This window comes from Oreochromis niloticus, linkage group LG13 (genome assembly GCF_001858045.2).
Source record: "Oreochromis niloticus isolate F11D_XX linkage group LG13, O_niloticus_UMD_NMBU, whole genome shotgun sequence".
NCBI classification, from domain to species: Eukaryota; Metazoa; Chordata; class Actinopteri; order Cichliformes; family Cichlidae; genus Oreochromis; species Oreochromis niloticus.
The window spans coordinates 23,617,143-23,848,791 of NC_031978.2; the positions used below are offsets into that span (position 1 = coordinate 23,617,143).

At 42.1% G+C, this 231,649-nt stretch overlaps 10 protein-coding genes, 2 long non-coding RNA genes and 1 other non-coding gene across 18 annotated transcripts; 4 read left to right on the forward strand and 9 right to left on the reverse strand.

Moving 5' to 3' along the window:
* Positions 1–19,877: 19,877 nt before the first annotated feature.
* tomm20a (translocase of outer mitochondrial membrane 20) lies at positions 19,878–21,761 on the reverse strand. Its single transcript, XM_003441035.5, has 5 exons — positions 21,550–21,761; positions 21,192–21,238; positions 21,019–21,100; positions 20,683–20,825; positions 19,878–20,390 (listed from the first exon to the last, which is right to left on the reverse strand). The coding sequence occupies exons 1-5, from the start codon at positions 21,671–21,673 to the stop codon at positions 20,346–20,348; spliced, it is 441 nt and encodes a 146-aa protein (XP_003441083.1). The 5' UTR covers positions 21,674–21,761; the 3' UTR covers positions 19,878–20,345.
* On the reverse strand, positions 20,467–20,603 carry LOC112842057 (small nucleolar RNA SNORA14). The gene has a single exon (XR_003213649.1). It is a non-coding gene; the product is annotated as a small nucleolar RNA SNORA14 (small nucleolar RNA).
* A 1,584-nt stretch (positions 21,762–23,345) lies between the features above and the next one.
* On the reverse strand, positions 23,346–59,178 carry arid4b (AT-rich interaction domain 4B). Its single transcript, XM_025897281.1, is given in 25 exon segments — positions 23,346–25,692; positions 25,831–25,977; positions 26,062–26,286; positions 26,478–26,588; positions 26,745–27,962; positions 28,086–28,281; positions 28,380–28,464; positions 29,522–29,568; positions 29,570–29,705; positions 32,145–32,350; positions 32,439–32,637; positions 32,824–32,921; positions 33,017–33,111; positions 33,295–33,367; positions 33,486–33,634; positions 34,299–34,375; positions 36,690–36,769; positions 37,967–38,108; positions 40,114–40,205; positions 40,350–40,429; positions 42,627–42,717; positions 43,040–43,105; positions 46,808–46,918; positions 57,335–57,383; positions 58,988–59,178. Coding segments are annotated over 24 exon segments (3,882 nt in total). The 5' UTR covers positions 57,341–57,383; positions 58,988–59,178; the 3' UTR covers positions 23,346–25,540.
* Positions 59,179–60,170: 992 nt separating this feature from the next.
* On the forward strand, positions 60,171–75,656 carry ggps1 (geranylgeranyl diphosphate synthase 1). 2 transcript variants are annotated; one of them, XM_003441194.5, is made up of 4 exons: positions 60,175–60,659; positions 63,439–63,534; positions 66,487–66,557; positions 74,062–75,656. In XM_003441194.5, exons 2-4 carry the CDS (start codon positions 63,462–63,464, stop codon positions 74,863–74,865), a joined length of 948 nt encoding a protein of 315 aa, XP_003441242.1. In that variant the 5' UTR covers positions 60,175–60,659; positions 63,439–63,461; the 3' UTR covers positions 74,866–75,656. The 2 variants fall into 2 exon arrangements, with proteins under 2 accessions (XP_005473988.1, XP_003441242.1); XM_005473931.4 differs by lacking the exon at positions 66,487–66,557 and having other exon boundaries at positions 60,171–60,659.
* LOC112841925 (uncharacterized) lies at positions 75,356–80,480 on the reverse strand. Its single transcript, XR_003213411.1, has 2 exons — positions 78,370–80,480; positions 75,356–78,181 (listed from the first exon to the last, which is right to left on the reverse strand). It is a non-coding gene; the product is annotated as an uncharacterized LOC112841925 (long non-coding RNA).
* Positions 80,481–83,531: 3,051 nt separating this feature from the next.
* On the reverse strand, positions 83,532–92,768 carry b3galnt2 (beta-1,3-N-acetylgalactosaminyltransferase 2). Of its 3 annotated transcripts, none has more exons than XM_003441195.5 (12): positions 92,428–92,758; positions 91,747–91,873; positions 91,212–91,312; positions 89,157–89,356; positions 88,792–88,887; positions 87,192–87,299; positions 86,998–87,076; positions 86,334–86,517; positions 85,874–85,999; positions 85,519–85,678; positions 85,382–85,438; positions 83,532–84,531 (listed from the first exon to the last, which is right to left on the reverse strand). In XM_003441195.5, exons 1-12 carry the CDS (start codon positions 92,534–92,536, stop codon positions 84,394–84,396), a joined length of 1,485 nt encoding a protein of 494 aa, XP_003441243.1. In that variant the 5' UTR covers positions 92,537–92,758; the 3' UTR covers positions 83,532–84,393. The 3 variants fall into 3 exon arrangements, with proteins under 3 accessions (XP_003441243.1, XP_019222024.1, XP_025753068.1); XM_019366479.2 differs by lacking the exon at positions 92,428–92,758 and adding an exon at positions 91,986–92,364; XM_025897283.1 differs by lacking the exon at positions 91,747–91,873 and having other exon boundaries at positions 92,428–92,768.
* Positions 84,538–88,389, forward strand: LOC102081391 (uncharacterized). Its single transcript, XR_269739.3, has 2 exons — positions 84,538–84,975; positions 87,952–88,389. It is a non-coding gene; the product is annotated as an uncharacterized LOC102081391 (long non-coding RNA).
* Positions 92,769–95,568: 2,800 nt separating the features above from the next.
* On the reverse strand, positions 95,569–110,508 carry gng4 (G protein subunit gamma 4). The gene is made up of 3 exons (XM_003441036.5): positions 109,913–110,508; positions 108,532–108,637; positions 95,569–97,767 (listed from the first exon to the last, which is right to left on the reverse strand). The coding sequence occupies exons 2-3, from the start codon at positions 108,628–108,630 to the stop codon at positions 97,639–97,641; spliced, it is 228 nt and encodes a 75-aa protein (XP_003441084.1). The 5' UTR covers positions 108,631–108,637; positions 109,913–110,508; the 3' UTR covers positions 95,569–97,638.
* A 177-nt stretch (positions 110,509–110,685) lies between these two features.
* lyst (lysosomal trafficking regulator) lies at positions 110,686–162,051 on the reverse strand. Its single transcript, XM_025897275.1, is given in 53 exon segments — positions 110,686–112,929; positions 113,028–113,099; positions 114,053–114,209; positions 114,329–114,426; positions 114,530–114,669; positions 115,109–115,207; positions 115,316–115,452; positions 115,537–115,726; positions 115,850–116,080; positions 116,181–116,398; positions 116,494–116,634; positions 117,119–117,275; positions 117,363–117,429; positions 117,700–117,944; positions 119,166–119,318; positions 119,427–119,482; positions 119,657–119,718; positions 119,808–119,904; positions 120,018–120,163; positions 120,358–120,546; positions 120,666–120,742; positions 120,954–121,130; positions 121,445–121,654; positions 121,773–121,984; positions 122,095–122,286; positions 122,913–123,065; positions 123,857–124,023; positions 124,210–124,440; positions 124,592–124,761; positions 125,739–125,919; positions 126,485–127,109; positions 127,918–128,046; positions 128,137–128,335; positions 128,417–128,554; positions 129,384–129,533; positions 130,393–130,566; positions 131,202–131,447; positions 132,083–132,273; positions 132,968–133,119; positions 133,211–133,384; positions 133,497–134,113; positions 134,900–135,009; positions 135,525–135,591; positions 135,711–135,922; positions 137,649–137,805; positions 139,973–140,134; positions 140,233–141,175; positions 145,364–146,013; positions 146,016–147,463; positions 150,418–150,508; positions 153,760–153,958; positions 161,030–161,121; positions 161,907–162,051. Coding segments are annotated over 51 exon segments (11,391 nt in total). The 5' UTR covers positions 153,952–153,958; positions 161,030–161,121; positions 161,907–162,051; the 3' UTR covers positions 110,686–112,790.
* An 11,674-nt stretch (positions 162,052–173,725) lies between these two features.
* nid1a (nidogen 1a) lies at positions 173,726–185,747 on the reverse strand. Its single transcript, XM_003441199.5, has 20 exons — positions 185,457–185,747; positions 183,572–183,874; positions 183,268–183,494; positions 182,903–183,192; positions 182,539–182,679; positions 182,083–182,334; positions 181,600–181,800; positions 181,252–181,485; positions 180,918–181,055; positions 180,102–180,230; positions 179,602–179,739; positions 178,272–178,391; positions 177,590–177,811; positions 177,301–177,473; positions 176,676–176,802; positions 176,421–176,592; positions 176,090–176,247; positions 175,885–176,008; positions 175,062–175,174; positions 173,726–174,536 (listed from the first exon to the last, which is right to left on the reverse strand). The coding sequence occupies exons 1-20, from the start codon at positions 185,658–185,660 to the stop codon at positions 174,412–174,414; spliced, it is 3,591 nt and encodes a 1,196-aa protein (XP_003441247.1). The 5' UTR covers positions 185,661–185,747; the 3' UTR covers positions 173,726–174,411.
* Positions 185,748–191,749: 6,002 nt separating this feature from the next.
* gpr137ba (G protein-coupled receptor 137Ba) lies at positions 191,750–197,800 on the forward strand. Of its 2 annotated transcripts, XM_003441038.5 has the most exons (7): positions 191,755–192,510; positions 193,752–193,801; positions 193,907–194,129; positions 194,700–194,846; positions 195,305–195,433; positions 195,577–195,698; positions 195,791–197,800. In XM_003441038.5, the coding sequence occupies exons 1-7, from the start codon at positions 192,130–192,132 to the stop codon at positions 195,900–195,902; spliced, it is 1,164 nt and encodes a 387-aa protein (XP_003441086.1). In that variant the 5' UTR covers positions 191,755–192,129; the 3' UTR covers positions 195,903–197,800. The 2 variants fall into 2 exon arrangements, with proteins under 2 accessions (XP_013124545.1, XP_003441086.1); XM_013269091.3 differs by lacking the exon at positions 195,791–197,800 and having other exon boundaries at positions 191,750–192,510; positions 195,305–195,484.
* egln1a (egl-9 family hypoxia-inducible factor 1a) lies at positions 197,627–219,215 on the reverse strand. Of its 2 annotated transcripts, XM_003441039.5 has the most exons (5): positions 218,167–219,212; positions 206,598–206,717; positions 198,921–199,057; positions 198,765–198,832; positions 197,627–198,663 (listed from the first exon to the last, which is right to left on the reverse strand). In XM_003441039.5, the coding sequence occupies exons 1-5, from the start codon at positions 218,863–218,865 to the stop codon at positions 198,608–198,610; spliced, it is 1,080 nt and encodes a 359-aa protein (XP_003441087.1). In that variant the 5' UTR covers positions 218,866–219,212; the 3' UTR covers positions 197,627–198,607. The 2 variants fall into 2 exon arrangements, with proteins under 2 accessions (XP_003441087.1, XP_005473983.1); XM_005473926.4 differs by lacking the exon at positions 206,598–206,717 and having other exon boundaries at positions 218,167–219,215.
* A 2,469-nt stretch (positions 219,216–221,684) lies between these two features.
* tsnax (translin-associated factor X) lies at positions 221,685–230,170 on the forward strand. Its single transcript, XM_003441040.4, has 6 exons — positions 221,685–221,968; positions 223,111–223,197; positions 223,286–223,400; positions 224,676–224,806; positions 228,483–228,604; positions 229,526–230,170. Exons 1-6 carry the CDS (start codon positions 221,953–221,955, stop codon positions 229,901–229,903), a joined length of 849 nt encoding a protein of 282 aa, XP_003441088.1. The 5' UTR covers positions 221,685–221,952; the 3' UTR covers positions 229,904–230,170.
* The last annotated feature ends 1,479 nt before the right edge of the window (positions 230,171–231,649 follow it).

Here is a 231,649-nt window from a genome sequence, read left to right on the forward strand (position 1 = left end):
CAACAGAGTTACAGTGCCACAGATGCCTGGTAAGGGCCGTATACTATGAGCAAAAATCTGTAAACACAACAGTGATTTAAAAAAAAGAAAGAAAGAAAAGTCAAAATGAGGTAAGGTAAAAAAAAAAAAAAAAAAAAAACAGTATGTGCATATATATGCTGCCAGGAGGCACCTTTTAAGGCTTCCTGCAGTTGTTTCACCAACTGCAAGCCGCTTTGTAACCCACCTCCACCAAAATCCTCCTCTTTTTTCTGTAAGCTAACATAATTAATATCACAGTTGTTGTTACTGACTTCCTGCTACACGCTGTGGAGTCTTTGCTGCTCCCCCTGCCTTAGATGGATTACAAAGGAAAACCCAGATAAATAGATGTTGTCCAGACTTGGCTGTCTGACCTGCTGTGCCCTTTTGCCCTAAAAAATGAAGAAGGCTATTGTTGGCTTTCCTGAGGCAAAATGGGGAAAACTATTAAGCCTCGCTAAATCTGTAATTATGAAGACAAACCATCTGAGCAAAAGTGTAAAGAATGAGCCTATTTTCAACGCCATAGATTTTCTGACTGTTTAAATAAAACTACTTGCACAGCTAATTATAGTACTTATATACTCAAAACTAAATTAGTTCTTGCTGTTATTTTTCTCCAGAAAAGTGAAAACTCCAGTGAATAAATTGCTAAAGATACTGGTAGGAATTAAGCCCGACAGTGAAAATGTATTCAAGGCTTTATTGTTGTTATTATTATTTAAACTGAAATGAAAGTGCTGACGGTCTTTATTTGGGAACTTATGATCACATTTCCCAGCATTGTAAACGTCTATGACAAACTAGTTTTGCAACACAGACGCTGGCTTACATACAGTCAGTCCTTACTAAGACATAGTGGATGGTTTAGTCACCACAACGAGCTCAGCTGAAGAGGTACAGTAAGAGTGTGGGAAGCACATGGAATGATTGTTAAACTCTTATAGCAACAGTTGAGGTCCCAGAGGAACGCAGGCGGGACAGAGCAGAGCACTGTGGGAAAGTTTGGTGCCCTTGAAGGAGCCTGATAAGGCAAAGGTGATATTAACCCGCATGTTTGTGTTGTGCAAATTCGTAACGACTACAAGCACGCCGCTGATACTGAGCTGTCTTACGCCATGTGTTTGCAAAAACCTGCCTGCCTGTCCAAAGGTCATGTGGAGCTGGGTGTGGTGAATGCAATCTTTGTGATTTCAGTGTGTGTGATGTAGGCTAACCCTTGTTTTGAGTGTGTGCGTGGAGGGAGGGCGGGCTTGGAGTCGTCCTACAGGTTTGGGCAGAGGCCGTTTTCTGTATGAAAGGTTGTGATTACATCTCCCTGTTTTTCTGTTAAGTGCTGGGATTCTCATTGTGCAGTAGGTGCACAGTGTGCAACCTGATCCTGCTCCATGCAAATGACTTGAAAGCTGTGTCTCACCAAACAGGGATAAAGTTCACCCACCCTGCATTGCCACACAATAGGGAGGGGGGAGGAGGAGCCAGACAGCCTTGAAGAGGAAACGCTCTCACACCGACTGACAAGTCTAGCTGCACCCAGGGTTGCCCTGAAGGACAACGCACCAACCACCCCCTCCCCCCTCCCTCCTTTCTCCACTTTTATTTTCACATGCGCGTATCTGCTTTGTTCATCGAGAAAACATCTTTGCAGACAGCTCAATTCTGTCTTCCTTCCTGAGGCAGTGTGACGTGCTCCGCTCTCTCGCTTTCTCTCCTCACGATAAAATCGCTCTGATCAGAAATGCCATTGCCTAACAGCAAGGCGAGTAAAATTCACACCCCCCCCCCCCCCTCCCCCATGCAGTAAAAAAAAAAAAAAAGCTTACTAGCGCTCACATGATTCTTGCCAAGTTAACCATTTACAGCCAGGAGGAAGTGAGAGAGAGAGGCTTTTGCTGGGTAAACAGAGTGCTGTGTTTGCTGTCTTGAACTAGTTAACCCAGCTATTCACAGCCTCACCTCTGCACTCATTAACGCCCAACATGCAGAAACACGAAACTCGTCGTGCCACACAAGTCACTTTGCACCGGCACACAAAGCTTCTTCCAAAAACCGCAAAACAATGAATGCGGGCGGTCAGAGCACAGCTCCTGTTATGAAACCGCTCTGTCACAAGACGAGCGCCTCACAGGAATGCTGTTGTGACACATGTGTGGTGTTGACACAAGGGTTAAATATTTACCCGCTTGCTCACTCACTCACACACACGCACACTTTGACTGCCAAAAAGGGCGGGAGGTTTAACCGCTGTACCACCAGTTTGTATTTATCTTTCCCCTTTAGCTGGCTGCGTCCTCCGCCACCTCCCAACAGACGTCAAGTTTATCAAAATCCTCTCTCTCACTCTCTAACTGCAGCCAGGTGCAGCACAGCGTAATGATTCACCCAGCAGACGCAGCGCTCCACAGCAGACTGCCTCGTATGTTTGGAGCTCTGCAGAGGTCACAGGGTGCGCATGTGTGTGTTGGATGTCATGTGGTGCAGCTCTCTGGCTTGGTGCTGGTGCAGAGAGTTCAGCAGGAGTTCAGCACTGATTCATAATTCGTGTGTTTCTGTGCACTAAACGATGGCACAGTGAAGAGGTTTCTCTCTAACAACGCTCGAATGCCGTTCCCCCTGTTTTCACTCAGTTAGATGTTTTTTTTTCTTTTTTTCCCTTTTGCGTTAGCTTTCTCGTGTTTAGACGTGACCACGTGCCAAGCCCGGGGAACCAGTCGATGCCCTCGGTTTAATGTGTGTTGGCTTTTCTTTGAAAAATCCCTGCTTAACAATTCGAGGAAAGCCAAGCCACCTGGAAATCTCATGACTTCCTGAATCTAATTCCAGGCTGAGCGATCAGACTGTCTGACTAGCAGCTTTCATTGAGGGGTGTAAACACTGAATGTCAGGCATGTTTCCCAGAGCCAGAGTTGAATCAGGCATTAGTGCTCATGTACTGCCTGTAGTGAACTCAAATGCCCCAGCAAAGCCCTGATTATATTTTCTCCCTGCCTAACAGATTTATGGTACATCGTGAACTCCCAAGAGAAAGCTGCGACTGGCTGGACTCGTGAACAGGTCCTTGCACACTCTTGCAAAAGTCTATTCTTGCTGTCTTCAAATGCAGTCTGCACTTTACTCCAACCATATAATAACAGAGGAGGCTGGCAGTTTTGATAACCGGCAATTGCAGTCTGAAACTGCAGCAGTGAGGAAAAACAGGGCAGTAGAAGAAGACAAAGGGCAAAGGTATGTATGACACCACCGAGGGAGAACCCAGGATAAAATCCCCTCTCATGTCACGCCGTCCTGTGTTGGCGGACTGTGACCTCATGCGCAGTTAGCATGCGGCCGCCTCGGGCTGCTTTGTTATCTACAAACCAGCACATTCCAGCCCTCAACGGCAACAAAGAAAAAAAAAATGTCATCACGTCGCTGTTCCTGCTGCTCTGTAAGAAACTCAAGCAAATGTAGTGAGCCGTGGAGCACATTTGATAAGGTAAAACTGTGCCGGCCCACGCATGCACAGTTTAAAGCAGAGGGGTTTACATGTATGTAGGTCAGCTGTAGAGTGATTTGAAGCTTTGCATGTGTGCTTACTCAGCAGCCTGCACCCAAGCTCAGCTCGCTTTCAGTCGTTTTTTTTTTTTACGCAGACCACAGGGTAGTAAATAGCTACGAGGAGGATCAGAGCCTTCACAGCTGATTGGCTTGATGCTCGCCTGACATAAACAGGAACCCGGTCGTGCAACTCAGAGAGAGGAACGAGCAAAGACGGAAGGACAAGAGACAAGCAGAATGTTGTGGCAAAACAAAGAGGGAATGTGTGGAAGCCTGAGGGATTTAGTTTTGAGTGAGAGAGAGAGTGAAAAAAAAGATCTTTCTGTTTGTAGCGTGCCATGTGACTCATGGAGGAATTCAAGCCTGAGATTCTCTGCATTGTCAGCAGGCGGTTTGCAGCAATAATGATGATGTGTAAAGTATGGTTTGATTGTGTTGACAACAACAGAGCAGGAAACCAAAAAAAAGATGATACTGTCGCTCTATAAATGCACCATGTGATTCATGAGGTCATTCTGGGCCTGCAGTATATTTAAATATAGAAGTGTGAATGAGATATGCGAGCAGTGCTGCAAATATGAGACTGCGTGCATTTACACCTTTTTTTTTTCTTTCGAAAGGAATCACACCTCCAGTACTGCACTTTGCATTTTGGAGCACATGTGTGAGTCTTCACCAAAAGTGATTTCAATTAATACCAGCTTGTATTTTTGTCAGGTTGCACAACTTGTGCATTACGTAAGCGAGGCACACAGTGACTAAAATGATTTCACTTCCTTGTTATTAACCCTTCTGAGCAAGTTCCCTTTCGACATCAGCTCACAATCAAGGAAACTGACATTTGAGGGAATCATCATCAGCTGTTAGTTTCTTGTACTGATAAGAAACAGGAGGTAATAGTAGCTAACGTTGGTGACAGATCACGTTAAGATAGGTTATCTCTGTTGTTTAGCTATTGTGTTCCAGCCTCTGCTGGCTCTACGTGCAAGGCGCCGGTTTGTTCCACATCCCTCCGAGGGCTGTGACGGAGCAAAAGCACCGAGTGGAAATAATGAGTGACATATCAGCCCTGCTACCCAGAGAGCTTTTAGAAAAACAACCCTCCTCCCTTCCCCGTCAACCTACTGTCCCCGTGCATGGCTTTTGAAGGTCAGATGAGAAACAGGAGAAAGGACTGCCGCCGCCACCTCCGACTGACTGGTTCAAACAGGCCCCGAGAGCAGGAGGAGGAGGAGGAGGGGGGTGTGTGGTGGTGGTGTTGCGTGAGACGTGAGGCGTGGCCCCTCTGAGCATGCCCAGTGGAGGAGGAATGCTGTGTGATGGCAACACAGCGGGCTCTCCCATCTGCTGATGCACTGTGCACTTCTCGCCCCGGGCCCTTTTCCATCCAGTCTAGTGAGCAGCCAGATCAATTTACTGTGGAATGAACACAAAGTCAGCGGCTGACGCACGCACACACATATTCACACATTCTTAATGTGCGACGCAGAGATCTGCACTGCGCCGCGCTGCACTGCAGCAGGCCGTGAACAGATAAGCACGCACAGGAATTTACTCATGCATGCAAAAAGGAAAAAAAATGGTAGGGATCGAGCCGAACGGCTGATATATTATTCAAGAAAAGTCCTCCTGCTTCATTTTCTAACCTTGCTGCACACAACCCCCGGATAACAAGATGTTCTACTACTTTCCTCCTCCCCGAACTCACGCAGATAGTGCTGACTCATCATCATGGCTGTCATGAGCGTTTTTAAGGATTCGGTGGCACTGACTGACATTGCCATCACCCTGTTCGGCTAAAAATGCCAGAACAAGAAGAATAATTTCTGCAAAGTGCTATCATTGTTCTCCACACACACACACACATGCAAAGTGAGCCCATATGTGTGTGTGCGTTCTTTTCTGTGAATAATTGAGGAGCCCTGCCTAGTGCAGCTGAGCAGCTGCTGACTAAGGCATCCAGGGTGATACGCTTAACTACTGTGACAAAAATGATGTGGCTTGAAGAGTGACGTTTAAGGCGGACTGATGCTAAGGCGTATTGTCAGCCTGCTTTACCTGCCCGTGTGCTGCAGAGCAGGCAAACACCAGCGACTCAAGTGCTTCCAAAGTGGAAGCCCGGACGAGAGCTCGATAAATGTTAATTACCTCGGCTGAATGCAAATGGAGCTGTGACTCGGTTCTCTCCACTCACCCTCGTATTGTATGAATAATTGAAACATATTGCGGGGGGGATCTAATGTGTTCTTTTATTTGCAGAGTCACGCCTGTGCTTTCAGATATGCTAATGAGTGTATCCTTAAGTAATTGAGCCGTGCTTTAGAAAATCAGCCCGGGCCTAATGGGGTATTGTCTGGAGGATGATCAAAGGAGCAGCAGAGATGGGGAAGAGATGTTCTGCAATGATCCACAGATGACACCGGTAATGAGCCACTTGTGGAGGTGTGACGGACACCGCGGCCGTTTGAGTCACGAGCACGCCAAAAAAGGCAATCGAAATTCATTTTCAGAGTCGCCTCGAAAGGCGAGACGTCCTTCGGAGCTTCATCCTTCGTCTCCCTCCCCCTCCCCCGTCTCTTTGACCCTCAACCCCAAACCATTAAAGCCCACTCCAGACTGAGCACCGCAGCCTCTTTTTGCCACCCCACCTCTCTCCTCATCTCTGCTTCTTGCTTGAGGGTTTCTAAATTGGGAACATCTGACATGGCCGCCACCTACTCATGTGTCTCTCTGCAGCTCTATCTGACCTTGATCCACCCTCTTCACATGCGAATACTGTACGCGCTAATCTTCCTATGATGTTTTATATCTGCCCCACATTCAAAACACAACCAGCGACCACATTTCCACACAAATAATGGCAAGAGCAGACAGACAGCTGCAGTTCAAAGCTTAGCAGCAGCTGTGTTCCATTGTCTAACCGGGAATTCGGTGACATTTGAAGCCAGCGATGGCTGCCTTTAAATGCTTCTATTCTTTCCCTCTCCTCTCTGATTTGCTCCCTCCATCCGTCTCTGCCAGAAACAATTCTCATTCCTGTGATGTTTTGGGGATCGCTGTGGTCTGCCTAGATACCGCAGCGACTCGGATTGTCACACAGTAACCGGGGGAAGAGAAGAATATGCTTCTCATTTGCCTCCTGCAGAAGGCAGACAGTCAATCCAACCTCTTCACTGTCAAAAAGGCGACGCAGATATACTTGGCGAGCCGTGTTCTGCACCCCTCCCTCGGTTTTTGCTTTCCCGGTTTGTGTGTGTACATGTATGTATCTTTTGAGCCCTTCATTTCCCAGAAAGGAGCCCGGGATTTGTGAGTGCATGAGCTGCCGCGAGCGACATCTCCAGAGAAGGGATGAGTGTTTCCTGCAAACAGTTGGGAGGGGAGGCGAGGGAGGTGCTGCTGTGTATGTGGGGGTGGACAGCTCCCATAGAAACACTATCCAGTAACACTTGAAGAAAGTCATCAAGAGGAGGTGTGTGCGCGTGTGTGTGTAGGCAAGGAGGCGACTTTCTGAGAAAAAGCCCATGAGGTCGGTGGATCTGTGATTGACAGTTAACTCTGCTGATTACTGCCCCTTGAGGACAGACTCCTGACAACAGCTGCTGCCGCTGCTTCAAACCTGAACCCTGAACTATTGCTTCAGGTTCAACTTCAAGTTCACCAAATATGTCCAAACCTGAGGTGTCAGCTTAAATGTAGTATCTAAATCCATCTCTTTGTTTCCAGGAACGCTCTGCAGAAACCCGAGACGAGAGGATTGCACATTGCCCAACAATCCCGCTGAAGTGGCATGTATTTGCAAAGTAACCGAGCCCGTCATCATCACTCTCTCTTTATCCTCCGCCATTGGGTGCGGACGTGAGGAGTAACAGTGACTTCATGGTGAGTTGTGTAAGAGCGTGGGGCGAGGCTTGAAAGCCGAGCCATGTGAGACAAATGAAAGTGCTGATGTGCTGAAAAGAGAGCCAGTGTTTCTGGAGGCATGCAGATACAGAAACCCCCGGCAGAAGTCAGAGAGGACAGATCGGGGGGGGGGGTTCATCTATTCCAATGGAAAGAGAAAGGTCGCAGTGTAAACTGATAAAGGTAGGAGGCAGAGCTTGGGGCTGCTTCCAGGCCAGCTAGTCAGCTGACGCTTGCAGCTGTGTTTGGAACATCAATATGAGCCTTGTTCAGCCTCCCCCCTCCACAACACCTCCCCTCCTTTCCTCTAAAACTCTTTCTCCCTCCCTCCCCTCGCTAGCTCACTCGGCATCCCCTCTCACCACTCGCCCCTCCTCCTCCTCCTCCACTCCCCATCACGCTGTTTCCTTTTTTTTCCAGCTCTGATTTATGAAAGTAGGGCATGTGCCCATAACTGCTGCATCAAGGCACATGGCTGAGCCTCCAGAGGCACTAAGGCTCTGTTTACATCAGCCCAGACAACTGCACCGCATTGCACAATCGCCACAGGCGAGCTCTGTTATATAAAGTGCTGGACCACGTTGGCTCCATTGTTTTTGTTGTTCTGGCTTACCCTTTTTTCCACCTGCAATTTCTCCACCGCACAAATCTGCCTTCTGATCTCTAAGCGATGAACTTAATGAACCCCTCAGCCAAGGACTAAATGTGTCAGTCAACCACACTTCAGCGTCAAATGTGGAAAATTAGTCAAGCATATTTGGATCAGTTGGCCAGGGAGCAGCTCCGGGAACCTGAATAGCTGCTTTGCTTTGCAGAGTTTGTTGTTTTTAGCTGTTTAACTTGCTGTTCCGCAGGATTTTGCAGGCCTTGTTTCAGAGGTTTATTGTTGAGAAGTACTGGAGCACAAGGATATTACAACAAAGAGAGCGAGAAATGCTGTGATTTCAGTTGCTAATGTGAGTCTGAGAGCGTGCATGTTTGTTTGGGGAGGACAATTAGTCTCAAATGAAGCACAGAGGCATTTCAGGATCAGTTTCCATGACAACAAATCAGACTGCTCAGCCAGTTTCTTCTTAATGAGCATGAAGGGAAGCATTTGAGCCAGAAGCCTGCAACAAATACTGATATGACAGTGGAGCTGCATAATCATGCCCTGAGCATGAGGACAGACTCTGAGTCTTTGAGGTCGGATGATTCATGTGTGTGAACGAGCAGGTCAGAGGAGTGGATGGATAGTAAAAACATACCGTCATCCTTTGCTATTAATCATCTGGCACACAGATGGAGTTTAATGGGTGTAACCCGTCTTTGAAACAATTTAATGGAAGCTGAAAAACACGACCGGCTGTTGCTATCACAAACCATTACACATTCATATAATTTGCTGAAGTGCAGACCACATTTTTGTTGTCGTTGGTGTTCACTAAACCAGTGCTGACCACACTGTATAGTGAAAATGGACTTAGCCACAATGATGTCAGCCATTGGTTTGTGAAGTCCCATTTTTAAGCTTTAGTTTGAGTAATCAGCTAAAGCAAACTACTGAATCCATAGATAGTATTGAGGTTTTGCAGTTATGTGACAGCTAACCACATGAGGTTAACCTGTCTGTCATTTTGGAAGTGTGACAACGTAAAGACTGGTTCGCAAACATCTGGCAATGACCAGTCGCTAATGAAAAATGCGTTTTCCCCCAACCAGTTGGTGAAAACCTCCCCGCAACTGCTTTGGATACTAGGAGATTGCCATGATTTGCCCGTAATTTTTTGGAACGTGCTGAAGTGTCTGCAGATACTTGCTAACTACTAGCCAAGCGGTACTGAAAGTGATAAAATTGCAACACAAACCAGAAACAGAGACCAAATGTCTTCAAGGTTGCACCTTTTGAAACTTGATGGTTGCAGCGGTGAGGCACAACTCTTACTTTGAAGAAGAATGTTCTTTGTTTCCATTTTTTTCAAGTTTTAGTAGCACTTGGCTAGTAGTTAGCGAGTATTTACAGAAAGGTCGGCATCTTCTATTCAAACTGCAGGTGATCACGGCAATCTGCTAGCAACAAAAGCAATCATGGCGAGGTTTTTGCTGCACCTAGCAACAACCAGCAACCACTTATGAACTAGTCAGGGAATAGACATTTTTTCCTAGCAACCGTCCTAGCAACAGCTGTCAAGGAGTGTAGATGCTAATAAGTGCTACATAATAGACACATAAAATGCTAAGATGTACTAGCCTAAATTGAGCACAGCCCTTCTGGACAGTTAGTTAGAGCAGCTAAATACACAGAAAGCTATGTTATTTGTCAGGTAATTATATAAAAAAGGTCTGGACAGCACCAACACTACAAACACAGTGAAATAGTCCAGTTTAGTGACTAAAACTAGCAGCAACGTCCCTAATAATAAAAATCTTTAAGACTTCAAACATTTTAAGTTGAAAAAAGTTTTTTTAAAAAGGTTGTCTATAGCAGCGGTCCCCAACCTTTTTTGCGGCTTATGTCTGAGAATATTTTCACAGACTGCCCTTTAAGGTGTTGCGGATAAATACAACAAAATAAAACCAATACCGGTACCAAAAAACAGAAGATTTACTCATAGCACACAGGAAAAGACCTGAGGAAACCGAGATAGCGATACAAACCATAAAAAAACAATGCTAAAAACCAATAAAAACCCTGAAAACCATCAATTTCACGCCCAAGCCTCAACTCTCGCAACCCGGTACCAAACAACTGACAGACCGGTACCGGTCCGTGGCCCGGGGGTTGGGGACCGCTGGTCTATAGGGACTCTTTTAGAGAGCCAGCCTTGAATGGCCACTGGAGAAACTGCTGTTTTGGCCCTTCGGTGTTGGGTTCCTTTTCCCCAATGCTGCCATTCAGTGCTGACTCAACAACGGGCCTTGTACTGCAGCTCCGCACCTGAGCCTCCTAGACTACAAGGATGCACAGTCATCACCATTTGTAGCTAAAGGCTTGTGTCGGCCTACCTGGAAGTCATTGGAGGCCATTTGTATTGTCATATTAGAGGCAGGGTCGCACACAGGATTATACTAATTGCTTCAACTTTAAGTACATCAAAGAAATTCTTAGAGATGCTTTGCTGCTATTTAGCATAGGGCACGGCACTTTATGTTGCCAGCGATGAGATGTTCTCAAGTATTAATATTCTCTGGCAGAAAGCCGCAGAGAGAGACAGCAAGAGAGAGATGAAAACCATGTTATTTTTCAACCCACAGCACTACACTAAATAAATGCAAAAAGTTTTTTTTTAACCCTCAGAGATATTTTTTCCCTTCATGCTTCCAGTCTTTGTTGCTCGCTGCTGTCTTTATAGAAGTCCTCGTATCCTCTGCTCTCCCTCCACCCACTCCCCCACCACCCTCCCAACGCCCACGCTCCTCTCCTCCGCTCTCATAACTCAGCTGTTACTTGGCAACGTGGTCCCAGCTGGACCCGGCATCAGCCGCGTTGCCTCGGCAACACAACGCACACACGCAGACACGGTAAACATGTTGGTTTTTCAAGAAGCCAGAGCTACACGCACAATAAAACCCACATGTGTATTCAGCTCTGGGTGCTACAGCATCCATCAAAGAGGAACGGCGCCTCGATTAATCAAAGCGGAGGTGACCGCCAGTGTAATCTCTTATGCACCTGCAACATCTTTACATCTGTTTTTCACGGTAGAAATCGAGGGAAAAAAAGAAAGATCTGGAGTGATGTGATGGATTGCTGATTCTGTGCGGTAATTCCTCTTCGGAGAATCTGGCCGCATTAATTTACTGCTTAATATTTTCTGCTTTCGTCTTCTTTATGAATCGCATCCAGCGTCACCATACATTTAAAGCCAAGACACACTTATGGTTCTGAGAAGCCAGCCTCTCTCCTCCACGCTCTGGGTAACACTGCATCTGTCGTCATAGCAACCTGATCCATCATCTGCAGGAGGATCAATTGATTCATTATTGAGTGAGGCGCAGCCCCCTTCTCTGCTTCCAGTTCACGTCTACTCACTCTGCCTCCGAGCATCCATTATTGACGTGTAAGCCTGCCCACTCGCTGGGCTGAAGAACAGAGAGCTGTCAAGTCTCCCTCGTAGAAATATAATTCAGATTCCACATTTTCAACAGCGTGACCGACGTGAAACGGCACAGGGTCGCGACGTGAGGCAGGTAGCAAAATGCGGTCTGTACAAAATGTTCTCCTGGTTCTGTCGCGCAAAACAAAACCAGGTCGGATCACACTTTGCAAAACGGGATAAACTCGGGTAGCTAACCTAAAATCACGCAGAGGTCATTTCCACATGAGGGTGGGAATTAACAAGTAGTAAAAAAGAGGTGGAGGTGAGAGAATTGTAGGGCGTGTGGTGTCTTTGTTGTGCAGACAAGATGAATTAGCATCTGCTGAAGCTTGGAAAAAGAAAAAAAAGAAGAGATAAATGTAACGTGACACACATAGCCTGTTTAAAAGTACTGCTTTCTGGAGCAGGGCATTTATAGCTGCAGGGGAAGACATGCTTTGATTCCAGCCTGTCCTCCACTGTGTGGCTGCACACCTAAGTGGAGCCTGGAGGTACTGGGATGGGTGGGGAGCTCTGTTCCTAGGAAGAGAAAGCTGAGGGACGGGGGGGTGGAAATGGAAGACAAATGTATGCTATAGGAAAATCTGTGCTAAATGGATGATGTCAGCTGCAGCACTTTGACATTTTAATGTCATCTCTCAGGGAATTACATCATTAGCTCTCTTTCCTGGCCTGGCTCGGTGCTGGGAAACCTCCTAATGGATGTCAACAAGCCATCCCTCTGGAAGAATGGAGCGGCAGGGGTCGGGAGGGGAGCCGGGGGTGTGGATGGTGAGGTGGCGGTGCCGGTGGGAGGGGGCTTTCAATAAGCTTTTCACTAGAGCTACATCCACACTAACATGTTTTCAGGAGAGAGGCCTCTCACTGAGCGTCATCTGGACTAAAAGCCTTCCGTGCATTTCTCGCTACAAGATTAACTCAATCCGCGTTTTGTCTTATCAGACAAAGTGCAATCATCGGCGAGCTCCACTTTCCACAAACCCTTCCAGCTGACCCCGAATGACCCGGCGTGTAAGTGGAGTTGTTTGTTAATTATTTCATGCATTTATAATTATAGGAGCGCATTGAGCTGGCAGCTGGCAAGACTCCACAACGACTTTGCTCCTTTCAATTTGAAAAGCTGTCAGCTTTGCCTCTGCAGCCACCCAGAGATCAGATGCTGTATCCGGTAATTGATTCATTAATCATCTACAAGTCCATTAAATTCAAATCAAGTCCAGGAATGTGGGCTTTCTGCGTGAAACAAAATAGTAAAGAGCTTATCTGGCTGATGGGCAGCCTAGTTTGTGGAATAATTTATGGGGAGAAGCACCTCAAATGAGATAAGGATATTTCCCCCTAAAAAAACAAGCCTTTTATATGTTAATGAAACCAGGTTTGGAAACTAACAAGTTGCTAATGTGTTAGGCAGCAATATCAAATCCTCACAGTAGCCGCCAAACAAACAAGAGGGGAAAACAAGGTTTTAGCTAAAATGGGTCAAATGGGGATATTCATGTGCTCTACGTGACATCAATGCATCAATGCATCATGCAAAAATAAATGAACCTTGTTTGCTGGAGAGGAACTAAATCTGAGAATCAGTCAAAAGGAGGAAAAGTAAGTGAACCGTCCAGTCATTTACGTGCCATGTGATGATTTGCATGCGGAGTGAGGTGCAGGGTTGAAAGATGGGAAAGAGCGGTGTGGCTCTGCAGCTTGGGTTCACCGAATAATTCTGAGGCTGACCGGGAAATAAATCTTATTTCCAGATGGGCGCGGAGAGCGAGCTTCGGTGGCACCGTGGGAATGAAATATTCTCCACAGCATCCTCTTGAGGACTTTCATTTGAGAGTCAAAGCCGTCATTATCTCACCGACTATGAGCCTGTAATCTCCCTCCCCAATTCATTGAGAAAAGAAGATTCGATGTGACAAATCCGAGGCCCCAGATGACAAATAAGTCAGGAATTTGCTGTGATAAGTACCACTCACTTTACGGTGCGGCTCCTCCATTGACTGGAATCGGGCGGATATCTGTTTTACTTTGCTTCACTTTCCCTTGGGTTTAAATGTGAGTTGACTTCAAAGTGTGCCCTAAAAGGACCCACGACTAGGTCCTCTGTGACAGCTTTCACGCTAAACTAAGTGGCATCCTGTTGGGCTAAAATCAAACTGCAGTTCCCCAAATGGCCACTGGAGCCTTCTTACAAAAGTGAGTCAATGCCCATAAACTCCCATGTAAACAGCCAACCTGATAACATAACATGGTTTTTCATAATTCATATGTTAATTATTCCTTACCTAGCTTGGTAGCATTAGCTGATAACGCCAACCTCTCATCCGAATGTGGTTATTTCTGGTGCTGGAAAACAATATGACCGCCGCGAAGATGCTAACACCGGCTCAAAACAAGGCTTTACAAACCAACGTGTCATCTCGTGTCGACTCTTTTGCATAAACTCTGCGAGCAAAACATTATAAATTACACCTTTAATGTATGAAGTGCTCCTTTGTTTGATGCATTCAACAAAATGAAACCAGTTGTTTCCCTCATGCAAAGTTAATAAGTTACTGTACCGCCACGTCTAAGCATTCGCCCTTCCACACACACAATGCTTACATAAATGACGAAAAAATGTAAACTAGTTGCGCATGCACAGCATGTCATAAATATAGTGCGCATGAATGAATAACATTAAATTAGTGGGGCAGATAAGCTACCCCCTTATGCGCTTGCCTCAGATTCAGATTTAGCTTTGCGTAGGGAATTGATAAGACACAGAGCTCAAAGCCAAAGTCTTCAAAGACCACGGTTACACAAGATGCAAGGCGTCAAACCCACTTTGTAGTTCTCGGGTGAACGAGTGGGTTGTATCTGCCGAGCTGCACAGGGTGATACAGCAACAGAGCTGTGTGAGCCCAAGAAAAGATAATAAAATACAAAAGTTACACCAAGGTTACATCGTGTGTAGAGGAGAGCAGAAGTGACTTGTAGGTTTTTTCTTCTTCTTCTTCTTTTGTTATTGTAGTCAGAGTTGCTCTATCATCTTTCAAGGTTGAGGTCCCTTTTATTGTTGCCACCGAACATGGCAGGTGTGAGAGAGATACAGGGGAGAGGGAACGCCGAGGGAGAGTGAGGGAAGAATGATAAGGAGAGAAATAAAGAGGTGCTGGTGGTGGAACAGAGGGTGGTAAAAATACATTTGATTGTGTTCATGCAAGGAGTCAGATCAATACTGCTCTCATGTACGCCATTTAAGCTGCTATAGCCTCCGGCTTATGCCAAAGTCCAACTAGGGTAAACAGTGGTTTGAGACTGCGGCACGACCAAAAGTAATGCCACTGTGTGCAATGAACTTGCAATCTCTTTGTCTTTGAAATGATTGCTTTGAAGAGAGTTTACGACTGCGCAGTCGGCTGTCATCTTCAAAGTAACTCTGACGCATCAAGATGGCGACAAAACAGCAATGAATGGCATCAGTCTGCAATCCGTTTGTGATTGAATGGGGTCAAGTTGGCAATTACATGCGACGATTTAACCGTGGTTGCCTGCTAACACGCAAAGACAGAGATAGATCGGAAAAAAATAATGCTGAAATTTCTCCACAAATAGGAATGCGGGCAATTGAAGTGCAAAATAACACAGGCGCTCAGAAGGATTGTTTTTATATAGGAATATAACCAGAAAACCGAAAAGAGACACATCGCAATGCAATCACCGTGCAACCAATGATTTTTTTTTGCAATCTTAAGTAGGTTAGCTTAGCTTAGCAAACGTTAGACCAAGGTGGAGAACACACAATACTAGAGATAGTCCAGCACACATCCCCCATAATAATGGTTATTTGTCATTTTTACACTTCTGTAAATAAGGTATGATGAGGCTAGCTAGCATGCAGGCTTTTAAAAATAAAAATGTGTTTATGGAAACAGTCACTGTCAGTGCCTGCATTCATAGCTTAAAGCTAATGCCTGTGAAGTTGGTGCTATTTGGACGTAAACATGAATGATAAAAGGTTAGAAAAAAAGCAGCAACTGCCTTTTAGTCACTTTGCAGGTTTAGCTTATTTTTGGCTGTTGACGTGTTCGTGTATGTATTTTTGAAAAATGACACCACAGCTCAGTGCTCTGCAAAAATGTGTCAGACGTGGTGTGTGCCATTTAATGCAGTTTCTTGGAAGTGTAAAAGAAAACCTGCAAACTTGTCTGTTTTAACAGTTTAGAGGTGCTTGTGCATGCTTTGTATAGTTAGGCTGCATGATTCTGTGTTTTCAGTCTTTGTGGTGAGCTTATAAGCATGAAATGCAAAATGCGTCCCTTACCTCACCTTTCAAATCTTTTTTTAAAATTTTAATTTTAGCGTGTGTGCTTTGTAGAAGGTCGGCCAGTGTCATTTTGCAATCGTTGCTCTTAATGAGAAACTCCTACCAGCTGTAAGATTACGCCTACATTATTGTTAACTTTGCATCATTAGCGGCAGTCTGCAGCAGCAAACTGTTTGTCTTGCTAAAAGTGAGAGAGCAGAGCGGAAGTAGAGGATTGCCACATTCTTGCGGAGGCCCCATATTCCCCAGAGCACCACCACAGCAACATTGTTGTTGTAGCTCGTACAGTTCCTCCTCTGCCTCCCCCTCCACCTCCACCTCCCCTTCTTCCAGCCCCAAGCTTCCTGTGCAGCAGAATGGCCGCTCAACCCTTCCTTCCCTCCCCCTCCACCCGCTCTGAGCTCGGTCAAGCTCCATCTCCCTCTACCCCGCCGCTCCAAATACATTATTTACACTGTCCTCCCCTCCCTACAGCTCAGCTCCAAAAATCAGGGCAGAGGGAAATAACACCACTGTATAACCCCCCCTCCCCCCTCCTTCTCACACACACAAGCTGCACACACCCCACCACCACCACCACCACCTCCCCACCTGCTCACTCTTTTCTCACTCTGCGGGATGAAAATACAGTGCGGGCACAGCCGCGACAATGGGAAACTCTGTGAGGCCCCGGCCCTCCCATTAATCCCCTCTGACGTGCCTCCCAAGGGCAAGGATTTGCTACAAGTCAATGCAGGAGACTTACAGTATGCAAAACAAGCCTGTCTGACTCTCATAATGTTCAAAGCCTCTGCATTGCACTGCTTGTGAGACAGGAAGGCAGATCAGAGGGAGGTGGGGGGGAGAAAAAACTGTGCACACAGTCTGCTTAGTTAACCCTTTCTTCACCCTCCAGTTCAGCTTGTGTGTGTGTATGTGTGTCTTTCCCCCCCTTGCAGCTTAACTGCATGCCTAGATTGTGCAGATAACGCCAGTGACAGGGTGAGAACTGATGCTGAGTGACACGTTCTTTTGATATTATCCCCTTTTGTTCCACTTCATCACAAAATTTCAGCCCTTGCGTTATCAGACCAGAAATATGAAAACCGCTCAGTGTAAACAGGAATTCACAGGTCATGTGATGCACTCACTTCTCTCAGGCAACAGCCGCGCTATTGAATTTCAGCCTTATCAGAGATTTAGTGATCGGGAGATAGGTTGGAGGCTGGAGGCAGGGTGGGGGCTGACATTAGCAAAGAGAAAGAGAGAGAGAGAGGGAGAGAAGCAGTCAGTATGGTTGAGTGGTTGGTAGTGGGGGAGAGAAAAGGGGGGCACCCACACCCTTTGGCTCCCACTCATGGGGAATGTAAACAACAGAGCTCAATAGGCAGGCCTACACATGGAGGACAAAACCTGCCTGGCAGCAGCTAGCAGCAACAGCAGCAGCACAAGTTCAATTACTAGCAGCAGAGTAATGGAAAAACAGATGACAGCAAGGCATTACCCCACAGAGAAAGAGAAATCTGCCAGGATTTGTAGCCTCCTTTAGATTCACGTGATTGGCTCCACTCTTGCCTCCCCATCCCACCCTCTTTTTTTTCCTTTCCAACCATCCTCAGACCCTTTGAGATGGAAAAATGGGTCATCTGTGTGGAAGTTAATACTCTGAGCGCAGACAGTGCTGCTTTATTTTTAGGACGTGCCTTGGAAATTTTTTTCTCCGTCTTCTTTTCCCCTCGCTGGTGACTGACAAAGAGAAGAAAAAAAGGCGGCGGGTATTTCATATACCGTGTTGGTGCTGCGCGCACAAAGTGAGGGCACTGGGCTTTGTAATAGCTGGGACATTTCTTATCCCACCCCCCCGGCACCACAGCCATGGCATCGGCAGCAGCAGGACACAGACAGCGGGACTGCGAGCATCATCACGCGGCAGGACTCCGGGCCTCTGCTGACCAAACAGACACCGATCAGCAAGCTACAGGCAGCAAATACCCCCCTCACTGCTCAGAAGCCAACACTCAGAGGATCTCAAATGCAGACTGGTTCAACCGAGAGTCTACGTGAAGCTGCCATAGCAACCACACACAACCGAGTTATTTCTGGCTGCCTTAAAATCCCAAACACAGCTGCTCCTACATAACCAGACAACTCCACCGGTCAGATAGCACTTGGTACACAGAAGCAGTAATCAGGCTTTGACATTCAAACTCACACACTCCAATAACACACAGCAAAGGTCATTAGCGATGCGGATAATTTGTTGACAGGATTTCCACTAATGAGTTGCAGAGTTCAGATTATTGTAGTGATTATAATATTCCCAGTTCAACACTTCCAGCAAATTACAATGGCAGTCAGGCTGCTTTGAGCATTCCCTGTGCCATGATCGTAGGGTTATTTTCTCTACCTGTGGTGGCGCGATGTTTATGTGTCACCGTGCAAACATTAATAAAGCAAAACAACAACAACAACAACAACAAAAGGATTTTTTAAAATCACAGGGTATCTGTACTGCAGGCACAGCCATTGTTATTGCTGTCAACTGGAACTGTTGTGCTCTCAGCTTCTGTCCATTCAGTCGTCCTCAAACTGTGAATCTGTCTGCGGTTCAGTGTAACGCCACAGAGGTGTGCAAATACAGCCTGGAGCAACAGTGCCCCCTACTGCAAAACAACAGGGAGTTTCTTCATTTTTCTTCTCCTTCCCTCTGCCAGCTTCATCAGATACAAAGAGCTGACTCATAACCCATTCATACAGACTGAAAATAGAGCAGCAAGGCAATTAAAAGAATGATGTTATATTAAAAGTATTACAGCAAGCATTCCATTCATTAGATTACTATCCCACTCTTCACTCGGGGTGTGGTTTCTGCCCCGAAACTGGATTTGCTGTGTCATCCTTAAATCAAACAGCGTCTGTCCTCGTGTCAGGGCCTGTTTCAATGGGTTTATTTTGTGCTGGCACGCTTTCAGAGAAGGCAGGGCCTATCTGGTATCCTTCAGTGACCCCTGAGCTCCTTCCAGTCTGCAGGGGACAGAGCACAAGGCCAGCAGCAGTGTTTATTTACAGGAGAGGCAGGCCAGTGTTACGCTCCGTGGAGAAGTCTGAACCTGCTTCTAGCCTCGATCTGCCAGCAGCAGACCACAGATTTCAGCTTGACCTCCAACACAGTCTGTTATTTTTCTTCTCCGCCTCCCCAAAGGATAGATTAACAACGAGTCACTTCTTCTGCACGCACACACCTAGCGCCAGTGGACTCTGCAGGCCCCTGACAGGCTTCTCCATTTCCACCAAGTGGCAAAACACCAGGAGTGGTGGAGAAAAGACTGAAGAGTGATCACATGAGTTCATGGAAAATGGAACACTGTCTACCATTTAGTCTGCACTCGACATTTCTGGGCCGCTGTTCATTTTTCATTCCTAATGTTGAAAAACTATTTTCCCCTACTCTTGTTTCCTGGCAAAACTCGAGGCCTGGGCTGCTCTGGCCAGAGCCCTTAAAAAGAAAGAAAAAAAAAAACAGCTGCAGAGAGGGATAAAAATAATTACAGCTCTATTTGTCTTCCAAGAGACACACATCCAAGCAGACCCACTCCCTTCCCCTACAAGCTGCTCCAGTTTTATACTCCTGCACACACAATAAAGCCATTCACAATAAAGACATTGTGGCTCATTGGACTCACACAAGATCAGGTTTCAGCATTTTGGCTGGAAACAAATACTCTCATGATGGCAATTTAACCTCATTTCAGCAGCATCTGTGTTTTATTACTAATATCTGTAACTCACAGATCTTTTGTTTTGCACCTATATGGGTGGGATAACTACAACACGTTGGCTCACTCCCCTCCATGTTCATTAATATTTATTGATACGAACATACTCGTCCCCAATTCCTGCACATCCTTTATTTGAGGGGGGAAAAAAACAAAAACACTCGAGCTTTCCAAAGTGAAAGTGCCCTTACTCCATATTTCAGAACTAAATGCTTCAGGTTTTCCTGTGCATTGCTACTGCCATCTACTGGCAAGTGGACAATCAAAAAGTCAACACACATTATAATGTTTTATTGTAGTATTACACAGACACAAAAACCCAGGTGAAAGACTGGAATGTTGTTGTTTTTTAAAAAAAAAAAGTACATTTTAATTAACCAGCAAAATCATTTATATAAACATTATACCACAAGCAAGTGTTCTGCTTAGAGTAGACAGACTCACTTCAGTCCAAGTCACAAATAGAACAAACCGTCTACATTCCTGTTTACACAGGTTGCGCTTTAAATACAAACAAATGGCTACATAATAACCGATATGTTGGAAAGGAGGAATGCATTTCGATAAATGTAACCTGGCAGACGTTTGTCCACCTCAAAGTGCTCTGATGGAGGGAAATTCATCTCAACCGATGGCCAGTGAAGCTCAGAATTCGCAAGCAACTGAACCGTGCAGCAGTGACAGTGTCTAAAACCTCCCCTCCCCTCACTGATTTCCATCTCAAACTCATTCACACACATGCGTTCATTCGACGTCATCTTCTGCTAAAGACTGAGTGCCGATGAGTCGCTGAAAGAGAGGAAGAAAATATCTTTCAGGGATTACCCATTACAGAAAGGCAAATCAGTTACACGGGGCGTTAAGTATTTTTGTCTTAGAGGTGAAATAACCGAGAGCTACTGACACACAGCTCTCAGCTTTGGATGATTCTAAGGTTTATTCTTGCACCCTTTCTTGTCCCAGAAATCACAAATGGCAGCTGGGGGGTTTTCAAGGATGCTAAACAACAACAACAACAACAACAACAAAAAAGCCCAAAACAAACAAAAAACAAAAACAAGGAGATGCAGGTAACTCTCACCTGGCTGATGCTGGGTAGTCTGGTGAGCAACATTTGGAAGACTGGAGCAGGCAGCGTTTGCTGAAGTACCTGAAGTAGCTGCTGAGGTTGACCACATACTGCAATGGCATTGGTCAGGTGTTCTACACCTTTGTCAAATTCACCTGAGTTAGGGAAGAAGCAGGTTAACAGACCACATAAAAAAACAAAACAAGCATATTAAAAATTTATCAGTGCTTAAAACTTTGTACAGACACACTGCACCAGTGTAGCCACAGTTACAGTGATATGAGTGGCGTGCGTCTTGCGCATGCGGCAAGCTTCCATGTGTTTTCTGTGAATGAACATGTGGCTGACCTTGTGCAAGGAGCTCCTCTGCCAGCTGGATTTCCTCCAAGAAGAATTTCTGGACAGCTTCTTCGTCCTTCAAGTTCGGCAGCTTCAAAGTCAATTTAATAAACAAAAACCAAATTTAGGCTCCAACTAAAAACAAAATGAGACAAGAATCGATTATTTTCTACATGTCCTACCTTTGTAAGCCCAGTCTTCTCACTGGAAACCTTTTGCTTTCGTCGACCTGTGAGAGAGAGAAGTAGGTTTTAAGACCATACTGCATGTTTAGTTTGCTGTTGTGCAACACGGAAAACACGAGGCAATAAGTTTGCTAGCTGTTACACTTGTAGCATGCTTTTGCTTCTTCTGCAGCTGAGGGACATAATATTAGAGTAAATGTTACCACACTCTAAGCTTAAAAGACTAGAGAAAATACGCAGTCTTGATTAGTTTCCAGAAGCTTTGAGGGTTTTTTTTTTTTTTAACGTCCTCGCGGTCACGTGGAGGCTAACGTGCTACCGATGCTAAGTTTACGCCGTTGACCTGCACACTTACGCTCACGTAGCTTTTCCTTGAAACGGGGGTCACTCCGCCGCTTCCTGTCAAAGTAAACACAGTATGCGATGAAAAGGGCACCACACACCCCGGCGACCAGCGCGCTCGTCCTGCCGCTCAACATTTCTCAAACTACTTATGAACAGCCACGCTCGCCGCTGACTAGCAGCTAGCACGCTGCTGAGGAAGTGTGCCAGGAAGTACGTAAGTGATGACGTAGATGAAGGCGGGAAATGTGACCTCAAAACAGCTGAGTTAGCAACAAACAAGCCCAAACTAAGGAAATAAAACATCCACTAATAACCGTAGACTGTATAATATTTTATATACTGCCTGTGCTGATTAGCAAAGACAAATATAAATAACGCACAAAGGTTAGTTGCTTTTAATTAATGAACTTTAATAATACCGTCATTAATCTGGTTAATAATCTGTACTTTACCAAAATTAATGTATAATGTAGTTAAATTACCAATAATAATCTGTTGAATAATGTGTTTTCCCACATTTCGCCCCTTAGCACTTTTACCCAGCCATGCTTTAAATGAAAATCAAAATGATGAAGAATAATATTTAACATATAAATATTATAAATACATAATATAATAATAATATTAATATAAATTGATAAAAAGTTGAAATGCTGCATTTTAAAAAACTAATTATATACAAACTGTAACAAAAACAAGTATTTATATTTATGGTTAAAAAATGTACAGTCTTTAAGTTCTAAGGTTTTACGTCTCAGATATTTAAAAAAAAAAAAAAAGTTTTTATTTCTTATTTATTTAACAAAAATTAGGCCAAGAGGAAAAACTAAGCACACCCCTATAATAGAACCACCTCTGTGTGACTTTATCAGTTTCTCACATCTTTGTGGGGGAATTTTCACTTACTCTCTTTAATAAAGTTGCTTCAGATGGTTGAGGTTTGCCGGCATTGATTTATGCACCGATCTCTTATCGTCTCACCGCAGCATTCCACTGCAGCACCTTCATCATTTTGTTTTTTTAAGTTATTCTGTTGTAGATTTGCTTCTGTATTTGGGATCATTGTCCTGTTGCATGAACAAATTTTGGCCAAGCTTTAGCTGTCGGACAGATGGCCTCACATTTGGCTCTAGAGTACTTTGGTATACAGAGATGTTGGTGGTTGACTAACTGCAACATTCCCACGTCCTGTAGCTGCAAAACAAGCCCAAATCATCACCCCTCCAGCCACCATGCTTGACAATCAGTATGAGGGAGTTTGTGCTGATGTGTAGTTTGGTTTATAACAAACATGGTGCTGGGTATTATGGCCTGATGTCTCTACTTTGGTCTTGTCTGCTCTGAGGGCATTGTTCCAGAAGTCTTCTGGTTTGTTCAGATGCACATTTTTAAACCAACACTGTGTTGCCATGTTCTTTTTGGGGAGGAAAGGCTTTCTCTGGCAACAAAACACATGATGCTTGTCCAGTGTTTTTCTAATTGTGCTGTCATAAACTTGGGGTAAATTTCCTGGGATCCCCACTCTAGTAGTTTTTATCTTTCTAGCTGCAGAGCGATTGACTTCATATTCTTTGGACGCTGCCTTATAAGGCTTCCCAAATTGATGGGCAGGTTCCCTAAGATGATTGCTGATGTCTTTCCTTGTTGCTGTTATGCTAACATACCGCTGAATGCTGCAGACTGGGAAACTGCCAAAACCTCTGCTTTGATAGAAGTGATAACAGTTGGTCATCAGTGAATTATATAATAACAGAGACATGTCTGAGTAAAGTTACTTTCCACCAGTGATGCAAGAGACACACCAAGTACTTCACAAACTATGGCATTTATTTCAAACAGAGGCTTCTGCTTTGCTTACATTTTTACAATAAATTACACAATGACCATCCTCAGATGAGCCTAATAAATACTATTGAGCATTTTTCAATAAGCTCCGTTACTTTCTGTTGATCTATGACACAGACTTTTTCCTGTATACAAGTTCATACAGCTTTAGCTTTAGGCCATGTACAGGTTGGAAAATAGTTCAGCCACATCTGAAAACCACCATTCTTCTCTCACAAGCACAAGCTATAGAAAAACAAAAGACACAAAGAAAAACTGGATAAAAACTAAAGCAAACATGAAATTAGATAAAGACTCAAAACTGATGAGAAAGGGAGAACAAAACGACATTAAATGAGCTCAAATAAACTGAGAGAACAAGAAAGAGGACAAAAAAACAAACAAAAAAACAAAAACAAAACATGCTGCAACCCTCAGATATTTACACTCAAACTACAGTTAAAACCATAAAACTGTCTGTACACAAAAGTACATGTTATTAACAGTGCAAGATATTAAATAGCTCGACTCAAAACACTTCTCAATATACAAATTATAACAAAAGCATACAGTTACATACAAGTGCCGAACAAAATGTAACTTCCGGTTATCATACAGTAGGGGGGTCTATACAAAGGAAACACTGGAGATGTCATCAGAAATGTATACATGTACGTCACCTTATCATATAAATGCACATTTACAATATCTCTACCTTTATTCTGGTCATAGTACAAGAAACAGAGCCAAACTTTTTTTTTCTTTTTTCTTTTCTTTTGGTAGGGATGAGTGTGAGAAGCAGGCATGTCATGCCAATAAAGTGTGCATCATTTCGATGAAGAAAAAATGTACGTAATTAAATAACTTCATGTAGGTGGAAACACTGAAAACGTGGGGTTCGGCTTTGATTGTGTGTGTTCTGAGCATGTGCCGTAAATATCACCTGTGGCCCCCCTTTGACTTGATCCAGTTGCAGATATGCAACATCAACATCAGTGAAGCTGATGCAACTGAGGTGGGGGGGGATTGAAAAAAAAATGGAGGATGGAAACATAATGAAAAAAAGCAGATGGGCTTTTAAAAAGGCTGATGAACTGATTTAATGCATCCATTGCATTCGCCAACCTCCATCATTGCACATTTTATACTGTTACCTCAACAGTAATCTGTGGATGAGTATTCAGTAGTAGATTTGCAGGTGATCCAACACAGGAGCTCTGCTTTTACAATTACCGTAATAATCCTAATACACTGATAACATCCCGTCGTTACCTGCCAAGCCCTTCACCGCCCGCTCACTCGCTCATTCACAGCGTTCTGCAGTCTTTTATATGGGACACGTTGTTCCAGCTAACGCTCTGATCTGAGAAGAGGATCAGGAAAAGAAAGTGCTGTCCTTTTCTCAAAGTGCCCCCGCGGAGAACAACAACAACAAGAAAAAAAAAAAAGGCACTACAGTATCATTCCTTATGATCCACTGAGGCCATCAGCGGACATACGATGGTTCTGAAACCTCATCCATTACCACCTACTTGATTCAGACCATGTACAGGAGCGATTGCCTGTACATGGGGAGGGCAACCCCATCCACATGAAGGTCCTTTTTATTTTTCTTTGTTTTTTTTAAATGAGACAGAGAGAAACATAGCAAAGTTACCTTTCCTATGCTCTTAATGCCAATGTGGCAGCGTTTCTCTTCCAGATTTCCAGAAATAACATGGCGAGTGCCATGTTGGGCTACGAGGACAGATGACAGATGGTCTTCACTGGAAATCATCCCTTTGCAATACAACTTTATCAAATGGAAACAATTATTGCTTGCAAAAACAATTCTTTTAAATGTTCAATTAAGTAAAGCACAAAAGTCAAATCTGTATATATGTTGGGTTTGGTTTTTTTGGACAAATTTCACCCGCCCCACCCCTACACAATCGTCATAAAAGTGCACTTAAGTGCCATTAGCTTGCCGAGAAAACAGTTGTCAGTAAAAAATAGTGCTTGTTTCTTCTGTTTTGTTTTGTTTTTTCGTGTTTTTTTTGTCTCTGGTCTGGTTTTTGTGCCCCGTAGTTACAGTATGTGGGTCGACTTTTTCATCCTGTTGAAAGGGAATCGGGGCGCTGACCCCAGGGTGCTGGTTAAGTGCTTCGTGCGGTGTGGCTCTTTGCTGGGTCGTCCTGTCACCTGCACTCCACTGAAACCCCGGAGTTCTGAGATGAGGACGATGAGGACGATACCGGAGGGTCTGCCAGCGTCAGCATGACTGCCGCTGTGAGCGAGCTGGAGGACGGTGAGGAGGAGGAGGATGATGATGAGGAAGCGGCCACTGTGCCTGCGGAGCAGAAGCAGTGATTGGTTAAGCTGATATAAAAAAAAATAAATAAAAAAAATGCCACAATGACTTCCTGTTTTACTCCTCTCGCTTTAATGGTGAACCATTAAAGCTAGAGGCGATAAAGAGCTGACTCACTTTCCCGTTCCTTCTTCTTCATGCGTTTTCGTCGTCTGTCGATAGAGGCGACCTCAGACTTGAGGGAGAGGTAGTGATTCCTGATGTCCTGAAGTTTCTCCTGAAGAAACGAGATCCTCTCCAGGCTGTTCATCTTCTCCAGATCAGCTGAGAGGACCCAAAATGAAAGGATAAGTTCACAGGAAGCACTAAAGAGCTGACAAGCATAAACTAAATGGGTTGGATACTCACACATCTGGAAACTCCACTTGTACACCCGCGGCGATCTTCCGTGGTTATCCCGGTGCTGTGCGTGGTCTGCGTCACCCTGCTTGTGGTATTTATGGCTCGAAGGGGGAGATCGCCCGTGACATTTGGGCGAAGTGGCAGCCTTCAGCTCCGATGGGTTGTTTTTAGAGGCAGTTGATTTGGCAGTGCCCTCAACAACAGACTGGTCCTCGCTGTCACTGCTGTTGGCTGAAGAAAAAGAGGAAAAAGAAAGAAAATGCAGTGAACAGGAAACGCCTCATTTCCTCTCCTACCTGGAATCTGTTACATGATGCCAGCAAACGGGTTAATAAATGAAACGGAGACACATGAAAGCAGTGCTGGCGCTGAAAATGAGAACGTTAGTGGGTGTCATCAGTTCCACCCACAGCTCTTCTTACCTGTTTTCCTATTCTTTTTGGGAGGCACACCGAGGCTCTTGCGGTTTGGCTTGTGTTTCTTTGAGGCGCCGCCAGTCTGTGATTCTTTCTGCCGCTTCTGACTCGCAGACGCTACAAAAGAAAACAGCGAGAAGACGGTGAGGGAATAGGCGGACTGTGAAATGAGTAGTCAGCCTCTGTTTCTCAGTATTCCATCCTGAAGAAAAATAATGAGTTGTGTCACTGAAAAATAAACCTGTTAAAATAGATTTTTGCTGCCGCTCGTACCTTTGGACTTCTGCTCGCTCTCCTGCTGGCTGCTGTTGCTCAGCTCGAGGCTGCTGCTGCTGCTGCTGTTGCACGAGAGGCTGACGTCGAACACCTTCGAGGGGGAACTCGCCCCTTCGTCCTGCAGCTCTCCTCCTAGACTCTCCACCTCAACTGTGCTGCTGTCTGTCTCGCTGCGCCCGCCAGTCACTTCCTCCTGTACGGGCCCTGTGGGAAGAGTGTCCGAAACTGGCTCTGAAGGCAAGTCAGCGGGTATGGATGGAGGCGGGGAGGAAGGCTGTGCTTGACCAGACTCTTCCACGGCGCTGCCTCCTCCTCCCGAGGGGGACTCTGGCGTCGTCGGTGGCGTGTTGAGTACAGAGTTGCTCCCGCTGCTCGGGAACTCCCGGAGCTTCTCAGTCTCCATCTGCTCCTGTGAGGTGTCATCCTCGGCTCTCGCGTCCTGCTCGACGCTCGGCTCTTCCATACATGAGGACACCGGTGGGGGAGGAGAGTTTGCGGCCTCCGTGTCCGAGTCGGAGAATAACTCCTTGAGAGTCTTCTTTGGCCACTGGGCCTGGATGCTGGACCACACGTCTTTTTGTCCTTTAGGGCGAACGGCGGGCCTTTCCTCTACATTCCCAGAAACTTTGGCTCTCTTTTCGGGAATCTCCCAGAAGCCTCCTTGTCTGCTGGTTTTGCTTTTCTCCTTCATTCCGTTGTACTTCTTGGTCGGTGACCCCTTGGTTTTGGGGCGGCTTCGCTCACTTTCCTCAGGCTGGGCCTCAGCCACGGCTGCGCCCTCATCATCTGAACTGCTGCTAGACGAGGCCCCCCTCTCCTCTCCAGGAGCGGCTGCTCTCTCCTCCACTCTCCTCGGAGAGCCCGCAGATAGCCATTCAGCACTCCTGGTGTTCCTGGTCTTAGCTTTGGATTGACCTTTTGGAGTCCTCTCTGCTGCGCTGTCAGCTTTCCTCTTCCTCGTGCTCGCCTCTCCCTCCAACTCCGGTTGGCTTCTGCGCTTTCCGGCGTCTGGGCTCTCCACACTGACAGTGTCCTGGGTCTTTCCTGTGACAGGACAGGGTTTGGACCCTTCGGACGGGGCTCCGCCCTCCCAGCGCTCTGGTATTTGCGGTGGCTCTGGTTGGCCTTTTCTGAGACGGCCCCCTGGCTGATCCTCTTCGTTATGCTCTCCCTCCTCAGCTTCATGCTCGCTTTCATCTGTGGACACCTCGGAGGCTGAAGCAAACAGAACAAAGCTACATTAGGTCGTTAAACAGACAAAACAACACACATCAGAGTGACGCGGTCCTAATCTGCTGCAAGTGTGCATGACCACTACAGGCTAATGAGTGTTGCTACCTTGCAGGCCATTGAGGATAGAAGTAATTTCTATAGCCTTGACTGGAGACTGCTGAGGCCCTTTGTCCTCACCCTCGTCCATCTTGGAAAAGACGTCCTGGCTCAGGCCACACTTGGAGCGCGGGACGCGGTTAGCGTTGGACGAAGGGCCGAGGACCTCCCTGTCATCGAGCCGCTCCAAATTGTCTTGCATTTTCTGCCAGAAGTCAACATAAGTCAGTCAGCCTTTCACTTCACGACACCAAACCGGGATTTTAAGACTTAATAAAAGTCACCGGCTGTCCAAAGTCATACCTTTATTTTTTTACGGTGCTTTATTTTTGGTACATTCTTATTGGCGGGTCGCACAATCTTGTCTGCTTTGATCCACTCATCATATCTATAAAAAAAAAAAAAGAAAAAGAAAGAAAGAAGAAAAAAAAAGGGAAAAAAATCAAGTACAAAGACGAGAAAGAGTTTCATCATTTAGGACTTTGAAAAAGGAGCTGTGAAATATTCTCTCACACCACCCACCACCACACAGACGCTTCTACTGTCTGACCCCGACATATTGCTGTGACACAGTAAGCCTCAACAGCAAGAGAAGAAATCCCATGGTGTTATGTGGAAAAAAAGACACAACCTTTTTACGATGAAGAAAGAAACAAGATAGAACACCGACCACCACACAAATCATATTCAGTAGAATTCACACAATACCGAGGAAGTGGGTCGTATGAGGAGGAGGGGAGGGGGGGATGGAAGAAAAAAGTTTCACAACATCACACACAACAGACACAATGCAGAGAACATCCCACTGTCTTTTATAGAGTGCTAGAGGACCACACAACAACATTGAGACGATGAAATGCCGATTGCACTAGTTAACCTCTGTGTCATGGTACCCTAACACTCTACTCAACACTGCGTTTAACCCTGACCCGCTGGGGAGGGGGGAGAGGGTTGAGAGGTAGAGGTGAGTGTAGCAGCACTTAGGTTGGCCATTCAGTGTTAGCTCACATTCAAATATCACATTGAAGGATTGGAAGTTTTTGTTTGATCGTTAAAAGAGTTCAAATTGGTTAAAAAAAATAAAGAAAAAAATCAGGCTGTCTGTAGATCTGTTTGAGAGACAGACAGCTGGGGGACAGACAGACAGGGGATTTTGGTCAAAACTGAGAGAGAGGAAGCTGAGGAGTGAATCCGCATCAACCCGATACTCAGTTGTGTTTCTGCCACTAGATGGCCCAGTGTTCTCCATAATCAGAGCGCTGACCATGGCACTGGTTCACACGAAGCAGAATTGTGAGGAAGGGTTACTGCTGCGGGGACACCCACGTAGGCGGTGATCCCATGAGTTAAGAGATGGATTTAAAAATTTATTTTTTTGGTCTTTTTTCTTTTGAATTAGGGTGAAAATAGACGTTTAGGTGATTTCTCCCCAGGTCCTGTCTTACCTGACGTTCCAGCCACAGTAGTGCACCAGGTAGAGCACCTCTCCCCCCCTCCACGTCTGCCTCTTTCACAGTGGCCTCGTACGTCTTCAGATTGCGGCCTCGCCCATACCTCACCTGCACCTTCATCCCCGGGGGGTAACACTCAAACTCCTCCCCTTCCTCCCCCTCCTGACTGCTGTCATCCCTGCAAGAAAAACAGTTCAGCACTTCCTGGCCCTAGGCTATAACACCACAAAAACCACCACCCTCACCCATCCACCCCCCAACTCGCTGCCTGCTGCTATAACAAGCCTGTTTTCTAGTCTATTTGCTCCACCCTTGCCTTTCCCTGTCCCATTACAACACTACACCTTCACCTGCACAGAAACATAAGCTGCCTTAGCTCTAGTCCAGCTGCATCATTAATAGAAAAGCCAGTCAAAGAACAGTACATGAAGTGTTTCAGCAAAAAAACAAAACAAAACACATCATTCTTTATTCTTTCATAGTAAAAATTAATGATGATAAGAAATCACACTACTGTTATGCTGTCTAACCCCACACTCACACACACACAGGGGATTCTCATTCACCCTGGTACGCACGCTGTAAAGAAACAAAGCAGCCACAAGAAGGAGCTAGAGGGAAACAATCAGGAGATATAGGGGTGGTGCAGGGGTGTCAGTAAGTGTTTTAGGCGCCAGGGGGCCTCGTGGGGCGGGGTAAGCACGGCAAAGCGCAACGGGACAGGCAGCGCAGCAACTTAAAGCGAGGCTACAGCACTGAGAGGAAGCACGGCTGCGAGGTCCTAGTCAGCCCGCTGCGACACACGACATCTACAGCACAGCACGCCTCACAGTCCCTCCCAAAGTTAGCTCCTCAGAGCGTGCCGACAGGCTAATTTCCAGGAGCCGACTGATTTTTAAAAACTTTTCCACCCCTGATTGAAAAATAAATAACAAACAAAAAAACAATTGCACTCCAACAAGTAGCCAACTGACAGAAAATCTTCTGCAGCCATGGAATTAATATTCCTTAAAAATGACAGTTATTGGTCCTGGGATGCAAAATGTGTTTTCCCGATTTCACATATAATAAATTCAATATTTTTGCTCTGTGAACTGTGTTGACATAATGGAAGTCTCTAGCAAGTCATGATGAGCATTTTTATCCAAACATATCGCATAGATTAAGACTCAGCTTGCTCAAAATGAGCACAATTCAACTGCAGTGCTCATCATTATGAATAAAAGCCAAAAGGTCAACAGTCCAAGTGAACTTTTCAGCAAAGCCGCTGAGAAGGCTTCATCATAAAGATAAGCACCTGTCCAGCAAGAACTCAACAATAACTCATCGATGTCTCCAACTAATGCATCGCCTTCTCGTTTAAGCTCACAGTAAGCTAGTTTCAGTGGCTACACACCGTCTGTGCTGACGCTGGAATGAAAACGTGACCCTCACACAACACCGGTCTGTTCCAGATTACAGCCTGTAAACATCAAACAGGTTTGATATGATCAGAAAAGCTCAGATCAGATCAGTCTGTGGCTTGTCCACCAAGTGGATCTGTAAACTCATAATCTGCAAGGACGCTGATCCCGACAAAGCCGAAGGATCAAGGAGACTTCTGACTGTCATAGAGGTCACAAGTGGTCTTCTATCAGCAGGTACCTGTGGCCACGGTTGGTATAAACTACAGATAACCTCCTCATAACGTGCAGGAATTTTGCAGTCCTTCAGTTAGACACAGAGACTCAGTAAACCAAGAACCTGTTTTCTAGCTTTCAGCAGTCCAAACAACACAACTGTACATCTGTCACTGTGGAGGTTGAACAAACAGGTCTGAGCTGGACAGACGGCGCTAATCACAGGAAGCAACAGGGAAAATGCGACTGCTGAGGCCAAACTGTACAACAATCCATTTACCAACACTCAGAGTTTTCCTCTAAAAGCATCTCAAGCACTGTATACATAAAGATATATACATATCTCACAACTGGAGGGTTAATGCATCTGTGACAACATTCACACACATGGAACATTTAAATAAAGCTGAACACTGAAAGCCAAAAAGATGAGAGAAAAGACAGGAAGAGGGTGGCAGAGAGAGAGAGATCAGGAAAGGGCAGGAATCAAGAAGAGCACAGCCATGTTGTGCACTGAGTGAGAGAGGCTCGGCATGGTCAAACAATCCCAGCGAGCGAGAGACAGCGAGAGACAGAGAGGGAGAGAGAAAGCACAGCATGACATGCCAGGTGAAAGGTAGCAGTCAGGCTTTGGTGCTCTAAGATGTCTCTGCCAGCCGATGTCGACTAAGCAACAAGGAATAATAATAGCACAAAGGGCAGTGGATAAGAGCTTAGTTAGAGGAGAGAGAGAGGAGAGCGCTCCTCTCTCTGGTTAGCAGGTAAGAGTATACGGCGTATTAGTACTTTTAAGGTCAGAAGGATCACTGCTCCTCATCTGCTAATGGTGTTCTAGCATCGTGCTGCCACCAAGGAAAGCAAATACCTTGAGTCCTTTTGCATTCTTATTTTGTTTTCACATGGAATAGTTCCATGCAGGAGCTCATGTTTGTGCCCTGACCATACGTTTTGTTTTTAAAGCAACTGTGGAGGAGGGAGCATCCCTTCAGCGAACCTACCCAGAGTTGTCCTTGCTGTCCTGCTCCTCATCGTGCTCCTCCTTCACGTCGTCGGCTCCGAGGCGAGCCGTCGACGAGCCCTCGTCGGCGTCGGCTTTGTGCGGACCGTCCTCTTCTTCGTCATCGCCATCGTTTCCGCCCTCTTTCCCCTCGGTTTTTGATGTTTCGGATTCCGTTTTACTCGGGGTCGAATCAGGTTTCTCGTCCTGTGAGAGAAGGACGCTTTATTATGAGAAACATGGGAGGTGTGCAGAAATTCAGCTAAAATAACAGACAGCACTCGGGATAATGCACCTTGCAGATGACGGGCTGTGTGCTGCAAGGTTCTTCGTCCACTTGGGCTTTCTGCTCTTCGGAGACTGATGACGCAGGAGCCGTTTTCCCTGCCTCCCCCTCGGGTTTCGCCTCCCCCTTGGTCCCCTGCTTCAAAGGGAGGTCCATTTTGAATGTGATGGCAGTGGAGGTGCAGTATTCCTCAAATCCGTACAAGTACCTGCGTGATGAGACATTCAACACATCCAATAAGATTTTCCAAAGTTTAATCTTACTGCTCAGAAGCGTGCGCACGCCGACACACCTGCGCCGCTCAGAGTTAATCACACAAAGATGAAAAGCAAGTCGATTGGACGATTTTGAATTTTGAAAGCTTTCGAGCTGCGGAGGCAGCGTCTGTACGTACTTGCGGTAAGCACATTTGACGTTGTAGCCAGCAGCTGAGTTGAGCACGGGGATTCCCAAATCCTGATAGACTTGCTTCCAAACAGAACCGCTCTCAATCTGCTCAACGAGAGAGACAAAATTCAGAGAGAGTCGACACCAAACGAAACGAGAGCGACATCAAACTGCTCTCGGGGGCGGGCAGTAGCACTCACATTGTCAAAACCTCCCAGTTTGTGCACCAGCCTGTAGAGCTTGAACAGGTTGAGGTTCCTGTAGCCCAGAACCGGCCGCTTGTTAATGGGAGTTCCTGAAGAGGAGAAACAGAAGGCACAGGTGGATGCGGTAAGAAAAGCAGCACAACATGTTTGTCTGCTGGAGAAAATTATGATTTTTTTTTTTAACAGAAAAAAAAAAGAAGACAAAATTCACAACTCGTCTCACAAATGAAAAGAAACCTCAAACATCACACTGGTCCCTGCCCTGCTCTCACCTCTGTCTTCCATGAACTTGTAGAGTTGCTGCAGAAAGTTCTCCCTCTCCTCGGGGAACGGCTCCACCTCCTCCTGCAGACAGGAAACAAGACAGTTTGGCATCTCTCTCGCTCTTTTCTTTTTTCTTTCTTTTTTTTAAAAATCTGGGAGGTTGTAGGATAAGAAGATAAGTGCGCTCTGCTGTCTGTACCTCCTCCTCTTCACCACTCGCGTCCTCCTCCTGCTCCTCCTCTTCATCGTCATCATCCTCTTCGCTGCTGGAACTTTCCTCTTTCACTTCTGTCTTCCAGATGCTGGGCACGACCAGCTGCCTCTGGAACTCCAAGGCTGCGTCCAGCGCTGTCAAACACGCAGAAAGAGCGGATTAATCGAACCTCGTAAACACTGCTTGGAGCTGTGCGTGCATCACTCAAAAGACACACTTATAACTTTAAAAATGTGTTCTGCACTATATCCAACAATAACAATAATACGCCTACATAAAAGTTACAGTATAAGAAAAGACCAGGAACTCTGAAAGCATGAAAACCTGTCAGTGTTTGCACAGTGATGCACAGCAGCTGAAGCATCCAGCCACAGTGTCACAGGTGGGTTTAAGCAGTATCTAACCACCTCGGCAGATGCTTGTTTTACGCTTTTGTAACGCGGAAAATATCACAGTTGTGAGTCAACCACCTGTGAATATCAAGACGGGGATAATACAAAGCTGTTTGCTAAGTGCAATTACGCGAGTACGAGCTCAGCGGTGGAAAAAAATTGAAATAAAATGAAAAATAACGTGGCACTTTTATAACAAGTCTAGTGAGGACTTTAAAAATAGACTGCAGAGTGACAGGAGCTCTCCACCGCTGCGTTCTCTCCAGAACAAAAACAAAACTTCTCTGGTCTTCCACTCTGCGAGCGTTTTCTGCCAAGTGTGTCAGCGTACAGAGCGGCCCGCAGACGGCTGATAAAAGGTATGCTCTGCTGCGCACCACTTCTGTAGCACCGACTTCAAACTCACCGGGTTTGAGGCTTGCGTCAGCTTTCGGAGGGCAGCTGCTGTCGAACTCGCGGACGTCCTTCTGTAGCACCATGTAACTGCAAAAAATAAATAAATATACAGCAACTCTGATTAGAAGGTGCACAGAAAGTGTGGAGTAGAAATGCTGCAAAAAAAAAAAAAAAAAAAAAGGTTTTCTTAAAACAAAGTCCAAACAGCTCCGAGCTCTATAGTCTTATTCATTAAAACAACCTTACAGCTGTGCGCCAATCAAAGCCTCCAAAAACCTGAGCGGTCACAGACTACTTTCTTACAGCATCCCTAAAGCAGCTGGGCACAGTCAGCTGCTGGCGATTTGGCAGACACACGGATCAGTGGAGCTTGTAAGCTGAAAGCAGTCAGAGGTTTGGCTTGTGAGCAATGTGAGGCGATTTGCTGTGGTATCTGTAGGCAGCTGAGCAGATCCAATGACTAGATTTGTCATGGAGTGAAATTTTAAAGAAACAAGTGTATAAAAGCTAAACGACCTCACACTGAGAGAACAGCTCAGTTTCCTGGCATTTCCTTAGATAATCACTACAAACACTGACAACGACACCTGTCTGTAACTCGGAGGAGCCACGTGCAGGTTTGTTTAGCTGAGGTTTAAAACCCGCTCACGCTCATTACGCTGTCTTTTTCTGTTGCGGTTTGAAAAACAAGTTTGCAAGCTGGCTGAACGAGGAAAAAAAGTGGAAACAGAAAAGACTTGTCAGATCTGGTTGCTGTAGTAACAGTGGAAACAGTAAAACCACTTCCTGACAACTCCCGCCTCACCCCTGGATATGACCTTCCTTTCCCTCAAAATATGTTTTCCAAGCCATTGTTTTTTGTTTTTTTTGAAAGCCATGTTCAATGGTTATTAGTAACAATACACAACTCTCCTGAGGAAAGCGAACACACTGACCCCGGGCGCTGTGCGGGAGAGGTCACGTGACCCATGGATGTAAACCCCTTGTTCAAAAAACAAACCACACCAGTCTGATAATAGCTGAGAAGAGGTCGTCAGAAAAGATAAAAAGTGGAATAATAAACAGTGACAAGTGTGTGCAGAAGAATGGAAAGGCACTTGAAAGCAATAGAAGGGCTAAAGGAAATCACGCAGCACTGCAGCGACAGAGAGGATGCACACTCAGCAATCAAATGTGCTTAAAATGTGTTTTCTTATGTCTCGCTACTACACCCTAAAAATGCTATGCGTAACAACATGTTGGAAATTTTGCTTCATGCATATGAGAGCAAACCGATTGGAGGCGGAAACAAACTGAAAAATCTCATTACAATCATATAGATTTTCCTCCTCCTTTCATTTGCTGCTTCTTGCAATCTCACCTGGATGCACAGTAGCGCTTTCAGCGACTTAAATCAAATAGCTGCAGAGCAGAAAGAAGAAGTACTCCAATGCGATTCCACTTGCAAACAAAAAAACACCACACAGGTTTTTCACAGGGTGCCCTCGGTCAGAGAGGAAATACTTCACAGCCGTACAACTTCCAGCTCGTCTCCGATTTATCATTCTTTATCTTATCCCTTTCATCAGCTCTACCCTTAACCAAGAGATAAGACTTCCTGTGCTGCAAATTTGTCTTCAGCCGCAGATTAAGGAGGTCAAGCCGGCGACTCGCTCAGGATTCCTTTTGAAGCAAGTGTATTTAGTCATTGCGGGAATTCAAACAGACAGGAGAGTAGTCTTTGGAGCGGGCGAACAAGCGCCAGATTAATTTATGCTGAGTGTGGGCTATGTTTCTACCCACATGAAGAAAGGCTGCAGTAACACAACCGCCAGCTGAGCGCACACTCTTGACAGGACTTATTTCTTTCTTTACCACAGACAAAACAATCTGGCTGTGTGGTTCCATGCCGAGGGCAGGCTGCAGGGAAGCTACACTACCTCTCCTCACCAGTAGCTCACAGCCTCAGGACAAATAAAATAACAATAGGCGATGCTGCTGAGGAAGGCTGTGCGCTTGAGGCCTATATGAGCCTATATTCCTCTAATCAATGGAGATTTGCATTCATTCACTAAACACACGCACAATTAATTAGTCAAGAAATACAAATGTTATCTGACAGATCCACAATGGCCGTACTTTACATTAGTATTAAATGGTTAGTGTGCAAATTGACTTACAAACAAAAATGAATCAAGAACAACTTATATAAACGATCAAGGGCCAGCGCAAAGCATCTGCATGCCACAGCTTTACTACATCTTAGTTTTGTGGCCAACAAGCGGTCCAAGTTCCCTCTGTCTCACTTTTCATTGATTGCATCATAAATTATGCTGGATAAGCTACTAATAATGATTAGTGCAGAAGCAGCTTAACACAACAGAATGTAAATGTGGCTTTGGGCGAATTATTAATGACTCACAATTTTCCATCCTTGAACGAGCGCACAAAGATGTTGTCCTTCTTTACGGTCATGTCTTCGTGGCAGTCGGGGGAGATGACCTTGTTGCACAGAAACAAGAGAAAGTCAGAAAAAGGTCACATGAGGCGGTGCTGAGGCAATAAAGAGAAGAAGAATAGGGGAGGGGTGGGGGTGTATCAGAGAATGACTTAATGACTAAAGTGGTTTCAGCAAAAGGCCACACTGATTGATTACAAAACGTGCTGCCTATGATACAAAATCAAACTAGCAGGAGAGATGAAGAGCGAGAGATGATGAGGGGTGGGCACCCGCCAGCATCATTAGCAGCTGGAGCTGAGGAGGAGGAGGAGGAGGACTAAAGTGAGGGCTGCTATTCCTGCCGGGGTCTAACCCAAAGCAGGCAGCACATTTCCAGCAGGCCTGCGTGTGTACACTCGGGCTCACGGGGTTGGATGCTTTCACTTCAGGTCCATGACTCACGTCTGCTGTGTGATTTCGAGCTCTGTCACATCCGCTCACACGTGCACGCTCGTGTCTTATAACTTTTACATAACAAGGCCACTCAAAAGAGCCCCTGTCTGTCACAGCCGCGCATCATCTGTTGCACGAGACAGCTGCCAGTGTACCTACTCCACCCCTCTGCCATACGGTTGCAGTGTAAACAATGACAGGCTACTGTGCAGTGCACTTCTCTCAGCTGTCACAAGGAGGCAGCATGGAGCTCAGTCAGTAGCAAGCCAAGAACAACAAATCCTGGAGGCGGGGCCCCTGCTGACTACACAGTAAAAGGGACAGCTTTCCCCACCCTCTCCTATTCTCCTAGTTCTACTTGTAACACTTACACAAACAAACAAGGCCTGTCACTATTTCATTGTGCGCTAACGGTGACTGAGAGTTACAGCTGGGTGGATGGAAATGGATAGGCAGAGACTGAAGACATCAAACTGATGTCTGTCTGACATTTCGCACACATCATGGAAAACAAGTCGGGGGGTTTTTCTTCTGCAAAATAAGACTTGAGCTCTTTTTCGTTCTTCATGGAACATGAAGTCTGTCTGGCTATGAAATGTTATTACATGCATATTACAGCATTTGATGGAAGGCGAATTCTAGCACAATAACATAATCCTGCTGAGTGCTGAGGTTACATAAGCAGGCGTTTTGATGAAACGGCATAATGCCGTGACTTCACTGGAAGCCCGGCAGCAGCAGCAGCCCCCGTTCCTCCACAGCGATGCTGCAGAGAGCAGCAAAGGAAGGAAAGCTTATCAGCTCACCAGAGCAGGATACCACGTAGTCTTCTTTTTGTCCCCGGTGGGAACCCCTTCCACGTAGACCACCTTGCCGAACAGGTCTTCATTCTGCCGCTGATCGCTCTCCTCCTCTTCACTGGAGGATGAGGACAACTCCTCCTCTTGACTGTGGGAGGAAGAGAGACTTTGCTCAATGGACTTCGCTACAGAACGGCACAGCGAGCATTCACATATTACACCATTTACACCGTTTTACCTTCATTACACGAATTCAAGTAATATCACGTGAGAGCTGCTGTTGATTTTAAAAGCCACTTAGCAAAAATGCCAAACATTCCTAAGTAAAGAATCTGATTCTGAGTATTTGCTGCATTTCTCTGTGTTATGCAATATAATATAATAAAGAGGCGGCATGAATGGTCGTATTCCATTTATATTTCAGTTACAGAAAACTGCATGTCTCAATAAAAAAAAAGGAAAAATCAGGGGAGGCAGATGATTTCTCATAAACAAGCCATCATTTAACTGCTCCTCAGATTAAAAACAACACCTCCACCAGTCTCCACCTAACAATCCATCATTGTCTTATCATCATCTAGCACAGTGAGACATAAGGTTGCCTCTACTGATGAGCTCACTCATTAGGATCGGTGGGTAAGAAGGAGCCGGCTCGCTGTGTGCCGTCTGACAGTCTTCCTGATGCTCGGGCAGAGCCCTGACAGATAGCCTCGTCTCTGAGTGATCATGCAGGCAGCACCGAGAGGCAAACAGACCCTGCTTTTCTCTTTTTATGGCTCACGGGGCCAGCTCTGAGCACAGCTCTATGTACATATACACACACGCAGCATTTGGCACGACTCAAGAGCAGTAAATCAGCCAGGCTGCTACTATTACAACAACAACAACAACAACTAAGCTGTGAATCAAAGTCACAAAGAAAACACTAGCTCTTCAATGAGGCACAGACTATTATTCATTTAGGGGGAAAAAACAAAAGTTTTCTCCACTTGTAAAGACTGATGTTGCAGGGATTGCTTTACAGTTGTTGTTGCTTTTAAAGGCAGCAATTTAAATAAACACATTCTGAGATACACTCGCTTTTTCCTGTTGGAGGAGGAGGATTGATGGCACTCTTACCACCAAACAACACGGGTAACAGCTCTCCTTATGCTCCTTAAAAAACAAAGTAAAATAAGCCTTAAAACAACCTAAAAATATCATTAATTAACAGCTCGTCTATTTCTTGGCATGGTCAGTGACTCCTTCTCTGTCGTCTGGCAAACTCACAGCTACATAAACTTATTTTCTCTGTTTCCTGTGTTTATGTTAATGCATATTTCTCTTCTCATTTAACTCAGGAGGGCAAATTAGCATGTTTTCCAAAAAGTCAAACTATACACCCCCTCCCTTTTTTTAAACAACAACTTAAAAACAGGCCTTGTGGCTGCTATCTTTACAGAGCAGCCAATCCCTGCAGTTCAAAAGCTGAAACACTATTAGTGCACACTAAAGAAACAAAAGGTCCGAGGTGCTAATGTGCAGCTGGGACTGCTCCGAGTCAATATTGCATCAATGCTTAGAGTAATATTGACTTCTCTGGGCGCCATTAGCAAGAGAATAAGATTATCTAGCCAAGTGTCCTCTTTATACCAGAGAGGAGCTACGAATATACACAGCACCAAAAAAAAGAAGAAGAAGAAGAAAAAAAGACCCTCAGCAGTTCCTATTCCCCCGATGAAAACTGTGCCGTCTCCCAGGAGCAGGGACATCAGAGCATAAAACACTCACTGCAACATTAGAGTCAAAGCAGGGAAAATTAAATAAATAAATAAATAAAGAGATAACGTTCAGCAGGACTGTGCCACGCTCATCCTGCCTCTCCAGCATGCATGCACACACACTCAGGGAGCCCGCTATGATTAAGGAGCTGGAGGAGGCGAGCAGGCTCTCTCTCCTTCCAGGCCTCGGGGGCTCTTTATGAGGGGATGGAGATGAGAGTAAATCTTTCATTTCAAATGCTGTCAGCACACTTAGAGCAGGGCGAGCCTGTTACTGATGGCGGAGGATCGGAACAGAAAATACCTTCCCACTGGCATCACAGGCCTCTGATAAAATGAAGCTAAATATGAGCGCTGCGGGACTGAGCACAGAGACCCGTGGACGATACTCACATCGGGTTTGATCGCCGACCGCGGTTCCCCTTCTTGCCGATGACGGGTGTGCCGAAGTGCTCGGGGTTGGTGAGAGGGAGTCGGTCAAGTGTCTGCGGTGGAGAGAACACAACCGGACAAAAAGGTTTACCCTCTATTCGCACACTTATAAATGGATTTATACACAAAATGAGCTTCATTTCCCCAGAAAGCAGAGATGAGGCTGTTATGGGACTGAGGGGCAGCGCGATACTTGCCTCGCTCTCCGCAAAGTGACGCGCTCCTTTCAGGCAGAGGGAGGAACGCCTCAGGGTCTTCTCATCGCCGTCATCAAACACTGCGGAGATAAAACACCAACTATTAGGCTGCGAGCCCACCGGTACCCCCGCGCCCACACAAAAACAAACTCAAGCACAGACAGACTCCTGTCTCAGTTACAAAATGCCATCGCGCCTCAGATATGCTGCAAATAAATGATGCTCATCTTTTAAGGCTCATACGTTCTCCAGCAGGTTACTTTCAGCTCACAGATTTACTCGAGCTTCAAGGACCCTCTGCTACACAGAGCCGAGTAAACAGCAAAATAAAGACGTGAGGAGAAGCGTCTCAATTTAATTCATATCTCTCTGATATTTTATCCATAAATGAGCAGCCATTTGTAATATGCGCTGACATGTGAAACAGCACTAAATCTAACATTAAATTTAATAATAATGACCTCAAGGACTCTTAAAACAGTCCCTTGGATCGCAAAGACAAACCCTGGGTTGTTCATTGTTCAAACGTACTTGTAGACAACAATGAGGGGAACACTTGAGGTAACTTCAGCAGTGAGTTATGTTTTTGTTTTCCCCACCAGCGAATGAAAAGAATGAAAATGTGCCGAGATGAGTGTTTTCAAGGCGCAGAAAACCCCCACGGGTGCCCTTAAGTGACGAGCAGCTGCTGAGAGACTGGAAATCTTTGCAGCAAGTCTATATGCTGTGTACTCTGGATTATCCAACAATGTAACTGTGTACTCTTGACAGACTCGCAATTACAAACTGTGGGCACAAAAAACCAAAAACAAACCCCAACACCAAATCTGTTCAGTTAGAAGCTAAAATGTGGGATTTTTGAGGTTCTCACCACCCCTGTCATATTTATTTTGAACTTTTTATAGAGCAAATGATTGATATCACACTTCATCCCCCTACAAGTAGCATTGCCAGCACTGCTCACTTGCTATCTTGTGTTATATTACAGCGATTACCTTCTTTTTGGCCCACAGTGTTCTTCTGGTTGAGCTCCAATACTCTCACCATGGCACCACTGCACATCCAGATCTGTTCATTTGACTGTATTTGAAATCCCTGGTGTTAAGATTAGTTTAAATTTCATGCATTCACACATGGATACTCTAAATTATCCATTGTTTTAGCTAACTATATACTAATTGCTAAAAAGACACTTATGGTTTCCGCTATTTAGCCAAATACGCCCACCGGCCACTTCATCATCTGTTAAAGTGCTCATTAATGCTAATACCTAATCAGGCAATAACATGGCAGCAGCTCGACATGGTCAAGACGACCTGCCGTTCAAACTGAGCATCAGAACAAGGATGAAAGGTGATTTAAGTGACTGGGATTTTCCCATATAACTATCTCTAAGGTTTACAGAGAATGAACTGAAAAAGAGAAAAGATCCAAGGAGCCGCAGTTCTCTGGGGGAAAGTGTCTTGTTGATGTCAGAGGTCAGAGGAGAATGATCAGACTGCTTCAAGCTGATAGCAAGGCAACAAAGAGACATCAAACCCTGAAGCAGATTTGCTACAGCAGCAGAAGACCACACCGGGTGTCACTCCTGCCACCTAAGAACTGGAAACTAAGCCTACAGTTCACACAGGGTCACCAAATTAGACAACAGAAGACTGGAAAAGTGTTGCCTGGTCCTATGTTAGGGTCAGAAACCAGTGTAAACAACATGAAAGGATGGGGAAATGGAGAATCACATTATGGATGCACAGCTGACGCCATCATGTAAATATGGACCAAAATCTCTAAGCAATGTTTCCAAAAACTTGTTGAATTAAGGGAATTCAGAAAGCAAAAGTAGGTCCAGCCCAGTATTTGTCCTGTGGTTTCTTAGTGTAGTGGTTTACACACTGGCCTAATGATCCCAGCAGGAGACTCAAATCCCACTGGGGATGCGTCAGGAAGGGCATAAGGTGTTAAATAAATAAATAAATACAGTTTTCAAATGAAATATGTGGAGCTACCTGCTGTGGTGAATACGGGAGCAGCCAAAAGTATCAGCACAGTTAATCTTTCCACGCACACATTCAAAACTGCAGAGGCACCACTGGTTGAAGTTCCCCTTATTTAATATGTTGACTAAAATTCTCAAAGTTGTAGCAACTTCGCAGTCCAAGAAACACAAATCAGAATGCAGGATTTTCAGTCAGTGCAAACATGTTTTTTTATGAGGTAGCGGTAGAGTAAAGAAGAGTGTGAGAGGAAGGAGGCAAAGCAGACAGCTTGTTATTGACTTACCAACTGTATATATACTAGCATCGGTCAGCTTATTGATTGTGGCTTCTTGGTAAACTCCATCCTGATTCTTCACCTCCACAACAGCACCCACCTGTGGGACGGATACACCGCTGTTATTCTGCCAGTCAGTGCACTAATTATTATTATATTGTGGTGATAAATCTAATGATGTCTTTTCAAGTAATGAGAAGCTGATACTGCTGCTACATAAACCCTTAATTGAGTGAAATTAAATCGCAAAGCTAATGCTTTGCTGCCCCGTGCGCTTTTAAGCAAAGGGAGGGTGAAGTGTAGCTTAGATACAAACAGGAGTGAAGCTAAAAAATAAAATAAAATAAGGAGTCTTAAATTCAGACAGGAGGGATTCATTACTAATACTGAATAATAACAGGTCTCCATCTTTCCTGCCTTACCTTTAGAGGTCCTTTGATGTTTTCATCGTGAACCTCAGCTGTGGACAGATCTGTTTTAAAGGTCACCTGGGGAAAGTGGGAGGCAACAGTAGAGTAGAATCAGTAACAGAATAAACAAAACAGTTACCTAAAGATCTGACCGGATCACACCAATCATCCTCTTTACACAGGCAGCATGTCTCTCCTAATACTGCAGGACTTTTACACAAAACAATTACAAGCAGCAACAAGTTACCTTTGAGATGACATGCTAGCAGTATGTGTACATGCATTATTAAAGATCGTGGCTCTTTTATAGCGTCATGTAATGACTGAACCCCCAGTTGATGCCGAACAACTGACCATCCCCCGCTCTCTACATCTGCAACGTCCACCCCCTAAGTGAGCCACGGCAGATCATAATCTGATCACGCTGTGGTAATCTTGTCTGCATGGCAACCTGGCATTACTCTGAGACAGAAAAGGCCACAAACCAGGCACACGCACACTTAAGAGCCATCTACTGCCACGTCTTTTCCAGAGAGCATGTGCAAAAAGTTTGAAAGCAGCCAGAAGTGCAGGACCTGTTTAGTAGAGGTGAGCAGATTGATCCAAATATCAACAGCATCGATACCAACACTGGTACTGGTATCAGATCAATATTAACGTGATAGCATCAATACTTGAAAGTGATCTATTTAACACTGAATAGTGTTAAATAGATCACCTTTTTTGGAAATGGGAAAAATGGATGAAATGCACACTGCTCTCCCCAACATAAGCTGCCTTTATAGGTTAGAAGTATCAGGATCGATATTGGCATTGGCAATACTGGCCCTGTGTTTACTTGGTATTGGATCAATACCAAAATTTGCAGAATTGCACAGCGTTACTGTTTATTACCGCAAACCTCCTCCCTGCTTTGTACATCCAAATGCTCATGTGCTTCCTTCTGTTTCCAGAGGGAAATTAAAGTAATTTTTTGAGAGCATATGCACAAAAAAATAGTAACATAATTATAATGGAAAACTGGCAACACTTTTATTGACTGTGATTCAGTTTAGAATAAGTTGCCGTACACAGGAGAGAACGGGGGGATAAAAAAATAAGTTAAGCACCTCATCCCAGAAAACAAGCCTGCGGGTAGCAAATTCAGACAATGCTCGAGTCAGTTTCAAATATAACAACAGCAGAAGCAGCAATCAAGGTCTCGCTGTGAATGCACAATCAAGACAATGAATGAAAGAAATGCATACTGTAAGACGCTGCCGGATTGTCAGGTAATAAAATAGGGGGGGAAATAAAAAGCTTCCTCGGGTAGCATTTCATCAGTTATGGAGATAATAACATTCCCGACTGGGGGAATAAAGGAATCCCTTTCTTCTCTGAGGAAGGCAAGAGGCTCGACTCCCCCCAGACTTTAGGTAGGGTGACTCCCGCTGTCCGAGGCCTCGGCTTCAATAACGACAGAGCGCTCTGACGACTTCCTAACTGCGAGCCGTACACACGGCGCAGCCACTTAGGCTTGATAACAAATATTGGAATAAGATATGAAACCACATTTCTGATACAACAGAGCCTCGGCGCAGCAATTTTATGCTGCGAACAGATTTATGAGGAGCCAGTAGTCCTTCATGCTCCGTTTTCTCCCAGCAGGAAACGAGAGCTGTGAGAAGTGACTGCTTTATTCAAGCAAAGGTGGATTCTGTGGCCATAAACAGCTAAAAGGATGTGACACAGTAATAAAGCCCTCCGCTGTTCTGATTTTTACATGTGTTTATTTCAACATTATTTTATTATTTCAGCTGAAAAAGATATACGTTTCGAGAGTACACACCTTCGCCATTTGTGCCTTTATAAATCTGCTTTTCTTCACCTCACATGTTTTCATCTATTTAATCGACTTTCCCTCCATTACAACTGCCTCGAAGTATCGCTTCGTGCCACACAGCAGGAGCACAGATTAACAGGACAATGATATCAATATTTAACTCAAAAAGTCAAACACCTGGCTGTTTAAATAAGGAAAACCCACATAAATATTTTATCTACAGTAACCTAATCTGAAGCCTAAATATAGCATCATTTAAAAGGGGGGAAATAAATAGATAAAAGAGCAATGGTGAATTATACCACAAGGATAAAACTGCAGACTTGGTAAGGCACCTCAAATGCACAGAAGTGGAATTTTAATCAGTTTTAGGAAGGTTAGGTTACATCATGAGTGGCATTCACAAGACTGAGTTAGTCATCACTTGTTTGAGCGTGACATTTCTGAAACGGCACCATCCTAAAGAGGAGTGGGCTTTCTCTCAGTGTGGTCTGCAAGTGCTCAAAGAACCGGGAAATGTGTTTAAGAAAGGAGCTGGTGTTCTTCTGTTCTCCACGAGTACTTCAAAGCTGTTAGTACATGCAGCTTCATCCATTTACTCTTTAAATGAGTCAGAAGAACCTCACAACGAGATTTCACAATTGCTTCATTTGAGACACACTTTTGTTTGCATGCATATAAAAATACTACAAAGACTTATCTATATATACTCAGCATTAGTCCTGACTGAACGCGTGTGCTTCATCTTCTGCAGTGATTGATACTAACATGGTGCTAATCGGCGTCTTACGTGTTCTCTAGCGCAGCTCAATCTTAACCACGTGTTTGTTTTTTTCTTCCACTAAGCCTTAAAAATCACTCAAAAGACACCGGCGCTGTACGCTGCAAACATCGACTTTGTTAAACAAGCAGACAGAGATTAATGAACCAAAGAGCTACGAAGAAATTCATTACAGCGGAATATTCAGACTCACAACAACCACGGAATAATTGCCATGTTTCAACATTTCTGTAACCGAGCTCCACATTCACATTGCAGCTACCCGGGAAAAAACAAAAAACAACAAACCCTACTCTCATCTAATTAGTATGGTAATTAATTTATGAGCTGAGACTGTCCTATTAGATTCATTTCAGCCGGCATCATTTAAACTAAGAACATTGCATGGTCTACTTTGTCATGGTGTTTGTCCCTCGTCTATGAGACAAAAAGAGGACGTTATTTGATGAGTTCAGCTGGTGTGCTGGAATAGCAGAGCATCTCTGCTCTTTTGTCTCTACGGGGGGAACTACAGTGCACTGACACAGTGAAAAAGCCAGCATCCAGTCTTTGTTCCTCCCACACACTCCAGCAGAATGAGAGACAAGCGATCTGTCTCTATTGTATTATCCAGATGCTCCAGCCCCACTGGGAAATGAGATATCGTACTACGTGTATCATGCAAAGCCTTCATCAGCAGGGCTGAAAAAACCAATGGGGAGGCGGCAATCGCTCCCGTGGCCGTGACAAAGCAGGGAAGCTCTGGGTGAGAGGTGCGCTCGAGGATGCAACGGATCTCGCATCTGCTGCAGCTGGGCTCCTGATCGGCCTCTGACTGACGGTGTAAACCAGGTGGCGGGCCTCCAGCGTGTGAGCAGCACAGCTGGATTTCTGGCAACACTGGAAATAAGAAACTAATCCTGGTTTGACTGTGGCAGACTCTATTATCTAATAAAAGGATCTTTATCCAATTACCCCAGGCTAACCCGGGCTCTGAAGGAACGTTTTGGACAACGTGTCCGTGTCCAAACCAACAGCTCTGGATGCACAATAAAGCAGTGCTGTGTGATCTTGATTGTAGCCGCTTCACACAAAGACAAGAGCACCCCCCAGCCCTGCTGCTATCCACTTCATACACAACACAGACAGATAATTAAATATTAATGTTGGATCATAAGCACTTTGAAATATGACTTACCTTGGCCTTGACTAGCCTCTTGGCAGTCTTAATCTTGGCTTCGCAGAAAGCCCCTCGGTACTTGGCGCTCACATCCGTCCCTACTGTCAGGTAGGGGGGCTCCTCCAGAGTCTGAAGAAATAAAAAAATGACACAGAGTTCAAACCCTTTTTATACAATACAACTTAATGACACAGGTGTATTCACAAAGCTAAAGCAGGAGGACGTACACATACAGGCATAACAGAGTCCAGGGCAACGACGCAAAACCCACCCGGCTCAGTGATTCATCCATGGAAAACACATACCATCTGCTCTGGGTTTTGGAAAACAAGCCTCTGAGGGAGCAAACAAAAAGGCCACTTCACTACAGCTTTGATGACTACAAAGAAGAAGCTATCCGAAACACATAGCACCATCTTGTGTCATCATTGGTTCAACACCCCCCTCCCTAGCTTCCTCCAAGAACAGATTTGCAGAGGGTAGAGTACACAGAGAAAGCAGACCTTCTGTCTATAGATGGGGGCAGATGATGTTTGTGGTTCATACAGTGTGAAGATGAATTTACTGAGGTTGTTTCACTTAGACTGGAGGAAAAAAGCCCAGCCTAACAGTGGTATATTTAGACATCTTTCTAGAATAAGAACCAAAGTGGGCCACACTTCCTGCTACTCCTGAAAGCAAGGAAAGCAGCTCAAACATATGTAGCACTTCTGCAGTACACTGAAAAAGAAGAAGACCTCTCATCTTGTCTGAATGAAATCAGTGAATGAGTGCCAGATGGAATGGAGATGCTCAAAAAGTAACAAGAACAATCAATTTCAAATGAAGTTATTCACAGCAGGAACTTGGTTCTGCTCATTACTCATTACCATATAAAACCATTTTCCCTTGCAAATTGTACCTGTTCAATTTCACACGACAAGATGATAACTTGTAAGACTTGGTGAGATGCACACCTCTCCTTTTTTTTTCCTTTTACCCCGACATTTTCATTTTCTACGCTTTAAGAGATTCAAACCACATAATTTGTGGGGGCTGTTCATAACAGTTGTTCATTGTTCCCACGAGGAGAGCAAAGAGTGCACAGGTTGTCATTCCAGCTAAAAACTACACCAGCGGTTAGCTGTACTTGAAGCAGTGAAGAGGAACTAATTGCTAACGCCAGCTGCATGCAGTCCACCATGGCACATACTTGTGTCATGACCGAACCACTTTTTCAGGCCTGATATGCTCCGAAGTCCTAATCCTGTCAGGATGCTTGGTAATTTGTGAGCTTTACAAATCTCAATCCTAATTAGATCCTTAGCTTATTGCAACCTATCAAGCTCAGAAATGCCTAAAATGACCTGCTTCCATGGAGTGACATGGAAATGGGGAAAAAAAACTAAACTCAGAGGACTTCCGCATTGATGGAGTGCACAGAAGAAGCGAGCACAGCGGCTTTGGGAGAAGCAGCTGCTACTTCAACGTTCTGCAGGTGCACGGTGCCTTGTGCTGTTGGCTGCATATCGCCTTTGAAAAGTGTGTGATTTGTTTAAGCAAAAACAAGTGACAGACTGACAACTTCCTGGTACCATTTCACACAAACTAGGCAGAACAGTGAAGACATTATAAAAACAGAAAACACTCATACTGCTCTAACGATCAGTAATTAGTGGTCAAACATGTAACTGCCTGCACTGTAATGGGTTTTTATTGCTATTAGATGTAGGTCTGCATTAGAATTGCCTGTAGAGCTGTCCTCAGGACATGGTGTTAATTAGTTTGTGCCGTAAAGTTAAAATCCTCCTTTTTCTTCTTTCGGCTGCTGCCTTTAGGGGTCGTCACGGTGGATCATCTGCCCCCATCCCACACTAACCCTCTGCATGTCCTCATTCACTACATCTACATCTACTACATCTTTTTCTCCTGCCTGGGAGCTCCATCTTCCACATCTTTTGTCCAAAATATCCACTATCCTCCTCTGCACATTTCCAAAGCATCTCAACCTTGCCTGCCTAACTTTGTCTTCAAACCACTAAAACTGAGTTAAACACTGAAAAGATTATTTTCACTTCAGTATACAGATGGATGGATATATGGCCCCCAAAATCCCCCCAGAATTCTCCAACCCAATCTACTATGAGGGGTTAGAAACAGTATATATGAGCGGTGTCAAACATGCAGCCCGCAGGCCAGTATGGGCCTGCCACAGGGTCTAATCAGGCCCACTTGTAGTGTAAAATTTACAGTCATAGCTTTAATATCTTAACTTTACTACACAGGCTCACATTACAAATTATTTCTTGATTTCAGCCTGACAGATATGATTTTTTTTTTTTAATCCAATACCGATATTTGGAGATTTAAAAATCTGATATTCCAAGTGGATGATATGTATTTATTTTTCCTTTCAGACACACAAAAAATTAAACAGATTTCCCCGTTTATACTCTTGATTGTCGTGTCTGTGGTGTTCAAAACTCATGTGCTGCCTACAGGAACTCTGCAGACTGCCCTCTAGTGGACAAACTATGCAACATCAGTACGTGTAACATCGCAGAGTGTTTCTTCAGTCTCTTTTTTAAAAATTTTGATTTACGAACCACTATAAATGCAGAACGATCGACAAATAGCTAAATAATAAAGCTGATAATATCGGCCTGCTGATAAATTGGTCCTAAAGAGACGTGTTGTTGAAACTGCACTTATTCTAATTATTCTAATTCTGAATGTTTACATCTTTACTTGAAAAGAAAGACAGGTTTTTACACAATTGCTTCACTCTTGCAGCTCATTTTAGCCATATGTGGCCTATTAGCTAAAGCAAGTCTGACATCCCTTGTATACCGTATATAAATAGTATGCTAATATGTAACAACAGAAGGTGATATTTCAAATAATCATCAGAAATAATCACTCTCCTGGAAACTTACAAAAATAACTGAAGCTTGCAGCTTAGCAAATTTGCATCTTTTATGTTAAATGCTGGTAAGCTTTTTTTAGTCAACCCAGAACAGGCGGCCTCGTCTCCACACTCTCTGGGATTCTGACAGATGGGATTCGGGGGCAGAGTCCAGCGCCCTCCAGCCTCTCTACCTCTCCGATAAACACCTCATAAGTCTGTAGCAGTCTGGCCTGAGCACCAGCTGCCCTAGCCAACTACGGGTTTACATGATGCAGCAGCCATTTCCACTGTCTCACCAACTCTCTTGTCAGTTACGGCTGTGCCACAAAGCTGCACCGCTCCAGTCTTCAGACCACTGTTCAGCCTCCTCTTTCATACTATTACAGGTCTCCTTTTGTCCTCTACGCACTAACCCACTTCCTTTCTTCTTCTTCTTTTTTTTTAAAAAAAAGGAGAAGTCATACTAGGGGACTCAGAGAGGGCAGTTTGGGTTATCTCAACAGCTGCGCTAGCCAAACATGCACAACCTAACCAGACAGGGCTAACAACACACTACTGAGGCCTGAATTACATTTGTCATGCTCACATTCCAACACAAACAGAGGACAGTTTGTTGTTTCCACCGATAATGCCCTGCCGCCCTGCACTGAACCACAACTATGAAAAGAAAACTCCATTCCTCGGATTAGATTGCTATTTGGCCTACAGCTGTCTGGAGAAAAAACACTGACTACTTTTATTTATTTTATTTTCATTGCTTCTGCCAGTGCTGAATGATCTTGTGTTGTTTCCCCCGCTCAGAAGATCAACCAGTCAAGATGACTAAACTCAAAGAGGTGGAATTCCTATGCCTTTGGGACGTGAAACATCCTCTCGCCAACTCGTAACAACATCATGCACCTAATGAGAGCGGCTCTCTCCCAAGATTCTGTCATAAAAAAGAAAAAAGAAGGACTGAACAGTATTTATGATGAGCCTTAAGCGCCACTTCAGCCACTACATGGAGAAAGTCAGCATGATGATAGCAGCAGCACTACAATCAAGACCAGCTCTCTGGCTATTCACCTAGCGCTACTGATGTGGAAAATACTCTCCAGGCACATGTGCTTGATTAAACACATACAAATGTGAGTTGGCATGGGGTGACAAAACGCACCTGCGGCTACCTTTCATAGAAATACGCACGAACTCCTCCAAAAGCTGCACTCTGGCTTCGAGAGGGAAAATAATGATGTCCAAGTTGTAATTATTAGTATGCTCTACTTGGCTATCAGTCAAACATGCACACCCAGGATAATAGCCTTATGTGTAATCATGCCTTACTAGCTTTTTTTCCCTCCACAATGAGCCATCTAAAAGAAATACCAGAGGTGAAGGTGCACTACTGTTATTGGTCATAAAGTACTTCTGTCTTGGATAGAGTACTAGTGCTTCACTGATTACTGATCATCCAAAAGCCTATTCGATGTTTAAGCTGTTCTGGTCGGAAAACAAAAGATATCGGTACATTAAGACAGAGCTTTGAAATCATCGCCGCTTTAACCAAAAATAAAGCAGACTGGAGTGACACTGACAGCAGCAGAATGAGATCAGTTTCTGCTCAATAAAGACTCGGGTCATGAAAAATTTAACAGCCGGCTCCATGGTTGAAAATAAGCTGCTGCTTATGGCGCATTTCTTAGACAGCCTTAGTGACTATAGCATTTTCATTCTACAACTCAGTAAAAAAAATAAAAATAAAATAAAAATCCTGGCAGCTATCAAAAGGTTAAAGCTTCAGTACTGATGGTATGGTGGGGAGGTAATGCATACATAGGGCCTCACTTTATAGGGACACTGGTAAGTGTCCAGGGATTTCTTAAAAGCCCACAGACTCTGCTTCTGCCCCAGAGACACATGCAGTCTTCTGTATATCATTCTCTACCATTAAAGCCAGTCCAGCCATCCCATTCAAGAATATGCTTCCACTTTCTGTCATATTTACAAGTTCATTTATGCTGAATAAAAAAAGTTAGCAACAATGATGTGCTTAAAACTTTGTAATCTAGCTGTATTCTATATGCTGTCATAGATTTCTACAGCCCATGATTGCTTGCATTTCCAGAAAATCTACATAAGGGCAACTAATGAACTTAAACAACCCCCCCCCCCCCAAAACAACAACTCCAAGTTTGATTCTTCTCATGGAAAAGCAACCCAGAGATATGGAAAGGTGGGTCAGTGTAGCACCAACCACACTGCATACTGTGCAGCACAGACTGAACAGCAGACCTGTGTAGGTACGTTTAGCTCATCAGTGCAGACACTGCAGCAGATGAAAAAGAGGAAGAGGACCCAGGAAGTTTACTTTCCACTTCCAACACGGAGAGCGTAAGGTAGCCTATAAGAGCAGAAGCATGGTTAATCTTGCTCTCACAAAGCCATGAATGATTTATTTGTTAAAAAAAATAATGCCCAAATACTGCCAGACAATAAAAGGTTAGCTAGTATTAAGTTTAGAAAAATATTATTCATCTACCAAGGGTGCACCATATGTGAAATTCAAAAGCCAGTGACTCAGTGTCATTTATTCTTCTTGAGCACAAATTCAGTCACACAAACTCACATGACAAGATTATTTCTGCACCAAAAAAAAGACTTTTTCAAAAAAAAAATAAAAAAAAAATCACCAACTGTGAAATTCTGGGCTGATATTAATGTTTAAAAAAGCAATTTGGCCAAAAGATGATACCAGTGTTTTTGTTATGTAATTCCCTTTTGTGCCAAGACAATAGAGAAATAAAAAAACAAAACAAAACTGACAAATAACAATGCTTTTTAAAGTCTTTCAGCTCTTTGTCTCACTGTCTTTGAACATTAGCTACCCACAAATTGCAACAAAAGAAATAAAGAAGAGAACAAAAAAAATCTGCTACTTTTGTTTTTTTTAATGTTTTTTTTAAATGTTGCAAATTAAACACTCCTACACACAGATATTTGCAATTATTTGAGCTGATTAAACTTGCAGTCAAATATATATGGGTGATTAACTTATAATTGACGATGCAATATATTGCATTATCTTATTATGTGTAATCTAATTAAAAAAGATATACGAGTTAAATTTATATTTTTAATGCTACTTTAACTCAAGGAGCATTCTGAACAATCATTGACATACAGTACACTTTCCTGACATGACTTAATTTCCAAGAGTCACATTATTTGTCTCTCGTCTTTCCTGTAGCTAACAAGGCCTTCTCCTCATCATCGCCATCTTTAGGTCAAAGCATCGGGGCTTTTGTCATTTTAATATGTTTTTATTCCCTTTTAGGGTTGAGCTGCAACTGTTAACTTAACTAATGTAGCAGCCTACTGTTACCAGAAACCATTCTAAACACATATAAAAATAACAGGTTGTTTTTTAAGGCATGGCCTGAACAATGAAGTTACACTGTGTGGTTGAGAGAACAGAAGAGCAGATACTGTGTGATGAAAATCTCACAGTGATGTGACTAAAAATCATTTAGGTCCCATCCAAACCGAATTTAAGACAATTCAGACCATTTTAAAGGCCTTGAAAAACATAATGGAGTGTATTGTCAATCAAACAGTTTATAGATGCCCACACTGTCCTCTAAGAAGAAGAGCTCTAATTAGGCCGTTTAACTGAAAACACCTGTGCCGGCTGTGGGTGCGTGTGGGCGACGCTTTAAGACTTCAAATCCACAACAAATTCAAAACTATGAAACACTAATACTGATTAACCTAGCAAAGATATTGTGACTACTTTCTAATTTACTTACATACTTTTATATATTATATATTTAAAACATGACTTATGTCGATCTGTTCTCATTGAAATACAGTATCAGAATATTAAAAACCACTGTTAATTAGCAGAACTCTGATGATGTGAACCCAGATCAGATTTAAAATTGAAACAATAGGAAGCTGCTTCCTGTTCAGATCTCAGTCTCTTTTTTCCACTTCACACCATCACAGAAACTCACACACTTTGTATTTGTAAGATATAAAAAATAAAAAAAAACTGTTGCCATTTCCCAGAGTACTGTGAATCAATACTGTGCATGTGTGAAATGTAAAATGACACACATGCTAGTTTGATTTATTTTAGGTTACAACACAATGCAATGCAATGTTGGGAAAATAAGCTGTTTTACACTGAGCTGCTGTAAAAGATGACATAAAACACAAATGTCTCAGTCTATCAAGATTACTGGCACATAAAAAATCTATTATATTTATCCAAGAGAATTACAATGCTTTAATGACTGTAGCATATCTGAAATATTATAAACAATAGTTTTACACCCATTATACTGTACTGTGGTGCTCACAGGCCAAACAAAGGAACATGCAAGAGGCACGCAGGAAAGAATTAAGCTCCCTCCCAGCCTAGCTCACACGTACAATAATCCTGCTGTGAATCACCTCTTTGTCCAAACCAGAGTCGCCACAATTCCAGTGACTGGTGCTTCAGCAGGAGTTGCCTTGGCAATGCCATGGCAGCTCTGAACTAGAAAAAAAATTGCAATCTTAATACTTTTTGTTTACGCACACACTCCCCCACATTTAGGGCATTCACCATATTCACACTTCCTGTGCGATCAGCAGCAGTTTAATCTACTTCGAGGATTTCAGTACTTCTGAATTTAGGTGTTTTTTTTTTTATATTTTAAAAAAAAAATTAAATAAGTCTTTATCAGACACCCTTTTTCTAATAAAGCATATGGACAGACCCTTGATGATAAAACACTGATCAACAGGTACAGTTCAACATCAGATTAACAGACTGGAAAACTTTTCTTCTCGACTAAAACTGTACATTTTACAGCTCTATGCAAAAGTATGCCTAACAAAGTATTAACTGAAAATCTTCCAGCAATGTTGAATGAAAGGTACACCGAAATTGAGTTACAAATCAAGCTAAGTGAGTGTAAATGTAAAAAAGTATAATTGGTTACATTCACAGCTACTTGTGCTATTATTTTTTGAAGTGTTGCTACCGAGACCAGGACTCAAATGAAGTGATAGAAACAGTTAACAGAATGTCACTTAAAAATATAACGTTGAAATTTAAGTACAGCTAAAAATCATGAATGAACAGGCTGACTTTACTTTTACTTTATGCATTTTTTAAACATATAAAAATGTAAGTACTGTCATTTTTACAAAGAATGATTATATTGTTTGTATCCAGATCTACATAATACTAACCAAAAGTGAACCATAGCTTTTAAATGTGATCACGAGGTGTACTTTTGCCTGTTCAAAGCACATTAGACAGCCTACTGTATCTGACCTCCTGAGTCCATCTTCTCAAATGCAAAAATAGGAACCAAATGACCGCACTGCATGCAGTTTACGGCCACAGAAATAACTAATTTCACTGTAACAGCAAAGTCTACATACTCACTGCTTTGACACAAGAGAGCAACTCTGGACTAGAACTGCAGTTCAAGTTTATAAATGACAGATTCAAAAGGGGATGGTCAAACTTAAAACGGCAGAGGCCGAGCTCTCCTGATATTCTTATAGTGTAACTCAAAAACATCTTTCATCAGACCTCCTCTGCCTCATTCTTACACACCCAGCACCTCCAGTTTGCAAGCCATGCTTTTTTTTTTTTTTTATTGATTTTCCAGTTTTATGACCATGTAATAAAAACACTGACAAAGTTGTTGTGAAAAATATGGAAAACTTCCTCTTTATAAGATCAAACTGTGATGAAAATAAAGTCGGAAAAGTACTTTTCCTGTAGTATTATTTTGTCATATAGAATATATAGAAAATCAATGTTTTCACTGTTGTGTAAGTTTAAGCCTTACACATTTACACTCACACACACTCAATCAAACCCTTTTGTTGTTATTAACAAAAGCAACGAATGTCCTTAATATTACTGACTGTGGTTGAATTTAGAGTGGACCACTGGTATTGATACTACTACATAAAAGCAGAAGCTTAATGTATTCCACTTCTTTTATAACAAATTTATTAAGGATTTAAACAAACATCCAACGCTTCTAACTTCTTATAATGGGTCTAATGTTTACAGCATTTCATCTTACACACTGTATTACAGCAGTGTGTGTGTGTGTGTGTGTGCGCAGCTGGTGAAGAAAGCCTGCAGACCATGAGCCTAAGTGACATATAACGCTAAGTGAACATAATGAAAAGTTGTCCTACTTACAGAGCAATTTACAGTTTAGGCATTGAGCAGATGCTCATACACACAGCGGTAAAATGAGTGAGCACTCCTCTAGCATCAATAGAGCCACACAAACTCAGAGCGCTGTGAAAACAACAAATGCTACAACATTAAACAGAAAATGTCAGTGTGGGAACATCACTGCTTTCAGCTGACGCGTGGATGTGAAAATTTAAGCATAATAATCATCTACTAGAGGCCTACTGCAACCCAAGTGGAAACAACAATAACTGCAAAATGGTCACGGTCACTAATAGCACCATGTTTCATGAGTTTTTATATGTTTAGCTTTATTCAAAGAGACGTCGGGGAAATTAAGCAGCAAAAGGCCACCCTAACATGCGAGTCAGGCGGTATCTGCTAAAGACACGTTTTTCCTCCGTGTGCATCTCGGCTTATTGAAGTGCATTTCCAGTATCGGCAATCAAAACTCCTCTTGCTTTCTGCCACACAAATAGGTCATTATATAACCGCAGACCACCCAGTAGCTTAAGTCAGCGTTACCACTAGGACAACCAACAGAAAGAGTTTGGATGTAGACAAACATATCAAAGTGGCATCTATCTTTGCATCCCCCTGCTCTTTCTGCTTGCACTTTAATAACTGGATAATTTGGCTGAAGGTGACATGTTTATTAGTGGGTGGCGGTTTAGTCTGATTAACCACAATAAGCATAACAAAGTAGCAAATCATGACCAGGGCTGCTTGTAATGTGGCCACTATCAACTCTCTGATCACAAAGGCTGGCAACTTCTTGTTCTACTTGGTTTATGTTCCTCACACATCACTATTGCCTTACATGAGCCAAAAAACAAAAATAAACAAAAACAAAAAACTCATGTGTGTTATACTAATTGCTCTGCAGGTTACGAGGCAGCATAATGGCTCACGTGGCAACAAATGATAAGTTAAAACACTGCCTGCAGTCATAACTGCAGCTATAACACGAGAATAAATAGCTCAAATCACTGAGAGAGACAGCTGTGTCTTTTTCAGGCTAAATAAGGCTGAAGAAAACAATGTCATCACCAAGTTTTTCTTAAATCTCATCGTGAAGTTCACAAGCCACACCTTTGGTATAAATTTAGAGCCACATACACATACATCACTTCACATCCACGCCCTCTTGTCTTATAATTCAATGCCAACACATAACAAAGCACAACATTAATATTACAATTCTCAATTTGCATTTGCAAAGCAAGCTGAAGCCACTAGAAACTCAACATCGAGGACATCAAACAACTGTATTAGTCTAGCCTTTATCCAGGACACTGTGTTTACATTTACATTTAATAGGAAGATCCAACAGTTTAATTCCTCTGGTTAAGTCGTGTTTACATAAGAGCTGAATGAAACTGAGCTGCAGAAGTAGTAGAGCTAATGGGAGCTTCCCCGTGCTGCTGAACACATGCAAGATAAAAAAAAAAATGAATGAACATACCTTCATCTCTCTATGAGTCCTCTAGGTGACCAGTTTAACGGATCCCAAGCTGGAAAAACAAAAAGGTAGGAGAAGCTGTTAGGAATTTCTGAGAGTGCCAACTTGTGTCTGCCACAACAAGACACGATTATGTTATGATGACATCACTTCTTCTGCTACACCGCTGGATGCAATGAAGAAAAAGCTGGGCGGTAGATGCTCACTTTAAAAGGCTTGGGAAAAAAAACATCGACGACTGCACACGAGACATCTTTCTTTTCTTTACATCCTGCAACACATCTGCTCGAGAAAGAGACAGAGAAGGGTGTGTGTGTGTGTGTGTGTGTGCGGGAGCTTTCCAGCCCAATAATATGTGTTGCAAAGTACACCGTGGCAGGCTGATCGCTCATTCGCAGAGCCTTTAAAGCCGTTTATGTAATGCCCAGCGCACACTGTTGTAAGTCAGTCAGCGCTAGTCAGCCAGACTTGGCTTGTGACTAAGAACGGCGAGCACAAACAAAGTAACTAGTCGCTACTCGAAGCAAAGGCTTCATCTGTGTGTGTGTCTGTCTGTGTGCACAGATGGATCATATTGTAGCTGTTTAATGGAGTGATGGACAGTGTTAACAGCCGCACGGCGCTCGTTTCTCCGAGTACTCGGCAGCGTGGTGTGCCTGCTGTCTGCACTGCACTGACTATACCAACGCTACAGCAGAGGATGACGCCATTTCTGTAGCTGACAGTAAGCTAGAAAAGGAGAACAGTTGAGCAGGCAAACACTGGGAAAATCCAGGGAACCGCGGTCGCAATTCACCTGCCCGTGTCACGGCCATTTCTCCCATCGGACACCGGGATATCGCTGTGTTTTTTGTTACAGGAAAACTGCACCGAGACCATCCATTTTCGTTTTCGCTTCTCTCTCTCCCTCGGTGTCGGTGCGCTGCTCTCTGCGGAGAGTGCGCTCGACAGCAATAAATAAATAAATAAATAAATATATATATATAAATGTAGAGAGAGGGAGCGAGATAATAACACAGCAGCCAGACCCCAAAAATCTTTACCGATATGTCATATCACCGCCCTGGTAGTACAAAACACGTCAAGTTGAGCCCCCCGAAAAAAGAAAAAAAGTGAAGCTCGGCCGTGCAGACCGATTGGAAGTCACTTTCTGAACGGAATGCTCTACTGTGGCATTTCGCTGAACGTTCACGGAGCAGCGATGAGTGGAGGTTTGCTCCTGACAAAGAAACAAGTCGACGAAACGGTTCGCAACAAGGTCAAGCTCGAAGAAGACTTGCAACGCAGCAACATCGCGTTAATCCCCCCCACAATCACCACCACCAACAGACAATTTTATTGTTGTAACACAAGCCAAGGTCGCAGTCCTCCTTTCGTTTAGTTCACGGAGGATACAATGTCATCCGCCCCAGACAATTTGCTAGACCGAGCCGATGAGAGTGAGTGGACTGACCACCACCGCTAGCACCATCCCCAACAACGTTAACACACTCGTACAAGCTTCGAGTCTCGGTCGTCTTTTCTCCTGTCCTAAAAGCTGCCACAGTGATTAACCTGAGCGTCGAGCTCATTTAAACCTCTCCACTAGTGATTCACGTCCAAGCAGTTTGTTACTTAACATACGTAACATAATAATAATCACACACAAAAAAATACCTTGTCAAGCACCCACAACACCGAGAATAACAAGTCATCACTAGCAGTAGGAGGGGAAATATGGATAACCTTTGAGCTGATTTTTATCCCTACAACTGATCAAATGGGCGAGTTCCTTGATACACGGTAGATCCAACCTACATTGGACAAGTCAGTCGTGAGGAGCCAGACGTTACTGGTGGCACAAAAGGAAAGCCTGACAATGCATTTTACCTCCGTTTAACTACATCGTCCGCCCGCTGCTCGACAGATGTCGTCACGCTAATAAAAACTCACCGATTGTTTCGGGTAATATCACTTTTTTTTTCTTTAAATGGCTATTCGCGAGCACCGTGACAGGCGCTACTCGACGACAGCCTCCCCGAGGATTCCTCCGCTCAACAACACAACACTCCGGAGCCTGTCCAGCACACTTGAAACTATTCAGCCACGGAGTAGCATAACCTTTCACTGCGCTCATCCGCCTAATTTGGCTGGCTACGGCTTAACTTTGTTATCGAACTGAATAAGTTTTTTTTCTTTTCTTTTTTTTTTTTTTTTTTTTAATCTGCAGGTTTCTACTGCCCTGTCGCCAAATTCATTCATTCCTCTAAACCACCCTCCCTAAACACAACACAGCATTAGTTAACAAGTTAGCTAACGTCAAGGTTGGCTTGATAGCAGCAGGGAAGCAAGCTAGTAAAATGTTCTAAATAGCGAAGGCTCTGCCGAACAAAAGCAGGCTTACCTATGCTGTCAAGTTGAAAAACACTTCTTGTTTTCGACGAAAGTGGATTAGTAATCCATAGGAACATTTATGAGAAAAATATGACAGATTTAAACGTCGTCCGTTGGCCACCGATTGATGTTGGATGCGGATGGGTAAAAGTCGTTTTCGCAGAGCTGCTGTTTGTCTTGTTGAGTAGCTCCTCTAGCCTAGCTCTTTCTGTGATCCTTCCCCCTCCTCCTGAGAATGATTGACGGGTCTACTAATCCCGCCTTTTCAAAAATAAACCCCTCCAATTGGATGGCAGCGACAAAGAAAACGCCTTAGTAACACATGATTGGTCAACCGTGGAGAAAAAATATCCTTGGTAAAGTGTCCGATGTACCCTACTGGGTGGTTGTTGACACAATACCGGAGAATACCAAGACAAAAAATGTTGAAAAACTACAACACCCAGTCTTAGAGTACTGGTGTGTTAGATATGTACGACAGAGTAGCCCGACAGTCGAAAGCAAGGTTTTTCTTGGTAACTTACATGTAAGGAATATTCTACCGGGCAATGTAGAGATATAAATGCAACGGAGATTAATGCGCTGCACCTATCTGACATTGCCCAGCTACTTCGCGCCTGCTCTGTAACGCAGACGAAACATATATATGTAGCTCATCAACACTAGCTGGAGAAGTGAAAGGCTTTTAGCGTGCTCTACTGTGACGGCGCTAGCTTAGCATAGCACCAGATGAAGTGGCCGACAGCACACCGGCTTAAAATGATATGAAGGTCTGGATGTAACAGTTATATTTTGTGCCTTACTCGACCAGCGTGGAAGTGGATGGTTTTATCTTGAGAAAGAAAGACATACTGAATGGTGATACACCATTGTGTTAGCCTGCTAACGCTAGCCCAGTAGCAGTGTGGCTAACCGGAATTCAGCACCGGCTAGTTAGCGGACTGAGTCTGCCAAGGTGGGTGGAGTTAAAGTTTCGGTATGTGTTAAGATGCCACGGTAGCGTTGTATTTTAAAAGTGGGGCTTTCTGCTCTGCTGAGCATGTTTCATTTCAAATTAATCACTACTGTATATGTTTTTAATTTAAAGGGAGCCAGCAAGACGCGAAAACATACTGCAGAAGTGTTTCGTAGTTTTTCAGTGTGAGCGTGAAGAAAAATGCAGCTGTACACTGGTTAAAAATGTGGCTGGAAGTGAAAGTGGTATAAACGAGTCAAACTTCCTAAATTGCGATGAATTCAGTTAACCTTTCGGTACATAAGTTCAAAACGACAAAAATACTGCAAAACTAGTGATACATACAGTTACAATGTACGTATCATTAGTTTTGTAGTATGTACATACATCTGATCAAATATAGTTACATAGTATTATTTTTGGTCTCTTTATCACAGACTTTTCTGATCTAGTAGTCACAAATCCGAAACAGCCGCACCTTTTCTTTTTTTTTCTTTTTTTTTTAAATTAAGCCAATCTTTGGGAGTTTTGGGTGCCTCACGGGTGAAGTAGTTGTTTTAAGTTATCCAGTGGCTCGTGTGACAGTTTTGTCACCACTACAAGGGGAATTTATAGTTCTGTTGCCCAGTTCTGCGTAAACAGGTCAAAGTGTAACCCATAGTTACACTTTGTTCGTATGAGTAAAATGTGCTATGTGTCTGATTTCAGCTACAGTTAAATGGCCTTGAGTCTCACATTCTTCTTGTCATGTCAGCACTCTATTTCCTGTACAAAGATTCTGTCTTCAGAAAACTTGTTTCCCAATCTGTCATTTAAGAACTTGGTCGAAGTTCGGTGGTGACAAATGACAGATAAAGTAACCTCACTAATAGTATACTTAATTTCTTTTTACTCTAGTGTTAGGTGTGACAAATCTTTGTTTCTAGAGCTCAGTAGTGTCAACATTAATTCCACCATATTACTTTAGGGTCATTCATCGATCAAATTTAACTGTTTTCTATTGTGATGTGAGGTAATGTGCTTTTAGTTAATGTCTGCATTCAAAATGTTCCTTTTTAGCATTTGTTACAATTAAAACTAAATCTGAAGAGCAACTTTCTTCTTTCTTCTGGTGAGTAAAATTTTGAAGCAAGAACAAGTGTTACCAGATCACCCCGGGAGTGAGATGCTGCCCCAAGTGGAGGAGTTAAAGTATGTAGTACAGGGGTGGGGACCTCCAGGTCTCAAGGGCCAGTGTCCTGCAGGTTTTAGATATCACCCTGGCTCAACACATCTGAATCTAGTGATTAGCTCATTACCAAGCCTCTGGAGAACTTCAAGACATGTTGAGGAGGTAAATTAGCCATTTGAATCAGCTGTGTTGGATCAAGGACACATCTAAACCCTGGAGGACACCGGCCCTCGAGGCCTGGAGTTCCCCCACCCCTGATGTAGTATCTAGTAGTGAGGGATGAAAGGAGCAGAAGATCATATTTGAGCATCATCTGCAGTGTGGTGCTTGTGGTACCAGTTAGTCATAGTGACAAGAGACCTGAGCATTAAAGTTAAACTGTCAGTTTACCAGACAGTCTCTGTTCCTGTCCCCAGCTATGGTCATGAGCTGTGGATGGTGACCAAAAGAATGAAATTGTAGATGCAAACAGCTTAAATGAGCTTTTCAGGCAATTCCGGTGTTTTGGGCACTTGACTAGGATGCTTCCTTGACACACCTTAGGTGAGGCGTTTCAGGCAGGTTTCACCAGGAGGACACCCGGAGTAGACCAGGATACACTGGAGAGATCTCTCTGCTAGTTTGATAATGTCTTGGTGTACCCCTGGAAGGGCTGATGCAGATGGCTAGTTATTCCACATTCCAGATATTTCGTAACTTGGATGTCAGAACTTGGGAGTGACGTTACTCTTATAATATTTTTTTCCCCTTAAAAACCTGCTGCAAAACATTCATGGATGGAGCCATGAATGTCTTAGACTTTACTACTGTTTATGGTCAGTGCCGACATCTTGGATTGTTAAATCTGGGATTGTGGGGCTGCGCTGATGTTCCAAGTGGGAAATCCAAGTCGAGGGGGCATTCCAGATTCAAATTTCAACTGGGAACTTGGAAATTCTGACTTATTTAGGAATACACTGTGTGTCTCTGCTAGAATGCTGCCCCTGTAACCTGGACCAGGAGAAGCAGCAGAAAATGAATCGACATTTAGAGCATATAACAAGTCTGTCATTGTACATTAGACATATTTAGTGAGAACTATTCTGTTTAATGCAAAACGGTTCTAGCACTTAAAAATAAATAAATAAGGCTTTAAAAGTAATGAAAACCCCGAAAGAAGATGCAGACATTCACACTTTTAGGACATGACTGGGCTTGAAGGCATAACGTTCATTAACAAATTCAAAATTCACATTCCGCATGTTGAGATCTTAAACGCTTAAAAATGGGAAGACTGTCATTTCCATTATACCAAACGCCCTTGAAAAATGCCAAAATGCTTTTTTTCTTCTTCTTTTTTTCCCCCCACATGTCAATCCATAAAATTAACAAATCCAAACAGGAATGTTTTTGTATATAATAGTTAAAATGCCGTTTTGAATTCATCAGAACTTCAGTGTTCAAAACAAAGTTGCACCCATAGTGGTTTTTGATTTGTTTTTGGTTTGATCTTTGTTCTAGTGAAGTTGTTATGAGGCCAAATGACACAGTGCATGCATTCGCTCAAAAACCACATTTACTTATTTTTTTTAATAAATTGCTTTTTGTATTCTTTATTTTCCATTATAGATATATTGTATAAAGTTGAAGCAATGGACCATGGCACGGAGGCTGCTGCTGACCGAATCTTGCTGGAACCATACAAATACTTGTTGCAACTGCCAGGTGAGTCTCTTTGTCTCTCAATGACCACAGGGGCAGGAAAGAGATGTAGATAAACAAGCAGCTGTAATGTCTTAAGGTTTTAAGTTAGTACCTACTCAAATCGACTCGGCACGGTTCTCCATGGTTTTCAGGGTTTTCCATTAGGTCATAGTACCTGGTACCAGGTACTTTTTTAGTACCTGCTCGCCCCGGGGTCAAAGCGATCCGAGCAGGTACTAAAATGCCATCAATTGGCTGGTCAGTAGTGTCACTTGATGAGTCATGAGAGCGTCTCATTCAGGAAAATTAAACCGCTGTTTTTGAAACCCAGCAACGAGAGAAATGACTACAAAAATCAACGCTGTGATCCCCGAGTCTGACAAAAAGCCACAGACTCAGCAGCAGGTACGTTCATGTCGACGTCCACCTTTTTTGTAGCATTTGCATCATATATTAATTACGTCGCGGGACGTGTTGCTATGACGGCAACCATGCACATTATGTAGTACTGGATTGTAATTGAAAATCAGTCGAGTCGTGGTGATCTGTGGCGAGTCGATCCAAGTAGGTACTAATGGAAAAGGGGCTTTACATATAGCTGATGAGTACTTTAGCTACACTGACCTGAGCTGCTTGCTTCCTTTTAGTATTTGTGGAACAGAGCATGAGGACAATATCTTGGATACTGAACATGATAAAAGGCTCTAGTTCCGACACAGTCGGCACAATAAAGATTGGCAGATGTTGGTCTTTTTATAAACACTGTATGATGCTGCAGTACTGGCATATTAGGTGTTAAACTAAAGTGTCATATTATCATCACACAAGCAGTATTTGTTTCTGGTAATCAGGTTTGAAAATGTGGGGGTTGTCTAATTTATGATAACTGGAATTGAGTTCATAGTGTCTCCTGATGTCCTCACTGCAGGAATAAACATCTGTCAGACAGTCAAGAACTGTGGGTTTCACAGATGATGAGCTCAAAAACACTCAAATGCTAACTGTGAGAGCAAATGATTCTGACTTCTTCGGGAGTCTGATAAGGGAGTGTGTGCGCAAGTCTGTGACTAATAGACGAGATACACAGATATGGGTTTGGATGTTACCATATTTCATATTTTATGAGGGGAAAAGGTTCATTGAGGATTCCAGTCTTCTTAAATTATTGGTTTCTGAGGGGAAACTTTGACAAAAGGATGAGTGTAAAAGAATTATGGTTCTCAAAGACATTGGAAAAGGGATTGTCTTATAATCAGTTGAGCATAATCATAAGTTATAGCTTACAGATTTCAGCTTTTAACAAAGTATTTCAAGTAATTTTGGTGTTTGGCGTGTTCGCTATAATGTCTTTGAAATAAAACCACGATAACTGACTGATATTTGCTATTACATTTTAATATGTAGTTTTGCAGCAGTATATTGCTTTCTTTTTGTTGAGTGTATTATTTTTTTAAGCTCTAAAGTTACACGGTTTTTATTTCAATGTTCACCACAGACTGGCTAGACAATAATTTGAGCATAAACCAATTTGCTGTATTTGTAATCTCTTTGATTCGAGTATGAGGCTGTAATTCACAGAATAATGACTTCTAATATTAATAAAATGGAACAGCTGTAGAAATGAGACAATGAAACCCTGAAATGAGCAAGCTGTGCACATCTCTGTGCATGTTTAACTGTTTTCTTTAGTGTGGATTCTCATTCCTAGCAGCTGTTTTTGAGATTCAATTATTGCTTCAGTTTTGATTGGTCACTTCTCGTCAGTAGAGAAAAGCCTGACCTAACACCAGAAGTTAATTTGGATAAATGGGACATGTGCCTGGTATTTGTTAGTAGGGTTGTTTCTCTGCTAGAAGTTGCACCCTTTTTCCTTCCTGGCTCTGTGTTTCAGCAAATTACATTTTAAATAGAACAAAGGATGGCAGCAGGTCTCTATTTTAAGTTGAGGCGATGTTGGTTAATATTGAAAGAACTACATTTGGAATATACTCGAGCCTCTTTAAGGCATAGTGCCTCAATTGTAAGATGTAGACTGTACCATTATACTCCTAATGTTTTAGGCTATGGCTTTGAGCACTCGGTGAAAACTGCTTTACAGCAGAGTTCAATAGGATGAAGGAGGAAAAAAATGCCTTAAATGTTGTCTTTGAAGATAAAGATATCTGTTAATCCTGCCCGTGTTTCCACCTTTTTTAGTCAGGTAGCAGCTCAGCAGGAGCTGATCAACTAATGGGTTTAATGTTCACCCTCACTTAGATCTTCAACTGTGTTTTGTATAAGTGGAGTTAAAATGTATTTTATCTGTGTGAGACTGGTGTTTATTTAGCTTCATTGCACACTAAATGCGAAAGCCATTTCTTAGAGAACAGTCTGTAACTGCAACTCTATAATTAACGCTTGGGTCCATACGTTTTCGTAAAGTGACAAAATTTTTGTGAGTTTTGCCCCTGTACAGCACAACAGTGGATTTTTCACTCCAACAATTAAGATGTGAACAGACTTCATGCTTTAATTCAAAGGGTCTAACAAAAGTATTGCATTAACTGTTTAGGAATTATAGCCATTTTTATACACAGTCCCCGATTTACAGAGGCTCAAAAGTAAATGGCCAAGTCAGTTACAAGCAGTTAGATCTGTTTTCCTTCATTATTTCATGACATATCAGAACTCTTAGTTGGTGGAGTAGTCATTTACTACGACTACTGGGGCGTCCACCAGAGCTCAGCATATGATAAATGAGGATTATTTTAAATTGGTAATAAAGGAAATTTACTGTAATAGAGTGAAGGAATGAAAAAAGGAAGGTTTAAATGACTGTAATGGGTCCATTTTGGGGGGGAAACAACCCCAAAATTGTCCACATGAAGTCTGTAAAGTCTGTACTGTGAAGTAATACCACTGTACATGCCACATCCTTTTAGGATAAAACAATTGATCTTTTTTTTTTTTTTTTTTGTTCTGCTCTTTCGGTAGGAAAACAAGTGAGAACAAAACTCGCCCAAGCGTTTAACCACTGGCTCAATGTTCCCGAGGACAAACTGCAGGTGAGAAAAATCATCCGTTTTGCTGCCAGAGCTGTCTGGTGTTAATTGTTGCCGACAGATTTAGGAAGGTGAAATGAAACTGTGCTCGTTCAGAACAGGTAGTTTATTTTGCAATGCGACCATTTTGCATTTTATCAGCCGAGTTGTTCCTAAGTGTAAAGCTTGTGAGAAGAGCTTAGAGCGCACATGATTTATTAAAGGAGGTTGTTAATGCGGCTGAGGATTAAGTGGAATGAGATGGAAAAAAAAGACGCAAAGCTTTTAAAAACTGTTCAGTTTTTCTGCATTTTAAACCCTTGTTTCTCCAGTTGTTTTAATGAATTCCTAAGATTGAATGCATTGTGTTTACCTGTGGTGTTTTATATTTGTTCATGTTGCTGGAGCATTAGAGATGCACACTTGGGTAACACAGTGACTTGCATATACTGTGTATGTCGCCATTGTGATTCAAACGCTGGTTTTCAACTCGGCGTTGTAAGTTTTGTCCATGGCTGTGCTAGTTTGTGGTGCCAGAAGTTGCCTTATTTGGACTAGAGGATGTAGTGCCAAGTTGCCAGCTAAAGCTAGATAGTTTGGTTAACAAAATTAATTCATGGTTCAACAGTGACACATCTGCTAATTATTACAAAGTAACAAACTAATAATAAACTACAGTTGCACTCCCCAAGACTGAAGCGCAAACATCTGCGATGAACCGTACCACACATGTACAGTCCATCGGCTTAAAACATGCACGCAGAATGAAGAGGTCCAGTTTAATAAGGTAAAGCCTAGTAGACTATGAAGTTGGGCATGTTTAACGAGTGTCTATGGGGATTGGCTCTGTTTTTGAAGCTGGTCTCAAGTGGCCACCACAGGAATTTCCAGTTTTATCACTTCCTTGTTGGCTTCCTTTTTCAGCCTGCTCTTGGTTAAAGGTACACTGTGTAAAATCTCACTGCTAGATGTCGGTGGATTGCAGATTTCATTCAGCTGAACTTTGTTTTCTTACCCCTCCCAATTCAAGTGATGGTGGCTGCTGTAAGACAAACAACTCTGGCCACCTGTAGTGAGTCAGTTTAGCTCATCTGTCAATGCTTCCACATCTGTTTATTCTCCAGAAGGCTGTATAACTTTGTGAAAGGAGTTCAGTATGAATTGATGAGTCAGTGAAGCTCATATCTGTCAGATGACAGTGATACTGAAATTAGTTTTTGAGGACTTCTCTTTCTGTAAGTGCTGCTGTTAGTGGTTTTAGTGTGACTGATCTAACATTGTTGAACTCCGACACTTGGTGAATAAACTTTCATACAATGTAACAATGTAATCAAACTGTTTATGAGAGGGAAAGTGTGATTTTTAGGGCAGCCAAGCTTAACATTAACTGGCATAATGTTAGCTTATAATCAGCTGTGGTTGTTTAGCTGGCTTGTTGTCAGCAGTTTGGAGTCTAATCTCCTGATGATATGTAATTGTGACAATATTGGGAATAAATAAGTTTGTTTATGCATGTTTTTGTGTGTTAGAGCCCTGACTTCAGTTTAGATGGAATTGGGTCGGCTACTGTATTCAAGATGGGAGGGCAACATGGCGGCTTCCAAAAACCAGTGCCCGTCTGTCTTTTTAATGGATTAATTCTAACTTGATAGGAATGCATCTCTGTGTGTTGGAGATGCTGTAATTGTTGCATTACGTAATTGCATACCAATCAATGTACGTTTAGAAGTAAATTCTCTTTTTTTTGTAAAATAACCTCAAAATGACTCTTTTTAATGAATTGTCATTTTATAACTGCTAGTGACCTTGTTTACATTACATGTAGCCAGCTGACTGCTTTAAGAGAGGAGTGTGAGGTGTGACAGCTACAAGGCATGATTCCTTATCTCATCTGTACATCTCTAAATTGACGCCCACATTATTACACGTTTAGAGGGCTGATTCAAAAAGAGCTCATGTTGCTCTGATGACTGGTCATTGAGCCAGTTAGAGGCACAAGGTTCATTCATCATCCGGCTTTGTGGCTTGAAGCTAAATTTGATGTGACTAACAGTACCAAGCTGTGTCAGATCAGGGCATGTTGTGTAGACATTTTTTTTAAAAATCAATTTTTATGACACTGATTTTCATCCCCTGAATGCCACAGAAGCTCCCATTAAACTCCACTAAAGAATGGTCTACGTAGAAATGCAGAGGAGAACAAATGAAATATGTGAAACAATCCCTTTTATTGGCTACATTATATAAAGAAATATAATGCAATACAACAGAAAAATACTAGAACTCCATGCCTAGAGGTATGCTAAACATTGTAAAAATGTATGTGGTGATAAATGTTTTACTCCCAACGATACGTGTTTGTGGATTTACTCACTGAATTCAGTTCAGTGTATATTTGTTCACAGAAGTTTCACTGCTTACACTCCTTTTTATGAGTTTGTGTGCATGCTGGACATCACATCACCCTTTCAGTAGAAGACTGGGAGGGAAATTTCATAATGATTGCAGAACTTCTCAATTGTCATCTTTTGTGTCATTTTCTCTGAAGCTGGATGGACAAATGAAAGCAAATGTGGATTAAAAGCAGTTTCAGTATGATGTGGCCACCGCTGTTTATATTGGGATATTTCAAGATGAAAAGCATTTAAAACTTGGATGATCTTTTAAAGAAAGTCATGCTTAATTGTACGTTTTTTTTGTTTAGTTTTTTTATAAAAGTGGGTAGACCATAGTAGCTATAGATTATTTTATACAATATATTCCAGATGTTGCAGTAAATTGTAGTGTAAAGCATGTATTAGAAAGCATCTGGTGAATGTTTATGTATTTAAGATGTACTGTACTTGCGTTAATCTGTCATGAAAGGCTACTTCTTTTTCAGCTTCTTGTGCTCTGATCACCTTTGTGAGACGGGAATTAGTGGATTCAAGTCACGGACTGCTTCCAGAGTAAAAACCTACAGTTCCACTCATCCATTAGATTGTTGTAACATGTTCTTGGCTGCCTGATTAGAGTGCTACAGACACATCGAAATACAGACCACAGGCAGATTGAAATTTCTTGAATTCCTCCCTTTTTCTCTGTTAAATGAATTTCAGATTAGCCATTCTGGATTTATTGGTTTTATTGAGCAGGGCCCTTGCCTTTGTCTCCTTAGGGCGATCAGGCTATTGATCCGATTATACTGATAGCATTAGCATTGTACTGACTCAATACTGTTCTTGTTTGCATTGACAAAGCTATCTAATCTGCGTTTTCTGAATCTGCATGCCTTTTTATGGTGGAAAATGCAGAAGTGCTGAGCCTGTCGGGTCTCATTACAGTTGCTGTTCAACAGGTCTGTTTGTCCTGAATGTTTTATAAACCCCTCACAAATAGAGGAATCTTAGCTCTGCAGCAAAGCACGAAGGTCTCACACTGTTGTCTCCTGTGTAGTCTCCAAAGAGGAGTCCAATCTTATTTCTGATGAACATTTTCAGGAATCTATTTAACAAAAATAAGTACACGCATACCGTTTGTGGGAAAAGTAATAAAGTTGTCATCAGTGTGGTCATGTCAGCGGCTCCCCTGAGACACTGTTTACCTCACTTTAATCACATACTGCAGCTTTTACAGCAGATCTGAATAAATTCAGATTGCAAAAAGAATAACCTAAACGGTTTAGCCTGCAGTGACATGTTTGATTATTTTCACACCGCATGCAGGTCAAACTTATTAAAGCTGAGAAAACATTTTATGAAGCCTTAGTTTTGAGTTTGGTTGAGTCTGCGATGTTGTTGACGGGGTATATGACGTGCATTCATAAGCAAGCTGTTTGGAAATCTACTCGCGTTCTCCTGATAATTCCACTTTAGTGGATACTTCCCTGTTACGGTGCAGCAGTTGGTTTTGGTTTAAATCTGACTTCAGATATAACAGCCTCGTCTCTTCCACGCGTCTCCCTCCGTCTCTGTGTAGAAGCTCCATAAACTCCTGCTGAACCCACAATGTAGATTGAGAGCGCTCTCCTCGTCATCATTAGTGTACTGCTGCCAAGAAGTCGTCGCCACCGCCGCCATGGAAACAACCATGGCTTCAGATAGATGGAGGCAGTGACAGCGGTACTCTCTGTCATTCACTTGGCAGTGCATTTTTTATCAAGCCCCATATGTGCTTCTGTACTGCGTATCACAGCACAGGTGGTGGAGGCTTGGGGAAATTCCCCGTGTTCATCATTTTCCTTGCGACATTTAGCTGATGGCTTTCCTTTTGTTTTCTCTGACACTGATGCTATATTTTTTTTATATACAGTCTTTTACTTTACAAACACATGTTTATGAGTGCTTGCAACCTCAGGCCAAGAGCTTCTTATGTTTTTGTGACAGAGTGGGACAACAGGGGAGGAAAAAAAGACTAGGAATCAGATGTAAGGTTCACATAAAATATAATGTGGGTAAAAAAGTAACTACTGGAATAATGAAGGCATGCTTAAAGTATTTCCAATGCACGGGCTGGTATTTGAACTTGTGATGTCTGACGAGGTTATTATTACATGCAACGGATGACATGCAGACGATCAGATCACAGTAAAAGCTGGACCAGGTTAGATAGTCAGCAGCATCAGTATCATACGTTATAACAGGATATTTTCAAAACCATACATTTTGGTAAAATAAGGTTAAAAATACAGATACTTCTCTGTTTTGAAAGCTGATATAACGATGTTGAGCTCGGTAAGTTGTGCAGAATAGTGAAGAAAAAAATTCTTTTCCATGTATGGGAGTATTTTAGCTTTAATAAAGGCGAATTAGTTTGTACGACTCTGTCTCAAAATGGCTTAAAATGGTAATTCTTTGAACCGCTTCTCTGTTCAGTCCATTAATGTGACGTAATCAGCCAAGACAACAAATGTCAACTGCTTCTTCAGCAATAATCTATGGAAGACGTTAGGTGAGTGTCTAGTAACTAATTTGCTATGCATTTAAATGGAAATTTGGACAAACTAGTCTGAGATTTGGAAAGTTTTACTCCTAAAACACGGGCAGCACTGTGGCGCTGTGGTTCGCATTGCTACTGGGTTTGTTTGTGTGGGTTCTCGACGGGTTAAATCCTGTTTACCTCTGACTTTTTGTTTTGACTTGGATTCCATAGCTGAGGACTAGTCGTTCATGTGTATGTGTTCATGCTAGCCACCACTATTGATGTTCAGCAAAAGGGGGATGAGGTGCCAGGGGACAGATGTAGGACATGACCCACATAATAGCTAAAAATACAACATTAAAACTTAATTTTTTTCTGTGTATAGGGTTCACATTTTCTAACTTCATAACTCTGATCTAGTTATTACCAGAGACACTGGTTGTAGTACAAACCATTTCTACCATCTTCACCTTCGCTTCAAGTATTGACCCCAACCAGTTAACCAGCGTTGGTTTAAGCAACTATTTATGGGGTCACTATTTGTTACCTCGTCCTCACATTTATTGCTACGGTGACTAACATCACTATCGCTTTGTGCCCGGAAGAGGTGTCAGGTTAGAAATGTGGATAACTATTTGTAATAAACCTGTATTACAGGATTTCTATCCCAGTCAGTTATTTAATTAGTTCAGAGCTCACTTATCCACATAGTTTAAATTTCTCTGGCTTCACTGCACTGCTTAACAACTGCTGCTGTTTGCTCTTATTAAAACAAGAGCGTGTGAAGGCAAAATATAGGAACTCTGCATAAATACTAACGTGATTATTTATTTTTAAATGAATCCCAGATAACGGCTGTGGATTTTTCAACATTGACAGAATATCTATAAATCCATAAATCATTTGGACACTAAAACACTAAAATGGTTGAATGAAGCTATATTTGTGAATGACACAATCCAGTAGGCATGGTGTGAGTGACCAGTGCTGCAGCCTGCTTCAGGTAGAAATATGATCACCTGCTGTAATCTCGCCAAGTGAGACGGTTTTATGGCAGAACATAACTGGCTTGTTGTTTTCATTTACCTCCTGTCATCATGTCAGACTCGGTATGCTTGTTTTTTGTGACTGTGTCTCTGCATTTTTAATAGATCACTGATTATGGCTTTAGCAAACTGACTTTCTGCGTCACTAACCTCTTGTGATAATCAATATAGACTTGCGGAGTAGTGGCACTCAGGACTCAAACAGCATTATGCAGTGACAGCCTGACTGATTAAATTCCTTGGAGAATGGAGACACTTAAAAGTCCAAAACCTGAAAATTGTTCGTGCTTGTGTTCGGGTTTGATGGCTGCTGCTGTTATCTGAAGCGCTCTATCTGAATTTCAAGTTGATTGAGCCATTGTTTCTTTTCTTTTTTTTTTTTTTCCCCTGATGGTGCATTGTAATTTGCAGTGAACCATTTTAAATACTTCAGAATGTGTGTTGTTGTTTTGTGTTTTGTTTTTTTCCCATCTAAATAATCAATTTTCATGTTCATGCTTGCATTTATTGTAGTTTTACCCACGTCCCCTGCTTTGTAAGTGGCTCACTGAGGTTTCAGGGTGAGCAAGTGTTTGGGACCCTGCCGAAGGAAAGGTTGTGTTTGGCTGATAAACTGCTCAACTGGCCTAGCCTTGGCCATCTGCCTGACCCACTGAGTCACTCTTTGTGCTCTCAGGCCTCATACAAGCAGCTTTCATTACCAGGTCACCCCACTTGTCTTTTAAATCAGCAGGGCACTCGAGCAGGCTGTAAGGCCGGCTCAGGACAGCAGACACCTGATGGCCACTGTGACTGTTGTGAGTCGACGTGGGCTGTTTTTGGGTTAACAGTTGGTGTGTGTGTGTGGCTCGGTTTTCCACTGATAAATGAATACTATTATTTGGCATTGGTTCATCAAGCACAGCATAAAAAGTATGTGGTGCATATGTGCTGCCACATAGTGGTGAAGATCAGGATAGAATATATCCACAGTGCCCTTGACTCACCATAGCAGTGCTCTGGATGTTGAGGCTGGTAGGTCATATTGTATTAAAAAGCTTGTCAGTACACTCATCGTAATGACTAAGGTTAAGCATTCAGCCTTCCTCATTGTCTCTGTGGAGGAGGTTAAAGTGCACCAAGCCCAGCAGTGATGCCTCTAATTGCTCAACCATGCATTTCCTATAAACTCGTCAAAGCTCTGTTGCTCTCCTGACAGCTGCTCCGTCACAATGTGAGTCTGCTCCGGGCCAGAGTGCATCTTTGCTGCGCTCTTCATGCTCTGACTGACTGCTTAGCTTGTTTCAGCTACAACTGTTTTGTTTACTGATGAAGACTTTGACTTGTGGAGCAGTGCAGACAAGAGTGTAGACATGGCACCCTCTGCTGTATACAAGTTGTAATGCATAATTTACACAGAGCCTCTGACAACCTGTTGGAGTCTCTTTGAGCTGGAGGAGAGACTGTTTGTTTCTTTAAAAATATTTCCTCTGGACTGGAAGCTCTTGTAAAGATGTAACATTAACAACTGTACAAGAAGAATATTTTACTTCCAGATACATTTTTATAGGAATTAACACAAACACACTTGTCCTTATGTCCAGGTGATCATTGAGGTGACTGAGATGCTACACAATGCCAGCCTGCTGATAGATGACATTGAGGATAGCTCCAAGCTGCGTCGAGGCTTCCCTGTGGCACACAGCATCTATGGCATTCCTTCTGTTATCAACTCGGCCAACTACGTCTACTTCCTGGGGTTGGAGAAGGTGCTGGTCCTGGAGCACCCTGAGGCTGTGCGAGTGTTTACCCGTCAGCTTCTTGAGTTGCATCGCGGTCAGGGCCTCGACATCCACTGGAGAGACACCTACACCTGTCCCACCGAGCAGGAGTACCGCAACATGGTGCTGCAGAAGACAGGAGGGCTGTTCGGCCTCGCTGTAGGTCTGATGCAGCTCTTCTCAGACTGGAAGCAGGACCTGAAACCCCTCTTGGACACACTGGGCCTTTTTTTCCAGATCCGTGACGACTACGCCAACTTGAGTTCCCGTGAGTACAGCGAGAACAAGAGTTTCTGCGAGGACCTGACCGAGGGCAAGTTCTCCTTCCCCACCATTCATGCCATATGGTCACGTCCGGAGAGCACTCAGGTGCAGAACATCCTGAGGCAGCGCACGGAGAACATGGACATCAAACGATACTGCGTGGACTACCTGGAAAAGGTGGGCTCATTTGCTTACACCCGCCAGACTCTGCGGGAACTGGAGATGGAGGCCTACCGGCTCATTAGGGAGTTTGGGGGAAACCCTCAGCTGGAGAGCCTGGTCAAACATCTTAGCCAGATGCATCACGAGGCCGAGGCCACAGCCGAGTCTAGCGGTGAGCCGCCCTCCAGCCAAAACCACTGACCGCATATTTTACCTTAAATGCTGCGTGACTCCCATGCACTCCAGCACACAGATCCTTAGCTGATGCACTGATACAGACACGCACATTCCTGAAAACCTCAGTACATACCAGAACATCTCCTTCACACACTATGCTGAGTCATCATGACTGAATTCAGATAGCAGAGCAGTCCCAAATGTTGCCTTTTGGTTTTGTGTTCATGAAGGCATCCTGCAAGTGTTGCTTTATTGTACACATAACTAACTTTTGTATCAAAGTGTAAAAGTTCAATCAGTGGAAGATATGAATTGAAATTAACTTCAGGGTTTGTTTGCTTTTTTTCCTTTTTCTAAAAATGAAAACTACCAAGATGGCAAAAAAGCTTTTACGCCTTTTGATGTGCACCACAGTGCATAAATGTATTTCTCCCCTCCTTGCAAGCAAATGTAAATTGTTTATCTAAGAGCAAGTCTCTTCTCCCCCTCTCTCTCTCATGTTTAAAATAGGATGTGGATGTCTTGGGCTTATATGTGGTTTGGGGCTCCTTAATCATCCAACCACCAGAGTGCCAAGCATATAGGAAAGACCTCTGCCACTGTACTGTCTCCTTGTTACATAACACACTGGTTTTACATGCAAAGTAGTGCTCCTGTTGCTCATGCTCTCAGTATATGAATACTGTTTGTTTTTGTTTCAACAGAGGTCTTTACACCTCGAACACTTCATTAGTGTCATACTGGTATTTATTAGGAAACAACTCTGCAGTAACACCTTGTTTGTACTTATTTAATAAAAAAATCTTTAAAGATCACCTGTGGAAAGTAGTTTTTGGCATCAGTGCCAGTTTGCTCTTTTGAATCTAACTAATCTGAGGACAGATGTGCAAATGAAAGAAGCTGTTCATGGAGATTCTTCAGCACTGGAGTAGTGCTAGTAATAAAAATTACAATTGCAAAAATATACTCTATATTAAATTGAGTCACTATAACAGCAGAGGTTGTTATAATCTGGATGTATAAGTTTAAGTGACTAGATTTTAATGAATTGCACTGGTAATCGATAACATTGATGTTACTGTACTTTTTTTTTTTTTTTTTAAAATAAGCTTCATAAATGGAAAGCTGAAGGGAAACTGGAAAGTTCTAAAAATGTGTTTTTTAGATTAAATAAAATCCATGAATGTTATGTAAATTTAAAAATGAAATACCGATAATATTTTCAAATTTATGAAAGTTACTTTATTAACGAGATCAAATATGAGTCACAAAGAATCAGTTCTTTTTGAAACTGAAATAGCTTTTTGCCACAAAACACACCCTTTTTAAAATACTTTTTATTTTATTTACAACATATCTTAAAGTTTTAAATATTTCAGATATTCTGATTCTTTTCATACAATAACATTTCTGCCCTTTAGTCTGACCTAATGTCCTCTGTGTGTTGTTTAACACCACCCCCCCCGAAACAGCTGGGTATTATGTCAGGAGATGCAGTTAATAATTTCCAACAATTCTATAAGGACAAAGTTTTGCTCACATATATATATATAGTAGGAGTCCAACATGAGAAATGAATTACAACTTTTTACAGGTCAACCTGACATGTAGCTGCATTTCTCCAGATCTACACATCAGGTTGCGTATGTTTCCCGGTGAAGAAAAAGTTTAATGTTGCTAATTCAATTTAATTGCCCTCTTGGTCGTGTCTCCTTTGTTTAAAAAGGGAAAAAAAGGATCTTGGTTCCTGGTGGGAGTAACCTGGTTAAATAAAGGTTAAAGACATAAATAAAATTTGAGCTTTGTGACATGACTTCCTGGAGACAGTCATCAACAATACTCAGACTGTGCTGTTTAAACCGTGTTCAGTTGGTACTAAGGGGTCTGAATAGGAAACTGAAAGCGTTTGACCCCTTACATTTATCACACTATTTGTCACATATGTTTCAGATCATCAAGCAAATGTTAATATTAGACAAAGATAACCTGAGTAAATACTAAATGTAGCTTTCAAATGATAATTTCAGTGATTAAGGGAGAAAAGTTATCCAAACCTACCAGTGTGTGTGTCTCTCATTTACCCTGCACACACACACACACACACAACACATGGGCCCATCATTACAGAACACAGAGGCATCATTATCCATAGTGTATGTAATCATAAGCTGTCTCCTGTTACAGCAGATGTGTGTATTTATTTTTCAAGGTTATCAGTGCTTTCACATCTGCATGCTGAACAGTACGGGCTCTGAGATTATTACAGAATTGCCTGCTTTGATTTGAGGAACCTTGACTGAATACATGCACACAGAGCCTGGCTCCTCTGGATGCGGTTGGTGCTTGGTCTGAAAAAAACAAGACGACAAAACAAAACTGGGCGCTGCTCATCTAAATCCTGCGTTATCTTCTGTTAATACTGTTGTGAGTTTTTCCTGAGCCGCTGAAAGACAGGCAGAGCTGCGGAGGGCGGCTATCTGTCCTCGACAGCTCTGTTGACTCAGTGAAGCCCCGGATCTTGACAGCTGCAATTCAATTAATTACGTGTCCTTTGGATTGAATTGTGGCTTCACAAAAGAAAAAGGAAAAAAAAAAAGCATCTATTAATCAAAATGTCCATTTTTTATAAATCTGTGGGACCGGCACCTCTGCTAATTTTCCTTCCAAGCAGCCGCAAGTGCAGGAAAATGTGATGCAAATGCATTTCTGATTTGATAAATAGCGGCAACGTATGAAGTGGCTTTCGCAGAGCTGACTTAAGTCCATCACAATAATCAAAGCCTCTCACGGTTCTCATTTCTTCTCCCCCTCGCTCTCTCTCGCGCTCTCTAGGTTGACTAGATTGATTTTCCTCACCCACGGTGTCTGAATTCTGTTTGAGAGCAAAACAGAATAGCTTTTGTGCTCGCTCACTGTCTCCCTCATCCTCTGCAAGCTTTGGATTATTTATCACTGGGCCGTGCTTTACACATCTGTGTTGCTTGGTAGCACTCTGATGGATATTTCATAAATATTCTTGTGACAAGAGAAAAAAAAAATTGAAAACCTTGTTTCTGAAAATGTAAATATCAGGCACTGTGTTTACTCCTTCGCTGCCTTTCTGCTGAATTGAATCATACCATTAGCTTCTATATTCTTCTTGTTATTTGCTCAACTATGTGGGTAAGTTTTCATGCGATCGCTGGAGGTTTCACCTTGCACACATTTGCACCTCTGAGCTGGCAGAACCACTGCAGTCCTTCACTGAAGCACCTGGCAGGATATTAAAATTTTCCACAGTAGACTCTGAAGAAAACCACCCACATGACCGCTCAGTGGCTTCTGTGACTTAACAGTCAACCTGGTGAACACAGAAAAAAAATCACACTCATAAAATCCCCTGAAATGACCAAAAATCCACAACGTTCGCCCTCCCGAAACTACTACCACTGTGTTCAGCGGTTTTGTTTTGTTTTTGCTTTAACTTCTCACTGTGTGATAAATGTTCACGGCGCAGTGGCTACAGAATAATCAACCATCAGCATTTACCGTAGATTGGTTCTCTGTAAGCCTCTCTTTCATGCAGCTGTGTCTGCCACTTTGTAGAAAACTTCCCAGAAAAATGAAGCCTTGATTCTGCAACTACAACAAGTAGCTTTCCTCAGGTGCCTGAACTAGTGGTTACTAGAAGCTCTGTGATGGAATAAAAAATACAACAAAAGAAGATGGGCCATCCTGGCAGAGGAGGTTAAAAACATGGAAAAGAAACCAAACATTAAACAGCAGTGAACCTCAGACAGGCGTTCACATGATTGGAGAGAGCTCTGAGACTTGGGAGGATCCAAATGAGATATTCGGTTTAATCAGTAAGTGGGCAAACCTGCTTACTTAACAGTCTGGTACAAGAGAAAATGATCCAATCTTTGCAAAGCGAGCGCAGGGAGGGAAAAGTTGTCCAGTGACACTTTGAAAAACTGGTCTTTCATTCCCTGAAAAGCCTGAGAAACTATTAAAACTCCTGGCCAATTGTTGGGGACCACCATCGACTGCAGATTTGGTGCGCAGTCAATAGCTCCAGGCTGGGCTGACAGAAAAGAAAGCACAGTGCCCGACTTCATAGTAATGAAAAGAAAAAAGAAAACATGTCACCCCTGTGGCACGCTGATATTTTGGCAATAACCTTTGGACAACAGTGGAAGAATAGCCCACACTTGGTTTTAGATTTACAAGCACTTCCTGTTAGCAGGATCAATTTGATGTGGATGTAAAGTTTGACTTTTTTTTGCAGACGTCTTTAAAATCACTTGATTCAGGATTTCATAAAAAGCTTCCTTCATTTTATAATATTCATGTCACCGATCCCAGAACAACACATGTTCTCATGCATAATTCTACCAGCACTCAGTCGCTTGCAAAAAAAAAAAAACCCCCCCAAAACACCCCTCACTGCATCTTGATGTCTTATCGGGGATAAAGAGGAGCAACAAAGTGCTCACTTGTTTCCGCATGCAATCACTGTAGCTTATATAAATCTGTCTTCTGAGCTCGACATGGCCATGTGCAGATACGGCGCTGTCTGAAGGGAACAGAGACACCGGGGTCATTTCTGCTTTGATTTGAAGATTACACATAACGACAGATATCCAGTCTTACAAACTGGGGCAAGAGGTGGGGTTTAAAAATAAATGTAGCTTTCATGAGGTAGGCGAAATCTAAAAACATGCTTTTGAGCTACATTACATGACTCGCAGGGAGCAAAAGTCATCCTCTAAAGCGCAGAGTTTCTTTTAGAAATCCATCAAGTGCAATCCTAAATAGAAGAAGAGCCCATTTAATGCTGAACTGAGGGGGAGAAACTATTCACCGAGCTGACATCGTGGCATTTCTTGCACACATGGTGTCACATCAGGTTACATTAAATGACTGAGTGGTTTCCAAGAATCTCATCATCATCATCATCATCAGACCAGTGAGCTAATTCATGATCCTCTTAAGACAGAATGACTGTCAGTAATGGTTCAGTAATGGCTCTGCTAATTATCTCTCACAAACACTATCACAGTAAATCTGCCGCGTTACTGCAGCAGGGGTCAAGTGGGTTTATGAAACTCGCGATTCACTCGGCATTTCCACGGCTTTATCAATGTAATGGATTAGCTGGACGACGCCCTCCACCCGATGTGTCACACACGTCTCACAGCTGCGCTCTACAAATGTTTGGAAAAAGAAGGGGAAAAAAAAGGGGGGGGCAGCCATAACCTCGCCAGGCTGAGACGCTGTAGAAGCCATGGAAATCAGAGAGAGACGTGAGTGCAGTTTCAAATTGGGAATGAAATCGTTGCCCCATTAGGACATAGTTGTGCATCTAATAATATCTCCTCATTCCTGCGAATCAGAGTCGGGCAGAAATGCTGGTTTTGGAATGCCGGGTGTCATGAATAAATGATTTCCTCCTGGTTTTAGTGCACAGAGAGGAGGAAGAGGAGGAGGGGGGAGAGAAGAGGCGGCTGATTGACAGAAATGTGTAATGCTTTGCGAGGGAAGTCTAAGAATCTGGAGATGTTTGAATAAGTATGCAGATGCATGACTCTCAGCACACTGTAAGCTCCTGAGATCTGAGACAGCTGTGCCTCATCTGAATCCAGGCGAGTTCAGTTTAAAACACAGGTAGGTTTTAATATAGTCCCTAATGTAGGTAAAATTAGACACACTACTATTACACATGATCCCAAATCAGTCTGCTTAAAGATTTATTTTGTTATTTTTGATGCGACAAAATGTAATTAACTGTACGGTTCTCAGTCGTCATGGTAGTCTAAAGAGCATTAAAAAAATAAAATAAAAGATGAGACAACTGGACTTCTTTTAGTTTTATCCAACAGGCTCCTTTAACTCGAATAGCAAATGTTGAGGAGTCATAAATATTTAACCAACAGACCCAGTACTGATCATGTGATGTGAGTAATCACATGAGCCAAGGTGTGAAAAACAAAAGGCACGGGTTATTACCGTCACTGAGGATTAATGTTGAAATGAATTTTAATTACTTACCATTTCAAATTCCATATCAACATCTTTTATTTCCAGTTATTTTTGCCTTTTGATCGTGATCAATGAGACAGAAGAATTTGGCCTCACAGTTTGGAGTAAAATCTTTCTCAAATTAAAACACACATTTGCTGATAACGAGATCAGCCCAGATACCCACTGCACTCATGGTGTCACCAAATGTAGCATTTAAATGCTAATGTTACACATAAATATTTCTGCTTTTGCAGGTGATACTCCACAACTACTGCTGTTGCTGACCATGCCCAACAGTTTGAGCACAGTGCAACCATCTTCTGATGGCAGCTTCCAGCATGGATCACTCCACGTCACAAATCATCTCAAACTGGTTTCAGATGGCCTCCAGAGTAATCAGATCTCAATCCAATAGAGCACCTCTGGGATGTGGTGGAACAGGACAGGCGAAGCTGTCAAATCTGCAGCAACTGGGTGATGTTATAAAGTCGATATGGACCAACATTTACTAGGTTTCCAGAACCTAGCTGAATCTGCCATGAAGAATTAAAGCAATTCTGAAAACAGGGTGCAGCTTTGTACTCGTAACGCTGCAATGATGTGCGTGGGGACCGTAGATAACAGAAACATATATAGCTGAAATAAATTAAAATGGGCAGATACATTAAAAGGAAAATAATCAGCAGTTAGTTTGGCTAAAAGTAATCAGTGAAATAGCTGAAAGTAGTAGGTCAAGAGTTGAAATAGCCAAAAATAACGAACTAACATTAAAATTCTGACCTGCTGAAACATCAGTTCTTCCTGTGGTGTATCAAGAGTCCAAATATACCCAAAGCAACATAAAAACTTCGGCTGCAAGGAAAAATATTGTAACAATTCTGTAACTGTGTGAAATTGTAGGTATAAAACTCAGACTGGCCTGTGTGGGTTACCTCAGAGGGGGGGAAAAAGAAATCTTTAAAATGCTCAAGCAAAAATTAAGTGTCTGCCAAACCCATCCCGAAAATGAGACTCAGATTTGTAATGTCAACACATTCTCGTATTCACTCTGCACCGCGAGATGATGAGTTTTTGGAAGAGGTGAGACTAACGATGAAAAGGATTTTATAAATACAATTAACTCCAGCGCCCAACTTCCTTCTATTTTCTCTGAGCAGCGCTTGTCACAGTCTAAACGGATGATTGCACTTTCATGGCAAAATATTAATAGAGTGAAAGAAGTCAGTAGTTCAGGGAATTGTACTCTTGTCGTCACTTAGAAAAGATTACATACACGCTTGAGGGCATAGAACAATTCAGAACGTGTGGGGTCTATTAATATCAAACATATGAATGAATCACAGATTCTGGGTCAGTTAGATGAGCGGAGATCTTTTCGTTCCGCTGGTTTTACTGCTGTGGCACTTTTACACTTTGGCTTCTTTAGTCTTTAAGCGCCCAGCTTCAGGAGCGTCTATGTTCACAAGTATTGATCGCTCGGAAAACAAGGAATTCTTAAGTAGCGTCCCCCCTAGACGACATCACTTTGTACCTTCTATCTCTTGCTTAATCCCAAACAGGAGCTCATCTTCCCTCCAAATATGAGGCAGTTCATAATTACACGTTATTCTGAAAATGAACAGTGGCAAACGTAAGGGAAGAAAACACTCAGGAAATACGGCCGAGCTGTTAAATTATTATAATAATAGAAAAGCCTGAGGAGATTTAAAGTGTAATACATAACTGCAATCTGACAGTAAACACGGTACAATTTGTTTCACACGATGACAGATTCTGGTGAGCGAACAGGACTCGAATAAAAGGATTCAGAGGAGATGAAGAATATCTCTAGAGCTAATAATTTAAACATTTTGCATCAGTATCCCTGCAGCGCTCATCAAAGTTTAGACAAATTTAATAACTTCTTCCCCTAAAGAGTCATCGGCACGGAAAGCAGAAGTGACCTTTTTTTCCCTCCCGTCAGTGTGTCATTTCCACGCTTCTCCCAGTTCACAATGAAGGGCTTCGATGCGAATCAGCGAGAAAGGCTGATGGGGCGGAAAACGCCGCGCTTATCTATGCTGGAGAGTGGAACAGATGCGGATATGACTTTGTTATCATGCTGCTCAGTGAAAGAGAGGAGGCGAAAGGATACGACGGGAGGGAGGAAGAGGGTGGTTAGGAGAAGAAGAGGAATGCCTGCTCGAATGTCAGGTTAAGTGCACGAGCAGATTTTTTGGCAGGTGGGACGGGCCTAAATAAAACAAACGACTCGTACCGTCCTCCATTAGTAAAACATTCAGCATCATCTTTCATTATTTACCCCCAAAAAATAAATTAATTAAAAAAGAAAAGAAAAGAAAATATACAGGGAGGAAATCTAATTCTGGGGACTCAGCATCAATCACATGGCTATACTTTAGTAAACAAACAGATCCCACTAAAAGAAGCATGTGTCCAAAGAAGCCTTCGGTCTTATCGATTACATGAAAACACTGATCAGTTTGGTGCCAACACATCCTCTGCTCCAAAACTCCAGCGCTGTTACTCTCTTAGGAGAAGAATAGGATTCCTGTTCCTTTTTAAGTTGGGAATAAAAAGGACCGGTGTCATCCGTATCCAGTGTCGACTGAGCACAGCAGCATCAGCAGCGCCCCCAAGTTTACTGCGTTCATCGTTCCCAAAATAAACAACAAGTGAGCCATTAATCTCTCTTAAGTGTTCTTTATTACCTTTGAGGAGGCTTTCATAAAACCGTGTTAAACGAGTGAGTCTTTTCCACAGTCGCTCCGACTGCTTTGTCAAGTTCCCCCAAAAATCTGTCAATATCACAAGTGTTAACATACGTACAGACGCCTAACAAATACAGTAAGGCCACATCACTATCTGCACAATAACAATTACAGTACAAACTGTGTGTGTGTGTCTGTGAGAAAGCCCATCATAAACCTACAAACAGTAAAGAAGATGAAAAGCTTCAGACAATAAATTTACAAAACATAGCAATGCAGAGGAATCATCGTTAAAACGCCATCAAATATCTGCATTAAACCAAAAAAAAAAAAAATGTTCAGCTCTGTCTCCAGAGTACCAACAATTAGAATAAAGTACTCAAAGTCTTACAGCAATCACCCTGAACATGATGACCTTCACACGCTGGTATTGCACATGGTTCTTGTACCATCCCTGACAGTTACATTAATAAAGCATCTTTTCATCTGCAGTCTTCCCACATTTTGACATTTTCAAATTTAATAACCGACTTCATGATACAAATACCGGCAGGATGCTACAGCTAAAGGTGAGGTCTTTTTTTCTTTAAGCTGCAAATGGTTTATGTTGTTAATATTACGAACCTGCAAAGTTTGACATTATTTTCCCTACAGAGTGTCCCACATTTCCAAATCTAAGTGTTTTTTTTTAATAATAATAATAATAATAATTCTAGCAACTGATAATGGCTCAGTTTAGTGTTTTAAGAAAAAAAAATATTACAGAAAATGACCTGACAGCTAGTGTCGAGTGCATTTTACCCACAGTGTCACGTAGTGAGTGTGGCGTGAACCACATTCAGTGGTCCCAGGGGCATCCACAGGGGTCTCCACAGGCTCTTTTCCTATCCCAGAGAACGTGCAGCTCCTTGGCCGTGTGCTGGGGGGACGACAGCATGTCCAGGTAGCACTCCTTCTCGCACAGCCAGCCGGGATCCTGGCAACGGGAAGGGGGAAAAATTGATTTGACTATGAGACGGACGCCGGGTCACGTTTCTCTCGGGTTAAATTGGCAGTATTTTATTTTGATATGCTTCAGGTTACAAACATTAAACCATTTAACACAATCACTCCTTTAAACTGCGACTCCACTAGCAAAGATTTTTTGCCGCATGCTCGTAATAAAAATGTTAAGCTGTAAAGCAAACCGCATATTGAATTACTAGTAAGAGAAAAACAATCATAAATGTTCATGCCTCTTTGCTGCCCCTTTTTTTCTCCACAGAAATCAAATTGTACGTGCTTAGCAGACTAAAAAATTCAAGGGTGAGAGGGGGTTTTATCATTTCAGTTCACATTTTTATTTCACGTTGTGTCTTTTGCTTGCAGAGCCTATTAGTGAGATGCTAAAGTTTGGCTAATGAAGCTCAGAGGACCAATAGTGAGTACAAATGAGTGCAGTTTTCTTTTTGTTTCACAGTATTTGTTATTCTCTTTGTCTTACATTGTTTAACTGCTCTAAGTCATATAAAAGGCGATGTGTTAATACACCGTACCTTATCAATAATGCTGTAAATTTAAGTACCATTTATATTTACAGCTTGAATACAGCTGCCATTTATATTGTAAGAAAAATGTACACATTAAACACATTCATATCTGTACCTTTCTAACATTTCTTAATGCCAGACGCTGACCTTTATCAGTCTGACGTTGATAAGGGCTGGTGTACCGTGAAAGCACTGGGCTAAGTTGTATTTTATGCCAGTGTTAGACTCATAATAAAGCAAATCATTTATGTTTTACTAATGCTGGCATTAGTTCATACCATTCAAGCAGCTTCTCACCTGATATTTCTGAGGCCCAACAGCTGCCATCCATATCCCCATGCTCACATCCTCTCCCTGCAACAAGACATCCAGGATGGACTGCTCACGTTATGATCATGAACGTCGGCCGCTCTTATTTAGCATTCGTACTCTACCTGGTAGGCCTTCAGTTTCTCTGCATTGTTGGCAAGCCACTGGACCAGGTCACGAGAGACCACATAGCCAGAGCCGCAGGCAAATGCCGGGTAGGCTGGACTCGCGTACTCCAGCTCCTGCCACTTCCCAATGCGATCCACCGCCCAGCTCTGCCTGAAACTGGGTCAGGATGGCAGAGACAACATCATCAAATACAGTCTCCATTTCAGGTGACCTATCAGCATTTTAACCGTGCACAGCGTTCCCGTTTCTTTGCTCCAAAATTCAGCTGACAGTGCACTGAAGTTAAACTGTAAGCACAAGTGGACACAAAGTATATGCTGTCAACAGGACCGGACGCCCAACTGTACTTACTTCCCCCACCAGAAATTGCTGCGTTTGAGACCCTTGTGGTCAATCTTCATTAATACAGAGTCCACGTCGATGTAACAATCATCATCCGTCTTCAGCAGTAGATTAAAGTCAGCGTTTCCCACAGACCTGCCGGAGAGGGAATATGCAGCCTTAATTAAAGCCCACCCTCTGATTTTATACAATAACCCAGAGTGGATTTGCTTTCAAATACCAGCGAGCATGAAGGGCAGGAGGTCTGCAAATAAGTATAACACTTATCACATCACAGCTTAAGACCACTCGGTGTATTTTGCTTTATCTGATGACTCAGAACTCTACTTCTTGACTGAGCGACTGCAGTCGTGATTTTAACAGTGAGACATTTTCAGGCGTCGGCACACTTTCATTTCAGGTTGCTGATTTCCTCAGAGGGCCCAGGCAATTTGGAGACAGAGAATCGAGTCATTAGCACTTGGCATACCATTTATAGAACTGAAGCAGTTTGGAAGGCACGTTCCTGTAGGTGTCTACCACATCTACGAACACCATGTCGCCATGCCTGAGGCTCTCCTCCTGCAAAGTGGCATCCTCCTCCCTCAGCCTGGAGGCATGGCGCTCCATCCTGGCTGGGCGGCCCCGCAGGAGCTCTGACAGACCGTCTCCATCTGACGCAGAGTGAGGAAAACAATCGGGGTAATCAGGGAAAAAGTTGTAATAGTTTTTGTGCAAAACTTATATTTATTCAGCCCAAATTTTTTAATAACCTAAGGCGCTTGAGGTATAATAACTTTAATTACGTCGAATAAAACGATATGAAAAAATGATAATGTTTGGCACAATGGACCATTAGTTCGGTTTTTCAGAGATGCTGAATGATGAATTTAATTTTGTTTTGCACAAATTCACTCCAAATCTCCTCTCAAGATTCAAAATGCAAACACATGTAGGTAAAATCAATACTGGAACAGCAGGGTGTTGAGGCTATCAAAATGCTATTTTCTATTTGGAACATATGCAAAAAGCCTGCAGCGCGGTGAGCGGTGTTTTTGGACCTCTTACATCTGGTCTGTTTTTAAAAATGTAGCTTTGATCACACAATTATCATATTAAAAAAAGTGCAAAGTTTATTCTGCTGCCGGACTAACCATAGATAGTAAATGTGAAGCCTCCAGCCAAACCGGGAAATCCAAGAGCACTTCTATGAGGCAATATCCCCTCTGCAATCTGCAATTCCAAGAAAAAGAGCAAAAAAAAAAGTTTTAAGTTATTGGAAACTTGAAAGAGGAATGAGAGTGCGTTATTCATATATTTCTTCTAGATACTGTGTGCAAACACATACAGAAGAGATCTTTAGGACGCCTCCTCCATCACTGAGCTGCACGGAGGAGTTGACTGTGGTCAGTGCGGCAGAGTCGAGACTCTCCCAGACGAGCGTCCCCTCAAACCCCTGGAATAAAGACAGATGTCACGGGTGGCACACGGTGTGCTGTCCAACGCTATCTCATCTGAATGATGTTATTAGCTACCATCAAGGACACTGCAGACTTGGAAACTTTAGAGTGGATTACATTATGCTTCGCTACAATGTTAATGAAAGATTAATTTAACATCCCCTGAACCTAGCCTCTGCTGCAGCGATGCACCGGTGTACTCTTGTACCCCTGACATCACCGCCAGGCGTACGTGCAGACACAGGGACAGCTTTCGCTTGGCGGTGCGTGTTAAAGCCAGGACATCGTGAGCATCAAACACTTTTTTATGCACTGATGTGTTGCTTTTCTGCATCAGTTCAGGTTGGGGATGTTTATTTATGCAAAGGTAAACACCAAATTCAGCGTGAGGTCACCGTTATATAAATATAACAGGATAAAATGAAGCGAGGCTCTCCTAACGGATACTTATTCTATTTAACATCAACCTCAATGAGTGAGCTCATACACATGAATGACCTCATGTGTCCTCTGATTTGGGGGGTTTAACCTCTTTAAATCTGCATGTGGCACCCATTCACATTAATGATAAATCACTTCTGTTTAATTAATTTATAAACTCCTGAACTTCCTTAAGTCTCGTGTTTTTCTCTTTTTCGTCTCCTCCAGTTATCAACCCGAGCAGAGCCAATGAAAAGGAGGAGACGCCGCTGATGTAGATAATCATCTCGCACTGCGCGGGCGTGCGAGACGGGGACCATGATGTTTGCAAAGACTCAGTGGTCGTACAGCATCGTAACTCACAGGCATTATTTAGGGGTGAAGAGAGACCTGCTCACATTCGAGGCATTGTTGAGTCAAATTTGAGCAATTTCTCCACAAGAAATTCGTCCATTTCTTTCATGTGAGGAAGAATTTTAAATTGCTTTTCATTTTTATATAGTTTGCATTTTTACAGTTTTTCTATATTTATCATATATGTACATACATGTGTGGGGATCTACTTTACGTGGGTTATTTGTGTGCATTTTATCTGAACTGTCAATCATGTTGTAACTGTGCATTTTAAATGGTGTTGTACAAATAAAATTAATATTATGTTGGAAATGATTGTGGACAGTAGTAGGTACACTAATATGGCATTAAATTATTGCATTGAAACAAGCCAAAGATCCCTGGTTTGATTCCAGGAGGAGACACAAATCCTTTTGTGGCTGCATCAAGAAAATCCAGGTTAAAAAAATAAAATAAATTAATAAAAAGAATCTGTCAAATCAAATATGCAGAGCTACTTTCAGCTGCTCTTATTCACAACAGGTCACTGCCTGTAGTGACCTGTTGTGAATGAGAGCAGCTGAAAGTAGCTTTCTAGTACTAAAAAGAGCTTAATTCAAAAAGAAAGCAGAATGGACTCAACAGCTTCTGAAGACTTATATTCCCGACTGGAGGACTTTTACTCCATTTTTCTTTAGTCGTGGCTACAGCTCAGAGGATCAGAGACAAACTGACCTTCGGCAGGATGAACTGCTCCACTGGTTTGTACCACATCCAGTTCACCAAGGTCCCCGTGCTGATGGAGCTGAAGCGAGCAGTAACCACAGCCTCCTGGAGAGGAAAGTGCAAAAATAAGAAAAAAAAGAAAAAGAAATACTCAAACTTTTTATCCATAAAGAATTCACAAAGACACCGTCCTCCATACTGAACACAGCCACACACTGCTCTGTCAACAGCAGGACTCTAAAATGAGCTGAAGTTTGTTCAACAAACAGCAGCAGCACAGAGTCCTCCAGCTGCCCTCGGGCTGTGTTTCTACCGAGCTGCACAGAAACGCAGCATACGCGATGCATTACGTTCACAGGTCAAAGCCGCGTTACCTCCTGGTCCAGCTGGAGAAGCTTCACCGTCACGTTGCTCTGAAGCTCTGCTCGGGTCCCGCTGGGAAACACCCCTAGCCGGGTTATCACCACCGGGTGGAGGACCTTGAAGTCCAGGGCAATGGCAGACACGTCAGAGGGGGCGAGCAGCGAGGGATCAGACACTGTCACAATCTCCATCTCCTCGTCCCGGCCTGCCGCTGGGACACAGAGAGGGCAGCGAGTCACTGCACAAGCACACATGAAATTTATTACAATCCCAACACGCCGACACCTTTTTTTTTTTCTCCTAGCGATGAAGAGAAGAGAGAAAGCATTTGGAAAAGGCGGCGGACCCTGGGAAAGCTACACCATCAGCACTTTGAGGAGCTGCTTCTTCAGGACGGCTGTCTTCAAAGCGAGCCCCTGCTTGTGAGCGTGCTCTCTTAATTACAAAAGAGCAGTTTATTACCCGAGAGATCAATGAAAAGATCGAGGCTGTTAAAGCGAAGCTGCGAAGCCCCCGCCCCGCTTTCACTTTATGTGCATTCTACACAACTTCTACAGCTCCTTCCAAAATAAAGACAATTGGAGGCGAAGAGGATCAGACGCTTCATCACGCCAAACGCTTCTCATGTTGGCTGAATGGGACTGAGCCGCAGGATTATGCTACCACTAAGAGACAATAGACGTAAATGCTTTTGATTGATGCTTTATTCCCTGGAAACCTGACAAAAATGTAATTATCAAAATATCATACATTTTTATCATTACATTTCCGTCGCTTAGGGTGTTTATGGGTGATTATTTCAATATCAAGCACCAACTATAGGCTGCATTGTGCATGGCTCATTAAATAGATCATAAATCAAACCATTAATTTTATTACTGGCTAGTGGATGAACATTCAGTCAAAAAAAAAAAAAAAAAGAATAAGTGCATAAATAAATAACACACAAAAACAGAGCTCAGTGTGATGTCTTTAAAGTGCTTGTATCTGTAATAGTTCAGAATTCAAAGGCAAAGACAAAAATCTTTAATTACATTTCAATCAGTCTATTCATCTCATGCTGTAGTGTTTATATCAGCTCTGAAATCTCAAAACCTTCAAACATCATTAAATATCTCACTATTTCGCCTCGATTCAAAGTGCACACACACACACACACACACCTTCTGCCGGCAGCAGGATTACTGCTCTGAGAAGCTAATTAGCATTCACCTTATTGTAGTCCAAAAAAAAAAAAAAAAATGCCTGTGATGAACACGGAGCAAACAAACACATTTCAGCGCCACAATTAATTGTCCGCTTAACGCGCGCTTTGACCTGAATCCTGCGTCAGGTACCCCGACTGTGCTTAAAAGCTGCCACTGTCTCTTTCTCTTCCAATCACACGGAGCATCACACGCACCAAAAGCCTGCCTGCCATTCTGAAGCAAATCACGTCAACAACCAACAGCCATTAACGCAGTGGAGGGCAAGAGAAAGGGCTGGGGAACAAAAAAATAAATAAATATATATATTTATTTGCCATGACCCTAAAGGCCGCTGTGTGAAAAGCCCATTCTGATGAGCTGTAATTATGTTTCCATGAAGGCAGCTTAACGCCAGTAAAAGTGGAGAAAGCCGGCTCAAGTGGACGGGCTCGGCGAAGGCGACAGACGTTAACAATTACTGTCGACGTTCAAAACTGACTGCGAGGGAGTTAAATTATTTCATATAGTGTCTGCTCTTTGTGCAGCTCTACTTTTCTAAGTGTTAAGCAGTTCTAGTTACCCCACCTCCTCCTCCTCCTCTTCCCTCAGCCCTGCAGCAGCAGTGAGCATTTCTGCTTTGGCCTTAGATATACAAAAGGAAGAGAAAGTTGTCCTTGAGCTGTGGGAACACATGAATAAAAAGGTGTTTCACTCTTTTTCTCAACAGCCATTCTTCTCATTCTCTCGACTCCTCTGCTGTTAGCCTGCCTCCGCTCCCCTTTGACGACCGCGCACACAAGCAACAGATTGCAGAGAGAATTAGAGCTGCAGTCAGATGCCTCTCCCCTCTTTTGCTTTTCTTTTTTTCCCCTCTTTTACCTGGCTCAGTGAAGTTCAGGAGGGAGCAGGAGTAAGGATCCTCTCGGTCATCCTCTGGTATAGGACACCCATGTTCCCCCACGATAAACTTCACCCCCACTCTGGATGAGGGAAAAAAACAAAAAAATAAACAACAATAACAACAACAACAACACAAACACTGTGACATACACCTTCCTCCCCCCCATTTGTGCAATATTCGGCTACAAGATTTCTAAAGCTTGTCCATCTATCCACCCTGCGTTGCCATGGTTACCGGGGGGTTGCTTAAAGGCCATCACACCTTATCTGTGCTCGGATCGCTGAATGAGAAGGAAATGGACAAAGAGGAAGAATGAAAGAGAACAATATTGGCCGCTGGTCAGGTAAAGATAAAAGGCTTGATGGGGCTGTCAGTTATTTGCTGCCAGCTGCTGCTGGCTTCATCCCCCTCCCTTTCTCTCTACTATATGAATTTGACATGGTGAGAAAAAGAAAGGCAAGAGAAATCGAAACAAGCAGAAAAGCAGTGAAGTTGAAGGTCCAGCCTGCTGACCTGTGCTGGAAGTGGGGGTGGTGTCTGAGGTATCCCAGCCAGGTCTCTCTTATCGCCTGTCGCAGTTCATAATGATGTCTTGCTGACAGCACCCCCACCAAAACTTCATAGAAAGGTAATGGCTCATCTGCATTGGAGACAGACACGTTTCACTGAAGATGACCTCACACAATAGCAGAGTACTCAAAATGTAAGAGCAGATGTAAAATATGGATTAAAAAAAAATAATCTAAACACACCCGTTTTCCTCTCATACTCAGTTTGCGGTGACTTACTGCGATGCACCCCGTGAAGATTAATGTCTTCGTGCATTAAAAGGTAGTTAGTCTACACTGATCTGATGGTGCAGCCGGTTCACACAGCCAGTGTGAGGGCTGATAATGAGTGATAACCCGCTTCAAGCAGCCACGGAGCACAGTAGTTGCACTGTAACACGGCGAGACTATCCCAGCAACGCCCCGCACTATTCAAATGTTACATTCACCTCTTTTCCTCCGTAAAACACACATCAGAAAACACTCATTCCAGTCACTGCCGTTAACTACCTGTCCACACACACAACCACACTAACTAGCAAACTACCACACCGGGGCGGTAAAGGCAAAGTTAGCCAGCCGCTCGAAAGAAAAAAAGTTGCGAAGCTGAGGAGGTAAAAGCCCGGGGTTGTGGCTAAAAAAGTACCCGAGTATGTGTTGTTGTCCAGCGGGGCGGAGGAGGGTCGTTGTGCCAACCACAAGTGCACCAGGACGGCGACAGCACAGGGAAGCAGAATGAGCGCTAGCCTCCGCATGGACGGAGCCCTTCATTCAGCCGGAGCAGCCTTCAGCTTTAGCGGCGCGGAGCCTCCTTCCTCGAGCCGCACGGTGCTGCGCGGTGTGAGCTGCTCCGTGTGTGCGCTTCATTTCAGCTCCGCAGCTCTCCGCCGGGCTCTCACCACTGCCTCATGTCTGCCTCCGCTGCTCGATGAGCGGGACCAATGGGAGAAGAGGAGCCCTACCGCGGTGCACTCTGGGAGGTGAAGTTCAACCCTGTAGCCAATCGAACGAGCCTTAAACTTGATATAGTAGTTCTCTGGGTTAATAATGATAATAATAAATCATACAAATTTAAGTTCTAGTCCTTTCTCAGCTTAATAAAATTACTTTCTTTTATAAACTGATTTTATTTCACTATGTACTAATATTATTATTTGTAGTAGTAATAGTACTTAAAAAGTATTAAGTATTACATTACTTTTTAAACACTCTAGCTAGGGAAATAAAACTATAAAGTACATGTATCTAGTACATTTACTTAGTATGATGGAGGAAAGGGAACTATACCACTGTATCACATAAAAACTTTTTTTTTTTTTTTTTTTTTTTTTTTTTTTAAAATTGGCCCTAAATATCCAGTATTTGTCACTCAAATTTGCATCTTTTTTTCCCATGCTAGTCCAACTGTGTACAAAGATAAATGTGCTGACAACAGCAGGCAACAATTTTTAGCATTTAATGTGTCCCCATTAAAAATAAAGCAGCCTCGTGCTGTTTTATTTTCCACTCAAATCATATTAAAGTCAACGGTATGTTAATTTAAGTACGTTCACTAAATATTTTATCCCATGTCCCTAAAACAAATGAAACGCTAAAACATTAAGGGGGAGTCCTGATTATCACATAAAGACAAGTTACTTTGGTAGGTTTGCTTTCCTTTACTCCACACAGTAAAGTGAGGAGAACACTGTAAGCAGACACAAAAATTAACATACGAATCATTTCATCCTCTCTAAACCCAGGTGATGTGTTCTAGCGTTAAGATAAGAGCACAACTTTATCAAAAGCTGTTCCCCTGTGCTGCACATAAATCATTTAAATGGAATCTTTTGTGCATGGAGACGAACGCTTGAGGAGGATTTCTTTTGACTCGGAGAGCACCAGTGTTTTCCCGGAGGAGGAGGAGGAGGAATGGGTCACCCCACTAAAGAAAAAAAACAAGCCCTCCACAGTGCTTGTAAACATTTTATTTGTATTGATTTTAATGGAATTCCAGCGTTTCACAAATGCCATTTCAGAGACCTTACCACCCCTCGGAGTGAAAAAATAATAATGTGACGGGGAAACACTGCAATGTGCTGCATGTCAGTGCTCTGAGCAGAATTCATTGAGAAGCTGCTGCAGAACACCATGCTGTGCCTGTAGATGAATAATCTTATCAGGAATTATAACTATTCTGGTAGACTTTGGGGGCCTCACTGCTCAATTTGGAAAATTGCTCCAGTGCAGATACCCAATATTAGATAACCTACTGCCCCAGAGATAATTACTTTCCTGTGCATTATATAATTCTTTTTGGACTCGTATTCATAGATCTACTCATTAGGATGATTTAGTTCTCTCCCCGCAACACATTATTCATTTGAAAGGAAAAGGCTATTCATAGCATGTTCAGGGGTTCTTGAAACCCATCCAAACATCCCGCAATGCTGTGGCTTCTCCAGCCCTCGTCTATCAGAGTCTGCTGTTTGTCTCTCACATTTCACTTTTTATTTATATGTTGAATTCATACTCTATTTATACTATTCCAACTTGTGTTTTTCATCTTTTCCCACTCAGGAATCACTGTACTTTTCCTCCACATCTATAAAGGTTTCTTTTTATCCAGTCAGGTCCCACATGGGAACAATGTGCCTGCAATGATGCAGGGACCTAATTTTAGGGGGTTTTTTTGGGTACACTATTAGCGCATATCATTTCCACAAGCAAAAGGATTTTTCTTAACTTTGATGTAGCCATGGCTAAATGACCAACAACTGAATTTAAGCAATATAATTGCCAAGAGATTTAAGGTGTAGATTAAAAGAGACCAAGATTATCCAGATTGTGGAAAAACAATAGCGTTTCAACTTTAGAAACCAGAAGCGTATTCATGGAGGAGCCCATCACTCACTGTAAGATGCTGACTGAGAAACTTTGCCTCTCACTGGGGCTTAAATGTGAAATAAATGTAGATAATCCACAGCACAGCTGGTCCCAAGCCTTCAAAAACAAACAAACAAAAAAAAGAACAAAAAAAAAAAAACAAAAAAAAAAAAACTATAACACTGACTACTTCTTAATTACATCCCAGCCCTTTGGGATCAACTGGGTGAAGAAAAAAAAAAAAGAAAATCAATAAGAGATACCAGTATTCACCTTCTCAGTGTCATTCATCAAAACTGTCAGTGCTGTGCATTAAATCATAACTGCTGTCTCTCATAATATCAACACGCAAGAGTTGATTTCCTTGTTTGTCCAAAAAAAAAAAAAAAAAAAAAAAAAAAAAAAAGAACAATTCTGCCTCTGACCTGATCATCAGACCATGAAGTGTAGTGAAAAGTGGCTAAAAATAAAATAACCACTATCAACCAAATTAGGCGGAAAGTTGTAATTTTGGCCTATTCCCCCGGTGAGGATGTAAATGGATGCATGGATGGAGACATGAAGGAGCAACAGCAGACAACATGAATGCTGATGTCAGCCGCTGATACCTTGAATCAGAAAAACTGAGGCCGTTCTTCGTGCAAACTGTGCTGTCACCCAGCACATGCACTGCCCTCCCGCTTTAGATTTACAGAATAGAAGGCAAACTAGCCAAGGCTGAACTGAATCGTAATCCTTTTTTTTTTTTAAAAACGCAAGAGTGCATCCAGATGGCCCATGGTTCAGCTCAGCCACAGGAGGTCTCCAATACACACCGAAACACGATGTTCCTCTGCAAGACCCAGAACGATTTGCAGCATGTTGTCAGTGTGATCAGACAGATGCCAGAAAGAGAGAGAGAAATACTGAAGACACAGCACACTGTGGGTTGCCGTTTTCTTTTAATTCATTTGATCCGTCAAAGGATTTTTACAAAGTCTGCTATGTAAATGCTATTTATTTTTTTCCCCCAAAAACAATAATACCATTCATGAATACAGCTGCACGTTGTTGACATATCCGGACTCCAGAGAGATTATTATGTGCAGAGTAGCACCCAGAAAAGTCAATGAACAGGCAATATTTCATATCATAATAGTTCTCTCTGTTATAAATAGAAATAAATCCATGCAATATTCATCTCTAGCCGTTGTATTTCTTGTTTCAGATTTTGGCACCATCCTTGAGATGAGGTCAGCGAGAGTGTCCTGAGGTCAGCTCAGGTTTTCAGATAGGAAATAAAGACGATAATTATCCTGAAGACAATTTGAGTCTGCGTTTGTGACGGTCCAGTATCAGAGACTGATTCCTAATGCAATGGCTATTCAAGTACCAAAAAGGAAGTCCCCCCCTCCCCCTCTATGATAGAAACCAAGATGCAAAAAGCCTGAACCTCCAAATAAAAGAAGAAAAGAAAGGGACCCTATTATGTAAACGACCCTCAGCGCTGCTTTTAAAAAATACTCACGATAGTATCAATAATTGCATGATTTATAAACGTTCTTTTTCTCTACGTATCATACAGGCTTAGGAGCACTGCACGTCATGTAGCTGTCAGTGCTGTGCAACAGATATTCGTTAATACTACTGATAACAATATTAATAACGATCAGAACAAGTCATCATAAAAATCAGCAAATGCTATTCAACTACCATGTAAAGGAAATGTTTCGACAGTGTGCTTTTTTCTTCCAAAAGAGAAAAAACCCAGAACAGAAAAAAGAAAAGGCTCCGGGAAGCACAGCGTGAAGATCACACCGCTCCCACAGAAGTTGGCACCGTAACATACTGTACACTCGAAGAGACTGACGGTCCCTCGGAAACAGAGGAGGCTGTCAAAAAGGAGCAGAGAAACATGCAGGCCTCCAGTTTGGTATTAATGTCAAAGGCCTCGCCATTCACTCTAGGACAGGCAAAAAGGAAGAAGAAAAGAAGGAAAAGAATCAGGCTCAGGAAACATGCCCAGAAACCAAATGAGACTGCCGAAGGAAACAAGACGTCCTGCAAAAAAATAATGATATTTTATATATATATCTATTCCTGCAGAGGGCTGCAGGATTAACTGATGCTTTTTCAGATTGGAAAGAAAATGAAGAGCAAATCAAACCGAGAAGCAAAGTTAGAATGCATTAGAGTGGGCAGAAGGTGGCAGATTCATAAATAATTCTTGACTTAAGGGTTTGTTTGCACAGCGATAACCCCGAAGAACTCTTCTGGCTGTTGAAACATTAGCTCTGCACCTTTCAAAAAACAGTCCACTCATTTCTTTGCAGCAGAACGCGACGTGCAGCCGCCTCATTCTTACTGAGAGCGCAGCGGAAATTATTCAATGTGAGATACGGTTTCCGTTTCTGTGCTTTAATCTGAATCAGATTGTGCTAAAGCGAGTGGGTTAATTGTCGGTGCTGAAACTGAAACCACCGCTGAGGGAAGGAGTCGAATTTTTAGTGGTGCTTTGAGTAAGTGTTGCTACTGATAGTTACATCTGCGCATTGAGAGCCATTTAAAAAAGAAAACTAGCACAAGTCATGATTGAGTTTATACAAAGACCTATGCATTTTTATTCAGAAAGAAAAAGGGGAAATAAATGTTTTAAAAAAAGTCAAACACTGGGCAAAGTTGTTTCCTGAGGCAAGTTCAAATCTAGCACAGAAAAAGAAAAGAAAAAACCAAAACATCTCTCATCTCTTTGAGCACTAAGCAAGGCTGTTTCTCTAATAACAAAGCAATAACAAACCTATTTAACAAGACATTATACGCTCACTGGGTTGCCAGTTTGGTAGCTGACTCCCCCAAAACCTTCAGCCACCAGGGGCAGAGCTGACCAACAACAGAGTGTCCCCGCCTTGGCAAAACTCAGCTCAATGCCTATGGCCAGTAGCTTCAGGTGTGGTGAAGACAGAGAAGCCAGGCAACGCCATGCCTGCACCTGTACAGCTCTACCAGCAGCTCATCAGAGGATGGTGCAGAAGAACTTCTTCTCCCGGAAGGGGTTCTCGGAGGCGGGCACGGGCACGATGAGGGGGTCCTCGCGTATGTGCGCCTCGCAGTATGCCATCAGGTCTGCGGCGGCTTTGGATACCTGAAATATTTAGAAGAAAATTTGTGATCAGCTATTTCAGATTTATTCTTTAAACTCTGTGTGATGATGTTTCAAGGCCGTTTTTGGGGGGCGCTGCCAGAATCCTCAAACACGTCGTCCTGCATTTCAGATTTTCAGTTGTTAAAGTTGCTTCCAGTGTTCTCTTACTAAGTTCAGTAGTCATGGCTTCAAAGTTCAAACTCATCCTGGGGCCATAGCTGCATCTCATTTCTGATCTCTGCACTTTAGCTGTCTAAAAAGCAGCATAAAGGACCCCCAGATATAGCGAATAACGTCGTATTACACAATTTAAACCAGATGATTAGTTTTTCCCAGAATCAATGAAATGCTGGCTCTCTTTGTATCTTTGTTAAGAGATAAGACAAAGATGGGTTCTGAGAAGCTTCCCTAGTTGGTGCTTAAAAGCTAAAGAGGTTCAAACGGTCACTGCAGCTCTTGAAATTCATGCAGTCACATGAAATCCAGTGTGAAGGAGCTCAGTGTTCAGAAGTTGCAGGGTAACCCTTCTCTGGGCATGAAGTGAAACACAGTCCTGTTATGAAATATCTTGGAAATCAACTTCTGAGCTGAAGAAGACTGATTTCACCTTGCTGTCAGCGCACAGTGTGAAGACACCATCAGTGCTCAAGTTCAGCTCAAGTACAGGTTTGAGTAGCTCGCAGACATCACCCCACACAAACATGTTGCCTTACATAGGAAAATAAAGTTATGGCAGTATGCAGATAGCACACGTTTCATGTTGCCAACAGTAATGGTGCACACAAACTTTTTTTGCGCTGGGTAAAAACACTTTAGTGCAAACAGTAGTGGACGAAGCCCAAACGTCTTTTCTTCCAAGGAGGTTTTCCTGATGCCAAAACAGAATCTCCCCTTATTACGACATGAAGCACTATGTACTTTACAAACCGTATAAAATGACCTAAAATAAGCACAAGAAATGTTTAATTTTGAGCTTTGTTAAAATACCAAGCCTTGGAGTGACACATGTACATCGCCACATAGTGACTGACAGTCCATCCTGAGAGCAAGGTGAATAAGCTCACGCTTCTCTGCAGCTCACCGTTTATTCATTCTCAGACCAGATGTTTCTGAAGTTAAACTCACACCAGATGAGACCTGGGCAAACGCTGTAAGGCTCTTTCAACTTGCATATTGCCGATGTTCCCGATTTGTCAGCGCCTGCAGCGACTGCACCGATGCCCGTTACCCGAGCCTCAGGCACCAGGGCGAGAAAGCTCGTCGAGGTAACTCACGGGTCTTAAGGTGGGACTTCAACAAGCATAGCACAAAGCATGTGACATCTTCCAAGGCAAATGGGAAAAAAAAGGAAAAAAAAAAAAAAGTCGAACAGTGACCATAAATTTTATAGTACAGTCAGACTGTATGTGAATGCAGGTTTTCAACTGGGAATTGAGTGGGAGGTTACGGGAGGGGAGGCGGCAAATGGAGAGCAGAGGAGCAGCTGCATCAGAGGGCTGGCGAGGGCTCAGGGATCTACGTGGAGGACAGAGCCATCTGATCTCCTGCCTGCCACTTCACCTCACCCACTGCTGCTCTCACAAGAGAATAGCACGGCTTTGGTCCTCAGCATGGATTGTTACATTACCGTTTCGACCATCTTACAGCCTGAAATGGAGCCGTTTCAACTCAAAATCCCACAAAAAGAGAAGAAATGGCAGAAAACCAGGATGTGTTATTCAGTTTCTTAATTTCAACATCCCTACCAAGCACTTAGCCACAAGGACACCCATATGTATAAATAAATCTATTAAACATGTTCTCTTCCCTCTCTCCACAAACAGCCTTTACTGCCTGCTTTGCTTTCACATCAGGCAACCACAACAATTTGACAATACGCTCACAGGTCACACAGTCTGGCAAACACTGAGGTACATCATGCTGTGCCAGTAAATCGGAAAACAAGAATAAAAGTCTGTAGCCATCTCAGCAACTCAGTTTTGAGCCAAACGCTAATGTCAGCGAGCCGACTTTAAGAAGCTTTAATCGTGTTTACAATATCAACCATCTTTATCATATTAGCATTATACTGTTTGCTAAATGCCACAAAAACAAAACAGTCCAGGCGACATTATCCATGAAAGAAATATTGGCCACATTAAAAATGTGATATTATTAAAAGGTCAGGGATCACCAATGTCCCCACAAACCATCCTGAAAGGAGCAGTGAAGCCTTTGATTTTGTTCCACATGGTTGGACTGCTGAGAGAAATGGCAGACTCTAGTCGTAATTCATTCTCACAGGAAAATTTGTTTTAAAAACAGTTTAGATATACTCACGGCCACTTTATTAGGTACATCCGCTCGTTAATGCAAAAAAATTCCAATCAGCCAATTGCATGGTGGTAGCTCGGTGTAGTTTGACACTCAAACTCAAACTGAGCAGAGTGAGGGAGAAAGGTGATTTTCAATGTGTCATGGTTGAGCATTTCAGTGATTTCCTGAGATTGTCACCACTCTGGGGTTTACAGAGAATGGCCTAAAAAAGAAAATATTGAGTGAGCAGCAGTTCTGAGTGAAAATGCCTTGTTGATGTCAGAGGGGAATAACCTGACTTGCTTTGAGATTATAGGAAGGCAACAGGAAGTCAAATCACCACTCGTTGCAACCAAGCTGTGCAGAAGAGCATCTCTGAATGCACAACCCGTCACACCTTGGAGCAGATGGGCTACAGCAGCAGAAGACCACACCTTAGCAGCTAAGACCAGGTAACTGAGGCTATGATTTACGCAAGCCCACCAAAATTGGACAACAGAAGACTGGATGTTGTTTGGTCTCATGAGTCAATTTTTGCTGCAACATTCACATGGAAGGGTCAGAATATGTTTTGAACATGACAGCATAGACAAATCCTATCTTGTATCAATGCTTCAGGGGTGCTGGCAGTGTAATGATGCAGGGAATATTTTCTTGGCACACTTAGTACCAACTGCGTATCATTTAAAGAGCCCATCATATCGTATTTTTGCTGACTACGTCCATCCCTTTATGACCACAGTGCACCGATCTCTTGATGACTGCTTACAGTACGGTATTGTTGCACGACAAGGAGCTCAAATCTGTCTCAGACTGATTTCTTAAACATGACAGTGACTTCACTGTACTCAAATGGCCTCCAGTGTCACCAAACCAGTTTTTGCATGCAACTGAACAGGAGATTGGTAGCAACTGTGTGCTGCACTCATGTCAGCATCGACGAAAATATGAGGAATGTTTCCAGCACCTTGTTGAAGCCACTCAAAAGGCAAAACTGTGCTCTAACCCAGTACAAGCAAAGTGTAACTACAGAAGATGGACAGCGAGTGTGTATCATATTCACCACTTTTGAACTACTTTTAAAAACGACCCCATGAAAGTACAACATCCTGTTCAAACTACAAATGCACAGCGGTGTCATTTTCCCCCACCGGTGCTTTCATTTCCATCGAGGACCTTCTCAGCAAAATCCAACCCAAAGTTAAGTTTAGTTATAAGCTGTGCAATGCATGAAACTTAAAAAAAGGAAAGCCAAGCATACTGACACAGCAGTGTTACCACGCATGGCTACCTCTCTGCATCATTCTGTCAGCTTTCTGCTCCAACCACGGTACTGTCGCCACCTTCTTCCAGCTAATGCGTTTCTATTATTTATGTCTGCACCTACATCATGGATCCCCCCTTTTGCAGTTCCTCGGTTGCTGATAAAAGCTGTTAAGTCACCCAATACTCAATACACCACACGGTGATATTTCAGAACAGAGGTGTCGGTGCTGAAACTAAAAAAAAAAGACTCAACACCACACTTTAGCTTTGCAGAATTGTAACACTGCATTCATGAGACATTGCAGGGAAGAGGATCAATCGTCATCAGTGACTGTACGCTTACAGACCCACCAGTGATCTGAATATTTGGAATAATGTGACTAATGCGTCGATTAACAGAGAACTTTAATTAGTTGAACTAAAAATTAGTCGCTCAGAAGACACAATGTACCCCAAATAGCTACCTAAAAACAAAAAAAGACCAAATTCAGGCACTAATTACAGAATCCAAGCTTGCATGAAGTGTGAACACTAACAAAGCAAACAGTTTAATTATTTTCATAATCAAAGTAAATGCAGTCATTATATTATTATGCAACTGCAGCCAAATGCGCCTGCTCTGAACAGGAGGCTCACAGGACAGAGAGTGGTACTGCTCAGTGTGTGTGTCGTCAGGCCCAGACTGATTGTAATTACACCGCAGCCCCATGATGGAAGGAGAGTCCTCCTAATTAGCACAGATCACATTCCTTTGGCTGATTGAGCAATTAATGAGAGTGTGGTGATCCCTCAATCAGCAGCACGGAGACCGCTCTTGTCACACTCTCCCTCGTCAGATCCCTTAATTAAATTTAAGGGATCGCCAGGCGTGGCCAAGTCTCTTTTTCCCTCTGCTTTTATATCCGTCCACATTCGTCTCGTACGGTGGCTGCTTCTTCCTTTTTTCTGAGATCTTTTATGAAGTATTATTTGGATCGCCACATCTGATGCACTAAGCGGTTATTAAATACTAGCAGCTGTCTGGCTGTCGTCGAGCAACTGCCGAGAAAATGATACAGATGTGAATCATGCTGCAACTGAAGCTGCTGTTTTGCAGAACAACAAGATCCCCCCCTTAATTTGGAAATTAAAAAAAAAAAAAAAAAAAAGAAGCTTAAATATTATATTGCATCAAAATGTCCCTCAATGTATTCATATAGGGTTTGTCTGAACACCATTACAGCTAAGCCAACACTTCATATAAAGAGGAAAAAAAAGCAGATGATTCTCAATACTTATCATTGTAACAACACCTGCATGAAAACCAAAGTTAGCTCAGTTATAAACAGTCTGCAGTGGCTAAAGAATAAAGTTATTAAAACCATACAGTTCTTTCTATAAAATCCTAAATTGACAGTAAAACTTCTAATTCTCACCTTAAGACAGACTCATTTTATATTCCTACAATAAACCGTTTACAACTCCATGCTGCTGAAAGCCGTGTAGTGACGTGGGTCACAAGACAATTTATGAATCATAAACAATATTTTTTCAGCTGCCTTGCTGTCGTTCTGGCACCATCCTGTGAATCCACTCGAGAACTGGCTGCAGGCCTGAACATAATGTGCAAAAAACAACAAGGAAACTGTCCATTTTTCTGATGCTGGGTTTTCTTTTCTGCATAGACAGTCTGATAAGACTGGCATCCAAAACCTGAAAGTTTTTCTACGCGGTTGCATACGGGGGAGGAAACCGCGTGTTTTGATTCGGGAACACTGATGCTCTACTTCAGGATGGCTACCCACAGTCATGTGAGGGGACACACCTACCTACACTCATGATTCAGTAGCTTTAAAACCACCTCTGGCAGCAATAAGTTGGACTATCAATCTCTCACATCTTGTGAAGGAATTTTGGACCACTCTTTCTAAATTTGGGTTTTAGAGCATGGTTGTGAAAAACCGAAGACCTAAAGCTCCCAAAATGAACAATTCCCTTTTTATTTCCTTATTGGCCTTTGATCATTAAATTTTCCCAAAAGAACAACAAGTTCTTTTAAATTTGACTTTAATTAAAAACTTCTGATTTCTTGGCATTATCCTATAGATGCTGGAGAACTTGGATTTTTATTTTCCCATCCACTGCAGTGAGTTTCCCCATCTCAGGATGGCAGATCATGTGCCGTTTTGTCCTTCCTCATTTCCTTCTAGTCTGTTAGTTTTTCTATCATCATCTCTGCTTCACTCTAAGGTAAAGACGTCTCCTTACATAGAGAACTGAGGGTGTATTGCTCAATCCTGTTGGTTCTGAATGATTCTCATTAATTAACGACACACGGTGGTAAGAGCAAAGTACGCCGTGCTTTTTTCCCCCTTTAGGCACACTTCATAAATCTGGTAATTTTGTGTATGCCCCTGTTTTTTTGAACATTTCCACGTACTTACTAGTCAGTGAGCGCCATTGTTCTTACAAGTTTGCAAACTTAAGCTGTGCTGCATGATCTTCTGACAACTCTTCCAAAGAAGTCAGACTTGTTCAGTCATTTTCTAAATGTACTCTCATGAACTTTAACATGCTAACTGATGCCTGCAGAGATGAAGCTCTTGGCTGTCTATGAGCACTGCACCGTCTGACCTTGGGGGTGAAACTGCTGGGACGTCTGCTCCCGGGACAGATTGCGTTAACACACCTGAATGCTCCAGACACGCAAACTGCCAAAACGGCTGCGTTCACAGAGGTGCTCACACCTGCTGATGATCAGTTAATCAAGTGCATTTGATTGTCAGCACCTGGCTGAGCGGCTCGGTGCCTATGGAAGCAGTACGAGGATACTGCATGGAGTCGTGTTAAAAATACATTTTTCACAGACAGCACAATGATCTCACAAAATGTAGCCAAAGTGCATCAAATTCATTAATATAATAAAGCTATTGCTATTAACAGATTTCAAAACCAGAGTAAGAATTGCTCTTTAATAATGGGTTTGAACTCAATCTGCTGGTTTGTGTTGGAAAATAAAAATTCAACATTTTCAGCAATTTTCCAATGAAAATTCGGCATTTTATAGTTTGTATAGTCTACAAAAATGCTGCAGTCTCATTGCACACATGCTGTGTTAAAAACTAAGTAATGGTTTTGCTGTTCGGTACACTTAATATCTTTAAAACGCATGAGGTCTTCTTTTCATGAGCTACCTGAAAGAAGCCCAAATTGATACCTAATCTTCTTAAAACTGATTGCAACTTCGGGTGGATCACTTTACTTTTTAAGACGATGAGGTTTGCTTGTAAGCAGCCTTTGTGCTGTGCTGAGTAGGAATGAAGGTGTTTGGCCGGCTTCCATGCTTAGCTATATTGCTGAGTGAACAGCCTCTGATCTGCGGGGCAATCATTCCCCAAACACACGAGGAGCCTACTGAATGAGATGACATTAAGTTGCACAAGAAGTCATTCATAAAAGAAAATGTTCAGAATCGCCCTAACATGCCAGAAACATAAACGGAAAACAGGAAGTAAACACACGGAGAAAATGACACCTGGAATGGATGGAAGCACCAAATTGATGTCTAATTGCAGCAACAGCCTCGTGATGATCGACCACAAATAGTGCACAGGGAGCAAAAGTCAATATTTAACCAGGTGTTGTTTAATGATGAAACAATACTGCTTCACAATAATGTGTGTGGTGGAGAAGTAATCCTGCAGCCACACTGACCTAAATTGGTGGAAAGTTACTGTCAGAGCTGGTTAGCAGCCACCGTAGCCCACCTTTCCTGTGGGTTCATCCCTCACATTTACCACACTGGTCTGCTTGGAATTCCAAGCTGTGCACAGCAGAGGCGATGATAAGGTGAACCGAGACTTCGTGCAATGCCTGTCAGAAGACATCGGACTAAAGTCTAAAAAAAACAAACAAAAAAACCCCCCACATGCATTTTATTGGCATGTTACAGTCTGCTGTGGAAGTCAGTGGTGAGAAATGCAACGGTTGTAGTTTGAGGGTTTATGTGAGAGGGAACTAGGCCAAATCTGATAATGTTGACTCAAGCGATATCACTAGGCTCAAAAATCTGAGGATGCAGATTGTGAGAGTTAAAAAGAAGTGATCCCACTTAGCGGATCAGAAAGCAGTGATCAGAGACTACAGCACAACCAGAACTATTGTGCAATGAACTTGCAGTCTCTTTGCCTTTGAAATGGCCGTTTCAAAGATGGAGACCTGATCTGAGAACTCACGTGATGAGCTGTGGTCTTCTGATCAACTTTGGTCCTCGATTTGGCATTGAAACACCAATAAGGCAGAGTCCATCTGCCATCAGTTTACAGCTTAATTTAATCATGCTGGCTATTCAATCTAATTTAAATAGTACCATATCACAGCTGTCACTTCAAGGCGCTTTTAAGTAGATACCCTAAAATAATACAGAGAAATCCTAACAATCAGAGGACCCCTAATGAGCAAGTACTTGGCGACAGTGAGAAGGAAAAACTCCCTTTTAACAGGAAGAAATCTCGAGCAGGACCAGGCTCAGGGAGGTGCAGCCATCTGCTGTGACCGGCTGGGGGTGAAATTACAATAAGTTTTAAATTCTTCCACATAGTGTGACGTAGTTGCTGCAGGACTGCAATTTAACTACAAAATGACAAAGTTGCTCTGTGACTTTGCTTTTTATATAAGTGCAACAAGAATAGAACCAGTTGGCAACCAGTTGAGTCGAGGCTCCTGCTGCAAGAAGTCATCACAGATGAGTTGAGCCCATCAGTGTAAACTATCTCAGAGTGATTGCGATGTGCTGGAAATCTGTCCGTGGTTTTAAATCAGAGGGCAGTTACTTGTAGAAAGTCACCAATTTGAGTGATTGCAGTCAGAGCCATAAATCAAAAACTCAAACCTCACTAACACAAACACCAAACGTCATCAAATGTCAATTACTTGCTTACTAGCTAGCGTTGACCAACGTTCCCTCCCTCCTAATGCCTATAAATTGGTTGTTGATCCCTTCCACTACATAACCAAGATGGTGTTTAAAATGCATTTAACAGGTTAAAATAAAGAGGTAGTTTAGGGTCATTTATTTTTTTCCCCCTCCCCACATATGCAACTGACACTCGCAATCCACAACCATGTCCATGAATTTTCGCATCAGAGGTACTCCCTCATAACATCAAGAGGCCCTGCTGACATCATAGTGACCACAGTTACCTTTTATATACCATCTATAGAAGTGCCCAACATTCTTCATTCAACTTTACACAATCCAAGGACTCAAAATAACAAATATGGAAGTTTGTAATTACACTGAACTGTCACCGAGTCGAATTGCAAGGTGGGGAAAAGTGTGCCAAGCATCCATCACGAGTCTGGCAAAAATGACGGCACTGCAATACTCAAAACTGTGGCGCGCTTCTCTAAAGAAAAGAAATCCAAGAAAGACGAGGGAAGATAATAGCAGTGATTTACTCCAACTGGACCAGTCCATCTAATAAATGGGTTAAAGCTTTTATAATGGACTGAGACAACAGAGTGCACAATAATAGCAGACACAAGATTCAACACATGGATGTTATCTTGAATGTTTTATGAGTGCAGAGTTGTTACACTGTGCTTCTAAATCAAGAAAACATAAGAGGCTGGAATAAAAGAAAGAAAAGTGGACCATCAAGGATGAAGGTTTAAACAGGACTAGTGATACACTGTTTCTTGGTCTCTAAATATACCTAAAGAAATCTGTGTAAATACAGTCACACTGGCACCACCACCTCATGCTGGTCACATGATACTATGGGGATGTGTCCCATTCTTCAACCAGCATTTGTCATAAGTCAGTCAGTATAGTTGTGTTGGTCACTCACACGAACAGCATGCCCAAGTTGATCAAACAAGTATTCAGTGGGGTTGATGTCATTATTGCAGGCATGCCACACCATCCACTCCACTCCCAAATTCTGGATAGAGACCGATTTGCAGGGGTGAGCACAAGCAGAATCTGGACTCATCGTTGAACATAGTGTTCCTCCACATGTTCAGGTTCCAGTGCACACATTGGTGACACCAGTGCAAACGTGCCTGACTGTGAAGGGCAGGGATGGCAGGCCGCCATAAAACTGGAGATTGCATGGAGTCTGTTCTAGATCATCTGGGTAGAGAGCCGTCGTTGTGTCATCCTGCAAATCTGTAGAAGACTGCTAACGGTTCTTAAGTGCTGACAAGGCAGGGAAACCGTCTTCTTGGGACGCCAACTTCACCGACTTTCTCTGACATCCTCCATTATCAGAAACGTTGTCTTCAATTTGGATATTGTACTAGAGCTCACTCCAAATAATGCTGCATCTTGGTTCTGCAGAACACCAGCTTGAAGTTGTCCTACAGCGCAAGCACTAAATCAGTCAAACGTGGCATGTTTGGATTGGACACCAACTGACCGCTGCAGCAGGGTCCATTAGCTTGCCAAGTTGGCAAGTTTTTCATGGGCGCAACCCACAAATGCACTTTCCTTACAAGTGGGACCATTTAAGGAGAAATAAACAAGATTTACAACGGTATAACATTTATTCCCAAGAGGCTTTTTGTTACAACAAAAAGAAATTGACCAAAGACAAATTTCCTTACTTTTTGTGCCAGGTTTATTTTGATCTACCTCAATACATCTGACAGCAAGCCAATTCAACCCCACTGTGGAAATGAGGATTCATTTAAAAATTAAATAAATAACATTCAAACAGCTGGGCACTGTAGTGTTTACCAACGGTGATTCAAACAGGAGTAATTAGTGCATTAATAAAGGATGCAGATTTAGTGCACGAGTGAGTATTTTAAACACGAGGAAAAGCCCATGCAGTGTGGCTAATCGATGCATTTTTCCCAGTTTTTGGACGACGGCACCATCAGCTCAGCCATTTCTTCTTTTAAACAGTGCTACTGTGTGCAAATATGAAGCCATGAGAGCCAAGCGTGATAATGTTGCCAATTGTAGGCAGCAAAGTTAATTTTGTGCTTTATTCAGACAAAAATGAGCAAAAATGAAATGCTTGCTGAGAACTGTCACTCATCGAGACGCGCCTATTGAACTGCTCCAAAATCCCAGCCGATGTTAGAGGCACACAAAGCTTTCAATTCCATGATAAGTGGAGGTACGGTTTTTGAGTAATTGCAGACTTGGTAACAGAAGTGATGTGAAAATATTTGTTCACGTGCGCAGACAATAACAACAATAAAGCTTTGTACCTTTATCCTATCCATGCAGGCCTCCATCTTCAGTTGCTCCACAGCTTTCCTGGCTTGGGAGATGCTGGCCGTGCTGTTGTTGGCGATGCCGTCCTTCATGGTGCTCCTGTGACGCCAAACAGATGCAAGGGGAGAGGGGGGGGGAAGAGAGTCAGTGAACGTCACATTAAATCAGCAGCCCCCCCCAGGCGAGAGCTCTACCCTGATGGAGCAGCAATTCTCTAGTACAACCTCACCCCTTCCTTTTTACACAGTAAAACTTGGAAGGACCCATTTTGTTTGTCCATTTATTATCTGAAGAAGCTGCTCTGTGGGCATCAGCTGGACAGCAGTTTGTCATTTTTCAGCCAGCACTCATGCATGATTGTTTTTCCTTCCTTTGTCACGTTATTCTTTAGACCAACTGGCTGGGGGAGAAGTTAGCAAGGAGTGCAGTGCTGGCAGGGATTAAGACACTAACACACACACACACACACACACACACACACACACACACACACACCTAGTGCTTTGCTCAAGTGCACTTCAGCAGGAGTTTATGCTGGTACACCTAGAAAAGCAAAGCACCTGCAGCTTTTCCCCAGTTCCTCCCAGGATCTGCAGATCTTTCCACTGCTGGCCTTCCTCCTCTCAACTTTCACCTCAGGAGTGCATCAGCTGCAGCTCTGCAGATCAATCCCCGCAATCACTAAATCTTACTCCCATTTTAGCCTCCTTGAGCCACCCCCACCCACCCAGTCACCACTGAAATGTCCCAGTTTGGCAGCAACGGCAGAAATATGTCCACAGATGTGTTTTCTAATAATTTGCCTTAAGAAATGAAGCATTTCACTGGAGGTGAGGGGTTGCTGAATCAATCCCCCTTTCTATGATAATATGCATTATTATTATTGCGCATCGATTCTTGATTAAAATCACAAAAAAAAATGTGTTTATCTTAAAGCAGACGGTCGAAGACGACAAATTCATCTGCCATCCCTCCAGCCTCCACAGCTCGACGGCCAATTTATAGCTTTTAAATCACACCCTCGTAGGAAGCCATCGGGCCTTCTCCGTTTAGGTTTGCTTTGGATGCATCCATCCTGAGGGTTGCTCGGCTGTATTCGCCCCTTTGCAGTTTTATCCAAATGCAACGATGCTGCTAATTGCTGATGCAGATCTGTGAAAACGCGGGCGACTATTTATTTCTAAGAGGAGATTAATCTGTGGACACACAGCGAGCTGCGGCCCTGGTTAGAGCAGAAAACAGCAAACCATGCATCATGTGGGGGGGAAAAAAAGGAGCAGCAATGATTTTTGCACTGATGATAAACATTTTGAAATAAATCCCTGCATTGGTCGGATACGCGCTCATTAATGTAGCCTGCAGCGGCCGACCTACCTGAAATGTGCCAGTGGTTTTCCAATTTGGGAGAATTCCGGGTTGACTCCACCCAACACACACAGACACACACACAGAGACGCGCGCACACACAAAGATCTGTCAAATATGAAACGATAAGAGGAAATCCCAGCCTAGCTTCGGTCTGGACGGAACCCGAGGAGCCAAAAATCTCGGCGTCTTTAAATGTCGCCTCGGCGGCTCGCTCAGTGCGTATTCCGTGTAGGAAGATGAGCTCCAAGCGGTGAGGTCTTGGTGAGCACCACGGCTGGACTTGGAGAGATGTTACGCAGCAGCAGCAGGGGGGGAAACCTCTGTATGACGATCAGATACAGGCTGTGGGGCGGGGAGCACTCGATCAGTGGACCAGGAGCAGCAGCAGCAGAGAGCCGGGATGAGCTTCAGCTGTCCAGAGTGGCCGTAAACGCACCGACGCTGCCTGTTAGTCAAATTAGGAGCGGCTGTTTCTAATTAGCTTTATTGCTGCAGAAGGCAGCGCAGGTCTGCAGGCTTTCCCCGTTTCGTTTATCATTTTATTTTCTATCAGCGTTGACATCACCGTGTCCCCCTGATGGCCTCACCCTTAACGACTGCACGCGCTCTTAAGCGTGGCTTGCATCCTGATAACTTTTAAAAATTTTAATTTGTTTTTCCTGTTCGTGCTTCCGATCTGATTTATGCAGTACGACACGAGTTTCTGCTTACTTTATGTCCCTGAACGCAACCCCTCCCCCCCCAACACACACGCACACAAAGAAATGGACACAATCAAATCGATGGAGGAATATTTCTTCAAATATTTATAGATTTTTATATATTTATAATATGCTTATCACTTGGTTCATTCAAACACGCACACACATACAAACAAAACTAAACATTAGGAACCTTCAAGATGCCAAAACTGCAAAAAAGAAAAAAAAAGAAAGAAAACTAGCAGGAGGGGCCAAAATACAACTTAAGCAACCTAAAACGATGATCTTAAATTATGCATAGCTTTAAGTCATTAACAGAAAAATATTTCCTTCCGTCAGAAAATCTCCTGTCACATTTTCTACCTGCTTTTCTTTTACATTAAAAAACAACAACAAAAAAACATCCATACAAACATACATTTGGGTTGAGAGGTTGTGGTTCACAAAGTTTTTTCATACATTTCACAGAGGAAATGTTCATACAGGAACAATCAGTAAACAAACACAGTAACATGTCCACGTAGGATCAGGAAGAAAAATAAATCAGGTCGATGAAGCGAAAAGGAATGAGTTAACAAGAAATAATCCCTTTCTCAAGTAAGTGTATGACGTTAGTCGTCACCGGGCGCTGCAGTCACCACAAAAGGGAAAAAAAACTAATTGTTTCACAGCTGTCTTAGAAAAAGAAACGAAATGAACCCTGGTTTCTTCCCACATGAAACAAGGTAGCAAAAACATGACCTATTGCATGTCTGTGTCTGATATTGCTTTCTGGATTTGATTTATTAGTGGAATTAAATCAAGCTCAGTTCGTGTTAAGGCCACAGATCATTGGCTCTACTTAAACTGAAGTAGCTGAGGGGGAAAAAAAAAAAAAGTGCTTCTGATTCTCGTTTAAGAAACCGTTAAGTGCAGTAACGTAAGTGGGAATGTAAAGAAAAGCTACATGGATCCTGGAGTGAGTTAAGAAAAAGAAACAGCTGCTCGGCCGTTTCCCAGACCGATGCATGTAGTGTATATGATATCAGCCGACGCAACGCTCTTTACTAAACACTCCCACACCCACTGCACCCTTTTAGTAATGCTGCACAGGTGCTAAGTAAGTGTGGGAGATCAGTGAGGATCACGGAGCATTCAGGAAATCACTCTCTCCTCCGCCTTCTTCCTCCTCCGACCGCAAGTATCTAACACAGTTTGTTAATTGCTTTCTCAAAAAAAAAAAAAAAAAAAAAAAAAAAAAATCAGCCCTGTAAAGTAGTGAAAAGTGGTTCTTGTGCATTTAAGCGACGGGTAAGACAGAGATGAGCCTCCATGGTGTTTTTAAAGAGCAAATGGACTGGTTTAACCAAGGGAGGCCTTAAAACAAGGAGCATCATTGCAGCAAATGTCACATCCACATTCACACAGTCAAGGGCAGCATCATCCTAGCATGCAAAAGCAGGACAGAACAACAGGCACCCACAAGGTCCCCTCGGTCCGTCCACTGAGGTCAGACACAAAGTGAAGCAGGTTCGTGACTCTAGTGTTCAGATCTGAGTGGAGCAGACAGCGCGGCGGAGGGACGTCTCACTCCTGCAGAGCGGGACCTCTCCTGGCGACAGACGCGAGGAGGGGGCTCCCCTCCCTCGCAGCCACTGCAGCGTCAGCAGGACGCGCTCACTGAGCTGGGGCGGCGATCTGTCAGACCGCACGCTGCAGGAGACGTGAGCGATGTCGAGGTGAGACACGAGGGTCTTCACACTTTGAGTCTGGCTTTGTCCAGACCATAGCAGCTTACCAGGAAACGGCTAAATCAACACCAGCCAACAAAAACACATCAGCAGGAATTAAAGACTCGACAAATGAAACGCACTCTCAGAAATACATCCTGTATAAAGTGTCTGATGCAGCCTCAGCCAAATACTCAACCATTCCTGCAAGAGTCCATTTTAATGTATTTATAAATATATACTTATGTACATATAATACTATTTTCAGAATCATTTCTTGATGCTGGGAATGGCGGCGGTAGAGTTTGCTCTGCTGGGGATGGCTTTATTTAAAAGTCAGGGAGGGTTCAGAGAGTTTGAGGACATGCTGACATGTCCTCCTCTCTATCAGTGCAGACAAGAGGAGGAAGAGGAGGAGGAGGAGGGGAGGTCCTCTTGCTGAGAAGTGGACAGGAGCAAACATCACACAAACACTCATCCTGCAGCATAGCTGCTCAGGAAGGAGTAGAACATGGGCAGCTTCATGCGCTGCTGGTCCCGTCGACACCACGCCATCACCGTGCCCTCGCTGTTGGCCGTGTAGAGGTGGTGGCCATCACACGAGTACGTCAGGCTGAGGCAGACACAAGAGGAGACCGTTAAACTTAAAATGCTGACGAGCATACAGGCGTGGCATAAAAGTACAAAGAGAACAGCGTGCTGTAAACAAACCTGATGATGGGCTTGCTAGACTTGGGAAATGTGATCTCTCTCACTGGTTTCAAATCCCAGGTGCTCCATAACCTGAAAACATATCAGAGATTAAAAAAATAAAAAATAAACCGTGCAGGGAGCGGGATGTCAAACTCATTTTACATCGTGGGCCACACGCAAGCCCAGTGGGCCAGACAAGTGAAACTCCTGTCAATCCAAAGAAATTTAACTACACATTTAATTCCTGGGATCTCTTAATATGAGAAAACCAGCAGTGCAGTTTCAACAAGACATCTGGGATTTTCTACATGACAGAAATTCTGCTGCAGTAAAAGAAATCTGCCAGCACGACTCTTTGGGCTTAAATCATAAGAAATAAATGTGTAAAATTACAATGTTCCTGTAGCTCTTTGCTCAGACTCAGAAAATTTCCTATTTTATTCTCCTTTTTTAAAAAACCTTCAGAGCTATTGTAACATAAATAAATAAATTCTATAGCAGAGAGTGAAAAACAGGAACTTTCTGTCATGTAACATTTACTTATTTACAGTTAGATCCATAAATATTTGTACAGAGACCACTTTATTCTAATTTTGTTTGTAACATCATCACAATGATTTTTAAATGAAACAACTCAGATGCAGTTGAAGTGCAGACTTTCAGCTTTAATCCAGCGGGCTGAACAAAAAGATTGCATAAAAATGTGAAGAACTAAAGTATTTTTAACACAATCCCTTCATTTCAGGAGCTCAAAAGTAATTGGACAAACTAAATAACTGAAAATAAAATGTTCATTCCTATAACTATATAACTTCTATGACTATATTTGAAATATGTTTCAGTAAACGTAAAAAAACAAGCTTGTGTTTGTGTCCATATTTATATGGACCTAACTGTATTAATTAGTTTGGTGAGTGACCATGGAGTGGATCTATATGAGAAGGAAAAGCTGAAGTCCAAAAGTTATTCCCTCCTCCGCAATTTCCAAAGCTGTCTAGTGGAACAGGACACAAATGTAACGGCAAAAGAAAAGTTTTGCCTACCTGACGACGCCATTCTCCAGCCCACCAGCGATAACATTGACAGACACGCCCTCCGGCTGGTTGGAGAAAGCCAGAGAACAGATGATCTCTCTGCAGTGGACATGCCCAATCAGGTCCCCGTTCACCGTCCACAGGCGAAGGTCGCTGCCTCCTCCCTCTGGAAACAAAAGAAGCAGAGCCATAACTCACACCAAGGACAAGAAGACACTTCAATAACCAGAAGATGAGACACGATAAACACTCGGGTTATAAAAGAAGACGCCCGCCCCCTCATACCTGAGTCACACACTGTTGCGATGTCCCCCGTGGTCTCGCTGGCAGACACAGCCATCACCGGGCTTTTGTGGCCTGTGAGACTCTGTACATAACAGAGTCTGGAAAACACAGAAGAGCTCAGCAACCACACAAACATTGCATAATGCATTTTCTTCTTCAACAAAACAAAACAAAACATAAAAACCTTTCAAACACACTGACCTGTTCAGGTCCCAGAGGATGCAGGTGCCATCATTGCTCACACTGATGAGGATGCTGTAGGGTTTGCAGACAAACAGGCTGGTGACTTCCCCCGTGTGCCCGTACAGGTGAACCTGAGATTCCACCTCCATCTCTGATGGCTATGTAGGGAAATACATGTTAGAGACCACACAGAGAAGCAATACAGATCCAAATGTATCTGTGACTCGTATATATCGCATCTTGCTTTTAATGTTTCCTAAAAATCTCCATTAATTAAACTCAAATTGCCCATCGGTAGCTGCTGGAAGTCCCTTTAGAGACAAAAATGGCAAATCCACATGTCTACTGGTGGGGACTGACAAGGTCTGAAAGCTTCTCTGATGACTGAACTCTGAGACCTCTAATCCCACTTATGGGCTCGGTGGAAATGTGTTTCAAGGGCAGCTGTGATGTGACTAATGAAGCTGAGCGTTTGAGCGCAGTGAGGCTGCCTAAAGAAGAGGGGGGGGGGGGGGGGGTGTAATCGGCGGTGGTGGGCGGTTTGGGTGTTCGTGTGGAGGCGGAAGGTTAGAGGGGGACGTCGCCATGGAAACGCACCGTGGTGCTGGTGAAGCGGTTGCTGTAGGCGGTGATGACTCCACACTTGCTACCCGTAAATAGCTGGCAGCCATCGGGCACCCAGGCGCAGCTGGTCACCTGGAGGAGAGGGAGACGGACGGTTGGATGGAGGAGCGCAGACCGAAGCCCAGATAACTCTTATATAACAGGTGGTCCGGATTTGCCGAAGCATAAACTGATGCGTACCTGGTGAAGCTGTGAACACTGAATGAAGTTGATAGGTGGCTCGCTCTGCTTGCTCTTCAGCCTCAATATGTTGTCCGCGTAGCCCCAGCTTAAGATGGCTGACCACTGGATGTCTGTGCTGTGCATGCTCCGCACACCTGCAGAGCAGAGAAGAAAAATTTAATGCGAGTCAGCGGGGCACTTGTGCAATACTTCCTGGAATGAGTCTTTGGGCTTCCTACCCTGCTCCTTGCTGTAAATCATCATGAGGCAGAACTTGCTGGAGAGGCCACAGATGGCTCGCGTCGGCAGAGCCAGCAGGGATCCGAACCTCTCCCCGTGCGGCTGACTGAAACATACCACCGGGTCTGGAGCGGAAGGTGAGCCCACATACTCGCCCCACTTCAGACCTTTGATCCACGGCAGCGGACTCTGGGGAGAGGAAGAGAAAATTGCTAGGTGAGGAGCAGATCATTTCACGGTTGGTGAATTAAGTCATGTCTTGCTCAGCGCACAGCAGGCTGCCAGAGTCACAAACACCACAGAGTTGATTACCGGGCAGACTATTTCCTTGGCTGGTTCTCTGCTTTCTCTGAAGGCCAGCTGGACCAGGAGGCCCATGGCTGCTGGCAGCTCCCCCTCCATCATGAGTTTGGTGCTTGTCCTGCTGATGTGAGAGGTGTTAAAGAGCTGCCTGGGCGTCTGTCCGTATGTCTTGATCATCGTCTCCAGGGCCCGTCGCTGGACAGGGTCTTCTACAGCCGAAACATCCATGCCAAAATAGGTCTGTAAAGAGTGACATGAAACTGATGTGTGAGCGACAAAGATTTATTATTTATTTTTTTACACTAACGTCGAGCAAATGTGAGAGTCAGCAGCTACGTACAGCTGGGTGGAAGACATTGATGGCCTGGACCGCTGCTTTGCCTTTCTGCTTGAGCCCGAACACCAGATCGATCCACTGACACAGCGTCTGGGAGACCTGATCGGACTCTAGTGCTTGTCGGTGGATGAGGATGAACAGACGTGGGTCGTTGCGAGCCCACGGCGGTAAATTCACATGATTCACCCTCTCGCCATTCTGACGAACCCCGAAATCAAAACCTATCCAGGCAAAGAAAAAACAAAAAAAGAGGAAATTCTGAGAAGATGAAACATGCACGCACAAAAGCTAAAAATAGGAAAGGAAAACTAATTACCTTCTCTGTTAACCAGGAATTCTGGGAGGTAGAAAAACTCTGGGATGAGCTCTTTGACGTCAGTCATGGACTCGTAGGAGGACAGACGCCACGTAGTGTTCATGGAGTGAAACGTCCGGTCCGGGATATCAAAGCTCTGGTCTGATTAAGGCCGGAGACAGTCTAATTACAGATTCGACTCACTGATTGAAAACATCTCCTTTCATGACCTTAAACACCACGCTCGCTGAATACATTTACAAATCACATAAAAAGATGCCTCGGAGGATCAGATGAATGCAAAATAAATTAACACCAAAGAAAGAGAAAGAAGCGAGGAAGGGGAAGGGTGAGGAGCTGATCAGAGAAGAGTGTAAAGATGAAGCAGGCTTTCATGAAGCAATAACACAGATAGTGCAATCCTATGTTAGATCTGAGAGCACCAGATTCAGGCTTCAGATAAAAAAAACAAAACACATACTGACCAAAGTGTAAGAGTAAGTATAGCATCATTCATTTATTAGAGGTCCAAAGAAATTAACCATCCCCACACCCTCAAAAACAGCTGGATTCAACATTTACGTGGTTAGTCTGAGTTTAGGATTTTCTTCTTGTATTCTGAAGGAGGCTAAATGTTGCGACTCACCCTGATAGGCGAGAAACATCTTTGTGAAAGGAGGCATGCGAACCAGGAAGTGCAGCACAGTGCCACTGTTGGAGTAGTGGGAGCCGTAGTGGTAAGGCTGGACGGGAGGCATGGGGTCGTCCTCACGGATGCCCTTCTTGTACTCCTCCTCCAGGTACTGCACAAGAAACACGTGAGCGTGTTTTATTTATGGAATATGCAAAATGCTCGAGTAGCACGTGCTGAAACAGACACGAGGACTTACCCTGTAATTATCCACGTAGCGATCCTCTTTCTCTTTGGACTGGACGGCGATGGGTTTGCTCAAGTTCCTGCGTTTAAATACGAAAGCAAACAATTATTGAGCGATGACATCATCAGTGACAGAAGCATTGACTTCAAAGAGACGCCATTTGCCTTTCAGTTTTTCTTAAAAAAATATAACAACAGTTCAATGTTTGTCTGGATTCATAATACTTTAACAGAAAAGCTTTAAACAGGAGGCATACATTAAGCTTATAGGAGAGCTATGCACCTATAAAACTTAAATTAGCTTTTGTGTCAATGTCAACTCGGGAAAAGATTCGTCATCCAGCACGGACCTGTAGATGTTTGGGTCCTGCAGGTCGAGAGTTTCGTTGGTGTAATCTCGCAGGATAAAGGGGAACACCGGGTACTGCATGAGGTCGTTGAAGGAGCGGCCGGCGTGCTTGTTGAGATGCGTGAGGTACTCGAAGTTGGAGATCTGACCCGAGCCCCAAAGCTGCGTGAGTGCCGTGATGTTTCCGTGCTCCAGCAGGTTGGGAAGATCGGAGGTCAGTATGTTGTGGTAGACGTCATCTCGGAACTGAGGCCAGAGCAGAGACAGCACGAGATCATTTCCAGAGGTAGTTTAGGGACTTGAGTGAAACATGGTGCTAACTTGCAAATGTAACATGAAAGATGAACTTTAAGTTAAAAAAAATTAATGGCTAATCCACATAAAACAATTAAATTACTCTTTACTTTTAGTTTCATTCATTCTAAAGCTTCTCCAGCAAACCAAGCCTCAGATTCTGCAAACACTATGACAGAACAGAACGATCTTTAAAATTAAAAAGATTCATTTGACTATTAAGAAGCTTATTTTAAATGTAAACTAAATATATTTATTTTTTAAAAAGTACTGCTATCAGCCATCAATAATTATTAGCCATATAATAAAGTTTAGTTGAACATGGATGCCTCAAACCATTAGTGGCTCTGTGAGGCTTACATTATCGTAATGATATTGAATTACGATGATCTCCTGATTATAATCCCAATCCACCGACATCACATTAGGTTTAGCATGCAAACATTTACACTTTAAAAATTCCATATCCTTCTGAACTTGAAATAAATACAAAGGAGAAATGGAAAACTTTTCTTTCTTCCTTATTCAGAGAAAGGTTTTCAGAAGTCTGCAAACAATTGGAAGACAACACATTATCTGTTTGGCTTTCGTGTGCTCAGTAGGTCTGCACGCCCTTTGATTTTTCTGAATTAAAAGCATGAGCAATAAGCCATCTGTCTGACCATATTGTAACTTTCTCTCAGTGTATCACTTTAAGGCCCTGCAAAACAACCATATATTTTCACAGCAGAGCGCGATGGTACTGAATCTTATTATCATGGCTTATTGTCAAGATCGATTTCTCGCACGGAGCACTACAGAGCCAGAGGTTTCAAGAGCAGAATACCAAAAAGGCAATTCAACAATTAACTCCCACAGCATTTATTTTTTCTTCTTCTGAAACTGTGTGATTTTGTCCAATCTTTCTCTTTGACCATCACTATGCTTCTTTGTTTTATCATTTTTAATCACAGTCCATCCTGTGTGGTTACATTTTTATACTCAGATGAAACACAGACTGGAATATTTCCTCCTGTAATCTGCTGGATAGTCTAGTCCAGTCAGCGCTCTGCAAAAGTTACGTTAAACAACTAAAGTAAACAAAATCTACTGTTTATTAATCATGAGCATTAACCAAACCTTCCACAAACGATCCGGTGTCTTTTATTTAAAAGCCCCTCTGACTCCACTCACCTTGGAGTTGTCAAAGGCCAACAGCAGCGTCCTGCCATTGGTGAGGAATATCTCCACAGCGTTGTCTCTTAGCTGCCACCATCGCTTGTGCACCTCCTTGATCTCCTCGTACGTCCAGGAGAAAGAAGGTGCCTCGGTCTCCCCGTGCAGGCTCTGTTCAGACACATAAACGTGTTCGGTGTTGAGTAGCCAGGCGGAAATTATTGCATAAATTGTCATTCCTCTGGCAGGGAACACGCCTGAACGGTGCTCTGGCTTTACCTGGTTGTCATGAGCGTCGGCAGCGTTGTCCTCCACAAAGTACATCCCACACTTTCCTGTGAGACAGCACAGGGTGAGAGTGAGATTTGGTGTACTAAACGCAAGACAAACAAACGCTTCCTTTAGTGGATAAATAGCAAACGCTTGTGTGTGACGGAGGAGCAATACTCCGCGGTGCCTCAGAGAGAACAGATTATGGAGCTCCGTGTAAACAGCGGCCGGTGTCTTACCCAGAAGTAGCTCCCCTGCTGTTTCTCTGGAAGGGGCAACGCTGATGCAACGTCTGGTGAACCTATGGACAAAAGAATGACGTTTTTCTTACAACCTGACATGACATGTTCACTTAAAGGGTTACAGGAAGAAAGAAGCAGGATGTTATACCTGATGGATTCGCTGGTGGCTTTGTCTTTAACAGTGGAGGAGAAGGAGGAGTGAGTCTTATCCTCAAACAGGAAGGACAGCGGTGGCTTCACAGTTTCTATTAAAAAAAAAAAAAGAAAAGAAAAAAGAAGTAAATATGAGATTTGGGAGACAGAAGCACCAGTGCGACATAAAATCTTGCCAAAGAGCGTTTTTTTTTTTCCCCCCCACCTTCAGGCTTGCGTCTGTCTTTGAGCAGGTATTTGTTGGGGATGGTGAGGTAGCATCTCTGTAGCCGCCGTCGCTCACGGTTCGGCCCTTCAGTGGGGTCCAGCTGCCAGGAAGTTGGGTAGGATGTGGGATCGTACCAAACCGCACTGGAGGAAAAAAAGAAAAAAAAAAGAAACTAAAACAACACACTTAAACACTTACACCAGTACAAAACAAAATTTTGCAGGTCTGAAAGGGAAGTATTTGATTTGTTTTATTTGCACTTTAACCAAAACAAAACAAAAAAGCAGCCACAGCGAGGATGACATGAGCAATAATGTAGATCATGAACAACTCCTACCGATCGTGTGTGAGCTGCTGCACCAGCTCCTGCCAGTGGCGGCTGGCACTCAGGTCGGTCTTGTAGAGGCCCCTGATGTGCTGGATGACTTTCTTTCTCTCCATGCCTTGCCGGAGGGACACAGTCTGAGTGATATCGGCTGCAATCTTGGAAATATCCTTTGACTTTCCATCCAGCCTCTGGATAAGACTGCAGAGGAAAAATAAAAAGAGCGAGTGAACAAAATAAAACAAACTAACATATGATTCTTTCTGTTTACAGTAGAACTGTTAACAATAGAAAAAAAGAAAGAAAAGAATTATACTCACTTCCTCTGAGCATTTGCCATTTTCTTTTCCCATGCCACTTTACTTGTTTTCTCTTCTGCTTCATACTTGAATTTTTCCTGTTGCAGGTAAACAAATTTATCTGAATAATAAGAAAACCTGACAGGCTGTGCTTAGCATTTATCAAAGACAGACTTTCTGCTTGCACTAAAGTTAATATATTTCATACAGCTGAAGGGAACAGGTGAATTAGGTCAGACTAAAACAGCCTGGAAGCTGCTGCCCTTTCCTTTAACAATGACTCTTTGACAATGACCGTGTAGGACGTACCTCTTTTATGGCCTTGAGCAAGTCTTGTTTGTGTGGCGCGTTGGGTGGGATGCAGCGATGACCGCAAAGCTTGAGAGAGGTCATGAATACACCCACGGCGCTCTGCTCTTCTTTGGTGAGGTTATCCTTGTGATCGTGCAGCATCTCGTACAGGTACAGCGACAACTTTGGTCCGTGCTGAGAGCGGGGGAGAGAAAAGAAAGTGCAGATTTTAGTTTGTGTCTGAAGTAAGTCACAGACACCGGCTATTGGAGCCAAGCTTTATCGAGCTTTCAGTAAAGTCTGGCAGTGGGATGAACAGGGAAAGACACCAATTTTTGAACTTTTAAAGCTAAAGAGGTTTTTTTTGTTTGTTTTTTTTGTTTTTTTAAAATCCTACAGATTTTTCTGTAACTAATTCACAATTTTTCTCATGATATAGATTAAAATGAACACAAATATCCTACTTTAGGGTCTAATTAATGGGAGTTAACGTGAGAAATCACATTCACCTCTAGTCCAGGGCTGAGACTCTCCTTGAGGATATCCAAATGTTTGGGATCAAACACAAACTGAAGTGCCTCCTTCCTGTCTGATAGGGGAAGTGCAGGGCTGAGTGTGTGCACCAGCAAACGGCCTATTTGGACCCGAAAAGTGTCCCGACAGGACCACAGGATCCTTCGCCACTGCTGATGTGGGGCTCCACCACGACCTGTGCTCCCCTACGGATACACAGTAGCAGCACTAGGTTAGCCATCAAACGCTACAACGCTCAGAGTAGAGGTTTACAAATAAGAGTTTCTAAAGCATGAAAAAGCTTCGACTGGACTGCTGTCGTACCAGGCTGACTTTGATCCCGTCCATCATGAGCTGGAGGATGTCCTTCTGGAAGCTCTTCTTGCTCGCAGGTGGCAGAGTGAAGGGAGTTGGAGAGTGCGGGACAGAAGCGGAGCCACCATCATCGTGTGGCTGATCAGCTGGATCTGGTGTGAAAAGCTGTTGGTCTGTGCACTCTGGGATATTCAGCAGATCAAATAAATCTTGACTCACATCTGAAATAAGGAAAACAAACAAACAAACAAACAAAACAGAAGCAGGATTAGCGTGCAGTGTTCAGAAAGGATTTAGACCAGATCATTCAGAGAAACACCAGGCTGTGTACCGTGGTAAATGAGTCTGTTGACGGCAAGAACCACAAGCCTCTGCAGCCGCTGGACAAACTCGGTCTCACTGGCACGGATGGGGTTTTCCTGGCTCATCCTCCTCTGCATCATTTGGTTGAGTTCGTCGCTGGCTACAGAGCGCATTCGCATCAGCAGAGAGTCAGTCTGGGCCAGAGAGAACCGGCGCCGACCTACAAGAACAATTTTGATAAGTGCTCGAATGTGGTTATAAAATTGGTAGTCTGGGATAATTAGCCGGTTTTCAGAAAGAATAAGCACACATGTTTTTGGTAAAGAGAAAATTATTAGGATTCACTAATCAAATAGTCATCTGTGCTGGAATGCTTAACACTGATGTAGTTAAGCATTTGATCTCTCACACACTCACACACGCACACAGAGGAGGCACCAGTAACACACTGGGGTACTGGGCAAATTAACCCCCAAGGTGAGGTTCTGGGGACAGGGTGAGTTCACTGCATGAGAGGGAAACATGCCCCTTGACAGGGAGGATGTTCTCCGCTGTGGACCGCAGTCCCAGCTACCTGCGTCACAGTGGAGCATGTAGGATGGAGCTCCAGTGGGGGAAGGGAGGGGGGAGTCCTGGGACAGGAAGCTGAATGGAGGGGACAAGGGGATCTGGCCATAGGAGCAGTAGTGCTGTCTGGGGATGCGGGGGATAATGGAGTCTTTGATGGCAATGGAACCTTCAGATCGGGATGAGGAGACGATCAATAAACAGACACATTTCTACCTCAAGCAGCACAGAAGCAGACTGCAGCTTTCTACAGTGCCAGAGCCAGTTTGAGACACTCACCGGCGATGCTCTTGCGTTTCTGATAGATGGCGTGATGCGGAGAGCTTGGGGCGTTAACAGAAGTGCTCAGTTTCTGAGGTTCCTGGTTGGCGGTCGTTTTTATGAACTCAATCGCCGACTGAAGGACACGGAACTGCAAAGCCACAGCCATCTCTGGGAAAAGAAAGATTTTTGCCATGTTAGAGCCAACCTGCTTCTGATGAGTGACTCGAGAGCTTCGAGGTCACGCTCTTCATGCTACAGTCAACTGAGTCTGTCTGTCAACTGACAGGTTGGTCAATTTTACAATTAATTACTGCTCTTTGATACTGAAAACACTAAAATAATGGCAACAGGACTTGCAAACAGAGCAGCACAGGTAGCCTCATGCAGCATTTAACGGTGTTGATTACACTAGTGATGAACACACACACCTCACTAACAAGGACACAGTCATTAAGTTGAAATAAGCAAACTGCAAAGTGCTGTACAATTAAGACTTGGAATAATTAAGAGAAGTTGAGAACAACAATACAAAATGTTTTTGCACAGGGGCCCATAATGGTAATAATACATCTGAACATTTGAATATAATATCTGAAATGAAAAACAACCAAAAATAAAAAGGTACACACTCATAATGCCATTCTAATGCTTCTGTGATCACAGAATGATAATATCAGATCATAAATATAGCGAGGAAATAAGTGCTAATGGGGAAGAGGAGGGAGAGATATTTTTCAGAGAGCAAATAAAGGGAAAAATGAGAGAAAACCATTTGGTGGGAAGATGAAAATGGGAGATATTTCTCAAATGAGTTTCCACTCTGCAGATGGAGATAATGAAGTGACAGCCCTATTTGTTTCTGTAGCCAAGCTTGACAGCTTGATATCATCCACGATTGCAGAGCATGGGAGGTGACAAGACCGATGTGTTTTGCATGTGTATCGAAATCCGGTTCTCACCTTGTGTGCGACGCATCTTGCTGGTCTGCATGAAACCCAGTAAGGTAATGAGGTCTTCGATGATGCGGAAGTACTGGGACCCAGAGGAGCTGCAGGAGTGAATAGTCACAGCTACAAGCATCTGCTGGATGTCACACACCAGGAGTTTGTAGTCATTCAGGGGAATACTACAGAGGGAGGACAAGGAAAACAAGAAAATATGAAGCACAGGAAGTCAGTCTACCACTCACATGTGCCAGATCAACCAACAATAAGAGGATTAATGATTTAATTCTTGGCTCAAAGGTTCAAGACAAAAGCTATGAATCCGTGGAAGTGTCTGAATGAATCATCCCCTGTTCTGGCAGTCGTACCCGTTCTCCATGCCATTGAGGGTAGACAGGGTGTTAAAGAGCACGTAGAGCAGTCCATGGTCTAGCAGGATGTCTGCCAGCTTGGGGCAGGCGTTGATGAGCTGCAGGAGCATACACAGAATGTTGTGCACCAAAGAGTTCTCATACAGAGAGTTCTCAATAAGACCCAACACTGGGATGATACAGCGCTTTCTGAAGGGTGAGAGATTTTCCATTTCCTCCAGGTCCAGACTAAAGAGAAACACAAGAAAGAACAATGTGGCACAACATGAAGAATATGTTTGCATCAAACATTATTCATACTGCAGACAATTCTATACATATTAATGTGCAATCATGCGCCTGTGGTGCAGTGGATGTTATGTATTGTCCCTGAACTCACTCTTCCTCCAGGCCCACCGGCCGTCCAAACAGCATCTCCAAGAAGCATTCAAGGAGCCCCTGGCTGCCTTGGTGGATGTATAGTTGGTTGGCCAGCAGTGAGAAGCCGTGATTCTTCAGAAACTTCTCCTTCTGCTCCTTAAGAGCTCTGGTGAAATAGGCGTCCAGCAGCTGGGAGGGAGGAGCAGAATAAATTACGCCTGTCAGTACAGAGGAGTACAGTGCCAGTGTTATCCCTCAGCCTCATAGAGGCATCCGTGGTATCAATTTGAAAGTCCTACATCGCCTTGTTCTCACGTTATCATGCTCACAAAGTTGGCTACGATAATACCCGTTCAGCCTTTGGTGGCTGAGAGGTTGATTGCAAAAACTAATGTGCCCTATGACCCCTGTCAGTTATAAAGGTGCGTACTTAACTCTAGACATCAAGTCTGTACTTTCATCTATTATGTGCACTTCTGTATGCGGGTAGATACTTAAATACTAAGCAGTGTTCTGAGTCTATGCCAGCTAGTCAAAGCTCTGTCAGCAATTACGACAATCCTCCTGTTTGTTTTATTAACAGCTGTTGCACCCTTTCACCTCTGACAATTGGGTTGTAGCACTGCCCCTGGAACCACATGTGTGTCGGCATTTAGGAGGGATATGCACAAAAAATTTCGGATTAATTGTTGGAAAATATAGTGAATGCAAGGTTTTTCAAAGAGCCACTATTTACAAGTTAATTATGATTAACAAAAGAAAATGTGTAGTGAAGTTTCAGTGCACAGACCTTTTAGCTGCAATAACCACCTAGTTTATAAAATTCTTGAAAAAAATACACAAAAGTAAAACAAAAGGCTATTCAGTGACAAAAAACATTTGTGATTTGGAGTTTTGGTGGGATTTGTAAGCATTAAGGAAAAAAGTAGTGTTCAGCCTGTCCAAGCTGTTCCCAGCTTTCTAAAAGCTCAGTGTGAGGTATCTAGGGGAAAAAAAGTGCTTGCTGCAAAGCATAAAATACAAAACTAATGTGTAAATACAGCTTGTTGGAATGGCAATGAGCTCACACATCCTACAGTTCGTAACAGTATTTTGCAGAACTCCTGGTGCAGAATCAGACCCCCCTCCGCTTTACAGTACGTCAGACTCTCTAAGGAGAAACCAACCTTCATGACTCCTTGCTGGATGAGCGGTGATGAGTGATTGACCAGGACGATGAGGGCCTCTGGCTGGATGAGTTTGTCCATCACCTCCTCAAGCATGAGGTCAGGCAACAGCAGCAAGACGCCCCTCAGAAGATCATAGAGCCCACAGCAGATCAGCACCAGGCAATCCTCTGTGCTCGACCTAAGAAACACACCAAGACGAATGTTACTGCACATGAACGGCTACACCAACCAAATAACACTAAGAAAGTCAAGTACACACAAAGTGTTGAATTTAATATATGTCACATTCATAAACCGAAATTAGCATCATAGTAGCATTTCAGCATTGCTCGCAACCCACGCTGTGCCTGCACTGATACCCAGTGACAGAAAAATTACAAAGAACCTTCAATTAAAAAAAACAAAAAATAGCAGCTGACAAGGAGGAATAAGCTGAATCTATCACGGAAGTACAAATCATTGTCATAGTTGGCTGGGGATTATTACTCTGAGCAAATGCTTTATGAAGATTATACAAATCCCAACTCTGGTCATTATCAGATGTGAGACTTTTCTGGTGATACATTCAGAGCTAAACCCACGTGCACGTGGATTTAGATAAACTGTTGCTCACTGCAGCTTGGCCACAGTTTGGTATGGGCTGCATAAACATAATTACTTATGATAATGAGCACTTAAAACATCATGAGTGTTATTTATTTATTCATTCATTCACAGCTGCCATGCTAAAGAGAACTACATACCTGTCATTGGACTCAGTCTTGCTGTGGGCCCTCTCATAGCCAGGAGAGTAGGTGTAACTTTCCCAGTCTTCAGGCATGGCGCTCCGGTCAGCAGCTGTGGGCCACCGGCTGATTGTCAGCGAGCCATTTGTAGCTGGGAAGGCCAGACCTAGACTGGCAAGATTGCTGTGGCTTCTCTGGAAGGACGGGATGCCTTTCAGGCTGTCAGGGCGGCGTGGCGCCTCGTCACTGACCCACTCGAACCTGTCCTCGGACTCTGCCACCCCAACGCTCCCGTCTGCCAGGCTGTCGACCTCTGCTGCCTCATCCCGCTCCTCCTCCACACTGATGGATGGTGTGCGCGGGGCCGCTCCCTCGCCTGCGTCTTTGTCCTCACATATCGTCTTGGCAGACTCACAGCTGCTGAGGAGCTGCTCATCACCTCCGCCCTTCTTGAGCGTCTCTGTGCTCCCGAGAGCCTGATGAGTGGCGAGGGATGCCCCGTCACCTTCGGCTGCCTCGTTTGAGCTACTGCGTCCGAGACGAGGCGTCAGCAGAGGCGAGGAGTACGGAGACGGCCCCAGACTAGGGGCACGTAATGACTGATCATCACCTCCATGATCAAGGGAAGCAGCATGGAGATGGCCTGGAAAACACAAGAGACTCATTGAGTATTTGCAGATGCTTCAATTAAAGGCTGCGGAGGACCTTATTTGTATGCACGCATAGTGTACAACACTTAAAGTGCAAATACAAATACTCAGAGACCAGCGGGCTGCGGCGAACAACATAATGCGACCTTGTTTAAACAGGACTAGGAAATTAAATCTATCCCCGTATGGCTGAGTTGATCACAAAGTATTGTAGGAATTACTCATGTGCTTGCTAAAGTTATCAAAGCGTTTAACTAAAATAAAATATAAATCAAAAAGAAACACAGTGAAGGCAAAATGGGGCTCTTAAAGTAAAACCAGGAATAATAAATGCTCAGTCAAAAGAGGTAAAATGATATGGTAATTAGATATGTTGTATTTATACCACAAAGTATAACAAAGAGAGGCTCTAATAGACTTACATCAAGCTGCGGTTATTTCAAGTCTTTTAAAAAGCTAAAAGCAGAGGAGGATGGGAGGGAGAGTTATAATGACCTAATGCTCAAGCATCAGCTTTTTCCCACAAGTAATGATGTTTACATTAAGTTCTTAAAATAAAACTTTTGAGACCAATTCATCACAGAGTGAGGGGGAAAAAACCCCAACATAATCAGGCTGATACAGCACTAAACACGATAAACAAATTTCCTTTGTTAGAGGCACATACTCTCATAAAAGCACTGCTGAGCTTTCGATTTATAATATCATTCAAAGCAACAACCTGAGGTCTGTATTTAATTATCTGCTATGTTAGGGTACTGGGAGTGCATTAAGGTTGGTGTTTAGTTGGAGCAGCTGTACCGTCATGAGGAGCATCGGCGAAAACAGTCGGGGAGAGCGACACCACAGAGCTGCTGGCAGACTTTCCTCCGCTGTTGGAGTGTCTTAGGTACATAATGGACTGCACCTTCTCCTGGTACAGCTTCCCATCTGACAGAGAAACATCAAAGGAACACGGCGCATTAGATTAATGGATCTTTGATATGGAGGCGCTGCACTCAGCTGCAACCGCTTCCTCACCTATATGCAGTGAGAAGTAGAAGGTGGATGGAGTGTGGCAGACGTAGGTGTTGGTAGGTGGGTGCACAGCCATCAGGAAGTTATAGATCAGTTTTAGCAGATCCATGTCCGGAGGAGACCCGAGTACTTCCTGGATGATTTTGATGAATGACAAAGACACCTCCTGCGGGATCGCTGTGAGATGCTCATCCCGATGTTCCTTAAAACAAACACGATATTTAAGATAAAAAGGAAGGAAGAGGGAAGGGAATGTGAAAGCAGCTCCGTGGCAGCGACCTACCTGTAATACCTGACAGGTGAGCAGGAAGCGATGCACTACTTCAGCCTTGAGGAACTGACGGATATTAAAGACCTGATGAGGGTGGTGAACCCTGATGAGGATCTCTAAGGCAGCCAGTAGCGTCTCCCACACTCCGCACTGACACAAACAGTAAATGACACCATATGATGGTTGAGACAGTAAAACAGTTCTAGAAAGAATCATCATGGACACTTTGATTTTAAAAAAATGTCGTCTGCAGCACAAAAACTGTAGGAATAACCACTAACTGATGCTTCCTCCCAAAACATTTGATTCACCAGAAGATAAAACCTTAAAATGCTTCAGAGGCCGTGATTATTTTGTGGGTGAACTAAAATCAGTGACTATGGCCACCAGAGTTAATGTATGAATTTCTAAGAAGCTCATCATTAGCTGATAATGTTTTAAGCTTTATGCCCCTCATCAGGAGTGGATATTAATAAATGAACAGACCCTGAGAAAACCAGAAATGCTGAGATTCACAAAAGTCATTCAGAAAAAAAACTTTCCTTCTTTTTCTTTACAACTGTACCTTCAGGTCTGATGAGAAAATGAATGATCAGATCTTGAACAAACTGCATTAGAAATTCAGCTCATTTGAAGTATCCTCACAGTAATGAATGTGTGATTGCTCATCTTCGCCTGCTTAGTTTGTCATGTTTTTGTCTGCCTTTGTTAGACACAGTGTCCTTTCTGGATATTTACGTTACAGATATCCTCGCCCGAAGGGCTGAACGATGAACTTTAACTTTATGTAATGTTACAGTTTCTTTTTGATGTAAATGCTAAATGATAAAAACTGTTCTTAAGAAAATATATATACATATATCCGTGTGCAAATACATGGATGTTGCTTTTGGACCTGATGAATATCAGTCAGACCAAAACGATGTAACTGAATTAGACGGTGTGCCATAGTTACATTTAATTGTAATGCAGTCTTTACCTCCGCCTTGGCCCAGATCTTCCAATCCAACAGAATGTCTGAGAGAAGCCTTAAATCCTGTACCACAGCCACTGATTCCGCGTCCAAACGGAACTGACCGTCTTCTCCGAGGATGAGGATGGGTCCACTGCAACACCCATCAAGTAAAGTCTAGGAAGGAAAAATGTGGCCGTCAGAAACGCAACAACTTCTATAGAGTTTCTGTGATAATAACTCACAGGGCGCCGTTCACTCTCATCAGAAACACACCTCAACATATTGATAATCTCTAGTTCTGAATCTCAAGCAGGAAGAAAATCAATACATTCTCCATGAAATTTTTGGAGTGCTTATCACTCAGTCAACTCAGTCAAAACTAATTCCATTTACTCCACGAGCAGCCCTGTCTGTATCGATCAAAGAATATCATTTGTGACCAGATTCACTGCAGTGATCATAAATCTTGCAGTCCTTTATGTCTCTGGTACATTGTGTTACTAGAAGACAGAAGCTTGCAGCCTTGCACTCAGTTAAAACATTGGAATGCGGATTAACAATGTAACTACCTCAGTTTAAGAAAGGTAGATTTCACAGATTTTACAGCATGAAATGAAAAGTACAAATGGAAACTATTAACAACTGCAGCACAGCGTGTTCCTTTTATATAGGTATGATTATGGGCATTTAATGCCACTAATCAGTGCAGTTCTATGCTATACAATACAGGATGTGAAAGCCTAAAGTGACAAATGCAATCAGAGTTGCTGTGTTACTCTGCAGGAGCTCAGTGTTTCATCAAGTCAGACACAATCCATTTCAGCCAGAGCCATCACATAGCTCAATTACAGACACAGCCAGAGGGTCAAGTAACAGCAGGGTCACCAACACCGGCTCAGAGAGGCACCAGTGTGTCGGGCCGGATCAGATTCATGGCCCAAAAAAATAAATAGAATAAATGGAGGATATGTTTTACTGCGCAGATCAGCTGAGGCTGCAGGGACAGAAGACAAGAGTTCAAGGTGTGACTCACTTTCAGCATGTGATATCCTACGATGCATTTGGGTTTGATGAGGACCTGATGGATCATGGAGTAACCATGGTAACAGTCCATTTCGTGGATGCGGTGTTGGTTAAATTTGGACAGCGACAGCAGCACTTGCAGGGCCAGAGCCTGGGTCTTCTCACAGTCACTGAGCTCCACTGTCTGGACACAACAGTGCCAGATGAGACGGGCAAAGAGGGGAAAAAATACAAAACAGAGTGAACATGAGGGCCTGCTGTGGCCACTGAGATCTCAGAGAAGCACAAAATAATGTCAAACACTTTCTTTATGAATGAAACTGAACTAATGGGCACCTCAGCCTGCAATATAATTAATCAAATACAAAAAGTCTTCAAAGTCATTCAAAAGCATTCTTTCTCCTACATACTGCAATCAAATTGCATACATATTATACAGGCTTTGCCCTTTACATTTAACTCTTTACTTACTTTGGGTCTCTTTAAATAATCATAACTCTGTTACAGTTTGTGTTAGAAAGAAAACCCCACTGGTTTCGGAAAGAAGAGAAGATGAGCTTTACGGAGATATTTGGTGTATAACGGTGGCACAAAGCATTCACGAGATACTGCTGTGTGCTCACAGACAGAAAAATCAGGTCCTAGATTTTACCATATGTGCCTCAGATTACTGTAACTCCTCAACTATTTTGGGCTAGAGAGAAAATTCAAACGGTTCTTGAAAGCTGAGAATTATTTAGCAATTTTAAAGCCAAAATTACAAAATAAGTCCAGGCAGCCTGTATGACACTCGGGCCATAAAGGGTTAAATTATCCCACCTGTGCAAAGAGGAAGACAAAAGTTCCAGTTCCTCCGATCTTGTGCAGCACACTCTGCAGGCCGTGGGTTTCAGTGGGGAGCAGAGCTCTGAAAGCACTGGACTCCAGGGAAACACTTTGCACCTCTTTGGAGCTGAAGGGCCGCTGGGTAACCACTGTCTTTGCTTGACCTTTCAGTCTGATTACAGGCTCATAAATTGTGTAGACTCTCGGACTGCTGGGGGCGTACACGACTGCCAGGCTCTCCTGTGCAGAAACACACGCACACAATGATCTTTTTGGGAAAAAACTGTCATCTTGATACTTGTAATGATTTAGGATATTAGATATAAAGTACTTTAAAAAACTTTAAATAAGGAGCCAAAGTATCCTCAAGTAGGAGGGCAAGGGTTGTTAGATTTAACAGGAAGTTACAAAAAAAATGGTCATACATTTATTCTTATCATCATGGCTTTTCTTTTTTTAAATCAGCATGGCTATTATCAACAAAGCAATTCCCACTTAATGGGAGAAAAACTATTTTCAGTCTCACTAAAATAACTGCAGCTTAACTATAATAGTTTTTTTTTTTCCATTTGGGACAAATTACTTCCTACCATGCAGTATCATTAATGACAGCTAATTGGAACAGCACATAACTCATACACCGTGAAATGAAACAATAAATGAGACATAGGGGGGATTTGCCACGCTAACAGAGCACTTGAATCACCCTGCATAAGTAGCGGGGTCGGCGGCGGGCGTGCAGGAATTGAGTGAGAGACGAACAAACACGGCAACATTTTTTTTCTGGCTTCATTTCATAATTACACTTTTTGTGACACGGCTGATGTTTTAATCCCTCATGTTAAAAAAGAGAAAAGAAAGAAAGAGAGACTTACGACCAAAGTTGTTGTGTCTACATCCTTGCTCTTCATTAAAATCTCTCTCACGTGCTCACACTTCAGACCTTCCTGGGTGACAAACTTGGAGAATGTTACACTGGGCTTGCCATACTTGCAGGGCATGATCGAGGTGAGGTCTGGTCCACTCGTGTACAGGTAGAAGGCCTCCTCAGATCCTATTCTAGACCCTGAAAAGAGGCATGCAAACATCTATTATTACTTGACTTAGGAAAAGGGAATATCCTCTCTCTTAAGGAATATCTTGGACATTTGTGTGTTTGTGCAATCCACAAGCTGTAAAATTGATTTGTGAGAAATCCAAACTAAAGCCTGAATGAACTCAAAGAGTTAATGATTTATATGATTCTACTAATACGCTGCAAATTAATAACACATGAGCTGATGCAATGAAAGACTGCCGAGGTGTCCTGGTCAACTTTTTTTTCTTGATACTTTCAGTCCTGCTTTTCGAAGAAGAACCTGCTACACACAATGAATTCCAACCACAGCGGAGAGGCCAAGCTTGTCTAAACACATCAGTCGGGCTCATAGGTCGAGAGCGCCTAGATTCAAGGCTTTCACAGCCAATTAGAGGTAACCAGAGAAGTATTCAGTAAGCCTCTCGAGAGAATGCTGAGAATCCACAGCATGCCACACATCACACCACGCGCAGCCTTCTACAGCTGCATACGCTTTTAAAATACAAATGCATCACAAAGCATTTATAGAGTTTCTACTGCTTTGTAAAAGTGAAGGTGATAATCAATGTGCCACCAGAGAGCAGCACTGAGGGCAGTTAAACAATTAAAACGGACTGCAGTACGCATGTCTAAGTATGATATTACAGACACTATCTTCAGTCCAGTTTAACAGGAGCCCTACCGTTGAAGAGTAGCACAGTGCCCATGTTCCAGCGTGTTCCCATCTCCTCTGAGGATGGCACACAGTGGCCCAACATGCAGAAGGTTTTGTTGCTGTCAGATGATAAACTGGACTTTCTGGGTAGGGTGTAATCCAAAGAAACCTCACACTTCCTACAGAAAATGGCAGTTTGGACTGAATTTTAATTATTTATCAAACCACGCGAGCCAAACGACAGCTTACATTTCGGTCAGATTTCCTCACCAGATGCCAGACACCCAGACGACCACGCGGCCATGGACGTTCTTCTTTCCCTCCGGCTGCTGGCTGTAAGTGAGGGCAAGGTGTTGCCACTGGCCCCCACTGAACAGGCCCTCACCTGAGTCTGCCTGTGCCAACAGGCCTGCTTTTATCTCATCGTTGGGGTCTATACAAATCCTGAGGAAAAGAAATATATTACAATACTTAAAGTCCAAGAAAATCTGAATACCTAAGAAACAGCACTCCATTCTTCTGACACTTCTTTGAGACTGCACTTCTTGGAGCTCACCTAAAAGTGAGAGAGCCTGTAGAGAAGTCTGCCCACACTTGAAGCATCAGTGCCTTGGAGCCCATGGATAGAATATGAATGAGTCCTTCCTCTAACAATCTTGTCCCTGCCTGAGATGACGCATGGTGCAACTCAGCTGCAGGAGGGTTACTTTCTTCTGGAAAACAATAAGCAGAGAATGTCAAAAACGATTCGTGTTCATGGGCATCAAGCACAAAGGATTCTTAGTGAAGGAGTTCTGCCTCACCCCTGTTTTTGTCCCCGTCCTTCGCTTCCTGCTCAGCCACCCTCAGCCACATAGAGGCACTGAAGCCGCTGGCCATATGGGGCCAGCAGTTCTGTCCAACTAAGGGCAGGTGGAGAGGAGCGATGTGCCAGGGAGAGGTGCGCAGGTGGCTCGGTTGGTACTCAGCTTCTCCCTCCCTACGGCCTGGAGACAGCTTGCTCTTCCAGAGCAAACCAACACTTTTCCCTCCAGCGCCACAGTTCTGTCTGGAGCTGGGGGAAAACCCTCCCGGAGTCGAAGCCCCAAGGATTATCGGAAAACTCAGAAAGTGTAGAGGTTCGATGTTCATGTTGGCTTCGACAATTTGTAAGATGCCCTTGAGTAAAATCTCCTGGGAGGTAACAAAGTAAATGTGAAGTTAGGGGAACCGTTTTAAATTTGACACACAAAAAACACTTAAATCTGGGCTTTTTTGTAACCCTAAACTTGAAGCTATTTTCAGATGCTCTCTTATTCACGAGGCATTGCCACAATGGGTAGCTCCACATATTTGATTGCACAGATTTTTTTGACACACCCAATAAAGAGATGTGTCCCCTTTAAAAAAAAAACAAAACCAACACCCCCCCACCCAAAAAAAAGCTAATACACTAAGAAATGTAACTGATTTAACTGTGATCCATAATAAACCTGCAGAATATTGATAAAGAACCAGCAAACAAACCATGACGAATGCAGATGAATACAGCTAAGCACAAAGAGTTGTGTGTTATTCTCATAGATGACAAAATTAACTTGCCTTGCAAGTGGTTAAAAATAAATCCTTCCTGTCTGTTCTCATAGACGTCTGAATTCCAATTAAATGCAGACGTGTGTTAATAACTACTAGTATTACATCTGTTCTGCACACTGTGGTGTTAATTGTATACAGAATGAAGCTACCTAAGGGAACATTATGTGTTGATACATTTTAAAGCGGCAAGAAGTGAGAAGAGAGGGTGACAGCGCGGTGTGTTAAAAATAGATTCTTGTTCCTGCTTTAAAACAAGCAAAAAAAAAAAAAAAAAAAAAAAAAATATGAGCATGCAGGCAGTGAGCCCAAGAAGACATCAGTGTCAGGCATCACTAGCAAGCAAACAGCACATTGTTGAGTGACTGATAGGAGTTGGCTATTTACAGTAGGTGGGGTCTTCTCCAGGAAGAGGCGACTCAATAGAGCCAGCTCCTCAGCTGTGATCCTCTGGCTCACCATGGCAACCAGCAGCTCCACAAGCACAGTCTGGCAATCTGAATGCAGACCAATGAAGAGCAGATTACATAAAGAGTTATCATCGGATTTTGGCAGGCATCAGAATAATTTCTTACCACAGAAAATACAGATGATTTTTTTTAGGATTTCTCAATAATTGTGAATGTAATCTATGTTGTATTTGATGTTTTAGCCATTACAAACTGGCTGACAAAATATCCCAAGGAAAAAATCCTCCCCAACACCACAGAGAACGAACACTTATCTTGTTTTTCCTTTAGATTGTGGACATCATGATATTATGATGTCAAATAAGATCAACTTAAGTTCCAAAGAAGCCCACCGGGTACAGACTGCCTAAGAACTACTAAAGGTACCTATGATAAAACATGACACTGAGCCCAGGGGACCCAGCTGAAATGTCAGAAGCAGAAAAAATCTCAGGAAAACAGCAAACTGAGAGGGCTCCCCTCCTCCTGAGACGTCACACATGAAAAATATCTGTTTAGATCAGATAAGACAGAAAAAAAATAAAGCAGGATGAAGAACAAACCTGTGAACGAGTGGTTTGTTTGACTGAGAATGTTGTGAAAGCCAGACAGGATAGTTTTGACTCCTCCCTGTGAAACAGGAACAAAGCAGTCAGTCATTTTCTTCAGACCACAGCTGAGTAGTAAAGTAAGACAAATACGGGAGGTGGTTAAGAGAAGCACAAAGAGGAAACTGTGGTTGGCGGGACCTGGTCATAGAGGAGAGCAGCATTGTGGCGATTGGCGTGTACTGCACCGAGCAGGCTGTGAAACACATGACTCAGAACCTCCAGGTCTGGGGAGCCAGAAGCAAGTAGTTGCAGCTCCATCGTGCAGATCTCTGGGAACAGGAGCGCGCCTCGCCCGGGCCCGTCTGCCACCGCTACAAACTCATGCAATGCGGCTGGCTCCACCTTCAAACCTAAGAAAGCCAACAGAAGAAGATCAGAGACACAAACAAGAGACTGGCACGCACTGCCTGCCTTGCTAACGCACAGGCACAATATGCCACCCTCTGCTCCTTGAACAGCGCCATGATTCAAAGGCATTCCCTCTCTTCGTTTCTTGGAGGTAGAGCATAAAAATGAATTTGCCTCAGTTCTGTGCTCAGCCGCAGAGCTGCCTCATGTTTTCAAGGAAAGCAGTCCAGCAGGCTCTCACATGGCTCCTAGAAACTCCTTTTAATTAAAGAAGCTTGGTTGTCTTACTGTGCACTGCTACACACTTTGTTACAATCTACCACTCACACATCCAGTCACATATTGCTTGCAGTAAATATAAACTAAAAGCCACGTACCAACTGTCATCCCCGTCTGCCTTGATAGTGCATTATGCTGATGCTTGTGTTTGGTCTGTGGTTAAATTTAATTGCAGGAAGTCTACAGTATGCATTTCACGTCACTTTTCGCTACGTTTATGGTTTTTATCCTTTCAATTAACCTCAAACTAATAAACACAAGGAGCTGGAGCAGTGTAAACGCCGCTAAGAGACCAGGAAATGCGAGGAGGCAGCAGCTACAGGAGCCAATTTGGACAAAACGAGAACAGCTTGAGGAGAGAAATTCTGGAATAAACACTTTTATTATTAAATATTTGAAATAATTTTGAATTGCTGTAATGCTATGTTTTAAAAGAAATACAGGAAAAAGGATCAAGTTTTAATTGAGTGTGAAAAAAGGAACAGTCATTGGTGCTTGTGCTCAGTTACTTAAGTTGAGCTATGTACCACTGAAAAAGGATTTTCAGTGGAAATAAGTGGTTTGATTTTACAGAAACACGAGATAAGGCTAATTGCCAAATAAATAGCACTGTATTGTAAAGTTGAAGTTGGTTTGCTCAATATGACTCAAGGTTAAGGATTCTCTGTTTCTCATGACATAAGAGTTTTCCGGGAAGCTAAAATTTCCATCTGATGAAGACTTTAAGTCACAAGATCTAGCTCATGAGGCCAAAAGAATTTAGTTGCCTGCAGTTGTAAAACAATGACTTTATTCTGAGGGGATAAAGTAAAAATATTGTAATCGGGCCATGTCTTTAACCTGCAAGCGGTGAAACAGAGCTGACACAATTGTTTAAACGCATTTTCTGCTGTGTCATATGCATGAATTAAAAACTAGCCACTGTTTATTGCTTCACATCCTCCACAGCACACCAAAGGAGGATGTTGGTTTTTTTCTTTATTATAAAAGTAACTGTCTCTATGTGCATTTGCACTGAAAAAAGAGCATTCAGTGAATGCACAGAACTCCAGAAAGAACTAATCATTCAGTAAAAGACTGAATAAACAGTTAACAGCGTGAGAAACAAGATTTTCCAAGACTAAAAACAAGCAGGTTTAGAGGTTATAACGGTCACATGACCTCTCAATCCATCGAGGTTAGTCTGTTGTTGTTATAGCCAATAAAAACAAGATGCAGAGAAGACAAACATCTGAAGTAAAAATGATTTATAGCATTCAGAAAATAAACTGAAAAATGAATAGGTAGTGAAAAGTAATAAGACTCATATAAGTGTGAACTGCAACCAGTGTCAGTAACAGTATCTGAAGTGGTTTGGTATGTGCAGCAGCTATGGATCCTTGAGGAGGAGTAAGTGAGAATAAAAGCACGCGCGTGTGTGTGGTAGTGTGGCAGTAAGTGTGGACCTACCCTCTTCCTGCTTGGCCATGTCCTCTGGGTTGCTTTCGCTGTCAGCGTCGTAGCCCTCCTCCTCCCCTGGGGGCTTGCCGCCGCAGCTCTGCACCTCGTCCACCTCCTCAGACAGATCGCCCGCTGGGGCCGCCCCCTCCGCCAACACCTGGAGCTTCTGGCAAGAAGAGAGTGAAAGAGCAAGTGAGGCAGAGGAGGAGGTAGGAAAGAGAAGAAGAAAAAAAAAGTCATGAATTTCAATCCCATACACTCCAAGTTCAATGGCTGGTTAAGTTTCAAGCAATTTGTAAGATAAGATTGCTTTCGTAAGAGCTTACCCAATGCTGCTTTTTAAAAAAAAAAAAATTCCTTGATCGAGAGTATTTTTAGGGTAAAATGTAAAAGGCATGACATGGAGTGTCATGCCTGATGCGGCGAATCGACTGCCCTCAAAACGGGGGAAAAAGAAAGTACAAGATTTTTAGTCATAAGACAAATATCAGCTGACCTGCAAGGCGCTCACACAGCCCCAGTTCCTCGACATGAACAGTCATCATATGTGCATGTAGGCAAACACACACACATGTAAACTGACAAACTCTAAACCATTTCCTGGTTCAAAGAGGCTCTTAGCAACACACACCTCTATTTCTTTGAAACTAATATGAGGCTGCTTTTATATTTAATTGTGAGTGAATATTTTAAAAGAATGGTCTAAATCAGTGGACAAACTTTGCGGTGGAAGACTAATCTCGGTGCTTCAAGCACATACTTGTAATGGTTAAGCGAACATCACAGTCTGCCAGTGCTCACTGAGAAAGAACTAAGCTCTTAGGAAATAGGTAAATCTATTATATAAAAAGCCAAATCCTCCTGTGTTGGAACAGGCTTATTCAGACAGGCATTTTAAGACTCGAAGAAAACACATCTAAGGCTGAGAGACAGGAGACAGCGACTTTCAGTCATTTAAGTGCGGACGGCTTTTTCTCGTTTGTGTTTGCCTTGTTTACGGAATAAATAAAAAACAGAGTCATGTCTCTTGCGAATCTTAAATAACACTGAACAAAGCCTGAACTGATAGTGGCACTGTTAAGGAGGTGAGAGTTTGTAGAGGCCCATCTGTACTGAGCAAATGAGAAACTGTCAACACGTGTGAAGATAACTGATTGAATTAAAAAAAAATGTTCTTAATATGTTAATTAAACTAAGTCTGTCTGAAGAGCTGACAGCAGAGTGTAAAATCCACTAAAACAAAGAAACATCAGCAGCATGCTGGGTTTTAAAATGAGGCTGCATCCGCTGCTGGCTCCACACAAGGGCTACAATTATTTACGTTCACTGTTTCTGTTGTTGTACATCAGGCTGATAACAGCTGCTTAGCAACATAGTGCGAGTGGCCTTACACGGCAGTACTGATGCTTGATAACACTTGGGTGGAAAATGGTTTTCCTCTCATTGTACGCTTGCCTCTTAAATAAACACCAATGCTCTTTATATTTTACCACGGTGCTCAAACACACGCTGTAGATGCACAGATGCTTCCCTCTGCAGACAAAAGAGTCAGCAAAATGAAACATACAATTTTCACTCGTGTTTGTACTGTATGTTATTGTCCGTCTGACTGGTTAATAGTGGTTGCTGGTGGGAGATGAAGAGTTAATAACATGGGGTCACACACAAGAAAATGCAGTTCTTTCTGATCACACAGGCTCTCAACTCTCTCTCCAGTTCTCAGCCCTGCCTGAAACCTTTGAAGGCATTTGCCCTTTTGTTTTGCCCTTCTGCCAAGTTGCTGAAATCAGTAGGAATTATCTCTGGAATTTGTTAAAAGAGTGAGAAAAACAGTAACATAAAAGACAGAGAAGTTAAAAACAGGCAGGAAAGTATGATTAGGAAGCCTTTTTTTTGAAAAGCATTAACTATTATAGAGTCAAAAGGACAGATATGGGCAATAAAGGCCACCTAGATACTAACTGCTCAAAAAAGGTCAAATAATGAACCCACAGCAGCTTTCATTTAGTGCCCTAATATAGTCATTTGAAATATTTATTTCATGAGTGACTGCTGATCTAAAATGAGGACTTTTTAGTAGTGTGAAAACAGGCACATATTGTGCAAGCGAAAACAAATGGTTTTAAAAAGAGATTTAAAAAAGATTAATTTTAATGAGTAAATGGAATTCAGCTCAACAAATAAAGATTAATGGAGAGACATTTTGCCAAAAGCTTTATAGAGTGATTAGATGTGATCAACAATGACAGCACCTCATGTCTCTTTATACATGAGTGTTTCATGAAAGTGGAGAATATTTATTGTCTCACAGGTTCTCCTAAGGCAGGACTCACCCTCTCTGGCTTCTCCTCGGGGGGATCCGGACAGGATGACACCTCGGCCAAGGCCACTCTCAGGAGAGAGTCAAACAGGGGTATGGCAAGGTCAGAGTTCACCACTCCAGACCGAGAGAGATGGTCTCTCACCTCTAACAAGGTATCCTCCACTGAATGGAGCTATAATCGAGAGGAAACAATTTAAGTTAAGCCAAAGTAAATTTTTGCGTATTTGGACTGTTTAGGGGTTAGTTAATTAAACACATTGCTCAACATACCTGATAAGAAAGCTCAGGCTCTATCCTCTGCAGGGCTGAGTTAGCACTGTGTAGGCAAATAGCCAGCAAAGCCTCAAGGAGACGAATACTTTGAAGCTGCCATTCTTCCTCAAGTTTCTTTGCTGGATCTTTGGTCTTTCCTTCAGCTGGACTGGTGCTGCTGGTTTCAGATGCATCATGAGAAGTCTCCTCCAGTCCCAGTGAAGTGGCTGTGGAGTCGGGGCTACCTTTACCTTTACCGTCTCTCTTCTTCTTTGCTTTTCCATCCTTTGTTTTACATGAGAGCTTCTGAATGACCATTGCCATGAGGCGCAAGCAGACATCCAATCCACCCAGCCTGAAGAACTGTTTCTGGAACAAAGGGCTGGCCAGGTAGATCCACCGACACACTGACCAAACATCAGCGGCGCGTCGTAGCTGCTCTTTAGAGGGCAGGGCTACACTGTCTGGGGACAGATATGGCAGCCGTCCACCCAGAGGTTCACTCGCTGTACTGTCATAACCTGACGTGTCTTCGGAGTCGTTGGCTGAGTCCCGGTCGGAATCGGCCTCCTTGCTGACGCAGAGGAAGGCCACACATAGAAAAAGATTGATAACGTGGAGGTGGATCTCTGTTCGGCTGCGCCCCGGTCCACGAGCCTGCCCGCTACGGCTCTTATGTCGTGGATAAGCCTCCTTCAGACCTTCATAGAACTTGCTGAGACTCTGTGCGCCTTCTCCGATGCCTCTGGGCCCCAGTTCCTCAGCCAGGCCTAAGACAGCCTCCCTTTCTTCAGCATCAGCACTCTCCAGCTCCTGAAGCACCACCTCAGCCTGCTGCTTTCCACTGCCTATTATCAGAGTCTCAAACACCTTCAAAGCTAAAGAGCGCGTCTGGTCCAAGTAGACAAGCTCTGTCACCTGGTTGAGTCCATTACAGCTAATAAAAAGGTCTCTGATCACCCTATAACACAAAAGATGAGAAACTAAGTTAAACAAAAAGGACATTTTAATAACTTGTTTTTCACATTAAAATGCACTGTGTCATTTATTACCCCCCTCATAAAGAACGGGTATACATATAAACCCAACACCAAAACTGATGAGAAGCTATGTAAAATGTAAATAGAAACAGAATCCCATGAATTATTATCAGTCACAACAGAACATAAATAAAACATAAAACATATAAAATATTTGTACTTAGAAAATGTACCAAGTCTTTCTGAAAACCATAGATATCACACCCTCTGGACTAAAGAGGAGAGGGAATATCTGACTTGCTATCAGCGTTCAGTTTAAAAGCCTGCACGTCTGATGGTATGGGGGTGCCTAAGTGCCTATGGTACTGCACATCTGGAAAAGCACCATCACTGCTGAAATGTATATCCAGGTTTTAGAGCAACATATGCTCCCATCCAGACAATGCCTTTTTTTAGGGAAGGTCTAAACTGCATACTACATCTACTACAACAGCATGGCTCCATAGTAGAAGAATCCTGAGGACATTTCACCAATTGAAAACGTTTAGTGTATCACGAAATGGAATGGGTGACAAAGAAGATCCAGGACTGTTGAGCAGCTAGAATCCTGTATCAGATAAGAATGGGACAACATTTCTCTCCAGCAGCTAGTGTCCTCATTTCACAGAGGTTTATGGACTGTTATTAAAAGAAGAGGAGATGCTACATGATTGTGAACATGTGAACACGATCCTGTTCCAACGTTTTTAAGCCGTGTTGCTGCCATCAAATTAAAAATGACCTTTTTCTTGAAATTGCATGTTTTCTCAGTTTAAACATACATTTTCTATCTTCTGCTGCAAATGTAATATGGGCTTATGAAATCTGCACATCATTACATTCTGTCATTTGCATTTTCCACAGCATCCCAACTTTTTTTGGAACTGGGGTTGTACTTCTTATTAGCCAGCAAAATAAACAACATGCTGACAACTCTGGTAGATGTGTAGAGTGCACACAAAACCCTCCTACCGTAGCGCTCCCTTATTAAAATAAAAAGCACCGCTCAGTTCAATCAGACAAGTGCTGTAACCAGCCAGTGACAGAAAAAAACCTCATCACGCAGGAGCCTTCACACGCCAACTCCATTTGTTCTCATCAGGTTGCAGAAATAATTTTCTCTCCAGCACAACACCTTTACATAAATAAGTCATCATCTACAATAATGCACACGGACACACCTGCTATTCTTTATTTACTGCGTTTTCTTTGTTCTCCAATGTCTTTTCTGCTTCATGTTCATTCTATTGAGCAACATGAAAGACAAATTCACGACTTGTTATCTTAAGGCAAATCATATTTTTACTGGGAAAACACAGCTGACACCTTACCCTTTTAAATTTGTTTACTGGTGATATACACACACACTACTGAGGCTATGATGAATAATAAATGAGGCTATCACAGCACAAGGTAAATTATGGTGAAAGAATAAAGCGTCACCTCTGAGTGAAATCAACATTTGGTGTGGAAAAACAACTTGAGAGAAGTGCTAACATTACAAACGGACTGAAATCCCACAAAAAACCCAAAAACAACCACTTTAATCTCAGCATGGAGTTTTCTCTGCAGTGTGCAGTGACACAGATGTTCAGTTAGAGCTTTGAGATGGGAGCGTGAAACACGAAACAAATTTAACAGATTATTAACTTGTTGATTTCTTTTCTCCAATTTAAACTCCTTTTCTCCAGTCTTCCTCTAAATAAATGTAGAGTTGATTAAATCTGCTTCTTCACAACATTTCCTCCTTTCATTAGTGGTCTGAAAGTCCATCAGGATGGCTATTCATTAGTCTGCATATTTAATGCTCACTTCTGAAAAATATGATTCCTGCTACGCAGAAACCGAAACGAGAGCAGGAGATGATGCAGTGGCGGGCAACGCATCAGATCATGTGCAACTTTGAAGAAAAGCTGCTCGTCTTTCAGGTTATCTTTCGATAACTTTTCCTGCATGAGCAGACTGCATAAGAAGGTGATGTAAAAACCACTTAAGTAGGATTGGTTTTGCCCATCCAGGTGAAGCATGATCACACAAATATTAAAATTCAGTCCTCATCAATTCAATCACTCGGTTTTTGAGACCACGAAAGACAGAAAAATCTGACACATGTCGCTCAAACCTTTTCCCGCAGTACTGAAGGCTCTGAAGCGCCAATCTGTGTAACTCATACATGAATGTGCTGAAAAGCAAACGATCTGTGGATACTATTTCGCCTAATTTTCATCCGTCTGTCAACCTAAACAACACAAGTTAATCACCGCTTTGCAGCCAGCTAACTTTGCAGCTATATTTGGAACAAATATGTATATAGCCCAGTAGATGGAGCTGTATAGTCTAACCTAGCGAGAGTGACCATGTGCAAAGATGTGAGGTCCGACCATATGCAACTGCAAATTCAGTACCAATGAAGACTTTTTAATTTTGAGTAATGTTGGAGTAATGTTGCAGACTTCATGGGGAAATGTGGTCCTTCTATTTCATCCTTGAGAGCAGTACAGATTTAACATCATAGTAAGCCAGCCACACACCAATGTTCTGTGAGCTAAGGTTATAATAAAACAGACCAATACAACTAGATCTACAACTACATCCATCGTATACCGAACAACTGAATCTGGCACTTTTTTAAAAACCTTAAAGTTGCTGCAGAAATCATAAAAGAGAGTTTTAATTGTAAATTTTATATCCCTTCATTTGGGCTTTGATTATAAGTGAAAACTTGTTCATATAAACTTATAGATCTACATTTATAGTCTATTAATTAAACTAAAAGTCTCAACACAAGCTGAGAATTTTGATTCGTTCTTTTCTGAATCTGAAAGTAAATTGTTGTGCATTTGGTCTCAAAAAACAGCAGCAGAGTTAAACTGATTAGCTATTAGGCTATTAATGTTTTTTTCTGTTAAAACACATGGACTTTTTATCAATAAATATTTTATCAGACAAAAACTGTAAATAAGCATTCATTGTAGGAATGTAACTACACTGCAAATCCACTTTTTAGCGGTTATATATCAATCCTTTTAATGAAATATTTGGGAACACTGATCTGAATAGTTTATTGTTATGCTCTAAAGAGTTGTAAAATGTAATTCAGAGGATTGGATAAAAGAAAAAAAACAAACCCATCACAGATGTCAGTCAAACCTGCAGGGAGCAGAGAACTCTCTGAATTTTAATAAGGAAATCTATCAGCCTACTGCTGACAAAACATCTCAAAGCATCCAGCCATCTATTTTTTAACACTCCCGATCTTGCTGAGGGTCGCAAGAACATGCAACCAATCACAGCATGTGTAGAGCGGCCGCTGAGATGTAATCTAGACAGGTCACTTGGGTTAACACACAGGCACAAACCTCTGCACATCCCATTCTATGGGCGTTTCAGAGTTTACTTAACCTGTATGTCTCTGGATTGTCTCAACATCTCAGAATTCTACAGACAACTGAGAATATCCACACCAAAAACCAAAAATACAGTTTTACACAACTTCACATTTGCCAGCATTTTGATAAAAGCACATGAGCAAATATTATCTGCTTCTGCTATGTTATGCTACTGTACTCACGACACGGTTACATAAACTATCAATAATCCTCTCTCTCTCGCTGAGTTCACAAAGCAGTGGTAAATTATTGATTAGCATTAATTAGCAATGACCTGGAGTGATATATCTAATGACAAATAAATTCCAAGTAGATTAGGTATCCTACTTTGAACTGGCGGATTATATTTGCTTTAGGTTATTGTATCAAAAGGACAGGAATCCATTTCATAAGTAAGAAATTTGCAATATCTTTCAAAACAAACATCTATATCACTTGACTTTCAGAAGAAATTTATAAAAATAAATTGCTGATGCTTCTAAAAATATCCATAACCAAAGAACTTTGCTGCTTTCTTTCAGGTTAAATGGACATCTGAATCTAAAACACAGATTTAGATTCATATTTTACATATAGAAACTTACACAACCCTAAAATGCTACAGGGACTACACAACCCTAAAATGCTACAGGGACGACACCCCCCCCCCCCCACACACACACACAAACACACAAACACACACAAAAACAGGGAAAACTGAGAAATATATTTTAAACTAACTAAACCTGTGAACCAGCTCACCTTGATTTGAGAAGCGATGGTAACGTTTGTAGGTAAACAAGTAGTACCTCCACGGGCAGGCACTGCGTGTGATAGCTGCAGACCTGAGTACAGACAGTAGAAACTCCCAGTTGCTGGGCGTGGTGGGCTAGCTCTACCCCTCTCTGCAGCACAGGGTTGAAGATGTGTGTGTAGAGCTGCCACTGCACTATAGCATTGCCCCTCTGAGTTAGGTGGCACACGTGGCCAGCTATCTGCTGACTAAGCTGCCAGTCCTCACCAAACACTAGCTCCTGGTAGGCCTCCAGAGCATTCCACTTCCACAGCATATCCTCAGTGCCCCCTCCACTTGGCAGAATACCCTGGGAGCGGTAACACAGGCTGGTAGAAATAGCTGAAGGTTCCCCGTGCTGCAATGTCTCCTCCAGGCCTGGCAGCTGGCTGCTATCCAGGGTGCAGATGTTACATGAGGCCAGCTTGGCTTTTTCTGAAGGCTGTCCCCCACCAAGCTGGTCTAAGATCAGTCTCCCCAGGACACTAAGAACATGAGACTGGTAACTACGCAGCCCTGGAGCTTTGAAGGCATGGAGTAAGGGTCCTACTACTGAACGGGGGTCCATACAACAGCAGATTCCAACAGCCTGCACCCCAGCCAATACCTGCAACACAGCTGGCCCGCTGGGGACAGGCGCTGCAGGAGTCGCAGGCATTGGTGGGCACAGGCAGCCAAGCAGCAACAGCGCTCAGGATAACGTACTGCTTCACCCTCCATCTCTCCGCCGCCTTCTCCATCCTCTTCGAAGGGGTTGCGTCTAGCAGCTTGCTTGAAAGCAGACACGGGCAAACCTGATAAGTCTCTGTGATGATGCAGGAAGTGGGAATATTCACAGCGACGATGGCGCCGTCGGGCACATACAGACTGATGCAGCTGCTCTGACTTTGCCTTCTTTACAGCACTGACAATCTTGAAGACCCCTGCAATGAGGCTTCGTAGCCTCTCTGAGGCTTCACCTCCAACTTTAGAATCTCTGGCTCTGCCAAGTCCCTCCAGTCGAAGCACTGTAGTCTCAAAGAGCTCTAGGCCACGGTGCTGAACAAACTCATGGATGAGCTCTAGAGCTTGACTAAAGAAAAAAGGGTTGGGTGTGGAAGCCTGCAGGCAACCCAGCAGGACTTGCAGTACTCCTTCTAAAAGCTCTGGAAGCAGTAGCGCTCTGTGGCGATAACGAGAGAATGAGAAGTCATCCTGTACCTCCTGTAGAGTCTTCTTGGGCCGAGGAGCAAAAGGGTTACTCTGTCTGTCCAAGCAGCTCCGGATTTTGAGAGTAGCTCGCAGCAGGTCTGTTAGACTACGTCTCAGGCTGTCTGGAAGGCTGTCATTCTGACTTACATCCACAGACATCAGGTGCAAGATGGTTCGTAGTAGCATTCTCTGAACTAGTGCAATTGGCTCCTCTGTCCAGCCTCCAGCGAGCTCCTCTGGTCCTGCCCCACCTCCACCGTCTCCCCCTGGACCACAGCAATCTCCAAATTCAGTAAGGATCTCTGTGAGAGTAGGTACAACGCTGACAGCCAGGCCAGGGTTGTGGTTGATGCTCATGTCAAATTTACACACTTTCTCCAACAAGGAAAGCAACACATGACAGAGATCAAAAGGCGAGTTTTCCATTCGGTTGAATATTGATATTGCAGCTGGGTCTGTTAGGGTTTCGCTGTCAGCCATCTGGGATCCAGGGGCTCTGGGATGTGGGTATGGGGCACTCATGGTTTCTGTGGTGGTGGTGCCGGTGGACGTGAACTGCGAGGCGTCTGATCGATGATGCTGACAGCTTACCTGGATGGTGGAGCCATGTGATCTTCGGCTCCGTGCACTACCTGGGCCAGTTTTGTCTTCAGAGTTGGCTTCTGAATCTGAGGTAGAAACCTGAGACTTGCGAGCATCTTTCACAGAGTATCTCTGAGCTGTCCGCCGGGACCTCCGTGACTTCCAGGTACCGCTGCCAACACGGGATCTCTTCCCAGAGGTCTGCTCATCTGTTGCAGCCTTCAGTCCTGTTCTGAGAGGGATGGCCTTCACCTCCCGGTTCAGGAATACCTCCAGCAGGGACGGCAGGGTGAAATCTGTCAATACATAGAATACATATCTATCAGATTTGTTCTAAGTGCATGCAATCACTAAAAAAGTAAGAAAATCCCATGAAGTGAGAGTATTGGTTTTTGTTTTTTTTTTAGTATTTAGACAAGCACTTGATCCTGGTGTCTACAGATAAAGGTGACATACTTAAACAAGACCAAAAGAAACCTTTTCAACAAAAATATCAATAGATGTGAAACGCTTGTGTGGATAACGTATAGTAACCTTTCAAACTACTATGGCACCCTGTATAAGAAAAAAAAAAAAAATCTTATACAGGGTTCCCCCAACAAATTTGAATGGGATTAAAATCTTTTCCTTTATGACCAAGCCATTCAACACCACCTCATTTTTTCTTTTTGTACCGTTCCTTGGTTGATTTCTTTGAGTCCTTAGAACCACTATCCTATTAAATGGTCCTACATTGTTTAGACATTCAGACTACAATGTGAGCACTCAGACTGGGCTTTGAGTGCTCAGATTGAGTAGAAAAGTGCTATATAAGAACCAGTCCATTTACCATTTACAAATAGCTTCACATCACCATCAAGTAAGCTTTGATAGGCAAAAATAAAAGTTAAAGCCCTGCCAACAAGCTGCCAGATCCCTGAGGCGTAGCAGCAACCCCAAGGCCTACTTTTTTCACCACCATGCTTCACAGTTTGAATGAGGTTATTTTCATGAAAAGCCGTCTTTGGTCTGTGCTCTACATCCTATCATTACTGTGACCAAACAATATTCCAAAAGGTAAGCTCTTTGCCCATATGTTCACTGGCAAACTGCAGCTTTAATGTTGTTTTTGGATAGAAAAGACTTTTACTGGCCCTCCACCCATGCAAGTTAAAATTCTTCTATTGCTTTCTGATTGTAAATGCATGCACTTTGTCACAGACAGTTGAAAGAGTTACCTGCAGATCCTGGGATAAAATCTGGGAGGGTTCATTGGGCCTTTTTTTATTCATTTCTTTTTACGCATCAAGTGATCTTGATCTGAACTTGCTGGAGCCAATCATTGTTATGTGTACCTTGACTAACATACTTCAAATAAATCTTGTAAATCACCCTCCCTGACTGACTCTTAGGTATCCCCAACCTTTTTCTCTTAAAACCTGACCCCGACTGGAGTGATTATACCACAAACTCACAACACTTGTATTAATTGGTATTGCTGTACAAATACCAAAAAGGCAACATTTTTCATAGGACTACCTATAGACATACCTTAGCCAGTATACTTGTAGACGTACACTCAGCAGCTGTAAATGTCACATTTTAGTATTTGACACTTAATGTTAGACACCAGCCTGACAAATATCTTTTTTTAAATATCAAAATTATTACTTCCTAAGTGTAATGCTCAGCTGCATCTCAGCAGCCGTACCTTGTTTGCTCAAACTCTCAGTAAGCAAGAATTAATTAAAGTAAAAATGTCTAGGGTGCATGTTAGAAAGGATCGGCAGCCCTGTACTAAATGCCAGTGTCATCTGGAGGTCACAGGACTCTGTAATCACTGCTCTTCTCCTGTTCTGTGGCTGCTTGTGCTTGTAATACTAACATCATTCACAATGTCGTAAATGGTTAAAATTGATTAATCCGTTGCGAAACAAGTACAGTAGAGAGTTTGTGTTATGCAAGTACAGCCCTGAAATAAAAATAAGTAATTTAATAAGGACATTAGAGACACAATCTAAAGTCAAAACCAATTTCAGTGTCTTCACATACAGTAGTGTGCAAAACTCTTGAGCTTCCCCCTAATTTCTGTCTGTTTCCAAGGTGACAAAGTTTTGTAATTTTTTTAAAGTGGTCTTGACCAGCAGTTCTCCAGAGTTTATGAAGGTCTTTCAAACATTTTCTTTGGACATTTAACATTGGCACGATTAAAAACACAACATATGAAAGTATCTGAAAGTCCTTAAGAAATAAGAAAGGAAAAAAAACAGATGCATCTGGACCTTCAGTTGAAGACTTTTACTTTTTGCAAAAGCCTGATCAGAAATGGTCTCTGTCGAAGTATGGCTGTCAAACTGTCATCAGTATATACCGAAGAGATTGAGACAGCGGTACAACTGAATGTCTACAGCCATCCGTAAAAGACAGTGGAGGCTCTATCATGGTTGTGGGCTGTATTTCAGCCAGTGGTGTTAGGGATCTTTTCAAAATAGATTTAATTATCAATGCAAAAAACATGGTAATGGCTTCATTTTTCAGCTTGAAAATGACCCCAAACACACTCCCAGAGCAGTAAAAGCATAAGCATGGATAGAAAAACACAGTTGAAGACTATTAGTTATGGACCTCGACATTATTGAAGCAGTGTGGGATCGTCTTAACAGAGAACAGAATAAAAGGCAGCAAACATCCAAAGAAACTGGAGAATTATTCCTGAAGGCTACTTAAAGAAATTACAAAGAAGCTCAACTACAGCTGTGCAAAAGAATAAAGGTGGTCCCAACAAACACTAACTTTTAATGTTCACTTATATATGTTATTTCCACGTGTGTCTGCACATTTCCATAAATCCTTGCATTCATTTCCCCATTTTCCAATGAAAATATAAAGAAATGAACAATGGGTAAAGACTCTTGTATATTACTGATAAACCCACCAAACCTGATGCTGGAAGACTTCTTGTTAGTCTTGATGCATGCTCAATCATCCAGGTAAGTAAATCCCAGAAAGCTGATTGTGTTCATCTGAACGTCGCACTTTCAGTGGGAGAAACGTTTCGTCATTCATTCAAGTGACTTCTTCAGTCTCGTTTCTCCCATAATCAACTTTTTGGGATTGCTTGATAGTAATAATTTTTTAAGAATAATGTAAATGCTAGAACACGAAACAGAGTAACTATAACGGTTAGCTAATTTTATACTTATGAAATGGAAACATTTAAAGGGAAATTTTTAGGTACATGTTACATTACACGTCATGTGTGGGTACTGACCTGGGGCTTTTTCCTCCTGCACGGGAATCTTCCAGACCAATGGGAGTAAAGACAGCAGCAGAGTGAGCAGTTCCTCGCGACAGGTCAGCTCCTGAGAGGGCAACAAAGCACACTGAGTTTACCTAGAAAGTCTCCCTTTGCTTTTCCCTGTGGTCACACTCCAATGTCACACCAAGACACACCCACCACACTTGGTTTGCACTACTTTCAACAGTTAGAATGAATAGATTATTGCCACACACAATAATCTGCTTTGTATCTAAATGTAACAAACTTAAAAACTTCCTTCAGCTGGAAATAATGCATTTATTTTTTATATGCACTTTTATTGAATTAGTTATTTAATCTTCAATGCAAGCGCATCGAGGAGCAATGTAGCAGCTACATGACAGACTTACTTCTGAGACCTCGGGGAGCTCATGTCTATCCAGGGGATTCCTCCTCCAGGTGTTAATTAAAAATGATAAACCTACTCCTTCATGTGTGAATTAAACAGCTTCCTGATTTAGCAAAAACATACAGTATGTTTAGTTTATAACGCATGCTGACTTAGACTGCATTAAAAAAGAAAAAGACAAAGTGCAATCCATTTCATTTCCATTTTCAGGATCATTTTGAGCATTTCAAAGTATTATGTTCAGCTACTTCTTTTTACAAATATGCAGCTCCATTTATCGCAAAAGGTACATTTTGGATAGTAGATAGAAAATAAGCTGTTCTTTTCCTAACGATTCATAATAGAAGAGTATGAACACAACACCAAACAACTTTGCTGTGGAAATGCCCAAAGGAGAGTAATAATAGCATCCTTGGCAGAGGATGAAGTCCTACTCCTTCTCTGTTTCTAATTGGTGCTTCTCTTATGTTTTTTCTGGTCCAGGGGTAAGTGAACGTTATAGCCACAACTGTTCAGTCGCACCATCTTTTTCAGTTTTTTTTGTCTCAAGTGTACTTGTTATTGAAATGTGAATACAGGGTAAGAGATACGGCCAACGAGCCTATTTGCCTTGGCTCAAAATGTCGGTGCTCCAGTGCAACCTTTGATGGTTCTGTTCTTTAGAACATCTCCGATGGGTGTGTCAACTTTAACTGTTTGCAGACAGAAATGACTCACACCGACATTCAGTAATTAAATGCAGGTCATTCATCCAGCAGTATCTTCACCAGATATTCTGTTAGTATTACTCTGCAATTTTTCACAAATACTTTTATTGGGCACTTCAGTGTAGATTCACCACCTTCAATACATTTTTTTCTAGCTGTAGTATATGTAGTAAGCATTTAAAAGGTAAACTATTAAGGTGAAATCAAAGAGATGGCAACAAATCAAATCAATAGGATGTAATATGGTTGACTACAGGAATCCTGTTCTGCTAATGTAACGACTAATTACACTTCTACTGTTAAAGAGGATTTTACCGAGTAGATCTGAATCATCTAAACCGACTGAAGGTGACACAGTGTGGGAGGAGATGACAACCGAGTGGAACAAACACTACTCAAGTGTAGAGTTTAGGATTTAAAACCTGATTTGCTTGAAAAGCGCAAGTTCTTCATAATGTGTCTCTGAAGGCTTTGTTCCACCTGGGACGCTGCTGATGCACACAGCTGCACATGAATGCTTTACACTGAAGGCTTGGACAAAAATAGAAAATATACTTTAAATTAGCTAAAAGATATGAATAACATGAGGCAGTGGGGACACTGACAAACAGGTCTTTTTTTTTTTTCAAGAAACTGCTTGATATTAAAAAGACAGATTGCATTTCTTGTGGTACTTGCATCACACCAAAACTGTTTTTATATAAGACTTTTTCAATGGCAATGAAACTCTAGAGCGTTCTGAGTTTTGCTGATGTGCAGCCTGTTTAATCACTTGTGTCTCGCATGAACCTTCTATCATATACACATTTTAAAAGGTCCACTCAGCAGTTGCAACATGTCTCACAACACCATAACGTCCACAGGTCATTTTCCCCGAAATCTTTTTCTCAAACCAACTATTAAGGGGAAGCGCTCCAGCAGTCATGTGAAAGCTGCAAAAACCACTGTGGATTAAAAATAAATAAACAAATAAACAAATGAAAAATCCCCTAAACACTTTCTTCACACAAAAAAACACTCACAGACCAAATCAATATATAAAAAACACACAGTGCGCTCTAGTGTGGGCTCCAAGGTGAAGTTGAAGACTGGTACACCAGTGTGTAGGCAGAAAAAACACTGCACTCTGTCAGAGCCTGGTGCCAGTTAAGAGAGGAAACAAAAACTGTGTCTAAAAGAGGCACATCCTATTTAACACAAGTACCACAATAAAGGCTTCAACTTACCCTCATAGACAGTGGGTAGGAAACTTTGGCCTTCATTTATTTCTATGTACTAATATCGTTCAGACCACATCACAAAGAATTGCTGAGGAATTGTCCTCTATGATTTATTTTAAAAATGCACACACACATTACAAGTGTGTGTGTGTGCACGTGTGTGTGTGTGTGTGTGTGCGTGTGTTTGTGCACGCGCGCATGCATTTTTAAGTGCAACTCATCTATTCTATAAAGACTTCAATAATTTGCATATAGCAGGAGCAGAAAGACCGTCTCTTTGCAATCATTCATGTCATCAACTGCGTGTGGGCATCACCAGTTTCCTCTTATGATAAAACCATCTTGTAAGTTGTGCAAACACCAGAAACAGATGTATTGTAGGAGCCGAAATTGCCTTTGAACAAACAGAAAATGCTGGCTCTGTGGCAGTAAAAGAATTGGCTATAAAGCCTGGAAGTCCCCTAATGTGAATAAAGGTTCTAGAAGCATAGAAAAGCAGTCAATTCAATCCAACGTTATTTATATATCGACAAATCACAACAGTAGTCACCTCCAGGCACTTAAAAAAAGCATAGAGAAAGTTACTGACAACCATCAAACTCCAGGAAATTTTAAAATATACAGCATGCTCAACTAAATCCCATCTTGTTCACTCTTAAAATGTTATCGCGTCTTATCAATGCATAATGGACATTTACCTGAGGGCTTAGTGCACTGCGATCATTAAATATCTCCATTCTTTCATTTCTGTCATGTGCTTTAACTATATTTCATCTCCGTCATGCAAAGTCTATCTGCAGTTTCCCCTTGATCAAGAGATTAGATGCTGCAAAAGGCGGCAAGTGAAGAGAAATTTGAATCTGATACGCTGGTGTTGGCAAAGCTGCATAAATGATAAATGTTTTTGGGTTCTCTGTAACTACAGCACAGAAAGGTTAACTTTTTGTGGAATTAAATACATAAAGAATCTTTTTTTCTATTATCAAAGTCAGGATGGGTGCACTTGACTTCTCCTTACCTGATCGATGATCGAGTCCAGGGTACTGAGCAGCAGGAAGCCCCGTCCCCTGACCAGGTACTCGCCCAGAGCCACCATGTGACTTTCCTCCTCATCTTCCTCCCGTGCCTCTGCTCTCTGGGCTACCGCACTGCAGAGCTGATGCACATCAGTCAAGAACTCCCGTGCCAGTGTGTTACTGGCCCCACTCATGTCTGAGCTATAACAGAAGACAAACACATCAAAACACTCATAAATATTTTGGATTGTAGCATTATGAAACTGAAAAACTCTGGTTTCCTTCTTCACGAGCATTAGTGGACAAACAGTAAAATACACCTTGCTATTAGTGTGTTTGTAACTTAACTCGCTCAGTAGAACGATAGTAAATTACTCTAAAGTAAAAGAAAACACATGTAAGTGGAAAACTCTCAACTATGAAAGTGACCTAAAGAAAAACTAATGGGTTAAGAGTTCAGTCCTTAGTATCAAATAAAACAATTACACTGCAATGGCACATGAGGAAGCACGTGAATATCTGATTTTAGCAAATACAGATATACCACAGCGCTCACTTACCTCTAAAAAAAGAAAAAAAACATTCCAAAAACAAACACAAATAATCCTTTTGCCATAATATGTTGAGATGGCTGTGTAGCTTTGTAGTATTAATTATCATAATTGTAAGATCAACTAAAAAGCTTCAGACATGGAGCGTTTTTTTTTTTTCCAGATGAACAAGCTCCAACTAATGAGACAAAACAAAGATGTAATCACATTAGTTCAGCCTTTGTTTTGTAAAACCGCATTCTCTTTACAATCCACTGGTGACGTCAGATCTACGACATAAAACCATGCGATGAATGAAAAACCGCCAAACCCAACCTCCCTGAGACAGCCAGACTATACAAGGCATTGTAAAAACGAGCAAAACAAATCAACGCTCCAATTACGCTCATTACGATCAAACATAAAATTGTTGATTCGTACTGATAACAAATCAAACAGGAAACTGCGCTTATTCTACTAAGAAAGCCATTTAGAGCGGCTCCAGGCTTGTATGTGCATGACTGCCGCAACCACGTGCACCATAAGCTGTGAGCCACACACCTCCTTCAATCACCATTTCAGAACAATTCCTGTAACACAGCACAACGTGAATTCAAGACATGATTAATTCCATCAGACAGAACCAATAACTCAGTGTTCACACTTGGATGTTTACATTTCACCTCTAATCCAAACCTGCTTACAATACGATAATCTACACACAGGAGGGCTTGGTTAATAAAATCTTCAACATGTACTTAATTTAAAAGAACAAAAAAAACACCCATTTCTGACACAAACCTTTGCAACATGCACAGTCCTTCTTATCTTACCAAATGTTACTGGGCCAAATAGTTTCCTTCCAGTCATCTTTTGTGTGCTCCAAGCTTGACTGCAGCTCTGCTGGCTGTATCTGCATACCATCTCACATGACTACTGACTGAATTTTCTGTTCTGCAGCACAAATTCCATTAAATTGGAATTTCAAATGGAAGCTTTCCAGATTCGCAGTAGATCAGCGTATCACATGAAAGCATGTGATGTCACATGGCGATGGGAGTGGCCCTCTGAGTGTACTGATCAGCCTCCAGTGCCCCGTACTAGACCTCAACCATCATTCATAGTAACTGCCTTTGTATCCTCCACTACAACAGCTGAGAGGTTTTCTTTAATGCACACAGAGCCTTGCAGAGGATACGCAGAGAAGGTGCCATAAGGGAAACTTTACCAAAAAAAAAAAGAAGATATTTCTCAAACTTTTTGCTGCTTTCATCTTTACAAATTAACCTTGCACGGTGATGAATTTGAAATGCAAATTTTAATTAATTTTTCCCCCAACTATTTCTAATTATACTTTTCCAATCAGTAAACACCATTTCCGTAACATATTAAATATAAAAACCATGTTTATTTTTTAATTTATTGCAAGTTCAATATTGGCTCTAATTAAGGCCATAAGGTTTACACAATGAATAAATATTAAAAAACAAAAAAACAGCACTGTCGGAAAGAGGAGTGGGCTGCAGATATTCACTGCCGGCAAGACTCAGAAAAAGATAAGGTCACAAGAAGAAAGTAGATGAAGTGAATTGGCTAAAGAAAAGAGAAAAGAGGGCGGCACATTTTAGAAAATCCAGCTGCAACACCTGGTTTTGTGAGCCAGGTCTAAAATTGTGCCTTTGTATAGATCTGCCTCTCCTTACAGAAGCTTTCTAACTGTCTCTGAGGACAGTTAACCTTTCCCAAAAAGCCTTCGCTACCATTTTGACTCTGAATATTTGAGGTTGCCCACATTGAGCTGCTTTTATTTTCCCTTCATTTCCTTTCATTTTCAAACGCTTTCAAAAACTCGTAAACACGTTGTGATTTCAACCTTAAATTCTAGAGATGTTCAGGACTTTTTCCAGTAGTCTGATGTAATAAAGCAAACTGTGCTTCACTAATCGGTGGCACCACAACCTGGAAGCATTTATATCTCATAACTGGCTGCATGAATTTGCATGTAATTTGGCTTGCATAATGCAGTTGCAACGAATCTAAATTCTTATAAATCTCAAATTGAACCTTCGGTACATGAGTAAATATATCAGCTCATTGATTAAATTTGCTGAATTTGCCAAAAATTGCTTCACAGTTACCTAATTCAAGCCACTCAATTTGACAAACAACTTTTGGATCTCACATTTTTCAAACACGTCTTACTGTAATTAGTAGTGTGTGCACAGCATTTTTCATTTCCCTGAATATTTGATCAAAGTTCAAAGCACTGAATAATTTTTAAAAGAAGCAGATAAATTTGTGTACAGTGTTTCAGAATACTACACCACCACCCAGTGTAAGGTTTACGCCACAGTTACCCTAAATTAACAGTACAGTACTGGCAAAACAGTACTGACAATATCATTTTGTTATGTTTCTGGTGGTGGTGACTTCACCAGTATGCGCAAGCACTTGATTCAAAATTACATTTGTAATGCTAAAGTATTACTATTACTTACTGTTTTTAATCCATGAATTTTCAAATTGACTGTTTGAAAAAAAAAAAACAAACACTGTAATTCGGGATGTTTGATTAAGACACCAAATTACATCTCTGAACAGAAAATGTTCTTTTAGTGGCTGAATTTTATGCTTGATTAATTTCTGAGAAATCCAGTGTGCCGACTCAAATTTGCATATAAAAATTTGGTTTATTATTTGCCTAATAAACAATGTAAATTTGAAGCTTTAAACAAGTGTTTGTCAGGTTGCTAAAATATTTGTCTTTTTTTATGACAGTTGGTCTAACAAATTCTTGAAAAATCTGCATGCACCATTTTTTTCCAATGTTATTAGAGATCAAGAAATGCTAATAGCTCAAAATCATCACTATGATCAATGTGACAGCCCTGCAAATATACCATCAGTTTACAGCCACCGTGTTTAAGAGAGTTTAGTGACAGCTCAGCCTGTGTTTTTGTGAAATTTAGAAAACTTTAGTACAGGTTTGTAAATTAATAGAAAGTACCCTACAGTTTTGTTTTTTGTTTTTGTTTTTCAAAGTTCTTTGTCATCAATATCTGATCTAATTCACCTGCTTTGTCCTGCTACCACAAGACCTTAATTAGAAATTCAGTACTTCGAAACGATTTCCATGAAAGATTCCCACTGCAGATGTCAAGTTTTGGGTTTATCCCCAGGCCAAAAACTGTGACGTTCTTCACTCAAACCCAGTTATCGTTACAGTGGATGCTTTGTTCAGCTTTGTCATTTGAGTCATGCATTGGATAATATTCAAATACAGCTCCCCTCATCTATGAGTAAAAACGCCAGTGTCATTGAAAGGATTCCTGTGTGGCGTGCACTGTTAACAGACTGTCAGCACCGTTTATCTCCTGCATCTGTAGTTCTGGTTCTACTACAATCAATATGAGATTAGATAATTAATGCAAATTTAATGCAAAAAAAAAAAAAAAGGTAATGAATTTAAATCTGTCAATTAAGACTTAAGTGAGTTTTCATGGCTGCTTGTAAACAACAACAATCGGGACAGTGGACTCCGGGCTTATACGTTTGACACAGATTTACACAGAAATCAACAGAAGTCAGTACATCCAGAGTAGTATTACACACTTCATTACTCTATTGTGCAGTTTTCTGGATTTTTAATGGGACATTCAATCCTCTTCGGTGAGGAGGGTCTAAGCATTGCACAGATTTTTGAACAGATGCCCCGCTATCTTTAAGGGACTGTTTTTTTTGTGAGGGTTGTTTTGCGTCATCGTTCTCGTTTGTATTCTCCATAGGCATTCTACTGGATCAGGTAAGGTAGTAAGGTCTTCCTTTTTTATCTTGTTTAGAAACTCTGTGATTTTATCATTGTTATCATTGTGTTCCCTTCTCACAAGTGCTCGGAAGAATGGGAGTCACCTTGTCATCCAGCACCACAGGCATTCGTGGTGTCGTCTCAACAGCACTTAATGATGCAACTGCATTCCCACCTGTGTGCTTTACTAACAGGAGTATGCTAGCCTGTCTAAAACATGCTGGACTCCTTCTGACTGAACAAATATTTTTTGGTAATAGTACTGAAGCGTTTCCTGAAATTCAACCTGATTCAGTTTAACGTGGAAAAAAAAAAAAGAGGAGCAGCACATTTTAATCAGAGTACAGCATGAAGTCAGTTAATCTTCTGGGATATTGATCTGGTCAGTTCAGTAGTAGACAAGGTTGTTAATCAGTTTCTTCTTTGGTGTTAATCAAATTTACAGCAGGTGCACTAGAGGAGCAACAATGAGACAAGGCCCAAAACAGGAATGGTTTTACACGTGGAGGACACTGACATTTTTCCCTCCTCATCTTTTCTGACTGTTTTTTCACTAGTTTTGCATTTGGCTACGGTCAGAGTCACTACTGGTAGCACAAGGAGATACATGGACCCTAAAGAAGGTTGCACAGGTAGTTCAACTCCTCCTGGATGGCACATTTATATGTGCCATTGCTAGAAGGTTTCCTGTCTCAACAGCATGGAGGAGATTCCAGGAAACAGGCAGTTAGTCAAGGAGAGCTGGAAATGGCTGTAAAAGGTCCTTAACCAATCAGCAGGACCAATATCTGCTCTTTTGTTCAAAGAAGAGCAGGATGAGCACTGCCAGAGCTACAGAATGACTTCATGAGGGCCTGATGTCCTCTAGAGGGCTCTGTGCTCACTGCCTGTCACCATGGAGCAGATTAGCATTTGTCATAGGAAATCAGAATTGGCAGGTCCACCACTGGAGCCCTGTGCTTTTCATAGATGAGAACAGGTTTACCCTTAGCAGATGTGACAGATGTGAAAGGGTCAGGAGAAGCCGTGGAGAGCGTTATGCTACCTGTTAATCTGCACGACCAGTTTGGTGGTTACCCAGTCCATATCAGTATAGATATCCAGCATGATTTCTTTTTGAGATCTGATGTGTTTTCAAAGAGCTCCTTTAATTTTTTTGAGCAGGGTATACGCATAGAAATCAAGGAACTACAATGCACTCTCTTTAGTAAATTAGTTTTAATAGAAGTTAAGATGCTTTTATTGACCTAAAGGAGCACCTATATATCTTAGGTTAACCATGCAGCTGGAATAAAGCCATTTAAAAAAATTTATTATAACAGATTGCCTCAGATCTCTTTAATTTTTAATCAAATTTTTAATCTTGGTCTACAAGTTCTTTTATTTCATTTAGTAAAATTTACAATTTTGTACCAAAGAGCAAATAAGGATTTATTTTTTTCACTTCTTGGCCATTATCAGTACAGACTGACACTGTAATCTTAGGACTGTCTGAGTCACAGAAATCCAGACCATCACCGATACTCCCGTGACATCTCTTTTTCACTTTTAGACCGTGGACATTGTCACTGTGATTGGAGGATTAGCGGTACTACGGTCACTAATCTTCCTGTATCATTTCAGAACTTTGTATAAGTCTTACAGTCGAATTTTTCAATTCCTCTCTCAGTTCTAGTTTTGCAACAAAAAAAAAGAAACAACACTTCTACTCACGTTTGTTTAAACAATTTCAAGTAAAAGGAGTTTATTTCAAAATGCAGTCCAAGTATTTTCCTTTTATATTTTTTTGTTTTTTAACTATAACTATATGTATACTGGACGTTGCCTCTTCAAATAAACATGCTTTTTTTAAGGTTTGGCACAACTCTTTGCTCACATGTAAGCATGTAGGCAGTAAAGGTATTACTTTACTCTGTGATCATGTTCCTCTAACAATATTACTTATAAAAGTGTAAGCATCTGCCGGTTTAAAATAAACCACAGTAACATCACACAATTGCAAATCTACAACCTAGTCCAATGTAAGAAGCAGTGTAGCAAGAGGTCTTGTTTCTAACATCTGTTAGCCAACTGCTTCATTTTCACATAAAAAAGCTCTGTTAATTAAGCAAATTAGTGTTCAGTAAGTGATCTCACAGAGCAAAACATCAAAACGCCTCAAGCTCGTCTTTACACAAGGACATTATTTTAGGTATTTTAACAATGATTTTTCAGCTGAAGGAACATGTGGATTGCAAATGCTAATGCATCCACTTAATTCTAGGCAGACTGCGTGTGTGTGTGTGTGTGTGAGAGACCGACTTACTCACACTCAACAGAATACAAACAAGAGGTACTCGAGGTTCCTAAAGTCCCACAATTTTCCTCATCAGTATGTAAATCTATGCAGTAAGGTACTCCAAACGCTAATGCACCATGATTACATAATTCCTCAAACCTCTACTATAGAGGCAGGACATAAAAGGATATAAACAAATGTGTCATTTCTGCCATTCTTTTGCCAAAACAGAGAAAAAGAGGACTAAAATAACTGCAGTTCCTGCATGTTTGCAGGCACTGCATCCAATCTATAACACACTGGTTCCATTGTATTATTGTAGGGCCTTTACGTTAAAATATAAAGCGCCTTGTGGTGACCGCTGTTGTGATTGGGCGCTATATTAATAAAACTGAACTGAATTGAATATATACATTAAGTTGCATGTGGCCTTGTTTATTTTCTTAAACTTGATTGTTTGATTTTGACAACATAGTTTGAGACACAACTATAGTTATTGTGTTATTAGCCTACAATAATGCTAATAAATATGTCTTTATGATTCCACTGTTGCACCAGATTTTCAAAAGCTCATTTCATGCATAGGTTTTATCCTGGCAAAGTGACACAAATGTCTTATAATGAGGTGTTAAGACACTGACAGAGTGATGAGACCTTACCAGAATTTCAGTGCATCTTTGCTGCTGTGTTTGCAGTGGTGCTGCACGTAGTGGAAGAGACAAAGGAAATTCTCCAGGCTCTGAAGGCTGACCTGATAACACACAGAGACACACAAATGAGACACAAGAGTAGCAACATAAATCAAACCCAGGTTATTATGTACATGTGCTAAAACAAAGAGGACCTGAAAGCATTTTCTTTTAAAGTGACAGCTACTGTAACATTTTTAGGTTTTACAATCATTCGAAATGGTAGCAGAGTCCATTCAATAGTGATGTAAAAGCCTCTAATGTCATTATGTGAGCGTATTGCTCCAATATAGATTTTTCAGGTCAGATAAAGTGCTGGGAGCCAGTATATTTTCTCTCTCCTCTCTAACCTCCTACTATAAAAGCACTGGAATGAAAAAGCATTGATTTAAAACACACTCAAAGAGAAAAATAAGTTACCAAAATTACAAGTCCTGTAGATATAATATTTTTAATGCCATTTTGATGGAAATAACCACTTTTTTTTAAGCATCTTTCTAATATTCTAATATAATCTTTGCCCCAACTCCATAAACTTATTAGCAAAGTGAAGCATTAACACTTTGAACAAAAAGCCTGCCCTACTGGAGAGCACTATGAAAGTTCACGATTAACAATATTAGCAATAAAAGTAGTAACCTTAATAGTACTGAGGCATCTATCAGTGTGGGGAAACAAAGACCATATAATGATGAAATCTGTTTTGTCACAGTGCAGCGGTCAGAGCCTGACCGCCAAGCACAAATCTGTCATTAGAGCTGGAAGGCAACAGGAACTTTCTTACCGGTAAGACACGTAATCTGACCACTTTTAACTGCATTACTTTTCCAGGGTAGTGTGTTAATACCTTGCCGACAGACGGGTGAGCCACTAAGCCAGCGTACTGCTGTCTCCTATGCCACACAGGAGCTAGCTTTACGCCTCCGCTAATCTGATACCGCTGACTGGATTCATTCGGGCAACACTGATCCCTGACTGATGCAGCTGCCCCAAGTGTCTAGGTCACAAAGCCAAAGAACAGACACCACATATTACATTACACAACAAGATCTACAAGCTTAGGGTGATCCCTACACTGCTTTTTGGAAGGTATGGTTATTAAATGAATCCCCACAACTGGTCCATTAAAAATAGTATAAAGCCACATTTAAATCCTCTAAATAAAGATAATTCACATGCATGGAATATATTGATTCAAGTAAATTTTTTAAAGTACACGTTAATATACCCTGTGGAGGTCTGAACCACAACTCCTGCAGCAGCAATGTTTTCAAAAGTGGGTCCATATTTGTTTGTATGATGCATGCACATGCGATCAAGCATGAAAGTAAACATTGCTGGCAAAAGCTTCTTGTTATTTAATTGACACACTGAACAAACTGTTGGCAGGAAAACAAGAATGTGATAAACACATGAGTTTAAATTTTAAGATTTTATGTGGAAGGAAACAGAATCAGCATAGACCGGAAGGAAAAAAAGCAAATTTTGGAAAGAAAAAGCAGAAAATAAGCACACTTGTTTTTGATTTGTCTTCATTTTTGTCACGAGTCCAGTATTAGCCCGTGAATCCCCCAACCCCATCAAAACAACGATAGTCTGAAAAGATCTTTATCTTTGTATTAAAGATTATGTCAAGCACCTCGAACAGATTCATTGCAAAACAGTCTTTTATCATTACGCAACTTACAGTACGACATGACAAAACCATAAAGTCAAGTGATGTAAAGCATCACTTTAACAAGCGAACTTGGCAACATTTAGAGTGAAAGTGTGATTTTCTCACGCGCTGTGAGAGAAACACAACAGGGAGAAAAGTTTCACATCGGTTATTCAGGTGCCTGAAGTTTTGTTACACCTCAGCTTTTGATGCCAAGCATCACGTTTAGCACAGGGACTGAGGCTATTTTATAGCATCGCCTCTCTGTTACCCTACGTTTAGGCGAGAAGTCAACTTCCTTCCTGTGTCATAACTGTCAAAAGGAGGTTATTTACTCTGTTAGCTTATGTATGGTATGAAACAGATTTTACACGTGTGTCATATGGTCAAAAGCAGGTGTCTTACACTGTGAGGTACCAGATGATGAAGGTGCAAAGTTGACCACACTCACCAGGGTCAGGGAGGGTGACACTTCAACAGCTGAGGCAACAACCGACCTAAGCACTGATGTGATGGGTGGATGGGGGAGGGGTCACTGCACATCAGGGGGCTGGACAACATCATACAGAGCAGAAGGGAAAGGGAAGAAAAAGAAATGCATGGATCATGAGAGAGACAGGAAAGGACAAGGGGGGGAAAAACATGAGAGTGGACAATAGCGTAAAGGTGAAAGAAATAAATGCAGCAACAGATGAGAGCAAAGATAAACAGAGGGGGTGACTGGCAGGAGATCAAAGCTTCAAGCTCGCCAAAACTGTTATTAGTTTGATAAATAAGCCCTGAAGCAATGCTGGAGCTGTGCACGCCGTCTATTAAATTAATCTCCCGAAATGAGGATCTGAAATGACTCGGTTTGTCCTCGTGTTATCTTGTGTACCTGCGTTCTGGTTGTATTCCTCATATGGGAAAGGGAAACTGAATGGTTCAAGATAACATGCAATTTCCCAGCAAAGGTTTGTTTTTTCCTCCGAGGCTCTAATCCAATATTACAATGCACTCAGCACCAAGCAGCCAGCGTGATTTGATAATGGAGAGACTGCCAATAGCGATTAATGCAGCTTAGAAGGGAAATCAGCAGTTCACAAAGCTCACTGAACACATCTCTGTAAACAAAAGGAAAGTTCTGACCTTTCCTCTGCACCAACTTCTTTATTCGCTCATTTGTCATGTAGACGTCGGCAGGCTATCTGGGTCGGTTGACACTTGCCGCTACAGATTTCCATTACTATCGCTTATTTAAGGTGTTACTTTCTGTTTTATAGCTTGCGACAGTAGAATATATTAACATAACTTAACCACAGGTAACTTTGGTTATGTCAACCTTTCCTTTCATCTTCTCTTGTGGACTGCCACTGCACACGTTTAAGATTAATTTGCTAAAAGTAACACACATTTAAGTAAAAATAACAGATTCAAATCAGACTTCCCTTCTCTACATTACATGGGAGGTATACATGATTCCAGCTGAGACTGACTTTCCATAATTGCTTTGATACAGTTGCTGTGACTTGTGTCTTTATCCAATTGGTGATCATGGGAGACCTAGTCATGGGAGTGTGATGGGTGAGTCACCCATGCTTGTACAGACTTTTCTTCTCAAGCTTTCCTTGGATAATTGGGCAGTCTACAACTTGGCAGAGGCGCTGAAAGCGATGTGATCCTGTCCTCATGAGAGAGGATGTGTAGCGTTAGTTATGCAATCTTGTTTTTTTTTTTTTAGTTTGAGATCCCAGCTGATCTAATTTGACATTTGGGTGATGAGCATCATGAGAAGCCCCTAACGTTTCACATTTCCGCTTTGAGTCAGAGAGCAGAATCCTTTCACACAAGATCATAAATAACATAATAAAATGCCCCCCGCCCCGTCCAATAAGACCCAGGCAAAATATCAGGAAGCCACAATTTAAAAAAACAAACAAAAAACAAAAACAAAAAAAAAAGGTAGCATGTTGGTGTTTTTGCTACTCTCAGATCTTTGCTGTCACAAACAGTGACCTTTGTTTGAGCATAGCCACTGTGCAGGAAATGAAAATCTGTTACCCTCTGCTTCATTGTTTTCATTACAGGGAGATAGCACGCAAGCTGGTGTTAAGTCAAAATTACAAACCAAGCAACCTGCTCTGGCCTTTCTCTTCCCCAGTGGCCTGAGAGACTGTGTTTTTTGAGGAGGAATCTGACTTAATAACAAGCCACTGGGTGGAAAAAGCTGAGGCATAGCAATGGCTGGGATCTGACTCAACCCCAAACCAGAGAGATGAATAATTCATCCATTCAGCCAGTGGTTTGGAACAGCCCCGGAGACCAGAGCGAGTAGGAGTTAGGCTGAAGCTAAAGGGCAGAACAATGAAAGCAGATGTGAAACAAGTGTATGGACAGTCAGCAAGCCTAACAAAGCAACAATGCGATGATAAACAATGCCAACAGCAGCCTGTCCAAGTGTGATGATCACAAGACAGCATGATCAGATCCGGCATGATCTGTAGCACTTGAATTAAAATTCAGTGGTGAATCACTTAAAAGTGAAGTATCGGCAAATCACTGAGGATCAAATGATTTATCTACTGTGTTGACAGATGTTAGAAATGAGTAACCCTAAAACTTCTATTGTTTATTCAGCACTGAAGGACAGAAATGGTGCACTGGAAAACGCATTTTGTTAGATAAACTTGTTCAACTGCTCATTAAAGTAAATCCCCCAATCACATCATCAGCTCAGTGAATTCAGGCATCCAGACGTGTTGAAGATGAGCTGCTCAAGATTAAACTGGGCATCAGAATGGGGAAGAAAAGAGATTTCAGTTTTTGATCATTACATGGGTGTTTGTGCTAGACATGCCCATTTAAGTATTTCAGAAACTGCTGAGCTACCGAGATTTTACCACACAACCACAAAAACAGAAAATATCCAGTGAGCAGCAATTCTCTTTGCAAAAACATGCTTCATTGATTCCTGAAGTCAGAGGAAAACTCCCAGACTGCTTTGAGCTGACAGAAAGGCAACAGCTACTCAAATAACCATTCCTTACAACTGAAGTATGCAGAAGAGCATCTCTTAATGCACAGCACATCAAATCACATCAAATCTAGTTGCAGACGGGCTAAAACAGCAGAAGACCACACTGCCATTCCTGTCAGCTAAGAATGGGAAACTGAGGTGCCATGTCACAAAGCTCAAATCACCTCAAACTGGTTTCTTGACAATAGGTTCTCTGAAGTCAAATGGCCTCCATAGTGGAATGGGAGATTTGCATCATGCATGTGCAAACCTACAGCAGCTATGTGATGCCACCACGTTGATATGGACTTAAATCTCAGCAAGTGGTTGAATCTACGCCATCAAAAAAAGAGGTAGTTCCGAAGGTAAAACGCCGTCCAAATCAGTATTAACAAGGCATAACAAATAAAGGGCCTATGAAAAAGTAAAATCAAGTTTTTAGGCGTTTCTCTAAATGTAATATTACTATTACCAGTCTGTTTTGATGAGCTTGCAAAAAAGCTCTGGAGTGTCCTACTTCAATCAGTGACGCTGAAGATGCGTCTACATCTTGACTGAAGTCCACCTCTGCCTAATAATTTCATTCATTGGACCTCAGTGATCTGATTTATTTGTGGGATAAGTCTAAAACAAGAAGAAAAAAGAAGAGATCTTGAAGTGGTCTCTAAATGCATTACATCTTATTGGTCCACGTAATTCTGACACATTAGGTATGAAAGAACAACCTCTGAGAAGCTCCCCCACCACATGAGGTTAGGAATTACTAACACTGAAAGCATAAAGATCGAGAACTCTCCAGCATAAACTTGGTGGTTGTCATTTTTCAGTTACTCACATGAATTTCAAAATCACTAATCTAAATTACGTTAAGAAAGAACTGAACATTCGTTTCTGACTACTATGAAGATGAATGAGATACATCGATAAGAACTTACATTGCATGAATAGATACACACAGTTCAAAAATTACAAACAAATATTCTTTAGTGAGTAAACTAGGGTTAAACTAAATATAACATTGCAGATATATGCCTTTTAATAAGTTATGGCCTAGTTAAATGGCCTAGTATAGACCATTTAGTGTACTTCACCCTAAAATGAAAAGAAAATACTATAATTAATTATTTTTCCATTTTTACTGCTACAATTACATTTCCTGCACTGTACTGCTATGAGCTCAATCGTTTGCAAGACAAACAGCACAGCATAAGGTCTCAGTTAATACAATCACAAAAATAACATTGACAGCACAGCCTTTAACCAAATTATTCTAAAAATACGAGGATGGCACAGTTTTTTCCCCTCACTGTTCAGTCCTGACAAGCCAAATAATAAACACTGGGGATGAAAGTGAAGCAGCACTGCCATCTTTACTCTCCTTTTAGTATTCACTACATTTTTGCCTCATGCTTTCCTCAACAAGTTTAATCTTCTTTAGACAAGGATTCAGTGCTTTACCACAGTATGAATGAGATGCACAGAACAGAACTCGGATAGGTAATAACAAGTGATGTGGGTGGAATGTGTGGCTGTCTAATTTAAAAAAAATAATTAATAAAAACAATTAAAACAAAACAAACATACCGTTTTATCAGCTTTAAACAAAAGTATCTGCTGTCACATATTAATTGACACTGCATAGACAGTGTAATTAACATTACAGCCCATAATTTGTAAACTGCCAAAACCATAACTCACAAGATGTGTCCATCCACCCTGCAGGAAAAGACTGGTTATCCACATTTATGCAAAAAAGCTAAAGCCAAGCAGACTTAACATGAATTCAAGACCAACTGGTTCAGTTAATGGAATTTTAAGTAGTTCAGGATTCATACAGAGCAAGCAAAGAGATTACTTAGCTGAACCTCCTTTGTGCCAAAAAGCAAGAAAAACAGAAGTGCTACAAACACCTCACTTTGGTGTTTTGAAACATCCTGTTAGCTCATAATGAAACTTAACTATCAACAAGCAACCTGGTTTCTTGCCTGGCTCCTCGCCAGGCAGCCATTCTGCTAAATGGACTCTGCTCATCAAGATTCAGAGAGACTGGACTGAATGAAAAGCATCCTCTCGGATCCTTCGAAATATCCTCTTTGTAGCAGATCACACTAATTCAGCAGCTTTGGCTTCATAAGAATGAATGCACAGAAAGGCTTAATGTCAGTAATCCTGTTATACTGAAGCTATGATACATGCGCACGCCCTTGGTAAATACCACCAATTCAGCACAAGAAGTGGCTGTGGTTATGCCATATTGCTCTCATCTAAAGGGTAATATAATGTGCAAACTAGGAGAAACTAAGTGACAAGGGGCAAAAAGAGGCAGCAATATCAATCCAAACATTTTACTCTAACCAGTTTTGATTTTTTTAGTAACTGCCTATCTCAGCTGTCATAGGGTTTGAGATGGGGTACACCCTGAACAGGTCACAGTCCCATTGTGGGGCTAAAAACACCCCCAAAATCTCCAAAAGAGAACACACGACTACTCAACAACAGCAAAAATAGCTTCAACTAAAGATGAGAGTGAAATAATTCTCTCTGGCTATAAAGAAGCAAGACATTTGTTGAGTTTCATAACTCTGAGACACTAAAAACTAACACCCACATTAAGAACACTCAAGTTACCAGTGATGAGCATGCAAATTTCAGTGGCCACATCTAAGGTCTGACAAAGTCATCCTTGTGGCATTTAAAATAAATAAATAAATATAAATCATAGAGAAATTGTATGTGTTTGTCTTTGCAGCTTCATAAAAATCTGTGACTATGTGGAGCATAAACAAACTCACATTGTCTGCTTTCACAGAAGAGAGTGACGATTGAGCCACAAGAGGAAACAGAAAGAGGAACACAACGGTCAGGGTTAGCCCACCCAGCACTTATGTTAATGACCACGTTGATTGCGCTGTGAACAAATGATGGAAATACAGGGTGTGAAATTAGTCCTGAAACACCTTAAGAAGAAAACCGGAGAGGCATGAATAAAAGATGATAAAAGTAAGGAGCTGCTGCAACACCGGTATATTTCACACCTTTTTTTGTGCTCTCTTATTGATTGCAGCGGGAGAAGCTGTGTTTGCCCTCCCCGCTTCTCGAGAAGGTGTGATCACAGAAATGGATGCAGAGCAGCACGACAGAGCCTTGTTTCTGTCAACGGTTGGACATTTCCCATGATCGCTTTGTTGTGTTTACCTGTAGACTGACTGCCATGAACAGAAGATGTCACTTTGGGTGAAAAGGATGGCAAGTAGACGCTCTTGCACTGACGGGGTTGGCGGAATGAGCTGCATCTGTGTGCTGCAGGCTCGATCAGGAGGGCAAGTTACAGGATCATAACACAGGAGAGGACAACTGTGCTCACCTAGCCATCTCGCTGCACACAGACTTGCATGGCACTTTGATCACTGGGAAGCTGACAGGTGGAGGAGCGCACACAGTTGTCCCATGAGATTCGTCACAAGTGACAAAAGTTACCAGTAATAGAAAGACTGGGCCTGCCTGGCACACACCAAGTGTTGCAACAACTGAGAAAAAGCCAGCACCATTCCTCCTGCTGATATCATAATGCAGACCAATGTGATTAACAAAGCAATGAAGCATTCTACACCAGCAAAGACATGATGACTATGGAGGAAGGAAGTCATTATTTCCGAGAGAGAATAAACCCTCAAGGCTTTCTCAACACTAATTAGCTTTAAAAATGATAGTAGGTCTGTCTTTAAAAGGACAAATCACACAGGATTAATCAAAAGTAATGGGGTACATAATGGCTAAATTGGCTACCCGTATGAGTGAGTGTGCCTCTGTGTGCGCCCAAGTGTGTACTCTTAGAGCCACAGTCTGAACCTAATCCAAGTCTCGTGATCTGGATGCCGTTCATTCCCTGACAGAAAGAGGGGGATGAAAGAGCTGCAGAGATCTGACAGATTTCAGAACCGCTACCACATATGCACAGGATACAATGAGATAGAAAGCAAAGCACCTTTATGCAGCGCCAAGAGTGAATAATCTGTGGTTTACACCTGTCTCCACCTCTGTGCAGTGACTTAATGCTGGGCCTACGCAGGCCTCTGGTGTGCATCAGCCACATTTCTGGCCACTTAAGTGATATCTGGGGACCTCCAAGGTAAACCAGAGGGTTTAAGGTATATGCAAAAAACTCATGGGAAGTCATTTTCTTTGATAGTCACTGACTCTCCCCCTTACATCCTTTTCATATGCATCATGTATAATTCTGCACAAAATTCATACTGGAGCATTTTGCTTAAATGTGTAGGTGAACACTGACCTCGGCACAGCGAGGGTAAAAATGAGAAGCAAAATATTTCTGGATAAGATTACCTTATTCATGAGTTTATCAAGGTTAAAAGCTTTCATATAGCACCTGCCACAGAACAAACTCTTGCTATTCAAGCGTAGAAAGCACACTAACTTCGTATCGACTCAGCCCTTTGAATGAAATCCTGGAGAGAACCGGTTTTGCAACTGTATCGTGATTAAAAACAAATAATTTGTCTCCATCAGAATAAACAAGACACATGGCTGTCTTCAGACCTTTCCCTAAGTACAATGACATCATCTTTTTTAAGGACCTGCTCCTGTAAAAAGTAAGCAGCACCACCACCCAAAGAATGATCTCTGATGTTAGACTCCTGCCAGCAGCGCCATACCTGGAGATCGGCTCCTTGCAGTCTACAGTCCATGTACTTTTCCCACGCATAGCACAGATCCGTCTCCTGTGGACTGGCCATGTCGTCCACACTTCCAGGTACAACACCAAGTCTGGTTGAGGAAGTTAGGAATCAAAAAGGTCTCCTCTGGGGTTCCTTCTCAATCCTCCAGGTGGCTGGAAGTGCCCCGGGATAACCCGAACAAAGCCCCAAATCTTCTTCGGAGTCTTTCATAGCATATTCCTCATTCACTGCACCGCTCTGCCACTTTTAAACTGGGCTTCTGCTGAAAAATACAAAGTGTGATGGGTTAGCAAAGCAGAATTAGCTGGCAAAGCCGCATTCACTTTTGTCAACAAACGCAAATACACTAACAGTTAAAAACAACAAACCCGCACCTGAACCATAAACTTCGCCCAAGCGAGTTTGACACGCTGGGGCATTACCAAAACAAAACGGACACTAGCCATACAGACAGCTAGCTAGCTAGGTATCTGACAGAAGTCTTTGCGTGAAGTCTTTAGGCAGCAACACACATCCCATTTCCGGCGAAAAATTGTGTTTTCAAAATAAAAGCGCTCACATTTATATTGCAGTAAATGAACATCGATAACCCCAATCTCAAATAAACTGAAAATAACATATTCAAGTTTGATGCTTACGGTATTCAGTAAGTATTAAAAGCTTTAATTACTCTCAAATGCGTTTATTGGAAATGCAATTTGAACGTTTATATATAAAATTTCGTTTCAAGTATGTTACGGAAAAATTCAAATGCAGAGACATCTAGGTTTCATACTGAGATAAAATAAATATATAAATTGCAAATGGTAACTCTGTAATGTGGCTATTCCCCTCCACGAAACTGGGCTTTACTTAAAATACATGTACTTTGCATAGCGCGAAAGAGATATATTTTGAAAGTTCGTCTCCGTTAGCGTGTTTATAGTTGTGGCTAGCTTGACCGAAAAAGAAACAACCCAGCAGCTTCGGTAACTTTAACAAAAATGTCCAAATAAATGCCATATTCTCTTCAGATAAGCAGTACCGACTGACTTTATGAGCGTTTTTTAACGAATAAAGTAGCTAGTCCGGAGTTCTTGGCTCTTTAGCCAGCAGCCGTAACGTTAGCGGTTCTGCTCTGCTGGTTGTTGCATCGCACCGTCCTGTGTACGACAGCTGTCAAAACTGTATCAGAGAGCGACCAACACATCTCCAAAAACACCCCAAACAAGCAGGTGATATGGGTATAGCCACATATCTCTTACATGTATGATATTTACCTGTTACTAAGAAGAATTAATTCTATGACATACCTTCGTTTTCCCCCAAATTAACCCAGCTAAAGCTAGCATCCATCCAGCACTGAATATAATGGGTCGTTTTAGCCCTCAGCTCTGACTGCAAGACAACTCCCGTTGCAATACAGCCCATTTAGTTGGCTGCGAAGAACCTCCTAGAATCCAAAGAAAAGTCATAGCAAATATTTTGTAATAACACCCAAACAGCTACACTAATTTCACGATTTATTTGCTTGGAAACTATTCATGTGATCTAAGACTTAATATGTGCGTAATGCTATGGATATATTTTAAAACAACAACAAACAAATAGTAGACCGAACAAAACCTAAAATGTCATTGACTTATCCACTGTTTAGCCCTTGAAAGCCAAACAGTTAGCTTAAGTTCACGTTTTCTATGCACTGATCGGCTTTTTTCCTCAAAGACTTGTCTGAGGGTTCAAATGACCACTGTGTTATTAAGCGCTCAAGGTCCGTGGAGTGCCCACTGCCCACTGACTCCTGTCCTGCTCCCCATTGGATAACACGCAAATCATTTTCCAATCAATCAAAGCTTTTAGCCCAGGGAATGGTGGTGCGTTTGGGGAAGCTCTGTAGATGGCAGAACAGACTGGCAAGCTAATTCATTTTTTTCCTAAAGTGTAATTTGCTTGTTTGTGCATATCAAAGTGAGACGAATTGTCTAAAAATCCCAGCGTTAGGTTATCTTTCTTGCAGATTAGGGTTATTACGAGTATGAAAATGTAGGTGACCTACTTATAAAATTAAACGAATCGACTAAGATAAGTTTTGCGTAATGACGAATGATTGATGTGTTTAGTGAAAAAAAAACACAAGGATTTGCTGCTTTTATTTATTTTATGGTGACATTACTGTGGGCTTCAGGGCACTGAATGATTTTCCCCCTTATTCATACATTTTAATGGACAGCTGGTAATCAGTGAAGCAAGACAAGCACATCTGTCACAGTTATGAACAACAGAATTAGCTGCTTCGTTATGGTCACATTTTCCCCTGCTGTTCCTTATCCGTGGCTTGACAGATGGCCAGTAGAGGTAGGCGGACTGAGCCAATAGTATCGATACCAACGCTGGTATTGGTATTAGATCAATACCAGCAAGATTGTATCAATACTTTGTTTCTATCAAACATGCACTTTGAAAAATATCTGAACCTTTTTGATCGTCAGGTCTTTTTTATTTATAGTCAATAGCACACACACACACACACACACACACACACACACACAACCTCAGATTCAAAATACATGAAAAGCTGAGAGGTGTGTTTGTTGTGTTAAAGTACTGTGGAAAGTAAAAGACCACAGTGATTCCATGATCCATGCAAAGTGATGATTTCTCTAATAAATCATGACACAACGATCTCCCCAACATAAGCTGTCTTTATAGATTAAAGTATCAGTATACTGAAAATACTGTCCCAATATTTACTTAATAATTTACTTAATTTACTCAGTACCAAATTTTGCAGTCTTGCACAGCACTAATGGCCAGACTTTTTTTTATTGTTAGACAATGACAGTCACTGATATTTTGGATAGAAAATGTCACAATTTTATTTTGTTTTCCAGTTATGGTCATAGCATTGTTTTGTGAGATCGAAATGAAGATTTGTCTCAGAGTTATATCATGATATACCCCTAAGACGTTGTGAATGGGACAAGTCGCTGGAGAGCGACAGTAACGACTACTGGCTCGAAGCAGGTTTTCAATCAGGTTTCAAGTCTTTATGATAAAAATATTCCGGGTTTATTAAAAGCCCCCTTAATGCACCACTGACGTACGTGTCTCCCCCCTCCAGCACACAGACTGCGTGGGTGGCAGCTTTTCTTGATCCTTTTTGAGAAAGTAGACGCATCATCCAAGCAGACGCAAAAATAAGTCATGTGACAAGAAACACACACACACACACCCAGACGGTCTTTACACACACAGCTTGTTAAAAATAAGCCTGTTGGAAGAAATGGTGTATAATGGCACCTGTGTATAAGTCATCTGCGATAAAAGTCGCGCAGAAATTGTTTAAGAATAAACATTTATTACATTTTCATACATATAAATCTGCAAGACAAGTTATTTATTCAACCATGGCAGGTACTGTATATCACAAGGCATCCCCCTTTTGAGGTTATACAATGGCGACACCTACCGCAACAGCACCAGATATGAATATTTGTAATTCACTTACCTAACACAAGGTGTCGCTGTAAAGCAACAAACTCGGGAGCCCACGGTGTCAGAAAAATGTTTATTCCCTCTCATTTCTGCCCAGGATCCAGACTCATCCCACCAGCTTTTTTTTTTACCCCCCACCCTGCTCCACAATAACACTTGGATGAGAAAAAGCCCAGGTTCAGTGTGCAGTAGTGCATGAGATGACGTCATCTACCGCTCTGATAAAGTTCACATTAGAATTACGCATTTCCTCGAGCTTCATTCTCAGTTTTTGTGCACTCAGGAAAAAGGTCACCATGGTAGTGTTTCTACTTACAGTTCATTGTGATTTTATAAATGGGAAATGTAACACACACAAAAAAATGTAGGTAACAATAACAGTGAGCAGTAAAAAAAAAAAAAAAAAGGCACAGTAAGTTCACCTCTGCTTTTCAGAGGCGGTTCTGGTTCTGCAGCAGTTAGAATTTAGTCATGCTGAGTGGCTCCAGATTTAAAACTTGTCCACTCCGGGAGCGCCGGACGCCTCCTTTCAGTACTCTCTCTCGACGCAGCCCACCTGAGCCGCGTTGTCGGGACACTTGCAGGAACGGCCGTTTGGTGTTGCTAAACAGAGGTGGGAGCAGCCGCCGTTGTTTCCAGAACAGTAGTTTTGTCCTGACAGACGGAGGGGACAAAGGAAACATTTTACAGCAGGCATCAGTGGGAAATAGCCTCTTCACTGCTTGTTATTAATGCACTAAAAACATCCAAAGGAAGCACGTAGCAATCTCCAGATGTTGGAGGCCCCTCTCCCCTGACTCTGCATTCCCTGGCTTTAGCCTTATCTAGAAGAGAGGATGTTGCCTGGTGCCATTAGTCATTCCTTTGCTTGATAATAAATACAAGCTGGAAGAATTCCCCCAGCTGCTTAAAGATTAAGAACTGTACTTGTGTTTTTTGTTTGTTTGTTTGTTTTGTTTGCAAAGTGCTCTAAAGGATTCTTTAAAGAGCCTGCACGGTCACAACTAGGTCAGCCCGGTCCCAAAGAGGAAAAGGAGCGCATAATGTTGGGCTCAAAGGTACCCCCCAAATATACAAGGGTCAAGCAGTTTCTGCGTGCGGCTTGAAAGTGGAGCTGAACATCAGGGTTAGATGTGAAGAGGGGGAATTGAAGGGGAATGTGTCATCACAACTTCCTACCTGCAGGACACTGGGCATAGGCTGTGGCGATCCCGTATAACCTGGTCCGCTTCTGAGGCTGGAACTCATCTGACTCCCTGCTGGCATAGCGGTCCACTGCAATCACAGCATCCCTGTTGCAAACACAGTCAGCGCAGGAGTTCAGAAATCCAGGACTATCTGAGCTTGAGCAATCATCCGTCCAGCCTCCTTATGTTTTCTATAAAGTCTGTTGAGACTGAGTAAGGCCAAAGAGGGGGATGAGGGTGGGTTTCTTAGCCACAACATGACATAGTTTGTTGTAAACTGTTTAAGTGTGCACCACCCACACCACACCACCTCCTCTCAACCTTTCTGTGGCCCTGGCGAGATCACAGGGAGGCCCTGTGGAGGTCACTCGCAGACGTCTGGGGCTGAGAAATTGCAAGCAGCTGTCACTTTTTAGGACTCCTCCTCACCTCATGTGCACACTAACACACACACATACACATAAAAAGCCTTTTTTTCTGGAGTTGCTCAGGAATAAATAATTTACAGAGCCGGACACATGTGGAGGAAGCGCCACAATTTTGAGTGTGGGAGCGTCTGAGCCCTGCCACAGAGAATGTAAAGAGGCCGTGGTTAAGTGTGGGCAGTTTTTGACCTTTAACCTTCCCTCTCTTTCCTCTGCCTTGACACATTGAATCACAGGTAAAAGTAAAAACCCTGTGTCTTGGGTGCTACAACACCAGTGGGTCTCATTTATAAACAAACTCCAGCTGTAAGAATTATTATTATTTTTTATTTTTTTTTCACCATTTAAAAAGGCAGACTTGAAAAAACATTCTTAAAATAAAAATCAAACCTTTGCCAGTCAGTGTAGTAGATGTTATTCCCGAAAGCTGTCATTCCAAAAGGATACTGGATCCTCTCCAAAACCGTACTGCGACTACCCCGACCCGGATCCATGCACTCCAATTTATGCGTGCCTGCAGGCAAGAGACTGTAATTAGCACTGATTGCACACAGCAGACACCGTTTCACAGATGAGTCATCCGTCTGAAATCTACCTGCGTCTGCCCAGCAAAGCTGTGAGCTGCGAGGGTCGTAAGTCAAGCCGTTTGGCAGGCCTAGATTGTCTCTAACCAGCACCCGTCTGTTGGATCCATCCATGTAAGATGTCTCAATCTTGGGGGCTTTACGGTTCCAGTCAGCCCAGTATAGGTTACTGTTGGAGGACAGGTGAAGAGTGAGTCTGCTGTGATTTTCAGCAACACTGAATATCAGTCTGTTTGTGAATGTTACCTGTTCTTTAAAGTAAATGAGCATTGTAGATTTTCACAGAGAGTGCTGTTTAACTCAAACTATGTTCAATAAACAGGCTGTTAAATCGTAACGCACCCGTTGGAAGGGTCAGCGATGATGGCTCGGGGGTTGACGAGGTCGGTGTTTATGAGGACACGTCGGTTAGACCCGTCCAGAGACGCCACCTCGATGTGATCCTTAGCGGAATCCGTCCAGAACATTGTTCGACCCAAGTGGTCGATCGCAATCCCTTCTGGGCTTTCCAAACCTGTTAAGAGAGTGCATTTTTCTGTTTTTTTTAACCTCCTCTTTCAAAATGTAGGGGAACCAGTAGCGTGAAGAAAACACTACCTGAACTAATGACGGACGTGGGCTCTCCCCCCTCGATGTTGGCCTTGCTGATGGAGGGAGACGTGATTTCTGTCCAGTACACCATTTTCTCCACACAGTCGTAGGCTACACCAATGATGACCTTCTCCTGTGGAGCGAAGGAGGGTGTGAGCAAACAACGAACCTTTGAAGTGCAGCTTTCGTCACACAACAACGGTCCAGAACGTGGAGCAGATGTGCTTTTTGGATGGTATCGTCGAGACTTTAAATCCAAACAAACTGAGTCACACAGTGAGGAGCTCAAGCAGACTTCATGCCAGCTGTTTTGGAAATCAGTGCAACAAGAAAAGCAGACTGCAACTGTAAAGTTGTCTGACTGATGTTCGCAATTAGCGTGAATGTCACCATGTGTCCACAATAAAGTGCAAGCTTTGGATGCAAGAAGCAGATGGGAAAAATCCCCGAGCTGAAGAAAGTTTAAGGACAGGAGAGCGCAGTTATTTGTGACTGTTTTCTCGTATATTATTTAAATTAAGTAAACAATCCTGACAGGAAATTGTGGCTTTAACTTAAAAATAAGAATAAAACTGCTGCAGAAGCCATATAAAAATGAATGAAATAACTCCTCTCTTAAAGATGAACTTACGGGGAGGTGGAGGACGGGCTTGGCATCGTTCTTTTTCATGTCGTAACCCTCCAGAGGAACGTGCTCTATCCTGCCGCTCTGGGTAAACAGCAGGTGTGTTCCTGGGGTCAGGGCATCCACATCGGGCCGTGGCCGGGGTCCGATGGGCGACGGCCCAGTATTGTGGTCGATGCCTAATTGAGACGCACACAAATCAGTTCATCAAAACTCCCGAAGTGTTTGTGCTTCCATAGTTTTTGTTTAACGCCGCCGTGAGTGACATTGTAACCTCTTTCTGTGATTTACTCACACATCGGTCTGCTGCCAGGTCCGGTGCGAGTCCCCGAGATCTCCTGTCCATTTTGGTCCACGCACCAGCAATGTCCCGTGCTTCCATGGCACTGCATGGGCTCATATTGACCGTTGTCATCACACGAGGGGATGTAAGCACCAATAGGAGGCCGCGGCCCCCGTGGGCCAGACACACCCAGGACGCTCTCTCTGTGAGCCTCACATCGTGTTTTTGGCCTCCCTGAAGAAAAATATGAAAAGAAAGACTCAAAAATGAACAAATACAGCCGGCAACAAACTCCCCGAACTTGTTTCTTTTATCTTTTTGGAGTCTTCTAATTTAAATTTCAGCTACACATAAAGTTCACATCCCTCACAAGGCATGACAAATTCCTCGCGCTTTCCAGAAGGGAATGAGAAACAGATTCCAGCTGGCACCAATATACTCTGGCGAGGAATTCATTTTCCAAACACCCCCTCCGGCCTAAACGGCTACAAGGCTGTGAATGAAAATGACCCATTTTGCGAAACTACATCAAACAAAAAACTATTACTCGGCTGTCTGAGCTCCAGTGAAGGACCTCCAAAACAAACATGTAACTACACAGGCTTTATTTTCAACCCCCAGAATGAATGTGCAGCCAAGCCAGCTAACAAATAACGCTATGTTTAAAGCGGTGCAATTCAGAGAGTTCACCTACCAGGAAGGCACTGGAAACCGTCTCCGCTGTAACCCGGTCTGCACTGGCAGGTAAAGGATCCCTCAGTGTTGTAACACACGGCGTCTGAGTGACACCTGCTTTGCTGACACTCGTCTATGTCTTCAGGCAGATGGATGAGATGATGGCGAGATGGATGGATGGAGGATGAGAGAGCAGAAAAAAATCAAATATGAACACTTTCTCTGTCATTTTATGAGTGGAGATCCATGCAGCAGATCTTGGGTGGACCTTTGACTTAAACTTTCCTCAAATAGCAGAAAATCAAGCAAACATGTGGAAAGAATGGAAGGACCCAGACCAGAAAAACCCCTCCAAAAAACCCTACACCCAGACTCGGGACCTCTACACATGAAATTCCCATCTGTTTTTAATGTTTCACTCTTTGGTCTCTGTTGGTGTATTATGCAACCAACCTCACCGCCCACAGTCCTGAGCAGATGGTGTAACAATTCAAATAATTCCTAAGGATGCATTTGGTGAATCAAGTGATTTTGGACACACTGAATGTAGTCCTTACTTTCAGCAGATTTTTCTTCATGTCCCTCTTTTTTGACCGGTCACACTTAAAGCTGCTTTGATTTTAAGTGCGCCGGACCAGTGAAATTACATGACAAATGTGTAAAATCGTTGCCCAGACTGTCCTGTAGTTATAAAATTCAAAGTTTCATTCAGAAAACAAAGCCCTTTTCTGTGAACTCACTGTAAAAAAACCAAAACCATAAATTTCTGTAGTAGATAGTAAAAAAACAGGAAATTTCCATCATTTAATTGTGTATCTATAGATGACTTTGCTGTAGTATGAAGTGGGGTGGGGGGAAGCTGTAAAACTTAAATAAATATAAATAAAGTGAAGTTAAAGTAAGAAAAGTTAAAACTGTGTTTTTAAAACTCCGGAGTGGAGTTTTTGCCGGGCTGATTCTGGTCCATGGGCCTTATGTTTCACACCCCTGCTTTAGAAGCTCCTGCTATTTAATTTAATTGTTGAATTTTATTTTATAAATGTAAGGAACAGGGAAAACTGCAAATTTTCACATGCAGCCAACAACCTTTAAGTCTTTTTTTGTTTGTAAAATTACCTTAAAACTAATTTAATAATAGAAAACATGCAACATTGCTTATTGCAGGTTGGTGGACTAACATGCAAAAAAGAAAACCCACAAACAAACAAACAAATGAAAAAACTAAGCCAAGTTGTGATATTAAATGCTAAAAATGTTATTTATGTTGCACTGTCTAAAAACTACAAATAAGCCTACTTTGTCTATTTTTCTTGCGCACATTCTGAGAGCAGTGCGTTTGTCTGCAGTACCTTGGCAGCTTCTACCGTCTCCCGTGAACCCTTGTAGGCAGGTGCAGACATAGGACGAGCCTCCGGTGTAGCTGCACTGAGCGTGGGGTGAGCAGGTATGGGTGCCTGCCTCACAGTGGTCCACGGGTCGATCAACCTCTGAGGAGAAGCAGGACAAATTCTGGGAAATGCTATCAGCGTGAGAAAAATAATGTGTTGACTGGTTTTGGATAGAACTGCTTAAGTTGGGGAACAGGGTGAAAAATATGGCGTGAAATTAAGACGAATGAATACAGTTTAATATTTATTTAACTGAAATTCAAGTTGGATCTTTGGGGGCATGCCAGAAAATGCTTTACAGCCACCGTGCTGCTGCTGCTACACGGTTTAATAATCACCACAGACTTTTTCATACTATAATGAATTTTATTACAGGTTATGTTTGCACCTCTACCTCCCTAGAACGAGGTGAGGTTTGCCTGATATGTAATAGCACTTTACAGCACACAAAAACCACTTACTAATGCAGGTTCTCTGGTCACTACCGAACTGATACCCCTCTTCGCACTCGCACCGGAAGGTCCCGGGCTGGTTGTTGCAGATAGCGTTAGGGCCGCAGCGCTGAGGATCCTCTCTGCACTCATCGTTGTCTGATAATAAGAAATAAAGAAACAAATAGTGATGATATGCTAAACTCATAACATTTTTTTTTCATCTGTCTACTGTCTTTTGCTTATCTAATTCAGAGTCACAGAAGAGCCTGGAGCGTATCCCAGCTGTCATAGGATGAGAGGCGGGGTACATCCTGGACAGATCGCCTTTCTGTCCAAGTGCGTTTTTCCTGTTTTTATGTACGTAAAATCCTGGGAATCTTTACGTGTGACGTTGAGTCATATAAACAAAATGACTTGATTTAAAAAGTCTTGGATTGGGTCAGAGTTAGAGAAGTCTGGTTTTGCCAGATAAGTTTTTCATTATGAAATGTTTTGGGATCAAAGAAAAGAGCCTGATTAGAGTTCCTAATACTTTTATGATAGCATCTGTCTGAAATTCTTCCTTCCTCTTCCTGTTTGGTCTCTAATGCAAAAGATTCGGTTGTATAGAGCTTGAACTAGCTCTGTTAACCTGGTCTCTGAGTCGGAAATGCTTTGTTTATCCTATGGGACTCCCCCTGCTAATTGTATGATTGTGCAGTTCCCTAGTCAGGAAGGAAGGCTTTAGAAAATCGGTTGATTTTAACGATGAGTTTGAAAGATATGGAAACAGTTAGATTTTTCCAAAAGCAGAAAATAAACTCTAACTGCTCTTTGTTACATGATTAAATATGCAGTTCTTACCATAACATGTGCGTCCATCGCCGCTGAAACCAGCAGCACATTGGCAAGTGAACGTTGCTCCCTCTCCGACTTTGCAAACAGCATTCGTGTCACATCCGTGTCTTCCGGTTAAGCATGGGTTCTCCTCCGGCTGCCCTCCTGAGAAGGAAAGGTGAATTTTATTTCTAAACAGGTTTTGTTTTGGTTTTTTGAAGCAAAACATACCTATTTTTACCATTTAACAATAGCAACAAAAAGCCCGTCTGGTCAAAATAATCTCTCTGTCAGGACATGTTGTTCCTGAGGAAGGAAGTGAGCTCAAACCAAAGGCAGGAAAACGAAAAAGTCTTCTCACCATTGATGTCCCCGATCTTGCTGGTCAGGGCGAACCGGATGAGTCGTTGTCCAGGATCGTAAATGGCAAAAATGTGGTCCATGCTTAGCATCTGTGTAGGTTTCATGTCTCTCAAAGTCTCGCTATGATAGCAGCCGTTGAAGGAGATGGTCTCACGCCACTGATATCTCCTGGTTTCCCTGGATCCATCCGGCAGAGTCACTACGTAGTCCCGAGTGGACGACGAGGTGATCACTGAAAGGTGAGATGGACACGTTACAAACACTCAGCTTTTTTGCAATTCTTTTATGTCTCGTTCAAAATCAGAAAAGGTGGTGAAATATTGATTCTCTGTTCCAGATGTCTCACAGTTGTTGTTGTACTGGTAGATCTCAGAATACGGGTCGAGCTTTATGGTGGAGCCAAGAGGCACCTCGGCCACCTGGCCGTCCAGGTTGGTGCTCACAATCAGGTGGTCGTGCTCATCGATGCCTTTAAACTCTTGCCTGATGATCAGCTTTTCATTCCCTGGCATAAAGGTCACCTCAGCCTGCCGAGTGAACTCCCCCCCTGCAGAGGCCAGAGAGGAGGATGTTAACTCTAAGACTTTGCCCTGGGATGAACTTTGTCTCGTGGCTTTCTGTTACAGCTGAGGTAATGCAAGTGGAATTCAGGGAGACAGTGCGGAAGACTGCAGCTGTATGCAAGCTGTGTTTGCAGCAGCGCTGACATTTGTTTACAGAAATTTATGCTTCCCACTAGGTTTTTTTTTTAAACCCTGTACAAACTACAAGACAAGCTACTGAATGTCACATCATGAAATATCTTCATTGCAGCGTTGTTCTTACTCACCGATGATACTGAAGCCGTTCTTGAAGCCCGGGTGCTCCAGAGCAAACGCCCACCCAATCGCACCACTAATTGACACCAGGGGCTCCAGCGAGGGCCCAACGGTCTCCGGGAGGTCACTGATGGCGACGTAGGCTCGACCCTCATTCACAACAATGTAAGAGTGGAGGTCGATGTTGGCGAACTCCACCGGAGAAGGAGACCTGCCCACAAACACTCTTCCGTGTACTTTGCCGTTCACCCTCTGTGGCTTTCCTGCAACCCCCCCCAAAAGAAAACAAAAACACACCCACCCCATCGAAGTTACTCACAGAGACATGCAAACCCACTTCACTTAAAATGAATTTTATCCAAGAACTGCATGTGAGACTGCAACAAGACAGCTAAGATTTCTTCTTATGTTTCCACATCTACCAGCTAATAAAAAAATGTCATATTTAAACGCTTTTCTGCATGTACCTTCTGCCACACACTGTATCCCGTTGCCATAGAAGCCAGAGATGCAATGGCAGCAGTATCCGTTGGCGTAGTCCCTGCATTCACCAAACTTGGAGCATTTATTTCTGTTGTTTGCACAGCTGCCAAGGTTGTACGAGAACACTGAAAACATGGGAAACGGTAGGAAGAGTAAGAATACCATGGCTGGAACAGCTGATAAGACAGGCACAATAAACATTTATATACGACACGCTCTCACTCTCAAAATACAGTGCGATAGACATGGCTCAGGAAGCAGAGCTGCAAACAAGCTTGCTACCATCAGCGAGTGTGGGTGAACGGCTCACTAACAAACACTCGTTGGATTAAAACACCATAAACTCACCATCTACATTTATAATTGGATCATCCACCTCCACCACCTCCCGGTTCTGTGGTTGGAACTGAACTGGGTGGATTTCAGTCTGTTCCTGCAGATAAGGAGAGAAGGCTACCACCTGTCCATCAGTGTACACCGGCCTCCTTGCAGCGCTGGACTCCTCATAAGCGTCAGCGTCTTCTTGTGGTGGAGCCTCAGTGGGCAGCTCAGGGACCTCACCTGGAGCCACGTTGGAAAAATAGGGAGAAGTCCCAATCTCGTACACCCATACACCCCTCAGGCCAGAGTTCGTCTCCCTGTGGGAGGAAAAGTTTAAGTTTCTGGGCAGAAAACATGTCTTCAAGAACCGTCATTGTTAACGTCTGACTTACTCTGCTAAAGCCCTCACGGACTGCTCGTTATCATTGGTGGTGTGGTAGTGTGGTCCCTTGCTGGAACCGAAGAAACCCTGGACCAAACCCTTACTGAAACCAGCATGCATGATTACATTAGTGTCTCCCACAAGCATGGAGGAAAACTTTATCCCATCCCTTGGATAGAGGACAATAGCGTATGAGGTGGTCTCCAGAGATGCAATAACCAGCTGGAAGGTGTTTCTCTGAGGAACAAAACATTATAGACTCTGTCAGTGACCACGTCCACTCTAGATTACTTGAATAACTATGTGACACTCACCTTCTTGATGCCGCTATCTCCTCTGCTCTCAAGTCCATGGGTGGTGACATCAACCCAGGTGACCACCACAGCATGGGTGGGATTGATTTCGTCGTCTTCAGGGAAAGCCCTGTTGATGTGCTCAGCAGCGCGGCGTAGAATATCAGGACTGGAGTCCTCTCGGAAGAAAACTTTCCCCACGCCATCGCTCGTGTGCAGGTCTCCTTGCAGAGCTGCAATCATGCCAAAATTTGGGGGCATTTTGCCAAGATACGTCAGCTCGCTTTCTGGCTCTTTTGTGGCGACAAACCCATTGGTATTAATCTGAAACGAAAAGCGAAAATCATTAATCTAGAAGACAGAAACTGAAATGAAATTCCTGCTATTCTTGACACAGTTTTATTCTTGACACAACTTGAACTGTTTCACAGGGGATACAATCCCAGTTCAATCTGACCCACTTTGATCTTCATTACACTAATGATTTGAGTCAGCAGCTATGTCCCACTACTGTGCTAATGAACAAACAAGATGCCATTTAACACAGTCTTTACACACTTGCAGTGGGAACACATGCGAGGCTCGTAAAAAGAAAGAAAGCAGCGCTCGTGTCAAGAAAACACGCCCAGACACACACTGGACATGGGGGCTCCTTCACTTCCTGACCAAAGGAAAAAACAAAAGGTTTCCTGTCCTTGCCCCCGATGAGTAGCCCCAGAGAGCCTAAAGATTGCGCACTAAATGTCATTACAGAAACTTCCTGCCAAAATGGAGGGTAGATCTGGGAAAATGATCAGTGATCCTATTCACAGAGGTGCTGCAGATAAAGAGCTCTAAGGTTAGTGGTTAACATGTAAGTGCTCAGTAAAATATGGATCATACTCATGAAGTGAGAAGAATCACCCTCCCACCCCAGGGCAGAGACAGTTCAGGGCAGACCGTCTCACAGATGAAAACAAAACTCTTGAGGGCATCTTGACTGCAGCGCAGAAATATGTTTGTGATGGGTAATGGAAGGTTAACCTGGAGGCAGTCAGCAGACTAATTGGTGAACACTGCATTCATGTGTTTCATTTAAGCTTCAGGCTCGTGTGTTAATCATGTTAATCATTGTCTCTGCACAATCTCCTTAAATGGAGATTGTGCAGAGACAGCCTCCACTGGGTTGAGACGGGACAAGCTACTGTGGAATGAATGGTAAGCTTTACTAAAGAAGAAACCTTCATTTTAAGAGCTTGAATGCTTGGTAGAAACATCTTTATGCATAAAACATCAGCAAAGCTTTGACGAATGCATCTGTAAGTGTAATTACTGCGTCATGGCACAGTTTCCACACGCAGCACTAAAACAGAGATGTAGCACTTTTCTTTGAAACCAGAACTGTGGGAATAAAGGGTTGCTTGTCCGTTCCACACAATGGTGCGGCTTCTTTTTAAAAGCGCTACAGGCCAACAGTTAATATTCTAATATTCTACTGTAAATCATACAGTTTTACATGATTTATTCCAGAAATAAACCTCCCAGTGACCACTTTGTAAAGTTCTCTGTCTCTTCACTGGGTGTTTTTGGGATGGATTGCAAAATAAGGTTTGGTATTTGGTGTCGGCAGTAAAATGATAACCTCGAGGGAAACAAAGAAATGCGTGAACACATGCTTTCGACATGATACAGCCGCATCTGCGATAAGAAATCCAGTATTTACAAATACTCCACAGACAAGGAAAAAGTGATACCCTGCTGGAGCTCCGTTTTGCAACTTCTAGGAACTGTTTAAACTTACTCCATTTCTGGCTAACGCGCAATTGCGCAAGAACGACGGACGGTCGGTGACCAGTAAAGCCAACGCAAGAGTATTAATGTTAATAATAATAATCATCTTGGGAAAAAAGGTTAAGAGTTAACTTACAAAGATGCTGCGGAAAGTGCCATCATAAAACAACATCGGTTTGCTCAGATCCAGTCGATACGTCTGATCATTCCCAGGCTCCAGTAACTGGTCTCTTGCGCTCGGACCGAAAGGAAAAAGCTCGTTTCGACTTATGCTCTGTACCGAGACCACAAATCCGAGAAAACTCAGACAAGCGATCCAGCCTTGCTCCTTCCAACCCATGGTCCGTCTTTCAGAGGGAGCTAAGCAGTCCTGCGTTAAAGGCGCGAGTGATACATCGAACTCAGTGGTTGTAGAAGAAGTTGTGGGCGGTCACTAACTCAGTCACAGTGGAGTTTCAGTGAGAAGTAGCCCATGCTTTGCTTTCATTAATGTTCCTGAAACAAATGGTATGGTGCTGTTGTTGTTGTTGTTTTTTAATGATGGCATGCTTTGGGGCGCTTTGATTGAGTCAAATTAAACTCTGAGAAGAGCTAAGGTCATTTGCAGATCCTTTATTTAAAATTCTTCAAACAGATTATTGCAGTGTTGCCAATACAGTAGAAAACAGACAGTTGTGTGCAGATTATAAGTGCTTTTAATAGAAGGGCTACTGTCTCCGGAGGGACAACACTGAAGCTGTATTTGCAGGTTTGGACACAGGCCAGCGGGCGATCAGAGTATGGACCAGTAACCGGCAACAGAGCCCCATGCCCGATTTGACTGAAACATTATGTAAAGGACAATATCACAAAGCACTGTACCATACACTAATCATCTGAGGCATGTGCTGAGGCTATCAGACTCATCTCCAGCTGGGATAATGAGAGGCATGCCGGTACAGTAATATGCTTCAACTTGGAGCTGTTTTTGAGATGCTTAGTGAACCGTCCACCCTTTGGTCCACAGTGCTCTGACAGTTGGTATTCACGGTCCCCCACAAAGGCTTTTTGCAAATGTTTACCATCATTCCAAAATGCAGACTCACCCACCGCTGTAGCACTTAAAGTGTAAAGTGTGTTGTGTTAGTCCCCGAAGGGAAATTACTCCTCTGCATTTAACCCATTCACCTAGTGAAGCAGTGGGCAGCCACCAGTGCAGCGCCCGGGGAGCAGTGTGTAGGGACGGTACCTTGCTCAGGGGTACCTCAGGGTAGCCGTTCAGTGGGGTCGAACCCCCGACCTTCCGATCATGGGGCAGACACTCTACCTACTGAGCTATCCCTGCCTATCTTTAATGACAAATTACCTCCAAGACCTAGAATGATTTCCACAGTATATGATATGTTTAGACAATGTTTCTGCGGTTTTCTCATAAATACCACCAGGATGAGATTTCTTTAAACAAGACAGTGATTCATGAAGCTGCCTAATGTTGTGATAAAACACCCAACATTAACTTCTTCTTCAAACCTGCTGAGACTGTGTAAATGACTCTAACGCTGCACAATGAAATATTTCTTCTGTTCCTCTGAGCTGCTAGGTTTTCTTTGTAAATTTGACCTAACAAGTAGTAACAATTTATCATTTACAAAGTATTTTCCCCTCTGTATATTTGACACACTTAAATGCTTCAGATCATCAAACATTTAGACAAAGGCAACCCAAGGAAATACAAATGATTAAAATGATTATTTCATTTATTAAGGGAAAAACCTACCTGGCCCCATGACAAAAAGTAATTGCCCCTTAAACCTAACAACTGATTTGGCCACTTTTGGCAGCAAAAACTGAAATCAAGCATTTTTGATAACTGGCAATGAGTCTTTCATGTCACTGTGGAAGATTTTGAGCCACTCTTCTTTACAGAGTTGTTTTAATTCAGTCACAATGGAGGGTTTTTGAGTATGAACGGCCTGTTTAAGGTCACGCCAAAGCATCTCAATCTGATGTAAGTCCAGACTTTGACTAGGCCACTCAAAAAACTCCCCCTTTTAAAAAAAAATCCAGTCAAAGGTGGACTTGTTGATTTATGAACTCTGAGCTTAATTGACACAAGTGAAACAGACCTGCAGTTCTTTAGATGTTGTTCTAGGTTCTTTTGTAACCTCCTTGTTACGGCCCTAGCAGGGCCTCCTCCTGCAGTTGCCTGTGTGGGCGTGTCCTACCAGCTCTCCTGCCTTAGGTGCCACCTTTTTCTTTTGTACAGCTCATTCACATCAGCAATTAAAGGTATTTAAGCCCAGAGAAAGGTGAGCTCTGGGCCAGAGTGCCATGTGAGTGGTTGCAGTGAGTTGTGTGTGTGTGTTCTGCTCCTTCTTGGTGGAGAGGAGTGTGTTTGGCAACTAATCCTTTTTAGTTACTTTTCAGTTTACTGACCAACGCTTGAGTTTTGTTTTGTTTCTTTAAATGGTGATAGCGGCTTGTCCATCTCTTTTAGTCGAGTATTTGATAGAAACTTTAATAAAACTCTTTAATGTAACCCTTTTGCCTCCTCGTCTCCTTTTTCCGACCTGGACACTTTTTGTTACTTCCCCTTATCGCCTGTAACATCCTGAATGAATCATTAAAGGGTTATCGGAATAATTTTGATAGGCTGGCCTTTCCTGGGAATGTTTAAGACTGTTCCAAGGTTTTTGTAGATAATGGCTCTTACCATGCTTCACTGAAGTCCCAAAACCTTAGAAATTATGCTTCCAAAGGGATCTCAGATGTTGAGATCTTTTAGTCTACTTCAGTCTGACGGACAGGGTCAAGGTGGGGGAAATTACATTTTCACACAGGGCCAAGTAGCCCCCCCCCCAGTAGCCCCATGAATGAAATCTTTGTTTTAAAAATGCATTTTGTATTTACTCAGGTTATCTTTGGGTAATATTACAATTTGTTTGATGATCTGAAACATTTAAGTGTGTCAAATATGCAAGAAAGAAGAAATCAGGAAGAGAGCAAATACTTTTTCACAGCACCATACATGCTGTGGTTCCAAAATCAGCAACACAGTATCCCCCGATGTCTTTCTGTTTCTCTACAGCTAAAAGGCGCCACCTCGTGGTCATTTTGAGGGATTTCCATTTGTGGTTTCTGAATACCTACCTCACAGATTCACATGGTAAATGGTAAATGGTAAATGGCCTGTATTTATATAGCGCCTTAACAGTCCCTAAGGACCCCAAAGCGCTTTACATATCCAGTCATCCACCCATTCACACACACATTCACACACTGGTGATGTGTGTGACACACACATGGCTTCAAAATTAATATGCATACACCATATTTAAATAACAGAGTGCACTTGTATTTCCTCAACACAGATTTATATTGTTATAAATGGGCTGAAGAGAATGTAATTCATAACAGTACAGTGTTTGTAGGAAATAAAACGGATCTCTCTGCGTTTGAATCGTGAGACACAATAGACCCTTGTTGGGATATTTACATCAGAGCCGGTGATGCCATTAGCTCTGACTTGTTACTGTCTGAGCGAGTCTGCTTTCTCTGACCAAGTTGCCTAGGAACCAGCAGGCTGGTGTTTGATGTGTCTATAACAGGACGCTGTGGCCTGATAATCAGACTGAAGTGCTATTTCATTATCACTCCAATACTGTTACAGATGAAACCAAAGATGCAGGCAATATGAAGGACTGCAGCCAGGCTGAAGTATTTCTGAGTGAACAAAGAAACCGATATATACCATGTACAAAGAGGTTTTATGCTATCTGTATACACTGACAGTACACAGCCACAGCAGTGAAACCACTGACTGGTCAGTTTACTGCAATGTTCTGCTGGGAAATGCCTTGAGTCCTGGCATTCATGTAGATGTTACTTTGACACTTACCACCCACCTAAACTTTGGAATGGACTAAGACATCCATCCACACCTCCCACTCCATGTCAGAGCAATGGCATCCCCCAACAGCAGGACAGTGCACCCCAGCACTCTGTACAAACTGCACTGACCTGGCCTAATTAAAACATGCCGTAATTAAGCCTCTGGTTGAATTATGCATTTTTGAAGTAAAAATATATGCATTTATCTTTGCATTTACACAGGCCAAACACAAAATCACATATCTCTGATATAGGAGAGTACCAACCTGTGGTTTCACAGCCAAGGGGGAGGTACTGTAGCTGATGGCATCCTGTTTGGTGTCTGGCTGGCACTGTCCCCGTGTGCTAAAAGATTAATGGATCCCAGTGACCTCCATCCTTGACATTCTTCATGTTCACATGCCCTGGTCTTGTGAACCCAAAACCTTGCTGTTAGGATATTTACCATAACAAACAAATGTCCCTTAGATTTCTGTGCACACTGGATAAATAACCGATTGGGTCATAACCTGAATTCTGTGACTTGTGGTTGGAATTACAGGGAAATGTTACATTTTATTTCATTTTAATTTAATAAACAAAAAATGTTTTATTTGTGACCAGGTGGACTATTCAATGTATGAAAAGTATATAAGTTCTTCTGAAACTCAGGATGTAGCTTAAAATGTGGCAGAAAATAATCCTGATGATATCATGAAAGCCATGGGACTTACTTTTTTAAATGGAAAAGCTACATTGCAAAATGTATCTGTGAAGTTCTAAAAATGTGGGTGTTTTCCAGGCAGGAAGGGTCAAATGAAGAACCGATCTGCTTCATCAAAGCTGTAGGATTCAGTATTTTTGGATCATGACTCATAACAGGAACTAAAAGTCAGGAAACGATCGCCTCTGTAGGATTAGTTCGAACATTTGTTGACCATTTAAAAGTCTGAATTTCGCCAAAGTTGGCTGTTTCTTTATGATAATTTAACTATATAAACAGTGTATTTATACCATAAAGTCAACCTATCGTACTTTTTTCTTATTTTGTGTCATCAACATACTGTTACAGTGCTGCATATTCATATGAAACATGGAAAAAGTCTACAATAATGACGTCAGTGCCTTCTCAGAGAGTCAAAACCTCAGGTTTCAACTGCTCAGACAGGCCTTTTCTGCTCTGGGATCTAGATCATGATCAGTATTACACCTTTTTTTACCCAGGTTGTCCCACTGAGCTCAAGAAAGAAAGCACATAGAAATAGAAAGACACATTATACATAGTTGAGGAAAAATATGCATGATAATGATTTCAGATTCATAAATAGATCATTTTAAAATGTTCTGGTAACATCAGAAAATGTAGCTCCATGTTTATTTATTTCTGTATTTGTTGGAGCTCATTCCAGTTACAGGCAGTAAGGTTTCTAAATCCAGTCTTTTTGAAGTTCAGTGTGAATAAGAGGCAAAGCTAATGTTAGAAAGTCCTGTGACCTGACACATTATAGTGCTATCCTGAAAGAGGCAAACACCTCTGACTGTGAGCACAGTACCTGCGGTTCAAACCTTCTGTTTGCAAGTTGCAGCCAATCAGAGGAAAAAAATCATTACTTTATTGACCTCATTCAATTCTTGTGTCCTTTTTGTAAATGTAATTTTTGCCCTGTCTTACGATTGGCTTATCAGTCATCTGTAAGGACCTTTGGACTGCAATAATCTATTAAATGTACAAATGCATTTTTGTATTTTGAAATGAGATAACCTCGAAAGTCTGAGGCTCTGTCTTGTAAAGAGGACAAGTACCAAACGCTAAATAAAAATAACATTTCCCTCCTTTTTTGTATGTAAATGTATCTCATTAAGAATAATTAATTCATTAATTAACGTATAATAAATCTTTAAACTTCATAAAAATGTTAAACCGTAATGTTGATCTGGCATTTACACGTTGTCGTTCAAAACATGAGGTTATTACAGTAACTAAAACTAAAACTAGATGTGAATAAAATAAGATAAATAAATAAAGCTTCAGTTTTAGATTTGTTAATTTGGTTAAATTTATTATCAGAACTTACCTGATGAGGCTTTGGCGGACATGTTCATTGCATTGTTTCAGTATAATACCTTTGCAGATTTTCCTGAATCTTAACCCTGACACATTCTCTCCATACAATAACAGGAATACAATAAAGAAAACAACTAATGCTGAAACTAATAAAAACCGAAGTAAAAACATTTTTTAAACACTAAAAACTAAACTGAAACTAAAAAATTATAAGACATCAAAAACTAGTTACTTTTCACTCTGGAAAGGAACTGAAACTAAACTGAGTTAAAAATAAATAAATAAATTTCAAAAAGTCAAAATGAAAGAAAAATAAAAGCTGATTAAAGATCCTGACTTTTGTCGTTAAACTGTGTGAACCGGGAGGGCAGCCCCCCCTGCGTGATTAATTATACTCTTTATTTCACTCATCTTGATGAACTGAAGGTAAACACATGTAAACTCTCCCGGGATCGGCGCTGCGGTGGGAAACCCCTCCACGGGGTTAAAGGTACGGCGACGTGCGTCAGCTGATGCGTAGCGTAGCGTAAACGAGTGCGCAGAACGGAGCGGATGGGGGCGCTGGAGGAGGCTGGTCCTCTCTCGGAGCTCCTGCTTGCAACTCTGAGCGGCTTCCTGCTCTCTCTCCTGACAAACGGCTCATTCTCATCGCTGATCATGTGCTTCGCTCTCCGGCTCGGCTGCAGGAAGTTGGACTTGCTGCGTTTCTTCCCTCCTCGCTCGTCTTGACAGCCTTGTTTTCTCCTCCCCCTTTCTCCTGTTTTCGCCCTGGCTTCCATCTCTCTCTTCGGCCGGGCGTGAGAGAGAGACAAGAGCCGACAAGCTGGCTCTGTGAAGCCGCAGGAGCTGGCGGTGATCACCCCCCTCTTCCCACCCCGGACACAGAGAGCAGGTCATGGAGGCTCTGGCGGAGGAGAAGGGGCTCTGGGCGTCGGACGACTCGCAGCCCCTGCCTACTTTGAGCCCGGCCGTGCCACCCTACGTCACTTTGGGCCTGACGGTGGTCTACACCGTCTTCTACTCTCTCCTCTTCATCTTCATCTACATCCAGCTCTGGCTGGTCCTGCGGTACCGACACAAGCGCTTCAGCTATCAGACTGTGTTCCTGTTCCTGTGCCTGCTGTGGTCGGCGCTGCGCACCGTGCTCTTCTCCTTCTACTTCAAGAACTTTATCACAGCCAACACTCTGGGGCCCTTTCCCTTCTGGCTGCTCTATTGCTTCCCCGTTTGCCTGCAGTTCTTCACACTCTGCCTCATGAACCTGTACTTTGCGCAGGTGAGTTGCTCAGATGTTGTCACGTTATTTTTCTTTTTCGTGTGTACAGTGTTTGATTAATGAGGGAAGTCTCTGTCTGGGCTAAAAAAAAAAAAAATGTGTCACACCCCGGCTGGTTTATAAACCAGTTAGTCCAACATCCAACTTACAGTGTGATAATGAACGAGCAAACAAACTAAATGTGGGGCAAAGGGTAGATTTGAGTGGGATAATGTGGAAATGCTGAGAGCTGCTTTAAAACACTGATGTATGCGATTGTTTTGTGTATACTACTGTCATGGATGGGAGGACGGGGAGAAAGGTGGACCACCTGGTCGCTCTAGGTATAACACCCAGCCAGTCTAGGCAGATCGCTGCCCCTCTGTGAGCCTGATTCTGTTGGAGGTTTCTTCCTGTTAAAAGGGAGTTTTTCTTTCCCACTGTCGCCAGGTGCTTGCTCACAGGAGGTCATCTGATTGTTGGGGTTTTCATAGTACTATTGTTGGGACTTTACCTTACACTCTAAAGCACCTTGAGGAGACTGTTGTTGTGATTTGGTGCTATATAAATAAAATTCATTTGCATTGAAATAGTTGGCCAGTTTCAACACATTTTGATAATGTTGGTCCATAAACCTCATGTCATAATTTTCTTAATTTGTCATGCCTGCAGAGCATCTTTGAATGCACATGAACTCAGAGCCATACACCCACCCATTGTGGCTGGCTGGATGGCTCAATTTATTTATTTTATTTTTATTTTTCAGGATTTTGAATTTTAGAGAGTGGCATTGTCAGGATACAGGCCATGACCCCAGGCTTGACATGCCACTGTAACAGTGATTCATATAGGAAGTAAGTCGTCCACTGAATATTACCTGTTGCTCTCAGTGCAACAGACTCCCATTCACATCAGGTGAAAAAGTGGGATGCAGTGAATCATTCCTTCAACTGCTTACATAATCCAGATACTAAATAATAGCTCCTCTGGCCTCTGCCTGAAGCCTATTTTTAGCGTAAATCCTCTTGCGCTTGATGTGAGTCACAGTTGCGAACGAGAAGCGAGGCTCAAAGCTTCTGAGGCCCTGCGCTGTGTGACCATTGCATATCCGAAGTTCAGCTCTAAATCGTTTTACAGCCTTGAGGTTCCTGTTTAATCAGAGTGTCTTGTGCGTTTCGGAGAGCAAGAACAGAGAAGTGAAAGCAGTCTGACACAAGGCCATCGCTCATTTGAATGAAACTGTGTTTGTTTCCTTTTCACAGGTTATTTTTAAGGCAAAGTCCAAATATGCACCGGAGCTTTTGAAGTACAGGTAAGACCAGCTGGTGGACTTAAGAAGACTCTTTATTTTATTTCTTTTTAATAGCAATTTTTGGGGTTAATAACTCTTTGCCTGTTTTTGTTTCCTCACCACCAGGCTGCCACTGTATCTCACCTTCCTGTTCATCAGCCTGGTGTTTTTAGTTGTCAATTTGGTGTGCGCCCTGCTGGTGAGGATGTCCTCTGCAGAAGCCCACACCATTGTGCTGGTGAGGGTCGCGATCAACGACACGCTCTTCGTCCTGTGCGCCATCTCGCTGGCCTTGTGTCTTTACAAGATCGCCAAGATGTCGCTGGCCAACATTTACCTGGAGTCCAAGGTGAGATGTCCTGCAACTCAAAGTCAGGCAGGAGTGGTGCGGTGTAGACTTCCTGAACACTTCCTGAACACTGCCACTTACGGCTGATTTGACACCCGGTGCGTCACTAACATCAAAAGGTATTGTGCACCCTCGTGTGAAGAGTCACTTCTGCACATAATTCGTGCTTGCCACGTAGAGATCGTTCCCTAGCAACTGGGCATCGTTCTTGTGCGTGACAAATTGTGCTGCGGTGCGTACGAAAGCTTAAGGTTCGTTATAGTGTGGACATGCTTCTTGTGTGTCCCAACTGTCCCAATCACACCTTAATTAAAGATACAGAAATTCCTCCAGTGCATGAAGGAGGTCTGTTTTCCAAGTTTTGAGCATGCTGATGCAAAAAACCAAGTAGCACAGTTTCATGAAACTTAGTGGAGTGGTGAAGCGTGGAAAGGGGAAGCACATAATATTTTTAGTGATGATCTAGATCACTTTCTTTAAGCCATTTCTTGACGTCTCACCAGTTTACGTCTTATTTTCAGCCTAATATGAATTCACGAGTCATTCTGTTTTGTTTCTTTTAAACTGAAGGGGACATCAGTGTGCCAGGTGACGGTTATAGGAGCCATCGTCATCCTTCTGTACGCATCCAGGGCCTGCTACAATCTGGTGGTGCTGGCGCTCTCAAACAAGAGTATTAACTCCTTTGACTATGACTGGTACAACGTTTCAGACCAGGTGAATCACCGGGGGAGGGGGCCACGATGGGTCATGTTAACAGTTTGAGCGCCTTTGGCCCAAAATGTCATTTGGTTTCCTGTCTAACTGGATAAACTGGATAAGAAGAATGATTGCTCTCTATAGTAAATCGATACCTCACAAAGAGACTGTAGGAAGTGTGGAAACAAGGGGAAGCAGCTATGCTAGCTCAGACCGGCTCATCTAAAGCTTACTTTTTTGTTTCTTTGCTCTGCTGCAAATGTGTAACAAAAAGTGGGTTTTAGTGCGAGTTCTAGAGAAATCAGTCTGTTTTCCAACTCCTTTAAATATTTTATCTCTTATCTCTTAAAAGCCAATTAGCTGTGTTTGACTGTTCAGACTAGCTGGTCAGAATTTAGTAAGACTTGCACGTGTCCTTTTTTTGCTCTCATGTTATTCTAAAATCCATGCATCAATTTATTTTTTTTTTCTTTCAGGCAGACCTACAGTCGACTCTGGGCGACACCGGCTACATCGTCTTCGGAGTGATCTTGTTCGTGTGGGAGCTGCTCCCCACATCTCTTGTCGTTTTCTTCTTCAGAGTTCGACAGCCTAAACTGGACAGGGTGAGCCAGCAGTTACCTTAAACCAGTCAGGAACCGTCCTTGAGATCACAGGTTTACAACACAGGTTTATAAGGAGGACAGTTACCTTTGAGTGTTTGCATTGACGTCTTCTGATTATTTTTTCTGTTCGGCTTGTACCGCAGAGTGGCACTGGGCTTCCTGGTCACGTCTTCTCCTCTAGGGCCTATTTCTTTGACAACCCGCGGCGTTACGACAGTGACGATGACCTAGCGTGGAGCGTAATGCCTCAAAACATCCAAGCCAGGTAAGCGTGCCACGACCTGTTCCCTAGAAACTGCTGCACAGGAAAAAAATGTTCATGAGACGCTTAAAGTGTTTTGATTTTTGACTTTCTAGTCTCGCCGCCGACAGTTACGAGTGGGGGAGCCAAAGCGGCGGCATCGGCGCCTACATCGGCGATGACACTTACAACTTCACTCCTCCTCCAGAGGAGCTCAGCCACTACTGACAGGAGTTCATGATGACTCCCTCGGACCTGTGGCTTTGTTTTGTTTTTTTAAAAATTGTAAAGTTTTGCACACTGACTGACCGACCAAGGCACACTGGGATCAAAGTGCCCTTCAGACTTCAAACATCCAATTTTCTATTTTGTCTAAAGAACTAATAGACTTTTGTTGCCAGTATATATACAGACCCAGTAAAGGGACGTGATTTTGCACACTCTTTGTACAAAGCCTGATCTGCTCGTAAAGGTTTATATTGAATACTACTTAATATATTTCCTGATCTCTGTAATATGTACTGTATTTCTGTTTTATGTAACATCTATGAACAAGTTTCCTTTTTTCATACAGATTTGTTTATATAGAGATATTCATTTACTTCATATTAAAAAACAAAAAGGAAAAATACTGTACGAATGAAGTTTAGTTTTAATATCGCACCAGAATAGTTTCTATGTGGATCTCTTACAGCTTTGGCAGCTACAGATTCTCTGTCTATGACATTAACACATGAGGAGGATGTCTTTTTAGGAATCTCTAGTAATTCTCAGTACATAAATGTCAGTGCCTTAAGCTAGATAAGCACAAGAAACTAACTGTAAAGATACTTAACTTCAACGGTCTTGCTAGAAAGCAGAAAGAGATGGCTTTCCTCTCCAGCTTCTATTGATGATGATGAAACACTCAAAGGAGAACTCACAACGGTTTGTTGTCACTTAGGGGAAAAAAATCTATGAAATTTGAATCAGAGGTTCCAGATTGGGTACTGATGATTAAACTCTCTTTAGGGAGTGTTTTCTTTAAACACCTGACAACAAGGACTTGTCCTCTCTGCTATTAGAAGCGTGGAGGGTCATCTTTAAAGATCTGAAGCCATAGAAACTGAGTCTGATTTAAAAGAACCTCAACATTGTGTCAAATCATTCTACAGTAAGGGAGATTTCAGCGCAGTATCTGCAGATGACTAGAAAAAACTGGATAGCTGAGATAACCACATTGATGGAAACCAAAGAGAGCTTGCTAGAAGAATAACCTCATTTCACCCATGACAGGATGATGGCGCAGATGTTACAGTTTGTGGTTGCTTAACTGCCTCAGAAATTTGGCGGTGTGCACTTGTGGGTTTAACAATGGAAAAAAAGCCAGTTACTACTATTCAAATCTAATCTATCTGTACTTAATGTCATGGAGCATTTTAATTTCTGTCCTTTTAAACTGCAACTCCAGTATCACGCGTTTCAGAATTTTAGCTATGTCACCTTTACTCATATTACTCGTGGCAAATCTTCAAACCCTACGTAATACAAATAGGTTTAGGTGAACCCATGACGACTGTTACATAATGATCATGCTCAGTGACTAATAACAGCTTCTGCAGCCCTGACACATTTTCCCATTGAGCTGTGATGAAAAGGAGAGCACTTCTGAGCACAGACACGTCAGCTCTTCTCTAGAACGGAACGGCGTAAAATCACTAAAAAACAAAAAGAGCACAAAGACAGCATATCAATTGTTGAAACTGAGAATTTTTTATTTTTATTTCCAAAAATAGATGCTCATTTCAATTTGAAGCCAGCAACGCATCTATGGACAAAAAACCTCCAAACAAACAAACAAAAAAAAGATGCAGTACAGCAAGTTTCCTGCAGGGAGCAGCACAGATCTTTGTACTGTATATGGTGCAACCAGTACTTCACATAAAAACCGAGTCCTTTTCAAGGATACTGTCTAAGCATGTGTCTTGCAAACTTGATGTTGAGTCTGATAATTCATGTTAAGCCTGAATAATGTGAGGAAAAGCTGCATAAGACTGTTCAACATTGGAAGATGACGATTTGCAATAAAACCAATTCTGAAATGTGCTTTTAGCAACACAGTTAATGCTCTTTTTTTTTTTTTTTTTTAAAGAGGCACCTCGCTTAGAGAGTTCAAATACTGATTAGTCCAGACATACTGAATTAAAAGAAATTAAACATGCTTTAAAAATATTTGCTCATGCAGAGTGTGGCTGGTTGGTATGCATAAATAAACTGACTCAGCAATCATGTTTCAGGTAGCCTTAAGATGCATTTCTGCGCATATTCACATTGTGATGATGAAAATACAAATGATCAGTTGGTGCTAGTTCATGTATCCAAACAAGATCACGAAAGCCCCCATTAAAAGCGCATCTACTGCGCTGCAGAAGAACTTAAACTAAGACGTTCTGTCGGAAAACTGAATTTTAGATAATTTCTGAAATGACTGCAAACATAAGCACATACAGTAGCTTATGATAACAGCTGATTCATTGTGAAAAGCATAACACATGACAAATTTGCAGAACACTGTACCTTTAAGAAATAAACAAAAAAAAAGAGAAAAAAGATGAAGACTTTCTCTGAGCTTAATACCTGTTCAAAGCAAATGGCTGAAAATGTCAGTTGTAACATAAGCTTACTTCACCAGAGGTGAAAGAAAATAGAGCAAAAACAACATACTATCCCTTTCAGTACAATGTTATGACATTCAAGGTCCGCTGGGTCGCAGAGGTTGGCTGAAAATGAACAGAAATCATCAGATATTTGTCTTTTTTTCCTCTCGGATCTTCCACCCACTCATACTAAAGTCTGCTGTATGACAGAGAAAACACACACTCGCACGCTCACTATAGGCCACATTCTTAGGACAGAGCACTTAATGGCTGTTTGCAGGGGAACCGTGCATCCCACTAGCTGGGATCTGACGATTTGTTGAGATCAACTTTTACTCCTTTATCTCCCGCACCTGCAAGCAAGGGAAACAAACACACAAGAGATGACGTAAGACATCACAAAGGGGTTTATACCCAGAAGCAAAGACTGTGCAGTTGATACGTTAAATCCTACCTGTTAAGTACTTTTCTTTAGCTCTGGCTCGCTCGTCTGCGTCAAAATACCACACGGTGATGGCATACCTGTGAAGATGGAACAGGCGAAGTGAGCCTCCCGTAAAAGAGAACAAGACTGTCTGAGCATGTGCAGCGGACACACTTAGACACTGACCTTGTGGCGTAAGCGGGCTGAACCTCGTGAGGGTTCCGTCTGTCCGACCAGAACAAAAGCAGACGGTCAAATTTTGGCTCTATGTCGGCAAACTGGGCCTTTCCCTCTGGGAAGATTCGAAGAAGGCCTCCATGTTCCTGGAAGAGCAGAACATGAATAAACAACCCCATTATGTATACAAATCAGGACAAAGCAATAGCAGGAAGGTAAAGCGAGACCGTAGGAAGCAAACATATGTGAAGCTTCTGCAGTGATCACATCTCTGGACTTAATCTTCATCCACGCTGACAGGTAACCATTCAGAGACAGGAGGCCCTCCCAATAAACACATGTACTACTCATAAAACAGACACTTAAAAGCTTTTTAAGTTATCAACATGGAACGATAGTGTCGAAGGAAAAGGGCTGTCCAACTCCAAGGGCAAGGAGGAAAGCTCAGGATAGGAAGCAGCAGCGGGGGACGGCTTTCCTGTGGAGGGATAGGAAGAATAACCCACAGGAAAACTGCTGTGGCTGGATAAAGGAGCTGGGGAGTGAAAAAGCAGATTGCTGCAAGCGTGCCGCTTAAACTCTCACACAGCTGATATGATAGCCCTCTCTTCACACGCAAACTGGCACAGTATAAAGGCTCACACCCTAATGTAATGCTATTCCCATGTACAGTGAATGAGGGGGAATGCCGATGGTGTGACCAAACTAAATAAAGCACAATAGCGACAAAGAAGATGAGAGAAATGGTTTTCCCCTGCAATTTGAGCCAACGAGCTCAGGGACCACTCATTTTAAGGGCAGTTTAACTCCATGTATGTGATTTTAATTTAATTCTATTTATACAGCGCCAAACCAGAGCAACAGTTGCTTCAACGCACTTTATATTCTAAGGTAAAGACCCTACAATAATGGAGAGAAAACCACAACTATCAGTCAACGCCCATGACACCCTAATTGGCGAAAGTGGGAAGGAAAATCTCCGGTTTAACAGGAAGTACTTTCAGAACCAGGCTCCGGGAGGGGCAGCCATCTGGCTTGACCATTATTATGCAGATGAGGTTGTATGGATTAACCCAAGCAGGATTACCCTTTGCCTAAAGGGCACGACCTCCTGACCCACATGGAGCTGAACTGAACTGATGCTGAATGCAACAAAGGCTAGCATGGCTCTAGACTCTTAGGCTATCCTCAAATATAGAACTTCAACTGAGAATTAAATCAGGGCTTGGAGTCCATCCTGTAGTTCAGCCAGTCAGTAAAGTCATGTAAGTAGAAAAACAGCCCAAGACATGATTGGAATTAATATTCAATAGTTAGCTGTGCTCTGGATCACCAGTGCAACTCTTTATTATTGATTACAGCTAATTACATCAACAGATTGCCACAAACTATTGTCCTTATGCTCAATAGTTAAGGCCAACAGTTAAAACTCCAAATATACAATTCAGTTAATGAAGACAAAGGAGCATAGACTGATGTCTCAGAAGCTTGAAACCAAAGCAGGATTTGGATTTTTGCTTTAAAGTAAAGTGAAAGGATTTATCTATCAGCAAAATAAGTGCCAATGAATTTTTCTGCTCATTTACTAATGAACTGCCTTCCTGTTTTGGGTCTTCTCTGAATGCATGGCACACTAGTCCTATAAATTGCAATGAAACCCTCTCGAATCAAAATCCTCCTCCTGAATTTCCATTGAGATATATATATATATATATATATATATATATATATATATATATATATATATATATATATATATATATAATATATATATATATATATATATATATATATACACACACCATTACACCCACTCATGTGCAGCTTGAGTCACACACTGGGGTGCACTGTGCAAATTGCTTTAACGGACGGCTGAGCTTCTTTAGATTATTTCAAAGACAGCGACCACATTACCAGAATTTTCTCAGTATTAATAGTCTGTTAACTTTCTTCATAAAAGGAAGCTTCCCATCAATGACAGAGTTATGAAATTACTAATACTGAGATTGCTGATGAAACACTTTTTTTTTGAGTAGGTGCTGGAAACTGTGGTAGGGACGTGATGTTTTTACACCCTGTCCAAGTCAAACAAATAAAATCTCACCAAGCCTGACAGCACCTTGCACTGATACCAGTATGAATGTTTATCATTTAAAATAACATTTACTGTAAATCAGGGTTCATAACTTTAGCTTTAGTACTGGTGATGGTGGCGGTGATTACTGCAACATGCTCACAGGAATGATAGGAGTGGCGACTACAAGCGTGGGTGTTAACGCACGCAGGACCAGTCCTCACCACTCACCCACTGTAGGCTGGAGGAAGATAAAATCCCCTGGAACCCTGAGTAAAATAATTATACTAGAAAAAGCATGTATGGATACTTCATGCTTCTTACTAATGTACAGCATATTAACTTTTAAAAATAGTAGCTAGTCTTGCAAAATATAAATACTTCAGACAGCTGCAATACAGCTGCACAGGAGGTGGGAGTTTTACTAATGTGGAAGAATTTCACCAAAAGTATCACAACACTGAAAAATATGCCTTTAGTAATGGCAGAATTCCATATTGTTCATTGCTGATTGAAACCCCCCCCCCAAAAAAACAGCACTGTAGCCAGACTGACACCACCAATGATCACTTGACTCTTCACATCTTTACAAATAAAACTGTGACCATTTTGAACATCACATCTTTCTCACAGCTGTATCATTAAAGTCTCTCTAGTTCAGGATTTATCACAGAAACAGAAATGGTAAAAGCCACCCAACAATCTTGTCACAATCTCAGACTACTTGTCCTACTAGATAAACTGACACAACACAGGTTGTTAACATAATAATTCAAGTTCCCCATGTTTTTATGTCTGAGATGATTCTTTCCTGTATGTAGCCATGGAGTTCCACAGGGTTCTGTGTTAGGGATAGATACTTTCTACCTTAAATGTGCTCCCCTAGGGAATGTTACAAAGAAACAGTGCATAAATCTCTATTTCCATGCAGATGAGACTCAAACACACAACCAGAACACACAAATCAGTTGGTTAAACTACAAAAACATCTTAAGGCACAAAGAATTGGATGACCTGTAATTTTCTTTTTCTAAAGCCAACTAAGTATATTGGCCAAAAACCTCAGGGACACACAGTCTAAACATGTTTTCAGTGATGTTACCTTGGACTTCATTTCTACTACCAAAAATCTCAGGAGTCATTTTTGACAAAAATTTGTTCTTTGTCTCATACGTAACGGTCTCGGCGACAGCGTTCTCTTACCTGTGCAACACTGTCAACAAAATGGAACATACTGTCACAAGACAGTGAAAAAAATTGTTGGTGCATTGTTACTTCCTAACTGAACTTTTATATTTTCATGTTTTTAGGATGTTTGCATGCCTCTTTCTCTGAAAAGCCTTTAATTCAGGCTGCTTTGAAAAAACAGAACTGAGAGTAACTAGAACAAAAAGATCACATTTTCTTATAAAAGCTTCCCATCATAAGCTCCCTTTAAATCGAGAAACTGTATTAAAACTCTTCTCAGTGCACACAAAGCTGCATCTTTAAGGCCTCGCAGTTTCACATTATTCCAATAGAGTACACAACTGTCAGAGTGCAGACTTGTGGTTCAGAGAGTTTCCAAAAATAAAACTGGAGGCAGAACCTTTAGCCATCACGTTCCTCTACTGGGGAACCAGCCCAGCTCGTCTATATTTTAAAGATTAGGCTTTATACTTTCCATTTTAACAAATCTTACAACACAAGAATTTAACCTTATTATTGTTCGTAAGGCTCCTTGTTTCTCAGTGATCATATTTTGTCGTTTTGCTTTCCTCTCAACTCACCTTGGCAGACACTAAAATGCTGAGGTTTCTGAAAGGCAGCTTTTCCTTTCCCTACAGTTGCAAAGTGCTTTAGCTTACTGTTTAAAGTGACTCCAAAAGGAGGGAAAAATATATGGGTTGTAGGTTAAACCTTTAAGCATACTTTGCACTTCGTATATGCAGTGAAGCGGCTGAGTCATTTCCTTTCTCTTACATTTGCTTGCCTGTGTCTATCTCCTTTCCAGTAGTGGTGTTTCCTTCTTTCTTTTTTTCCCCCGTAACATGGGTTAAAGTAATCATTCACATCTACAAAACTGGTAAATGAGTGTATAATATTAAATCAACATTTTATTTACTGCCTTGCAGATAGATGGACACCTACATGTCAAAGTCTCAGAGTGATTTTATACAGAAGGCGTGGCGGCTGAAAAAACATAAATTTGGGGGGTAAATAACTGGAACAACTGAACCTGAACATTCCAAAGCCATGTCACTCTCTCATAGTGAGGCCCCGGTATCCAGGCAACCACATTCTATAAGCCTAATAATAGCCAATCAGAGGCCAGATTGTAATTATTCACATGTCCAACAGGAATCTAGCACATGGCTTGTTGTAACAACTAAAGCATGCGCATGAAAAAAGCAGCACGACCTACCTCATGACTGATACACGCATTAACAGGAAAAGATTTACTATTTAGATAAGAAAACAGGCGATTCTGCCGAGGAAGTGCTCAGAGAATAGATAATACAACATAAATGCTGCAAGTCAGATTCAGGAGACTGCTGCTTTGAATAAGGTGTAGTGACATCTGATAAACTAAAAAAAGAAAAGAAAAAAGTACCTACTGTTATCACAAGTCAAAGTAAATCATCCTGACAATCACAGAAACCGCATTAATGCAGATGAACAACAGCAACATGCTAAAACAACCAGGAATCCCTTTGAGGGTCTGAGGGTTGTATGTGGAGACCCCTTATGAATAAGGAAGCAGCCGAAAGCAGTACATAAGTGACCAGCAAAAGGGTCGATCACAGTATCAGTAGTTGCAATTAAATGTAAAAGTACTGTTAACTCGGCCGTGTATTTTGTCTCCTCTCACATTCCACTCACCTCACTGCTTGCTCAGTGATAGATGTTTAGAAAAAAATCACAGCGAGAACACAGACTCATGCATGACCTGCTTTCTGCCGCAAACTCGCATCTCAAAGCAGCACAGAGTTTCCTGTAATTATGTCATTTTCATATACAGGTCTGGAGGTCAACTATGTAAGGAAGTGTGGACGTCAGCCTCTTGTTTACTCATGTGATTTGTAATGCTAGCAGATATAGCCGCACATCCGGTATACCAGTCCTAATTTCATGCATAATATGATCTTTTCAAATATCGCTGTATCGGTGAAGAGACAACGCTTAACATGGTTTTCCCCAGAGATTATACATATTATATTATATTATATGCATTTTAGAGTATATTGGGAGGGGAACTGTATTATCTCTGCACCTTCTTTATAACAAAACTATATTAGATTAACAAATAATAATTCACATGATTATTTTATTAACAGGTGTTTTATCTAACAATGGATTAACAATTAACATCACAATCATTTAAAAAGTAAGCCAAAATGTGGCAATACAGTGAACTGAAACATTTACTATACATAAAAATTGGACACAGCTTCCAGGTCTGAACAAGTACAGCCAACGACAAGCGCCTTGCACAGACTTTCGGTTGTAGAAAAATGATTACTTTGCTCTTCGACCTCAATAAACACTTTGTGCATGACTTTATGAGCTCAGTCGCTAGTTTCAGGTCGCAGTGACCACAAAGTGCAGTTCAATTAGTAGCTTATGTTCCTCACTACAGTCAGAATGGAAGATAAACCAGGGAATGGTTTATCTTGATTTCACTGTCAGATCCGCCATTTATTCCTGACTGTTTGAAAAAGTAGTGAAAATGCTCTGTTTGAGGCTTCAACCCAGGACTTCACTATGCAACAGGTTATGGTATGGTGGATAGGACCATCTTTTATATACAGTCTATGTTGAAAACTGCCTCTAGAGCCCTTTTTCAAATGCCTAACTTTTTTAAGATAGTCCAAGAGTAGATTATTTTTTTTATTATTCATTTAAAAAAACTAACTCTATGTTTATGTAGTTTTTGACAATATTATGATAATAAAACACTTTTTATTCTGCACATTCCTGACAGAAGAATGACTTACTGTGAAAATATATAAAGGCCTGCTCCTGTAAAAAGACTAAAAAACGCTGATGATTATATCACTGCAAACCTCCAGAATCCTAAAAACACTGCGATACAAATTCAGGTCATACCGCCCCAGCACTGGTGTCATGTCACCGTCTCCTCAAAGAAACATGAAAGTCATCCACTTTACAGTTGCTGCCTTCTGTTATGGAAACTTGGAACCTGTCTAGAAGGTATGTTCCCCAACTGCTTATCTAATGACAAATACATCAAACTCTTGAAGCACACTGCAGTTAAATGCATATTGCCACTGAGGATCTACTTACACTTGCATGCACAACATTAGGCTTTACTGAAATGTCTGGAAGGAAAAATGATCCAGTTAAATGAATAAAAAATGCCTTGTGATGGCAAAGGTCATAGAAGAACGGCTAGACTGGGTCGAACTGACAGAACGAGTAACTCAAATAACCACCCGTTACATCACACATCTGTTACATCACACTGAACGCGCAACATGTCAGCCTTAAAGCAGATGGGCTCCAGCAGCAGATTCAAGGAGGGGGTGTAATGGTGTGGGAGACGGTTTCATGTCTCACACTTTTGTCCCCTTTAATACCAGCTGAGCTTCATTTAAATGTCATGACCTACCTATTTTTTTGACCATGCCCTTCACTCTGTGACCACAGTGTACCCATCTCCTGATGTCGATGTCATATATATTATATAATCTCAGACTGGTTTCTTGTACATAACACTGAATTCCCTGTACCCAAATGGCCTCTACAGTCAGCAATTAAACAGAGCAGCTTTGATATGTGGTGGATGAGGAGGATCAAACCATGAAAGAGCTGTCCGCAAATCTGCAGTAAGTACATGACGTTATCTTGTTATTATGCACAAAAATCTCAAGACAACATTTCCAACACCTTCAAAGAATTAGGCAATTGTAAAGATGAAAGGCAGTTCAACTTACTAGTAGGACATCTAAAAATAAAGTTAGGATAATACTGACTTCAGTGGATATATTTTAAGTACAGTATCACACAAAGTTCAATTAATTTGACCACTATATGAAAATTCCTGTAATAAAAAAACAACAACAAGAAAAAGAAACGTGGAAGGTAGTATGGGGTGCTTTTCCTTCTCTGCATTTTAATGGGAAATATGAAAAAGGGAGAGTGGCCACACAGCATTTACCTACATGTAACCACTATCATGAACTCTGTACGGGTGTGGTGTATGGAATAAAGCAGGGTGGAGGGTGACAACAGTGCCACACACACACAACAACTGCACTGACTGGTCAAATGCTTGTGGCAGGAAGTCAGAAGTTATGAAGACCTGACACACAAACACATGACAGATGACTTTGTTTTGATGATTATTTTACAAATAATTTCAAATAGAGCCCGACCAATACAGGAGTCATGTCTGATGGTCCAGGATTGAGATTAAAACCAAAAATATCACGTAAAATAACTCACAACGATGCGGTTGCTTTCTTAAAATCAACCTTCCAGTATTGCTCAAACTCGTTAAAGATCTGCGACAGACCAATAACGGCCAGGTATCGGTAGGGCTCTAATTTCAAATCAGTCTTGAATCAAATGGTGATAACAAGAAGGTCCTCCACACATCACTACCATACCTTGGCATTCCAATCTCTATTAAGGTAATATATGCATGTGACACACCGTCCATCGCCGTTAGGGTTATCCACATGGCGGACATATCCCGTCCCGTTTCCGGGGTAACATGCCACCATTGCCTGAAGAGAGGAACATGAAAAAAAAGAACCTGATTAGTAAAAACAGATATGCAGTGACAACAGCAGAAATGTAGGCATTCAGTCTCTACAGCTCATGTGTCAAACAAAAGCTGTACTGCAAGGACAGAAAGAAGGGAGGAACGGGAGCTGGCAAAGGAGCTCGAATTGGATTTGCTGGCTCGTGATGTGGAAGTAGCAGAAAGCCTTGCCACAGTCTGACTGTAGTGCTGCCTCACCTAAACCAAGACTGACACAAGGCACAAGCTGCTTAAACACAGCTGCCTCGTTATAAACTTTAAACTGGCAAGGAAAATAAACCGGAGATATCATGCATGCTGCAACTTCCCCTCGTCTTTTCCTTCTCTACTAAGACTTGCATGGTCTGCTTGGGTGTTGGCAGTGAACCTCCACGAGCTCTTGTAAACTTCTTGGTGTAAACATCGAGGGAGCACGCTCGCTCCCTCGAATGCCCTTCAGGAATAAGACGCACACAAGCAGTGATTCGCACACCACTCTGAGGACTGTGATACAGAAAAATGTGTCGTTTTCTTCAACAACAGAGATTTCTCAGACATCTCAGAGCTTTTGCACTGGAACTTACAGCTGACACTTGAACACCAAACAGCATGTGTTTTCTTTTCAGATGAGTGGTGAACGTGCACAAACACAGGGTGGAATAAGCCCTCATGTTAAGCAGTGTCTAAGCAGCGATATGACAGACAAAGGCAAGTTCATCCACATTCTTTCAAGAACTTGCATCAACATAAACCATAGCAACATTATTATAAACACTCAGTGTAGACTAAACTTCTTCCTCAGGGTTTCTACCAAGTAAAATATTATAGAGCATCTATGCTTGCACATTTAGAAGTTAAAGCTACCCTTTCAACAAATAAAAGACTGAAGGTGCTGGGATTCAAAATGAACATCCGAGAGTTGAACAGGTACATATACTTCTGTACATGCACAAACTTTATGATTATTTCACTGCACTACAGAAAAATTGTAAATCTTTGCGTGCAAAGCCTTTTAACGCCAGAGTGAGAGCATTAAAATAAAATGACATCAGACCCACGTCGGCATCTTCTTACTCTACATGTCTGATCACAGGTACTTGCGTCAGTCCACATTGTGTTCACATGTTTTGTGTGATGCAGGTTACCGCTGGAATGCACATTATCAGGGCCTTTAAAGCTGAAAAACAACAAAACTCTGACATAAAGATGGGGGAGGTAGCTCTGGCTGCATGAATTTTATCTTTTTTTATATATATAAACGGGGTGGGTTTAACAAGAACAGTTGCTGGGTAGGGGGGTGGGGGTTGGGGATACAAACTGACAAAGGGCTTCCTGTAAGTAAGTCGCAATCCAGTAAGCTTTTTTTCTTTGTGTGAGTCTGTGTGTGGCAGAGAAAGAGGTAGAGGGGCACAGACAGAGAAAGCATAGGGGTGGGGCTGGAGAAGAAGACAAGAGTGAACTGCTGTAAACTTTGACTCTTGGCCTCCCTCCAGAGGGAGCAGTATTTTAATGGTTGTGCTACGTGCAGATCGTGAGGAGGGCTGGCTGATCCTCGGCAATGTCACCCCTCCCACCCTCAACTACTGGGCTCGTGCTGCAAGGCTGGAGATGGGTAAACAGCGGCTGCTAGGAAAAGCATGTTTGTGTGGAATGAGATGTGTGTGTGTGTGTGTGTGTGTGTGTGTGTGTGTGTGAGGGTAGGGGAAGCATATGTGTGTTTGTGCGTCTGCTGAGCCGAGGTGCGAGAGCCTGGGCGTTCTGCAAAACCCCCGACGCGGCATTTTAGCTTTCAATTCCCTCAAATAGACAGCTGTAGAAACGTTCTAATGCTTCATCAGATCCAGGAAAGCTTGACATCAGCACATGCTATATAACAAATGCAAGAGCGGTTTGTGATTATTCTTGTTACAAAAAAAACATGACATGCATAACAGCTAAACTTATATGGATTGCTGTTCTATACAAAAACAAAAATCCTCAGAGAATAAGATGTTTTAGCTAAAACATTTACGAAAATGCAAAATACAGACATCCTCGGAGTGTAAGAATCTGTATTAAAATAATAATAACAACTATATAAATAATAATAATAATAGTAGTTGGGAAGGAAAAAAATTCAGATTTTCCACAATAAAAAACATGTACTACTAAACTCAGGTAGCCCACAATACCATTTGCTTTGTCTAACAGAGTTACTGCTGATATAGTCGGGACAGGAGTAAATGTTTTCAAATGAAAGCTATTTTAACACAGTTGTTTCCTCACTCTCTTCACCCCTAACCTCTATACCTATTTGAGCTTCCCTTCCTTTAGCCACTTATTCTTCCGCATTCCTCCGCGGCCCTCATTAGGAGGCTGACCTTACTCTTGGTGTTGTTTGTTTACATTCCACAGGCATGGCTTCTGAAGCCGATGGGCATTCACAGGCAGAGAGCGAGAGGAGGTCACAGAAGAAAGCTCAGAGGCTGTCGCTGAGGCCACAGGAAAGGAAGGCTTCATTTCACAGATGCATATTAAAAGAGCATGAAAATAATTGACATTACAAACACGCACAACCTGCAACTAGTACCAAACCATGCACTTCCTTGATTAAAAAAACCAAAACAAAAAACAGCAGTCAATTAAATAAATGGGTCTTTGATAAAGGCCAAGGACATAAACAAATAAAGCCTGGTACCCAAACACAGACTGGGGGGGGGATTGGCTGCTGCAGCACATGCCTTCAAATGTTGCATAATAAAAGCTAATAATTGAAGGGTTACTTATCTGGTACTTTTAGACTGGAAACTAACATTATGAATTTTTACAGACTACTGTGTTGGCATATAAGGGAAGTTTATAGTTTGCAGTAGTATGGCTAACAGTGCAGTTTTAAAGGGCTTCTGAATGTGCACGGGGATTAGCATTAATTAAGCATTACAGCCTTGAACAGCATTCAAACAAAGAATTGGGTTATCAATCTTTGTTTTTTTCTTTTCTTTTGTTTTTACAAAAAAGTTGTTCTGATCAAATAAAATACAAATACTTATCTAGGAGAGCACAAGCACTTTACGTCTTAAGGAACATGCCGATCTTTTACTTTAAATTTACATCTGCTAGTGACCAGTGAAGATGACAAAAAATAATACTCTGCTGCAGAACTATGAGAGCATTAAGACAAATTTAACAGTGAACAACAGAGACTACTGTTTTACTGCAAATCAATGTAGTGGATAAATAACAGAGTTTTAGAGGGATGGTAAATCTCTCTTTATCTGCTCCAACACTGACAGAAAGTAGACGATATTAGATGTGGAACTAAAGAGATGAAGAGATAAGAGACAATTTGGGATTATATGAGTGATTCTCACATTGAGGGGAGGGCTCCAAGGTGAGACATGAATGACCAGGTAGGAAAAAATGTAGTGAATAAGTATGAAAATATGATTTGGGTGGGGGAAATAAACATGTTTTGTGTTGTGCTGACCTTGGAATAAATTAAATCTGGATCTTTCTTGTTATTAAAAAAAAGACTTAAAAAAGAAAAACCCCCAAAACAACAACTTTGTGGTGTGAGTAGGTAGGTTGTAATAAACTGTATGACAGCTTACTTAAAACGAGAATATGCTAGTACTTTCATCTTCAACAGCCTGAAATGATTCAGGACACGTTCCAAAAAGCCCACAGCTTCGTGGAAAGTTCAGAGTGTTTCAGCGTGTAAACTTTCACCCTGCCGTTCCTCACTTCTGATCCCTGAACATCCTTTCAGCTGTTCTCTCAGTTTGCTCTCGACAAACAGTCCCATTATTTATTTTCCACGACAACGCTCTGCTTTTCAGGTATATATATATGATTACATTTCAGTGGGAAATGAGAGAATAAACCCAAGTTGTTTTTTGTAGCTCATACATTAAGTAAGCTACGGTGCCTTAAGCATTGTCTGGTAAAAGAAATGCTAATGCAAACATTTAAAGTGCTGCTATATAGAAAGAAGGAAATAACTAATAAATTCAGCAGAATGACATATATTTACCAGAACATGTCCTCAAACTAAAAGCTGGTTACAGCTTTAAACATAAAGGACAGTTGCTTAAAACAGACCTGTGAATCAAATGCATCTACACATGACATTAGGGAACTTTCACCCTGTGTCGACACATAACTCAGGATGTGAGCCTTGAACTGGGGTGGAGAAAAATGGAAAAGCTGCAAGGAGTCCGCTCACTTCACATAAGAGATGCTTATCCAAACATGAGTACAAACAGTTGGGATGGAGACCTTGTAGCACAGAGGAGTGTGGGAACCACAGCAGTTTGGGTTTTGGCCCAGGATAGCTCACTGCTTTATCTGTCCGAGAGTGGTGCTGCCTCGGAGGAAATCCTTGTTTAAAGTAATGGCCCAGTTTACTCTTTTCTTCTTTATGGCAGGCTGTGAACAATTGAGGGACGTATGCAGCAGCGACACTACCCTTTAACCTCCACATGTTGCAGTGGAAACACAAACGCACTCTGTGGTACTGTTACGCAAATACTGTGAGAGGAATTGTTTAAATTGTTTAAACTTGAAAGCGCTGTATATCTCAGCACACTCTCCCGCTGGCGAACTAAAGATAAATCCATATGCTGATCTCTGTGAGCTGCTTTAAGTTTCACCCGGAGTAAACTCAGGTCTGGGATCCAGTGACAGACCAAAACTGCCCTGCAATCAGTCAGGCTGTGTCTTTTCATATTAGTGCAATTAACTAAGTTATAAAACCAATAGGGGGAAAAAAAAGGATAACTTTTCTTTATTACTATTCATTTTTGCTATAAAGCTCTCGCTTTTTCTTGTGTCATAAATCGAGCCACCCTTTTCTTTTAAAGCTCAAGCTCACTCACTGTTTAGTGCAGCTCCAGCCACGAGGACTAAAAGAGAGCCTTCGGTCAACGAGATTTATCTAGAGAAAGTAAAAACTGTCAGCTTCAGCGCCTTGTTGTTCACCCATGGTTGCCGTGCAAGTCTCCTAAAGGCCCCAGTGTACCCAACATGTTGATCGCTTCGTGCACCGCTGTTAACGGCTTTTAAAGCCACGTCTATTTATGCTTGTCGTCAAGGCGCAGGCAGTTGCTGCTGTCTTCTCCTGAACGAAAGGTGTTTCCACTCAGACAATACTATCACATCAGAGCTGATATAGGAACACGTACAATCAGTGAACCTCTAATCCTCTGTACCGAAATATCCTTAAAATGGTGATAAAAACTGACATGATTGAACACTTGAGTCTTCAACCCAGCTGGGGCAGCAAAATGCGACAGGTTACAAAAATCGAGAGGTACACGACCGGCTTATTAAGGAAATCCCCCAGAAAAAAGATTTAATCTCAATAACAGCTTGATGTTTAAGTTAATAAATAATTATATTAAATAATCACAATTACCATATTGACTAAAATCTGGATTTTTCACAGAGTTCAAGAGCCTTGACTCATATTCAATGAAAACCAACAGAGCAGATATTTTTTATCTGACCTCTGATGGTTCCATCCACTCCACCAACTGTGTGAGAGCCATGTGAACTCATTCTGAAACTGGGTGATGTAGCATGTTGATATGTTACAGTTGAACATGTCAAGATATGAGTTAACAAATTGGCTTTCAAAGTAATAATACAGAAAGTGAAATCTACAGCTATATTAAACATGACTTAAATGACAGCTGAAGCCTTCATTTACTGTTGCAAAGAGGCAATTATAATTATTAAAGTATCTAATTTGCAAAAATATGTTCATCTGCTCCACTGTGGGTCACCACAGTGGATGGATGTTCATGTTTGATATGGCACTGACATTGCCCTTCCTGAACACAACCATCCTGTTTATCAGGGCTTGAAATACATTAGCTTGTGATCCCCTGAGGCTGTGTTTTCTATTTTAAAAAAATTCCAATTATGCTTTAATTTGTTTTTTTAAAACCACCATTACTATCACGCTCCACCCACCATAAATCCTTCCTGTCTTCAAGCCCACGGTTGCAAGTAGTAAAAAACAAAGAGCTCTTTCTCAGGGCTCCACCTGGATCACGGCCAGGTGTTGCTCTTAGACAGCTGTGATAGGAAACAGAGGGATGGATGTGCGCTTAAAGCTTTAATAAAATGTAGATTTTAACAGCCTCATTTTAACCAATGAGCACTTATTCAAGAAAACAACACTGTAACGAATGCTGGATTAAATTAGATGCATTCATCCCTCTCTCTGGTATGTCACACTGATTTAGAAATCAGTCTACGTGGCTTAGACCACGCTATGGTTTTAATTAAAAGAATGGTATCATGAGCATTTGAAGAAATCCACAGATGGATTACAGGCTTTGAGAGGGGATACGTGACCACGATGGGTGAGCCTGAGCGCTGACTAATTCCTGGACTATTTCTGGTCAACAGTGAGATGGTTAAACAATAAGCAGGATAAAACCAGGCATGAAAGGTGCTGCACTTAAGTGAAGCTGGTACTGTAGGCCGACGGAATGAGCACCTCATGGAGCCTATAGCATAACGTATAGCTGGCCCCAGCGCTCAGAGGACCACTGTCACATGACTTCCTCTTGTCTACTCGCTCTGTAGAGCTTTAAGATTTAGGTCAACGGTCAACTTCCTTCTGAAAGCACATGTCCACACGTCGCTCTGTGACAGAACAAATGACAAAAGCAAATAACTGCCAACAACGTCAAAACACTGTTGTCAAACTCTGTTGATAGGGAAGGGGTCTGTCCAGTTCTGTCCTGTTTCAGTTGAACAGCTTTGAAATGAATGAACCGAGTAGATGCTTTCATAGCATGAGAAAAAGATTTTGAAAAAACAACGGAAAATTGCAATACCGCATACCGTATTACATGCTCACAGCCTACATCAGTAACAGCTTTACAATTAAACTTCCTTAAAAGTCGTCCTTTTCTTGACAATTTACAAATGTGTTCTTGATGAATCAATTAGTGCCCAAAGACAATATAAAAAGCAAACACAACATATTTAAATGTTTATCTTTAATCTAACAGTCTATTACCAAACTACAATGCATTTACAGACAACTAAAACTAACAAAACCTGCAAATGCACACAATTAAATTATATCTATGGGATGTATTCCTTGCTGAAACAACTTTTAAAATTATCGCATACACAAGGAAGCACTAAAAGAAAGCAAGCCCAGAAAACTGTTTGTTTGTTGTTGTCTCTAGGGCTTGCCTACAGTTATGTTACAGGGGGATGTTTTTTTCCACAGCTGACCCGTTGTTTTTCACAATAAAGAGTCATGTTTGAGACAGTAATGCAGCTGGAATCCAGATATGTGTAGCTTTGCAGCGCCCTGACTATCACATGAAAAAAAAGGACCAAAAAAACAAACAAATCAGGAGCTACATCTCCCTCGTGTGTATTGGGCTGCATTATATTTGAAAACTTGAGCCGCTGTGGGACCTCATTACAGTATATACAGTGTTTAAATTCAGTACTGAGTCATATTTCAGCATGCTTAACACGGCTATCATGTTTCATGTGAACGGCATAACTTTAATAATGTCAGCTTTGAAAAGTAGCAGTAAGGGTGTTTTATTATGGAGCCTTAGCTTAGCTGGCTATTCTTTTATCATGTAAGACAGACTAACGGTAGCGTGGAATAAGTCAGTAACAGGACAATTATGTTGCTGCTACAAGCTTCTTTAGGTTTCCGGATAATGTTTAAATGGTATCAGAGAGCATTCAACATGCTGGATCTGCAAAGAAACAAACATGTCCCGCTGCCTGCAACTTCCCACAGTGTTATCAAGTGAACGGGGGAAATGGAAACAATGGCATTTAATAACTATTTGGGCAAAATCTTTTTCCTCTGTCTCTCCCAATGCGAATTGTGCTTACATTGTGTCGTATCCCTTTGAGCCATTGATACTTGCGCCCTTTCCATTTGTGCAAGTCATGCTGATATTTGCTGGTCACAGTCCAGCCGTGTGTTTGCCAAGGCAACTAGGGCAGTAGGCGAGGAAGTCAAGTTCTCAGTAGAGTGTGAGTGAGCGGCCAGCTGCGTGGATCAACAGCACAACCTGAAATAATGTGCTTTCTCCAAAACATTTAGGCCTACTAAGAAACAGCCGAGGGGGGGAGTAGAGGGGGGACCGACTGGACAGGAGAAGCAACCTAAAAATAACAGCGTACGGCAACTAGAGCTGTGCCAGCACAGAAAAACAAGTACCTGGAGCGAGTAAAGGCCACAGACTTCAATCGAATGTGGGCTGTTTCACCACTAGATCCTTTAAATGTCAAGAGCTGTTATAACAGAACATGATGTAACAAAAGTAGATCAGGGACTACTCTTAGTGTATCATTTTTAAGCGCTAATTCCAGTTCTGGTATAGTCTGTTATTTCCCTCTAAAAAGATGTGACAAACACATCTCAAGGCCAAAGATCAAAGAAGTCCTCAAAACTGCTTAAAGCTTGTCAGAAAGGAGTTTTTTATATGCAAAAGAGTAAAAAGATAAAATAAGTTTACAGATCAGGATATTAAATACTGAAATTGTGGTAAAACTCAAAGAGCTACGAAAGGCTGCTTTCTGCCATTTAATTGTTAAATTGTATTTATTTTGCCATGTATAAGTCAAACTTATCTCAACTTAGTAACTCAAACTTTTGATATGATAAACTGAAATTTCAAGTTACTAAGATGAAATTTATATATATATATACATATATGTATATATAATCTGAATTTTTAACTTTTTATTTATTTATTTGTTTTTAATTTTTTAACTGGATGGAAAAATTATTATTTTAAGTGGCATAAAGAAAAAAACCATTAGATGCAATAACTGTTAATAAGACCTTAAATTTTTTTTAATCCTTTTTTTTTTTTAAATGTACCAGATTTTAATAACACTTCTACAAGAAATCTGACCTTATTAAATGTCATAATGTTTACTTATTTTTAAACTATTCTAAAAAATGTGCTGATTTCACTATATGGTGTTTGTTAACTCTGAAGTTAAATCATGTTTAATCTACACACGATTTGGACAAAACGTTACAAAAAACCCTACATTTTCCCAAATGACCTTTAAGTTTATGTACTACTCCAATATCTCAGTAAAAATACCTGCTGGTTTGCAATGCTTTGAACCAGTTTCAAAGTGTTAGTGATTTATCTGGAGAAAGTAAAGCTGTGAGCTTCAGCTCTTTGTTATTCACTTCACGGCCTCTGTGCAGGTCTCCTAAAGTGTACGAGCCCACAGCCGGCACAGCCTCCACCAGCAGCAGCAAGCTTCCTGTGGTGTAGGCAGAAAACCCTAACCCTTGTGAAAAAGACTTTGTGGTCAAAAATACCTGTCAGTTTAGCCATAAACCTAGGCCACGTATTCCCCACCCCACTCACCTCTTATTCACTGATTTATTTATTTTTCATTTTGAATTAGATTTAAAAACTAAAGAAATCGCTCTGAAAAACTGATTTAATCTCAAACAGCTTGATGTTTAGGTTAATAAATAATTATATTAAACAATCAAGATTATAATATTAACTAAAATCATTAAAAAAATGTTCACAGTCCAGCAGCTTTTATTTATTCTCAACCAAGAGAGCAGATATTTGTGATGGCTCCATCCACTCCATCAACTGTGTGACTACAAAGTTGGTTTATTTCTCTAATATTATAATAAAAGGCCCGTTGCTTTAGTGTTTTTTGCTTCTAGCCAGATTCAAAGTGATGTTGCTAAACTTCTAGTTAATAGTGACTATAGCTTTCAGAGAATTTCCCTCAGGAGAAGAGGAGGAAGAGGAGAAAGCCGGAAAGCACCTCGTCCTCTCCTGAAGCAGTCTCATGCTATAAGGCCATGGTGACCAGATCTGTCAAGAGTCGCAGGTCACACGCAACCATCTTTATCCACTAGACAGCACTAACAGTTAGGAAAAAACAAACCAGGTGCCAGGAGAGCTTCTGAACCCTAGCAGCTCAGCCTGAAAAAACGAGAACATCCGACAATTAAAAACAAGTTCTTAGAAAACACATTTTAGTGAAACAGAAGCTACCCACAGCTTCCTCTTCCCCCAGAAACACACAGGTTTTCTTCTCAGTATGGGAATGCTGCCTAACCAAATACGTCTGTGCGTGACACTGAACTTATCACCACAACCTGTCACCACTAAAGCGATGTCAGAGGTCATAGTGAGCCGCAGTAAATTCTCAGTAGAATGGGGCCTCGGGCTGGTTTCTGCCACATGGTTGCAGCTTCTTCACATCACTCACATTTTACCAAAAACAAAAGCTAAAGTACAAACATATGAATGCAATATATACACTCTGATGAGCTGGACTGTCTTTGCTGTTTGTGGATGTGGCAGCATGTGTTAGCTGTGTTAGTCGTCTCACTGGTCAGAATGACCTTCCTGAAACTAACGCAGTCTGTCACAACATAATAGCTCCGCTATTCACTGCTTACTAAGGTGCTTTCAGCGAAATCTGATCCCTGATTTGGAGACTGTGCTTTCTATATCTGATTCTTTCCCCATCACGTTTATTTTAAATAGAGCACCAAACATAATTAAACAGCTACGAAACACATCTAAAAACCAATAGTCATTCAAAATATGAACAATACACACTTAATGGAGGGAGGATTTTAGCAGTTTTTGTCTTAGGTGCATTTACTTTGCATAATAACTAAGAAACTGAGTGCAACCTGTAGAAGTGAGGACTGGATTTGAGCAGTAATCTATGGATAATATGGATTAAGGAATATATTCTGTAGGCATCAGAAAGCTCAAGTATTTACACATCTAATATACTTTTTTTTTTTTTTTTTAAATCATTTTAGGCTAGAATAAACAGTCCAGCATGGCATATGCTTGCAGCTGCTTGCTAGAAAAAGCCACGAGACAACAATGTGCCTCGTGCTTTGCTTTCATTAGATTTCAGCTGGATTTCATTTGATTCAAAGATGCTGCAGACACGTGATCTATCCAAATTTAGTCTTTCTTATTGGTTGAGGTATTGCGTTTATTTAAAGCAATGATTTGAGGGTGTCTTTCTATTGCCATGGCGACCGAACACGTGCGCTGTCTGTGCACACTCTTCATGCGTCCAAAACAAAACCATTAACATGTGAGCAGCACCAGCAATCACCTTTCTGACTCAGAGCAAAGCCAGAAGAGGACTCGGCAGCCTCTAACCCGCAAAGTCGAATCTAATTAGCAAACAGGGCTGATCTATTACACCTAATAGCACCTTAACGACAAAGTGGGAGGAAAAAAAGCTTCTGCAGAATGATGCATCCCTGTTAGAAATCTGTGGTACTTTTGATTTCATCCCCACGCAGCCAGAGTACTGCTGCTTTCCTGACCTTGTAGTGTGTGTGGCAGGTGTCACACCAGCAAGCCTCTGGCTCCTGGGGGATGAATGCAGTAGATGCGCAGTGTGCGCGTGTGCTTCGTACTTACCTTTGTTCTTCCATTTATCGTATAGTTTCCCAGTTTGCCATTACAATGTCTAATCAGGTCGTCCATGCGATTCATTAGAAATTGGATCCTCTCGCAGTGGGGCTCCTTGCCATCGATCCACGTGATTTTATCACCTCGGATGTCTTTAGTGGAGTCGCTCTTTTGACTCACCAGTTGACCGTCCGTGAACTTGCCAGTTTCGTACAGGGCCTTGACATTTTCAAGAATGCCCAGCCCGATCTCTGCTCCTAAAAAGTCGTCCACCACACAGATGCCGTGCTTATTCATGCACGGCACTATGCACTCCAAGGCAAGTTTCTGCGGGGATAAGCTGCTCTGTCCGTTAGGTGTGGCAGTGCTGTCAGACCTATTATGTTCAGCTCTCACTTCAATTCTCAGTGCTTTTGTGTTTGTACTTGTGTTTGCACTGTCCGCTTCCTCGGGGCTTTGCTCTTCTCGACATTTCTCAGGCGTCTCGTCGTCCCCAGGCTGCGGTGCCTGCTCGGGCTTCTGTGCAGGCAGCTGCGGCTTGTCCGCCTCCTTACAAATGAGCTTGTGTTTCTTCCAGTCCTGCTTCTGGTGCTCCTTGCTGCAGTAGAAGGAGCTGCGGCATCTACCGCACTTAAGAAGGTTATCAAACCTCCCGCAAAGTTCACAGTACTGTCGGTCTCGGTCCAGCTCGCTCTGCGGCTTCTCCATGTTTTGAGGATACAGGAGGCGTACTGCTCCTTTAATACCGATCCTTCACGCGCCTTGCTAATCGACAACTTTGGAAACGACCCGCCGCCGCTGCCACGCTGATACCCAGGGGAACCAAACACTCAAAACCCAGCCATTTTATCGCACTCATGTCCTTTTCTGCCTCGTGTGTCAGTGGAATAACACGACAACGTGCGCCCACGGACCAGCATTTAGGGGTGGGTCGAGGTCTTTGGGAGGCATTTCTGCAAGCTAGCTCTACTTCCCGGGGTAATGGATGGCGCCGCTCAGAGTGTGCTCAGCCAGCCCTGCCCGAGGACCGGCCCGCTCTGACGTCAGCACAAAGGCACCGCCTCTCTCGTGCTGCCTTCAGGTGCGGTCGGACAGACAGTTGGCGGTGAAAAAGTGGCGTGCTCGCGACACGTGGAAGTTCATGTTCAAGTCTTGTCGGGGGTATAAAGGGAGCATGCGCCTCTGGTCAGTCAGTAAAAAGTGATGTAAATATGTTACCCTATCTGTTTCAGTTATGCAATATATTCATGTTCTCTAACAGTGCAGAAAATTAGCTCCACCAACCATGCAGTAATAGGTATAAATAAAAATCCGACATGCAAAATGTGCAACAGACTGAAAGGACATAAATGCACTTTTATACTTTGAGTACACAATCCAGTATAATAGGTTATAAATCCAATGTTGCTTTCTTTATTACTTTCCCCAATACTGTAACACTGCAATACTGTGTAATGGCAAATTAAAGGTAGCGCTGTCATTTAAATTTGACGCAAACCGCTTACAGATTTGTGGAAAGGACAAGCAAAAGAGATATAGCCATATGGCAAGTGTTGCTTCAAGCATCACTGACTCGTTTTGTGCGCATTTCCTATCGAAGCAATAGTATCATATAGCCTAAATCATAAAGTAAGAAACCAGATTCTGATGAGCATTTGTCTACCTGAGTGTGGTTGTGCTGTTGTAATTATTCTATATTAAGCAAAAGAAGCATCTAAAAACCTGTGTCGTGCCAAAAAGTGATTTCTGTTATGTGCCAAAAAAATAATAATAAAAATAAAAACATAATTGGAGGTATTTACGTTGCTGCAAATGACTAATAATCTGCTAAACATACCACTCATGAATGATAGCAAATCGTTTTGAGCCCTGTCACCTTGTGATGTTAAGCAAGTCAAATATGTCGTTAAAATTAAAATGTCAAGAACTAACATCACACTTCTATAAAGATATTTTAATTGGCCAAAAGGGACTGGATTATAATCATGATGTTGATGCAATAAGATGGAGTCATAAAGATTTTTTGCAGAACAAGTCGTTTCTTCGTTTTATATATAACCCCTTCGTGACTCCTGTTGACTATAGTCTATTTATGAGAAAAAAGACATAATAAAAACAGAAGAATCGGAAACCAGTTTTTGGCACAAATCAGTTTGTAGGAGCTTGAAGGGAGCACCTGAAGGCATCTCCAGTCAGCAGCAATGTGTTGTGCTCTCATTCCTGGCTCGCATAGGTGAAATTCCTTTCGCACAAACAAAAAGTTAAAGAGCTTGCTGCTGTTATGATAGACAGATAAGTTGGGTGGTGTGCAGTTTATGAAACTTAGGATTGTGACAGACCGGTGACTTAAATCACTTACTGGAAGCCATAATGGATAACATTTTAAATTTTATGAAGCATGGAGATACTCATATAAATATTCTATGACAAACACCTGTCATTCATCACAACGATAAGTTACATTGTTTTGTTTTTTTCATCTGGGTCCTGGTCTCATTCCACAAATATAATATACACAAAACAATCATCCACAATGACACACCAAAGAGATGTAAAACGGTAGTAAAGAGACCAAATGTCAATACGAAGATGTAAAATGACTAAAATGAGACACAAAGTGAACTTAAAGAGATACAAAGTTACAACAATGACACATAGAAAATATAAATAAATAAAATAAATAAATACCCCAATTGTCACTCAAAATTAGATAGTAAACCCAAACGTGATGATATGTACATTTATCCCAAGAGAGTGGTTGTAAAAAGATGAAAGAAGTATCACAAGTGAAAAAACAACTTCTCGGTGATGTTAGATGACCACAGGGAGACACCAAATTTTAAATTGAGACGTGAAAATAATCATGAAAAATGAATGAAAACAAACGTATGCAGTAAGCATCACACAGCAGTGGCCAAGATTCAAAAAGATGCACAGATGGTTAACAGAAAACAATCACAAATCACATCTGCAGGGCATCCAGTAAAGACATTTCACTCATCTGTGGAAGAAGTCAGGGTGGAACTTTTTGTTGAAAAGACAAGTAATCTGCTAAACGTTGATTTAGATATTCGATGGAATATCTAAGATACCTGTTATTTTAGGTTGATAGTCTGGAGAATTTCTACGTTTGAATTTTGACTGGAAAGAGAAAGTTCTGTGTGGCACACCTTTCTTTTTAAATTTGGTATGGGAATATCTAATTAGTATACATGGCATCTTCAAGAACTTACCTAATAGTTATAACGTTTATAACGTCATAAAAAGCGATTATTATGTAATTATTATAAATGTAGCTATTATATGTTTGTATTGTTTTTAAGAAATTGTGTTATTATTATAAATGCAATTGTTATATAATTACGCCAGATATTTTCGCTACTTTCTAAAATCAGATTCTAATTATTTAAAAATTATTTAATTATTTAAAAATTAGTAATAAGGAAAACATTGTAATAAAACTAACTCCTGATTTTGCCATTTAACTACGTATCCCGTGATGCATCTCTTTGAATTTCCTGCTACGCGTGTAAACAGCGCAAAAGCCCCGCGATGGACTGAGGTCCGCACCAATGCCTGTTATTAAAACCAAGAAAACACCGTTTTATTCGCGTTAAAATATATGCAGGCTCTACTAATTTTGTTTTCCATCGTCCAGAGAACATTATTTTTTCTGCGTAAAGCGGAACTATTTTGTTCTTTGTTTGTAATAATGCTCAACCTTTACGTTTGACTGGCACTGGCGTTAGTGGTTAAAATACACCCCTAAAAACTGTGCACTACAACACCGAAGCTATGAATAAACGAGAAGGTAAGTCCAAGATTTCTTCCTTCTAGTTTCATGAGTTTTGTAATTAACTAGCGAGGCTAAAATAACAGTAGGACTAACATGTGATAGCGTTTTAACCTACCTACTCTGCCTAAGTCAGGTTAATGAAATCATTTCATGGTAGTAACAGAAGTAATAAAGTGCTAATCCTGTTCCATTAAAATATCTAAAGCACATACTAGTGCTTTATTTGTCTGGCCATTAGAAGTGGGAATCACGAGAAACCCCACAAGAGAATATCATCATAATACGTCACCTACGATACAATAGTATTGTGATTTTTTTTTAACGTTTTGCATTACGCTAAGTATCACATTTGTCTTTTTCAACTGCAGTGTATGCATCATTTTAAATAAAGTTAACTCACTTTCAATATTTTTTTGCTGCAAAAGCGAGATTATAATGCGTGCCAACACTGTCACTAAAATCTGCCATAAATGTTTCTATCAGTCTCCGATTGAATGGGGTCAAGTTGGCAATTACATGCAATCTGTACACTCACGCACTCAAACTCTGAGCAGCCATTTGGTCACTACAAGTTGCCATTGGCTGCTGAATGGGAAAAATCTCACCAGGCAGCCACTGTTGTTGTCATTTTTTTTGTACATACAAGAAATTTACTGTCCTATTTTATTTGTGTGACTGTCAAGCCAAGTGTGTCCAGTGTTTGATGTTTCTTCAAAGTGGTGCATGAGATGAGCCGTCTCATTTTTAGTATTCCTTAAGTATTTTAATTTATTTAATAAAATATTGATATTTGGTGTCCCTGTAGCGATACAAATTCACGATATTATGCTGTGTCCATATTTTTTCTCATCCCTACTGGCCATCAATCCAAGCAGGCGCTTAATAATTATAAGTAAAAAGGTGAATTTAGGCATTCTCTTCTTAAGATATCAACAGATCATGTCAGCTGTTGCAGGTTATATTTTGGGTCACTTGAATATTCCAACCACATTTTAAAGAGGGTTCTCTATTATTTTTATTTATTTATTTTTTTTTTTACTGCATTTCATTTGTCATTGTGGAATTCTGGGAGTTAGATTTATTGTATGTTTTTTCAATTTACCAAAAAGTCAGAGGCAGTTATTATTTAAAGACTATGACATCATCTCTACTGTCAGGTGAGGGGTGTTCACGGAGAAATGCAGATGCAGCACAGGAGCACGAAATGAGTGCCAACCCCTCGTCTGTCATGGCTGCCTTCAAAGGTAACAGCAGTATTCTCACTGCACTTTGCACCCAAATGGTTTCAATGTTATATTGCCTGCACTGAAACATTTCTCTGTGTATTTCAAGGTTTCCAACAGGAGCTCGACACCAAACATGACAAATATGAGCGTCTTGTTAAGATTAGTCGCGACGTCACAATTGAAAGCAAGAGAACCATATTTCTTCTGCACAGAGTGACCACGTAGGTGTTCTTAACAACAATATTCACCGCATAAATGAGTACTGTTAAGTCTATAAGTCTTTGGGATGAGTACTTTTTTTGTACTTTTGCCTCTGTGCACCAGCACAGTGGATTTTTAAAACAAACAATCAAGATGTGATTAAAGGTCAGACTTTCAGCTTAAATTCAAGGGGTTTAACAAAAATATTGCATTAACTGTGTAGGAATTACAGCCACTTTTATCCACAGTCCCCCATTCTCAGAGGCCCAGTAATTGTACTGTTGACTGAGGCAGTTCAGGTGAGGCCTCTTCCTAGATTATTTCATGATAAATACAGCAGACATGATATCTGAAGTTCATTCAACATGTTGAAATTAGGATTTTATAGTTTTTCACTTTAATTTTAAACACCAAGGCCAAAAAAGATCATTAGGCATCATTAGGCTAAAAAAGAAAACAAAATAAACCTGTCAAAGATAAAGCCAGATCAACAATCTGATACATTATTAAAGACAAAACATACTAACTAGTCCACAGAAGACAACTAAAGTGGATGATTATTGACAGTCACCCTTCCGCCGTGGCCATTTCTGATGAGCCACGCAGTAAATGATATGCACAGCAGCCAATGTCAAAAGAGAAACATTCAGTAGCCTGGAAAACTATTGCTCAAGACCAGTTTAAAAAAAATGACGATGCAAAATATGAAGAAATGAGGGGCGGCTCAGGACAGAAGTATCTGTAGTTACTAACATTTAATGCAAAATTTGGGTTAATCCCCTTGAATTAACGCTGAACGCACATATTGATTTTCTCATTGTTCTAAACCCTTCAGACATAACTGTATATCATTTTTTTTCAATGGGGCCTGCTTCTGATTTTAGTTGGTGTCTGGATACTACAGAGTGTCTTTTTTATGTAATTGATGTAAACGGCAGCTTTGAAAATAACCTACCTATCATTTACATTGTCTCTATTCAGTACAGATATTGTGTTAGGAGTGTTGTAATGTTTGAATATATGCTTTGGAATAATATGAAAATATCTTGACAAAACATATAATTCATTGTCAATGAAGATCTCAGAACAGCATCAGCTAAAAATGTAATAGGACTTTAATGAGCCTCACAGGGGGAAAATAATCTTAAAATGGTAAATGATCTTTAAAAGGGATAAGTAAAAACAATAAATACATTGGCATTAGTTTTAGTGGTCATGCAACAAAGTAAGTCTGAAACAAAATAAGTAGTTATATGTATTTTGTACCTTTTAACATTTTTTTTCTGTGTGTAAAGTGTACCAGATGCAGTGGATATCCTGAACGAGGCAGACATAAAGCTGGATGGAGTCAGGCAGAAGATTGGGCAGATTGCTGAGGAGCTGAGAGGAGAGGATATTTATCAGTTTCACAGAGCCTTCACACCAGGTGAGTGGTCATTTACTTCTTTTCGTTTATATATAAAGCACATATTTATTCTGAAAGAAACTGAATTCTTTGAAAGTGGTGTTTTTTCACTCTAAAATGGTTAATGGGCTGTTTAAAGTCTCCTGCCACACCCAAGTGGATTTATTAGATTACGGTGCCATGGGATACAAGGCACGTGGCCCTTTGTGTGTGACTCACTTAGGTCATATCTGATGTAAATTCCACTAGAGGTGTTTGCAAAAATTATAGCTCACATTCATTGAATCTCCTTCTTATTATTAAGCAGTAAGTATTATTTTGCTGTTTTAATCTTCATGAAGTACAGTAAGGGTTCTAATAAATATACGTTTAATATAATAATAGGGTGGAAGGTCCTAAAAGGTCATTCAAACCCATTAAGTACAGAAAGTTAGCACAACTAGCTTGCGTTGTATAATGCAGCTCTGATAGAAAGTCTTTACTTCTGATTGGTTCACTCAACTGCCTTAGAGTGACGATAGTGTCAATCACCCAAAATAAGAAGTAGACAAAGAAATCTAGAGTTAAGGTGAGATATGAAACTATAATATATATTTTTTTATCTGTTGATGTAATTAATAATTTCTTTTTTATGGTTTGTACTTAAATGATTTTCTTTCATCTTCAATAAAAGTCAGTGACAGTGTTAAAGCATGACCTTGATGCAGGCCTGGATGTGATGGTCACGCCTTCTGATAAAGTTGTTTTCAAACTAGCATAAGCACCACTTTTTGTTACTGTAGCCATAATGTCTGCAGGGAAGGAGAAAAACATGACTGGCAGTGGGAGCTGTTATCTAGCAGCTGGGGAAGTCATTTTTAGATTGCGGTCACACAGGAATCACTGCTGCATCCTTCGCGACGTGACCAATGCCAGTTCCCACCAATTAGCCCTTTTATTTTTTTCCCCATTTTCATCGTCTTTATTAGATTGAGGCTGGGCTCGATGCACGGGCCCTCCAGATAATCTTGGCTGGAGGAGAAGTCTCCAGGCATGTGTAATGGGTCTGTTTTTTTTATATAATGACCATCAAAGATATTGTGGGCTAAATCTGACCATAATTGCCACTGATAACAGAGCAGCGTGGCATTTGGGTAAGCTTTTTTGTTGTTGTTGTTGTTATTTTTTTTTTACCCTGCTAGCTGCTATGAGTCAGTGCAAACATACATTATCATGTGGAACTTTTCACGTGGCTCACCTGCAATTCAGTGAACCGCTCTGTGGTCAAACATTAGCTCAGTCCAAAAATCCTCAGTATTCTCAGTACATGAATGTGCGCCAAACCGCAACGGTACTGTTTGCGCATTACTCAAGATCTGATCCTGCCAAGCTATATTCGCACCCTCGCCTCTCAACTTTTCCTACCACCATGCCAGTAAAATCTCTCAAATTTCCACTTTTGTAGCTCTTAGTCACTGTTTAGACACGATGTTCTGTAAGGTTTCTGCGAGCCTCGTTGACCAAAGGTAACTTCTGCTTCAGTATAGACATAAACAACTCCTGACAGTAAGTGCAGGAACTGGGCTCTGCCTGCCTGCCTCAAAGCCTTATTTAAACTGCCTTGGACTGTGGTGTTCCCTCTGTGAAAGTGGATCCACTGGCAGTGTTTAGCTGGTAAGCATTTTTTTGTTTAAAGAGTCGAAAACAATTGCCAAATAAACACTGGGAGGACGTAAGCATAAAATAAAATACAGTATTTTGCAAAAGCCTTTAGCCACCCCTCATTTCTTTATATCTTGCATGGAAAAATTGAGTTAGGTGCTTTTATTTATTTTCGAATTTCATATGTCAGCATTAAGTGGCTTAACAATCCAAAAACATTCCTCTGAAAATGGTCAGGTCAAAGCACTGGACTGAAAATCAGAATCAGAATACTTTATTAATCCCTAAAGAAAATTATGTTATGTATATAAGTGAAAAAGTAGCCAATGGGCAAAGGAAAAAAAAAGGAAAAAAGACCTTTAGAAAGCCTGGAGAAAAACAATTTAAAGAAATGAGAAGTGGCTAAAGACTCTTTAACAGTACTATAAAATTATGTACTCCAGGTAAACAAGTTTCAGTTTACCATCTGTTTGTAACTATTACTAGTTAATCCTCAACTTAAAGTTGCAACTACACTTACAAACTACTCAGTTTCACTTCAACTGTTAATGCACAATTTTAAGTAACAATGTTTCACTGCTAACTATACTGTTAGCAAAAAAAGGAAAAAAATGTTTTCAATCCAAATTTATTCATAAAAACAACAAAGATGACTAACATGAAACAAAGAGTTACAGAATTAAAGTAAGACATGCTCCACACACACACACACACACACACACACACACACACACACACACACACACACACATCAACAAGCACATTCAAGGAATTACAAAAAATACAAGCAATAATATAACAGCCTAAATACCTAAGCTCTCACTCTGGGTTAAGAGCCAAAGAATAAAAATGTTTGTTTTTTGTTTTTGTTTTTTGTTTTTTTACCACTGGCTACTTTGTTGTAACTGTTAACAGTTACAGTGATTAGATAAGAATTTATTTTTCTTTAAAAAAGATTTTTTTGATAATGAATTGATAATTCATCTCATCTAATTTTTTCAAATTATTTCTCGTTTTCCTTAATATGCTAGTTTATGTTGCTTTTGCAATACTTGGTTAACTGTTAACTTTTCTGCTCCAGCTTGTTCAGATCAGTTCAGTTAATCAAATGCAAATTGTTGACATAATGTTTCCATGTAACCCATACAACTTTGAGAATTAATGCTGCGATATGGTTCTGATAAGTCTTTTTTTTAAAGACACAAATGCTTTTCTATGTTTGTACGTAGAGTTATTAGGTAATTATCAAATTGAAGTTCTGAGTATCAGATTTTGCTGTTGTCTCAGCAGGTGAATTTGTGATTTGTCAGTTACTAAGAAACTAATAGAAAAAAATCAGTGATTTTTCTATAATTTTTTATAATAAACAAAACGTTAAAGTGAAGTCATGATGACATAATATAGATGATCATCGATAGATTTTATGCATTTATTTTACAAATCCAAATAATGAAGTAGCTGCGATTTACAGTTTTCATGTTTTCCCTGCACGTTAGTGTTGTGTAGTCGGTCGTCCCACTGCCTTTGACTTTGTGTACATGCTGGTGTGACTGGACTGAAATCATAATCAGAGTGGTGAAAGCTATTCAGAGTACAGTGAAGATAAAGTATTCTTGCTGGCTCCGTGCAGCGCATTGCGGTCAGTAGGGAGAGATAGCAGGCTCTTTGAAGTTCAACTGCCGCTCCAAAAGTAAACTTCAGACACAAAGTCTTCCGTCCTGTGATTATTGGATTGTTGTTTACCCAGGGGCAGAAAACAAATGAGGGGTCATCTTAGCCCACCAAAAAAAACAGCCACTGTTGTTCTATCAAAAGATAGAGACAGGAAACAGGTTTTATTTGAATCATTATCTCCATCTGTGATCTATACTGTGCAGATTTCATGTTGATGCTGCACGCTCTGCTTGCTACGCTCATTTGATACATGGTCATTTTAGTAAATTGCAAAAAAATGCCCCAGCCACTGTCAAATTTAGTTTTAGCAGCACAGTGAAATAATCAGGTGAACATGCCATTGTTTTACTCAGATCCATTTTAATGTACTTTAATTCATCAGGGATTCAGGAATACGTGGAAGCCGTCTCTTTCCTGCACTACATCCGCCATCGCAGCCTTATCAGCTTGGAAGAGATCAACGCCAGGCTGGTGTTCATGAACGCAGAGAAGGCAGATCCTAAGGTAAATCCACAGAGGACTGACTGAACATTAACAATTTGTGAAGTATTTTCTTAAGCCCCAAAAAGTCCTTAAAAGAACTGTGACATTCTGGAAATTATATTTTGTCGCTTTCTTGGTATCAAACTCTGTTTGGCTCAGAGAGTGTATATAAAATAAAACTTGGATGTAGCCACTGTAAGGTCACTGTTAGATTGGAGACTCCAAATATAGAAACTTCAACATTAATGTTTTTGGCTGTGGCCAGAGTGGTTTTATTTTTGGATTGTTTTTCCTTTTCTAAAGCAAGATTGACTGTTTATTTTTTACAGTTGGTGGGTGTCTGTTGATCCACACAAAATTACTTAAATCTCATTAATTTGCATTAAAGGCATTTCATATAAAATGTTTAAATTCAGAAAATGCACAGTTTTAGGAAATAAATAAGATAATTTTGAAATTGGTGCCAGCAGCATGTCTTAATGTCACAATTACCAGTGTGTAGCATCCCACTTTCTTTTAACAGCTGTTTATAAACATCTGGGAACTGAGGGGATCAGCTGAACTTCAGGGAGAGGAATGGTGTCCCGTTCTGGTCTGATATAGTTCTAGCTGCTCAATAGTCCTGGGTCTTTTCTGTGTTATTTTTCATTTTATGACGTTCCAGATGTTTTCAGCTGGTGAAAGATTCCAACTTCAGGAAGGTCACTGCAGGAGCAGGGCTCTTCTACTCGTCTATTGAAGCCACACTGTTTCACGTGTAATACAACTGTAATTGTATTGCTGGAATATGCACGGCCTTAAACATGTAGTTTTCTGTCTTCTACTATGAATGTAATATGGGGTTATGAGATTTGCAGGTCATTGCATTCTGTTTTTGTTGACATTTTATATAAAGGCCCAACTTTTCAGAATATATTCTTTCCTGTCCTGTTTTCATCTCAGGGCTCAGCTGAAGCGATGCCGGTGAACGCTCAGGTCCTGACCTTTCAGGTGACGCCGTCCGACTACCTGCTGGGGGTGGCCGACCTAACAGGGGAGCTGATGCGGATGTGCATCAGCAGCGTCGGCAATGGCGACATTGACACGCCCTTCCAGCTGAGCCAGTTCCTGCGGCAGATCCACGACGGTTTCTCCTACATTGGGAACACGGGCCCGTACGAGGTGTCCAAGAAGCTGCACACTCTGCGGCAGAGCCTGGGCAAAGTAGAAGACGCGTGCTACACCCTACGCGTCCGTGGCTCAGAGATCCCCAAACACATGCTGGCAGACGTGTTCTCCAGTCGGACCACACTCATCGACCCCGAGGAAGGAGTGGTTTAATCCTGCACTGCTTCAACGATGCTCTTCTCTGTGGTCTCATTGTCTGGTTTAGTTTGGCTCCCTTTGATGTTTGTGTGCATTTTTAATGGGATTTCACTGATGTTTCTAGTGTTTTGTGAAATGCTTGTTCATTTTTTATTATTACAATAACAACAGTGTTACAATAGACAATGGATTCTCTTTTGTTCGATAAAGATCTGATGACTTCAGTTGTTTTGCATGAATAAAGGTTCTGTGCCAAATATGCCATACTCCCTGAGACTTTAAGCGGCTTTGAAAATATGTGTTCATTTTCTCTCTCACTCTGCCCTTCCCTCTCTCTATCACACACAGATAATCTAAGGTAGACCCATTGGCTGTCTGCGCTCTCTGCATTCAGTGTGGAGGAGGAACATGTGACCTTTGCACATTGCACACCCCTATTCTCCAGCAGACACACACACACATACTCACAAACAACCCCTTGTCCTAGATTTGGAACGAGAGGAGGAATATTCCTGGTAGAGTGCTGATATCATGCTTCACCTCATGGTGTTTGTTATTGTACGGTGACAAATGAGCCTCCATGCTAAGAAAATAATGATAGCATAGTCTGTCGTTGAAAATAGATGCCTTTATTCACGATGGGGCCAAAACAATTTTATTGCCAGATTTCACCTCAGAGGAAATGTTATTTTATGATTCACATTAGTCACCTTTAGGTCTGTATACATATCACATTTTGATCTCGCATATATTAGAAAAAAACAAAACTATGACAAATTATATTTTGTAAAAACAATTTAGGCTATTTGTAATTAAGTAACTATTTTGTATTGATATGAACTAGATCATTTTGATGTGGTATAAGTTTGTCCCTTTTTATGACTGTAATAGAGAGAGTCCAAATAATTTAGGTCTGCCATCTGCTGGGCAATTTCAGAACTATGTATGCAAACAGATACATGTAGAGAGAAAATAAAGTTTTGGCCTCCTTTTACACTCCAAAGCCAAGCCATCCATTTACAAAGGAGATGATCAGCAGCCAGAGGTTAAAGAGGGGGTTAAAGGTGGGACCGGAAATTATAGCAGGCGATGATAAGGGGGCCTAACTCCCCATTTTCCTGTAGAAATAAAGGTCCTCTGCTTCACTGTGAATATATAACTATCTAAATATAAATAATACTACATGCAGTGAATGTTTGACTGCATGGGTATTTGTATGAACCTCAGTCCGCTACTTACTATTCCTAACTGCTTTACTTTGTACAACTATAACTATAATATATCACAGTGGTTCCATCTTGTGCTTAAGTCCAGCTATTATATTATTACTGGGTTACTACGTCTCCTCCTAATTTGTGCAACAGGCAACTACGTCTCCTACTGTATGTAGTTATTACATAGGAGGCCTGTGCACATTATAATCAGTGCAACGCACTGAATTTTTTAAGTTATTTTTTTTTTAACCTAAAATGGTTGTTCGGACTTTAGCGCCCCATTTATATAAATAAACAAATGAATAAATAAATCCTGGAACAACTCTAATCCAGAGATTTGCTGTAAGTCTACTATCTGGACTATGGCAGACCAGAAACCACTCTTAACATCTTTGTCAGTAAGTGCTATAAAACTTACAATGATTCAGACCTTTGGCTGGGATCAAATGACTACTCTCGTGGTCATGCTTAAAAACTTCCTGGTTCCATATAAAGGAGAAAGTCAAAAAACTGGCATGGGCTTTTTTATTAGGAGAAAAGAATGCTG

Excerpts from the sequence above, each read along its gene's own strand:
- tsnax (XM_003441040.4), top strand. Across the intron at positions 223,198-223,285 it reads TGTCATGGCTGCCTTCAAAG|GTTTCCAACAGGAGCTCGAC; the intron begins GTAACAGCAGTA and ends GTGTATTTCAAG. Across the intron at positions 224,807-228,482 it reads TCACAGAGCCTTCACACCAG|GGATTCAGGAATACGTGGAA; the intron begins GTGAGTGGTCAT and ends TTAATTCATCAG.
- ggps1 (XM_003441194.5), top strand. The coding sequence starts at position 63,462 with ATGGACCATGGCACGGAGGCTGCTGCTGACCGAATCTTGCTGGAACCA. Across the intron at positions 63,535-66,486 it reads ATACTTGTTGCAACTGCCAG|GAAAACAAGTGAGAACAAAA; the intron begins GTGAGTCTCTTT and ends CTCTTTCGGTAG. Across the intron at positions 66,558-74,061 it reads TTCCCGAGGACAAACTGCAG|GTGATCATTGAGGTGACTGA; the intron begins GTGAGAAAAATC and ends CCTTATGTCCAG.
- gpr137ba (XM_003441038.5), top strand. The coding sequence starts at position 192,130 with ATGGAGGCTCTGGCGGAGGAGAAGGGGCTCTGGGCGTCGGACGACTCG. Across the intron at positions 193,802-193,906 it reads CCGGAGCTTTTGAAGTACAG|GCTGCCACTGTATCTCACCT; the intron begins GTAAGACCAGCT and ends CCTCACCACCAG. Across the intron at positions 194,847-195,304 it reads GGTACAACGTTTCAGACCAG|GCAGACCTACAGTCGACTCT; the intron begins GTGAATCACCGG and ends TTTTTCTTTCAG.
- tomm20a (XM_003441035.5), bottom strand. The coding sequence starts at position 21,673 with ATGTTGAGCGGCAGGACGAGCGCGCTGGTCGCCGGGGTGTGTGGTGCC. Across the intron at positions 21,239-21,549 it reads CAAGGAAAAGCTACGTGAGC|GTCGACGAAAGCAAAAGGTT; the intron begins GTAAGTGTGCAG and ends TCTCTCTCACAG. Across the intron at positions 21,101-21,191 it reads AGAAGACTGGGCTTACAAAG|CTGCCGAACTTGAAGGACGA; the intron begins GTAGGACATGTA and ends TTGACTTTGAAG.
- b3galnt2 (XM_003441195.5), bottom strand. The coding sequence starts at position 92,536 with ATGCGGAGGCTAGCGCTCATTCTGCTTCCCTGTGCTGTCGCCGTCCTG. Across the intron at positions 86,518-86,997 it reads CTTCACATTTACTATCTATG|ATGGAGACGGTCTGTCAGAG; the intron begins GTTAGTCCGGCA and ends ACTCTGCGTCAG. Across the intron at positions 85,679-85,873 it reads AGCAATTTCTGGTGGGGGAA|TTTCAGGCAGAGCTGGGCGG; the intron begins GTAAGTACAGTT and ends ATCCTGACCCAG.
- egln1a (XM_003441039.5), bottom strand. The coding sequence starts at position 218,865 with ATGGAGAAGCCGCAGAGCGAGCTGGACCGAGACCGACAGTACTGTGAA. Across the intron at positions 199,058-206,597 it reads ATAGAGATTGGAATGCCAAG|GAACATGGAGGCCTTCTTCG; the intron begins GTATGGTAGTGA and ends CTGCTCTTCCAG. Across the intron at positions 198,664-198,764 it reads TAAAGAAAAGTACTTAACAG|GTGCGGGAGATAAAGGAGTA; the intron begins GTAGGATTTAAC and ends CCTTGCTTGCAG.
- nid1a (XM_003441199.5), bottom strand. The coding sequence starts at position 185,660 with ATGGGTTGGAAGGAGCAAGGCTGGATCGCTTGTCTGAGTTTTCTCGGA. Across the intron at positions 182,335-182,538 it reads GATACAGTGTGTGGCAGAAG|GAAAGCCACAGAGGGTGAAC; the intron begins GTACATGCAGAA and ends GGGGGGTTGCAG. Across the intron at positions 177,474-177,589 it reads ACCTGGCAGCAGACCGATGT|GCATCGACCACAATACTGGG; the intron begins GTGAGTAAATCA and ends CGTCTCAATTAG.
- gng4 (XM_003441036.5), bottom strand. The coding sequence starts at position 108,630 with ATGAAGGACGGCATCGCCAACAACAGCACGGCCAGCATCTCCCAAGCC. Across the intron at positions 97,768-108,531 it reads CCTGCATGGATAGGATAAAG|GTATCCAAAGCCGCCGCAGA; the intron begins GTACAAAGCTTT and ends TAAATATTTCAG.